This window comes from Amyelois transitella, chromosome 12 (assembly GCF_032362555.1).
Source record: "Amyelois transitella isolate CPQ chromosome 12, ilAmyTran1.1, whole genome shotgun sequence".
NCBI classification, from domain to species: Eukaryota; Metazoa; Arthropoda; class Insecta; order Lepidoptera; family Pyralidae; genus Amyelois; species Amyelois transitella.
The window spans coordinates 2,491,774-2,780,131 of record NC_083515.1 but is presented as its reverse complement, the minus strand read 5'-3'; the positions used below and the strand labels follow the sequence as shown (position 1 = coordinate 2,780,131).

The 288,358-nt window shown below is 35.5% G+C and overlaps 12 protein-coding genes and 2 non-coding genes across 17 annotated transcripts; 8 read left to right on the top strand and 6 right to left on the bottom strand.

Moving 5' to 3' along the window:
- The first annotated feature begins 28,029 nt into the window (after window positions 1–28,029).
- Window positions 28,030–28,191, top strand: LOC132902361 (U1 spliceosomal RNA). Its single transcript, XR_009657100.1, has one exon. It is a non-coding gene; the product is annotated as a U1 spliceosomal RNA (small nuclear RNA).
- Window positions 28,192–76,964: 48,773 nt separating this feature from the next.
- On the top strand, window positions 76,965–77,126 carry LOC132902364 (U1 spliceosomal RNA). The gene has a single exon (XR_009657103.1). It is a non-coding gene; the product is annotated as a U1 spliceosomal RNA (small nuclear RNA).
- A 15,186-nt stretch (window positions 77,127–92,312) lies between these two features.
- LOC106142635 (ankyrin repeat and fibronectin type-III domain-containing protein 1) lies at window positions 92,313–123,884 on the top strand. The gene is made up of 15 exons (XM_013344473.2): window positions 92,313–93,266; window positions 104,716–104,877; window positions 105,064–105,142; window positions 106,905–107,008; window positions 114,092–114,212; window positions 114,560–114,664; window positions 115,166–115,317; window positions 116,256–116,450; window positions 117,001–117,196; window positions 117,639–117,771; window positions 118,352–118,487; window positions 118,854–119,059; window positions 119,793–119,938; window positions 120,393–121,971; window positions 122,220–123,884. Exons 1-15 carry the CDS (start codon window positions 92,612–92,614, stop codon window positions 122,553–122,555), a joined length of 4,305 nt encoding a protein of 1,434 aa, XP_013199927.2. The 5' UTR covers window positions 92,313–92,611; the 3' UTR covers window positions 122,556–123,884.
- A 463-nt stretch (window positions 123,885–124,347) lies between these two features.
- Window positions 124,348–138,891, top strand: LOC106142631 (hydroxysteroid dehydrogenase-like protein 2). Of its 2 annotated transcripts, none has more exons than XM_060946833.1 (13): window positions 124,348–124,401; window positions 125,599–125,735; window positions 125,823–125,986; window positions 127,316–127,407; window positions 128,115–128,236; window positions 128,687–128,773; window positions 130,918–131,036; window positions 131,899–131,995; window positions 132,584–132,678; window positions 134,045–134,112; window positions 136,879–136,984; window positions 137,275–137,403; window positions 137,586–138,891. In XM_060946833.1, exons 2-13 carry the CDS (start codon window positions 125,713–125,715, stop codon window positions 137,696–137,698), a joined length of 1,215 nt encoding a protein of 404 aa, XP_060802816.1. In that variant the 5' UTR covers window positions 124,348–124,401; window positions 125,599–125,712; the 3' UTR covers window positions 137,699–138,891. The 2 variants fall into 2 exon arrangements, with proteins under 2 accessions (XP_060802816.1, XP_060802815.1); XM_060946832.1 differs by lacking the exon at window positions 134,045–134,112 and adding an exon at window positions 133,217–133,347 and having other exon boundaries at window positions 124,349–124,401.
- A 1,372-nt stretch (window positions 138,892–140,263) lies between these two features.
- Window positions 140,264–176,538, top strand: LOC106142507 (adenylosuccinate lyase). The gene is made up of 3 exons (XM_013344291.2): window positions 140,264–140,522; window positions 174,844–175,139; window positions 175,399–176,538. Exons 1-3 carry the CDS (start codon window positions 140,355–140,357, stop codon window positions 176,411–176,413), a joined length of 1,479 nt encoding a protein of 492 aa, XP_013199745.2. The 5' UTR covers window positions 140,264–140,354; the 3' UTR covers window positions 176,414–176,538.
- Window positions 141,938–154,185, bottom strand: LOC106142508 (uncharacterized). 2 transcript variants are annotated; one of them, XM_060947094.1, is made up of 5 exons: window positions 154,011–154,185; window positions 148,959–149,129; window positions 146,411–146,516; window positions 144,989–145,120; window positions 141,938–143,797 (listed from the first exon to the last, which is right to left on the bottom strand). In XM_060947094.1, the coding sequence occupies exons 2-5, from the start codon at window positions 149,088–149,090 to the stop codon at window positions 143,652–143,654; spliced, it is 516 nt and encodes a 171-aa protein (XP_060803077.1). In that variant the 5' UTR covers window positions 149,091–149,129; window positions 154,011–154,185; the 3' UTR covers window positions 141,938–143,651. The 2 variants fall into 2 exon arrangements, with proteins under 2 accessions (XP_060803077.1, XP_060803078.1); XM_060947095.1 differs by lacking the exon at window positions 154,011–154,185 and adding an exon at window positions 149,657–149,731.
- On the bottom strand, window positions 165,173–173,496 carry LOC106142510 (protein snakeskin). Its single transcript, XM_013344295.2, has 4 exons — window positions 173,339–173,496; window positions 166,992–167,188; window positions 166,005–166,134; window positions 165,173–165,428 (listed from the first exon to the last, which is right to left on the bottom strand). Exons 1-4 carry the CDS (start codon window positions 173,387–173,389, stop codon window positions 165,333–165,335), a joined length of 474 nt encoding a protein of 157 aa, XP_013199749.1. The 5' UTR covers window positions 173,390–173,496; the 3' UTR covers window positions 165,173–165,332.
- Window positions 176,539–176,569: 31 nt separating the features above from the next.
- LOC106140978 (uncharacterized) lies at window positions 176,570–209,178 on the bottom strand. The gene is made up of 9 exons (XM_060947097.1): window positions 208,855–209,178; window positions 188,675–188,983; window positions 187,302–187,537; window positions 185,956–186,153; window positions 185,019–185,142; window positions 184,486–184,596; window positions 183,629–183,782; window positions 182,637–182,849; window positions 176,570–182,187 (listed from the first exon to the last, which is right to left on the bottom strand). The coding sequence occupies exons 1-9, from the start codon at window positions 209,098–209,100 to the stop codon at window positions 176,846–176,848; spliced, it is 6,933 nt and encodes a 2,310-aa protein (XP_060803080.1). The 5' UTR covers window positions 209,101–209,178; the 3' UTR covers window positions 176,570–176,845.
- Window positions 209,179–210,758: 1,580 nt separating this feature from the next.
- Window positions 210,759–212,832, top strand: LOC132902317 (uncharacterized). The gene is made up of 2 exons (XM_060946882.1): window positions 210,759–211,194; window positions 211,860–212,832. Exons 1-2 carry the CDS (start codon window positions 211,011–211,013, stop codon window positions 212,690–212,692), a joined length of 1,017 nt encoding a protein of 338 aa, XP_060802865.1. The 5' UTR covers window positions 210,759–211,010; the 3' UTR covers window positions 212,693–212,832.
- Window positions 212,833–216,816: 3,984 nt separating this feature from the next.
- Window positions 216,817–221,784, top strand: LOC106142701 (fatty acid-binding protein, muscle-like). Its single transcript, XM_013344570.2, has 4 exons — window positions 216,817–216,976; window positions 217,741–217,910; window positions 220,084–220,197; window positions 221,519–221,784. Exons 1-4 carry the CDS (start codon window positions 216,853–216,855, stop codon window positions 221,576–221,578), a joined length of 468 nt encoding a protein of 155 aa, XP_013200024.2. The 5' UTR covers window positions 216,817–216,852; the 3' UTR covers window positions 221,579–221,784.
- Window positions 221,785–235,690: 13,906 nt separating this feature from the next.
- Window positions 235,691–249,471, bottom strand: LOC106142658 (exocyst complex component 6). The gene is made up of 17 exons (XM_013344505.2): window positions 249,274–249,471; window positions 248,562–248,708; window positions 248,031–248,136; window positions 247,336–247,474; window positions 246,581–246,761; window positions 246,282–246,357; window positions 246,052–246,190; window positions 245,392–245,545; window positions 244,696–244,832; window positions 244,120–244,255; window positions 243,767–243,852; window positions 243,411–243,621; window positions 241,720–241,812; window positions 240,618–240,732; window positions 239,472–239,568; window positions 237,277–237,477; window positions 235,691–236,817 (listed from the first exon to the last, which is right to left on the bottom strand). Exons 1-17 carry the CDS (start codon window positions 249,292–249,294, stop codon window positions 236,577–236,579), a joined length of 2,280 nt encoding a protein of 759 aa, XP_013199959.2. The 5' UTR covers window positions 249,295–249,471; the 3' UTR covers window positions 235,691–236,576.
- Window positions 249,472–250,155: 684 nt separating this feature from the next.
- LOC106142617 (aconitate hydratase, mitochondrial) lies at window positions 250,156–267,842 on the top strand. Its single transcript, XM_060946847.1, has 16 exons — window positions 250,156–250,386; window positions 250,696–250,776; window positions 250,916–251,053; window positions 252,212–252,403; window positions 252,841–253,027; window positions 253,734–253,820; window positions 258,393–258,571; window positions 259,287–259,409; window positions 260,022–260,219; window positions 260,954–261,073; window positions 262,184–262,364; window positions 263,576–263,725; window positions 264,334–264,535; window positions 265,898–266,116; window positions 266,955–267,084; window positions 267,286–267,842. Exons 1-16 carry the CDS (start codon window positions 250,354–250,356, stop codon window positions 267,424–267,426), a joined length of 2,361 nt encoding a protein of 786 aa, XP_060802830.1. The 5' UTR covers window positions 250,156–250,353; the 3' UTR covers window positions 267,427–267,842.
- A 511-nt stretch (window positions 267,843–268,353) lies between these two features.
- LOC106142605 (large ribosomal subunit protein eL22) lies at window positions 268,354–269,736 on the bottom strand. The gene is made up of 3 exons (XM_013344428.2): window positions 269,665–269,736; window positions 269,286–269,574; window positions 268,354–268,547 (listed from the first exon to the last, which is right to left on the bottom strand). The coding sequence occupies exons 2-3, from the start codon at window positions 269,563–269,565 to the stop codon at window positions 268,384–268,386; spliced, it is 444 nt and encodes a 147-aa protein (XP_013199882.1). The 5' UTR covers window positions 269,566–269,574; window positions 269,665–269,736; the 3' UTR covers window positions 268,354–268,383.
- A 4,599-nt stretch (window positions 269,737–274,335) lies between these two features.
- Window positions 274,336–277,891, bottom strand: LOC106142603 (E3 ubiquitin-protein ligase RING1). 2 transcript variants are annotated; one of them, XM_013344427.2, is made up of 5 exons: window positions 277,765–277,891; window positions 276,775–277,522; window positions 276,097–276,269; window positions 275,110–275,282; window positions 274,336–274,710 (listed from the first exon to the last, which is right to left on the bottom strand). In XM_013344427.2, the coding sequence occupies exons 2-5, from the start codon at window positions 277,518–277,520 to the stop codon at window positions 274,666–274,668; spliced, it is 1,137 nt and encodes a 378-aa protein (XP_013199881.1). In that variant the 5' UTR covers window positions 277,521–277,522; window positions 277,765–277,891; the 3' UTR covers window positions 274,336–274,665. The 2 variants fall into 2 exon arrangements, with proteins under 2 accessions (XP_013199881.1, XP_013199880.1); XM_013344426.2 differs by having other exon boundaries at window positions 274,337–274,710; window positions 275,098–275,282.
- Window positions 277,892–288,358: the final 10,467 nt, after the last annotated feature.

Genomic DNA, 288,358 nt, shown 5'->3' with positions numbered 1-288,358 from the left:
CTTTCACTCCCATACATTAATGTCGGGACCAACACGCCCCTGTGCACAGCCAGTCGAGCCTTTTTGGATAGTTTCTGACTGCTCATAAAGGCATGCAAAGCTCCATTCACCATGTTCCCCGCGTTCACTCTCCTTTCAATATCACTATCATACTTGCCATCTGATGTAAACTTTGATCCTAGATATACAAACTCTTTCACTTGCTCCACTTTTTCTCCTCCAATCAAAATATTACATGCTGTCATTTCTTTCTCCATTTCAAAAACCAGTGTTTTAGTTTTACTTACGTTCACTTTCATTCCTTTCTCTTTTAAAGCTTCATGCATACAGTTTACCATCTCCTGTAACTCCTCCGCTGATGACGCCAGTATAACCTGATCGTCGGCATAGAGCAGACATTTGACGAGTAACTCATTCATCCTTAATCCACTTTTAGACTCTTTCAAATCTGTCAAACAGCTATCCATAAATAGGTTGAACAGCCACGGTGACGCAACACATCCTTGCCTAACGCCTTTCTCAATCTTAAACCACTCAGTGTGCGCTCCGTTTATCCTGACACAAGCACTCGAATCCTCATATAAGGATTTCAGTGCTCGTATTAAGAGACTGCTCACGCCATGCATAGAAAGTGCTGACCACAATTCATTCCTCTCAACTCTGTCATAGGCCTTTTCCAGATCTACGAATGTGCAATAGACTTTTTGACTCTTGGCCAAAAACTTTTCGGCTATGCACCGCAAGGAAAAGACCTGATCAGTACATCCCATTCCCTTTCGAAATCCCGCTTGAGCATCCCATATTTTGTCATCAGTTTCATTCCTGACTCTATTAATCAATACCTTAGCATACAATTTGCCGACGACGCTAAGCAGGCTTATACCACGATAATTTTTGCAGTCCAGCTGTGACCCTTTTCCTTTGTAAAGTGGCACGATAACAGCCTTACACCAATCTTTTGGTACTCGGCCGCTTCTCCAACACAAATTGAAAAGGCAGTACAACTGACTAGCCACTACGCCTTTTCCTGCTTTAAGCATCTCGACCGACACTCTATCACACCCAGCAGCCTTTCCCGCTTTCATACTCCCAAGTGCCTCCACAATTTCGAACATTTCAATTTCGCCTTCCATCTCATTCTCTTTTTCTTCGCTATAGCAGAAATCTTTCTTATTTCCTTCCTTTTTTTCAAATAAACTTTCAAAATAGTCCTTCCATATCTTTAGTACACATTCTTCTCCTTTCACAACGCTACCATCCTGGCATCTGATCCTAGTCAGCTCTCTGGTTATAGTATTTCCTCGGGCTGACCTTACGGATTTCCAGAATACTTTCAGATTTGACTGAAAGTCTTCTGATAGCCTTTTATCAAAATCCTCTTTATACTCTTCTTTCTTTCTAATCACAGCTTTCTTAACCAAATCTTTCATTTTCTTATATTCCTTACGTGCTTCATTCACATCTTCATCTATAACCTCTTGCATTCTTAAGTTAGCTTTTGCTGCTAACAAATCCAGCCATGCTTTCTTCTTTAATCGCACAAGTTCTTGCACATCTTTACTCATCCACGCATTTTTGTGATTTTTTCCTTTCCTTCTTCTACTTACACCACACACTTCAACAGCTACTTTCACAATTCTTTCTTTAAATTCCTTCCATCCATCTTCAATATCGCTCATTTCCTCTAAATCTTCAAATTCATCCTTCAGTCTATTAATATACTTCTTACCTACATCCATATCTTGCAAATTTTCTACTTTTACTCTTTCCAAAGCGCTGGTTTGCTCCCTTACCCTGTGCCGCCAGCGATTGAAGATACCCCTTATCCGGGATATCACCAGTAAATGGTCCGAGTCAATGCCAGCACCGCGATATGCACGGGTATCCAGCACTTTGTTCTTCAATCTTTCATCTACAATCACAAAGTCTATCATACTTTTTAAAATACCTTCCACTCTTGTGTAGGTATGGATCTCTTTATGTTGAAACATTGAGTTCGACACAAAAAGATCCCACTCTAGACAAATTTCTAATACACTTCTTCCATTATCATTCACCTTTTCGTCACCAAACGCACCAAGCACCTTTTCATATCCATCACGCTTTACACCCACCCATCCATTAAAATCACCTAACATAATAATCTTCTCATTTGGCTTGGTAACTTTCAATACTTCTCTTACACTATTCCAGAACTCCTCGTTTTCGCTTTTTGCTGATGTTGTACCCCTCGAACCCACATCCCAAGGTGCATAAACACCTAGAACGAAGATCCGAGTGATTCCAACTTTCAGCCTAATCCATAGAAGACGAGGGCTGACACACTCATACTCATTCACGCACTCAGCCATTCGTGCAGAAAGAATTAGACCGACCCCTTGACAGCCTCGGCCGGTACTGGAAATTCCAGACCAATACGCCGTGTAAGGGCCGTGCTGCGTCGCGTCGCATCCTTTCCGCTTCGTTTCATTCACGCACAACACATCCAAACGTCTTTCATCCATCATCTGGCATACTTCCTCAATCTTATCCTTCATTCCTCCTCTTACATTCATCGTCGCAAAGCGGCTTTCAGCAGACCGCATACCGCTCCCGCCGGGAACGAGACGTGATGGGGTGCGGACACCATCGCCGCCATTTATATGCTTTTCACGATTCATAATGCGATTCCCACGAGACGCTAGGGAAAAATTTTGTCCGCCCCAGCAGAGCCCCGCATGCCAGGGTAAGGCTAGCCATTACCTGGGGGTCGCCCAACCCCATGGCGGAAGTGGCACGCTCGAGACTAGGCTCGCCCCTAGCCATGCATCCATCGGCGCGGCAGACCTTAGATTTTGTAATCCTTACCAAATACACTTACGTACCTAGAACTCTAAAGAAAAGTTTAAACAATAATCAATCCAATTAGTCTCAATGCTGACTATAACAGACGGTGAAATCTACGAATAAAGAAATTCAGAATTCTAGGCATAGCACAAAATAGGTCTAACGAAGCCTTACAAGTGGCGTCACCTGGCGGCGATCCAAGACAATTGCCGGTCTCATGATTTGTTTTGGCCTACATATTTTCTGCAGCGTTTTCAGATGTTATGCGGCTTTTGCAATGGATATTAATAATATTATAATAATAAATATAAATAAAATAAATAAATATATACAGGACAAATTACAGATATTGAGTTAGCCTCGAAGTAAGTTCGAGACTTAATAATAAAAAAATCTTTATTTTTCCTCTCTCACATAGAATTAGAATTACACAGTTAAAAAAATAATAAGTAAGATGAACCATGCAGTTACAAAATAAATATACTTATCGCTTACATTATATTAATGTTTATTTCTCTTGCGGGGTAGACAGAGGCAGCCTTAAAAATATTGAAAGGATATTCAAGAATAATGGAATTAAAATTTAAATAGTGACAGGTGCTAGCCCGTTACCTACAGGAACAGTCCCAAGTTTATTAGCCATTCCTTTAATCGCCTTTTACGATATCCATGTGATACGGCGTGCGGCGACTTTAAATATTATAGATATAACAATATGGACAGAAATAACACTAAGTTAAAACCGACAAGACAACAACAAATGTTATATTTTATTTTGATTTATACGTGCGAAAAATATCTAATGATAAAACAACAAAAAATTAATTTTATGTAAACATTTGAACTTTTCGATCCAATTATACTCCAGAAAGGGGGGTTGAACTCAAAATTTCGGAACGTTAAATATTTAATATAAATTAGAATCCGCCGTCACCGCAAGGTATCACTATCCCTTCGAACTAAGCAAGAAAGTCCAAGTTTCAGGTTATTTATGTAGTCGGGGGTAAATTCAAATTGACGCAAAGTCCTGCCCTCTTTGCATAACATTAGAATTTTAATGGCGCGCCCGCTGACGTTGAAATCTTCAGCTTAGGTCAGGTTATGTACTGAATTTATCGACTGTATGATTTTTTTTTGATAAGTTAATTAAAGTATCACAATGTTTTGTAGAATTTGACTAAATATAAGTATATAGCCTAAGGAACTGTTAGACAACTAGTAAAGTGAATAATATATTATTGTGTGCCGTGTGGTTCCCGGCACCAATAGAAAAAAGAATAGGACCACTCCATCTCTCTCTCCCATGGAAGTGGTAAAAGGCGACTAAGGGGTAGGCTTATAAACTTGGGATTCTTCTTTTAGACTATGGGCTAACAACCTGTCACTATTTTAATCTCAATTCTATCAGTCTTTTCAAGAATGTTGGCTCTATATACCCCGCAAGGGATAAAGACGTTATTATATGTATGTATGTAGTGTATTAAGTATTTAAATTCAGCGTAAATCAATTGATCATAACAATGTATTCTCTCGTCCACATTTCTTATTTTAAGTTTGGATAATTGTGATGTTGGCGTTATTGAAGAAAATGTTTCAATTCAGTTTCTTTCCACTTTTTCTGCACTAATGCTTTGGAAGCGGCAGTAAGCTTTAATTTTAGTAATTTATTTGACGTGAATCAACGCTGTGAAACCAAAAGATATGCATGATATTTATAAAGTGGTGTTGAAATGTCTCATTATAATGAAAAAAACATTTTGGTGTTCTTCTTCTTATAAGTTTCGTAATTTTTTTCATAGAAAACAACTTAGGCTAGGATGAATTATTATACATATAGGGTTATAATTAGGTTCTTCAATTAAAAATTTGGGAATTATTTTTCAATATAGCAGCGATCTTGAAGCTGTGAGATACTGTTGGAAAAATTTCATGGAAATCGAATTATCGCTTTCAAATTATTACGAAACAAAGTCTTACGAAAAATTTTCAATGCAGTGACTCTTCTTTAGGTATATAATGCGTTAAAACAAACAGCTTTTCACCATATACACTTAAGAACATGGAAGAGAACTTGATTATTTAACAAACTTTATATTTACGCAATACACAGCTTGTTAAATTACAAGGCGTATTATGTAGTAGCGAAGTTATACATACATACATACATATGATCACGTCTATATCCCTAGCGGGGTAGACAGAGCCACCAGTCTTGAAAAGACTGATAGGCCACGCTCAGCTGTTTGGTGCCGTGTGGTTCCCGGCACCATTACAAAAAAGAATAGGACCACTCCATCTCTTTCCCACGGATGTCGTAAAAGGCGACTAAGGGATAGGCTTATAAACTTGGGATTCCTCTTTTAGGCGATGGGCTAGCAACCTGTCACTATTTGAATCTCAATTCCATCACTAAGCCAAACAGCTGAGCGTGGCGAAGTTATAAAGTAGATATTTCTTAATCAGGTGAAAATGTGATCAAAAGATGGACCTTGTTCATGTTATTTCGTTATTACCAAAGTAAAGTCGTTGCACCGACAAAACACCCCATTTCTGGCAATGTTCCAACCTTACTTAATCCTAAATAACCCTCGTAAGATATTATTAGGCACATAAATGATATTAAACCGTCATATTAAATAGCCTTTGCCCTCAGCACGTGACAATAGACTAACTTAATATTTTTATTCGTCGGGGTAATACTAATCATCCAAATGTTGTAGTCTAGTATGAATATGCATGCATGAGGTTTTACTCGTAGTTCTTGCACGCTGGTCTGGTAGCGCAAAAAAAACAGAGTGTGTCTTCTCTTCCCTGGCAGATTGTAAAAGCCAATCAAGGGGACTACTAGTAAACAAAGGTAACGGTAGTAAACTTGGGAAACGTTGGGATTCTTCTTGTAGACCATCGTCTAGCATCCTGTCAGTAATTTAATCTCAATTTATCATTGTACCTTACAGCTGAACGTGGCCGTTTATTGTTTCCGAGACTGTTGACTCTGTCAGGGTCTTGGGTCCATTCGGAGAACACGTGGCCGCTCGTGTCGTAATATATATCACTTTAAGAAAACTACTTATATAATCACTAATATATTTGATAAATATTAAAGAGAGTACTAGAAGAGGTTTGTAATATTGAACAGATAAGTATATACTAAAGATAAAAGTCTGCAATTAATACTTTATTAAGGAATTTCCAAATAAAAGACGAGACTGAATAAATGTCGCCGTAAGTCCAACACCCTATTCAAATGTTGACAATATTCGTGATGTTGAATTTTTATCCGAAAATATGAAACCGCTTGAAAAAATAACCAAAGTGTCGTAATTAGTACTGGAATATTAATCTAGGTAAATAAAGAAGCGGAGGGCTGAAACATGTAAATATAAATTTTGCAAAGAAGCTTCAGCACGCTTCTTGATTACAAAAAGCGTAAAAAATAAAATACCTTTTGCATGATCAAACACAGGGAAGTCTATTTTGCTATATTTAAAAAGATTTCGGTCACTGTGTAAGAAGTGTAAGAAGTCACTGTGTTTTTGTAACAATATAATAATATAATTGTTTTTGGGATTTTTGTTATGGTTCATTTCGCTACAACATTGTGGAGTATTAGATAAAGGCTAAAGACTTAAGCCCGAGACTTCGGTTCTGTAGGAATTCCTGTGTTCTGGTCGGAACAGAATTTCCTGTTAATGAATTGTTAAATAAGTCAATAGAAATTCGAAAATCTGATTTAGTTACATAATATTTTTGAACGATATTATATTTACAAACAAAGGTTTTATTGATGTTCTTTTGTAAATAAGATATAGGAAAAATAATTCTGTATGTAACATATCCGAAACACACTAAGTTCTTAAGCTCAGCATGAAATATAATTTCGACGAATATGAAACCGTGTGTTTACAGAAATTCAGGGTCCAATCTTAACGAAACATTCAAAGGCGAAAGTAATAAAACAAAGAAAAAAAAACGGAACGTTTTAAATTTGTTAAAAGCGAAGTGGCCGTGAAAAGAAAACGATGGATTTGGGAGCGTTTAACTTAACTTTCTTTTTGTCCATCGACTTGAAAATTCTAAGTAATTCCTAACTTACATATATCCATCCCGGTCTCGGTCTAATCGTCGTGATAAAAACTTTATCAATTTCACTAGCTTTATGAATAATATATCTATATTAATATTATAAATCTGAAGAGTTTGTTTGTTTGAACGCGCTAATCTCAGGAACTACTGGTTCGAATTGAAAAATTCTTTTTGCGTTGAATAGACTATTTATCGAGGAAGGCTATAGGCTATATAACATCACGCTGCAGTTATGAGGAGCAAATAAATAATGGAATATGTGAAAAAAAAACGGGGAAAATTATTCATGGGCTTCAATCATGTCGAAAATAACTATTCCACGCGGACGGAGTCGCGGGCACAGCTTGTATATTATAAATATAAGCAATATTTGATAAGTCGTGTCGTCATCAATAATTGATACCTTCCATACAATCTTCATCCTCCTGGTGTTAGTACCTCTCTGGAGAGGAGCCTGGAATGTGGTTTTGTGGTTTTTTTCCAGGTTTTTGCACGCAGCCACTCGGTATGACCTCCGGAATCTTTGTGGGGAAACCTAGTCCATATTGGTATATTATTGCACATCAGGTTGCTTGAAAGTGCAGGTTTCCTCACGATGCTTTCCCCCACTATAAGAATATCGGTTAGCTCCAAAACTAATATATATAAATCAGAAAACAAGCGCACGCATTTGAATCGCTGACCACCGATGCGATATTATAAATGGCTAATAAGTTTAATTGTTTACTTAAATTATACTCAACAATAAGCAGTTGAAATTAAATGCGTCATTTACTGTTTTAACACTAGGTATCGGCCCTTAGTCTAGACTTAAAACTTGCAATTAACATTTCTGTAATTAGATATTTGAACTTTCAACTTTTAGTTTGTGAATAAGATATTTTAGTTTAGGTTGAAACAAAAAAACATCTAATTAAATTAAATTAATATAATAATTATAAATATATATAGATCGTTTGACTTATTAGTTGCAATTCAAAGCCCAACTTTGGCCAGAAGTTTGGACACGCTATCAGATTTTGAAGATCCCAAGTCTATAAGCATAGCCCTTAGTCGCTTTTTACGACATCCATGGGAACGAGATGAAGTAGGACAGTGAAATTTCTCCTCTGTAAAAAATTAGGCTGCATTATCCGACCTAGTTCATTAACCTATACAGTCGCACTATCTCCCTGAACAAATTGGTCGTTTATAAATGCTGTGGTCAAACACAAGAAATTAAATTCAGCTTGCGTTCATCAGTGGACATTTACATAATTGAGTTACGGAGCGAACTTAATGTTCTGGGCGTCTTGATGTTGTGGAGATGAATTTTGATATTACTAAATAGACTCGAAAGGAAAGGGATATGTACCGTTTATGTTCAGATAACATGCTTTACTTAACCTTTACCGTATTGCCGTATTGGATTGACCATGATTACTGACCTAGTTGCGTGAATGTGCAGGTTTCTTCACGATATTTTTCCTCACCGTCCGAGCATTGGTTAGTTCTAAAACTAAAGAACTTACTAAACTTCGAAATAGTCCCTGGTATATTGTGGAGTTGGGACTTGTAACTATGCCTTTTTTATACCTACCTTGTTGTTAGTGCCGTATGGTTCCCAGCACCAATACAAAAAAGAATAGGACCACTCCATCTCTTTCCCATGGATGTCGTAAAAGGTGATAAAGGTATAGGCTTACAAACTTTTCATTCTTTTTTAATGTCTGAGTCTGTGAGCGTTACGCCGTGGCCCATGGCCTCAGGTACAATGCAACTAAGAGCGAATTTTTAATGTTTAAGGCTACCGCTAGGACATATTCATCTGTCCCGCCTGTCTCGCTTGCTGGTACGCCGCTTAAACGGGTCTCGCAGTTCAAGTACCTGGGGCACTGGGTGACGGAGACCCTTAGTGATGACCTGGACATTGATAGGGAGCGTAGGGCATTGTCTGTCAGATGTAATATGTTGGCCCGTAGATTTGCTAAGTGCCCCTGTAGTGTAAAAATAACGTTGTTTAAGGCATACTGCCAGGTATTTTACACATGCAGTCTATGGGTCAACTTTACGCAGAAGGCATACAGTGCCCTACGTGTTACATATAATAATGGCTTGAGGGCGCTCTTGGGGTTGCCAAGATACTGCTCCGCATCAGGTATGTTCGTACAGGCTCAAATTGACACTTTTCAAGCTTTAGCCCGAAAGAGGGTAGCCTCCTTGATGCGCAGGTTGAACGGCACCCCCAATCGTCTACTCAGAGTCATCGCTGGCAGGGTAGATGGGCCCTTTTTATGTCACTGGACTCGACAGCATTCGAGCTTTAATAAAAATGTGTCAAATTATTACTAACATTAGTACATAAGATTTACTAACAACTCTGGACTGTGTCTGAAATAAACATATTTTATTTTATTTTATTTATTTAATGCCAATTTCTGGCCTCATTTCAATGTATGAAATTATCTCTTTTATTTCTTTATGTTTCACATAATATCTGAAGTCATAATTACTGTTGTTTTCTATTTTTGTGCTCCCCCGGCACCTTACCGATTCGACTTTGGGGGACTGAGCGATTTGTCACTAAAAATCAAATTTTAATGCCGATTTATTGCCCATTTCAATATATTTACCTAATTTATCTCATACATTTCATTATGTTTCGCATAATATTTGAAGTCATTATAACTGTTGTTATCTTTTTTAGTGCTCAATTTTCAGTAACATTCTATATATTATAATGTGTGTACGATATAAGTAATCTTAACTTGGTGCGAAAAGTAATGAATTTCAAGAATTGTTGTGATTAATTTAAACCCTCATTTTCCACTTTGGCGAACATTTTTGCCGAGTTAACACTTGATGAGATTCTAAGAATTTTTTGCCCATTAAGGCACAAGGTACTTTACGAATTTGTGAAAAGTATGGCGAAGGAAAAGTCAGAAAATTTAAGGTTTTCGATGAGAAATAATTTTTTCCAGAAAACATTTAAGGGTTTTTTTCTTTCGGTCTCAAAATTACGGGTCAAATAGGCCATCATAATTTTCGTGTACCTTTTCAAGTATTGCAGTATAATAAAGTGAAAGATGGTATATTATTTATAATGCCATTATAACTAAGTTCAGCTAAAATGTACGCGAGGAGATTAGAATTTGAATTCATAAAAAAATGTATAACATAAACAAAAATAATTTGTGGAAACTGAAAGCGACTCCCGTCTGACCTCCGCGACATTTGCAAGGGATCCTTACCAATTTGGATCATGCTAAAAGCTTTACTACATAAATGCACCTATTCCCTTAGTCGCCTTTTACTACATCAATGGGAAAGAGGTATAATTAGTCCTATGCTTAAGAGCCGTGAACAACTCGTACCTCGATGTTAAGGCTAATTCCATTTATTTTCAGTCCCCAGAATGTAGGGATTAAAATAGATATGCTCACATAGGAACATTTTGTAGGAGCCCTCTCTAAGCTTGTCTTTGTTAGTACCTACAGAATAATTAATAGAATTTCATTCTAACTAGGTAAAGACAAAGTTTTCGGCAATGTATTTATAGACGCGTCACGCGGTAATAGTCTATGGTATTATAGTGAATCCATCCTTCAGGAAATTCCTCAATTTGGGCTTTTCTTGAATGAATGCCTGATTCAGGAGGATTCTGTTAATTTATATTTATACATACAAAAAAATCACGCTTCTTTCTCGTAGGAGTAGGTAGAAACAACCTATTTCCATGCCGTGATTCCCGTATAAATCTCATCTCAATCGCATCTTCATAAAAGCTCGGAGGTTTAGGATACTCTAGACCTGTCCTTTTACCAGGACTTCCCTGATTTGATAGATAGATATGGTTAATATCAATCTTATAAATGTAGTCTTACAGCTACACGTAGCCTTTTAGTCTTTTCAAGACTGTTGGCTTTTTCTACTCCACAAGGGATATAGCCGTGACTATTAGTATGTTTGTATGTATAAATTAAATAATATTAAAGCGTATTTCAGATTAAGCGCCTTTGGGAACCATTGAAAACTACAGGAACAATTAGTTGACTCTCTTTTAGTACGAGGCCATTGTCTCAAATTCAGTTACCTCCTTTAAGTACAGGCAAACTTCAGTTACACTATTTTTTGACCCTTGAGTAACCATAAGATTTTTTCGGATCTGACTGCGTACATAGAAGGGCCCAACCCTTTCATTCATTAGAATGAGGCATTCTTCAGTAAGAATAAACCTGCACGTGATCTGATCGTTCAAGCGGCAAAATTTAATGAACCCTCGCCGACACTCCAAAGCAATGGAATTCAGTATAACTCATGAGCACTGAGAACCGCGTTTTGGTTTACCCTCTGATTAAAAAGGAGGTATTAGAAGTTTGATTATTCTGTAATTCAGTATTATTCAAAAGCATTACGTACTCGGGGTTTGCTTTAAAGTGTTATCTCTCTTCTTCGGCCTCTGTGGCTCAGCGGTAGTACGCTTGTCTGTGACACCGGAGGTCCCGGGTTCGAATCCCGGCCAGGGCGTGATGAGAAAAGAACTTTTTATAATTGTCCTGGGTCTTGGATGTTTATCTATATAAGTATTATATTATAAAATATAGTATCGTTGAGTTAGTATCTCGTAACACAAGTTTCGAACTTATTTCGAGGCTAACTCAATCAGTGTAATTTGTCCCATATATATTTATTTATTTATTTATTCTCTCGTGATAAATATAATGTGCCGTGTGGTTCCCGGCACCAGTACAAAAAGAAAAGGACCACTCCATCTCTTTCCCGTGGATGTCGTAAAAGGCGACTAAGGGATAGGCTTACAGACTTGGCATTCTTTTTTTTGGACGATGGGCTAGCAACTTGTCACTATTTGGCTCTCAATTCTATCATTAAGCCAAATAGCTGAACGTTGCATATCAGTCTTTTCAGGACTGTTGGCTCTGTCTACCCCACAAGGGCTATAGACGTGACCATATGTATGTATAAATGTAAAGTTTAAAACGATTTCCTTGTTGCATGGTTATGTCAAATCACACGTCAGTATTCCCGAAGTATTTTACATCCTCACCTCTCAGGTGAGGAGCCTGGTGTGACTCTTTTTGACCATGATTCTGTATTGGGTGAGTCAGGTCTTTATTGTCACGTTGTCACTTTGACAAAGCAACGTTCCACATCTGGATTCTGTGATCAGAAAATTAAACGAGGATAAACGTCAAGATGACAATATCACTACATAGTATAAAACAAAGTCGCCCATTTTGTCTGTAGTCCCTTCGTATGCATAAAACTTTAAAACTACGCAACGGATTTTGATGCGGTTTTCACTAATAGAAAGAGTATTTTCTCCGACAGGTTTTTATATATAATTGAAATACATTGAAACTATATTAGCTGAGTTATAGCGATTTATGTCCAAGAAGTCAGAAAAAAAATCTAATTGAAGATTGCATTTGTGCGTGCGCCGCTTATACCGTTGGATACAAGTAAGAACAATGTATAGCAAAAACATTGGTCTTTATTAGTTCTACAAAAAAGTCCGCGATGACATATATCCAGCTTTTTTATTTAAGTCACAAAAACTACTTTTCTGTATTAAAAAAACATTTAATTCGTTGGGTGATGTTTAACTGGTGATATAACCAATAATACATATATCCTTATCAAAATAAGTAAGTTCATCATCACGAGCATTTAATTTAGATTATTTTTGCAGTTTACAGTGTGTTATTTAGACATATAGTTTAGGAGAATCACTGAAAACATTCTTAATAGAGTGCACAATACTCACAGGATGTGGTACCGGAGAAGATGTATTGATTCCCCGAATCCCCCTGATACCATCGGATTTACCCTTCCAATTTAAACGTTTACAGTTTCCGGTAAAGACATCTTTTGCAATGACCATTAATAAAGCACAGGGTCAAACCTTCAACGTTGCAGGCTTAGATTTGAGCGTTGACTGTTTTTCACATGGCCAACTGTACATTCAGTCAGAAAAGTATCGGGAATGGATTATTTATTTATGGTTCCAAATTCAAATTTTTGTTTTTTTTTGTTGTTGTTAGATTGGCACAACTGTTTTCCATTTTGGCGCGGAGTTTGAGTTGCATCTGTTGTTTACATTAAATACAGTGCTATTTTTAGTTATATCATATCTAGTGTGTATTGCTAATTTCATAATGGATAAAAACATCGAACAAAGAGTTTGTCTTAAATTTTGCATTGCCAATGGAATATCGTGTTCGGAGTCACTGAAAATGTTACAGAAGGCTTACGGTGAATCGACTTTATCAAAAACTCGTGCTTATGAGTGGTACAAAGCGTTCAAAAGCGGTCGAGATGTGATGAAAGATTTGCCTCACTCTGGTAGGCCATCAACGTCTGCAACTGAAGTTAACATCGCAAAAGTGAAGGAAATAGTGACTGAAAATCCTCATTCAACTTTGAGAGAGATAGCCACCGAACTTTCTGTATCTCACGAGTCGATCCGTACCATTTTAACTAATAATTTGGGTATGAAACATGTTGCCGCTCGGCTAGTCCCAAAAGACCTGAATTTTTTTCAAAAACTCAATCGCATGAGAGTCGCTGAGGACATGCTAGAACGAGTCAATTCCGACCCAACATTCATGAAACGCATTGTTACTGGTGACGAGACGTGGGTTTACGAGTTTGACATGCAAACTAGTCAACAAGCTTCGGAGTGGCGCCTTCCAACTGAACCGAAACCGAAAAAACCACGCCAAAGTCGTTCAAAAGTCAAAGTCATGTTGACTGTTTTCTTTGACTATCGCGGTGTTGTGCACTCGGAATTCTTGCCGGAAGGTCAAACGGTAAATAAGGAATATTATTTGAGTGTTATGCGGCGTTTAAGAGAGCAAATCCGACGAAAAAGGCCAGATTTGTGGAAAGAAAATTCTTGGATTTTGCACCATGATAATGCACCTTCGCACAAGGCCATCATTGTGAACGAATTTTTAACCAAACACTCAACAAATACCATCGAGCAACCACCATATTCACCAGATATGGCTCCAGCCGACTTTTTTCTTTTTCCTAAACTCAAATTACCACTTCGTGGCACCCGTTTTCAATCGGTAGAAGACATAAAAGAGAATTCGCCTCGAGAACTGACCTCAATTCCGGAAACAGCGTTTAAAAAATGTTTTGATGATTGGATTATTCGTTGGCGTAAGTGTATCGTTTCTAAAGGAGCATATTTTGAAGGTGATAAAATAAATTTGGATGAATAACAAACAGTTTGTGTATTATTGATCTTTTCCTGCTACTTTCTTGACAGAGTAGTATGTCGCTCTTTCAAGAGTAACCTCTCGAGAAAACATGTTTGTATTGTCTAATGACAAAAAAGCTGTGAACGTTGTATATAAAGACATTCTGTAATATAATAATTGTTGTAAAGATAAAATAAAAATGTAAAAAGTAAATAAGTTTAAAATGTAGGTACACAACGTTAATCTTCTAAAAATTAATTGTTTTATGTAAATAAAGAGTAAAAAAAAAAGTCCATAAGGAATATAAAAGATACAAAAAGTACTAAATCAAAAATTAAAATAGATAGTGTACCTACATAAATAAAGTACAATCTAATACATAAAAAAGGTAAAGAAAAAAAAATAAAAAATAAAAGGAAAATAAAAAAAAATAACATGTATGTACAGGTAGTTTTTAATTGTAGATAGTCTTTAATTTTAAATATATGGGAAACCTTTCTCATCGTTAAAATGAAAATGTATGTATACCTTACTGTGTAATGTATGTATATTTCAAAAAATGTAGACAAAGTTAATCTTCTAAAAATAAATGTAAATAAAAAATAAGTAAAAGTAATAAAATGTAGAATGTAAATAATTTAAAAAGTAAACAAGAAAATAATAGTTAGATGTATATAACAAAAGTAGGTAAGTACATAAAAAAAAAACAAAAAATATAAAAAAACAGTACATAAAAAATAAATAATATTAAAAAGTAGGTACTACGACTTTGATCTATACATATAAGACAAAAAAAAATCTGTACATTACTTAAATATTTTTTCCAAAAACTGATAGGGGGGGCGATCAAAGAAGAGTCACAGAAACCAAAAAACATTTTAATATTTTAAACGCGGTTAAGGGAAAGAGAAGTTATTGTGAATTGAAAATTAGTATCCAATATGTGTTGGTGCGTTGACTGTATTTGTCGAAGTAGCGGGATACACGCAAATGAAGTTGCGCGGGTCAGCTAGTTAATAATAAATTTCAAGTTAACAAAACGTTGTACGAAAGTATACTATACAATAATTATAAACAGAAAAGTTTTCAAATGTACGGAAGAGTAAATTGAAGCATCAAAAACAAAATGATTCGTTGATAGAACTCGTTATTTTGAATGGCTTTTGTCAACATAACAGTACGCTAACTACAATGAAAGGGAGAGTCAATTGAATGGATGCAAATTATCGTTTTCATTCACGATTTTATTGTGCACAGTCGCTGAATAGAATTCACGCAATTTTGAATAGTATACGAACATAATGTGCGTATATTTATACAGGTTAGGTGTTGAACCATTCGATTCTGCTTTATTGATAAGCATATACACATAAAAAATATCGTCATCGGTGGAAGAACGAACATTTCAAGAGAAAGAAAAGTTTTTATCTCGTGTAGAAAAAGGAACATGTATGTAATTAGTTACTTGATTTTCATGATAATGTATGCTCAATAGGGATATTGAGCTAGTTCTTAGCCAACATGGTTTTTCGACAATTACATTTGCGCTTCGTATGGATATTTCTTGTCGTTTGCTCAAACGACGGCCACGTTCAGTTAGTGGGTTACTTAGTGAATTAACAAAAGAAGCCAAGTGGAAAAATGTAGTCTCTGCCTACCCCTCCGTGAAAAAGGCGTAATTTTATGTATGCACGAGTATATTTTGAGATTCACACAGTGAAATACTAGACCATCACCTAAAATAGGGATCCCAAGTTTATGAGTGGAAAAAAGTAATTTATAAGTTTTATGAAATCGTTATCAGTATACCTGTCAAAATGAAAATAGCGATTATTTATTGCACGGACTTAATTTCGTTTCCATTAGAGTAGCTAAATTATTACAAATGATAACGCGTTTCGTTCAACGTAATAGCTGATTTGTGGAGTCAGTCAATATCATCATTTTTCATATGGTTGCCTTGTTTTTTTGTTATTAAGTTATTGAAATTAACAACTAACACTCTATTACAACAAGATATTAATAAAAGTATGCTTGCCAAGTTATTTATTACTTAAACATTTAATATTTAAGCAGATGTAACAAATTCCACAGCAGTTAAATCTAATAGGTACTTTTACATATAACTAATCTTTGAGACTTGTATCAAAATATACAACGTGATTACTTAGATGAACTTAAAAGAACTTGAAGTGTCCAGACATATGCTTTGTCAACGTCCCACTTCGGTATTATATATATATAAAAACGACAAGATGAGAATATCCCACTAACATCATAAATGCGAAAGTTTGTAAGTATGTCAGGATCTCAGTATGGATGTTTGTTACTCTATCACGCAAAAACGTACGTAGTTAGATGAAGACCCAGAATACCATATAGGCTTCTCTTTACCCCGGAGTTCCCGCGAGAATTATAATTTATATTTTATTAAAAATTATATCCAGGCGGACGAAGTCGCGGGCGGCCTCTAGTTATATTAATAATAAATATCAAGTTAACAAAATGTTGTACCTATGTGATACAATTTTAAACAGAAAACTTTTCAAATGTACAGTACAATAAATAAATACATCAAAAACAAAATGATTCGTTGATAGAACTCGTTATTTTGAATGGCTTTTGTCAGCATAACAGTACGGTGACCACACAGATTTCTCTGTCAGACCCAAGGGTTGACTGGTAGATAATGCTAGCATTAAGTCCGCCAATTGTGCTGTACATTTGTATTTTGTGCAATGAAGTTTAAATAAATAAATACGGTGACTACAATGAGAGGGAGAGTCAATTGAATGCATGGATATTATCGTTTTCATTGACGATTTTATTGTATACTTTCGTTGAATAGAATTCACGCAATTTTGAATAGTATACGAACATAATGTACGTACATTTATACAGGTTAGGTGTTAATCTGTTTGATGCTGCTTTATAGTAGATAAGCAGGTGCCGTGTAGAAAAAGGACTGCTCTATCTCTTTCCCATGGATGTTGTAAAAGGCGACTAAGGTATAGGCTTATGGACTTGCGATCCTTTTTTTAAGCGATGTGCTAGCAACCTGTCACTATTTGAAACTCAACTCTATCACTAAGCATTACAATTAACAACTATTTTCAATACTGTCGGCTCTGTCTACCTAGCAAGAGTTATAGACGTGATTATAAATGATTATATGATGAATGATAATGCCGTGTGGTTCCCGGCACCAATACAAAAAAGAATAGGACCACTCCATCTCTTTCCCATGGATGTCGTAAAAGGCGACTAAGGGATAGGCTTACAAACTTGGGATTCTTTTTTAGGCGATGGGCCAGCAACCTGTCACTAGTTGAATCTCAATTCTATCATTAAGCCAAATAGCTGAACGTGGCCATTCAGTCTTTCAAGACTAGACAGAGCCAACTGTCTACCCCGCTAAGGATATAGACGTGACCATATGTATGTATATGATGAATGTATGCTTTCTAAGTTCAGCATTAGATTAACGATTTTAACAAAGGTTAGCTTCTTCTATTACATATATGTATGTAATATCTAACTATGTAGTAAGTACATTATAATTGGACTTGGTACCTAGAAACTAAGATAGCATAGAAGGAAATTACATTTGCAAAAGACCCGAGAGGCGGCTACCTTCACCTACGTGATACAAGCAAAGCCTCACATAAAATTTCCATAAGCACAATTCACTATTCGAGACCCAATATTAAGATAAGGTGCGTTCCATCCATATCCAAAATTGCTTTATGCATAAGTGGAATCTCGGTAGGTATACTTTTAAGGTATGTTTCTCGTAGATATATAAGGGATAGGCGTCTGGATTATACGCCCATAAAGTATAGAAAATAGGTCGTTAGAATGCGGCGCCTGTCTTCATCGATCCCACGTTTTGAAGTGGCAACTGACTTTAATATCGAGGCAACTAAAAAAGGTGATCATTCATTCATATAATCACGTCTATGTCCCTTGCGGGGTAGACAGAGCTAGCAGTCTTGAAAGACTGACGGGCGACGTTCAGCTGTTAGGCTAAATGATAGAGTTGAGATCAAAACAGGTTGCTAGCCCATCGCCTAAAAAAGAATCGCATGTTTATAAGCCTATATCTTAGTCGCTTTTTACGACATCCATGGGAAAGAGATGGAGTGATCCTATTCTTTTTTGTCCCTCATGGGCTAGCAACCTACCACTATTTAAACGTGGCCTTTTCGAGACTGTTGGCTCTGTCTATCCCGCAAGGGATATAGACGTACTACAAAAAATAAGATAATAATTTAAATCTTCTGAAGTTAAGAAACAAATGACAAGTTTGAAGAGGAATGCATAGAATTTCTATTATTCTAGCACACAAAGTTGGTATTCCATCAAAGTGAGTAGTTAGCAGAAGTTAACAGTAGGACAGGTTATATCAAGAACTTGATGCATGAAGCATGCACTTCTAAAACTTAGATGCTGGTAAGTTATGTTATCTTAGTTCAAAGCTCTGTGTAAAGTTAATATCGTTGTACATTTAATAGTATCTACATATTATTCTGATTTTTAATATAATTATACCTAATTTTAAGTGATTCTTGGACTGAGATTGACTTGAGATTCTCCTTTGAGGCGATACGATGTCAACCTATCACTTTTTGAATCTCAATTTTTAAAGACATACAGCTAAAGGTTTTTTAATCTTTACAAAACTGTTGGCTCTGTATACCTATGTAAGGGATAAAGACGTGATCAAATGAATATATGTAGTTTTAAGAGATTGAGATAACTACCAAGCCTTATTTTTCTTATTGTTTTCATGTCTGTACTTATAATTTATAGAGAAACTGTACTTATAATTTATAAAGATTTTATGGATTTTTGTATTTCTAAGGTATCGCAGTCATCTCGTAAAAATTGGACATACTTACGACATTTCCGGTCCCATCTGTATGTACGTCTGTCACAGCCATTACAAATGGAGAATATGCGTACTATCGGCTGAAATTAGAAAATCTTCAATTCAACACTGTGCGGTATGATTTTGAAAAATAAAAATACGAAAAGAATATGTTAATTAGGGTAATATTTTTTTTTCATGGGTGGTCTTGCCTGCCGGTATTTTTTTTATGAAATTAAATTAGACTATGATTTAAAGGAAACACTTTAATCAGAAACTCCTATACGAAATTTGATGAAATTGGTTACGGGGTAAGATAAGTAAAATCACGTTCCGTTTATCTAAAACGGTCTAAGCAAATACATCATGTACAAATTTGATGAAACAATAACGTGTGATAAACGAGCCCGTGTTTTATTAAAACTGGTGTCAAGTAAAGCTTTAATATCACACCGCGGCGATGATGGCGTATGTATAAAAGGTTGTGCAAAAATATTCTGAAGGTTAAAAAGTTCAGTGGACTGGGATAATGAGTCTGATATCTTATTTTTTTAGGTTATAGTCTGCCTCTGTGGCGCAGTTAGTGTGCTTCCCTCTGAGTCACAGAGTCTCAGGTTCAAATCCCGAGCCGGTCAAAATTTTACGGTGTTTTTGTTTTTATCTGTATATTTTATAATACCACACACGCTATGATTAATTTTGATGAAATTCTGTATACTCATAGTTACACATACATACATACCATCACGCCTGTCTCCCATTGGGGTAGGCAGAGACTATGGAATTCCACTTGCTACGATCCTTACAGATCTCTCCCGCTTCCTATATTCTTATACTCGTAGTTAATTGTACAAACACAGTTCCGTTCCTTATATTTTAATTGCGAAATGAGTATTCATACATATTGTATGGCAACGCTACTATATCTACTATATACTATACTAGAAATTTTATTTTAATGCGGGCGGAGCTGCGGACAAAATCTAGATTGACATATGTACATTGAAAATTACGTTCGCTACATCGGATTTAAATTCTACGGTAAGTGCCCACTTATTTCCCAGAGGAGTACGCCCGGACTGCAATTAATTTATTATTGAACGGAATTTTAATGTAAATATTTAAATTGATGACTTTAACACTAGCAAAATCCAGCTCAATGTGGAAAAACACACTCATTGTTCTTCTATTTATTGTAGCAATCCCCTCTGTCCGCAACTGAAACCTTCCTATGTATACGTGTATAATTTCCTTCAATCAATACTTAATTACATTTGGCCCTCCCGAATAGTTTTCCACCATATAAATAGGAGCGTTGATTTGGTTTTCGTAATCCTTGACCGCAAATCAAAAAGGGTACAGAGGAAATCGCAACGAAACGTTTAAACCTCTAAATATACCTAATATATAAACTAAATATAGATTAATTTTGTAAGAGATGTGGCATAGATTTGAAATTAACATTACGTAAATTTTTTACCTCTCTGTAATCTGGTTTTGTTGCAATTTTGAGAAGGATACATTATGTGTAAGATTTTTACTAAAGGAACCTTTTGCGAAAGGAACAATTTAAAAAAAATACATCATCCTTAAAGGAAATTTTGCTGAAGGGACATTCTGATTAAGGGTGTTTGGTATTTTGCGAAAGGGCATTTTGCGACGAAGCCCTTAGCATATTTCAGTTTCATCGTTTATCGTTTCTAGTTACAGAAATACTGAGGAAATTACTTATGTTGATTTATTTAGGAAGAAATAAAAGAAGTCTGTGTTCGTCGTCTCTACGTTTATTCAAGTTCTTTTATATCGGAATCGGAAATGCATTGAAACTGATATTCATAGAAAAAGACCATGTATGATATAGTTCACAGCGAAATAAATGCGGGCGAATGAACATCAAAGAACTTATGAGAACTTATGATGGTTGAATAATAATGATAAAGGAACTTTATACATAGAACTCTCAAACTCTCAAAGAACTCGTGCACGGAGTTTCGCTACCATGGGAATTTTAGTAGCATATTTTATCAACGTATATTAATAACGTTATTATTAATTATATATGTTAACGAAAATGTATAAAATCTAGGAATTGCATACAACTCCTAGGAAATGTATACAATTCCGGAGCTATTTAGGAAATGTATAAAATATTGTTTTAAAAATTATTTAATACATACATATCCTGGGAGATGTATACATTTCCTAGGAATTGTATATATATCCTATATCGTATTAGAAAATGTATAAAAAGAAGGCTTTCTGTAATAAAACACCTTGTTAAAATGAGAATTATATTTTTAGGTAAGGTAAGTTTTTTTTAAAGAAATTATAATTGCTTAGAGTTAAACTCTGACGATATAATAGACTTTACAACGATGCCCTTTTTTATGTTGCCCTATTTCTAGCTGTTTTTTTTTTTTGCCGTGGAAACTTCTTCTATTAACTCTTTGTAACGTTCATCTTCGATATAAGCGGTTTTTTTTAGCGTTTGTTAACATTCTAAATGATGTCCCTCTCCCCGCTAATCCCGCGTACCATCACGGGTTTTACATTTCCGATTGCTATTTAGGAAATGTATAGATTTCCTAGGAAATGTGTCTAATATAATTTATTGCACACATTTTCGGGCTATTTTAGGAATTACATACATTTCCTAGGAATTGTATACAATGACGGATTACATACATTTCCGTTAACATATATATAAAATAAATAATTATAGACTCTTTTTGTGGATAGTATGGATGCCAGTAAATTGTACATACATAAATAGCGTCTATATCCCTTGTGGGGTAGACAGAGCCAACAGTCTTGAAAAGACTGATAGACCACGCTCAGCTATTTGGCTTAATGATAGAATTGAGATTCAAATAGTAGCAGGTTGCTAGCCTTTCGCCTAAAAAAGAATCCACAGTTTGTAAGCCTATCCCTTAGTCGCCTTTTACGACATCCGTGGGAAAGAGATGGAGTGGCCCTATTCTTTTTTGTACTGGTGCCGGGAACCACACGGCACATAAATTGTGCCATAATAGTAAATTGTGTCTCTACCAATCGATGTTTTGTACTACGGATTTGTCCGATTCTCCGTTTAACTCATTTGGACCTTGTAATTGTTGCGGTTTGACCAACCGACGATTTGGCCGGATATTGTAACGTCGGGGCGTAAAATTTTTGAACAAATTGTGGGTACTGTATATGTCATTAAAAGAGCAGAAAATTGAACAACGATATTGTAGGAAAAAAGGAACCGGTATATCAATGAAATTAGAGGAAATAATATGTTTTGGTAATGTAACATCTTTTTCAAGCATTAGCTTTTCATGTAAATAATCTTTTTTTTGATAATATACACACTAATAATAATGAGAAAGGATTTGTTATTTTGTATGTTTGTAACGAATAAACTCAAAAACTTTAGACTGATTTTCCTCACAACTAAAAATTCAAACTATCACGCCTGTTTTCCTTAGTAGACAAAAATTATGGATTTCCACTTGCTACGATCTTTAATATTTAAACTATTCCAATTTGCAATAACTGTCATTCATGTGGACATATGTGTGTCGTTGCAAATAAATTTAAGTCTACACTGTGACATACGACACCAAGAAAACTAGTTTTCAATGTCCTACAAATGTTCAATAGAAGGCGATGTGTTGAAAATTTCCAATTGATATGAAACACGATAATATGACTATCCCTGCGAAATTAAAATATTTAGGTATTATTATTTTGTTATAACTTATATGAGTTTCTTCATCGATCATTGGATATATTCCAAAAAATCAGTTTTGCTTTATATATCATTGTAACGATTATTCACATCAAGCGCACATGAAATTTTGAATGAACATAGTAAAGAAAGGATATTAAGCGAAAGATTGTATCGCAGCGATCATGGTAGGTTAAACTCTACATGCTTAAATAAAAAATATGTAGTAAAAAATTATGTCTACCCATCTGGAGAAATTCTCTATTCTCATCAAATTAAAAGTTCCAATAGTACAAGACATACTTTTCAGCTTTAACGCATTATTGTAAATATAAAACCGATGGGATAGTCATGTTATCGTAGTTTAGCTCTTTTGAACACTTTAAGCTATCTGTCAGCGCGACAAACTTGAGCCAGTCGCAAACAAGCGTATTGTTAGAAAATTCTTGTGACTTCTCTCGATAAATTCTAGTAACTACGTTTATTTTCTTTATTTGGTTTCGTTCCAGATGTTGTTTGTTCAATATACTTCACCATTTGTTCTTGAAAGTATTAGAACATTGATAGACTTATCTATTGATAAATGTCTTAACCTGTTGCGATAACTAATTCATGGAATATTGTAAACATTTCATGTTTTGAATGCAATCCGTTAGCGAAGAAATATCCTAGGATTAAAGATATACTAACACTAATACCACTGTATTGAAAATATCCTGTATTAATAAAAAATAAATCTGACCAAGTTTAGTGCACTTCTCATTATCTCTATTGTTATATACATACATATGTATATCTCAGCTGCACCTTTTATTTATATTGTGGCATTACGGTCTGGCAAATATCTTGTATGTTTTTTATACATACATACATAAATCACGTCTCTTTCTTGGACGGGCAGGCAGAGACTACATCGCTTCATCCACTTGCATAACTCTTTTCATGCAAGCGGTTCGGTTCCGCGTACTCTTGACCTACCTTTTGCCAGGACATCCTTAATTTGATCAAAGTACACTCGTCCTAGGCCTTCCCCCTCCTACCTTAGAATTGTAAACAGTCTCTATAGTTTAGTACTTATATTGGCTCTTATGTCTCACATCTTGTTGCTATAAATGGAGATTTGGACATTCTATTTTACTACTGTTTTAGTCGTTAATCTTCATATTAAATAAAAAAATGAGTGGCAGTTTTTCTTCTCGCGTCGATTGTGAAATTCTTCTTTTTGGCGATCGGGTCCTCCTATTACTATTTCTGAATTTTCATTCTATAGGGATGGAAAACCTGCCCTCATCATCATTCATCATTTTAATTGAACATCCCTCTTTCCCAGAGAAGTAGGCAGAGACCATTTCTTCCATTTGCCACGATCTCTACACAGGTGTTTTTTTTTGTTTCATCAAAATTCTTATATATTTTAATGAAAGTTCTGCTATTTAGAGGCTCTTGACCTGTGCTTTCACTTGAACTTTCACGACTTGTCCATGTAATAAATATAGGTCTACTTAAAATATACCCCTTAAATTAGGAAAGACTTGCGAACGAAAAGATGACGTATTCCATTCTTATCATACTTAATACGCTTACGTACACCATTCGGTGGAATGAGTTCACTAACCTGAGGAAATCGCTAAATCGCCAAAACACAATAACAGCGCAAATACCCAATATTGGGTTAGCAATAAAAAATTCTTTCTTCGCCTACCGCGCCTCAGCGGTAAATATTTGGTGTTTGGAAAACAATGTTCCAACTTGTTATATGATTACATTGGGAGAGTCTAATGGCTACTAGTGATCTTAAATCCTTATTTTATTCTCATAAACTTTTAATTGAATAAACAATATGTGCATAATTGTAGTTTCACTTAAAATTGGTAAGTTTACTCGAAACGAGACCCATTTTTGGTTCAATAAATTTTAATGGCATAGGTAAATAAATTTTATGAAACTCAATATGGACCTAGATACTGATAAAACGACTTACATTAGTATAGTATACTTAATGTCGACCATCAATTTAGTAAAACAAAAATTAATCCCAGTTCCAAGAACAACCTAACTTTATAAAGAGAGGTCTATTATGGTCACAGTGGCTTTAGCAATTAGATACAGTAGACATTTACGACCAAATTAACCCTTTGTGCTTAAAAATCTACTCGTCAAGCACAGATAAAGTAGTCTAATTAATTTCATGCCACAAATTAAATTACAAGTATCTAATACAGCTATTAATTCTGTACCTGAGTGTAAAATATGAGCGCTGAATTCAACACGAGAACAGAGTTATTTCGTTGTAATTCTTCACCAGAATTCTGAGACAAAATTTACTTACATAGCTGGGTACAGTCAACAACGTTTAATTAAGTTTAACAGACTGTTGGTGTATAACATCTTTATATATTTTTCTACAAAAACAAACAAATTTTCTAAATATATAAATAGCTACTTATAAAAATACATGCACATACATATAGTCACGTCTATATATATCCCTTGCCTGGTAGACAAAGGCAACAGTCTTGAAAAGACTGAGTGACGTTCAGCTGTATGGCTTAATGATGGAATTTGAGATACAAATAAGACAAGAATCGTCTACAAAAATAATCCCAAGTGTATCTTCTTCGTACTTCGTACTTCCACCGTGAAAACTTATGAATGTTGTTGACTGTACCTACTACATTAATAAAGATGACAAGTTTGTCTTCAGAAAATATGCTTCTTATTCAGAACCGACCACAGTTAGAATAACAATTTACTTTTTTTATTCCAGACAAAAAATATATTTGCCTAATGCGAACAGAAACATGAAAGACTGCTATTTTTCAGAGCCTGTTACAATTTTTTAAGGTTACAAACGTGACTTTCATGGTATAAAGAATACGTGCAGAAAGGCAAAGGTAAACATAATACTACTAAAGTAGATGTTTTATCGTCAGCCTCCCAGTCAGGGGGTGAATGTACAATTTTATCGATCAAGAGTAATTCTATTAACCATTTGGAGAAACACGCCTAGTATAATACATGTCAAAATTTAACTTCTTTTATATAAATTATATAGGTATTAAAGCCGCACGTAAAAACCTTTATTTTATCTCGGACGTTTCAGTCGCTCTAATACAGTGCTGCCAACTTGGCAACTTCGTAGCTAGAATTGGCAACATTTTCCAGGAAAATTATTCCAAATCAATCGCAGGTACCATAGATGAAGCCTCCCAACCTTCGACATCTTCCAAATTTAATAATAACTTTGTTTTTTATACCTTATATAGATTAACTGTGTAATTTTAATAAAGAATAGGTGATTTTATGAAAATAATGTGTTTTATTTCGTGAATTATCATCTTAAAGTTTATTGACAAATTTAGCTAGATGCTAGCAACTTTTTAGGTTGACAAAGATACCTTATCTAGCAACTTTCTGTTATATGTCTAGCTACAAGCCTAAGGTGGGGGTTGGCAACACTATTGTAATATGATTCGAATCGTCCGAGATAAAATAAAGGTTCATACCTGTATTTATTTACAAAATAGTATAATGCAACGTGAAAGTTTTAAAATCAGTTGCAGTGAATGTCGTAACCAGTCAGTAAAGAAAGTTTTTCAATACATTTATTTCCTTGTCCTCAGATTTAACCCAAAGCCAAATGCTATGCCGTGGAGTGTCAGCCCACAAAGTGTGCGGGTTACGTGCGCACGCGCCTCGGATCTCGTTCACAAGCAAGGATGAGCCAGAACTGCAGGAGTTAAGGAGGAAGTCTGCCAGCAGTCGCCTGGGCAGCTCACCGAGGTCAAGCATAGCGAGTGAAGATAGGGGCGATGGAATCGCATTGAGGTAAAGTTGTTTGGCATCATCATAATCGCCTGGTTTCAGCAAAGTGACAATAGGATCTCACTTAGTTACAAATAAGTATTTTTCGCCGTGCCATTTGGTTCCACTTATAGAAAAAGAATAGGACCACTCCATCTCTTTCCCATGGATGTCGTAAAAGGCGACGAAGATTTCAGTTTTAGGCGATGGGCTAGCTACCTGTCACTATTTTAATCTCAATTCTATCATTGAGCCAAGCGGCTGAGCCTTTCAGTCTTTTGGTGACTGTTGGGTCTGTCAACCCCGCAAGGGTATGTTTATGTGTGTGATGTGATTATATGTTTATATATATGGCTTATCGACATCTTCCAAACGCCGTAGCATTGCACGCGCGACGCCGCTGTGAGAGACCTAACGCTAATAGCAGCGCACTCCTCCTGTGATTCCGCGGCGAAAACCAGAAGGTTACTCGTAGTAGAGCCATGAACTGTGATGGGATAGTTTTCCCTTTACAAGTTTAAGTCAATGACATGCGAAAATTTCTTGCATTACAAACTCAATACGTCTAAATCGCATCAGAGCCAACCATTTGTGAAGGAATGCTAAATGCCTTCAGTTCTCGTGGCCGGCTGAGGAATCACAAATTCCTTGAAAATGCGGGTTGTTTGCATCCGCAGTTCTGGCAGCTATTCTTCTGCTTTCATCCAAAGATAGAGGTATATTTATTATGGCAAAGAGGAAAGATGTGTATTTTTATTTTTCACAAATAAAAGATAAACAACTCAACCGGCAATATATTACAAAACTCAACCAGTAAATCATTAAAATTTAATGGGCATAAGTTTTTTTCTAAATATTAGTAATAGAATTTATAGATCGGTTGCTAGCCCATTGCTTAAATAATTGCCGTGTGGTTCCTTGCACCAATATAAAAAAGAATGGGACCACAACATCTAATTTCCCATGGATGTCGTAAAAGGCGACTAAGGGATAGGCTTACAAACTTGGGATTCTTTTTTAGGCGATGGGCTAGCAACCTACTATTCGTCACTATTTGAATCTCAATTCTATCAAAGCTAAACAGCTGAACGTGGCTTATCAGTCTCTTCCAGACTGTTGGCTCTATCTAGCCCGCAAGGGATATAGACGTGACTTTATGAATGAATGAATGCTTAAATAATTTCTAATTCCTTTTCATTGTTAGGGAGTATTAAATTCTACTTTCGTGTGGGCGTTACACGAGTCTAATTAATAATTATGTAAGTCTATTTTATCGAAGTAACCTGCGGTCTTACATAAAATTATTAGTCTGAATTTTAAATCAAAAGATTATTTTTCTATAATATGCATTAAAGATCTTATCATTTCTGTTGGATACAATATTAATTCAATAAAGAGTTGCTTAGTAAAAACACTTGCTCGTCACCGCTAGATGGCGTTATACGTAAACAAACTGAGCATAAAACGCGCTATGGTTGCGATTTCGCATGGAATGACCCTCTCGAGTCCGCGCTTGATAAAGCATACTTACCTGGCATAGGGGATACCGTGATCAAGAAGGCGGTTCCCCCAGGGCGAGGCCTGTCCATTGCACTGCGGATGGGTTGACCCCTGCGATTATCCCTAATGTGGATAACTCGGATGCGTAATTTTTGGTAGTGGGGACTGCGTACGCGCTGTCCCCCCATAATACTTAAAACTAATGTTTCTATTCTCGTTTCGGTCTTTAATTATCATTTTCCAAAACGATTGAAAACTGTTACGGTTACATTTATGTGTAGCTAGTCAACTAAGATAAAAAATAAAAGTAAGCAAAAAATATTTTAATATTTATATTATACTGAAAAACAAAAACCTTACTCATTGGTGGTTCCTAGTAATTTTTAGTTTTAGTGCAGTCTCTTTTTGGTACTTGTCATATTTTGTAGAAACTGAATTTGAGTTATATCTCCGGATTATAGGATAGGATTCGTGTATTTACGGCAGAGGTTCCTGTACATGTCGTAAAATGCGAAAAAAGATTAACAATATTCTATAACACAAAAACAATTTCAGCGACAAATATGGTAGATGTCAGGCAAAGCTGCGTCAAGCAGACGCCTGCAAAGGTTGAATGTTTTAATGTATAAAGGTGTGCTAATATTAAATGGTTCGACACATAATTTAGTAGTTAACACCATATCAGTAATTGCTACCAAATTCATTTCCGAACTACTTAGAGCGACACCACACAGCAAATTGGAACTCCTGGCTTGCCATAGTAAACTATAATTGATCACAGTATGTCTAACTGCCAGTGTAACTAAGAAATATTTTTTTAGTGAGTTATCCATTTACAATTTATTATTTTCATTTGTATTGGAATTCAGATTCCATAACATTTTTAGTAGGTACTGACATGATAAAATTCTTCAAAAAAGTAAAATTAGTATTTAGCTCACTGTGATGTAGAATAAACAAATCAACAATATAATGTTACCAAAAACATAAGTATATTAAATACAAAAAGAAATATTGAAAGTTCTGAACGTAACTGATATGACTTTCCTTTCGTGTTTATACTATGGTTAGTAATACCGTGTTCGTTTAGTAATTACGGGAGTCCAATGCCCAGTTTTATCGAAAGAACATATGGCGAGAAATGTAGTTAAACACGTATGCATGTAAAGTCCATTTTACTATGTAGGTACTTAATTGAAAATAAATGAAAAATTAATTAATAAAATATAATTAATTATTTAATAGCATATGTATAATTAATAGCAAATGTAATAAATTATGATCTGTTATTTCATTTAGTTTTGTTTCAACAAAATTGTTTTTTTTTAAATTATTATTTCAGTCAAAAACTGAACTTAATTTATTTTATTAGTACCTAACTAGCACATATTTTATGTATTTTGAATAAAAGTTATAAATCCAAATTAACTCTTGATTAAAGTTCCTAGGATTAAATCCAAAAGATTTTCGAGTCAAAGTACAAGGTAGTAGTAGTAAAAAGTAAAGTATGTCGTAGTAGAAATACAATGAAAGGCAAATGTAATAATCGAGAAATGTGACCATTACCTATGCTGACCTTCCGATTCCAATTATTCTCATTACTTTGACACCTGTACGGCGTTGACCCGGGTCGACCGGTTAACCGCAAACATATGATTTATAAGTATCCTTTTAAAATGATTATTCAATATTTATTATTATTTAATTTTTATTTTTATAAGTATACTATAAGGTCATTGTAGCGAAGGAGCGGGTCTCGCCAGATACAAGTTTTTGTAAACTTAATTGGTGAGCCCCCGCAACCTCTGTTTTTGTAACATTTTTCTAAAGAATAAAGAATTTTGAATTTGAATTTGAATATGATTGACCCGCCCGGGTGAATGCAACCGGCCACAAACCAGCATGGCACGCGCGATGCCGTTTATACATACATACATAAAAGTGCCGTGTGGTTCCCGGCACCAATACGAAAAAGAATAGGACCAATCTATCTCTTTCCCATGGATGTCGTAAAAGGCGATAGGCTTCTAAAATTGCGATCCTTTTTTTAGGCGATGGGCTAGCAACCTGTCACTATTTGTATCTCAATTCCATCATTAAGCCGAGCAGCTGAACGCGGCCATTCAGTCTTTTCGGGACTATTGGCTCTGTCTACCCCGTAAGGGATATAGACGTGACTATATGTATGTATGTATGTATGTACATACATAAAATCACGCCTCTTTCCGGAAGGGGTAGGCAGAGACTACCTCTTTCCACTTGCCACGATCTCTGCATACTTCCTTCGCTTCATCCACATTCATAACTCTCTTCATACAAGCTCGGCGGTTTCGGGATGCCGTTTATATCGCGCGAAATATTATCGCCGTCCCATTTCACGTCATAATAAAAGCAAAACAGCGATAGGTTTTCGCGTGATCCTGGCAGATTAAGAGCAAGCCTATCCCGTAGTCGCCTTTTACATCATCCATGGGAGAGAGATGGAGTGGTCCTATTCTTTTCTCTATTAGTGTCGGGAACCACACGGCACGTGATGATGATCTAATTTTATTATTTAGGTCATACAGCTGAACGAGGCCTTTCAGTCTTTTCGAGACTTTTGGTTCTGTCTACCCCGCAAGGGATAAAGATGTGGTTATAATGTATGTATGTAGGTATATGTAACTTTTTAATTTAAATTACTTTAGACGAGTAACCACTTAAGACCTAAACTGGACCTAATAAAGTTAACACGTGGAGTTAATTTGACGAAACTGTGGTGAAGTTTTACGGCCATTTCAAAGTCTGTTCTCATAAAATATATACGACCACTACGTGACTGAGCAGTTGTAGTAAATCCTACATGTAGGTGACTAATGTTAAACACAATCAGTCTTTTCAAGACTTGCCTCTGTCTACCCCGCAAGGGATAAAGACGTGATTAGGTATATGTATGTTCTAAATATTTCATTTTAAATGTCCATCAATCTTTCCTTCCAGTACTTATATTTTTTTTAATTCGCTTCATTTCATGATAATTAGCTTATAAGTTAAATATACCAAATAATATATACCTAGTGTATAGTTTCTCTTAATAAATAGGTAAAGTGACTTTGAATTTGAAGAATTAAATTGAATTAATTTGGAGATAAATAAACTCATTCTTTTCATTCATTCAAAAGGTAAACATAGATAACATTACAATTTTTAAGTATCTAATTATTTTTAAGACTCCTGTCCTCTTTGTTGGTAAAAAATGAAATGTGACAGCTATAGATCTAGTACTTTGTACAAATTGCCAATTCACCATTTGCGGCTTACAAGCTATTTCATTTCGTCGATTTATTACAATTTCAATTACAAAGATACCCTTATTCCGAATGATAAATCTAATCTATCCGTCTCCTTCAATTAAGGTGACTATAGCTCTTATTCCTTTTACTTTATGGGTGAAAATCGAACAACTGTTTAACCAGACTTTGGGAGCAAACTAATTCTATTTTATGATGTTAGTTCAAACAGATGGATGGGTTTCACTCGTTTTTACAGAAGCTGGCTGCTTAAGATAAAGTCGTTTAAGGCCAATATCATTTTTGCTCCGTGAAAAGATGATTTTATGAGCGTCCAAATTGAAAAAAAAAAAGCGGTTGTATTTTAACTTATAGCAGTCCACTATGAGGTTACTCTGAGATTAATTTGGTTGTAAATAGTATTTTAATTGATAATTTCTGTAAGAGAAATCTCGGAGAGCACACGTATTGTATTAAAACCAGCATTTTTTTTAATTAAAAAAATATAAAAAGAAACACAGAGGATTGCGCTTGGTAAAATTTATTGAATTGTACAACCATTAAAGAAATTTACATACAGATTACGTGTTTTTCTCTTACGGGGTAGACAGCTAAACTAATAGTGGCTTAGTGATGGAATTATTAATGTAGTGTCAGCTTACAAGCCTTTCGCCTAAAAGAAAAATCTCAAAATACGTTTCTAAATCCTAACATTACAAATTTGTCGAAAAGAAAATATCGATTAATGGAACCTACATCTCATATCGATATTCGCTTTCAATATCCGGCGGTGACAGATTCGAAATAAACCGAGTTTGGTCGATTCGAGAATCGAGATGTTGGGAATCGATTGCATGCGATTGAGAAACTAATTTCGTCGAGTACGTGATATTGAATCGAATTCGTGAACGCGTTTGAAATGTTTATGGAAAGTAGATTCGGCTATCACTGTTGATATTTTGTATACATACATATACATATATAGTCACGTCTTTATCCCTTGCGGGGTAGACAAAGCCAACAGTCTTGCAAAGACTGATAGGCCACGTTCATTTTTATAGCTTGATGATAGAATTGAAATTTTGAATCTCAATTCAAAAAATAGTGACCGTTTGCTAGCCTTTTGCCTAAAAGAAAAATCCCAGGTTAATAAGCCTATCCCTTATTTGATAGTTTGACATAAGCAAATGAGGTATGTCCTATATGATTAAGGAAAAGGCTAATAGACTTGGGATTCTACTTGTAGGCGATGGGCTCGTGGAATCCCAATTCCATCATCGGGCCATTCGGCTGAACGTGGCGTTTCAATCTTTATTAGACTGTCGGCTCTGTCAACCCTGTAAGGGATATAGACGTGATTTTATGTATGTATACGTGACTATGATTATGGAATAAGTTCTTTTTTGGCATTGGGCTATCCGTAAGGATTTCCTGAAAAATAAATTTTGGTTATTCATGAGCATAGCGGTAGGCGTATAAACTATTCTTCATGCTATGCATCTAAATATAACCACACGGTAATTGCAATAGAAACATTGATAGGTAGTTCAATATTTACGTCATTGTTAGAATGAACGAAACAATGAATTTTGGATTGAATTGGAACGTTCGATGTCGATACGGCGGCGTGTCCTGTTAACTGTACGTCCAAGTCACGAGAATAGAGAGTCTAGATTTTAATAACACTAATTGAGAAAAGGAAAAATTAAGAAATTTAGTGCCGTGTGGTTCCCGGCACCAATACAAAAAAGAATAGGACCACTCCATCTCTTTCCCATGGATGTCGTAAAAGGCGACTGAGGGATAGGCTTATAAACTTGAAATTCTTCTTTTAGGCGATGGGCTAGCAACCTGTCACTATTTGAATCTCAATTCTATTATTAAGCCAAATAGCTGAACGTGGCCATTTAGTCTTCAAGACCGTTGGCTCTGTCCACCCCGCATGGGATATAGACGTGACCATATGTATGTATGTACGTATGTAAAAATTTAGAAATGGTTTCAAGAACACAATACAAGCTGGGTTAGGTTCCGATTTTACAGAGGTCAGAGATCACAGAGGTCAGACGGCAGACACTTATATTAATAAATAGAGGCGGCACCTGGGCTAATCTTAAGAAGAAACATACATATAGTCATGTCTATATCCCTTGCGGGGTAAACAAAGCCCGCAGTCTTGAAAAAACTGAAAGGCCACGTTCGGCTGTTTGGCTTAATGATAGAATTGAGATTTAAAAAGAGACAGGTTGCTAGCCCATTGCCTAAATAAAGAATCCCTTAGTTTATACGGAGTTTAAATTAATAAAAAAAAAATATTACGGATAGTCTCTGCCTAACTCTCTCGAGGAAGATTCTTGATCTAATGTTTCATGTATGCGTAGGTTTATCTACATTCGTGTAAGTTTGGTGACCAAAATATCAATTAAACCCCTTTCAGTTTTATATAATCGAAAAGTGCCGTGTGGTTCCCGGCACCAATACAAAAAAGAATAGGACCACTCCATCTCTTTCCCATGGATGTCGTAAAAGGCGACTAAGGGATAGGCTTACAAACTTGAGATTCTTTTTTTAGGCGATAGGCTAGCAACTTGTCACTATTCGAATCTCAATTCTATCTTAAAGCCAAATAGCTGAACGTGGCCTATCAGTCCGCTCAGGACTGTTGGCTCTGTCTACCCCGCAAGGGATATAGACGTGATTATATGTATGTATGTATGTATGTATAATCGAAAAATTAATACATTACAACTTGTACCACACCTAAAGCAAGTCCCTGAATTATTTATTAGAGGTGAACGCACTTTCTGACAAAATTTCAGGGAATACGAGTGACTGAGTGTTTTTGACGTAATGCGAAAAAGATGGTCGCACGGTATGACGTACGGGTGTTTTACCACTTTATATGCAAATTGAACGAGTATTTTCATTTTATGTATGTAGTTACTTACATTTCTTTTGCGTTCGTATTTGAGTTACCTGTTGAATAGTCCATATCTTGAGTGAATTCGGTACTCAGTTGTTATTGTAATATTATACTTATGTTAATGTACGAGTGCCTATGTAAAAGTTTTATTAAAGGCGATATTATATAACGTACTTACATACATATGGTCACGTCTATATCCCTTGCGGGGTAGATAGAGCCACCAGTCTTGAAAAGACTGAATGGCCACGTTCAGTTATTTGGCTTGATGATAGAATTGAGATTCAAATAGTGACAGGTTGCTAGCCCATCCCATCCCTTAGCCGCCTTTTACGACATCCATGGGAAAGAGATGGAGTGGTTCTATTCTTTTTTGTATTGGTGCTGGTAACCACACGGCACTAAAACAAAACTAATAACGTACTTCTTATTCCTTTAGGGATTTCAGGGGTTCAGTAGGCAATGGCTCGAAGGTCATATTTGATTGTAAAGATATCAATGCTTAAAGAATTACAAGGGCTATAGTCCCGGTTGCACCCTCACCACTCTGGACGGGAGCCCAGGGTATGACTTTTACTATGGATCCTGGTTTGCGTGAGTCAGGTTTTTGCATGAAGCGACTCCCATCTGACCTCCGCAACCTTTGCAGGGGAACCTTACCCGTATTGGATCGATCATGGTTATTGGTTACACATCCAGTTGCCTGTGCAGGTCTTCTCACGATGATTTCCCTCACTGTAAGAGCATCTGTTAGTATTCTAATGTACGTAACTTAGAAAATAGTCATTGGTACATGAAATTGAGTGACCGGATATGGAACAGCGTGATAAGGGAATGTTGTGATGTGAAAGAAGATGTAGTTACAGGAATAGAAAAGGGTATGTTGAGATGGTTCCGTCGTGTGGAGAGGATGAATGAAAGCAGGTTGACTAAGCAGATATACAAGGAGAGTGTGGAGAGAAAGGTCGGAGTAGGAAGACCTAGACGAACGTATCTTGATCAAATTAAGGATGTCCTGGTAAAGGGTCAGGTCAAAGTACCCGGAACCGCCGAGCTTGCATGAAGGAGCAAATCTGAAGTATGTAGAGATCGTGGCAAGTGGAAAGAAGTAGTCTCTGCCTACCCCTCCGGGAATAGGCGTGATTTTATGTAATGTATGTATGTACATGGCCGAGGTGGGATTAGAACCTGTATGTGCATTTCTAAGCATCATGCATTTTAACCGGGCACCTTACCGATTCGATCACCGACGCTCTCTCGGAGAGCCTAATAAACTTGTACATACATACATATGGTCACGTATATATCCCTTGCGGGGTAGACAGAGCCACCAGTCTTGAAAAGACTGAATGGTCACGTTCAGCTATTTGGCTTAATAATAGAATTGAGATTCAAATAGTGACAGGTTGCTAACCTTTCGCCTAAAAAAGAATAATTATAATAGAATAGTAAACTTGTCCTTGACATTTAAATCTCTGACAGCTGAAGCTGATCGCGGCCTTTCAGTATTTTCAAGACTGTTGACTCTGTCTACTCCATATACGATGAAGACGTATACAGAAATGATCATATGTACTTATTATGAGAAAGGTTGAGTACCTTTCACTATTTTTTATACGACACACGATGTTCCAAAACGCGCCCAAAACTCAATATTTTAATTACAACGTGTGAATGTTTATAAACACAAGTCAATCCGTGAGCGAAATCAAATTAACTTGAAAGTCTCTCCGAAACCAGACGGCGAAATAAATAGGGGATATATTTTTGGTATGTGGCGCGCAACGAAATACCCTTTTCACAGTCAGAAATTTCTGGAATTTCAGTGTTTCATTGCGGGAGTGTGGACGGAACATTTTGTAAGTGCCTCGGCGGCGTGAATGGTATCACAGATCATTAATTTGTACTTCAGGCTACATATACATTAGGTATATATTTTTTATAAACAGTATTATCCGTGCCGTGTGGTTCCCGGCACCAATACAAAAATGAATAGGACCACACCATTTCTTTCCCATGGATGTCGTAAAAGGCGACTAAGGGATGGGCTTACATACTTGTGATTCTTGTCAATCAAGGCTGATTAATTTGGAATTCTTTTTCTAGGCGATATCCTGTCACTATTTCAATCTCATTCCATTATTAAACCATATGGCTGAACTTGTCCTTCCAGTCTATTCGAGATTGCTGGCTCTGTCTACCTCGTAAGAGATAAAGATGTGGTTATATGTACGTAAATCTGGGTCTAGAGATTTGAAACTCGTCATGTGGGTTCCAAAAGCGCGTGCGGTTTAAAGAAAAACGACCCGAAACTCGCGGAAAAGAAATTGACTTGATTTCTTTCGCATGCGGATCAACGGGCGTATGTAAGTAAGAATATATAAAATTGTGGTGCTTTAGTGTAGTTCCCGGCACAAATACAAAAAAGAATAGGACCACTCCATCTCTTTCCCATGGATGTCGTAAAAAGCGACTAAGGGATAGGCTTACAGTTTTGATATTCTTTTTTTAGGCGATGGGCTAGCAACCTGTTACTATTCGAATCTCAATTCTATCTTAAAGCCAAATAGCTGAACGTGGCCTATCAGTCTTCTCAAGACTGTTAGCTCTGTCTACCCCGCAAGGGATATAGACGTGATTATATGTATATATGTACGTAAATAGCTTTTGAATTTCAAATTTTACTATGGTTCGCTTTGTTTAGAATCTAACGGTAGCGTTCTCCACTCCATTACTGGAACAATCGATTACTATTAATATTTTAGAAGGAAATTGAGGCCACCTGTTATTGATATTTAATATACGAATGCACGAATGCATAGGCAATTCAAGTAATAGCTTCGGTATGTTTTGTTTTGTTTGAATTTACAATCAAATTTTTAAATGAAAGGTTTTTTTATTCAACACTGGAGGCCACCCGCGACTTCGTCCGCGTGGAATCAATCCCGCGGGAACTCCGGGATGAAAAGTAGCCTCTATGTTATTCTGGGTCTTCAGCTTCCTACATACCAAATTTAATCGTAATCGGTTCAATAGTTTTTGCGGGAAAGAGTAACAAACATCCATACTGACATACTCACGAATTCGCTTTTATAATATTAGTAGGATTGGATAAGGCATTTGTTTCATCTTACCTAATAATAAGTAACGATAAAGACGAAGATATAAGAATGAAGATTATCAATGCTTATCCAAGATTTTTATTTAGTCATTTTTTCCATAAGCTAATATAATTTGTTTTGATATTCATTCATTCATATAATCACGTCTATATCTCTTGCGGGGTAGACAGGGCAAGCAAGCCAGCCATCCCAGTCTTAAAAACCACAAAAAGATATACACTAGTCCTATAACACTCCTAAAAACTACTATAATTAAATGACATTCTTAAGTTTATTCAAAATATCAAAGGATCATTGTATAAGTTAAAATTTTAACCCTTTCTAAAACCTGTTATGAAAGATACCTACAGCAAAATACTCTGCTATCCCTAGGGATAATATATCAAGATGGGAGCGAGTAGAAAGATGTTGCGAAATCACAACAAACTGCTCCATGGGCGGTGTTTACTTTCTACAAAGACTTAGTATAGTGTGAATAATTATATTAAAGCCCCTAGAGACGAAAAAATAAGAAGAGTAAACTTTAATAACTAAAAAAAAAAATAACGTACATCACGTCTATATCCCTCGCAGGGTAGACAGAGCGAAAGGGTAGGCCTTGTTTAGCTTTTAGGCTTAATGATAGAATTGGGATTCAAATAGTGACAGGTTGCTAGCCCATCGCCTACAAGAAGAATCCCAAATTTATAAACTGATCCCTTAGTCGCCTTTTACGACATCCATGGAAAATAAATGGAGTGGTCCTATTCTTTTTTATATTGATGTCAGGAACCACACGGCACAACAAATACAACTTAGTTTTTCTTTGATTTCCAACAAATACACGTTGGCTTTCTATGAAATTTCGACATTGTTAATAAATCGTACATTTCTATAAAATTTGATTTTAATGGCTTTGATTTCAATCTGCCTATAAGTAAGATGAGGCCTAAGGTACGCACGCAAGCAAGTGCCTATTCACTCTCGCCTTGAAATTTGTACATATATAAGTGGGTGTACATTATTCGAGGGTTTTACAATAGAAGAGAGAAACAAAAATGTTAATTTAAATTTTCAACAGTATTTTACTGAAAAAAAAACCAAAGTTTTTATTAATGAGTTTACGTATAAGTGTTCTGTCTACATTATAATCACGTAAAGTCAGAGCCAACAGTGTTGAAAAAAATGGAAGGCCACGTTCGATTCATTCAATTCATTATTTTTATACCGAATTGGCATAATTGTAAATCAGAAAATAACAAAATCAAAAGAAGTTTTTGCAAAAAATTTTGTATGCATTAAGCTTAACGATTCTATTACAAATATTCTAATCTCTTGAAATAAACTCATTTACATTCAAATGGACTTCAAACATCACAAATTTTCTTTTGAAACATTCTAAATATATACTAGAATGTAATTTAACAGAAGGGAAGCAAGTTGAGAGAATTGAAGCTAAAAGTTACAGAATAACAAACTTTGTTCAGCTTTCACGTCTGGATTTAGTCTGGGATCAATGTACCGAATAACTTTAATTAAAAGTGATTATATTGTTGTTTTTAATTAAAATATTTATAAGCTCTTATTGAAATGTCTTTGACTTTAAACATTTAAATGAGCTGAACAAAAAAGGGTACGTTATCTTTCTAACATTTTTGGGTGCTAACTATGCTTCAGGGCCCGTTTATAATATAACACGTATCAGTAAAATACAAGCTATTTTCCTAATGTTGTCTGTCTCAGGAATTGGTAAACAAGCGATCCTTGATTTAATAAATAGGTTTTTTCACGAAGCGCCTTTTGTCTGATCTCCGCAAACTTTGCAAGAAAGCCTAACCCATATTAGATCGTATATATAGGTAGATAGTTACACCTCTACTTGCCTGAATGTACAGGTTTCCTCATAATATTTTCCTTATTGTAACAGCATGGGTTCGCAATTAATCTATACTAATATTATAAAGCTGAAGAGTTTGTTTGTTTGAACGCGCTAATCTCAAGAACTACTAGTGCGAATTGAAAAATTATGTGTTGAATAGACCATTTATCGAGGAAGGCTTAAGGCTATATAACATCACGTTGCAACTTTTAGGAGCGAAGAAATAATGGAAAATGAGAAAAATAAAACGGGGAAAATTATTCATCCTTGAGGGCTTCAATGGTGCCCAAGATAACTATTCCACGCGGACGAAGTCGCGGGCACAACTAGTACTAAACAAAACGATTGTACATGACAGTCAGTCTATTAGTAGGCCATGATAGGATTTAACCCAAAGCCACCTTGGGCCTGACCCTTTTTTTATTCGGGCAACTTTAACCATTCTTAATAAATCCATGACCTTATTCAGACGTAATCAGCGATATAATTACAGGCTTTATCCCAGCAACAAGCGGATATTAATTACAATGTGCTTGATCGTAATTAAGCCCTGTTTATTACCCCTGCGTTTTATTGCCAGGTTATTGTCTTGTGTTTTATGTTTTAATTTAACCTCTTTTTTGGGAATCTCGTTTGTAAAAATTACCTAATTTTCTAGATACGAATCTCCGTTTATATAATGAACTATTTTTTGTCTGCAGCATCGTCCGCGTGATTTCAAATTCAGCTAGTGTTAAAAATATTGTTTATATTGTTTATGTTGTGTAACTTAGTTATATTTTTGAAATAAAATGTTCATTATTATTTTTATTGTTTAAACAAAACATTCTATAATATCTCGCACTTTTCTCCCATGTCTTGCTAGATTAATTATTAATTATATATTTTCAAAATTTAGCTTATTAAGTACTTAGTATATATAGATAAAGACCGAGGTCAATAAGAAAAACCTGCTTTTCATTACCTGACAAATAAAGTATTTTAATAACCTAATTATTAACCTAAGTCTAAAAATATCCTTTATTTATTTTTCTAACCTCTTTCAAGTAGGTACAAACCCTTCTAAACATTTCCTTCCGCAATTAATTTGCTAAGGATTCAATTACTTGGGAAATTAATACGCATTTTTATTTTTAATCTTACGAGATTAAAATCAATTTTATTGCTCGAAAAAAATATCTCCGTTAGATGTAAACAGTAGGAATTTTGAACTCATAAGTTTTCTACGTAGCGTTAGTGGTCGGAAAATGCATGATACGCAAAAAGCTACAGGTTCAAATCCCACCTCGGCCATGTTAGTTAGAATACTAACAGATGCTCTTACTTTTCACTTTTTTATCAAAATTCGTACAGTAAGTACATTCTGGAGATAAGGTTGCACAAACACAAGCTTTCTTTAATATATTTTATGGGTTATATAAAAGTTTCTTATCCTATTACATACCCCATATACTATATTATATATAAAATTCTCGTGTCACAATGTTCGTTCTCCCACTCCTCCGAAACGGCTTGACCGATTCTAGTAGAGATCGGTTCAGAGATTCGAGTGTGAAGAGGTACTTACCAAAAAATTTTCATATCTGTAATATATCTATGAATTTAATTTGAATTGAATGAATGAATAAAAGTTTATTAGCATCACATACACTAAACTACTACTTAGTAATAGTAAAAACAAAGTAGTTCTTAGTTAAAGTAAAAACAAAGAGTTGCCTTAATTGTAATACTAATCCGACGTCCACTCAGCTTGTGTCGAGGCATTGAGTGAATTAAAGACTTAATCAAGCATAACACATACATACATACATAAAATGACGCCTCTTTCCCGGAGGGGTAGGCAGAGACTACCACTTTCCACTTGCCACGATCTCTGCACACTTCCTGCGCTTCATCCACATTCATAACTTAATCAAGTTAACCTTTCAACCAAACCAAATGATTTAACATTTCAAATTCATCAATTAATGTGGTTTTGTTTCAGAGTTCCAACCCCACGGGGGTCAGTATCCAGCACTGGTAGCTCGACAGGGTCTCGGCTGGCGAGGCTGCTGACCCAGGGAGTGAGGGGAACCCCTGAGGATGTCTCCATGGACGCGCCCAGGAGGCTTAGTTGGGAGCGGTATGTTTTGTCTTATCTTTGTATATAAATTGAATTTGTAGCCATAAAATGATAGATAGATAGACTATGATAGATAGGTAGTCTCTGCCTACCTCTCCGGGAAAGAGGCGTGATTTTATGTATGTATGTATGTAGATAGATAGACTCTTTATTGCACCATAAGAAAAACAGAAAAAACATAGGTAATGAGGTACGAAAGCGGACTAATCGCTAAAGCAATTTCTTCTTGTCAACCTTAGGGTTAAATGTTATAGAATATAATCTTTTTTTGCTTATGATTAGGGTTTAGAAAAGGTGTAGTATAAAACATATTTCCTCCTGATCAGCCATTTATTATTATATGTTATGGGGATAAACATTTATTTATCTTATAATATGGTAAACACAAGACTTGTGCAAAAAAAATATAACAAATAAACATTCCTAATTATACAAATCATACGCGACCTATGTAGGGAAAGATTCACTTAACCTTCGACAATATTTAGGATAAAAATTACTTATTATTCCAGGTTAATTTGTACCCGTGTACAATTTCATCAAAACCCGGTGGTTTTTGCGTGAAAGACTAACAAACACACATATACTTACAAACTTTCGCATTTATAATATTAAGCGTTAGTATGTACCCGGAACTTTATAACAGCACAACTCCATATCTATCCCATGGATAGCGTTAAAGGTGAGTAAAGAATAATCCTGGGATTGTTGGCTCTGTCTTCCCTGCAAGGGAACCCTGTATGTTTTATCAATTTAGTGCCAAACCAATTTGAATTACAGTTTAGTTGACGCGAAGCGCGATAATCCCGGATGAAAACATTCACCTAAACTCGCTCAGGTCCTGTGGGATTCAGGAGAGTAAGTTTCTGTGTCAGGTGGAGGCTACCGGGGACACTAAATAAGGGATATTGCGCATTCCCGCAATTTAGGGAAGATTTTGAGACAAAACTCATCAGCAAACAAAAATATTGACAAATAAATTTAAAAGAATGAAGGCCGTTCCAGTTATTTCTACTTGCAACACTTGATTCAATACGGTCATCTTGCCATAGAAATATTATCAATATCTTTTTAAAATTTCTAATAAATATTACGTTTCATAATGCAATTTCCATAATTTTGCAGGTCTGTGGTACTCGTAATCAATAAACATGAAGTAAACAAAAAAAAATTGATTAAAATCTACAACTATATAGGAAGAAATATAATTTATATGAAACATACTTTTTTTTTTAGAAATATATTTATAGAAGTATGTTATACTTTTCAATATTATTTTCTGATGCTTACCTATATAAAAAGAAATAAATGAAATAAATATTGAAAGTTAATAAAAAATAAAAACAACATGAAAAAAGATTTAAGAGTACGCGGCCCTTCGCCCTTCGGAGGAGATGTATTTCGTTTCTTTTTAAGGTTCCGTACCCAAATGGTTAAAACGGAACCCCTTTACTAAGATCTCGCTGTACATCTGTATGCCTATCGCCAGGTCGTATCTCATGAATCATGTAAGTGATAACGTGATGTTTTTTCTTTAAATTGATAATAGCAAAAGGTACATGATTTAAATATTACATACATACATATGATCACGTCTTTATCCCTTACGGGGTAGACAGAGCCAACAGTCTTGAAAAGACAGCATTCAGCTGTTTGGCTTAATGATAGAATTAAGATTCAAATAGTGACGGGTTGCTAGCCCATCGCCTAAAAGAAGAATTCCAAGTTTATAAGCCTATCCCTTAGTCGCCTTTTAAGACATCCATGGGAACGAGATGGAGTGGTCCTATTCTTTTTTTATTGGTGCCGGGAACCACACGGATTGAAATATTCACAAAATATATAGGTAGCTGTGACTATGGACGATACGAATTTCTTGGCGCGCGAGTCCGACTCACGCTTGGCCAGTTCTCTTAAACTTACCAGACTATAATTGCATTTGCTTTGCGCTGAAATAAACGGACGTTGTATCATTAAAACATGAAATTTAACTCATTTTGTATTCATATCATTGTATTTGAATCTCTGAAGACCTAGAATACATAATATAATTAAAAGAGAGTTAATTAAAAAGCTCATTTACTCAGTACACAAAATGATAAATTGTTTTCATTTTGCCAAGTATTGCTTTGTGCAAAGTTAAAGGGTTTACATACAAGTTTGTTAACCCTGAAAAACCTGAAAAGGGGTTATTTCAAGGCATCAAAATGTCTTAATGGCTTAAAAATCCCTTACGGGGAAAACTAGTCTCGAAATGACTGAAAGGCCACGTTTAGTCGTTTGGGTTCATGATGGAATTGAGATTCATATATAGTGACAGGTTGCTGGCCCAAAACCTAAAAGAAGAATCACAAGTTTATGAGCCTATCCCTTAATCTCCTTATCCATGGGAAATATATGGAGTGGTTCTTTTTGAAAATGCCGAAAAAACGACACATTAAGATATATTTCAGTTGAAAGTTTGTCATAATAATACTAATACCTTAGTGCGAGTTTGTAAATCTACTTATATATATGTATGTGACTCATTCACAAAATAATATTTTCCTTAACGGATTTGGACAAAACTTCATTTATTCAATGAAGTTTTGTCTAGATCCGTTACACGCGAGTGTACCAAGGTCGGATACTAGATATGCTATAAGCTAGAGGCAATGTACATATAAAAAAATAAACAAGGACTGGCAATTTTGAACTACAGTCACAGAAGATTAATAGCAATAATTACAGCGTCTGACATGGGTAACGCGTGTGCTTAAAAATAAAAAGCGTATAGAATTTGCACTACCTGACAGAATTTGCACACAAAGCGGACCCCAGGCCCCGAGACTTGATGGCGGAGGGTGCAACTGGGAACACGCCAAGATTAGAGAAAGAGAGAGAGAGAGAGAAGTTACTGTATATCAAAATACACACATTATGTTTAGTTTATACTAAAACACTGACTCATTTTTATTGCAGAGCGTAAGTGATTGTATGGTTATGTGGCCTAAATAAAAAACAGCTCTTTTACATAGATGTCGCACAAGGCGATTAAAGGCTTGGGAGCATATTCATCTGGTGCAGGCTTCGATACATACATACATATAATCACGTCTATATCCCTTGCGGGGTAGACAGAGCCAATAGTCTCGTAAAGACTGATAGGACACGTTCAGCTATGTGGCTTTAAGATAGAATTGAGATTCAAATAGTGACAGGTTGCTAGCCCATCGCCTAAAAAAGAATCCCAAGTTTGTAAGCCTGTCTCTAATATCAAGGAAATGTAAAAGTGTGTTTTTGTCAATCTTCAAGTCAAAATCACTAAACGGATCTCCATGAAATTTTCAAAACATATTTCTTTTTAGCACAAAGCAAACTTTTCGGCCAGAGCCGCGGATAAGAGCTACTTACGGATGTGTAAAATGTTCAGCCATAAGTTAAATTTCTGTACTCTAAATATTTTGCAGTGTGGGTGTCGTGTGATGGTTGGACGTGACATTCGCATTGTTATTTACTTTTTTTCGGGTATCGAATTAAAAGATTCTGTTTCTATTTCGGCTGGCTTATGTGCGTGACATTTGTAATTAAAATGTAACTTTCAATGTTAATAATGTAATGACAAAAATATTATAAATAACATTGACCTTAATACGCGAAACAGTGTTATTATTCGCACGCCTTTTTAAAATATACCTGCCCGTTAAAAGTATGTGTTCCAAACAGATATATACCTACCTAGAAATACATAGATATATGAAACACAACAAACACAAACAAAGAAATAAAACACTGACTCATTCACTTACTCACTGATCACGAAATCTTAAATACTACTGTCATACATATCATCACGTCTTTATCCCTTGCGGGGTAGACAGAGCCAACAGTCTTGAAAAGACTAAAAGGCCACGTTCAGCTGTTTGGCTTAATGTTAGAATTGAGATTCAAATAGTGACAAGTTGCTTGCCCATCGCCTAAAAGAAGAATCCCAAGTGTGGAAGCCGATCCCTTAGTCGCCTTTTACGACTTCCATGGGAAGGAGATGGAGTAGTCCTATTCTTTTTTCTGTTAGTGCCGGGAACCACACCGCACTGCCTGGGCCACTAAATATGAAATTGGACAGAAAGGTAGATTATCTCTATGAGACGTTCGCTAAGAATGGATTTTCAGAAATTCTTCAGTTAGGAGAAAGTATTACGCGGGCGGAGCCTCGGGCGCTCTTTAGTACATATAAAGATATTGCTGCTTAACCCAATGGTGAACTGTTAAATGAACGAAGAAGAATAAATATTGAAGAAGCAAAAGAAGTGTGCAGGGACCGTGGCAAGTGGAAAGACGTAGTCTCTGCCTACCCTTCCGGGAAAGAGGCGTAATTTTATGTATATACGAGCAATCAACTTGGATGAAGAAGTTAGTACAAAATGAACAGATTTAAAATAACAAATCGTAGCATTATGCGTAGCTCATGGCGTAGCGTCGTAGCAGGTCTACGCCAACCACCGTAGCGACGAAAATAAATGAGAATCATTTTTAGACGTCGTCGCCCCCACTAAATATTGTCCTTTTGTTGTGGATGAAACATTGACTTGATGTACAAATGCGCTGGACATGCAATTTTAATTTGATTGCAAAATTTAAAATAAGCACCGTTAGGTTTATACAATAATTGTTTATTGACGTCCGGCGAAAAATGCTACAGTGTAGTTTGTTCCGCCGCTTCTTCTACACATGCACTTTGGAAGTGAAGTAATATATACTAATTAGATTTAAGTGATGAGACGTCAATAAGTTATACGTTGTATCCAATTTTGAAAATAAATCTATTCTACTCTGTTTTATTATGTATATTTTTAAGCTAATGTCATCTGATAATACGGTTAAAAAAACAGTATTAAACACAATAACTGTATATTTAAAGCAAACAGGAAAAAGAATTTGATGAATCGGTGGGCAGCCATATTACATACATACTTCTAAGTACACCTCCTTCTCGGAAGCATTGTAAGAGAACACTTGGTTCTATATAACAACTAAACTCTCTGCGAAGTTATCCTTAAAGTCTATTTTACGCCTTCGCAATCCTGAAAGTAAAGAAGCTCATTATAATAAAAGTGCACCTTAAAAAGCATAAGTTAAAGCTGTTATTAAACGGCTAACCCTACATTGTAGCCGGTTGCATACAAGATCACTCGACAATCATAAGTAGACCCCTTTATTAGTTCCTCTCCGCACAATCTCCATAAAAATGAAGATGAAGGAGGTCTCTATAAAATGGCCGAGATTACCTTGGCTATTCAGAGCTAAGCGGTGCTTAAACTGACCTTTTGTATGAGTTGTCGTTCGTCTTTGAAGACTTGTTACGTGAATGACCGTTTAAAACTATTTTTAACAGCTTTTATTGTACTGGCGACAAAATAATACATATTCATACTAAAATGCAAAAGAAAAATATTTGTTTATTTTTCTCTTAACGCGTTAGGTTCATTGAATCCATTTTTCTTGAAATATTGCATTTATGTGTAATTAAGAGTCTGGAGAATGACAAAGGGGACTTTTAATTTATGTAAAAACTACAGTTCCCGTGGAATTTGAGAAAAACCTTTATTCTTTTGTTGGTGGTACTAAATTCGTTGTTTTTTGTAGATATTTGTTGCTTTTTAAAACTTGGTAAATATAAAAGGCAATGTCATAAAAGTTGCCACTATTTGAATCTCATTTTCATCTTTAAGCCATACAGCAGATCGTGGCTTTCAGTTTTTGCGATTATATATATATTTATAATGGTCGTAAAGGAGCACCCTTGGCTCCACTCTCGAAAGGTGAGGATTTAACCGGAACTATATAGCCAGGACGAAAAGAAAAATATATGCGTTCATATATTCACTTATATATCCCCCGCGGGGTAGACAGAGCCAACAGCCTTGAAAAGACTGAAAAGAAATACTTTAAATAAACTTGGAATTGTTCTAAATTAATTTTAAATAAACTTTAAATATATACTTGGAATAATTCTAAATGAATAATTCCAAAGTATTCTTTTTTTTTAGCAATGGGCTAGCAAGGCAATAATTACATATCTCTGAATCTTAATTCGACTGTAGGTCTGATCTTATTTTTATCGGCTGTGACTGACTCATAACAAGACTCAAATCTCAATATACTCGTATCTGTGGAAACATTTGTAGTATATCTTTAGAAAAATAAGTAAATAAAAGTACTAAAATGCAGCTTTAACTCAACCGTGGTACACTTTTTTCATCTAAAAGATTTCATATAAAAGCGAAAACGTGCGTAAAGTTCAGGTTTATATTAAAAAGGTCGAAATTGCTCGGAGAAATACTAACGAATGTTTTCCCAGACTACAAAGCGCCATCTCATTATGAGTCAGTATTTACGGAGATCCGGCCGACTCATCCGGCAGCCGGCACCCGGGCATCCGGTCCGTATCCGGTGTCACGCCGGATAATTGAACGATGGCTATGGCGGTATGGGAATCGACGTCCTTATAAGTAATGTTGTTGACATTTAATAATTAAGAAATATAGAGAGATCCAAGTGTGCATTTTGGCTCCTCCCGCTGAAAACCGTGGGAATTTTGGGATATCCTCTCTTAGTGAATCCGTAGAATATGTAAAAAACCTAAATACCAAATTTCAAATGAAAAGATCAAGCGGTTCGCATTCCGCATTAATATGTCAGTCAAACCTTTAAAACTATTTACTTATGGATATCAGCAACGCAGGTGTATTTTTCAGTATACATAAAATAACAAGTAATCCTAGCTGCATTTCTAAAGAATTGAGCATTCGATTCAACACTAAGAAACAACAAAGATCCCAAAAATCATAACCAAATTTGACAAGTGAAAGAAATACGGAACCCGAATCGCAATCGGAGTTGGGTGAAAAGATAATATTTCTCAAGAAACCAGCGTTCTTTTTAAAACCAAAATTTAAAAAAATCAAGGTAGGTATACATATACAGCCAAAAATAGAATCGTAACTAAAATTTGATAAGTTATAGAAATACGGAACGCGAATCACAATCGGACTTGGGTGAAAAGATGACACTTCAAAAGAAACCAGCGTTCGTTCTAAAACCAAAATTTAAAAAAAAAACATATTTTCGGTACAACAATATATCCAGCCAATACACAGCCAAAAATAGAATCATAACTAAAATTTGACAAGTAATAGAAATACGGAACGCGAATCGCACGCGGATTTGGGTTCGTCTGGTTTGATTGAGAGCGACACCGGGCGAGCACCGTCGGTTCAAATCACGCGCTCCAGTGGACGCCTGCATTGAAAATCATACACCGCATGTTCGACATTAGGGCTGGCAGGTGCATAAAGTTTTTTAGATTCTGGTTTTTTTTTTTAATTTGCGTATCTTTTTTGACAGTATTCACTGTTGCATCCGCTTAACGACTTGTTTCTTCCCACGTTTTTCGGTCTATAGTGTCCTTAGTTTTAAGACTATTGGCACATATTATATCACTTTTCGCTGACGTCGTGAGCCAGCATTTCTTAATAAAGATTGCTTAATAATATATAACATTCTCAGGGATACATACAAACATATGGTCACGTCTATATCCCTTGCGGGGTAGACAGAGCCAATAGTCTTGAAAAGACTGAATGACCACGTTCAGCTATTTGGCTTAATGATAGAATTGAGATTCAAATAGTGACAGGTTGCTAGCCCATCACCTTAAAAGAATCCCAAGTTTGTAAGCCTATCCCTTAGTCGCCTTTTACGACATCCATGGGAAAGAGATGGAGTGGTCCTATTCTTTTTTGTATTGGTGCCGGGAACCACACGGATTATTCTCAGGGATATCTGAATAAATCGAGTATTGATTTATAAATAACACTATTCAAAGCTACGAATATTTGGTGACATTTTAACACAGGTTAAGGTTCGATTATAGTTTATAAATACCACAAAATTATAACACAGCTCAAGGTTTCATTCGTCACTTTTATTATAAATTTTTTTACCTTATAATTTAACAAAACAGTTCAACCCTATCGGAACAGTATGATCACAGAAAGAAAACTCAAAACAGATATGTAGCGTGTGTTTTGATTCAATTTTGTATTTCGTCAACTTCCCGGTTCGTTGGGCTCCGAAATGACGATTTTTACTGTACACTGAGATGGTTATCAATATTTATATAGGTACACACAAATACATACTTATAATGACGTCTCGCAAATACTGATATTGCTATATATATATTGACAGGTTGCTAGCCCACCGCCTGAAGACGATTCCCAAATATACAATGCCTATGGATCGATGGAGTGATGCTACGGAATTAATTTTTGCAAATAAAGCAAAGTTCATTAGTTTGATTGGTATAGCGAGCTTATTTTCACTGTCTTGTACGATTAATTACAATGTCTCTTATTTGTCTAATACCATAAAAAAAGGACAGATGATTCTTTATTATTCAAAGCTTCCTTTATTATTCAAAGTTGCACTATCCAATAGACTAAATTTATAAATAAGACAGGTATTAAATACGCTAATAACGTATTTTATACCTGTATTAGTGCCGTGTGGTTCTCGGCACCAATACAAAAAATAATAGGACCACTCCATCTCTTTCCCATGGATGTCGTAAAAGGCGACTAAGGGATAGGCTTACAAACTTGGGATTCTTTTTAAAGCGATGGGCTAGCAACCTGTCACTATTTGGCTTTAAGAGCCAACAGTCAACAGAGAGCCAACAGTCTTGAAAAGACTGATAAGTCTTTTCAAGACTTTTGGCTCTGTCTACCCCTCAAGGGATATAGACGTGATTATATGTATGTATGTATGTAATAATGTATATTTACGTTATCTCGGACGTTTTGTGTACGTAACGTGCTTATTACCTGTATTTGTTACAAATAGTATAATGCAACAATCGAACTCTGAGGAACTAAATAACGGATGTTTTAAAAAAAGAGGGATGTAAGTAGTACCCGGAACGTTCAGTGAAATTCTGTAGTCTCTGCCTACACCTGTGGGAAATACATGAACCTTGAATCAGAACTAAATGAACATAGAATCCAACTTAGTTTACTTAAGGGCTTCTTCGGTTGACATTGTCTGATTAAACACACATTCGAGAGAAGCCTCAAATGTTTGTCGTTTCGTAACACCTCGTATGCTAGGTCCTTGACTACTAGAGTGACACCGATAGTAGCTCACTAAGAATAGGTTCTCAGATGAAATTGTTATCCTTGTATACTAGCTAGCTAGCTTAGTTTTGACGGCCTCTGTGGCACAGCGGTAGTACGCTTGTCTGCGACGCCGGGGGCCCCGGGTTCGAATCCCGGCCAGGGCATGATGAGAAAAGAACTTTTTCTGATTGGCCTCGGTCTTGGATATTTATCTATATAAGTATTTATTATCATTATAGTATCGTTGAGTTAGTATCTCGTAACACAAGTCTCGAACTTACTTCGAGGCTAACTCAATCTGTGTTATTTGTTCCGTATATATTTAGTTCTCAATTCTATCATTAAGCCGAACAGCTGAACGTGGCCTGGCAGTCTTTTCGGAACTGTTGGCTCTGTCTACCCCGTAGGGGATGGGGACGTGATCATATGTATGTATGTATATATGGCGCCCCCCATAGCGACGTAGTTGTCATAAATGCATAATGCATATTCCCTGTGCGCCCACGCATTGTCGGACCACCGTGGTATGTTGACGCGGCAACGGCCAACCGATTATTTTTAGCATTAGGTAAGCTAGTATTAAGTCAGTCTGTAATTTGCTCTCTTTTTAAATACATACATACATAAAAATCACGCCTCTTTCCCGGAGGGGTAGGCAGAGACTACCTCTTTCCACTTGCCACGATATCTGCATACTTCCTTCGCTTGATCTCTCTCTCTCTCTTCATGCAAGCTCGGCGGTTTCGGGTACTTTTGACCTGACCCTTTACCAGACCGTTAAATACATGTCTCTACTAAAATTCAGTTGTTTTATAAAAAGCTCCCAGCTCACGTTCCGTAACTTAAGTAGCTTTTCTTGCAGCACCACACGTGCAAGTTTTTTCCATTTCACGTTGAAATTTCCAGAAAAAAGTTTAGCCCTGAAAGCGTCAGACAGACTTTCGGATATAAAAAAATTAAATTAATAGGCTTACAAACTTGGGATTATTTTTTAGGCGATGGGCTAGCAACCTGTTACTATTTGAATCTCAATTCTCTATCATTAGCCAAATTGCTGAATGTGGCCATTCAGTCTTTCAAGACTGTTGGCTCTGTCTGCCCCGCAAGGGATATAGACGTGACCATATGTATGTATGTATGTTAAGCAACGGCGGACTTATCGCTAAGCAATCTCTTCCAGCCAACCTTTGGGTAGTGAAAGGTAAAATCCTGGAACCTATAATCGGGACCTTATCGATTCGACCGACGATGCTCCAAAACGCTCCGTTTTACGCTCATTGTGCTCAACTAATGCCACTTCAGCGAGCTAATCAGCTGAACTATAAAAACTATTCTTTACTACAATTTTTACAACTCTTTCCTTATTTTTACAGCCACAAATAGCAGTACTTATTGCTACGTAAACTACTTTCGAAGTTGTCTGGCAAATTGAAGTTGAAATGGCCTCTCTTACTGGCAATTCCTTCTTTCAATGCTGGTGGAAGCAGGAAATTGGTTTTGCGGAGACAACTTGTTTCTTTAAAAAGTTAGAAAACATATGAAACTTTCAGCTTTCAGCAGCAAATTTATAGTGAATATGACTTTCCAGCTGCATTCATCATATTTTATTAAATTAAAATCTGGTAAAATGCGAGTCTCACTCTGAGTCTTTTAAGGCTTTTACCTTATTTGTATTTTTAACTTATATTTATGAGTGGAAAAGTATTTTTATTTAAAAGTACCTATAATAAAATATCATTACGGACTTAACTGCCACCAAAGAAAGTACTTTCGCCTGAGCAGGTATGATGACTATGCTCCATAGAAACGATGAGACGGATAAATGACACCACATTTCTCTAAATTATGAAAGAAATGTTAGGCATATTTCCATTCTTATAAGGAAACTTACTCCGCCCGACAATTTGTTGTAGAAATAAAACAGTTAACCTTTTTCATTATATCGAGCTAATAACTCAGTTTATAGTCGCCCAAATGCCAGCCACCTATCAGCTGTAATATACCTTTATCTTGGTCCAAAAAGGTTTATCTGGGGTCAGAAACTCGACAAATCTCCACAAAAATTAGACACAAGGGAAAGGGAAAGGCTATTATTAAGGCACATCCCTAATTTCTCTGTTGGTTCGTGTAAATGTTAAGTCATAAAGTTTATTAGTGCTTCCTTTGTTCTAATACAATATGTGGGTAATATTCTTTGACCAGTAGAAATGTGTGTACACATTTAGTGCCTTTAAATCTTGAATTTAATCTTCGATTAAGCTACGGTGGAAATGGTTACAATGGATTCTTAAATTTTAATAAAAAATGCTGTTAAATGTAGCTCTATCCGCATTTATATCAAATTCCGAGAATGAGAATTTCAAGAAAAAAGGATTCCTGGACGTCTATTCTATCTCTGTGCTATATTCCATCATAATCGGTTCAATGTTTGTGCAACCTAAAAACACAAATCTTTTAACTTTTTAATTTTAGTATGGACATAGGTCAGCACTACAATGTAATATGTTGCGTTTTATTTTTAACCTCAAAATGTACGTAACGCTCTCAGTACCTTTACCGGCAAGAACTTTCACAAAAAAAGTTCAACTGCATCATAAACTGAATTCCTAGATTTCTTAATTTATTGTTTATATCCATTGTGTATACCTAAGAAGGAAAATGTGAAGAAAAAAAAAACTGATAATCAGCAGCAAATCTCCAATGATTGTGATCCCGTAATCTGGTTAAAATGGCGGCCGCTCGAACTGATGTGGTCCGGATATTACCGGCTTATCTCGACTGAGGCTAGGCTCTTCCTCTTTGGAGTCGCAAATGACTAATTTTTCTTGAGGCTAGATGTCTTCTCTCTTTAATTAAAGACTTAATTACAGACATTAATTTTGTGAGCATGAAGATTAATTGACTATTTGAATTAGATATTAGCAACTATATAGATAGCAATAAATATGTTCTTCATTCATTCATTCATATAATCACGTCTTTATCCCTTGCGGGGTAGACAGAGCAAGCAGTCTTGAAAAACTGATAGGCCACGTTCAGCTATTAAGATTTAAATAGCGACAGGTTGCTTGCTCATCGCCTAAAAGAACACAAAGTTTATAAGCCTATTAGTGCCGGGAACCACAAGGCACAATATTATCATGTTACTCCCTCACGGAATGTTCTTGTGGTTACCTTTCGGCAGAGATTGCAAAAGTTGATACATAATATACATACTACGTACATAAAATCACGCCTCTTTCCCGGAGAGATACGCAGAATGGGAATGCGATTAGGCTGCCTTTTGTACATTACGAGTATTTTGTGTGGTGTATATGATAAGTTAGTATGTTATGACAGACATACATACATATAGGTACGTCTATATCCCCATCGGGGTGAACTGGTCTCGAAAAGACTGAAAGACCACGTTCAGCTATACGCTTATAGATATACGAGTATATCGCTTATAGATGGAAGTGAGATTCAAAAATGACAGGTTGCTAGCCCATCGCCTAAAAGAAGAATCCCAAGTTTATTAGCTTATCTCTTAGTCGCCTTTTACAGCATCAATGGGAAAGAGATGGAGTAGTCCTATTCTAAAGCGCCGGGAACCACACGACACAGATAGAAGGTGCTGATGAAGTACGTAAAAGAGAATCATTGATATTCGTGAAGCTACTGAGGAATTTGAACCTGGGAATATGAGTTATACTCGCTCACTGGCGCTCTTTAAACCTTTTCCCTTTTAAATGTACATATTAAAAGTTTGATTCCTTCGCTTGATTGTTAACTTGAGAAGTTTTTCACTTCGATTAAAATGCTAATGCGTTGGTCGACACCACGACGCCGGTGTTAATTAAAAATAAAACAGAAGAGATCAAGTTTGCAAATAACGCAACAAAAGAAGAAATGAACAAAAAAAACACAGTTTTATTATGCCAAAGAATACTTAAAAACTACCAGAAATTATGACCTATAAAATTTTTGTCACTATTTGAATCTCACTTTTTGAATCTCAATTCTATCTTAAAGCCAAATAGCTGAACGTGGCCAGTATCAGTCTTCAAGACTGTTGGACCTGTCTACCCCGCAAGGGATATAGACGTGATTATATGTATGTATGTATATACTGACGCCAGATGGAAGAAGAAGATTACCATTTCACCTGATACTTATTCTTCTGTACACACTTACGACGTGTGCTGCGCCGTCCGGCGCCGAGCGATGCGTAATATTATATAAACTGTATTTAGTGGGTAATTTACCTATACTACTAAATACATAATCTTTCAGCCAATTGCACTCGTAATTTGCTTAAAGATTGAAGAGGATTTGGCCTATTACTAAGGAGAAGTATTTCTGATTTGATTTCAAAAACAATCCTTGAACTCTATTTTTTGATTTAATTATACTTATTTTCTATTTTTTTTTTACTTGCGATATCGAAAATGACTTTACTTAATGTTATCGTTCTTTCACATTGAATATTACAAAATAATTTTCTTATTTCTAAACTTAGTTGACCAAGTTTTAGTATGAGTTAATACAAAAGGTATAACCACAGACACCAGAACATTCTATGTTTACAAAATGTAGGTATGTGATTTCTAAAATTTTTTGTCTTTATGGATTCGTTCTTAACTTCGTTAATAAAAATGCTTGAATACAAAATTAAATTATACATGAATGTTTGATTACCATATTTCTTTACTTCTAATTTCCGACCTCGTCCAAAATCAACAATACAATAATTTTGGTCTCGTGAATACACGAACAAATATTTGAATTAACTTCTCATTCAATTACTTAAACCGAATTATAAAACTGTCGTCTGCTATCGTTAATCATAATGAATGAACTTATTTGTTATTTTTAAATTTTTAATCATTTCTTCATGACACGAAAGTTAATGTTTTTAGCATTAAGTCCGCCTATTGTACTTTACAAATTGTAATTGTTACAATAAAGAATAAATCAATAATAAATAAATAAAGTTGTAGGTACAACATTAAAGCTGTTGTATTATTATAAAGGGACATATTAAACTAGCTTGTGTCTCAGTAATCATTCACACATTTTCATCCAAAGATTCCACTGGCAGAAAAGAAGACCAAGACATTTATATCCTGAATTTTAAAGTTTAAAATGCTTATCACTATCTAAAGTAGACTTAGTTCCCCTGCGAAAGTTTCGGAGGTCAGATAGGAATCGCATCGTGTAAAAACCTGACTCACTTACTGAGAACCTACTCAAATGGTGCGCTCTAGAGAAATGAGGCAGAAGTATATATTTATCACATCTTTATCCATTACGGGGTAAATAGAGCCGTCGGTCTTTAAAAATTCTGCTAGGCTAAGTTCAGGTGGATGTTTTAATTAAGAAGTTACTTATATTTTTGTCCTTAGTCGCGAGTCAGCGGGCCCGTTGCCCCGGTCGGCCAGCATCGACTCCATGGTGGAGGCAGCCATCTGCGCACGGCACTCGGAGCCCTGCCAGCCCACGTTGCAGCTGCCCAGGGCTGACAGAGCCTTCAGCCTCGCCTCCCCAGTCGTGGGGAGAAGGGCCAAGACGCAGAGGGGTCTGGCCGGTAAGTGAATATAGTACTTAAGGTTCTAGGTAACTTTTTCAAAATTTTGATGTTTTTTGGTAAGTTATTATTATTATATTGATTCAAGGTACATTTTTCGTTATTAATCATTTATATGAAAAAATATTTTGTCTTCGAATATTTTCAATGTTGCGAACTGTTAGTACATTTAAAACGATAAAAAATTGCAACTAATTTCAAAATTCGAGTAAGCATCCCAAAATCTCAATACATTAACTTTTTGTACTTCATCTTATGTACAACAAAAAAAAAATTATATGAAAATAATATAAATTAAGAGTTTTTTAACCTTCCAATATTATTTGCAATGCCTCATAAATCTATCACTCTGACGGACCCGACATTTATTCGAGAGATAGGTACGAGTATTTCACAAAAAATAGAACGTACGCAAAAGTGTATCGTACAAAATCGATGTACATTGATTGATGGGTATTGAGGAGTATTAGCTCAGGCGGAGGCGGCTCGTCGACAGATTGCAAAAACGAATAAAACTTAACCACGATGGAACGCGTACGATTCCCGCCGACTGGATTTTCCGTACAAACCTTCAATTTAACGGAGCACTTTTTTGTGTTTGTTTTTTTTTTTTAAATCTTGTCCGTTGATTGCGTCGTTTGTTGCAATTTAAAAATAAATATTTATAAAGTACGAAAATTAAGTGAAGCTAGTGATTTTGATATTGTTTTCTGTCTAATGTAGACTCTATTTTAAAAAAATAGGTACCTGCAATGTAATAACAAGATATTATTTTTTTCATATAGTAATATTCAAAATGCCATTTACACACGATTAGTTAGCATTAAAAACATCGGTTATATCATATGCAAAGATTAATATATTTTTTTATTTATCTGTATATTTTTTATTATAGTTACATATTTACATGCCAGAATTGTTTTTTACTCTATTTGATACTTCAAAACAACAAATGACTTAGTTTGATGACAGGCATTTAAAACTACTCTAACGGTAGGGTAAAAACATAAATAGTGAAGAGCAAATATGCCGGGATAAAATGAAGTAACAACGTGTTGGTAAATCAAAATATACTATAATGTAAAAATGTTAAACATGAAAATAAAATGACTATTTCTAATCCATGACAGATATTGCCAAAATGAGCAAAAGAGGATCACCGTTTTTCTTCAATTAAATATTTACTTTATTCTTAGCGGCCAGTGTGCTGTACAATTTTAAACAAATAGGAAGGTAAATTAAAACTTACATCAAAAACTGCGGTCAAAGTTATAAGAACAGAACTATAGAACTGTTTCGTGCTTGTCGGTGCCATAGCCAACTTAGACCGTGAAAGTTAGGACGGCTGCTGACTAGATTTCTAGTTTGATTAAATGAAATTAGCATTGACCGAAGTTGGGTACAAATAAACTTAATGCAAAATTGCTATTAAAATACTTGAAGGAGGCAAATTAAGGAGTTAATTTTTATATTATGTCTTTATATTGAAACTTTTGGTTTAGTAATAAACAAGCTTTTGCCTGAGGCTCATGTGAATTTGGGGAAAAGGCTCATAGTTTTTATATCGAATAATAAACTATAACAGAAAAAATTGTCAAAATGCATCCAATGGTTTACCAGCGAAAGGGTACAAGGCAGACAGAGTTTCACATTTATCATATCATTAGCTGCGCCCCAAGGCTTTGTTCCCGCGAGAATATCGGGATAAAAAATAAAAAAGTTTCAATCAAAATCTGTCCAGTAGATTTTGCAAAAATCCGCACATTGTTACGAAATATCGCATTTGTTATAATATGAAATGTGATTTTCGTCGAATCATATTCAATCATTGTGAATTCAAAAATTTAAGATTATTTCTTATTCTTAATTTTATACTTGTACCTTAGACACTGTCAGTTATAATTGGCTGACAATAAAAAACTACTCTACTCACTTCTTAGTCAAGTAACGAACTGAAAACGAGAGCTACCACAGACAAGGAGTAAAAAAAAACAAACTCTTGTCTTTGACATGATAATAAGGCGCTGAGTGGGCGGAGTGGCCGCCGACTTTGCGGTACAAAGTTGCGTTTTATAAGCAGCTGTGTATTTTTTTTATTCTACTACTCGACGATTCAAACAATTTGAATTTATTTGAAAAGGAGAAAGAAAATATTTTCGTTAAGGCGTTAAGTCCCGGTTGCATCCTCACCAATTTTGAGAAAAGCCCTGGATATGCCTTTGAACATAGATCCTGGAGTAGGTGAGTCAGGTTTTTACACGAAGCGACTTCCATCTGACGTTCGTAACCTTTGTGTGGGACCTTACCTGTATTAGATAATGGTTACACATCCAGTTGCCTGAATGTGCAGGTTCCCCTCACGATGTTGTCCCTCGGCGAAAGAGCATCGGTTAGTATTCAAATTAATGTAAGTATATAACTTTGAAATTAATCATTTGTTCATGGCCGAGGTGGGATTTGAACCTGTGCCTTTTATGCATTTTAACTGGGCACTTTATCTATTCGATCACTGACGCTCCAAATTTACCCAAAATGTATTCCAATGCAATTAATTCTTCAACTCATGTAAAGAAACTCACTTTGCTTGCACAAGAAGGTATTATAATACCAATTTTGATACTTAATAAACATAAATAATAAGTATCTACATGAGGTAAAAAATACCTACTTTTTCGAAAATTTAAGAAGATAGACTAAATGAATTAGAAGTTACTGTAAGTAAGTGTAAGTTAATGCCTACCAGTAAAAACAGTCACAAATGTAATTTTAAATCCAATTATGGTTTCTTTTTTAATCTGTTTTTAAATTTTGAGTTTTTGAACTTAAATATAATCAGGATTGGCCATTAAGATATAAAGTCATTTTCAATGTCAAAATTGAATTGTAGCCAGAAATTAAAGTTCAGAAATAACATCATCAGTCTTCATATTTGGTTTAAATATGGAATTATTCAGGCTTCATCTGGTATTCTAGCTGCTAATGGAAGATCCAGGTCTGGGTATAAGATTCACCACTATTTTGCTACGAGGCAAGTTTGCTGAATTAAATGACACAGCTTTATTTTAGTTTGGTTTTGTACGTAGTTAAAATTTAAATAAAGTGAATTTTACAAGAATCTTATCATTAACTAGCAATAATATATGTCTATTAGTACCTAAGTTTTCAGGTTTTAACTTATGACAGAAATAGTTATGAATGTGGATGACGCGAAAGAAGTATGTAGGGATCTTGGAAAGTGATAAGATATAGTTTATGCCTACCCTTCTTGGTAAGAGGTTTGATTTTATATATGTACGTAGAAATAGTTGTGATTAAAAGAACTTACCTATTTTCTTTCTGTAATGATCAAAGCCTCTTAAATGAGTTATTGCTTTTTCTATATTATAAGGCGCTTATAAAACCACGATACATCTTTATGCCTTACGGCGTGGATAGAGCCAACAGGCTCGAAATGTCTGAAAGGCGTTCAACCGTAAGGCTTATTTTTGGAAATGAGATTCAAATAGTAATAGTCCCAGCGCAAGAAGAATTCCAAGCTTATTAATCATTCCCCTAGTCTCCTTTTACGACATCCATGGGAAAGATGAACCACACTATAAAATATAGTTTTAATAAATGAATAAGGACGTGCAATAACGTTTTAAAGATATAAATATAACTACTGTACTAACAACTTCTTCGAAAGAGTTATTTAATAACGAAGTATCTAGCTTATTAATAGACCAAAACACATTAATATCAATTCCATTTACTTAAGATTTAATCACTGCTGCTACTGAGAATCTTACCGAAACTTCGAAACTGATTAAAGTTTGAACAATAATACAACAATTGCATGCAACAAACAAAATGGCGGAACCTACTGACAATACCACAGAGTTATGCGTGACAGTTTAGAAATGCTCTTTGAATACCCGAAGTTTGATAGAATAATGATAAGGATAGGATGAATGAAAGCAGGTTGACTAAGCAGATATACAAGAGAGTGTGGAGGGAAAGGTCGGAGTGGGAAGACCTAGACGAACGTATATTGATCAAATTAAGGACGTCCTGGTAAAGGGTCAGGTCAGAAGTACCCGAAACCGCCGAGCTTGCATGAAGAGAGTGGATGAAGCGAAGGAAGTATGCAGAGATCGTGGCAAGTGGAAAGAGGTAGTCTCTGCCTACCCCTGAGGGAAAGAGGCGTGATTTTATGTATGTATGTATGTATGATAAGGATAAATAAGTGGGAAGGTACAAGGTAGTCGTTGTCTACCTCTCGGGGAAAGTTGTGTGATGTATGTTCGTAAATGCTCCTTATATAAGAGAATGAAAGGAATAATAGTTTGGCATAGAGATAGGAAGAAAATCCTGAAGGGACAAACTATAGGTACTTATACTAGCTGGGTCCGCGGACTTCGTTCCTGTAGGAATTTTGGAATAAAAACTACTTTATATAACTTGGGATACCTATTGTAGGCGATCATCTGAAATTAAAATCCATCATTAAGCCATGCAGTTCAACGTGGCCTTTCATTCTTTTTGAAGACTGTTAGCTCTGTCTTCCCCGCAAGGGATATAGATAGTGACTGTCTATATGTATATAGTTGATAAAAAGATTTAACCCCATTATACTATAGCTCGTTAATGCTGGCAAAGACTAACCGCAAACCAATTATCGTGTTTGTTGGTGACAAGAAAATTGGTTATTGATCTGTTAATGCTACCAATAGAAGGTTCCAAAACAACTTTCCGGGCTTTTCTCAAAGGCATTTATTTAATAATTATAACTGTTGACCGAAGCTTCGTCCACCTATTAAAATTTTCTACAAATAAGTCTGTAAATTATTAATTACGTTATTAAAATATCTAAGCTATACGAGTATTACTGTAAAGGTTCATGAAAATCTGTTTGTACTTTGTACTGTACTGTACTTTGTAAGACAAAGTTTTCCAGAAATTAGTTAACTTTAATTACTAAGCAATGACTTACGCCCGCGTTACCTGGCCACTAACAGCAAAACTGGCACACTGACTAAAGGTTACTCAACGAGCAATAAGTATGCTCGAAATATCTCTTCGAGTGCCGTGTGGTTCTCGGGTGCCGTGTGGATCCCGGCACCAGTACAAAAAATAATAGGACCACTCCATCTCTTTTCCATGGATGTCGTAAAAGGCGACTAAGGGATAGGCTTACAAACTTGGGATTCTTTTTTTAGGCGATGTGCTAGCAACCTGTCACTATTTAAATTCTTACACTAAGCCATGCAGCTGAACGTGGCCTTTCACTCTTTTCGAGACTGTTGGGTCTGTTTACCCCGTTTGGGATAAAGACGTGATTTTATATGTATGTTTGCTAACAACTCGGCAAATTCATATTCCTTCATATTAATCTCATATTAATCTCATAACCCGCCCAAAGTTTTGCATGATAAGAAGCCCAATTTAGCTTGTACGGAACTTGATTGAATCCACAGCTTAATTTGTTCATTAGCAGAATGTTACTCAAGATTAAATGAAGTCATAAGTCTTTGCTCACACCATTCGATTTTGTGATAGTTTCAAGTGATACTGTAAAGAGAAAGGATTTATACATACTTACATTTAATCACGTCTATATCCCTTGCTGGGTAGACAGAGCCCACAGTCTTAAATACCACGTTCAGCTATTTGGCTTAATGTTGATTTGATATTCAAATAATGACAATAATGGTAGGTTGCTAGTCCATTGCCTAAAAGAAGAATCCCAAGTTTATAAACCTATCTCTTAGTCGCCTTTTGAGACATCCATAAGTACGAGATGGAGTGAACCTATTATTTATTAATTTTTTTTTTCAAATAAACCCAAAAATTACTATTTGATTTAAATGAAGTTTGTAACAGAACAGACAGACAGAACATACTTTCAAAAGTTTAATCGGCTAAAGATCATAATAGCGAAGCTCCAGTCAACGATTCTGCGATATAATAATAATTCCTAAATATTTAATTCTTACTTATTTAGTTTTATAAAATAATCCGTGTTGAAATTTGTAATTTGATTTGAACATAATATCTACCTTAATCTTAGTAACACCACTAAGATTTTACTAAGATTAAGGATTCTCGAAATTCCTACGTGAACGAAAAAACAGATGGGTGCTGTATCTAAAGATAATGTGCGCGTACAAAGTGCGCGAAGAGACTAAAAATACTACGTAAATAAAAAAAAAAGCTACTGAAGATTTTCGGCCAGATCCGATTGCTCTTAAAAAATCACAAAAAATATACGTAACGTTTTAGAAAAAACCCTAGTCGTTGAAAGGCGTATTGATGTTGCCTTTGATATGGAAATTGCTTGAGTTGGGACGGAAATAAGTATTCAATCACGGTCAAGTGCTTGAAAAGCGTTTCTGTTTTTGCTCTATTGCTTACAAAAGAAAGCGTTAAGTTCTCATTTGTTTAAGTTACTCTAAGAGTAGTCCTTCACAACACAATAAAAATTAGTAACAAACTGATTGACTGACTGACTTGCATATCAACGCAAGGCCAAAATCTCTGGACTAGCTTTTTTTGACATGTATGTTCCTTGTGTGATCTAGAAGTCTACTAAGAGAAGTTATACCGAAATTTCCACGGATACAATTTTTTTTCTACTACAAGGAGGCTTTGTACTCAAAAAAAAAAACATTTTTTTTTATTTTAATCATTATTTTTTTTCTTTTAAATTGATACCGGATTATTTATTTGTTTGCTATTTTTTAAAGTTTGACTGGTAGAGAATGCTATTAGCATTAAGTTCATCTATTGTAACTTTGAGACTCATTTAAGTCTTAAATAAATACGTAGGTTACGTAAGCTGGTAAATTAAGCCCTTCATTTTATTGTTTACCCTTCAATCATGTAGAGTACATATTAATTTCGGGCAAACATTGTTTCCTTACCAAATTATTGGCGAATGTCTGTTGTATTCATAGAATTCAGAATAATGTTAGACTATAGAAGTGATAAGTATTAAAATGAAATGTGTTATAATAATGGTTGTTATACCATCATAGCATTTCTTTTCAGCTTTTTTAGCTTGTTTCTCAATTCTGAGATTTAATTGACAGCTTTCAATAGCTGCGACTGCAACTCGAAAAGAAAGAAGAAAAAGAAAAGATGCGAAAGGTAGACTTCTTTATTTGCAATATTACATTAGGGCACTTCTCTTGTCTCGCATTATTAAGACTTCTATGGTTATATTTCGTAGTTCTAGAGATCATCGGCAAATGAAATATCAACATCAGCATTTGAAAATTATTCTCAATAATACCTTTTGATATAAACACTTGACTTACTTGACTTAAGGTCCTATGTCCCCTAGCTGGGGCAGAGGGCATCCACAGTGCGTCGCCCTCCCGCTCGGTCTTGAGCTTCGCGTTTTATTTCGCTCCAAGTCTTCCCTATATTCTTCACCTCTGCGATGATTGTCCGCCGCCAGGTCTGTTTAGAGCGGCCTCGTTTACGCTTTCCTTGGGGATTCCAGTCTAGGGCATGCCTCGGTATGTGTTCGGGGTCCCTTTGGAGCGTGTGGCCGATCCAGTTCCATTTGCGGCGTTTGATCTGCTGGTCGATCGGAGTCTCACCGCAGCGTTCCCACAGGTCTACGTTGGAGATTTTCTCAGGCCAGTAAACACCGAGAATACGGCGAAGACAGCGGTTAATGACGACTTGGAGACGGTGCGAGATGTCTTTAGTGACCTTCCACGTCTCACACCCATACAACAAAACGGTTTTCACATTGGACCGGAATATTTTGAGCTTAACTCTCCTAGTCAGTTTCCGTGATTGCCATACAGGACGGAGCTGTGCGAAGGTTGCTCTTGCCTTGGCGATTCTCGAAGTGATGTCCTCCTCGGTCCCTCCAGTTTCCGACACTACACTACCGAGGTAGGTGAACTTGTGGACTCTCTCCACCCCTTCTGCGCCGATAAGCAATGGCAGGGAGCCAGTTGTCCCGCACCTCATTTCCTGGGTCTTCCTGATATTCACTTTTAGTCCAACCTTCAAAGCCTCTCGTCGTAGGTCGTCCAGCTTGGCCTGCATGTCGGCGCGTGTGTGACTCAACAGGCATAGATCATCGGCATAGTCCAAGTCTTCTAAGACATTGGAGAGGCCCCACTCTATGCCGCGGCGCTTGTTGTTGGTCGTGTCATGCATAATGCCATCGAGAACGACAAGGAAGAGGAGAGGCGAAAGAAGACATCCCTGCCGCACACCAGCATGAACCGGTATGTCCTCCGAGACGAGGCCGTTGTGGGTCACTCTACAAGAATAATTTCCGTAGAGGGCCTTAATCAAGTTCGTGATTTTCTCGGGGACTCCAATTTCACGTAGCCTGTTCCAGATACAGCTCCATCTCAGCGTGTCGAAGACTTTTTCGAAATCCACGAAGGTCAAATAAATTTCCCTCTGCCATTCTGATGTCTGTTCGAGGATAATGCGCAAGGTGTTGATCTGGTCCGTACACGATCGATTGGGCCTCGACAGTCTATCCAGGATGATTTTGCAAAGCACCTTAGGTGGGATCGAGAGCAAAGTTAAAAACACTACGTATATGAATAATGTCTGCTGGTACCTCGGGCAAATCTCTTTTATTTTCCGCTCTAGTAGAAATTTCTGGACATTCTTTTTATAATTGTTATTGCATACATACAAACATTTAATCACGTTTAAATCCCTCGCGGGGTAGACAGAGTCTTGAAACGACTGATAGGCCACGTCCAGCTGTTTCGCTTAATGATAGAATTGAGAATCATATAGTGACAGGTTGCTAGCCCGTCGCCAAAAAAATAATCCCAAGTTAATAAGCCTATCCCTTAGTCGCCTTTTACGACATCTACGGGAAAGAGATGGAGTGGTCCTGTTCTTTTTTCTTGCGATTTAAGTGACAGGTTACAAGCCCATTGACCCACTCTTTTTTTCATGGCTGTGAACATTTTTATAAGGTTTTGAATCCCCAAACACCAACCCACTGAAAAAGCGGCATAACCACTAAACCATATTCCCAGCGACCGCCGCTGAAGTCAATAAACTGTAATAAATTCGCTTATTTAATGCGCCGGCGACGTTAAGTTTTCCGCAATCAAATCACTTTCATTGCAATCCCATTAGTGCACACGTGATAGACGATACTCATACATTGCTCGCATGTAAACAAAAAAGAATCCCACGCAATACGAATGGTAATTAAAACCATTCATAACATAAGCAAATTTTTACGCCCACTTCAAAAAAAATCTCATAACCCAGAAGCCTGTTGCAAGCTTTTAGGCTATACTGCTTCCCTATCTCTTTCTGACTAATAGATTTTATATGACCATCTCTGTCTAATGATTATAGTGGTGCCAACTAGCGGGCACACGACGAAATGTCTGACAGTTGCGTGTGCGCATATCTTTGTGTTGTGTGTCCGGCGCTACGGTATTTCGTTAAAAGCGAATAGTTATTGTTTTATTGAACTAAAAGTAATTGGTGTGTGGCAAAATATGACTTTTAGTGTGTGAATGTGCGTGCAAAAAAATGTATGTGTGTCAGTAAATGAATGTTCGTGGCATTGTTGACATATCAGGATTGCTGTCTTGGAGTCCCAAAAACAATATCAAGATTAAGCTAAAACGTACGTAGCCCTACTTATATTTTTCAACTTACTTAAAATTCTACTTACAAAGTAATCCTTTTTGTTATTATTATTTCAGTTTCATTTTGATGTATTATTATTACATTTCTTATTCAACAAAGTTATTAAAGTACTATTTAATTTATTATTTTTTTAAATAATATCACTACATTTTATAAAACAAAATCCCCTTATTTTCTCTCTCTGTATGTATAAGCTAATCTCGTAAAGTTTTAGACGTCTAGTGTTCCTGTTTGAAATGTTGGAAAGGGGGTTTTCTGAGGAAGGTTTACATCTAATAATGCTAACCGTGCGAAGCCGGGGTCGCTAGTCTATAATAAAATAACTCAATTTCTGTTGTAAGCTGTAATGAACAATTAATTTCAAAGACCAAGATTTAAGGCAAGCATTAAAAATGTTAAGGACGTTGAAGAGATTTGGCAAACTTTTCACGATCTACTCCATAATTATTACTATTAAAAAAGATTATTTAATAATATGCAAAAATACAATATTGAATCGAAGGAAATGTCAGGTATGATTAGTCTAGAAGCGTAATGGATTAGTTAAGATAAGACATATAATGACAGGAAGAAAAGAGACTCTACCGTTAAGAAAGAAGCTCCTATTTCAAACATGATGTGGATCTTTTCCAACTTGGACAAGGAGATGGAATCTTCTTGGACAGTTCAAGAAGATTTCCATCAACACAGTCTTGAGTTTACATTATAATTACTCATAGCTATTAATGCTCTTACTTAAATGTATATACTTTATCATGGCTACAGACTGATCTCCATATAAGAACTCAATGTAACACCATGAACAAAACCTAGGTTAGGTTCCCCTGGACATTGGCTGAGGCCAGGGTAAAAAGCTATGTGTAACCCTAAATAACCTACTTTGGCCTTTTAGTCTTTTCAAGATTATTATCTTATATGTATGAACTCACTTTTTGGCTACAGATAGATCCCTGGATCCTTCAGAGTAGTCGCAACTTGAACTTACGCCAGAAGTACGTGTGTAAAAGAGATAGAATTACTTTTAAAATAATGTATAACGAAAAAAGAAGATTTTTATGTTACGCAGCAAATGAGCCAATTCGCAAATATATGTTATCTCGTTCGCAGGATTAAGATCTCGAGTTTGGCCTTCTTAATAAAGTAAACGCAATGTAATGAGTCAATTTGGAGAAAGACTTAACTCATGTCACACAATGTTTGTTCTGTATTATAAACACAATTGGGAGATGTTTTAGTATAATTAATTCTAGCTTTAGCAGAGAGACAAGAAGAGCGTCGGTGTTTGAAGGGTTAATGCACAAAACTTACCGCCTTTATGTGCAGTTATACACTTGCAAAACAAGTAAATCCTTCTAATATTATAAATGCGAAAGTTTGTGAGTACGCCAGGATGCCAGTATGGATGTTTATTACTCTTTCACGCAAAAACTACACAACCGATTACGATTAAATTTGGTATGTAGGTAGCTGAAGACCCAAAATAGGCTTTTTATCCCTGGATTCCTGCCGGATTGATAGGGTTTCCATGCGGGCAAAGTCGCGGGCGGCCTCTTGATGGCTATAAAAATTATGTAGGTGCCTTGTGATTAGAATAAGACATCTCTTTCCCATTGATGTCGCAAAAGGCGACTAAGTGATTGGTAATAAATTTGGGGTTCTTCTTTTAGGCGATGGGCTAGCAGCCGTCACTATTAATATAATAAATCTAAATTCCATCGTTATAAGCTCAACAGCTGAACGTTCACATTCAGCCTTTTCAAGATTGTTAGCTCTGTCTACTTCGTAAGGAATAGAAGCGGGAGTTGTATGTATTTCATTCTCAACTTAAGAAAGTTATATATTTGCACAACCTTTCTTTATTATTTTCGTGGCTAAACAAGTTCTCACATAAATTGGAGATTGCAATAACACTGAGAAAGATAAATAAACATTATAAACTATCAGAAAGTTACGCACATCTGTGCGAATGTTTGGCAAATAAATGTCTTTATCTATATTACAACTTGACTTATCACACTGTCAAATAACCCAAAGCCTTAAGATTCAAGACAAACATCGTAGAAAACAACATTTTATTTTAAATTCTTATCTGAATAGTCATCATCACGAGTTGTGTGGTTCCCAGCACTTAAGAATAGGACCACTCTATATCTCTTCTATGGATGTCGTAAAAGGCGACCAAGGAACTCATTTGTCTAGTGCAGGCTTCCACCCTGGCCTAGTAACAATGGAAATCAAAGCGTGTGCTACCCCATCGCCTAAAAGAAGAATGACAATTTTAGTCAGCATTTTCCTTGTTTGACTTTTACAAACAGTCAGTATTGACCAGAACCAAGCCTATTATTGTCGTCCGCTTTTTGTGACGTCCACAGATAGATTTGTTGTGGTTCTATATGCAACCGTAAAAGGCATGTCTTAATACAATTCTTTCTCATCTCTATGTAGCCCAAATTGCACCTTCAACTTTGTTCAGTTCGCAGCGTCTTCAGTTGTCATCATTATAAGCACGTATATCACCTTTTGCTACTTCAAGCAAGGAACTATTCGACCTGCCCCTTCTACCTGGACCAGACGGTGGTCTTAATACACATCTAAAGAAAATCTATACTAATATTATAAAGTTGAAGGGTTTGTTTGTTTGAACGCGTTAATCTCAGGAACTACTGGTTCGAATTGAAAAATTATTTTTGTGTTAAATAGACCATTTATCGAGGAAGGCTTTAGGCTACATAACATCACATGAAAATGTGAAAAAATAAACGGGGTAAATTATTCATCCTTGAGGGCTTCAATGGTGCCCAAAATAACTATTCCACGCGGACGAAGTGGCGGGCACAGCTAGTGTAAAGATAAAACTACCAATCAAACTACTTATCAATTCAACACAAATCGATTCAAGAGAACCAATTAATCCTATCAACAAAAACGAGAACGTCATACAATTAAAAAGCAATCTTTATTCCATAAGAGAGGTATAATGCCAGACAGCACCCGACCAGCATAATAATGTCGTATGACAAGCTCCTATGCCATTTCCGAAAGACTGCATTAATAAATTAATAATTGATTAAGCATTTACGTCCGTGTTTTTCGCACCGTATCATTCTTCTTTTTCCGCTTTACGTGGTTTTAATACCGACACTAACGTTTACGACAGTGAAAACGTAAGGAAGTGAATGCTTTATTGTCCAAAAAAGAAGCACATTACAAATTTTAACATAAAACAGTTGTACCTAAAGTACAAAGGTGCGCTAATCCCTAAGTGGCACCTCTTTTTCTTAAAGAATCGCATACAAAATTGCATATTTCAAGCTTATCCTTTACAAAATAGATTTTCTCTGAGGATGTATACCTATTTAATCTTAGACGGTTTGGTCATGTCGAGAGGATGAATGAAAGTAGGTTGACTAAGCAATCAACAAATATACAAAGGGAGTGTTAATGAGACTGGTGAAGTGCGAAGACCTAGACGAATATATATATATAAATCAAATCGGAGATGTTTTAGTAAGTACAGGTTACAACTTGCATGAAAAAAGTTATGAATGTGGACGGAGGGATCATGGAAAGATGTAGTCTCTGCCTTCGAGAACGAGGCCTATACAATCTTCTCTCTCTCTCTCTATCTTTTAAGTTAATCTTATCACACATGTTTTATTTAATGTTTCTTTGTCAGCTTTACATCATGGATTTAATCCTGATGCTAAAGTTTGCAACAGTTAAAACGTTGTTGCATATTCTCATTTATATATGTAAGTATATAAATATATACAAGTTGGATATTTTATAAGACCATATAGGTATGTATTTTATCTCCTCTCTTTTTAGATCTCCGTTTGTCAACTTTTGGGAATCAACCTTTTTGTCACCTTCTTCTGTAAAACTAAAACGTCGAGTCTTATCCCACTTCTGAAGTATAAGAAGAATCTTAGTTTTTAATTTCTGCTAATGCACCTTGTGCTTGTTAGTAGCTTAGTTTAATGTTTAGTTTCAGCAAAAGAATACCTTATCTAACGGTTAGGCCTGTAAATTGTGCTTATGTATTTCTTGGAGATCAGATTATATCTATATTTAACGAAAAGTAATATTCTTTTTTCCATCAAAAAAAAACACATGATTGAGTGTAGTTGTGTTTGTATGTATTCGTCTTTAAACAGACAAGTCCCCGTTCGTAACCGTGGAACCGCCACAGGAAGTACAGAATTCTGCGCACAGGCAGCTCTTACATAACCGGTCGCCTGCCTGACGTCAAGTCTCCTTATAATGCTGTTGGTTGTTTTGGAATTGTTCCCTTACCGGTCTCTTAGGAGATTTGGCGATTGGTGGTATTTGGCGCAGTATAGGGTCCCGGGTTCGTTCTCCAGTCAGTTTACGGTTGTAAACGGAACTTTTTCTGATTGGCTTGGGTTTTGGATGTATGTCTACTATATTAGTATTTAAATATATAGTATCGTTCAGCTAGTATCACTCATAAAACAAGACTTTACTTTAGGGTAGCTCAATCTATTTAATTTGTTTCTTATAAAGTACTTATTACCATTTATTTCGATTAAGGGTATAAAGTTACTTTTCTTATAAAGTTATATTTAACAGTTCAAATAATTAAGCATAACATTTTGTGACATACTAAAGTACTGAAGCCTCAGACAGGAGCTACTTTAACCGATTCCCTGTTCGTAAAATATAATAATACCTAGTTTTAATAATTGATTTGTCCATATGTATTTCATCGGACAGAGAACCTGTTAAAATACAAAACCAAACAATTTTAAAATTTTTCATTCAATCTATTCCCAGCAATAAATAAAAATCCTGAAGACCAAAACATAACAATGTTTTTACTTTTCCGTACATTTTGCAATAAATAATGTTACTCGTAGTAGCTGCCACATGGCAGGCGCGACGCCATTCTTATCGCGCGAAAAACTATCGCTGATCCGTTTGACGTCATATTTAAAAGCAACAGCGATAGTGTTTCGCGCGATAAAAACAGCGTCGCGCGCGGTTTGCCGCAGGCATGCTGGCATTTTCAAAGGACGCTTTGGACCTTTCATTGCACAAGAAGCTGGGTGTTGAAATTAACTCAAAGCATACAACTACGTTGTACAACTACAAAGCAAATAACAAAGGAAACTAAATAGTCTGTGCATTAGAATCGTTGCGTTGCTCCATACAATTTCAAGGCATAATGGTTCATTGTTAGAACTGTTTCCAGGAAATTCAAATAAATAATTTATTTCAAACACTGTTCTATTAAAGTTCAAGTAGGGTTGATACCTTGCTAATATTATATGTGCGAAACTCTGTCTGTCTGTCTGTTCCGCTTTCACAGCTAAACCGGACCGATTCGTATGAAATACTAATATATGGGGTGAAAGTTTGTATGAAAATAAATAATGCTCAAATACAAACTTAAATACAAAACTTGTATTCATTATCATAAGACACTTCAGTATCACTTATTAATTATCACATCTTTTGGTTTCAACATTGGTTGACGACAAATAAATTACTTAAAAAATTAGTTTAATTTTAAACGTCAGTGCAGAAGATGCGGAACAACCTTTGTATGGGAACCTTTGCCACATTGGATCATGTAGTTCTTAGGGACTAGAAAGAAATTTCCACCCGTACTTGCAACCTGTGCGAAGCCGGGGCGAGTCGATAGTTTCAAATAATTTAAGGAACAGGGGAATCTTCGTTATTTATTTTCAAAACCGTACATTTTCGACGGAGGAGTGGGCGGTGAAGCCACTAGCTTGCAAGTACATAATCATACATATTATCATGTATCTATCTCATACGGGTTAGACGGAGCCAACAGTCTTGAAAGACTGAAAGGCTCAAATGGATGGCTTAATGATGGAATTAATATTCAAATGACAGGGCATATAAGTGCTACAGACAAAAAATACGTCCATTACAATTTCAAAATTTTTAAGCCCACTGAAGTAATTCCGGATTTCCAGTCCCTAAGAATAGCACAGTTTTTGTACAGAATGTCACTACATGATCCAATTTGACATAGGTTTCCTTACAAAGATTGCAAAATACTAACCCATTCCAGAATCGTGGTCATGGCTTCTCTCCAGAGAGATGACACACGGGACGTAACATGTACATACATGTTCTGTCCTGCAAATTAAAATTGCAAAACTTGTATTTTTTTTATTAATGTATGTACGTGTCTTAAAAATCAGTAAATAAAAAAAAAACAAAAATCTACCAAAATTCAGGCGACCCAATTGATTTTTAATTTATTCATGTTGCACGTTTGAAGTTACGATGTGAATACTAAAGAGTTAGGAAATTCTTTATGCCTTGTAGAGAATACAACAGTGGTGTGTAACAACAGTTCTCAGAATTTGTACTAGTCGGTACCCCGGTGTTATGTATAGATTAGGAAACAAACAATAACTGTTACATGGTTGGAATAATTAGTTGAGAAATATTTTTTTCGATCTTTAGTCATCGGCGAAAAAATGCGGGGATATTGAACTCACGTGGAAGACGATGAATAATAATGGATTTAGTTTTTGGCAAGTTTAGGAGACACCAGATGTCCTTACGACAGAAAATTACAAACCATGTCCGTAAGTGAAACTACCAAAAGAGTTGTATATTGACGATATGTTTTTGCTCGGACTTTGTATGTTTACACGAATTTTTTATGAAATATTGATGATGATGATCAAGCCATCGTTTCCATCATTTCTCCAACCTCCACCAGCACCTCTAAATCTTACATTTGTTGTAAACAATTTTTATTATATAATGAAACTGATTTTTTTCTGATTTTAGTAAGCTGTTTGTCTGTTCAATATATTCTTAAAAAAATTGTTTTACGGATAATTATGAATTTCTTAAATAAATACACCACAAACCTCTCCAACGAATCAAGGAAAAACACGATTTTTTTTATTATTAACATTTCTCATTTTTTCTTAAAACAAAGAAAAAAACATGTTAACAGCTCAAGTATTGTTTGAATCTTTTCGAGAATTTGGCTCTGTCTAAGTAAGGGAAAAGACGTGATAGATGTGCGTATATTCGCACATAAATCTGAATTGATTAAATATTTAAAATTAAATTTAACTTCTTTAAATCAAGCCAACTTCATTCACAAATTTTATAGTCTGTCCACGCATCACATGTCTTATTGTACGCTCACAAAGTACCTACGCTTAAGCAAGACTGTGTCGAATAGTAAAAAAAAGGAAGTAAGCTCTCTTATTTGAAAACATAGACAAATGTCATTTTTTTACCTTCCCTCTTGCGGCCAATTAAAAAAGTGAAAAGAAGAGATTTATTAATCTTGTCAACATGGGTGAATCGAACAGTAGCATTACGATCTATACAGAGCTTCAACAGTGATTGCATGCGCCTGATAGATTGACGTTTGAATTTTCGTGCACAGATGAGACATTGCTTTTTTGTTCTCGACTATGTACTGTACTACTGTTTTATATTTGTAATGTACTCCTTTAGTGAACAATAAAGCATTTACTTTCTTACTTACTCGACTAGCTTTAACACGCAGCTTTGTCCGTGCGAATTTAGCGCCACTAACAAAAGAATAAAGATTTTAGGCATATCCCTCGGGATCTTTAGTTTTAACTGGGATGAGAAGTACCCTATGGCTTTCTCAAGACTCTTAATTATATATACGCTTTTCGATAAGATTGGTTGAAAGGTAACACGAGAAGAGACAATAAATAAACAAATCAACTTACTTTCGCATTAATAAGTTGGCATTTAGAAATTTACTGTAAAGAAAATAAAAAGACTAGATAAAAATGATCTAAGTACAATTTAGGCGTGCCCCGGGCTCCGAAGCATATACTAGATGGCAGAGAGAGAGAGAGATAACAGTATGGTTAAAAAATTGAAATAATATCTCTTAAGCAAACTATAAACCCGACCATATGTGTGAATCGACGAGGGAATACCTCGGTGTAATAACGCCGTTACGTGACCTGCAAATGGCCGGCCAGCGAAAGCAGAAATTCGCCATACATGACCTATTGTCCCCGGTTTGGTAAACAGTACTAATTTGGACCGATATCTACGTGTTGATATGGGCTGGAGCGAAATTTGCAGTGCATGCAAAGTCTCACCTGAAACTGAATTATGGAAACACAAATGTGTATATTTGCCGGTGCCGTGTGATTCCCGGCACCAATACGAAAAATAATAGCACCACTCTATCTCTTTCCCATGGATGTCGTAAAAGGCGACTAAGGGATAGGCTTATAAACTTGGGATTGTTTTTTAAGCGATGGGCAAAACCTGTCAATATTTGAATCTAAATTCTATTATCGTTAAAAGCGACTAAGGGAATAGGCCCATTCACCAGGTGCAGCTTTTACCATGATTTATTTTGCATAAGATTGAGATGGAGTCACTTTCCAGGGCTATGTCCGTTCTACTGCCATTTGTCCTTTGCATTTTATCCAAGTGCGAGTTGGACTCGCGTAGGAAGTGTTCCGTACAATCATCACATTTGATACCTGCTTACTTTAATATATACTTTTATTCATGTTTTACCTGTTTATTACAGTCGACCAAAAATTACGTTGGTTGTACGAGAGCCCCCGCTTTAATTATAACTATTTATTCTTATTAAATTATTTGTTTTGAAAGGTAATATACCGGTTAATATTCTGTGAAAATTTTAATCGTAGGTACCTGCTACCGTTATTAATATTAAGAACGAAAATCCACATATATGAGGTTCCTTAAGATTTAAATTTTTATTTTCTAGTTATCATGGTTTATGAGATACAACCTGGTGCCAGACAGACGGACAGACAACGGAGGCTTAGCAATAGAGTTCCGTTTTTACCTTTTAAGTACAGAACCCTAAAACGGTAAATAACATTTATTGCTTGACTCGGAGTCCCTGGCCCTACTAGGCATTTGTCAACATGTGTTGTAGGCATATGGCCAAGGCACTCAGCCGTTTCGAAGGGTTATACGAGCACCTTATGGACAATACAATTTGTCAAGGTCTTGGGAAAGTGTCGAATATTATTTTCTCACGTAAATACTCGTAGACGTGAGTCAGGTGAATAGGGTTTTACTGTGTGAAAAATTATAGCTTTTACATACATATAATGAATAAAAATTTTGAATTTTTACTGTGTGAAAAATTATAGCTTTTACATACATATAATGAATAAAAATTTTGAATTTGAATATATATATATGGTCAAGTCTACATCCCCTGCGGGGTAGGCAAAGCCAACAGTCTTGAAAAGACCGTAATCGTCGAATATGCATAAAAAGAGTAATGAGTGTAGAAAAAGCGGGAGATGTCTGTAAGGACCTACCCCAATGGGAGACAGGCGTGATGGTATGTATGTATGTATACGGGACAAATTACACAGATTGAGTTAGCTTTGAAGTTCGAGACTTGTGTTACGAGATACTAACTCAACGATACTATATTTTATATTAAATACTTATATAGATAAACATCCGAGACCCAGGCCAATCAGAAAAAGTTCTTTTCTCATCATGCCCTGGCCGGCATTCGAACCTGGGACCTCCGATGTCACAGACAAGCGTACAACCGCTGCGCCACAGAGGCCGTCGTCTATGTTAGTATGTAGAAAGAGATGAAATGACTTTTGTGACATTCTATAATGCCTATAACCATACAGCATTAAAGCTAAATCGCGCGTAACTGACACAAATTACTATGAAATGCGACAACTTGAACGATGCACAATTGCATATGCAATGCACACATGGACGGACATATTTAATTACTGTGAAGTGCAGTGTTATGGCATAGCACGGCCAGTTGAGTTTCATGGTCGTGTGTCGAGCTAACGCGTTGGGATTAGGAACTAAATACAGCTTAGTTATTGATGCTTGAATTGAATTTATGGCCTTTGGTGCCGCAGCGGCTGAGAGGTTGTCTGTCTTCGGGTTCGAATCCCGACCAGGGCATGATGGGAAAACTTTCTCTGATTGACCTGGGGCTTGTATGTTTGTCTATATCAGTATTTATTATTTATAATAAAATATAGTATGGGTTAGTATCTCGCAACTCAAGTCTCGGAACTTAATTCGAGGCTAACTAAATATGTGTAATCAGGCCCGTATTTATTTATTTATTATTAACTATATACGTACTAAATTTCTTGCAATAGATTTGATTGAATTTACGAATGGGGTATATGAATACCTACTTATCGTAATTTAACAAAAGCTTGTAAGAAGCAATTATTTCGATTCCTATGTGAGTCGGCAAAATTTTGAAAGGCTTGAGAGGTAATATTTTGTCACGTCTCTATCCGATAGCTTATATATAATCTATCTAATCTATAATATATAGCTTAAAAAATACAAGGCTATGGTAATTTGTAAGGGTTTCTTACCCATCGTCTTAAAAAAGAATCCCAACTTGAACTTGACCACCTATTTTGCTCGGCTAAACCGAATTTTTCAGACCGTTATCCTTACTCCAAGAAATCTAAAGCTTAAAGACAATCAGTTAAATATCAGATTGCAAGTAAAATACATCTTAACACCCAAAAAATAAACAATAATGCGGACCGAAAGCAAAGTTTTTCATTCAACTGAAAATTTATTTTAAGGGTTGAATATATTGACATTGTTATACACGGGGTCACATTAACCAAATTTGCAAAATGTAACGTGTAAATACGAAAACAAATTCCCAACTTAGATTTACATAATGAAATAACGCACAGAAGGTCTGTGTGTTGGCGGATTTTGCATAATTTTGTTCTTCAGAATCTCAATTTATTATTTTAGGTAATACTAGCTATTGCCCGCGACTTCGTCCGCGTAAATTTCGAGTTGAATCTTGATCATACAGTCAGATACAGACAGACAGACAAAAAATGTAAAAAAAAATCTCTATTCGTTTCAGACAAAATATTAAATGTACAGACAAAATATTTTTACTGTTTTATTATATGTATAGGTATAAACAAGGTTTCATATTTTAACTCTCTTTCATTGAGTGTTTCTTTTTTTTGCATCCTCTGCTCAGGTTCCGCTTAAGACTGAGAAAGTAAAAAGGACATGTGAATAATAAAACAAACATTTAGGACCCATTTTCCTTTAGATACTTTGATTTATTGCATAAATCTTTTAGTGTATTCACATCCAGGACATCCAAATTTACAAACAGAAACAGACAGTACAGTTAACAGTTAGTTCTAAAAATTTCCGCTAGATGTCGCTACATGTAAAATAGAAATCGCTATCGATATTTTTTCGCATGGAATGACACTCTCGAGCCGAGCTCCTCGAAGCATACTTACCTGGCATAGGGGATACCGTGATCAAGAAGGCGGTTCCCCCAGGGCGAGGCCTGTCCATTGCACTGCGGATGGGTTGACCCCTGCGATTATCCCTAATGTGGATAACTCGGATGCGTAATTTTTGATAGTGGGGACTGCGTACGCGCTGTCCCCCCATAAACTCAGAACTGAAATATTTTCTTCAAATTTAAAACCTAGTTTTCCGTTAAGTCAAAATTAATTTGTCATTCAAAACTTAAAGGAGTTTGTCTATGACCATTATTTTTATAATTTATACACATTGACGTACTATAAACAACTTGATCGATGTTTATACAGCTCAAAAAGAATTTATATACTTAAATAACAAAGCTGTACTTAAGTAGATTCCAATCCCACAAATGTGTTTGTATTTCAGCTGCGTCCGCTCCCGAAGGAAAGACGCTCGTTCGGTATCATTTAAGAGCCAAAGAGCTCTTGTCTTTAGTTTCTCAGTTTATTTTTCACAATTTAAAGACTTCTGATGTTATTCCTGCTTCAAAATTATTTTATGTAGGTACCTTCAAATGTTTACGAGTATTAACGTCACATAGGTTAAGTTTTAGGGTAAAACTAATTGTTTTTGATGGACTCTAATAATTATGGAAAGCGCATAATAATTATTTTTAAATACATTCATAAAGCTTTTAGCCATTTACATACATAATATAAAACCACGCCACTCTCCCGGTGGGATAGGCAGAGACTACATCTTTCCACTTAACACGATCTCTGCATACTGCCTTCCCTTCATCCACATTCATAACTCTCTTCATGCAAGCTCGGCGGTTTCGGGTACTTGATCTGACCCTTTGCCAGGACGTTCTTAATTTGCTTTGCTTTTCAGCCATTTGCATCTGGTAATTAATTATCATTAAAGTACCAAGTCAAATAATTTAAGTAGCCAATGGATTTTTAAAAGCTGTAATGTAATAAAGTTATTTTTATAAATAATAACATCAGTCCAAACTTGTTAATAGAGACGAAATTGCAAAAACGAGCCGGGTATTGCGGACAAAGAGCTGTTGAACGATTCTGAAGCCCTTCGGGAAATGCAGAGTTAGCTTAAATCAAAGCTGAAAACTCGTCAGCGAGATGTAGCGGGAAGCTGGTTGCCTACAGATTATGTAACTTGCTTTCCTTTCAGAATACTTTGAAATGAATAATTTAAAGTTAGGTACAATAAATTTTGATTAAACTGATAACAGTATGATATTTTGCGAGTCATCAATTGCTCGTTCAGCTGTAAGTCTGATGATGGAATTAAGATGCAAATAGTGACAAGTTGCTAGACCATCGCCTAATCGCTGAACGTGGCCTTTCAGTCTTTTCAAGACTGTTAGCTCTTTCTCCGCGGTAAGCGATATAGAAGTAATTATAATATATATATGAACGAGTACGTACCAATTGCACTGTTACCCGCTTTATATTTTTCTCATAATTATTTGCAAAAGTATCAGATCTTCAGTCTTTTCGTGACTTCTGGCTCTGTCTATCACAATGGGGTTAACAGGCTTGCATGCAGAGAGTTATGAATGTGTATGATGCGAAAGAAGTATGCAGGGACCGTGGCAAGTGATTTTATGTATGTATTAACATCTGAACATAAGGTAAAAGGTACTGAATATGTCTATATTTCCTTAAAAATTAATCGAAAAACACAGATGTGGAAAGGGCTCATAAAAATGTGCAATTACCATTGTGTACACCTCTCATATTGTCCGATTTTATTCCGATTTCTATGCTCTGAAACCAAAATTGCTTTCTAACTGAAAAGATTTAACATTTAATATAGGTACAAAAGCAAGAATAGAATTGTAATTTATTCGGGATATTGTATTGTGATTTAACAATGCCTGCAGCGTTTTCGACAAAATGAATTTTCGAGTATGAAAATTCATTTTGTCGAACCGAACTGCTGGTCCATGGTTTAATCAAAGGGTAACATTTTTACCCGCTGGCCCCAATTTTGGTGAATAAACCTAGGTCTCTCTAGTCAATGTGTATTTAAGATTAAAATTATCAATTCCTTATCATCATTTTATATACTAATTTCACACACATGGGTAACCTGAGTAACCTTAATTAACTTGACTTGATTATTTTATTATATTATTGACTAGCGACCCGCCCCGGCTGCGCACGGGTGCAAAATTATAAATGTTATTATACATAAAAACCTTCCTCTTGAATCACTCTACCTGTGACAAAAAACCGCATCAAAATCCGTTGCGTAATTTTAAAGATTTAAGCATACAGACAAACAGACTAAAATAGCGACTTTGTTTTATACTATGTAGGCGGCTAGCAACCTTTCATTATTTAAATCTCAAATCCATCATTCCAAACAGCTGGACGTGACTTTTCACTCTTTTAGAGACTCTGTCTACACTGCAAGGGAAGAAGAGAAGAATAAGAAAAGAAGGAAACAATGTGATTATATTTATGTGAGTCACTATTAGAATCTCAATTCTATCAAAAAGCCAAACAGCTGAACGAGGCCTATCAGTCTTGTCAAGACTGTTGGCTCTGTCTTCCCCGGAAAGGATATACACCTGATTATATTATGTATGTATTAATTCTAACTGTAGCCAACAAATTTTATAAGAACTTATAACAATATAGCATACAGAATTTTCATTACATACACTTGGAGCGACGGCGAAGCAACTAATTGCATTTGGCTTCGGTTCATTTGAAGCAATTTGAAGTGGCAACCCCGCACGGTGTCACACGGTGTCGCTTCGTTACCCGGAATCTCATTAGTACGGTGTGAATAATGTCTTATTCACAAAATATGTGTGTCGAATTGCTGCCCATCTTGTACTATTTTGAACCGGCTTCAAAAAAGAAGGTTCTTTATTCAACGGACGGAAAAAGGCTAGACGTAAGAAACTTATCACCTATGCGTGCATACATATACCCACATATTTATTCCTTACGAGGTTGATAGAGTCAACGATCATCAAAAAAATGAAAGGATTGAGATACAAATAGTGACGGGTTGCTAGCCCATCGCTTATAGGAAGAATCTCAAGTACCAAGAATTTACTTAACACTCCATAAATAATGGTAATATTACATACCTAATAACATATTGTTAAAAAAAAACTACAGACGTCATGGTGTGAAATTACATGGTTAAAAAGATACCGAAGAGATTTTTTAGGGTACCGTATTTGATAGTAACAAGGAAACCTGTTATTTAGATTAAAAAATAATTGTTTGTTTGTAAACTCTTTATTGCACATAAAAATAAATATAACAAAAATAGAACAGTCAGTGGATAAAGAAGAATATGTACAATGGCGGACTTATCCCAATCGGGATTTCTTCCAGTCAGCCAAAATAAAAAGGGAAATCCATAATCAAAAAGGCAGCGCATTTTAAAAGCATTATTTTTAAATTAAATAATTTATTATTATTTAATAATTTAATATTTAGAATATTTTAAATGAATTTGAATGAAATTTTCTTCAATTTGTTTTATTTAGATTTATTTTAGCAATTACTTTATTTTCTGCTTAGTTAAGCCATTATTAAGAATAATTATTTATTAAGAAGACAAGAAGAACTTAAATTTCTTCCGGTAAACCCGCGACATCCAACTGAATTGTATTTTTGTACGGAATCTGCCTATAGAAATAAATAATTCTCGCACTTCCATCATTAATTACAGGTGTTATCAAATTGCCGACACGTCTGTAACAGATAAAATCAGACTTTTACAAGCAAATCTTACGTAGAGATAACAGTTTATGCCCGAATTTTGTTCAGGTGATAAACATTTGAAATCTTTTGTTCTTTATATATGCATATGTACATATATAAAGAACATACATATAAAGCCTACGACGAACATACATACATATAACAAGTTTTATAAAGACACATACATATAGTCACGTCTATATCTGTTGCGGGATAGATAGAGCCCTGGGTCTTAATGAAACTGAAAGGCCACGTTCAGATGCATGACTTAATCATGGAATTGAGATTCAAATAGTGACAGGTCGCTAGCCCACACTTACAAGAAGAAACCTAAGTATCCTTTTTAAGCCTTTCCCTTAGTCGTTTTTTACGAAATCCATGGGAAAGTTATGGAGTGGTCCTATTATAAAGTGCTAGGAACCACACGGCACAAGACAACATTAAGTTTTCTATAACAAATAATCGGACATTTTTCAGATATGTATCATGTACCTTTTGTTACCTGGTACCTGTTATTACCTCAAACTCTCCTCTTACTTCAAAATTACCCCCGTCTCATAAAAAAAACTTTAAAAGACTTTGATTCAGTAGGTACTGAATCAGAGTTTTTTTAAGTTTTTTTGGTAACTAGGTAGTTAGTTACCTTCCAAATTACGAATAACAATGCTGTAGCATTGGACCGACAAACGGGCATGACCAAACTCTAATAAATAGGGTAAAAACAATTGACGCTTAGGTATAACAGCCAAAGAAGAAGTTATAATAAAAAGCAAAAGAAGGTATAAAAGTTGACTTATACGAAAACAGTCATTTCCGATCATTATTTTTTATTAGTACTCCCTATTTGACCTATTTTTTGGTCGGACCCCCATTCTCGTAATCCTATTGGAAGGTTCCCTGTAACTCTATATTCAAACGGAAATGATCCAGATTTTATTATAATCAAGATTTCCTCTCACGGAAGGCACTCAATGAATGCAAAGGGTCTGGGCACAGCGAGTATTTTAATAAAACCCTTTTTGCGCTTCCTCTACGCTTTTGTCAAAGGAAATAGTATGAATGCTGTTTATCTTTTTTTTTTATGCACCACATTCTTGAAGTGAAGACTTTATTGTGTCTATGGTTCGATCTTTTATTTAATTGTTTCAGTGAGCCTCCGTTTATTTCTGTCATAGACACATAAAATGCTTTAATGCCTTATAGAATGTTTAGGCATTTATTACAAGACTCAAAGACACATTTAATTTAGTACACTCTGTACATCAATTGTTTTTAAATTGCCGCTTCGTATATTTATTTATTTTTATTTCGAATACATCAATTAAGCCAAAAAGCTGAACGTGGCCTATCAGTCTTTTCAAGACTGTTGGTTCTGTCTACCCGGCAAGGGATATAGACGTAACTATATTTATGAACGTATGTAACCCCAAGTTTATCTCAAGTGAAACAATGTTGTGAAACCAAAAAATATGACCATTATTAATTGATATGAAGTATCCCAAAATAATGAATAAAAAATATTGAATTTATTTATAAGTATTAATTGACTTTCCGCAGGGGAAGCAAAGTACCTAACTAACTCGCACTATATTTTTATTTCAACATTTATACATAAGAAGGTAAGTACACATTAAATCAGGCCTCTTTCCCGGAGGGATAGGCAGAGACTACATCTTTCCACTTGTCTCGGTTCCTGCATAAATACTTTTTCCGCATCATCCACATTTCGTTTTTTTAAGCAATTGAACATAAATTGTTCATCTTCCTATAAAACCTGTATGTACATGGTGATAACATTTGTTCAGCCTCCAATATCACTATTGTCTGCGTAAGTAATTTCCGCGCAGTTTTCCGCCGTGCTCTGGGCATTTTTTGCATATTGTTTGGAATCACATAATCGTATTAATCAACTATTGTTTCGTAAGTAATGCGTTCCCAGCGCTTTCACTATTTGTACTACTGAACCGCAACCGACCGGAAAAAGTTTGTTGATAAAGTTTTTTAATATGAATAGTTCTATAATTACGCATTGAATCGTATATCATTTATCTTTGTATTGGAGATAATTTTATATGGACGTTTTTGTAAGATCTGCCGCTTTCAAGTATATTACGAATTTAGCGTCCTTAGTCAATGTTATGAAATCTTCTTTTGCCCGTGGTATCTAGAGAGTAGAAAAAAAAGTGTGACTAAAAACAATTCATTAATATAAATCAGGTTTCTAGATTTGCGAAATTTTATTCATGGGTCAAACGGAAACATTATTTGATAGATAGCTGTATGTTTAGAAATCTTCTAAAAATTCATATCTTCACTCATTAATCATTCTAATTGGTCAAATGTAGATTACATAAAAGCCATAAATTACGGTGTATCATTACATCATAATCGTAACAGAAATCCTATAACTTGCGCAAGCGCACCAGATGCGCGAAAACAAGTTTGTGACTCCTCTGTAAGGTTCATTCATGAAAGGCCGTTGACGTTATGACGTCTATGGAACGCCCTGAAGTTGCCGCTTGTTACCGCCATGTTGGCAGCACTGGTCTATAAATTTTAAATAAGTTGGCAGCATACAAACGTAGCCAACTTCACACCAAAACGATTGTTTACGCTCCCTTCTATCGTTACGTTAGTTATGTTTTGAACCGTCGTTGAATAAACGATTGAATTGCTAACGATTTATTAATTTCCATCAATGGAATGGACTAGTGCATTAACATCGATCGAATTATTATTAATTATTCTGTTTAATATCACACGTGGTTTAAGAACTTAAACATGGAATCAGTGAAAGTGTGGTTATTTTGGAAGTAATGAGTATATCGTGTTCAGAATAAGGTGATTTATAATTTTGTGATGAGTGTTATATAGAATTTATATTAAATGTGGCTTGTGATGCATTCCGTGAGTTGTTTGACCCTCAGTAACTCGTTGCAATGAAACCCAACTAGCCGTAGTCTGGCCTTTGATTTAAGACCTCGTCTGTTTATGGCAATTCGTTCCGATCGGTCTAATTTGTCGGTTATAAATCAAATCAGTGTTATTCATTATATTCATACGAAATTAAGGGAATATTTTTCATAATAAAATTCGTTAACATTTTGAATAAGTTTCAGAATATAATTTGAGATAATTTGGGAGTCCTTTTATCTTATAAAGTATTTGAATCTGCATTAAGTTACATTAAACTTAAAAAAGACTACATTATCTTACTGGCACTAATCATGAAAAATTATCTTATTATCATTACTTAGGTAGGTATAACTTAAAACTACTTATAGCAATGTCAACTTTAGATTGGAATCTTCCTAAAACTTAAATTTATACTTGAACTACATCGACGCAGTTGTTACGGAATTTTATTAAACAAGGTACCTAACTAAATTATATGAAATTAGATGAACATAGGGATACTAAACACAATAACGGTGAAGGCCTAGGAACCACTGAGGCGTGAGGGCTGATAGCTTTGAATACCTAGACCTAGAGCAAAAAGGATGACAAGAAGACCTTGGACCTAAATTTGGATAAATTAAAAACTAAACTAGACTAGACCTTCAAAATTCTTTTGAATGTTTTTAAAGTAACTGAGATCAAAAATTGTGACCAATCAAAGAATAGCAGCGAAAAGTTAAAGTAATAAAATAAAATTATGTTGGGAATAGGTAAACTATGAAATTAAATATATATCTTATATGAAGACATACACATAGCCAATTCCAGGACAGTGAAACCTGGGATCTACATAGCACAATTAAGTAAATAACTAAAAAGGTATGATCACGAAAGATATGATCCGGGTAATTCATCTAATTAATAACTAACGATAAACCAACAATAAAAACCAACTACTAAATAATGAGAAGGTCCACTATGTATAACTATAGGATTTGATTACACGTAGATTAAGAACAAACCTTAATATGTCCAAATCTTCCTTACCCATAATAATTCTTTGTTCTACAAAGCAAAGTTCTTAAAAATCCATTATATTTAAAACTTGTCATTCATTTTCAAGCCCCATTGTTCTAGTTTCTAGAAGTAGGACAGCCGATCGGTCATCGGTAGATATTACCATGTTAATGGCACTTCGAGTTTCGTTTCAGTACATATTGGACTAACAAATTCCTCATTTGAATACCAAAGAGCGAATTGTGGCAAGAAATTAGCCTCTGTCGACGTTGAGGGCAAATTTGTCTTTAAAGCAATTTTCGATTTGCGGTTTCAACCAAATTGATTGAAAAGATTTCTTTTGGCAGGCACTTTTAAAGATTGATTTGGAGTTGACTTAAAATCTCTGATTTTCAATTGTATTATCTAATCGGATAATAAGAGCATTCACAATGCTCTTAAACACATTAGTCGTAGAACAAATTATCAATGTACAAAATTGAGAAATAATGCAATAAAATACAAAATACGATAGCAATTTTACGTTATATGTGCTGCAGTCAAAAATAATACAGTTAAATTGTCGGCCGCAATGACTGAAGACAATAATTTTTGTGTACAATTGCTTTATGTTAAATACATCGCAATCAAAACTGCTTTACATAGGTTAATGACAGGGTTCATAGTAAAGACATAATCTGGGACTCCCAGACAGATTAAAAGCAGTTAGGATCCAAAAACAATCGTGTCATTGTTTAAAGTTCTAAACAGCAGCACCGGAATAGAAATTGTAGGTCTAAAATACAAGTATATGAGGATGATATCATAGGAGGGACACCAAAAACGGCCGACGACGAGGCGAATTATAAGGGTGAGTCGTAGCGGAACAAAAAACAGTACAAAAGGGTCCCACTTAACGTCACAACCCACAACCAAGCACCTGCTACCTGCCGCAATGTGAATGCGGCTCGTGTTTCGGGAATACTGAATTGTGAATGAGGCTGAGTAAATGGGTATGTTTTATCTATGAAATTACGGAATTCCCGGGAGATAGCTAGGTAGATAAATATATCGCAGACGTTTTGTGTTCTGACCACTTTTTTGCTTTAGTGTTCTTTTGTTTCAAGTTATCCGGTTTCTGGACCCTTTTTAAGTATTTAAACGCTATTTCGTTACCAAATTGTGACGAACATTCTGTTTTAGCATTTCGGTGAAACAAATACTACTTATACTTATATCTCTTAAAAATATATACCTAAATGAAATAATAAACGTGGAATGTTTTGTATATCGTCAGGAGGGAAGTTAATTTTTTTGGCATCACATAATATCGAACAATTCTTCAGTTACATCAATAACTTATCGCACAATTATTTCAACTAAACATTACATATTTATTGGGAATGAAAACTATTTGGACTATTAATAGGATCAATAGCATGATTTTTTAAGAGATCAATGAATAATCTTCAGTTTAAAAAGGAAACTGCCACAATTACATTTATCTCATTAACGACTATTCTGATATTCCCAAGACAGCTAAACAGGGGTAAATCCAAAACCTACTACTATACAACGATCTTGCACAAAACTTCATGAAAACTAGATGGACTGGAAAAGCGTGAAATCCATCACGTAGTTTAGTGTTAGTTAAATCCTTTTGAGAACCTCGTATGCGAAGCTATCACGTCGGAGACAGGATTTCAACTGCCAGCGAATGCGAACGTAAAGGAAATTGGACACGTTATCATGAAAATTCGGTAGATCAGTGTATAGAAATAGTACCTACGTCTCTAATCCACTTTATTAAGATAAATCTAAATAATGTTACTCTTTTAAAGAATGGCTAGCAGCTTGTCACTATCTTAATCTCAATTCTATCAAGCCATTGAGCTGAATGTGGCCTTCCTTCTTTTCGAGACTGTTGGCTCCATCTATAATAAGGTAAGGATAAGGGATAAACTATTACTACATCAAATTATATGCAGAATTATTCTTGTTGCATGGCTAGGGGCGAGCCTAGTCTCGAGCGTGCCACTTCCGCCATGGGGTTGGGCGACCCCCAGGTAATGGCTAGCCTTACCCTGGCATGCGGGGCTCTGCTGGGGCGGACAAAATTTTTCCCTAGCGTCTCGTGGGAATCGCATGGATGCAAATTTTTTGAAAGAGCACCTAGATGGCGGCGATGGTGTCCGCACCCCATCACGTCTCGTTCCCGGCGGGAGCGGTATGCGGTCTGCTGAAAGCCGCTTTGCGACGATGAATGTAAGAGGAGGAATGAAGGATAAGATTGAGGAAGTATGCCAGATGATGGATGAAAGACGTTTGGATGTGTTGTGCGTGAATGAAACGAAGCGGAAAGGATGCGACGCGACGCAGCACGGCCCTTACACGGCGTATTGGTCTGGAATTTCCAGTACCAGCCGAGGCTGTCAAGGGGTCGGTCTAATTCTTTCTGCACGAATGGCTGAGTGCGTGAATGAGTATGAGTGTGTCAGCCCTCGTCTTCTATGGATTAGGCTGAAAGTTGGAATCACTCGGATCTTCGTTCTAGGTGTTTATGCACCTTGGGATGTGGGTTCGAGGGGTACAACATCAGCAAAAAGCGAAAACGAGGAGTTCTGGAATAGTGTAAGAGAAGTATTGAAAGTTACCAAGCCAAATGAGAAGATTATTATGTTAGGTGATTTTAATGGATGGGTGGGTGTAAAGCGTGATGGATATGAAAAGGTGCTTGGTGCGTTTGGTGACGAAAAGGTGAATGATAATGGAAGAAGTGTATTAGAAATTTGTCTAGAGTGGGATCTTTTTGTGTCGAACTCAATGTTTCAACATAAAGAGATCCACACCTACACAAGAGTGGAAGGTATTTTAAAAAGTATGATAGACTTTGTGATTGTAGATGAAAGATTGAAGAACAAAGTGCTGGATACCCGTGCATATCGCGGTGCTGGCATTGACTCGGACCATTTACTGGTGATATCCCGGATAAGGGGTATCTTCAATCGCTGGCGGAACAGGGTAAGGGAGCAAACCAGCGCTTTGGAAAGAGTAAAAGTAGAAAATTTGCAAGATATGGATGTAGGTAAGAAGTATATTAATAGACTGAAGGATGAATTTGAAGATTTAGAGGAAATGAGCGATATTGAAGATGGATGGAAGGAATTTAAAGAAAGAATTGTGAAAGTAGCTGTTGAAGTGTGTGGTGTAAGTAGAAGAAGGAAAGGAAAAAATCACAAAAATGCGTGGATGAGTAAAGATGTGCAAGAACTTGTGCGATTAAAGAAGAAAGCATGGCTGGATTTGTTAGCAGCAAAAGCTAACTTAAGAATGCAAGAGGTTATAGATGAAGATGTGAATGAAGCACGTAAGGAATATAAGAAAATGAAAGATTTGGTTAAGAAAGCTGTGATTAGAAAGAAAGAAGAGTATAAAAAGGATTTTGATAAAAGGCTATCAGAAGACTTTCAGTCAAATCTGAAAGTATTCTGGAAATCCGTAAGGTCAGCCCGAGGAAATACTATAACCAGAGAGCTGACTAGGATCAGATGCCAGGATGGTAGCGTTGTGAAAGGAGAAGAATGTGTACTAAAGATATGGAAGGACTATTTTGAAAGTTTATTTGAAAAAAAGGAAGGAAATAAGAAAGATTTCTGCTATAGCGAAGAAAAAGAGAATGAGATGGAAGGCGAAATTGAAATGTTCGAAATTGTGGAAGCACTTAAGAGTATGAAAGCGGGAAAGGCTGCTGGGTGTGATAGAGTGTCGGTCGAGATGCTTAAAGCAGGAAAAGGCGTAGTAGCTAGTCAGTTGTACTGCCTTTTCAATTTGTGTTGGAGAAGCGGCCGAGTACCAAAAGATTGGTGTAAGGCTGTTATCGTGCCACTTTACAAAGGAAAAGGGTCACAGCTGGACTGCAAAAATTATCGTGGTATAAGCCTGCTTAGCGTCGTCGGCAAATTGTATGCTAAGGTATTGATTAATAGAGTCAGGAATGAAACTGATGACAAAATATGGGATGCTCAAGCGGGATTTCGAAAGGGAATGGGATGTACTGATCAGGTCTTTTCCTTGCGGTGCATAGCCGAAAAGTTTTTGGCCAAGAGTCAAAAAGTCTATTGCACATTCGTAGATCTGGAAAAGGCCTATGACAGAGTTGAGAGGAATGAATTGTGGTCAGCACTTTCTATGCATGGGGTGAGCAGTCTCTTAATACGAGCACTGAAATCCTTATATGAGGATTCGAGTGCTTGTGTCAGGATAAACGGAGCGCACACTGAGTGGTTTAAGATTGAGAAAGGCGTTAGGCAAGGATGTGTTGCGTCACCGTGGCTGTTCAACCTATTTATGGATAGCTGTTTGACAGATTTGAAAGAGTCTAAAAGTGGATTAAGGATGAATGAGTTACTCGTCAAATGTCTGCTCTATGCCGACGATCAGGTTATACTGGCGTCATCAGCGGAGGAGTTACAGGAGATGGTAAACTGTATGCATGAAGCTTTAAAAGAGAAAGGAATGAAAGTGAACGTAAGTAAAACTAAAACACTGGTTTTTGAAATGGAGAAAGAAATGACAGCATGTAATATTTTGATTGGAGGAGAAAAAGTGGAGCAAGTGAAAGAGTTTGTATATCTAGGATCAAAGTTTACATCAGATGGCAAGTATGATAGTGATATTGAAAGGAGAGTGAACGCGGGGAACATGGTGAATGGAGCTTTGCATGCCTTTATGAGCAGTCAGAAACTATCCAAAAAGGCTCGACTGGCTGTGCACAGGGGCGTGTTGGTCCCGACATTAATGTATGGGAGTGAAAGTTGGGTATGGCAAAAGAAGCATGAAAGCAGAATAAATGCAGTGGAAATGAGAGCGTTAAGGAGTATGATGGGTGTGAAATTGAGTGACAGGATAAGGAACAGCGTGATAAGGGAATGTTGTGATGTGAAAGAAGATGTAGTTACAGGAATAGAAAAGGGTATGTTAAGATGGTTCGGTCATGTGGAGAGGATGAATGAAAGCAGGTTGACTAAGCAGATATACAAGGAGAGTGTGGAGGGAAAGGTCGGAGTGGGAAGACCTAGACGAACGTATCTTGATCAAATTAAGGACGTCCTGGTAAAGGGTCAGGTCAAAAGTACCCGAAACCGCCGAGCTTGTATGAAGAGAGTTATGAATGTGGACGAAGCGAAAGAAGTATGCAGAGATCGTGGCAAGTGGAAAGAGGTAGTCTCTGCCTACCCCTCCGGGAAAGAGGCGTGATTTTATGTATGTATGTATTATTCTTGTTGAGGGTGAAAATTGGAGATACGAAGCCTGCTTAAATAAAAACCATTGGGTATTTTGTTGCGAATCCCTGAAATGTTATGAATGGTATAAAATCGCATCCGATATTACTCTCCGTCCAGAAAATTGGATAAAAGTTTTTGTTTTGTTTGATAAACGATGAACAGACCGCGTTCCGCGTCGATGTAACGTGATTTTATAACGATATTTTTTATATACAATATTTTTATGTTTAAATGATAATAATAAAATAATAGTAAGTGAAAGATTGCCAAATGTGAATGAAGCGAAATATGTATGCAAGGATCACGGCAAGTTGAAATCTCTGGCAACCTCTGGGAAAGAGGCGTGCTAAACTTATGTATGTACAGACGGAATAACTATCTATATATATACATAAATGTTTTACTTATACTTAGTAAAATACATAAAGCGAAACTACGATGGAATTTCCGCTATACAGGCGACTCTTAAAAGATAAAGCGTAAAAAGAGATTACAAACACACTTTCATATTTGTAATAAGTTGGGATAAGATTGGGAATACCTATTCGTCACGATTATGTCATACAGATAATTTTATATTAGTAAATTTATTTATATTCTAAGGAATTGAAAAAATATTGCAGTACTCGTATACTCTCAAGTTGATAGTCACAACCCTTTCATCTTTGACTTTGAAGGTATTTTGGATATTTTTCGTAAGGATGGATGGAAGGACGTTTTAACTTATCATCAAAACATCATACAATAAGGTTCAATAGATTAGCAAAATTTCCATTGTCACGGTGATAAAATCGGTACAAATAACATTTGTTCCAAACTGTAAGAAAAATATACGTAAGTATTGTTTTAAACATTTGAAAAAAAAATCCCAGAACAATGCAATATGACTGATATAAGTATGCGCAAATATTCCATGAGAGTTATTTGTTAAAAGATTTTTTTCGGTTTAATTTCTGCTTAGTTTCAGTCAAAGAATTGTTTACATCATTCATCGCACTTTGGACTTTTAGTTATTTCTTAAATAAATATAATTGAGAAGACGAATTAATACACATTTAACACAGCAGTCTTCTTCCACCTGGCTGTAGTCCATCCATAGTAGTAGTTGCATCGTCACGGTTAGATTCAACAATTTAGGTATATTCTTGAGAAACATATAAAACTGCAACAAAGTATATATACATAAGTCATTACCAAGTATATGCATAAGTCATTACCTTTTTTTTAAATCATAACTACTACATTGAAATATGGCAAACTTACGATACAATCGTTATCATCGAATGCAATAAAAAAAAAATAGTGAAAAAAAGTAAACACTCCAAATACAAACGTAATGATTATTGTGACATAGGTGGCCAATCTCGGCCCGAAAATTGCGATCACGAAACCACGTGAATAATGTATACAGAATTCCCTGAATGATCAATCATTTCTCGTATCGTAAATCACGTAAAGTTCACCCATCTCGAGGCTCGAGATGAGTCTGCGATAACTGATAACGGGGACGGCCCTATCTGAGGGTCGACAGGCGCAAATTCTTAGAGGGCGCCAGTAAATAACTTTGTATTAAGTTTTTCTTAAAATAAGATTCTGGTCATTATAAATTGGTATATTTTTTGTTATAATAGCTTTTGGGTGTGAAATGAAATAAATACACGTCTTAATGGAAGAAGAAGGAGAAAATGAATAACGTTAAATTGCACCAAAAGTACCTTTTTATAGTATGTATATTATTTCTTTTCTTTTTAATTTTTACATTATTTTTATTTAGGAGTTGTCTTTGACGTAAAAATTCATAACACAATTTACTTTAAATGAAGAAATAACAAAACATTAGTTTAAACATTTACGAACATGCAAAAGGGTGCTTATCTACAGCTTTCTCAATCTTGTAACTCGCCTTGGGCCGGCACTAAGAACACAGTTATTCTGATAGCAGTAATAATATCATTTCGTAGACCTAGTTTATTCGCCTTTCATTTTATCGAAATAGATTTACTGGCTATAAATAAGGGTTTTAATTGCTTATAACAATAGCTTGTAAAAACATTTGGTTTAGGTAGTTATTTAGACAATGAAGTACACTTAATTTTAAACGTATCGTTGGAGCAACGGATGGGAGCATTACAGTAGTCGATTTTACAACATAAAGATGTTTTAAAATTACTTTTGATACACTAATTTATTGTATGTAATATGAGAATGATACACAAGATGCATCTAATAATAATATAGTAGGTACATCCGAGGACAGAGATTAGTCAACGCCTTAAACCGTAAATTTCATTAATAACTTTTAAAAACATCTCTCTTACTAATTGCTAAAAAATAACGGCAATGAACGGGAAAATACAAATTTGTACTCGAAATATCAGGAACCACTGAATGTAGACAAACATGTCCTTTAAACTGTAATCTCCTACGTCACGACAAACAAATCTCAGTCGTTGTGACACGCTCGCCAAACAGACATATCTGATAACGTATCAAATCAACGATTGTGCAAATGAGAACGCTATCGTACGGTCGTGCCGCAAACAGAGGCCAGACTGCGAGCCTGAGGTCTGAACACTCTAAACCAAAGCCCTACCTTCCAGCATTCGACACTCCGGCGCCGCAACGGGCGAACGTCGGACTCGCGTCACTATCGTTCGAGTGAATAGAGTGCGTGCAGTCTTCAACGTGCAATGCCCAGCGCTCCCCGCGCCCCGCTACCCCTCGCAGGGCTATGGAGACCCTTCTCGACAAATTCAAGAGGGAGCAAGGAGGTCTGCGACGCTCCCGATCCGTCCGCGCGTCCCTTCGTATGATAGGCAACCGCTGGCGATCCAAAGACGAGCCAGATGATCTCGAGAAGCTTAAGCGGAACTCCGTCGTATTCAGTACGCAGATTTGGAGCACCGAAAAGGATTACGACGTCGCTTATACTGGAATAGACGGGACCTACAAATCGAAGACACCGGCGATGGCGCGGAAGAAATTGGAACCAGTGAAGCAGAGGAGGAAGAGTGGTGATATAGATTTGAATTTGAAGCCGCAGCGGCCGAAAAAAGTGGAGAAGACTAAGTTCAGTGATTTGTTTATGAATAAGAAGCACAAAAGTATGTCGGCGAAGGAGCTGATCGTGCCGGAGAAGATTCCGCCTAAAGCGGCTGCGTTACTGCACATACATTCTCCTGATGGGAAGAAGAAATTAAAGGGGATGGCCAAGTCGGAGTCCGCGAAGTCTATGGCGGATTTGATGATACAGCAAAGGACTAGGAGAGGGTCTGAAAGCGACATGACCTTTCCCAGTCAACCGAGGGGATGTGTCAACCCCGCATTCGTGTACAGCACGCCACCGAAGGAAAGAAAGCTGCCTCTGTCTCCTTCTGCATATCTCAGTACGTATAATATACAATTATTTCAAAACTAGCTTTTTCCATCGCTACTTTGGTTGTAGGCGTGGAATTTTGAAGGAAGAATAAATCCTTTTTGGGAAATTATAAGTGAACTTTTTGTAGGCGAATTGTTTGCTGGTCATTTAGTATTAGTCTAATAATAAAGTTTCTTTATCCTTCAAGCCTGGAAGAGATTGCAAGTTTGCAGTGCCATAACCCCTATTATATTTTCCTTATGTAATTATTTGTTGTCCTTTATCTTGCATGGTGCAACAAAACGGTAATTAAACTATTAAGTTTTAATATTATAACATAATACTCGTATACCTACATATAATATTCTCAAAACTTGTGATTCTATTTAAGGCGATGGGCTAGCAACCTGTCGCTACTTGAAGCTGAACGTTCATTATGAAGTCTTGTCGAGAATGTTGGCTTTGCCACAATGTATTTATGTATTCTCCTTAAAATAGACCTAGACAAGTTACATTTTTTTAACAGGCACAGATTATGTAATCAAGTTAATTAATTTTAACATATCAAGTCGTGTTACAATGTATCGAACTGCATACTCGCGGTGTTAAGTGGAGTGTTACAAATCCGTCATTAAGTATGGATTTTAGTACAGTTTATGAGTTTAACTGAATCAACAATGCACAAAAACTGTCCGGGTGGGTGTGTTAATATGATGAAAAATTTTTTTGGCAGGATTCGGTTGCCAAATGCATCTAGTTAAGTCAGTATGCACCTGCATACGGCCTTATATTAGTACAGTTTATGAGTTTGACTGAATCAATAATGCGAAAGAACTGTCTGGGTGGGAACAGGATTTCGTTGCTAAATGCATATAGTTATTTCAAATAAGCACCTACATTTTTTAATTTTTTGATAACCAAACTATGTTAAAATGTTTAAAAACTCTAGAACGCTTAATTATAGAAGATTAACCTATATGGCCGCCTAGACATATAAGGATTTGTTTGGTTCGAATCTCACAATCGAACCATCTCCCGTGCTGAGCGCAGATGAGAGATTTCCCACACGTTCAAAAATATATTTTATATAAGTTAAATATTTTTTTCTTTTCATAATTCACTCAAAATAAATTTACATGTTATACACCTTGATAAGTTGTATTAACACTAAGTACAATAAATATTGACAACTAAACTGTATCTTGCGAATTCGTACGCTTGGGAGACTCATATAGTAGCCCAGTAAAATAGCTATATCTACAACATTCTTTTAGCAAAAGCCATCTATTTGTTTCGGAGATTCGCGTATACAAACAAACAAACTGTGTGATATGTATTATATATGGTTGCTCCTGTCGTTTGCTCATAAGTATTCTATTCTTGAACAGCTAAATAACAAGTAGAACGAGACAATTGCATTAGGATTCCTCGTAGACTTTGCCTAAGCCGTCACAACCGGCTTTTCTTGCTTTTCTTCCATAATTATTTAATCCAAATTACATAAAACCGCGCACGACATATCGTAATGTAATTAAAACATTCCACGATCATATACTCGTACATACCCGATGACAAAAACAGCGTTTTGTAAGCGTGAGCAAGGGATATAGACGTGACCATATGTATGTATGTATGTATGTAAGCGTCTGTGGTCGTGCGATTAAGCTGCTAAAATGCGCAAGTATTGCGTGTGAGGACACAGGTTCAAATCCTACCTCGGCCAAGTACCAATGACTCCTTTTCTTAGTTATGAATATTATTTTGAGTGCTTACCAATGCTCTTACGATAAAGGAAAACATCGTGAGGAAACCTGCATATGCGACAATTGACCATGTAACACTAATCCAATACGGGTAAGGTTCCCCTACTGAGGTTGTCAAATGGAAGTCACTTCGTATAAAAACTTGACTAACTGATCCTGGATCATGGTTAAAAAAGCGCTCTCCGAGTTTACACTTCAGAGAGGTGAGGCTGTAACCAGGAGGAAGGAAGCCAGGAGGAAGAAGAGGAAGAATTAGAACATACCATGCACAACCTACAAGAAAAAAGTACCTGAACGACTAGTCCATAAACTAAAAGATGAAATGACAAGTGACATTACAAGAATTTAAATTATACCTATATGCAAACGCTAGTTACAAGTAAATGACTTGTAACTAGCGTTTGCATTGAATTGCGCTCGCACGGGAAATTCAAAAAATTCAATTATTTTCTTGAAAGTCCCACTTTTGAACTGTCGAATGAAAATGTAAGCAAAATCCACGTAGTCTGTCTGTAACGCTCTGAAGGCTTAACCACACGGCCAATTTTAATGTAATCTTTACAGCTTAATGTTCAAACAAAACTACTTTTTTCAATTCCTTCGGGTAGTAAAAAGCGCGAATTTTGTACGCGACTTGATATGCGGGCTAAAGGTAGTTACATACATATATAAGGTGAGTCAGCATTGTGCTTTCAATATTATTAGATAAAAACATGATTGACATCATCTGATAGAGAATGAAGCAATTGACTTGACGTTCGGTCACGTTTTTGAGGATAATTTGAGTTTACACCTACTTTATCCTGATTCTCTTTACGTTATTAGATAAGTACGTGTGTTAGTCACCTCCGCGTGTATTCTTTATAGATTAAAAAGCTGCTGAGTTGGTCTTTCATTGTACACCGACATGACTAGCTTTATTTATTTATTTAAAACTTTATTACACAAAAATAATGTACTGAAGACGGACTTAATGCCGTTTGGCATCTACCAGTCAACCAGCTGAAACCAAACCGAAAAACTTTAGTTTTGTAATTGAACCTTTCAGACAATCCTAACCAGCTAACATAGCACGCGCGACGTTTTTATCGCGCGATAAACTATCGCTGTCCCGTTTTAATTCACAATAAAAAACGAAATAGCGCCCGCATAATAATGCCCCGCAGCACGACTAGAGATGGGCAAATGCCCGGGTATTTAAGGCAAATTGGGAAAATGCCCAATAAATGCCTAGATAAATACCCAAAGGGAAACATATACTGTATCTTTTGGGAATTTTTCCAATTTGCCTTAAATGCCCGGACATTGGTTAGGAATTTGACTTTTTTTAAAAGAGGTAGATTTATTATTTGTAAGTATAGTTTAGAAATTGTTATACAATCACATTTTGCCAACATAATATTATTAATTAATTACTTATTAAATGTCACGTCAATTTATAATTCGTCGACACTCGATCAAACTATAATCTTATCGCAAAAGTAATTCCTGATATATGTCGACGGTAATGGCAGTAATAGAGTGTCGCTAAATCCCTATAAGTATTGGTCTGATCTGCTCAATAGGAAGATAAAGGAGTAACCTATTTCTTGATGATACTCGTACCGTGTGGCTCCCGGCAGTGCCGTTTGGTTTCCTTGATAAAAAAGAATAGGACCACTCCATCTCTTCCCCATTCAGATGTGGTAAAAGGCGACTAAGGCATAGGCTTGTAAACTTGGGATGCTCTTTTTTGCAACCAGTCACTATTTGAATCTCAATTCTGTCATTAAGCCCAACAGCTGAACGTGGCCTATCAGTCTTTAAAGACTGCTGGCTCTGTGTACCCCGCTAAGCATATATAGACGTGATTATATGTATGAGTAAACAAATACTCTAATCACATTCAATCGCAATACTTAGAAATATTAATGTCAAACATATTTAAAAAAAAACTCTTACAGAAAAGTCCAATGTTTCATAATAACGAATTACATTTCAAAGAGAAGCTTAATATTTTTTCTAACTATACTAGTTCCTATAAAACGTTCTTAGCGAAAACAAAAAGATAAAAATTAATCTATAAAAATCGCGCACGGATCGTGGCAAGTGTATTATATAAGATGTAGTCAATGCCAACCCCTCTTCGGTATAGAGGCGCAACATATGTATGTTCTTAAACGTACGTAAATTAAATTAGCACCGTTCCAACTTTAATACGTCCTCTCGTATCATAGAAAGTTTATTCATAAAGTTTCATTTTGATGGACCGAAAAACGTATCAAAGCCGATTTAGCTATAACGAACTTAAATTGTAACTTAAATACCTCCTTTATGACGGGGCTTTAAATCTCGCGTATATCAATAGGTATCTCAAGTCTTATTTAAATTTACGCAAATTAACCCTTTCGTTTCATTGGTTGTAACAAAACAAGCAAGCGTGATTCGGCGTCGACAATAGCAAATCTAAGCTATTGTGTTGGGCGGTTCCCACGACGGAGAAATGCTGAGTTTTCCATGGCAAAACAAGCGTAGATTTTACCCGATAAATGTACAATTACGTGAACGAAGTTTTATTTTCCAATTCTGGTGGAAAGATTATCAACTTTGAGTATCTTTTCACGGCGTGTAAAGTATGGTGTCACTTATGTCACGGCCTCTGTGGCGCAGCGATAAATACGCTTGTCTGTGACACCGGAGGTCCCGGGTTCGAATCCCGGTCAGGGCATGATGAGGCAAGAACTTTCTCTGATTGACCTAGGTTTAGATGTTTATTTATATAAGTATTTATTATAAAATATAGTATCGTTGGGTTAGTATATCGTAACACAAGTTTCGAACTTACTTCGAGGCTAACTCAATCTGTGTAATTTGTCCATATTTATTTATTATTATATTAAAAAAAAAAAAAAAAAATATTATGTCAAGCTATAAGCTGGCAACACTTAATTTCTCTGCTTTGCCCAAAAGTTGACTATCAGACAATGCATTTAGCATTAAGTCCGCCCCACCCCGCAATAAATAAATAAAACACATACAAGTAGAGTTAATGTTAGGACTTTAGCTTTTTACTTGCCACGATCTCATAACTTCATCTACGTTTATCACTCCCTTCATGCAAACTCCATTAAGTAATTGTTCATAATACTGTCTATGGTTAGAGTCAAATGATAAGGTGTAAGTTTTCTTCAGGTTAGTCGTGTAAATAAAAAAATATATTTACTCAAAATAAAAATATTCTTGTGATGTTGAAAAAGAATCAATGTTCGGCCTTATAATCGCGGGACTTTTTGGCAATACAATATTAAGCCTTGCCGAATTCATAGAATAATGTTGGTCAACTTGTAAGTATAATCAAGAAACTGTATTGTTAACGTTTATGTTCTACTTGCGTAGAAGTAATTATGAAAGTAGACTCAATGCTTTGAGTTATTTCCAAAAGTTCTGTTTTCTTAAACAAAAGAGGCTCCATTTACAGCTGGAAACAATTCAACACAGTTCTTATTCTTACAATTTGTCGTAACATACCATGTTCATTAGGAAGTTTAAATGAGAGATCTAATTTAGATATTTTTGGAATGGAGTCGGTGGTCGAACGGTTAAGACGCCCGAATAAAAAAGCGTGGTGCAAAAGTTCACATATCACATTCAGGTCATTTATCAATAATTCTTTTCTCAGTTGTGTACATTATTTTTATTACTAACTTATAGAAAAAAAAAATAGAATACCAATTCATATCTTTCCCATGGATGTAAAATGTGTAGTAAAAGGGGACTGAGGGATAGGGTAGGGATTCTTCTTTAATTAAATAATAAAATTTAAAAAATCTTAGGTTTAATTAATAATCTTAATTTCATTTAGATTTTTATAATAATTCATTCGAATGATTGATGAATATCAATTCATAATAATTAACTTATTTACCTCGCTATTTAGGTACGTCTGACTTTTTATTACTGAGATAAATTATTTAAATTAATTCATCTGCAGTATGATTATGCAAAAACCTGGCCAATAATGACAGATGGGTCTGTATTAAAATCAGAATAACTTTTCACAATCGGTTTAGATTCATTCTTTTGAAATCAGAATTAACTTTCCACAGTCGATATTCTTTCAAAAAATATTATAAAAATATAAGAAACAAGAAAACACTAAAGTTCAAAGTTTCAATTTATTATGATTCCGAATACCATTTGCATAAAGTTATGTCAACATTTTTGACAGTTTAATTTATCCGAATCACAAGTGCAAGAACAATTAATTAGTATGTAACATCGTCTTTATTTACATAGGTACATACTAATTGTGCACACGTATAAATTGTATTTTATGTTATGAGTACATACATACATAGTCACGTCTATATTCCTTGCGGGGTAGACAAAAGCAACAGTTTTGAAAAGATTGAAGGGCCACGTTAAGCTTTATGGCTTTATGATGGAATTGGGATTCAAATATAGACAGGTTGCTAGCCCTTCGTCTACAAAATTTTATAAGCCTATCTCTTAATAAGCAGTTAGTAGCCTACCTTTTACGATATCCATGAGAAAGATATGGGATAAGAAAGTTATAACGTAGAGTTTGCAGTTCAAAAGAAACAGTACACATAGATTACGAGAAAATATATATTTAGTAAAAATTTACACCATGACACATAAACCACAAAAACACAAGTCTGTTAATAAAACGAATATATCACCTATTCCTTTCTTAAATAACTCTGCCTATCCCTTCGGGAAAGAGACGTGATTTCGTATAAAGTGATATTTATGTAAATTACTGAAATAAAAATTATTCTAACCTTTTAACAAGACAAGGTATTTCATATATGAACAATTGCTTCTTATCCCGCCAAAAATAATTACATCTAAACGAATCATTATTAAGATTACATTTTGTGTTATTATAATGGTTTAAGATGTTACATAATAAGGAAAAACAATGGCAAATGTGTGGGAATTCTTACTCTGTATTTATTTTGTTATGAAATCGTTTTATCTTGAAAGCAGACATTGACCTTTCGGTACCCCCCGTTTGCAAAATATTTAACGTTTAGAAACATCACTTTTAGTCTTATTTCTCCTGGCTTTAGTCCCGCTGACATGCCTTTGACCAAACTTTGAGAATCATCACTTTTAGTGTGGGTACAAATTCGTGTGGTTCCCGGCACCAATATATAAAAATAGGTTGCTAGCCCATCTCCTTAAAGAGCAATCCCAAGTTTATAAACATATTCCTTAGTCACCTTTTACGACATCCATGGGAAAGAGATGGGAGTGGTCCTGTTCTTTTTTCTATTGGTGCCGGGAACCACAGGGCAACACATTTTGATTTATTAAAAAAAAAAACAATTAAAGACGATACAGTTTCTCCTTTTGTACTGACCATATTTTATACCGCATGCGATCTAATGAAGATCTTTTTCCACTTTCGTTCGAAAATGCCTTTGAAGCTTACTTTTTGTTATGAAACAAATTGTGACTTCTTTTGTTGCGTGCACACTTTCCTCACAATTTGTACAAATTGTTTTCAACGCAACTTTCAAAGTCAGCCTTTTGTAGGTACGAGTATATAATTTTTTGTGGTAAATTACTCGTATTGTATGGTTATTGACATATCGTTAAAAAGAATGATTGAACAAGGCAAGTATTATTATAAATGCGGAAGTATGTAAGGATGTACGTTTGTAACTCTTTCACGCACAATCTGCTGAACGGATTTTGATGAATTTTGATATTCGGATAAAATATATAACCTGTAATATCATACTCGTAATAAGTACTTTTAATGTCGAAATTCCTACGGGATGCAGCTAGACATTGATTATTAATGTAATATTTTCTTTTTTCGGTTGGAGAAATGCCGTGTATTTGCTCTCTCTCTCTCTTTTCTTTTGTGAGACCTCCAGACCTCGGATTATATTTATATAAAATTTCATCATAATTTGTCCACCATATGACAGCATGACATTTTTTTTATTAAAATATTTTTATTTATATACCAATAATAACATATGGAATAGTACAAATTAACAAAAGACATCAACGCGTTTCAGGCGCTCTGATGTAATTTTTATTTCTGAATAATTTCACTTATTAATACACTACCATAATAAAATTTCAACACAAACCCCTTTTTCAATGTCCACGTAGCCTGCCAGTCTTTTCGAAATTTCTGGAACTATCTACTCCGTAAGGAATAAAGACAACCCCTTCATCAATTTAGCGTGCACTCAACCTAGTTATGTGGTGGTTCAAGAAGTCTTCGCTAAGATTAAAGATTAAAAAAGATGACGACGTAAGATTGAGATAGTGCACACAATGCTGAGAGCGGACCCCCAAACGTGCGACAACCTCAGTTGCAATTATGATACTGCAATGGGCTGACATGCTGGACTTCTTATCCTGCGGTCAGTTCCAAATTCAAATTTTAATTTATTTTGCAATTTTTTTTTTAATTTGTACCAGTAGCAGTGACGTGACGTGTTATGTAGGTAATAGTGCCTGAGAAAGGCTGCGGATATTCCAAATTCAATATTTGTTAAAAAATATTTGCATTCTCCAGACAGTAAAAGTGATAGTTACGTGTTAGATCAGTTCCAAATTCAATTGTTTTCCTTAGTTTTTTCTCAAAGATATTATTACCTATTTGAAAAATTCCAGCAAGTAAGTGTCATACGGTGTGGTATTGTATGTTGCCAGTTTGAAATATTGTTCTATTGAATTGCTTGACAAATAACTTCCGATCGTGCTATACGTCGGTATGACCGATTTTGCCGATCCTGTCACGTTCCTCGCACGGCCTCGTGGTTCACGTATTACTATTTCCGCATCAGTCGTGTAGAAACTACATCACTGTTGCTTTCATATAATTTTTATGACGTGTAATGGAACGGTTCGCCACGCGATGCGTCAACGCACGGTAGTATAAAAGTCACGAGTGATTTGAACATTGAACTTGTGATGCTTATTGCTATTTCGTGATCCATGTTTTTTTTATATACATACATCCATAAACTCACTCCACTTTTCCGGAGGAGTAGACACGATCCCTGCGTATTTATTCATATTTATTACTCTGTTCATCTATGCTCGCTGGTATTAAAATTTTCATATATTATTTATAAGTAACGGGTAGCATATATCGATATAAACCTTCCTCAGAAAATACTCTTTTCAACATTTCAAACAGGAACAAAATCCGTCCACAACTTTTCGAGATTAGCACTAACATACAGATAGAGAAAACATGGGAACTTTATATTATATGTAGATATAGAAGAAATTATGAAGAAAACCAAAAAATATATATTTTATTAAACAATCAAATGTCTCTTATTTCATGGCATAGAATAGAATAGAATAGAATAGAATAGATTTATTTTCAAAATTGGATACAAGGTATCACTTATTGACGTCACATAACTTAAATCTAATTATAACTACTACCGCTTCCAAAGCGCATGTGTAGAAGAAGCGGCGGAACAAACTACACTGCAGCATTTTCATAGGACGTCAATTTACAAATATAGATCTCTTAAATCTAAATCGTGGACGAATGCACATTGTCTACATTAAAAAACATATTCACGACTACATACCTAGTATAGTTTTAAATATTTATTCTTAGCATTATCATGGTTGCACCTTGTAAAGAATTTTATAATTTACTTATTCCTTAACTAACTCCGTAATGATGTAACATCCATCGACCATTTTGTAATAAGCGGAGATCTCCAAAAAAGGCTTTAAAACCGACAAATTTTCTCAGTATTAACAATTCAAATCCTGTAATTTCCCATGTGTAAATTACACAATGTTAAATTGAATAATCATGGTCTTGACGTCATTTTGTAATTCGACACATAAGTATCAAAAGATCATCCTAATTGATGATATTCTTTACTGATCACGTTTTTTTGTCATAGTTTTTTAGCATACAAAAAAAATAAAGATTCGTGATATCTGTAAACAAAATGCTGTTTTATCGGGATATCATGGCTGGCTGACCCATTTCTGTTTATTCATTTTTAAATTTGTCGTAGAAAATAATCTATTTATTATTTTACTAGTTTTTACCCGCATCTTCGCCGGCGCAAATTTAGCGCCAAAACGAGGTTTTACGCAAATTCCACGGGAACTACCTATAAGTAACTAGATAGATTTTGCTGGTATGAGAAGTACCCCATATCCTAGATCCCTACCCTAGTTCCCAGATCCTAGACTCTAAATTATATAATATTATATTTTATACGCGAATTTTCAAGAAGATTGGTTCATTTGATAGCGCGTGATGAGAAAGCAAACAAAGAAATAATTTTCGGATTTAAATATTTATTGGTATTATTTCATTCTTAGTACGTATTAAATATATTCTCAGAATTTTAATAAACATATAGACAGTTCTAATATTTCAACCCACGTGCTGAGTTCGCTCCCAAAGGCCGTTAAGTTTTGTGCCCAGATACAATGTACAGTTTGCAAAATATACAAGAAATTGCATTTTACTTTTAATAACAATTTAATGTGCATTATAAGTCAAAATCTTTGACTTTCACAAAATTTTATCAGTAAATGACCATATCCATCATCATTTTATGTCACAAATATGAGAAGAATCTGTCCCCGCATGGAACGCGCGATGCCGTTTTTATCGCGCAAAAATCTATATTGCTGTTTCGCTTTTTTATAGTGAAACGGGACAGCGATAGTCTTAAGCGCGATAAAAAGCTGGTTGCAATTCAAATTCTAAAAATCCCGCGGATTTTTCTCCTGGATTTCAACATAAAGCTACAAATTTTTTATTAGTAATTATATATGTATATTTTTAGAGTGATTTATCGTACAACGAACTATTAATTTTATTAATAATATTATAAGCCAAACATCGGGTACCTAATATAATGAAGCCTATAATATAAGGTTTATCGTATAATTTCATGCGAAGAAACTTGACTCCACTATAGATAGTTTTGGTTCATATAAAAAGGAGGTCATGATAATCGGCAAGAACTGTACTAATTAATTCTATTATTGAAAGTGCATAATACGTTCGATTTTCAAATAATCATGGTCGACTGTATCAAAGATGTTGTTAACCTTGTTCGTCATAGTCAGCCGCCTAATCGTAATGTATCGCATGAACCCAAATAAGGTTATTCAGCATACTGCATTGCCTTCGGCCTCGAAGACGCCTTTGCTCATGTTCGATATTCAAATATTCTCAATACCATAGACACTATATTAACATGCCAGTATTGTCTAAGAAGGTTGGCAGAAAGTCAAAAGTGAAACATGAGAATTAAAATCAATGAGCCTTCAAATCAAGGTCGTTTTATAGAATTTTAAATACCTATCTCATATCCTTAATTTTTTCCAGCCAGTGTATAAATATATATATATATATATTCTTATTTAGTTTGCTTTTCTTATTTTATTTAATCCTTATTTTCCCCTTAAGGTGTTTAATTACCTATACAAAAATATCAAGAGTAAAAACTTTTTATGGAAGGTTGTCAGTAATTTATAGAGTTCAAAAACAGAAAATCAAAGAATTAACAATGACCCTTCCAAACAAGGTTTCCCATTAATTTTTAAATAGGTATACCTTTTTATTTTTTAAGGTAAATCTTTAAATGTTTCATTATCCGTTCTTTTTTTTATTTTGTATTTTTACCAGCAATATATTGTTTATTTTTTCTTTATTTTCATTTTCACCCCTTTTTCGTTTAGAGCTCCAGTACGGTGCGCTGCTAGAAGGGTGCGGGGGGGAGCTGCCATCACTCAGCGCGTGCGCACCGCTCCCCCCGCACCTCGACAAGGCAACTAGGCGACAACAAAAAGATGCGCGCGCGCAACAAGACAAAATTGCACAAGTTAACATACATTTGCAGGGTATTGTTTTTATTTTATTTTTCGTTACTATTTTTTTCATTTTATTTTATTTTTCGAATTATATTTTAAATCGCCTGTTACAAAATTTACCTATACGAAAAGTCTCATATCTTTTGAGGTTTTCTTGCTGTCGAATAGCCTAATATTAACAAATGGCTAATTACGTTTCGTTTTTTGTTGTTACAGCGTTATTTGCGGCGGTTGAACACGGATACCTGGATAAGGCTAGGAATATTCTGGAATCAACCGACGTGGACGTAAACAGGTAAAACATTTTCAAATAATTAATTTACCTATATCCATTCCAGGGTCGACAGAGCCAAAAGTTTTGAAAAGACTGAAACGTTCAGCTGTATGGTTTAATAATGAAATTGAGATTCGAATGCAGACAAATTTTTGGTAGCGAAACTTCAACCTGAATCCAAAGTTTATTAGCGTTTCCCTTAATCGCCTTCACATCAACCGTGGGAAGATATGGAGTGGTCTTATTCTAAAATGTACTCTAAAATATTTATTAATATACTTGTGACCCGCCCCGGCTTCGCACGGTTAGTATTTATAGATATAAACCTTCCTTAGAAAACCCTCTTACCAACATTTTAAACAGGAACGAAATCCGCCCACAACTTTTCGAGATTAGCGCATACATACAGACAGAGAAAAGACTTTATAATGACTTTGTAGTGACAAGTTATATCCAGAAAATTTTTCTTTATTTTTAAAAGGAGTTTGTTTCATACTATACTTTTGTAGTAAGTAGCTATCATAGTTTTCGTAGCTCGTCTACGAACCTACGACTTTGTCTACGACGTAGCTGTAGATTATATGCATATTTATATTATAAAGATTTATTTTTCTATTTTTATTTGTGACCTAATTCAAAAATAAATATTCCCATGAAGCGAAGCTGCGGTTAACAGCTAGTTACCTTACAATTTGATCGTTTGTGAAATTTAAACTTTTAATGACGATACATAGATCTCAACTAAAATATTTTAAATGCGAAAGTGAGTTTATTTGTTTCTTTGTTTATTACCTTTTTACGGGTTATCTACTAAATTAATCCTTTTATAATTAGGAGTTTGGAGAAGGACACAGGGTACCTTTCATTCTGTAAAAAACTATAGTTCGTCGCTATTATATAGATGGCATTAAATTCGTCACTTTTTGTTGATGGCGCTAAATTCACGCGAGCGAAACTGCGTTAGAAATTATTATTTTATATACAGCTAGAAAATCTTTCATATAGTGGAAACAAATATAATTACTAACCTACCTAATATTAAGGGTAATAACTGAGAATCTGTAAAAAAAGGTTCATGAATAAAAAATATATTTTTTATACTTGTGTAAGCGTAAATAAATTTAAAAGTGAAACTTCGTGATAAATCGCATGATTGCCACAGAAAATTACACGAGAATTCCTTAAGAATAGCTCCTTTTAAATTAAGGGCTCCTTTCAACTTTTGTCGAAGGCTGACAGCACCCTTTAGGGAAGCCATTTTTCTTTATTAGAACGCCTCGAGTGTTATCTATTTCAAAATTTATTACATTCAATAGTCGATTTTACTTTTATCGTATATTTTATTGATTTATTTGTTTATTTAAGAATTTATTGAGCCTTAAAGCAAGCTAAAAGCCCTACTAGTTAACCTTTGGAGAGTGAAAAACAAATAATAAATAAATTCACCGCAATAATAGTTACAGTTTTTATGTTAGATTATTTCTACATTTCTCTATTTATTTACAGTGCCTTGGGATTCCACTAATTAAAAAAAAAGAATAGGACCACTCCATCTCCTTTCCGTATCGTCGGCGACTAAGGCTTACAAATTTGGGATTCTTCTTTTAGGCGATGTGCTAGCAACCTGTCACTATTTGAATCCATCATTAAGTCTTCAATTGAACGTGGCCTATCAGTCTTTTCGATACTTTGGCTCTGTGTCCCCGAACAAAACGTGATTATATACTTGTATGTTGTTGTAAATATTCATCAGCATCTACTAACATATTCTGAAACCTTCCAGCCTCAATGCAGATGGACTGTCACCGCTGGACGTGGCCGTTCTGGGCAGCAACCGGCAGCTGGTCAAGATGCTCATGGAGTTTGGAGCCAAGGAAGGCACTCAATGTGAGTTATAATTTCATAATGATACATGCAATCATTATGCTGCTAATTTACATAACTTTTTGAAAAAAGTATTCTCTCGTCCACATTCTATTCTAAGTTTAATTGATATTGTGAAGTTGACGTTGTTGAAGAAAATGCTGCGGTGCAGTTTGTTACCGCTTCTTCTGCACTGACGCCTTGGAAGCGGCAGTAAACTTAGTTTTTAAGTAATTTATTTGACGTCAACCAATGTTGTTAAACCATACGTTTTGACAATTATTAAGCGATATGAAGTATCCTATAATAATGAATAAAAATTTTGAATTTGAATTTTGAATTTGAGTAATTGATACATGGCCGAGGTGGGATTTGAACCTGTGCCTTTCTGCGAATCACGCATTTTAACCGGGCACCTTACCGTTTCGACCACCGACGGACTTTTAGCCTTACAGTACCATACTTTAATAATGTCGCTTAATTTACTAAACTCAGTTCAGTTCAGAAGCGTAAAACTGACATAATGCCGCTTATCATAATCAAATACATATTCAAATGATGACCCACATACTTACTCGAACTAACCTACTCGTAAATTAATCAGAATAATTGTATTTAGTCACCACAATTAAGTATCACTCAAATTATTAGGAGGAAAACCACTTTGATCGGCAGAAAGGAATTTCGAAAGGAATTGTAGGTTCCAGAAAAAGGGGGAATACCCAAAAATAAGGTCAATTGACTTCGTAAAATACAATATTTATAGAAAAATTTGTTGCACTTGCAATTGAGAAGCGGTTGTAAGCTTATTAATAAAATCGAGATACTTTGTACTAATTTTGGTAATAACTTACTGGATGCAAGTTTATTTAATAGTTCTTCGCGATCACTTCATTCCAATTATTTTATCATAAGTTCACTTCATCATTATAACTACTTATTATAAAGTATTTTCTCTGTCTGTTTGTATTCGTTAATCTTGGAAAGCAGGTGACAGATTTTAATCCTGTTTGAAATGTGGAAAGAGGTTGTTCTGAGGAAAGTTCATATCTATAAATGCCACCCGTGCAAAGCCGGGACAGGTCGCTAATAATAAATGAATCAAAATCTCCCCAAACGTACACCATGTAGTAATACAACTAACCATGCAAAGGCGTAGGTTAAAATAAATTTGAATTCTAAATACTACATACAGTCAATTGTCACAGGTTCTAACATGTGTGGTGTAACGTAAAGTTACATGACTTTCGAGTTCACGACTGCCTTAGCAAACATACCCAATAAAGGTGAGAGTATGCTCTCCTACTTTTTGACAACAACAAATATCTGACTTAGCTCGTCACGACTTGTGGATTTGTTGTCACCTCTCGTTGTACGTAATTGTATCCACTCCGGGGTATGCAAATGTCTGTATGCCCATGGGGTCAATTTCAATGTTATAATAAGTTATTTCCTGTAATTTCACACATGTGCCTTAAAAAATAAATAACTGAATAGTTTTATATTTTCATTACATAACGGAATGCTTACATCATTTTATTTGTTCGCCGCGAAATTAGACTTCGCAAACATATAATTTTTTTTTTACAAAATTGGTACAAAAGGATGAATTTAATGTTCTGCGAGAAATATACAGCCAAAGTTTCAAAATAAACTCAGAAACTCCTTTGTCTATAAAGCATAAATTGGAATTTAAAATAAGAAAATTTTAATTCCAGCCCTTTTAATTCCAGCGCAAATATTATAATTATTTTACTATTTTACAATTTTCCTATAAACATAACAATGTTTATCTGTTTACTTGTATACCTATGATTCATGCTATCATCCATGCTTGTATTAACGAGCTTCGTTAAGGTCAAAGCTCACTTACACGATAAAATACCTCAAAATCCGTCTTTTACATAATTTCAAAAATGCCTAGTTAAATATCTCGTTTCAAACTGAGTAACAACAAATTTCTAGAAAAAAACATATTATTCGTAAGTATTTGTAAATATGATGTTAGAAACAATGAAACGAAAGGGTACCTACATTCCCATAAATTTAAACCTTTTATATCATTAAATTTTCCTTAATCCTACTAATATTATAAATGTTGTTTGTTACTCTTTTACGCAAAAACTACTGAACCGATTACGATGAAATTTGGTATGTGAACGACATACCAAATTTCATCGTAATTTCATTCTTCATATGTATGAAGACCCAGAATAACATATAGGCTTTTTATCCCGGAATTCCCGTGGGATTGATAGGGTTTCCATGCGGACGAAGTCGCGGGCGGCCTATAGTTCCCTATATAGTAATCTACCTTTTCTTTGATAAGCTTACTTTTGTAAAAATTGCAATTCATTATCTAAGATTAACCTACTATATTGACCCATGCTTACACGTTAATTAATATTTTACGTAATATTAATATTATATTTGAAATAACTCTATTTACACACAGCATAGTTAGTGTGGCGTGACCTTTATTTTCAGCGGTCGCCATTACAGTTAATGGCTTCCCCAGGCCCTGACGGGATGATAACGTTATCCATCTGCTTATCTATTCTAACTACAACAGAGTAATTAATACTAATTATTCTGCGGTATGTGGTGACTATTACGCATTTTGTCATTGTTGTTTTCCTTTGAATGTGGACTCTTAGAAGATAAAGTTTTAATATTCACCACGTAGGTTACTTTTGCTGGTGCCGTGTGACCACCAATAGAAAAATAATAGGACCGCTCCATCTTTTTCCCATGGATGTCGTAAAGGCAACTAAGGGATAGGCTTATACACTTGGGATTCCTCTTTTAGGCGATGGGCTAGCAGGTTGCTATTTGAATCACCATTTAAATCTCAATTCTATCATTAAGCCAAGCAGCTTGCCTTTTAGTCGTTTGATGACTGTTGGCTTTGTCTACCCCGCAGGGGATGTAGACGTGATTATTATGTTATGTTATTTAGGGAATTTCTTTTAATGGTTTTGTACTAAGTTGTGGTTCTTTGATTTGGCAATAAAGTTAATTCTGTTCCATTATAGTTTTTATGTATAATGTTTGTTTATATTTGCAAACGGAAATCAATGCAACGCTGAAAGTTTAAAAGTATTAATGGCACACCACTTAGCAAATAGCAAATCAGAACCATCAGAACTGTGATTCCGACTGTACAGTGCAAATTCCGTAGTAAATCAGTAAGGATTTTTCATCGAAGTTCACTTTATTTGATTAAACTTTATATCGTCAGCAATTAGATTTAAACCAAGGATTTAAAAAATACAATTTCCTTTTAAATCTTGGTACGATTTTTGCCATAATAATATAGTTTCTAGATAAAAAGCAAGTCTAGATAAACAACCAATATAAGTCTACGATTACATAGCAAAAAGGCTACATAGTTTGAGAGACCTCGTACAATCAACAGCATAACAACCTACTTAATGTCACTGCAAATTCGCCTCAATTACCACGTCATAGAGTTCCATGCTTGATCTGCGGATATTACTTACCCCTAGCTATTCTCTAAAAGGCGGTATCAGTAAAACCTTTGTCTCGCATTCACAGAATTCTATTGAATGCAAATCACGCAGGCCCGGGATCAGAACTGGCGAGTGTCACACGCAGAGGATTTGTGTAAGAGAGGGTTCATGCGAGTTCTTGATAGTGTTGTCACTGAATAAGCTAGTATCGATAGAGTGATAGTATCGACAATTTTTGTAATAAGAAGTATTTTAAGGTACACGACATTGTTGATCTATTTTTGAAATTGGAGAAAGATGATACTATAATTTGATATAATTGGAGAAATATCATTAGTTTGGATATCGATAGCGATAGGTAGTGTCGATTTTTTTTAAAGTACCTACTTTTTCGTTCTCTGGTCTGGTCAATAAGAACCTAAATGATATACTGTAAATAAATAGATAATCTTTAGGTTCTTATTTTAATAAAGGTAAACAATCTTCAAATAACTCTACACACATACATTTATAAAACAAATTAAAAGTATTTCACTAAATATGACGTCTATTATTTCATTTCGCTTTTTCTTGTCATGTCATGGCTATGAATTAATAAAAATGTATTTTAACTTCAATACGAATATTGTTTACCGTTATCTACATATGTACCTAAATAAATTAACTATTTTACATAGTTATGTCATTACCTAAAAGAATAAACTATACGCTGCATAAAAATCTATCGACTCTTGGTAACACTAGTTCTTGTGTGCGTTACGTGTCTTGAAGGTTAAGTAATATGAACAACTTTTTCAACTAAAACCGCGCTGCAAATATAAAGACATTTTGTTCCTTTTATTCATTTAACTACCGCACACGTTTTCGAATTTGTTTGCCTGTACATGACAAGTTTACAAGCATCTCCTCTTATTGACTTTTACAATCTGAGAGGGGTGATACGTAGCTGTTTTTCACCACACACTAGGCCCTTCAGTCTTTTTGGAGACTTTTGGCTCTGTCTACCCCGTAAGGGATAAAGACGTGATTAGGTATTTGTATATAAACAAATTGTATTGACAAATACTATATAGGTACCTTTAAAAATAACCAAAACAAAACTCAAAACAGCTACTATCTTGATTAGCATTTATTTGACGAGAGTAACGTTATCAGATTAAGTGATAACAGTTTATTGGCACTGATATAATGACCTCTCGATTGCTATCTGACAGCTATATCATCAATTGTTGTATTAATCTCGTTGGCGCAAATAGTTCAAGTTTTATTTCATACAGAGTACCTACGCCCGTTTACAGGATTAATTTCCGTTCCTGCGGGAAAATCGGAAAATCCTCTTTTAGTGTATTTAGGTACCCAAGGCCTGAAAATAAACCTATTAACTAAGATACTTCATAAATACAAGACCACTCGTTTTCATTTGAAAGAAATAAAAAAATAATATTTGCTACATTAAAACAAAACAAGAACAGAAACATTAAACCTTTAACAACTTTTGTACCAAAATGGCCTCCATTCAGCATTTATCGTGTTTTATACCACAACGCTTCCGTGGGCACCAAGATGAAAAAAAAATAATAATGTAAAAAATATCACATAAAAAACTAATAAATTGAAGCTGCTTTTGACTTTTGATTGTCCAAAATATAACATACTAGAGGCCGCCCACGACTTCGTCCGCATGGAAACCCTATCAATCCCGCGGGAACTCCGGGATAAAAAGTAGCCTATATATTATTATGGGTCTTCAGCTACCTACATACCAAATTTCATCGTAATCGGTTCAGTAGTTTTTGTGTGAAAGAGTAACAAATATCCATACTGACATACTCACAAACTTTCGCATTTATAATATTAGTAGGATTAGTATAATTTTATAAAGTTGTTGTTCTGACAACTAGTTGCAGCATATCTAAAACTTTTTCTAAAGGCAGCAGTTCTATGTTGCGGATACATAACATGATCCGGTACTCGGGCTCTTGCAGTAAACATCAATTTGTCATACAAATATTTAGTAGGCTTTGATTCTTAATTTATTTTTCATTTATTCGCTGTAAACGAAACGAAAAACTAATGATGGGTATTAATACGGATCAATTTGATTTTGTGTGCCTGCTGTTCAAAAGTGAGGTTTAAATGCACACTTAAGAGTTTCATCCTGAAGGCTAAATTAATTAATTCCTAGTCTAGTCCACTAAAGCTCGTGACTTTGCCCAAAATGTACGATACTCTAAAACATACGTATAACAAGTAACACCAACAGAAAGTAATATCCCCAGGCACTAACTTTTCTAACTATCGATTTATCGAGCTGTTTCGTGTATGTAGGGTTACCAGATGAAAAAACGGATTTATTATCGTCTTTATGTGTAGTTCAGGGATGGAGAAAGAAGCCTTACAGATTTTTATGTATACTATATAAATCAAAATTATAAAAACTATCGTATGAACTATGTGTCCATACACAGCCTTTAAAACCCGTAAATAATGTGAAATTTCATGATCGGTTCAATACACATGTTAACGAAAATTAACCTTTACAGACATGCAAACAATTACTCCAGGAATCTATTTTCTTTGAGACAAAGTTTCTCCGATTGGCCTGGCATCTTTTATCTATATTTAGTATCCTTGATTAAGTATCTCGTAATAGATGTTTCGAACTTACTTTGAGTAACTCATTTATTTTTTTCTACTATTAGTAGTACAGATCTAAGTTGTAAAAACCGTTGTTGCAACACGTTGTGAGATTTGTGTTATAATAATGTGCAAGATAAAAAAAACACAACACAACCCGTTCTACATTTACCTTGAAAAAGAAATACATTTTTTATACGCGGGATTTATACGCGGGCGGGTCTTTTAGAACCGAGTGCATTGTCCTAATTACATGCAGACAGACTAGACTCTTCTTCAGAGATATGAAAGCGTCAGGAGGATGATACTTTTTTGGCAGTCTGAATATCAGTAGTAATTTCAAATCGCTCTCTCATCCGTATTCCCGGTAGCACTCTCCACTTTGATGCTTCGGATCCCAGGGTCCGTCCGAATTCCCGCCCGAAGCAGTAATTCCAGAATGATACCGACAAATACGTACAGTCGCCTGTTAAACTTGACTCTTTCAAAGTTTTAATTCGTATAAACAGGCAGTTTTCTCTCCAGATGTTTGTACCATCTGCCAACCCTATGTAGGTACTTTTATTGGAATACGGGATACGGTGTTGCACTCGTTTTTAATGGCTCGGAAAATTGTATGACGTTTATGGGTCATCCATTTTGGTTTCAAATGCGAGGACATTATACCGTATAAGTTCCATATATGTATTTATAAAGAATAATCGAACATTATTATCCTCGTAGTGTTTTTGCAAGTTAACTTTGCTTCAGTTATTTATTATTATACAAGTTTTAGTTCCAAAACAAGTGTTATAAACCGAAAGCATTTATAACGAATACCTAAAACATCAATAATGTTAAAAGCTTTCATGAAAATTTACTACCTAACCAAAATGATGTTTTTGCCAAATAAATTATGTCTTTATTCACATAGTTACTTCATTATTCTTTACGGGGTAGACAGAGTCAACAAACAGGCTATGACGTAATAAATCATTTTGTTTTTTTTTACTTTCAGTCAAAACCCCCGACGCTTTGGGTGCCCACCTGCGAAGGTTGACCAGGGAGGCGGAATCTCGTCTGCATGAGGTGGTTGGATGTGCCCAAGAGAAGACTTGCAGAGACGACGCGTGTACAAGGTAGAATACAAATAAAAACTTAAAAATAAATAAAAAACCTACATAATTTTGTATAATACTAGCGACCCGCCCCGGCTTCGCACGGGTGCAAAATTATAAATGTTATTATACATAAAAACCTTCCTCTTACATGTTACAAAAAACCGCATCAAAATCCGTTGCGTAATTTTAAATATTTAAGCATACAGACAAACAGACTAAAATAGCGACTTTGTTTTATACTATGTAGTGATCATTTCCAGGTCTTTAGCCAGTGGTTCAGTTTTTGCAGAACCACTGAAATGAACGTATTTGTCAATTACTAGATTAAATATCGAGAGATAAACTAAACCAATCATAATTTGCAGGTCTTCGGCCAGTGGTCAAGCTGGAACGACGGGATGCGCAGGCGGCGCGGGGTCAGAGAGGGACAAACAGGCGCAGCACTGGGAGAGGAGGGTGCGGACGTTAAAGTGAGTTTTGTACATTTAGTTTTACAAACTAAAGAGATGAAGTGGAAAGAGGTAGTCTCTGCCTACCCCTCCGGGAAAGAGGCGCGATTTTATGTATGTATGTAACTAAAGAGATTTTACATTGAGTCATGAAAGGGTGCGCTGTTAGAGAAAGAAAACGCGAGAGTAGCGCACTCCTCACGTGATCCAGCGAGGATAATCGGAAGGTTGATATAGATATGTATGACGGTGGTATAGACGTACGTTTAGTTTTGTCGTCAACGATGTTGTGATGTGAAAAAAGATGTAGTGACAGCTAACAGGAATAGAAAAGGTACCTAATACTGAGATGGTTTGATCATTTGGAGAGGAATGATCAGAATGATAGCAGATTGAGCAAATATACACAAAGAGAATATGTAAAAATGGAGGACTGATGAAAGATAGGATCAAGAAAAGCCTTTACCGACGAACTTGCCAGTAAAAATAAAAAGATTTAACCGATTCTTTTACTGTTTTCAGACGTCTAGTCCTAGGCTGGCAGCAGTCCCGCGCCCCTCCCGCCCCTCCACCCCCTGACCTGGAAGTATGCGGATCCCATGCTGTCACCGTGAGGCTGAAAGACGCCAGGGGGAACTTACTAAAAGACCCACCGATAGTCACCAAATATAGAGGTTAGAGGATTTCTCTAAAACTAGTCATTGATTTTGTAATCATTTGTGCTGTTAAGAATGCAAAAAGTGAGACTGACGTATGCTTCTTTTGTTTCGGTAAATACCTACTCATTTAAAAAAAAAAACAATGTGAAAAGATTATTCTTTATATAGAAGACGAACAGGGTGATATGTGAATACCATAGCCTTAAATATTGTTTTAGTTGCACCAAAATTCAGCTAGCCTTTAACAAAAAGTACTTTAAACGGTCGAAGAATACACAGATATATAAAACAAATCCATTTTACATATCCCTGTTTTATTAAAAAAAAAATTATCCTTATATTTCAACCAGAAAACTTTAATGACACTAAAAAAGATAGGTACCTACCTACCTCTTTTTATATGACGAACGCCCCAAATTCATAACTTTTTTTTCATACAAAGTGGCAAGTTAGGATGGATGATCGAAGAATACAAGTTTATGACAGCCGGCTGTTGACGTGACCCCTAACCCCTGAGGGATGTCTCGCAAGTTGGGAACTTATAAAAGTTTAACTAAAGCCAAAGTTTCATCAGCAAAAGCTTCCGTTTGTTGTTTTTGTGCCTATATTTTTTACAACTTAACATACATACACACACATATAGTCACGTCTATATCCCTTGCGGGGTAGACAGAGTCATTAGTAAAAACAATTAATAATTATGATGCATTGTATTTTAGGGCCTGTGGTCTTTTAAGTCCATAAAAGTAAATAATTACGGCTTTCTGATAATCGTTAAAAAAACTTTATATATCATTGCATAAAATATTATGTCACTGGCACACCACATTTGTATGTAAGACATTCTACAAACTTCATCTCCAAGGATCCTTTTATTTGTAAAAAGCGTGCAAGATATAAAAAATTACATTTTTATCTTAAAAAAAAAATCAACCATTACTATTATTTTTCAGTGGAATGGTCATCGCGGGCAGACTTCTCCAACGTGTGTGGCACTCGGGACGTACCATCTACTGGATCTAACAACACCCGGGTGCTCGCCACGGGGCTGACTCGAGGGCGGCGGTACTTCTTCAGGGCGGCAGCGGGAAATTTAAAGGGCTGGGGACCTTATAGCGTCACGGTGCCAAGGAGCGTCGTACCTAGTAGTGAGTAATGAAATGCTACTATTCTATTGATTGCTGGGTATTCCTTTATTATTTGCTGGTTGACTGGAAGAGATCCCTTCACGGGATAAGTCCGCCATTGCAAGCGATGTATTTCTTTTGTAACTTTGTATGGTAACAGTGTAAATTGATGTGCAATAAAGATACTCATTACAAACAAAATGTATAACAAATTGAGATTTCTATGGTCTTCTTTGTTCCCCAAGTTGGATAAAATCAAGCCAAGTTGCCTCGAGTCCGTTGGGGCTTCTTCGAAATAGTTCTCTGGAGTCAAAAGAACTTAAAATTGTACCAAGCATTAGTGAGTATTTATCATAAAAATGTCCGAAACGTTGTCATCTTCACCGCATGAGACTTTCTGCTCAAATTAGGCGTCCAAAGATTACTTAACTGGTTTGAATCTGCTTACATCTGTATGAATTCGTCGAGTACCTACCTTATCTACCCTCCAGGACGATGATTAACTATGCATCCATTTTCTACATAAAGTGCTTTCGGTAGTTCCAACAGAACTAATAAAATAAAATTCCAGGTTGGCGAGACGTATCAGCCCGCGTGGTGCGCGGCACGGGTGGCGGCGCGGCGGCCGCTCTGGAAGCCCTGTCAGCAGCCGCGGCCGGAGCCCGAGCGCGCCCCACCACCGCGCCGCCGCGCCCGTCTAGAAAAAAAACCACTACTATACGACAGCTGTTCACAGCGGCTAGCAAGTTCCAGAAGAATCTAAGAAGGTAGGTTCTAAATTTAAATTGTTTACAAGAGCCGTTTTGCACAGTCGCACTGAAACAAAACTGGGCGACCATCGACTAGCTAGTTCCAGGATAATTTTAGAAGGTAAGCTCTAAAGATCGAAGGCTCTTATAAGTTGAAAACCAGAAGGTCAAATCAAACTTCAAGTCTATCCATAGACGTCGTCAGAACTTAGAAAACATGTTTGCTAAAAAGATGACAATAATGTTAATGGCGCTAGTCTTTGAGTATGGGAAGTGAAAGTCAATAATGACCCTGTGTCTTTCTCAAATCATCTAAGCTAGATGGGTACTCGGAGCAGACCCTAAGCTCTTAAGTAACAGAAACAGAAAAAAAGAAAGTCATCTCTTCATTCGTCTGCTAGAGTACTTTTAAGTTTTAGAAAATTCTATTAAATTTCAACCATTCGTTTATCATCCACAGGGGCGTGTACCTAGCATGTATCCTATACCATGAAGACAAGGTCTTGGTGACGAGCGAGGAGTTCCTGCCTGTCATCGAAGTGGACGAGACCTACCCCACCTGTATATACACTGACTTCCATTGGCTAATGAAGGTGACTTTTTTTATCTTTATTATCCATGATCAAATAGACATTCTACATATGCTATTTTATTTAAGTTAAAAACGTCTGACGATTTTATCTCAGACACCGACAGCAAAGCTGCGATACAAGTTACCATAATTGTTCCACTATAATTTGTAATGTTCACTGTTACGGAGGTTATAGATGGGAGTCGCTTCGCGTTAACTCTGACTTATCCAATCCACGACAAACATATGGTCACAACTATATTCGTTACGGGGTAGGCAGAGCCATCAGTCTTGAAAAGACTGAAAGGCTACGTTAACTGTATGGCTACATGATTGATTGAAAATCAAATAACTACGCTAGCCCATCCTACAAAAAGAAAGTGAAGGTTCTCGGCACTTTAGAATAGGACTACTCCACATATTTAACAAAGATGTCGTAATAGGCGACTAAGGGAATGGTCAATAAACTATTTAAATGTCAAATCAATCATGCTCCGTATAGCTGAACGTATGTAGCTATGTATGTATGTCCCAACAAACTATACGAATTGTATCTATAAAATATATATTACTGTTTTAAACTATATGTAATATTTCTTCAGGTATCTTGCGCTTGGGACGACGTGAAGGCTCTTCGGTCGGATATGGAGAAACACACCTCTTCCTCAATACACTTTCGACTGAAACTGCTGACTGCGGCTGCGCAAATGCAATCCGCGTTGTGCATACAGGATCTTGGTAAGTCTGTTTACGATATAATCATTTTCTTCTCATTTGGTTTAAATGATTTTGTCCCTAGACGTTCGATCAGTGCGCCTATGTGCGTAATAGTTTCGCGATTCCCGTTAGAATTTCGGAAACTTTCAAAGAATTAACCAAATTTCAGATTTATACGATCACTTGTCTCTACTAGGCGTTGACTAAACGTTTATACGGGTTACATCTAAGTACACTTCTCAATCAGGTTTTACACGAAAAAACCTATCAAAAACGTTTAATAGACAACAAAAAAAATCTTTAGATGGTGTCATTTTTAATTGCCTATGCACCACATGATTTGTAAAATTCTAGTCTTGTCTTCAAATTGGGTTTATAATTTTTCAGGTCAATTATACCACAAGCCACTACGCGACTCCCACGGCACAGTGGTGCTATCTTGCGTAAACGGAGTGAAGTCAGCCAAGGCCGTGTCGGCTTTGAACTCCCGCTGGGCGCCCGTGTCAAGGTTAAGGAGAAGGGTACTTAGTGACGATAATACCATTGGGGAACTGCTTATGGCGTCCGTACATGAGCAGATTGCTTATCATCAGGTGAGCTGACTGCTATAAGCGATTACATACATACATAAAATCACGCCTCTTTCCCGGAGGGGTAAGCAGACACGATTTACAAGCGATTTCATATAATTAATCCCTAAATTTCAATTTCACGCTGAACGGAGTCTTCATTTTACAGACTCTGGCTACCCCGTTACGAAGTGATAATGATGGTACCATACAGCCACTTAACCATTTTGTATTTTGTGCACTTAAACGTAAATATTTTGGCAAATGATTCCCAGCAGGTTTAAGTCAAAATCGAGTCAAAACCGTCTTTGTGGCGATAATGATGATGACCTAGAGACAGAGTCCCTTTAAAAGAACATTTTAGGAGGTACCTAGGTAAATATCTACCTACCTTGAACTTCCCATTCAGAAAAAATTGCTCTCCGTTCAATATTTGCAAGAAAATAATATTTACGCGAGCAATATTATTTCTGTGCCGTGTGGTTCCCGGCACCAGTACAAAAAAGAATAGGACCACTCTTTCCTATGGATGTCATTAAAGGCGACTAAAGGATAGGCTTACAAACTTGGGATTCTTTTTTTAGGCGATGGGCTAGCAACCTATCACTATTTGAATCTCAATTCTATCATTAAGCCAAATAGCTGAGCGTGGCCTATCAGTCTTTTCAAGTCTGTTGGCTCTGTCTACCCCGCAAGGGATATAGACGTGACCATTTTTTGTGATGGTATATAAATTAAATAACTTTATCTTGCACAGGTTTCCCGAGTGCAACTGCCACGAGGCTTATATCTTGGTTACTTGAAGTTGCAATCCTCGGTGGAAGTGGTCCGGATAGTGGCCCCGGCGCGGACTCCAAACGTGCCTCCACACACCAGGGTCAGGGAAAATCCACACGTTTCCGCGTGAGTATTAACTGCCTTTGGTATTTTTTTTTTTTGTTATAAAGGTAGATTGTTTAAATGTTTGTTAGCTATATAGAGTTTGAAACTCAAGTCGAAAAAGTCTATGAAAAGTTCGTTGTGCCGTGTGGTTTTCCGGCACCAATACAAAAAAGAATAGGACCACTCCATCTCTTCCCCATGGATGTCGTAAAAGGCGACTAAGGGATAGGCTCACAAGCTTGGGATTTTTTTAGGCGATGGGCTAGCAACCTGTCACTTTTTGAATCTCAATTCTATCATTAAGCCAAATAGCTGAACGTGGCCATTCAGTTTTTTCAAGACAGTTGGCTCTGTCTGCCCCGCAAGGGATATAGACGTGACCATATGTAATGTAATGTAACATAATTTTTAGGTCCTCGGCGAAAAAACGAATTTTGTGTTTTTATGATTCTTACAAAATATCTTTTTCTTTCAGTGAAGAATGGGATTACTTAAAAAATCAGTCCGGTAGAGTATGCAACGAGGAAGCGCAACCTGTCAATAGTCTGGTTTCAATAAGGGGCCACCAAGAAAAGCCATCAGAATCTCAAGAAATGTTCCTAGACCATATCGCGTCCGCAGCGAGGCGGCTCTTCAAAGAAATGGAGATACCTATCGAAAGCGTCATCGCCCACCGAATCTATGACCTCGAGGTCATCGAACTTAACAGTGACGTCAGCTTCATCATGATATGCCCACCAGCAGAACAAGCTTGCTCAGTACCAGGCCAAAAAGAAATACTCCTACAAAAAGGAGACTTGCTCAGCTTACCTATACAAGCGTTCGAAATGATTCACCTTCAAACTTATCACACTAATATTCTTAACAAATACTCCAAACTTAGTTGCGTATTAGAATTAGATGTAGCTTTAGCCGCTCATTCTCACCGAGAAGCGTTTTCGTGTACAGAAATGCAGACAGCCAAAGAACGTTTGACAAAATTAGAAGATCTGCAAAATAATTTAAATACGATATGGAAAGCGGAAAGATGGTTGATGGACTTAATTGGTTTTGCGAGAGATAAAGATAAAGCTATATCTTGCTCTGGAATACTGCTCAAACACATATTCGATAAAACGCCAAGTCAAGTAAGTGGGGACTGTGTTGATAGTGAGACTGACTATAAAGAATCTAGTTTGAAAGTGGAGTTCCTACAGATACCTTCAAGAGATGGAAAAATTACTAAAAGCTCACCGGGACGTGGGTCATGGCCGGGCCCGGCTGGCAACGGGAATCATACTAGCTTGCACCCAGAATTTAGTAAATCCGAACAGCAACTAAGCTTAGCACCACGCCAAACATCTGTGTCTACACTAAATTTGAGCAGTTCCCAATATTTGAACGCTGAACTTCAATACTCTAGCAGAAAAGGAAGTGCTGACTCTCAGTATACTCAGTCAAGCGCTGTGAGCAACAATTTCTTAAGTAGCAACTCGCAATTCGACATAAAATCCACAAGTTCTCATACGAGTACGGCCAGCAGTAGACTACCTCCATCGCGAAGTGAAGATACCTTGGTTCTTCAGAATGAAAATGTAGAACCTAAACCACGACCTCACAGTATTAATACTAGCGTGTCTAATTCATCAAGCCCTTTATTAACAGTCAAGGGGTTTTACCCTGGAAGTATGATTAGCATGAGAACGAATAAAGGGAACGTGTCTGAATCCGCCCAGAGTCTTTCGAGTGACTCAGAAAGCCAGAGCTGTCCAATAACAACAGTTCCTTTAAAAATCCGTCCGCAAGGGAAACATTACAGGACTGCTTGCAACGTGATATCATCTAAAAGCATGACTAATGTTAAGGCATCAGACGTAGATTTCACTGATACAGGTCAAGAAATGTTTCCTAAAACAAGTGTGAAACGACAGCCGCTTTTGGAGACACAAGAGGACGCAGAATGTAATAGTAAGGTTCAGAAGACTAATGAAAGGAGTGATAGCGAGGAGCATGGTAATGCAACTGACGAACAGCGATCTCTTGATCAGCCTGGTCCTTCTTCTGGTATACTTCAGGTATGAATAAATTTGTTTAAAAAAATAAATGTCCTTTTAATCTTTGTGAAAGTAAAATTTGTTGCTTATACAAAATTTTTGGATTTAAATAATTCCTGGTGTATGAACTAGTTTTAGTAAGTCAGGTTGTCTCACAATAAAAGATTTATGTTTAAAGTTCAGGTTCATCTGATCGTTCATAAAACGAAATATTTGTTCTGTTCTTAATTAATATCTATTTTTACTAAGTATTGTATTTCTATCTTCAGGTATATGCTGCTTATGAAACCGGATTGGCAGTCGGTACATCCCTTAAAATACACGTGACACCGCGCACCTCGGCCCGCGAAGTTATCAATTTGGTTGTCAAACAACTCAATATGGCGGCCATATTGAAAGGCAGGCAAGGACCAGTTTACGGTCCTGAAAGGTTCAAGGATTTCTGCCTTGTCGCTATAATTGGAGCCCGAGAAAGATGTTTACGAGATGATTTTAGGCCTCTGCAGTTGCAAAACCCTTGGAGGAAAGGACGGCTATACGTCAGGCTCAAACACGAGGTGCTAGCAGCTTTGGAGCAGTCGGCAAAGCAACCAGCGTTCATTTAAAGACTTGAAAAAGTTGTGAAAATTATCGAATGTACAGATTCTAGCAAATATATAACAGTTTGAGTTAGAGAGAGAACTAGATACTACTATAATTAACACTTATTATTTTGGTGCCAATACTTACTTTGTTGTTGCTTTACTAGTTAAGTCGCAAGTTGTGAGTATTATAGCGTTAAATCAGATTTGGGTGCTTTCCACTTCGAATATAGCTAAATAAATAACGATCAGAGGAACTAAAATATCTTTCAATAATTATTAAAATTTCTAGTTTGGCACAACATTATAATGACTATCGTTGAAATAGCTTTGTCTGTCTAGTTGAATTTTAACTCTTGTTGTTCTCTGTAGTTTCTAACACTTCTAGATTATAAGTGCTGTTGTGGAAAATTTATTAATCAAACAAGATATGTATAATGATTTATTATATTTATTTCACGAAGTCTGACTGACTAGACTTTAAGTGCCTGTTTTATTTGAAAAACTGATAAGTAACGTCATATCTTCAAGGGAAACAGGGTTTACTGAAATGAATATCTTAAAATTAATGGAATACATAATTGTTTTATTATTTTTAAAAATTGTGAGGCATTGATGCTATTTTTAACTTATTCAGAAAACTATTTCAGAAAATATCATCTATAGTAATTGTATAATTATTATTCTTATATGTTTGGGAAAGTGTGAATAGTTTGTTATAGAATTACCTAACGTATTAACATGTAAATATTATAAAGGTAAGGTTGTATAAAAAACGTTGGTGACATTATAAATTGAACTTTATTTCCTACCTTCTTTTGGCAGGTATTTTACCTACATACTCGGTATTTATTGCAAAATTTAATGAATTGAAATAAATTTTTATAATATTTAACTCTCATAAAATTATAGTAATTTTTGAAGTTCCCTCCATATTGCTATTTTTTATAATTTAATCAACCGATCTCTATTGAAGTATTCTTCTATAAATATTAATTTATGAATAAAGCTAAGTATATTTTTTTAAGCTAATTGTGAACAACGTTTCGAATATTAAAAAATAATATTTGTAATACTCAGAGTAAATAATGTTTGTGATTAAAAAAAAATATTCACGAGTGTACATTTAGGTAATGGTGTACATAGTGACGAATGTAAATTAGAAATTGAATACATATATTATAATTAAACAAAAATTATTAGTAAACTATTCGAGCCATAAAAATACGCAATTGTAATGAAGCCTAACTAAATGTCTTATGATAATAATATACTTTATTTTAGAATATTATCAAATATTCACCCTATCCGGTGTTGTAAATTAGATTTTAGCTAGAGTGAGAGTATGGAGTGATGCACAAAATAAATGTATTTCAAATTTGTTCGTATTTTTTTACCAATAATAACATGTCTGGTAGCAAAAAACAACGTGTGTGCCAGTTTCTTTTCCCTTCTCTTCCCGTGTAGATTGTAAAAGTAAATCAAGTTGAACTTGGGATTCTCTTTGTAGGCGTTGGGCTAGAAACGTGTTGGTAACTATTTGAATCTGGATAAGCCATGCAGCTGAACGTCGTTAGGGAAAAGACGGGGAATGAGAGGTTCAGCATTGTCCGACATAAAAGCCATATTCGTGAATATAGAAAATAGAGTAGTTAACACAAATAAGACTAAGCGAGATCTTCCAACAAATGAAATTCCATTTAAATTCTTTGTACTGCTTATACTGTAATGAAAGAGAACCAAAAGAAAAAGTCAACTGTCAATGTCGTCACAGTCACAAGTCACAGTTGACAAATGAAATGACAACAACATAATTTGACATTGACGTCAATAAATGGCCTCAATTACCAATCCAAACTCGATCAGTCGTAGGGATGTGACATTGCTGATAAAAAATCGATTTTTATCTAATCGATTTATTTTTTAAGTATGAAAAATCGATTAATGAATAATCGATTTTTCTTAAGAAAATAATCGATTTTATTATATTGATAGATTTTTTCCTAATTATTCAATTATTGTCAAAATAAACGCCATACACATTATATCAATAGATTTATTCATAAAAAATAAACAACAGAAACAGTAAGTTAGATATTCTTATATAATCAACACAAATTAAAGTTTTTATCAATCAAGTTTAATAAAAGGAACTTTCAGCAACGAATAATGAATAACATATCAACCGAATGTCGGTAAAATACTGTTCATCGACTAACTCCATCTAGAGAATGATTGATTAAATACATACATACATACATATGGTCACGTCCATATCCCATGCGGGGTAGACAGAGCCAACAGTCTTGAAGACTAAATGGCCACGTTCAGCTATTTGGCTTAATGATAGGATTGAGATTCAAATAGTGACAGGTCGCTAGCCCATCGCCTAAAAGAAGAATCCCAAGTTTATAAGTCTATCCCTTAGTCGCCTTTTACGACATCCATGGGAAAGAGATGGAGTGGTCCTATTCTTTTTTGTATTGGTGCCGGAAACCATTCGGCACTATTTGATACATACATATGATCACGTCTTTATCTCTTACGGGGTAGACAGAGCCAACAGTCCCAAAGACTGATAGGCCACGTTCAGCTGTTTGGCTTAATGATAATATTGAGATTCAAATAGTGACGGGTTCCTAGCCCATCGCCTAAAAGAAGAATCCCAAGTTTATAAGCCTATCTCTTAGTCGCCTTTTACGACATCCATGGGAACGAGATGGAGTGGTCCTATTCTTTTTTTTATTGGTGCCGGAAACCACACTATTTGATTGATTAAATGAATCATCTAAACTGTTTTAAAAGCACAGAAAGAATGCACAGATGACATTAATGTAATATTATGGAGCTATGATAATATTATTTGGCAGTTCGCGTTCCGAACTCCAAGCCAGAAGACAAAAACGTAATGTCGGAGTGCATTTATTGCATGATTATAAAAATCGATTTTTAATCGATTATTAATTTTAAAAAAATCGCGTATAAAAATCGATTTTTATTTTAAAAAAATCGATTTTAATCGATTTTTTCCAAAATCGATTTTTTTTTCACATTCCTAATCAGTCGTTTTACATTGGTTTTTACAATCAAACATTACCTGTAAATATATAAATTAGCGTTTTATAAAAATTTATTTATTAAGCGTCTAGTTCACTTGTGCACATATTCCTCCGGCAACAGAATGAGTTTAGTGGCAAATACTGGGTGAGATTTTGCGTAAAATAAGTTCACTACTTTCTGTTCTACTTTGCGTTAAAAATGCTAATTCAATTTGAATATCTGTGTTTTAAGGAAATTGGCGGGTCGCACGCTATTTATCACGGGTGCATCCAGAGGTATTGGAAAGGCTATTGCATTGAAAGCGGCTAAAGATGGAGCGAATGTTGTTATTGCGGCTAAGACTGCTGAACCCCATCCAAAACTTCCAGGAACAATTTACTCAGCTGCTGAAGAAAGTGAGTCTTTTTCAAGTACTTAGAACATCTGTTCCATTACTCGAAGTTAAAAGGATTCAATTTTCAGTCAGAATAAGGTATTATAAGGGCTATGAAATTATATCTGGAACTTTGGACTTTGAACTTGAACCTTGTACAATTGTTATCTTTGATATTAGAACATATTTTATAATTTTTCAATATTTTTAAGCAAGCAGTTTATTAATAAATTTGTTTTTAAATTAAGATTGTTTGTGATTTTAAATATTCAAATTTATTCAAGTTTTAGTTACTTATATATGACATGGACATTGAAAAAATAACATTATCATTATATAGTCATTAGAAAATAACAAAACATGTACTAGGTATCAACATACAATGTCAGATCAATTTGAAGGTGCTTTATAACCCTATAACTAAGGTCATTGTTTCATTTAGATAATGACTCCATAATGTATATTGCTGCATGCATGCCCTCTTAGTATTCACCTTCATATCAAATAAATTGCACCAATTTTCAACTGAATTATAAAATAGAAGAAGTTTTCAACTCATCTGTTTGTTTAGTTTTTATGTTGGTTACACAATTACTTAATCACCTAACTTTGAAACCTTAAGACTCACTCTTAAGTGATGGAATACTAAAGACTAGAACATGTATCTAAAAACCATTTATGTCACATCTGGCCTATTAGAAGAAATTTCTTTAGAAATAAATAATGCAAATGCAGAAAGGCTTACATAGTAAAAAAAATGAGATTTAAATAAAAACCCGTTCCCGCGGGAATTTCGGATAATCCTTTCATAGTTCATCTCTAGACCACATAAAGAAGCTACACACCAAATTTCAAGTCTAGATCCAGCAGTTTGGGCAGATTGTTGATATGTCAGTCAATCATTACCTTTCTTCTTATATTCTGTGAATGTTTTATTACTGTGTCTTAACTGATTTTATACTTTCGCATTCTATTATATTCAATAATTTTTTAATACTATAGGTGATTAATGTTCATTACCTGTACCTAACCTGTAACTGTGTCTTGATTAGATAAACGTACATACATACATACATATAGTCACGTCTATATCCCTTACGGGGTAGACAGAGCCAATAGTCCCGAAAAGACTGAATGGCCACGTTCAGCTGCTAGGCTTAATGATGGAATTGAGATCTAAATAGTGACAGGTTGCTAGCCCATCGCCTAGTAAAAGGATCGCAATTTTATAAGCCTATCCCTTGGTCGCCTTTTACGACATCCATGGGAAAGAGATGGAGTGGTCCTATTCTTTTTTGTATTGGTGCCGGGAACCACACGGCACTAGATAAACTTTTATTCTTTATTTTAGTTGAGGCTTTGGGAGGGAAAGCTCTGCCATGCATTGTGGATGTACGAGAGGAGAAACAAGTCCAAAAGGCTATTGATGAAGCCATCAAAAAGGTAACAAATTTAGAACTATTGGTGCCAAGAACAACATGGCACGTTTACTATTATACATATTATTTCCCCTGATAATGTAGTATAAGTACTGATTAAAAACTTGAATCAATCCATAAAATTGGACTTTAAACTTGTTGCAAAGTCCATCTCTGTATGGTTGCGATATGCGAGTAAATTTCGGGCTCCGTAAAGTAGAATAACAAACAGGAGTAGATAAAAATTGGACTGCGAACTTTATGGCCAGATAAAATCAAAATCGAAGTAATATCATGTTCGATTTAGATACATGATTTGAGATATGTTCCAGTAACATACATATAGTCACTTTTAGTCACGTCTAAATCCCTTGCGGGGTAGACAGGGCCAACAGTCTTGAAAAGACTAAAAATACACGTTCAGCTGTATGGCTTTATGATGAAATTAAGAATTAAGTAGTGCCAGGTTGCTAACCCATCGCCTATAAGAGGAATCCTAAGTTTTAAGCCTATCCCTTCGTCGCCTTTAACGACATCCACAGGAAATATATGGCCTGGTTCTATTCTAAATTGCCGGTAACCACATGGCAATTTATAGTTATTATACTAAAACTTTAAGGTTAAGGAAGTATGCAGAGATTGTGGCAAGTGGAAAGAGGTAGTCTCTGCCTACCACTCCGGGAAAGAGGCGTGATTTTATGTATGTATGTATGTACTAAAACTTAATTCCAGTTCAACGGTATCGACATCCTGGTGAACAACGCATCGGCCATTTCCCTCACCGGTACAGCCAACACGGACATGAAAAGATATGACTTGATGCATAACATCAACACGAGAGGCACTTTCTTGGCGTGAGTGTAAAAATCATTATAGTTTGCTAAGACAAGACAAGGAGAGATATAGGAAAAAAAAGTAGGACCTTAAGGTCTATTAATAGCAAAAAGAAATTGACAGGGAAATGGGAGGAATAAAAAAACGCTTAACATAAACAATTTAAGATAACATAAATAATTTAAGAGGGAAAATAATATAGGAGACAGCATAATAATGTTCTTTTTTAATTTTATATATATAATTATGTACATCAAGGAAAATAAGAATAAAACTTAAAATAAAGAATAATTCAGTACAAGTCTTATGGGGTATACTTAGAGAGTATTTCCCAAAATTCCCGCGTTTATCCAACGCGTTCGTCCATCCGCGTTAATCAATGGGATTTTTCAATTTACGCAGACGGAGCGGAGAGCTAGTTCTAGTTTATATGCAGTGAGGTTTTAATATTTTTATTGTACTTCTTTCAGGTCCAAACTTTGTCTTCCAGTACTCAAGAACAGCAACCATGCTCACATTCTCAACCTGTCTCCACCACTCAACATGAACCCTTATTGGTAACGTATAAAGTCTATTTTCGTAAAAAAATATTACATAATAAGCGTGCTGCTTTCTCGGTGTTTTATAATAAATAAAAGTATGAATAAATTAATTAATGACTTTCGGTGATTCCGCTAATGTCATATGGTTTAAAGGGACACAAAGGTTGGCTGGAAGAGATCCCACTTAGGGATAAGCCCGCTTTTATACTGTACTGTTTTTATTTGTAATGTACTCCTTTAGTGAACAATAAAGCATTTACTTACTTACAAAGTCACGAAATTGTTGGTTGGATGATTATACCATCTGAATGGAAAAGGACAAAAGGTCAAAAAACACAGACAAAAACAACAGATATTGTTTGTTAAAGAGAAGTTAACAATAATAAAGTGTAATGAGTGTGAGTGAAAGAGCGTCAGGGGTCGAATCGGTAAGGTGTCCGCTTTAAAAAGCGTGGTGCGCAGAAAGACATAGGTTCAAATCCAACCTCGGCCATCTACCAATGACTTTAAAAAGTTATGCCTACATTAATTTGAATACTAACCGATACTCTTACGGTAAGGGATAACCATCGTGAGGAAACCTGCACATTCAGGAAACTGGATGTGTAAACATGATCGATCAAATACGGGTTAGATTTACCTGCAAAGGTTGCGGAGGTCAGATGGTAGTCGCTTCGTGTAAAAACCTACATACATACATATGGTCACGTCTATATCCCTTGCGGGGTAGACATAGCCAACAGTCTTGAAAAGACCGAATGGCCACGTTCAGCTATTTGGCTTAATGATAGATTTGGCTTCTTTTTAGGCGATGGGCTAGCAACCTCTTACGACATCCACGGGAAAGAGATGGAGTGGTCCTATTCTTTTTTGTATTGGTGCCGGAAACCACACGGCACTGTAAAAGTCTAACTCTCCCAATCCAGGGTCCATGGTCAAAGGCATCCCCGGGCTCCTCTCCAGAGTGGTGAGGATGCGACCGGGACAAAAGCCAGGAGAAATAAGTGTTTCCAGTATAACATTCACCTCAAATACAATGACGTTAATACGAGGGTGTGTTAAATAAAGGTCAACAATCTTGTTACACATGTTCATTATATTTACTTACATGTAAAACAATAATATAGTTTTATGCAAAGTAGCTTAATATTTAAATTTAGCTGTTCAAACACAGATGTTCCTTTTCAATAACCTACCTCGTATATGAGTTTTTTCTACTAAGTCGCAAGGTCAAAATCGCGTTCAATAATATACATACAAATAATATTATACTTGTGTTTCTTTGTCTATCTCTCAAGTATATATAGGGCGAAATCTAGTAAAAAAATATGGCGTTTTAATAATATGTTTGTACTCGATAGAATATAATAGGTATAAGGTAAGCCAATAATGGGGATTTATTACTTAGAGGTTAATCTTTTAAAACAAAACTGATATCTTTATTGCTTTACTGATACACAGTACCTACTGCATTTAGTTAACGTAAAAATTGTTGATGTTATAATCGATCTATATTGTATTATTTATTATATTAGCTCTGTCTACCCCGCAAGGGATATAGACGTGACTATATGAATGAATTATTTTTTATTATTAACCATGCATCATTAATTATAATATCCATATAAAATAAATTCTAAATTAATAATAATAAAAATTAACTCAATTCTATCATTAAGCCAAACGGCTGAATGTGGCCTATCAGAATTTTCAAGACTGTTGACTCTGTCTACCTCGCAAGGGATATACACGTGATTATATGTATATATGTATGTAATAGATTCAACCCATTGCCTATTTAAAAATAGAATCTACTCCATTCAATTCACAATTTTTCCCACAGAAATATATCTTAAATGCCGTGTGGTTCCCGGCACCAATACAAAAAAGAATAGGACCACTCCATCTCTTTCCCATAGATGTCGTAAAAGGCGACTAAGAGATAGGCTTATTAAATTGCGATCCATTTTTTAGGCGATGGGCTAGCAACCTGTCACTATTTGGATCTCAATTCCTTCATTAAGCCGAGCAGCTGAACGTGGCCATTCAGTCTTTTCGAGACTATTGGCTCTGTCTACCCCGTAAGGGATATGGACGTGACTATATGTATGTATGTATGAAATTTATCTTAACATATTGCATTTCTATTTGGTTTACAGGTTTTCTATACACGTGGCGTACACCATGGCCAAATACGGAATGTCGATGTGTGTGTTGGGCATGAGCGAAGAATTCAAGCCGTACAATATTGGAGTCAATGCGTTGTGGCCTAGGACCGGTATGTGAGAAAATCATATTTCATCATTCACAGTTTTCATACAAACGAAATTTCGCTATCACAACATTGAAATTTCCTAAAAGAAAAGCCATATCCGTAGGGAAAAGATATATAAAGCGAAAAATCATTAATATGAGAACTTGAAACTTACACTGGACTTTTGACTACTTCTTTTTTAATACTACTTTAATACTTTGTTGGCCAAGGACCGGTATATTTTTCTCATAGTGGAATGTAATGTCCAGAAGTATAGGATTACGTTATCTCATTCCTATAAATGTCGTAAAAGGCGAATAAGTGTGAGGCTTCTATTTAAATAGCAAAAGTAAAAGTATATTTATATTCCCACATTTATTGTGTGTTGAAAAATCAGGTAGAATTTTAACCCCCTATTTTTTCTTATTATTTGGAACGAGAATTAGATACTGAATGCCCACTTTTAATACGCAACGCGATATATCAAACACCCTGTATTTTTAAAATGACGTAAAATCGTGAGCTTTCTTGACTCCTTGCAAAATTTACATTATATAGACTAAAACTAGTTAAAAGACTCGTTAGCGTACCACGTTGTTCTATCTATTCTAATATTATACAGCTGAAGAGTTTGTTTGTTTGCGCTAATCTCAGGAACTGCTGGTTCGAATTGAAAAATTATTTTTGCGTTGAATAGACCATTTTTCGAGGAAGGCTTCAGGCTATATAACATCACGCTGCACTGCAACTATTAGGAGCGAAATAAATCAGGGAAAATAATTCATCCTTGAGGGCTTCAATGATGCCCAAAATAACTATTCCACGCGGACGAAGTCGCGGGCACAGCTAGTTTATTTATTTATATAATTCTCATAAAATGTTTCAGCCATCGCGACGGCGGCCATAGAGATGTTGACAGGCGACACGTCTACAAGTCGCAAGGTCGACATCGTTTCTGACGCCGCTTACGCAATGTTGTGCAAGTAAGAGTACTCTCTCTCTAGAATAGAATAGAATAGATTTATTTTCAAAATTGGATACAAGGTATCACTTATTGACGTCACATAACTTAAATCTAATTATAACTACTACCGCTTCCAAAGCGCATGTGTAGAAGAAGCGGCGGAACAAACTACACTGCAGCATTTTCATAGGACGTCAATTTACAAATATAGATCTCTTAAATCTAAATCGTGGACGAATGCACATTGTCTACACCAAAAAACATGTATGAATGCAGAACCGATCTGTGTCCCTCTCTCTTTCTGTCTCCCTTTTTCCTATTTTTGTTTTGTTTTTCTCTGATCGCGATCTGGATGAATAATGAAATAAGTCCGCCTATTTACGTACATTTACTTAATTTGTTGAAGTGATTATTCTTGTATCTTTCATAACCGAAGGTACTTTAAAGAAAAACTCATACAAGTATTTTAAAGAAAAAGCAAAAAAAAATTATTTTACGCGAACGTTGCCGCTTGTAAATAATTTTTGTATGAAACTAATCAATATTATTTATTAATGTCTACGCTGATGGCCACCTATGAAACTTACGCTCCAACTTTTATTTTCAGAGACCCAAAAACATACACTGGCAACTTTGCAATAGACGAAGATGTTGTGCGAGAAGCTGGGGTTAAGGACCTTACATCTTACGCCTGTGATCCCAGTAAGTACTCATTGATTTATGTTAACTTTTAAAAAATCTCAGGTTTTACATTATTGAAAGTAACATCCCTCTAGTCTAATAGCAGATAAAAATGTCAAATTCCCAAAATAATTTCTTAATCTTTCCTGGCAGTATGATCTTAGCCTCTAGCCTTGTATGTGGCAAAAAAACACTTGCCAACAAGAAACGAATATTAAACCTCATACAACAAATAAATGATAAATCTCTTAAAACCAAGATGACGGAACTATCTCGATAAATATTTTTCTTAATATTTTCTTACTACCCCGCACCAAATTCTATCTTCATGGAATGTTCCTGTGGTTGTCTGGAAGATATTGAATTATGCGATAAGACCTTTAGTAAAACCCCTAAGCATAAGTTATTTTGTTATTATCTATTCACGCCTATGACTTGAAATTGGTCTTAACCGAAACGGCTGGTGAAACTAGTGACAGGCCTTTGGCCAGCAATGATTACGAAAATCTTATAGGCTTAACGAAAAAAAATTCTATAGTATAAAACCTAATGTATCCAGAGAACATCAATAACCTATTAATCGACGGATTCCTCGACGACCCCGCGTCCAAAGAGATCCACCGCAAGTCTGTATCGACGACATCCGTACGGCGGTACCACACGTCCGCCGTCTACCATAAAGAGGAGAAGGTTCGTGCCGTCACGTTGGCAGCTATGTCGAACGTGATTTGAATTTGAATTCGCCAGTCGTTGATTTGCTAGTGTCATTTTTTTTTTTCTTTGTAGTGTTTTCTTTTCGGCCTGTTGTTTAGTTAATATATTTTTGTAGTCAGTTGGTAATAGATGTATTTAGATAAAACGGTACTTACATATTCTCGTAAATCCACTCGTATTTATTTTATATTATTGACAGCATTTGTCATAAAAAAGTAGATTTGCTTAATTAATGTTTGACTAGAAGGAAATATATAAAACATTGAGTTAGTCTGTTGTAACTTTGAAGGCTGAATAAAATTGATTAAACAAATAACAGCAGGGAAAACTTATGAAAGTGTACAAATACACTGACAAATCAAACGACAATCTTTCTCAGCTTTCAGCCTTTCACCCCTAATACGGAATAAGTGGTCATAGTTTAAGGACAAATGATATTGACAAATGATATTACTTATTGATAAAGTTTCACTTCAGTCGCACTAAGGTTTAATTCAATGACCAATTGAAAATGATTTCCATTAAGAAATAAATAACTGAGTCCTACTATATGGTACATTTTATGGCAACTATACTAATCACCCAAGTATTGAAATAAACCTTGGTTGATTATTTGCTATAATAATTATACATAAAGGGAAAATTATTGAAATGGAAAACATTTTGTCCACAGGTAATATAGCTAATCTATTACCCGACTTCTTTTTGGAGGTGCCGGGTGAACAAAAAGAAGCCAAAAAGGTGTGATAACACAAATTCTATGACCACTGATTCTTGATTCCATATTTGTTTATAATTTTCACGCTTACATTTTAATTAATTAATCGTTTGACATGCGATTTTGGGTACTCTTTAGATATAGGTTTGTAACTGATTTCAAACCTTCGCGTTGCATGATACTATATAAATAATACGGGTATTAAGGCGCTACATTCAGATGACATGTACCTCGATGCGGGCGAGAGGCTCACCCCGCGCGGGGCTCACCCCCGACCAGCTTGCCCCGCTAGATCGCCGCACCGTAGCCGCTGGCGCGTGACCTCACGTAACCCGAATAAAGTTTGCGAATGCAATGGAGTCCGCATCAGAATATTTATTGTTTTTGATACAATAAAATTATTTTACAAAAAACATACATATATTAAATTACATTATAAGCAATGATATAGTTGCGGATGTATGCAAACATTTTGTATGAAATGAATAAGTTTGTAATGGTTTTAAAAAAACTACTCGTAATTACTTATTCGTTTTCGTAATCTATATCATAATAATATATTTTATGGCTTCGGAACCCTAAAAATATATGGTTTTCTATCTTGGGTTGTCGTTGATGTCGGCGTCGGAATAATGCCATGACTATCTAAGTCCATAATATCAACTGTCGACTCCACACCATCCGCACTTCTCTGTCCGGACATTGTCAACGACGATATCGGAGACAATTTATTTTTCCTAAAAATTAATAACAATCAAATAATGAGATAATGATTGTGATCGTGCCAAATGAAGAAAGCGAAGAAAAGTAAACCCTGCGACGTCTTGCAGCTGAGGAGGTACCCTGAATAATACAGTTACCTAGGAGTAAGTACCTATAGAAAAAGACAGAACAATCATCCAGTAAAAAGTACTGTTTCCGTAGGCAAAGACCAGGGCAACAACTAGTGACAGTATAACCGACGGCGGCGGAGCTGTTGTTTGTTGTTGTTTTATCTATCTATCTACCTACTGCCGCCCCGCCACAAGCCGGTATCAAATGAAATATTTTTCACCTTCAGTGTTTGCGGAGAAAATCTCAGTAGGCATCTATATGTCTATCTATTAGTAAGTGTAATTAGTACCCACCATCTTAATTGTCCCATATGGGAAGCTCTTTCAAGGTTTTTTTTTAACATGCTAACATTTAACATGCTATCATGACGTAAAATTATACACCTATTTACACTAAACGAAACAAATAAACTGTATTAAAAACTAACCTAAACTATCTATAATATATTTCAGAAAGTACCAAAAAAAAAAAAGTATCAAAATCCACGATCCTAAATACCTACGTAATATCACCCCGGCCGGCGGAAAAGCGACGCGTAAGATTCAGAGATCAACGACACAATTCATAAAGCTGAGCTGACAATTATGTACAGAAATAAATTCAAACAAAATGAATGTGGGAAATTAAATGCTTCGCAGAATATTTTTCAACGACGCTCGGAGCGACTGGCACAGGTCCTGCGTCCGAGAATGTGATCCGCGGAGTGAAGGCACGCTTACAAAGGACAGCGCTTTATCCCACCCGGTCGTGTAGGAATGAGACAGAGATAAAGTGTCAACACTCTACTGTACAGTACTATTGTCGCAACAATTTTAATTCCTGTTTTCATCTATTTAGTTTAATGACGTCTAAACAAAACATCCAATCGAAATTTCATCTTCCAGAAGTTATTTTTTTTTAATGATCTTCAATTTGGTACAAAATTCAAATTTTAAATCCTTATAGTTTGAGATAAATAATCGAAATCTAGACTTGTGTTCCTGAATTTTTTTGATCGAGGATTTTTGTACCAATCGTGTTTTCATCTTCCACAAATATAATTGAATATATTTACTTTCATATCCTAAAATATTGAAACGATGCAAGTTATATTTTATGAGAAAAAACCAAGTGAAAATGACCCAAAATCTATGATGTATCGCCTTAAACGCGCACGTAACGTACCTTTATTTTATCTCGGACGTTTCGAATCATGTTACAATGATTCATGAAATTTTAGGATAATGTATGTTTGTAAATAAGAACCGCTAGTTTATAAATTTTCTAGGAAGTTTATATACTTGCAGTTTTTGTTACTTTCCGGTGACATACCTATATAAAATCAGTCTTTTCAAAATTGTTGGTCCTGTCTACCCCTTACTGCCTTTCTTCTGTTGCGGTCGGATAAAAATTGCAAATTGTTTATTTATTTAACTTAGTCCTACACTTAGTCAAAGATGGGGTTTGTTTATGAGTTGGGTTTTAGTTCTGAAATACACGTGCCGTATTCTTCCCGTACTTTTAATATGGACCACTCGATCTCTGTCCCAGAAAAAAGTTAGCACGATGTTGAATGCATTATGCCATAAGTTGCAAATGCTGCATTATATCGACTCAAAATAAGTACCTATATTTTTAGAGTAACTGTCACACATTATTTAGATATTAGATATAATTTTATGTTGTGAATAAAACCAGGATATAGTTATTTTATTTGTATTGTATGCATAACAGTAACTTAATTGCATGCCTTTTGCCTCTAGAGTAAAGTAGATTTAAATTTCAGTTTGGTATATGTAAAAATTACAGTTTTCATACAAACGAAATTTCGCTATCACAACATTGAAATTTCCTAAAAGGAAAGCCATATCCGTAGGGAAAAGATATATTAAAGCGAAAAAGCATTTATATGAAAACTTGAAACTTACACTTGAATTTTGTTCACTCCTTTTAACATTAACTACGTATGATTACAGCCTTCAGACGCTGGTCAGATTCCTAATCTGTTCGCTGCTATCAGTAAGAGTCTCTCAGCAGACTTGGTGAAGAACACTCAAGCCATATACCAGTTCAATGTTAAAGGTAAGGTCTCAGAAGTGACGTATTGACGACTTTGATATTAATTTATTATATAGATATAGATATAGATTAATTTTATCAGCAACTTCACCCGCGTGCATTTAACACCATCTAAAAATAGCGACCAATTTAACGCCATCTACAAAAAATCGATGAAATTATCACCTAGTAAATAAAGCAACAAATTAAACGCCATCTACGAAAAGCGACGAATTTAGACCGCAATACTTAAGCCTCTAAAATATACCACTGTTCATATCTTGCTTTTTAATAATTGAAATACATTTTTTAAGGCAAAGAAGAGGGCGTGTGGCATATTGACTTGAAGAATGGCGACGGCTCGTGCGGCCAGGGCGAGCCCAAGTCGCCCCCGGACGCGACTCTCACCATGGACAGCAATCACTTCGCCGATTTGTTCGCTGGTAAGACATCTTGTCGTTGAATAAGAAGAAATTATTGTCGATGGTCCAATCGTTAGGTGCTCGAGTTAAAAAAGCGTGTCGCACTTGTTAGTGTACACAGGATAGGATATACATTTTCGCTTCATCCACATTCTTCGTGCAAGCACGTCGCTTTCGGATCTTAAAATTAAAATATTTTACAGGCAAGTTGAAACCGACGACAGCCTTTATGATGGGCAAGCTCAAGATAGCCGGCGACATTCAGAAAGCGATGAAACTCGAGAAGATGATGAAAGCCCTGAAGAATAAGGCGTAATTGCAACACATCAAACCAATGTATTCAGTGCAATAATGCTACCAACGTATTATGTGTTATCCACCTTAAACGACATCCAATGTCGATAGTAATTTACCTTAAGATGGATCCAGACATTTTCTTTTACTCGTACCGTACCTCCGTGCCGTCACAAAGCTGGACCCAGATTTAAAAAACTTAAAATGTCACAACCAAGTCAAGTCAATCAGGTAATCCTACCGTCACGTATAAATTTTTTAGTTAAATGTATGTTTAAACAACTCCGAGTGTTGATTTTCGGCCTTATGCAATTTAGTCTTGATTGTGTATAAGGCATTTTAAAATATTGAAATTTTATGGTGTTTTTTTTTACATAATTATGTACTACTTATTCGTACCTTGTGCGAATACAAATTATTTGTGCAGTAATTGATTTACTAACTGAAACTTTTGTATTCTCTTGTCTTCTAGGGGTTGACAAATCGTGAGTTTTGAAAAAAGTGTTGTGTGTGTGATTTATCATAAATACTTGTTGACAGATTAACATAATGCTCAATAAAATTAAATAATGTGAAAGTACAATCAACAGTTGTTTACATTCATTTTATTGACATAATCCCATTACGAATCAACGCGTTTAACATTTTAAAAAAATATGTTTTCTCGCTAACTTGCATAAGTCAATATTGTCTGGACCAATTAAAAGGTATGAATGGTAGGAATAATGTTGTAATCAGTTGAAAGTATTTAAATCGAAATGGTTGTATATTTTTTGAAATATTTATCGTGTTATGACTGATGTTAATTGTATTTTGTTTGAGATTAAATTAAAATCAATTGTTTTCTTATTTTTTTTCAAAATTAGCTAATTCATTGCCTTTTTTGTGAACCTTACACTGTTTTTTTTTAATTTAAATTGAATGCTTTTTTTTAAACTAAAATGAAATGTACTGTCAATAGTTAACAAACTCCTAGTATTATAAAATGTCTTCAAAGAATTTTTAAAAGATTTGTTGGAAACAAAGCTGTAAAACCGAATTTTTAACCATTTTATGTGAAGCAACTTAATCAATACAACAGAAATATGTCTTTGATTTTTGTAAACTGTGCCTTATTGTACAACATCTCTATGCTGCTAATTTTTTAATTATTTTATTTTTAGTCTAGTAGTTCTAAATGGTGTATTGTTTGTAAATAAATATTTTGTATTTTTACGCTTCAGTTTTATTAAATTACAGATTTAATCCCTTAAGTCAAGCCTATATTTTCAGATGATATCAAAAGTTAATATCACGCCATCTTTCTACATATGCTAGATTTTTCTTAATCTCAACTAATTTTTCTTTGTTTGTTGTATCTTCACATGTTATCTTCTAAAACAATCTCTTTGAAATTTTGCGTAGATATATTATTATGAGTCTGGAGAAGGACATAGAAGGGTAGGGTGGGGTTTGCAAAAAACTTTATAAAATGCTATTGTTTTGTAGGTGACGCCAAAATTTCCGCAGGCGATTCTACGGATAAAAAAGCTAGTATGGAATAAAAAAAAACATAACTACATGTTGAATTTATGCAATTTTGTTATGCGCCCATGACTCGTGGAAATACCTGGTCTATCCATCCAAGTGGTCGCATAGTGGAACAAAGGGACGATTTTGTTCCATTAGTCCCATAGGACTAGTGACACTACTTGAGTGCCTTGTCCGCTTGAGGTTACATGATCTCATATGGATAAAGATGTTTCAGCATACGTAGCAGAACGAAAGCGTTCTGCTACGTATGCTGAAACACAAACATTACTTACACATACTTTCGTCCTTACCATAAATACTTTTTCTACAGAATCTTCAACTCTTCCACAGAGAAGTACCAGCTGTCCTGTACTGCATGCCATTTGTCATTTCCATTAGACATGTTTATTCCTAGTTACCAGTATAAATAGTTAATATGAGATAAAGAAAACCGATTGTTTTTTGTTGCATCATAACGTTATCATAGTTGTTTGTCTCGAGGAGGTCTTGGGTATTTCATCAGTTTGATAATCATAAATGAATTGAATCCTAACTTATTACGCTAAACTAGCCAGAGACGTACAAAATCTGCTTTACAGGCTTTTTTTCACTTGCAAAGTAATTCTTTAAGTAGTAATACTAAGTTTGAACAGAATAAACCCGAATCTTGTATCTCAATAATTCTTAAGCTTAAACGAGTAGGTATACTTATGTAAGTAGGTATAGCATTATATACTTTGGCGTATTTACTTACTAGAGGCCGCCCGCGACTTCGCCCGCGTGGAATCATTCCCGCGGGGACTAAAGTAGATAGGTACATACTAACTAACGTACCTACCGAGGAATATATTCCCACCGGAAGCAAAGCTAGTATTGTATTGTACTAAAAACATCGTAGATACGTACCTAAGTTATTTTAGCATGATTATTTTCTATTTATAAATCTCTTCTTACTGTTCTTTCAATTGCCTGCCCTACTTTCTATATTTCTTTAAATAATAATATGAATTACATCAGTCCGATAACCTTGTTATCATTGCTTAGTTCAATATTCGCGCGCTTACGCGACCTCGGATATTTTAGGTTATGTTTCGTAGTATTCTGTCAGCTGTTTACACCGCTTCACGCAGTTCAAGAAATAGATCAAATAAACTTTGAAATCCAATATGTTTTCAATCGACGCGCCTGTTGAACTCCAGAGTACTGAATTTTGCAATTACCGGTCTCCGCTGAGCACAAGATATGCATCGAAGGAAATGCAGTACAATTTTAGTGACCAAAAGAAGTTTTCAACATGGAGGAAACTGTGGATTTACTTGGCTAAAGCTGAAAAGGTAAGTTCAGATTTTATAAAATCTCGTGCGAGCAAGCAAATTTTTTCATTACTTTTAAGAAATAATAAACTAAAAGTCCTTTTTTGTTGACAACCGAGACAGAGATATTGCAAAGACTAGTGTTGCTGTGCTGTGCTGATTGAAAGTGAAATATTGATTGTCTACGTTGTTATTACGATATATCGACAGAATCGATACTATCGATAGTACAGTTACCATAAATACTACTGACAACTAACAATACTATCGATAGGTTTGGTCTATCGATAGTGAACGCAATACTATCGAGGGCGAGCTCACTATTGCTAGGCTAAACTAACGATAGAACCGAAAGTACCTACATATTAAAGTTTACGATAATTATATACTAAACTGATCTGTCGATGATTTCCGAGGAAAACTATCGATAGTCTGGCAACGCTAGTAAAGATCACAGGAAAAGATCTTTCTTTACATATATGTTTGTTGCCATTAAGTTCCCAAAAAAAAACCTACCCACTTTTAGGTTCTACCTAAGTATTTCTATTACCTACTTAACTTATTCTAAAAAAAGATTCTTTCCCATAGTCTGTTTATTTCTTAAGCATTGGTAGCTGTCTGACTGAATACGTAAACGCTTCCCATATTGAGAATGAGATTGCGGGTAGATGCTAAAATAGCACTCAAACTTAATTTCTAATCATCATCTTCCGTGTGTTTATTATGATTGGGTTCTCCCTGGCGAGGAGACCAAGGAAGAAGAAGTTTTACTTAATCAAATGCGCCGATCACGTCATTAAGCGACTTTATATGAGATTGTATTTAGTGTCATTATGTTACCACTAGGTGGCGCTAATTAAATTAATGAAAATCTCTCAAGAAATAAACTTTCGTAAGCGTCATTCGAGTATATTGTAGACACAAAAAAAAAAGAAAATGTTTTATTTTATATAGAAGCGTATCTTAGAATAGGTAGCGAATTCTCTACAAGTATGAGAATACCGACATTAAAAATAAAGAACTCAATTCTTTAGTAGTTACGTGAACCTACTCAATAACTGTAAAACTCGGTGAAATTCCGTTTCTTCACGATGGTCCTTTAAGATATCTACAGTAGTAGCTACCTATCTGCTTCTACGATTTTCTGTAATGAAGACATAATATCACAAACCATAAACTAGAAGAGATCTCTTCATTGGATAAGTCAACCATTGCAAGTGATTTATTTCTTTTATAACTACCTATGTAGGTACTTTTTGTTATAACTCTGTAAATTTCTGTGCAATAAAGATGTGCAACAAACAAACAAATATGTTTTGTGGTGATTATTATCATCTTCATGAATCTAAATGAAACCAGTCTCTGAAAATATTTTATTTATTAAAATCATTACATATCATAATTTAAATAATTTAATTAACAAGTCAAAACTATGTAAGTTATTATATTTTATTTTTCTGATTTATAACGCGTGACGCGAGTACCTTTTTATATATTAAGTATAATATAAAAAATAAATCAAATACACTTTATATAATATTAAATCATGAATATATAAGGTAACATTAGCGCCGGATTATAATATAACTGTTACAAATGAATATATAAATATTCCTCTAAATTCTACGCAATACATTAAATATTTCATAATTATTTTACATTCTCTATCATTCTATTTCTTCTCATTCACAACACATTAACGTTACTTAATCATATTTTAACTAATTTTCAGTTAAATAAACTGACGATGAAAAATATTCTTGTTTTTGCTTTCTCTGAAAAGCAGATCCAAAACACCAATTTTTTAAAATAATTTGTAAAAAATTGTCTCCTTTTTTTATTGGCGTGAGTTGTTGGTTGATTTGATATATTACAAATTATTGAATTATAATTTAAAAATAAATGTTAGAGAAAAAATGCTAGAAAATTATACAGAAAAAGACATAAAATAGAAAAGAAATATAAACAAGCAGTAAAAGGAAAAGCTTAACTACATCTGGACGGATACTGATTACTGCTTTGGTTTCTCCCTTTTATAATCTTAAACAAACACAATCGATTACAATTAAATCCATAATCTAATTATATAAACTAAAAAAAGACAGTATCTACTTCATTCGCTTCAGTTTCAGACCAATGTTTTTTTTATTCGAAACTGAAATAACACTCCATGTATATTTATGTAGTTAAAATGACAATATATTTAACTTATCTTATTTCTTTGTTTTGGAGCTGATAATATATATTCTTTATCAATGTGTGCGAATGTTACAAAAAAAAAGAGAAAGTCACTTGAAACTACAAGGACTTTTATAACAAAACAATGTCTATTTAACGTTAGAATATTCAAAACGGTGTACCTAGTCGTCACATTTAATCGAATTTTAAAAGAAAATGTGAAAGTTATATAAATCGGAATTTAAATAAAGTGCGGTGGTATTGTTTCGTATGATTATATTTTTAACTTATTTTAAAATGAAGAAAATATAATCTAGTGACACACAGTCTCTTATTAACTAAAATTTGGTTCAAGCGGAATGTTTTAGTACTTAGGTACTTAAATAAAATACAAAATTGCATTACGACTAATTTAGCACTTACCTTAGAAGCTTTATAAAATAACAAGTGAACATTAAAAACTGAACACCTACGACATAAATATGTTTGCTTATTTCGAATAACTTTTATAAATTAACATGTTTAAGTAAATATTTTATGTCATTTTAAGCTTATTTGAATATTAAAATAAGCAGTTGGGTAATATTGTATTGTGAATAGGTTATATTTCTTACTATTAATTAATTCAAAACTTGCACTTTCGGCCAAAATAATAATGAGCTGCTCCTTGGGCAAAAATCATGATAGAGAAATTAAAAAAGTATATAATAATCGAATAAATATTTTTATAGCTACTACAGAGGGCAACAAGTTAACTTTTTTTTTACAAAATTACATTTAAATCAAGGAGCTGCTCATTCGGGCAAACAGAATAATATGTAAGTAAGTAGTTATTTACACTTAAATAATGAAGTCTCTATATGAAATACATTTCTATTACATACACATTTTTCATAAAAAGTAAGATTGTTTAATTCTATTCTAAATTTAAACATTTAAGAAATAATACCGTAACAATATATTTTTTTAAATTTAATAGTCGGCCTCCTTCCTGAATGTGAGGAAAGCGTGAACAAGGAATACTGCCGCCTCGATGACTGCAAATACCCCAGAAGTTATCAGAAGATCGTAGGCTTGCTTGTTCGGGCGTAGGTTGGCGTAATAAGATCTGTGCCAGTCTGGAAATAAAAAAAAAAGTTGTCAGTTTTCGCTCTTGTGATAAGATTCGTTCTCTCTTCTCATATAACCTTTGATTGCCCCTCTAAAATACTAGAAACTTACCATGTACTTTATATCTGAACTTTTAAAAATAGTAAAGTCTACATCAAAATTCTTGCGGTATCTAATTTCCAAATTTATAAACCAACGTTTATACACCAATAGCCGTCAAGCGGGACTTCAATTAGAATTGGAACTCATTTATTATAATTACAGTTTCTGATTATAAATTCCGTACAGGATCAAGTTTAGAAAGGAACGGAAGCCATAACACCAATCCCCAAAGACTAGAAGCCTATTTTAAATGAGTGAGGCAAAGGCAAAGGCGCTTTGCATGCTCTATAGTGCCATGTGCATAATAATGAACGCTTACAATCTACAGTATGACATTAAAATTCCAACACCCATTTTGCAATGTTGATATACTTATGTAGTAGGTACTCTTTAAAAATGCTTAATCAAAATCTATTTCCTAAGAAAAATATAACTTATTTCAAACACAGAATAATTTGACGTTAGTACCGACAGTGCCGAAAATCAATAATATTTGGCGTCATGTTCCTTAGTTTGTGATAAAAAAGGTGAAAAGCACTTTAATATTAGTATGCAGAATATAACAAACCAAAGTTGTAGTACTGATTGTGCTCCTGATCCGCGGCTGTCGTGTCCAATAAGCATGCAAAGAGTGCAAAATACATTAGAAATCTCAAGAGACAAGAAAAAAGTACAATTAGTTACATGCTTCTATAAATTAATAGTTAACGGCATATCTTAAATTGCAGCATAGTTTTCTGAGGAAAATTTGATATGTATCAAGTAAAATAGAACGTTGAATATGCTTAGGCTTTCTTTTGAAAGAAATAATTTATTTAAGTATCTCAAAATCTACCATCATTGAGCTATACGTGCCCTTAGTCTCTGAGGCAGTTGGTTGTGATTACCCGGTAAGAGATACAGCTGTGATAAATGTATTTATGTAAGAAATATCATCTTTTTATGTGTCCAAGTGTTAGACAAATTTTAACCTTTTTTAGATTCTATTAAAAATAAAAATAAAAATTGACACATCAGAAAAATACAAAAGACAGAAAGAGATTTGTGAAAAAATGTTAAAAAAAAGAAAACCATAGACAGTAAAAAAATAAACCTACCGTAGAAAATGACTGCGGCAGCCGCCGTGAACAGTATGACGCCGATGACGGAGAATCCGATGGAGGTCTTCCAGCCAACGGTCTCGCCGAGCAGCCGCGCGATGATCAGGACTCCGGTGATTATGATGAAACCTGATCAACAAAAATAATTACCTAATGCACGGAATCATTGTTTAACTAATGTTTAACTGTAATTAAATTTAAAAAACAAATATTAGCTATATTCCTAATACAAATAGGCACATGTTAAAAAATTAAATATATCTCATCTCTGTAAAGGTCATCTTGATCATTGTAGAAAAGTATGACTATACTAATGATATAAAAGTAAAATAAAAAAAATTTAACCTTGCGACGCGTCTAAGTTGTATTCTAGATATATATAAACTTATCAAACAAAAAAAAGTTTAAACAAATGATTTCAGTAAACCATATCTACTACCTATTATGTTACTCTTCAAAATTAATGTAATTTATAGAAACTTCCTAAAAATTACGCGGATCTTAATATCAATATATTTATTTACATAATATTAACAATCCAATAGTATTTCATTAAAAAAGTGGGTAAAGCAAAAATAATTAATCGAAGTATGATGTATAGCTAATTTGCCACAGCATAAGACTTGATTAGCTCATGACTGTTGCCATAGACAAGGAAACATTTTATGATGAGCATTGTCAGTGAGTTTACATTTCACTTTCGCGCAGTTCATTGGAACCAATTTTCCAGTTATTGCAAGTGAAACCAATTTCAATTTGCACATCGCGTAATTTGTGGACAAATTATGCGCAGCATTACAGCACGTTAATACAATTTATTGGACAGTTTACTTGAATATTAAGAGTCACATAGAAACACATTAATTATATATTGTGATAGGTAATTAATGTTTATCCTCCTCCTCCTACCTCCCTGCAAAAGTCATTATTTTATGTAAGTAGGATTGTATGTATGAATAATCTAAATTGATACCGAAGCGCACAAAAAAAACATAAGTAAATCTACAAATAATTTCGACAATATTAGATTATGTAATGTTTTCCACGTCCACGATCAACAGTTTTTCCTAAGTTTTAAATGAAATAGACCGAAAAGAACAAAAAAAAACGGAATAGGCCATGACCTAATTGTAACAATAGAATTGTTCTAATCTTTCAATTAAAAGACTAGAGTAGGTTGTGATACTTGAAAAGAAAATTATTAAATTAGCTCCATCGTTGATTTCATCAAAATATTTACTTTTGTTTGTTTGTCAATTCTTTATAGTACAAAACAAATTTTTAGTAGTACATAATTTAACCTTTTAAACCTTTAAAAAATTACAATTACTTTGGTTGGAATGGACAAAAACATCGGCGTCCTGGCGAGAAGGAATTATTTAAGTTTTAATTAAAAAAGAAAATTGTTTTCGAACTTACTGGAGTACGCTGAGAAGATAAGGGCCATGTGTTGATGGTTGGACTGCAAGACCTGGGGGTAAGCCATCGCGCCTACCATCAGGCCAATGCCAATTATTGCGATGATCTGCAAGGATAAAAAAATATTTAAGGAATACAATAAAAAAAATTCTAGGATATTTAGAGGGTAACTTCTATTCCAAAGAAGTTCCCTATGTCGTCATTTTACTTTAAAAAGACAATTTTAAAGAAAATACTTAGTTTAAAATTAAGATGCTGGCACAAAACATGACCGAAACAAATAAAACCTCAAGGCGTTCCAAGTTTAAAAGCAGATAGAAAGTCTTCACCGCTATTTTTATTCCTAGACACCGCAAGATTTTCCTCAGGCCTTTTCATAAATCACTTTTACACTTAGGTTTTCACTTTCCTATTACACCGTTTAATTTGATTAAAGTACCCAAGCCATGTAACTTACAGATAACTGCAATAAACTTTTATAAGTATGTGGTTTTTATAAAAGTCATTTATATCGATAAGAGACCGCTAATAATAAACACTTACTTGCATTTATAATAGTAATCTTTGAATTTATGCTTTAACTAAATGTATGAAAATTTTGTTAAATGATAGTTTAAGGTCGTTATTTTTTTTATCTTTACCATAACTAGACATGATAAGGAAAACATTTTGACGACTTCATAAGCAAGTAAAACTCCACCATCGTATATCGATAAATTGAGATCTGAGAAAGTTACAAAATGTTAAGTTAAATAATAATTTAATACATTACTACGTTGCATTTGACAATTTATGTTTATCAAGCACCGAATAAAAATTTATGCCAGCTACTTCTCTGTCCGCGCATAATCTATCAAGGAACCTTATAAAATTGGTATGAGGCTTGCATTTCGAATCCATAAAGCCATACAAATCATCTTCTAGTCTTGTGAACATTGGTTTTTATTTACACCTCAAAGGTAATGTAAAAAGTATAATTTTATTACTTTATGGTTCATAAAAATAAAATGAAATATTTTATTTTAAAAATTCACTTTTTCACGTCATTTTACATATCAATAAATATTTTTTTTATTAAATTAATATTTGTCAAAATGTTATAAGCTACAAAATATCTAAGCACTTAAAAGTAAAATTTTGTACAATTTCATATTGGTCGATCATTCTTGACGAAATTGAGGATAATCAACTCCCAAACATTCCAATCCCTGTGTATGTTCTTATTTAACACTAATTAGTCTCGTATTCAGACAACACATCACTGTATTCACTCAATACAGCTAACAATTCCTTGTAACAGCCATTTGGATTACGTATCGAGGTTACACACATACGAAGGACGGCGAGAATCACCAGTAATTACTCCAGTAATGCTCAGATACGTTACAAGTACTTAATTGCATTTATGAATCACACATGTTAATTCAAATCCTGATAAATGCCTTGTCACGTTATTTACGATGTTATCTCGGAAATTAGTCATAATTATATCGGAGACTGGTAAATTTAAATAGACGAACTATTCATCAAACCAATTTTAAGAGGTAGATCGAGGAATTTAATTCTGAAACTGTTATTTTTCATCATTCATTTAGCTCCAAGACTTCTTGAGAGTTATGTCGACAGAATAATAAAACAACATTCTATTGAATGGTTCGAAGATGAACTTCTTAAAATATTTCTGATATTTCTATGCATTTCTGTCAGCAGGTCTGTCTTTAGACAGAATACCTGCTTATTAATTGTCTCAACCTTCAAAACAGCCTGTTCGCATGCAACCATTCACATGCAAATCGATATTCCTTTGTCATACAATTAAATGCTTTTATTTTCTTTTAAAAAGGGGAAATTCTTTTATAAAGAAATGATTCTGAACTCTTATTAATGAGAAACACATAAGGAAAATACTCATGAAAGTGGTGCAATTTGGCAACTTACTCGCAAAGCTATAATCCGGACTGACCCAGACGGTTGTCTGGAGCCAGTCAGACTGACAAGAGACTTTGTGTGGAGATAAACATTAATTTGCGTTTATCGATTGTAGAAACATGAATAATCTCAATAATGCAATCTTGCATTTGGTAAGAAGACAGCTCAACAATCGTTAACACTTCCAGCGGCTTGGCTGTCACGTTTTGAGGTGTAGTTCTGAGTGAACTATTGCAATCGATACGTCTACCACGTCTTCGAGAAAGTTGTATGCTGGAGTCACTCACCAGCTCAACAATGCTGAGCCCCACACACCTGCACTGCTTCAAAGCTGCTGCGGCTCTGCTGTCACGTTTAGAATCGTGTTCCTCTCATCTCCCTTATTGTGAAATCTATCGGCTCTAGAACATTACGAACACTTACCAGCTCAACAATCATAAGCCCCACGCACCATTATTGCTGCAGTGACTCCGCTGTCACTCTTCACGAACGTTCTAGTTATGGCCAAGTCCCAAATAAAGAGTACACTAAACCAATGAAGCGAAAGAAGTATGTGGGGATCGTAGCAAAATTCAAGATGTACCTAGTGTTCGGGAAAAAGGCTCAAGTCTCAACTCACCAGCTCAACAATTCTAAGCCCCGCACACCAATACTGCTTCAATGCTGCAGCGGCTCTGCTGTCCCGTTCTGAGGTGTTGCTCTCATCTCCCTTCTTGGCCTGAGCCTCTGCTTCTCTGTCGCCGGCCGACATCGTCCAAACAACGCGCGCTCCGCCGCCGTACTCCGAAACCTTGGTACAAAAATTCAAATTTTATAAGAAAAAATACAAAATCTAGTACATTTTAAATAAGAAATAAAACATCTTGATTTCTGTGGAAAAAAATCATGAGCAAAAAGAATTAATCACTGCTAATGTAACGTCGCTAAGCTAAAGCGCAGAATTCTGGAGATTAAAATTTTTATAAACTGAATGCACAAACGAATTCGTTTTTTTTATTTAATTTAACAACTCCGCCCTTAAATCTCGATTTTTTTACAAGTTTCTTTATCATTTCTGATTTCTGTTAGATTTTGGGACGAAAGATAACTTAAAGTGCATTGCAAAGTTCTTCTACATCTAACAGCTTAGTCACGTTGACAAAATGTTATATTATCTCGCAAGTATTTATTTCGACGATGTTTATAACGTGTTGTCCTTCGAAGAGACGCCAAAACAAACATTAGTCATCAAGCCTGTGTTTGGTCACATTACGAGCATAAAATATTTGCAGCTACCATTTAAAGACTACCTACGCAGTAGGTATGTGTAGTACTCACAATTGTTTTACGCAGTGGGTTCTAGTTTTCATATGGAAGTATGCTACGACTATTTAAAAAAAATGATCTGATATTGCTGAATGAACTAGCAAAGTTTCAATTATAAGATCAAAGTTGTTTATTGTATTTACAAAAAAAGTAATTTTCAAGTTGCTTCGCGCTAATGTTTATTTTTTATCTTAAGACCTCTTCTTTCTCCTTCCACTTATTAAAAATATTAAAAAAAAAGGAGTTCCTTGTTGAAATTGTAACGATGACTATTACAAAAGTATTAATAAATTACGAATAAAACGTTATATCCTATCATATCCTTAAAGTAAAAATTAATTAATGCTTTCTTATTACCGTACTCTGTCTTTTTAAACTGTTTAAGCAAACTTGAATTAACTATTTCGGCATTTTTTTTATCTTCAACATAGAATGTAACCAATCTAATATAATCGTTGCACAAAAGCCAGGTGGCAGATAATGAATTTAGGACCCCATATAAATTTTGTTTGGCCAGATGTTCCTACTTCGCGCTTCGGTGACCTAACCGAATTTCTGGTAACCTTATTTGCCTATTATTAAAGTTTTTTTTGTAATGGCTGTCTACGAAGAAATAGCTAGAGCACGTACAGCCATTACTTACGAACAATAAGCACCATAGAAAATTATTTTCTTTTATTTTTATCATGAAATAAATATAATTTACTAATTTTATATTTAATTCTTGACAAGTTATGAATTAAGCTGGACGGAGGTCAGATTAAAGGCGTTTCCTTTATAATCTTAGAAAATTACCTACCTATTTATCTAATTAAATTAAGCTTGATGAAGTAGAAGTACTGTTATTAAAACACAGTCTATAAGGTATTTTCAATCAAGGAATAAGGTACTTCTCCCTCTTTTCGTGGTTTAACTAGGAAGTTAAAGTTTGAATTGTCCATTTAACCATATCGCCGCTTGTCTATGGTGCACAACAACCTTACATTAGTCATAGTAAACAAATTACAGGTAGCACGGGTGTCCGGTGCAAACTGGTTTAATGTACTGTCTGATCTCACTAAGCACTTTGAAAATTATCACGTACCTGACTATGGTGTTTACATTCCCTGTCAATGTATTGAATATTAATGATATTGCTAAAGGTGGGAATGTTGTCATAATTGAAGAAAATAATGATGCGCATAACATTAAAATTGAATAAAAACGTGATTTGGAACTAAGTACTGTTGCAGTGCAGTTGAACTTTGTTATTACAGTGCTGAAAAAATCCAAATTAAAAAAAAATAGTTAAATATAAGTTTAAAATTAGAATTTTCGAAATACTCAGATCCGTTTTCAAATTTGTTTAAATGTCAGTTCTGTACTGTAACGCTTCGTATGTATGTAGGTACTTTGTGCAAAGGTGTTGAATGAAATAAATCAATTATAAAATCGCTCTAACTGACTTTTGAAATCATTATCATCATACTAGAACATACACGAGTAAATATTAGAAACGTTCATTACATGTTGTATCCATAAATCATAAGAACTGAATGCCAATCGCTGGGACGGAACGCGCGTCCGCACGCACCGCTTTCCAATGTTTTGTGGATTTTTCCAGACGTCAGTGAAACTCTTCATACTTTTTTTTTCATCAAACTTGTTTTTAGAAAACTACAGGATAGCTCTGATGGTTGATATGCGGCGGCATTACAATCGTATCTTTTTAATGGCTGTTTATGTATTAAAAGCAATATACATTTTTGTTTATTATCCTCAAAGAGTATTAAATATAAAATTACGTGATTTATTAAAAAAAAATTAACATTATGTAATGATTTTCTTTTCACAACAGAGAATGTATTATTAATTTTGTAGTATTGTACGCGTTGTGACTATAGTGAATTATGAATTAATTAAAATGCTTCATTCTGGTATTCCTTTCTCCTCATTACATTAAAATCTGCTTTAGTATGCTTTAATAAAGATTCATCCAAGTAGGTACATACATACATTCATATGATCACGTCTATATCCCTTGCGGGGTAGACAGAGCCAACAGTCTTGAAAAGACTGAATGGCCACGTTCAGCTATTTGGCTTAATGATAGAACCGAGATTCAAATAGTGACAGGTTGCTAGCCCATCGCCTAAAAGAGGAATCCTAAGTTTATAAGCCTATCCCTTAGTCGCCTTTTACGACATCCATGGGAAAGAGATGGAGTGGTCCTATTCTTTTTTGTAATAGTGCCGGGAACCACACGGCTAAAGTAGGTTCTTTGAAATTACATAATTGGTGAATATAAAAAAAATAATTTATAAGTTACACAACGAATATTTTAGTAAAATTTTATAATTCCCATAGAAATTAATAAAGACAAAAAAAAATAATAAGTTTTATTATTTTTGCTCAACATTTGTTAAACTTATTACCTACTTACATTTATTTATTATTAAAGGGCTCTCGTTTTAGTATTATGTTATTCATAAATTATTTAAATACATTCCTAATAACTGTTTCATTACCCTACATTGTTTTACATTTCTTCATATAAAAATCGTATCAACAAAGCGACAAATATTTGCTAAATTACAACGCATTGAGATTGGTTTATTTAAATCAAATTCCTACATTCCACGCTTCTTTATTTTCCCAGTGCCAACCATCCGCCGAGTCAAAACAATGGCACTTCAAACACCTACATCGCATTGTCAGTAATTGTATTCATACCGTTATTTCTTGCGATTTGACATGATATCTTAATTGTGCGATAATTGAATAGTTTAGCTTTTTATAAACTACTGGCTTTTAGTCGCAGCTCCGTTATATAATAGCTGTTAGAGCTTTGGAAAATCATATCTTATTGCATTTCAACTCTATATTCCTCAAGGAACAGAATGTGTACGTTGTCCGTCATTCATAAGCAAGGTTTTTTAAACTGATAATGATTTATACTACATATATATAACTTAATTGTAAAGGATTTTTTTTTATCCTGACATAATCTATTCGAATTATGCCGTCGTAATATAAATTATCGTGTATATATATTTCGTGATAAAATATCGTTCTGTAATGATGTTTTCCCTATGGTGAAAAATTTAAATTAAATTATTATTTATTGTCCTAATAACAGAACACCGTCATACACACACAACGAGAAACACGCTCAAATAAAGATCGAATAGAATAATAAGTGGGTTTAAATTAAATTTATACAAGCAATAGCGTATTGATTGATAGATATACTCAATAAGAAACAGCTCATGATAAAAAGAAATCATTTATTTTTGGGTATAAATCATTTCTTGGCCAAAAATAATGAACGTTCATTATTATTGTATAAAATAATGTGAAATATACTTAATATAATATTATTATTTTTATTATTCCTAACATTGAATTCTTATTTTAACTTTTATATTTTATCACGTTCTCCTTAAGAGTTATTGAATGTTAATATTTATATTATATCTTTAAAAAAATTTAAAACAAAAATAAATAAATAATCTACTCCGTAAGGGAAATAGATGTGACTGTATGTAGGTATGTAATAAATAAATAATAATTGGTTTAGGTATTCTACATTTAAAAATTAATAGGTACTGTTACCTTTGGTTGTAACCATCAATCACAGAGTTGGTCAAAAATTTAAATTTCAATTAAAAATACCAGATTTCTTACGTAAAATTTAAATTCTTATAATTACAAAAATAACCAGTAAATACAAGGTACCTAGTCAGGATAATGATTTGATTCACCGCTTTATTATCGTTCGTGTCATTCCGCTCTGATGAAGCTGCAAAGGCCATCGGAGTACTAGCACCAATACAAGTTTAAACAGACTTATATAATATATAGCAATAAATATATAATAATAATAAATACTAAAATAGTAAATATAATAGTTAAATAGAAAAATAAAGTAACAATAAAAGGCAATTTTCCCCAAAATTTACTATACAACAGAACTTTAATACTCATTAGTCATTTTAAAATACCTAGAATAGTATGAATTATTTGTATTGACTAGAAATTTAACTAAATCTTTAGGCAATAATTTATGTAATTAAAGCATATAGATGAAATAAATGTATAAATCCAGCATTTACCTAAAACATTTTTTTTTTGTTTTTATCTTTTAATGACTGAAATACCTATTGTTTTTATAAACAGTAAATGTAAAGCTCTGGAGTACAAATAGGCCTTTTAAATTAACTTCTAAGGGAATTCATACTTAATTAACAATTTTTATTATAAATCAGTTTTTTTTTTTATTTTGTTATTGGCAATATGACTTGAATTTGTATGTACCCAGTAAACTTCCGTCTAAATATTTTCTTGCGGAAAATTTATATAGCATAAATATCAAATTAATTCTTACCCAATAAAATTAAATATAACTCCTTTGGGAGGGCACTAAAAACCACTTTTTTTATTTAAATATCGAACACTTCCACTTTGAATTTCGCGTTCGAATACGCGTCTATACGATTAGTTGCCAACGAAACGTGCGCTTCCTACGTACGGCCAAGAGCGACTAACACTGTGGCTCATACTATTGCTCCTCTATGCTTCATTAGAAAGAACCTAATGATCTCTGCCATTCAGTATAGCCACCTTTACGTCATTGTCATAGGGCATGGTAAAGAACCCATGGGAGACCCACCTATTTCGGTCGGTTAATCGTTAAACCGGTGCCGTAGTAATGCGTAGCCCATGAGTAAACAGCTTTCATTCATTGTTAAACTGGTGATACATCACCACAATGCTTCTTGTCCGTTATCTGGCCAGGGTGTGGCGTGGATATATCTTGTCAATCTATGCACAATGACTAAAAGTAATAAATCAACGTTAAGGTAGATCATCGCTGCCCAAAATGAAGCTATAGGTCTGACAGCTTTTTTATTGTTATATGAAAAATTATTTGTATATAGCAGTATCTATATCAATTTGTTTGAACAAAATATTCGATATAGCCATGAAGGTGGTATAGTGAGTCATTTAAAATAAGACCCGCTGTAGATACTTATTTGTTCAGTGTTTTTTTGATATAATTTGTTTTAAAATCTACGTTTTGTTAATTATCACATTTTTTTTTTAAATATAGCCACTTAATTTTATAATGCATCAACAAAAAAATATATTTTTAAATATATTTAACTTTATGTGTTTTGAGTTCACTAATATAGGAAACTTCTAAACCGATTTTAGTAATACATTTTGAACGTTGTATACAACTACCGCTGTTAAATACAATTCATTTTAACTACTATAATTACGTCTGATATAGTATCATGTACCTTCCATAAACACAAAATAGCGGCAAACGGCTATTAGAAATAGTAGAAAAAAAATCGCAACCCAAAATCATTACCCTACTTCTAACTCAGTCGAGTCAATTGATATAAAAGAAAACACTCGTGATACCAAAAATAGCACTGCCTATGCGCAGTAAAGTATGATAGGAAACAGGCAGACCTTTTAAATATAAAATAATTTAAGTCATTGTTTCGCAATAATGATTGAGTTGGGTTTTGCTGATAGCTTACGAAGATAGAAAGCAGACGGGACTTGAATAAAACTCTTTATTTTATTCACAGCTGAAAGGGGCCTTTCAGTCTTTTTAGGACTGATGGCTCTGTCTGTCCCCGCAGGGGTTATAGACGTGATTAAATGTTATATTTTATTCATAGTTACTGTATACAACCGTTGAACATACCTTACCTTATCAAATTAAGGACGTCCTGCCGAAAGGTCAGGTTGAGAGTAAAATTTCAAGAAGATTGATCAGATTCTTAAGAGATTTCAGTAGATAACGCCTGAAGCGAAAACAAACAAATAAACTTACTTTCGTATTTGTTATTAGTATTATTCGGATTTATTTATATAAACTGAATAAAAAGATAATAATGAAATATTTTGTTCCAATAAAAGAAAAAGTATACGTCCAAACATGACAGCAATTAAAAAAAACACAGACGATAAAGGCTAAGTATGTAAACAGATAAAGTTGTTCTTCACGCACGAACGTTGACTAACCCCCCCATTTGTATCGATATTTAGCGCAAAGTCATTACGGTGTAATTATTTTCTTATTAGCCAATTGTTATGTTGCTTCTATCTCGTGAGCCACTTGGCAGAAATGATTTCTTGACATGTAATTCAAAGAGTTGACTTGATAAACACCATAGCTTTCGTTAACAATATATAAAGTTGGGATTATTTAATGCGATGTGATAGCAACCTATACCTAATAAACCCAACCTTATAATCTATTTAAGTATCAATTCCATCATTAAGTGGATGTGGCCTTTAGTCTTTTCGAGATTGTTGGCTCTGTCTAGCCCGTTAAGGATTAAAACGTACTTATACTACTCTGTCAAGAAAGTAGCAGGAAAAGATCAATAATACACAAACTGTTTGTTATTCATCCAAATTTATTTTATCACCTTCAAAATATGCTCCTTTAGAAACGATACACTTACGCCAACGAATAATCCAATCATCAAAACATTTTTTAAACGCTGTTTCCGGAATTGAGGTCAGTTCTCGCCGCGAATTCTCTTTTATGTCTTCTACCGATTGAAAACGGGTGCCACGAAGTGGTAATTTGAGTTTAGGAAAAAGAAAAAAGTCGGCTGGAGCCATATCTGGTGAATATGGTGGTTGCTCGATGGTATTTGTTGAGTGTTTGGTTAAAAATTCGTTCACAATGATGGCCTTGTGCGAAGGTGCATTATCATGGTGCAAAATCCAAGAATTTTCTTTCCACAAATCTGGCCTTTTTCGTCGGATTTGCTCTCTTAAACGCCGCATAACACTCAAATAATATTCCTTATTTACCGTTTGACCTTCCGGCAAGAATTCCGAGTGCACAACACCGCGATAGTCAAAGAAAACAGTCAACATGACTTTGACTTTTGAACGACTTTGGCGTGGTTTTTTCGGTTTCGGTTCAGTTGGAAGGCGCCACTCCGAAGCTTGTTGACTAGTTTGCATGTCAAACTCGTAAACCCACGTCTCGTCACCAGTAACAATGCGTTTCATGAATGTTGGGTCGGAATTGACTCGTTCTAGCATGTCCTCAGCGACTCTCATGCGATTGAGTTTTTGAAAAAAATTCAGGTCTTTTGGGACTAGCCGAGCGGCAACATGTTTCATACCCAAATTATTAGTTAAAATGGTACGGATCGACTCGTGAGATACAGAAAGTTCGGTGGCTATCTCTCTCAAAGTTGAATGAGGATTTTCAGTCACTATTTCCTTCACTTTTGCGATGTTAACTTCAGTTGCAGACGTTGATGGCCTACCAGAGCGAGGCAAATCTTCCATCACATCTCGACCGCTTTTGAACGCTTTGTACCACTCATAAGCACGAGTTTTTGATAAAGTCGATTCACCGTAAGCCTTCTGTAACATTTTCAGTGACTCCGAACACGATATTCCATTGGCAATGCAAAATTTAAGACAAACTCTTTGTTCGATGTTTTTATCCATTATGAAATTAGCAATACACACTAGATATGATATAACTAAAAATAGCACTGTATTTAATGTAAACAACAGATGCAACTCAAACTCTGCGCCAAAATGGAAAACAGTTGTGCCAATCTAACAACAACAAAAAAAACAAAAATTTGAATTTGGAACCATAAATAAATAATCCATTCCCGATACTTTCTTGACAGAGTAGTATGTATGTATATATGGTCTAGCTCAAAAACTATTGATACTAATTTGGCATGTATACACATACAAATAAAATCAACGAAAAGATTTATCACTTTACCGAGTACCGTAAGAAGAGGCGTGTTGCGATGTTGTGTTTGAAATTTTTACATTTGTGATGATAGATTTCCTCTGTATGAAATGCCATTTCATAGCACCATGCGGCATCAATAAACCGTGTTAAATTTAAAGTATGTTTTAGAAAGTCTACTTATTAATATGGTTCATTTTCTGCTAGCAGATGTCATCTCTTTGCTTATAAAACTCAATGTCTCGGTTAAAGCGATAATCTATTGTGAACTGTTCCGCAGCTATGAATAATTTGGCCAAAATACATATACTGTTATGTAGTTTGTGATGGAAAAGTAATTGGGGAACTCTCATCATCATTGTCATCATCATTGTTAATTCTCGTAATGTCTTCGTATCCCGCTGTTTGGTTTAGCAGTCGTGAAAGTTTGTCGTAAGAACTAGTAATAATTATTTAGTATTACAGAGTATTTTATTTTCGAGAAGGTATTTTTTTTAAATTTCTTAATAAATTAAAATCTACAGACTCAATTATATAAAGTCATATTTTTTTAATTTACTATTTTATTTAAAACTTGCAACATGGCAAATTAAAAAAACACACATCCATTTAATATTTCATATTAAAATCAATAAAATTAAATATACTTAATAGAATTGATTATTTACTGTAAATTAAGGGCGAATACGGACATCAGTCTTATTATTTTAACCTTTAAATTTTTAAGCGTGATCATTGAGCGGATATTCTAAGTTTATATTCTGTAGTTCACAATTTTTTATGATATGACCGTGAGAAATTTCCGGAAAAAATATGTCGAAATTTATAATTACTTGTTTGATTGCTCAATTGCACATTACTTTCTCTTCTTACACGCTGAGAAAGCTCTCGTATTAATCGAATCATCATGAAAGACTTTGCTGACAAGCAATTTACCTATACATTTTTGATTGACGGAATTTCACATAACTGACAGATAGTTATTCGTACTTGTAAAACGGTGCGATTTCGAAGTTCAGTCAGCTCACCTTTTGACAAAAGAAATGAAAAAAACCGAATTTTAAGCTTAGGAGTTTTAATTATAATTAAGTAGGTAGGTATATTTTAGGCTGGAATGATAGGTACATTATAATAGACATTGTAATGATGTGTATTTCCGGTCTCATCTTATTTGCTTCTAGACTAGATAGCATTCTATCTAATATTATAAATGCGAAAAGTAAGTTTGTATATATTACAAAAAATATTAATAAAAAACAAGGTTACGTTGTGGTTTACGGTACGTAGTACGTGTTTACGCTTCTGTATCCGTAGATCCAATGGACTCAAAGACAAATAACCAAATGAATAATTTGAAAATAATATCTGTCCACTTTAGGTTAAGATCTCAAGCCACCAAAGCTCAAACTTTGACGAAGTTAAAGTATATATAGTAATCGGTTTAGCAAGTTTCTAAACCGATTGGCGAAGTTTGACATTATTTTGGGCAATCTGTTGTATGGCACGCGCACCCCATAAACATGGCGATAAAAATGGGAACTTTACTGTTTCGCTTTTTATTATGACGGGAAGCGATAGATTTTCGCGCGATACAAACGGCGTCGCGCTTGTCATGCTGAACCTGTAAAAGGCAGGATTTAGGCCAAAAGTAAACTAAAGATTTGAATTGACATTAAAGGTTTCTAGTAATAACTACTTTCGCCCGCGGCTTCGCCGGCGTAAAAATTACCCTTATTCGTACCCCACACTATGTCGGTGCAAATTTGCATTGTGATCGGTTCAGTAGATTTGACGTGAAAGATTAACAAACAGGTTTTTGTTTATCCATTGTCACCTTTATAATATTAATATTAATTCTGTGCTTAAATAACCGAAAGGAATAAATGCATGTTAACAAAGGAAATTAAAAATTTATGCAGAGCTACCTACATATTTATTATGTGTATGTAAAATGGAATAAATAAGTACTTAAGTTAACTAAGCTGACTTAACTAAATCTGACAATTCGTTAAATCAATTGGTTTCTTCCCTTGCCGAAGGACATTGTGCATGCACCATATCATTGGATACAAATCAACAGACAATGAGATTCACTTTTTATATAGATAATGTTTATATTAGAACCGCTCATGCGCAAAGGTTACCAATTTTTTTAACTAACAGTAAACTCAAGGTTTACCAATAGTTAAGAACTGACTTTAAGATGACGTTTTGAATATTTTACACATACACATATATAAAGTTATGGCTGTATCCATTGCGGAGTAGACAGAACCATCAGACTTGAAAAGACTAACAGGCCACGTTCAGCTGTTAGGCTTAATGAAAGACTTGAGATTCAAATAGCGACAAGTTGCTAGCCCATCGCCTAAAAAAAGGAATCCCAAGTTTATGAGCCTATCCCTTAGTCGCCTTTTACGACATCCATGGGAAAGACATGGAGTAGTCCTATTCTTTTTTGTATTGTCATTGTATTGGTGCCGGGAACCACACGGCATTTGAATATTTTACGAGGCAAGGAAACCTGTTATTCGCATTAGTTACTAAAGCGAAAAAATTAAATTTATTGTGAGGGTTCATCATGTCTTTGACTTTCTGTTTTCCATTGCTATGGTATGGACATATTGTGTCACAAAACTTGACCCATGAAAATGAATAAAAATACTTCAATAAAATTAGCGATTCCAATTCGAGGAAAGAATTTAGGTTCTGAAATTTTATGATTAATTGAAACTAACACCTTTTTACGGCTTTGATTATATGTTTCATTATTTTTTTAAATACACGTGAATTATTTTGGTATTATATATGTATAATGTATTAATATAGTAAATACCTCAGAAAATTATTGACGAAGATTAAAACTACTATGATAAATAAAATATTAAAATCGTTTCAGTAGTTTCAAAGTTTATCAATAACATACAAACCTACATCGTGACATCAGCCTTACATAGGTAGACAGTATATAAATGAAATAGAACAAGTGTATCTTAGACTTTAGTTTGAGGCTCCGTTCCTCATCAAAATTTGATTGAGTAAGTATGTAGTTCTTGTGTATATGCGTTACAACATAAAAAATGTTTCTCGTTAAAAAAATAAGGATTATAATATATGATAAGGACAACTTTAGTTTGATGAATTTTCACGTCACCATTTTGTCGCGTGCGCGGGCGCAAGCAAGTGCACACGCGATATGCAGCTATGCGCGCGCGCCGACTTCTAGACCGGAAAACGCTAGAAAGTGGCTTTTCAATTTTCGAATAGCTACATAGCAAACTATATTGCCGATTTGCAGTGTATTTGTGTTAATACAATACGTTTTTATCACTAACGGAGAAGATAGAGCCAATAGGCATAACACTGAAATGTCATGTTTAGCTTGCACATTAGAGATAATGACAGAACATCTAGTATCACTTATGAAAAGTATTCCAAGTTTAAAAACCTTTCCTTTGATGAAGTTTATGTTTAGTTTATATACCTACATACATATAATCACGCCCTTATCGCTTTCTGGGTAGGCAAAGCCAACAGTCATGCAAACACAGACAGACCACATTCAACTGTAGTTTTATAATGTGAGTAATTATTGTACCTATGTCTTGTCTCCTGCCGGCACTTGGAGTAGGAGCTCTTAAAGCAACCCAAGGTTCCCCTGTTAATACATAATACCGAGTCACAAGATACTTTACTAAGGTACATGACTTTCCTACTGTTGGATTAAGATTATACACGGTAAACATGCCATGCCATGAAAACCATGATCCATCCAATACGGGTTAGCTGCAAAGGTTGCGGAGCTCAAATACGAGTCGCTTCTTATAAAACCCTGACTCACCCTATCAAGGATCCATGGTCAAAGGCAGACCCCGGGCTCCTCTCTAGAGTGGCGAGCATGCAACCGGGAATAAAGCGAGACGGAAGAAGACATGTCAGAAGTGTACGGGCGTATTATGTCCAATTCGCAAAATGTCCAATTGTCCAGTTCGAAATTGGTCCAGTTTGCATTTGGTCCAGTTCGCAATAAGTCCAATTCGCGATTGGTCCAGGCAATGGACCAATTTGGAACTGGACCAATTGCAGCTGGACAATCGGACATTTTGCGAATTGGATATAATGCGCGCAACTGGTCAGAAGGATGATGAAGCGTCTACGTAATCATCAGCCGCATACGCATGATTTTTTCATTACCCGACTGCGTCAAAACAAGGAAGTGTGTAAGTCCCTTTCGCTTGGCTTGTAATAGTCCAGGAACAATGGCCCATATTGACGTATAATATTAGTCGTGGACAAAGGCTTCATTGTTCGAACGTGCATAAAAATATGAGAGAAGTGTATAAAGCAGTTTCTGTATGCGACGCCCGTCGACCTCGTTGTCACGAATTTACATCGAAAATAACGTGTCGGAGTAATTACTTTTTGTTTTTATTGACTCAGTGAGTAGGTAAGCAAGTTTTTCGGATATGAACAACATTGTGTGTTCAAAAGTACCTACTGGAAAAATCACAAAAGAATCTAGAATAGTTATCGTTGAAGAAAGTGGTTGGATTGGCCTTGAAAAATTCCTTCCAATGTTGATTTTTTGCCGTGTCCGTGCCCGGCAATTTAGAATAGAACCACTACATTTTTTCCCATGGAAGTCGTGTCGTATAAGGCGACTAAATGAAAAGGTATGTTTATCTAGTGAAGCCTTAATCGTGACCAAATTCGGTCGTCTCTGCAGAGCTTGCTGAGGTCAAATGGGAGTCGCCTCATGTAAAAATCTGACTTACCCAATCCAGAATTATGGTCAAAAGGCGCGCCTTAGGCTCTACTCTAGAGAGGTCAAGACAGGCGACCATGAAACATTTCTAAATATTATACTTAAAAAATATTTAGAAAGATTTTATTTTATAAGATCTTTCTAAATATATACTTTTTATACAACGTTAAGACGTCTCCAAAAAATTATCTTATATAGGTATATATCGATAATAATGCATCGCAAATGCACTAACGTTTAAAGATCTTTCTATTAATCATGTTATAATTCAGGTCTTGGGCTTGTCCCGTATAGTTTTCCCTTAACCTCCCTCTTCCCTCCATCGACCGCGTTTCCCGCCAACATGGCGCCGCTTTTGGCGCCATTTTTCCTGACAAAGGGAGGTTTATACGCTTATACCCGTTCGACCTATTTCTTTGACACACTATCCTCTTTTCTTTATGGTACTGCGCCACGCAACGTTATTGATAACATAGACAAAGGATATAAGGTATAAATAATTTCACAAATACTTATAACTTGAGTGATGATTAGTTTTTGAGTATCCTATCTAATTTTTTATATATATATCGTAACTCTAATCTCTATGAAGTCCGGGAAAATATATATATCCAGGATAAAATATTCCAGGTTCAACCCGTGGTCTAATGTTAATCAAAATCCGTTCAGTAGATTTTGCGTCAAAGAATAAAACACACATTCATATATCCACATGTCCTTCCAAACTTTCACGTTTGTGATACAAGTGGGGTTTTTCATTTAAAAATGCTTTGTGTTCTTATAAAACCTATTTAAAAAAATAGATGCAATTGTGAAATGCGTTTACTTAAAATAACTGCTAATAATAGAAGATACGGGGACACGAGGGCACCTACTTTCTGGGTTAATGCCACGCCACTGTCCCTTGTCCCTTCACCGTACTGTTAATTGTTGGTTGCACGAAAACAAACTGTACTTTAGGCCGTCAATTTTGGCTGCGATATGAGTTGCATACATAGCAGTAAATATGATACTTTTCTTATGTCATATTAAATTGAACAGCACTACATTTCATACATTTATTTGTGTTTATTTTAATTAGACGAAGTTTTTAATTATATTTTTTTTTAAATTTATTGTCGTCCGTCGGCTTTAGATTAAGATTATCTTTATATGTGGACGTTGCTGAAGAGAAAGTACCATGTTTGTTCCATTGCTTTTTTTACACGTAAACTTTGAAAGTATTAAAATCTTTTAATAATAACTTATTGTATTTTAAGTACCTTCATATACATACATAAATACACATACAGTCACGTCTTTGTCCCTTACGTGGTAGATAGTGCCAACAGCATTGAAAAGACTGTACGGCCCTGATCAGCTGGATCGCTTACTGATTAAATTGAGATTCTAATTGTGACAGAAGTTAGACTACTTCTCCCTCATACATGAAATGGCCAAAGACCTTGTTTAAGTGAAAACATTAAGCATTTTTTTTTCAAATTGAGGCTGCTGGCATATGTAGGTATATTCTATTTTTTTAAAAGGTAACCCATATAGTAGTACACCATAATAGCATTCCGTACTATCAGTTCGCTTAAAAAAAACGGTTGGCAGGTCATAAACAGCACCGCTCACACATCGAGCATTGACTCGACTAATTCGTGACAATCCTTACATACTACTTCATTCAAACGTTAATGAATTATCGTATAACATGATATACATTGCTTCTTTAAGTAAGGAATAATAAAGCGAGTTGTAGAGTAAAATGTATTGGATGATGAAATGGTAGGTTAATAACAGTATGTGTCCCCTTCGCGTGAAGTGATAGAAATGCAAATAGCTTTCTGTACTGGAATTACTGTGTCAATATTATAACTTTAACCATGTATGGGATTTGGTATTTTTTTTAAACCTTCAGTACTTATCGTCGCTTTCGGCATGCATATTAGGCTAGTTATTAACTTTTCACATATTTCTGTAATACTTACGTTTTCTGTAAGAGGAGCAATCTTGAAAGCCTCAAAATCCAGCTCGCACAAAAACTCCTTACAACCAGGCGCGATGGTCACCAGATTTGGCTCCTCGAACGCCAACCAATCCAGCTTTAATGGCTCCAGATCTTAATCGATCGATACAATTATCCAATCTAAATCGAAGCGATTAATCGAGTCGAGAAATCAAATTTATTGAACTACGGCAACTGTTCTTGTTTGAAATAACAAACGAATAACTGGCCACTTATAAATTAATTCTTATTTTAAAACAAGAACAGAAATCTGTAGGTATCGTATATTTATTTAACGACTTATTAATTTGAAATTTTCGTGTTAAATTTTTTGTGTTGCCAACATGATATTGTAATTACCAACAGTTGTCGTATATCACTAAGACACCTCTATTTCGAGTGATATATAACTAATGACTAAACTTGCTACCAGCAGATCCCACTTAACTCTTGACCCTTTAATTTGACTTAAATTAACCCCTGATTCATATTCATCCATTAATTATTTCCCCGTCTGGGACAGGATAATCTTTAGATTAAATAGGCGGAGGATAATTTTGTAAATAACTTCAAATTTATCTGAGTTGATAAGTGCAAAGAAATAGTTAACGTCTTTGCTGAGCATTAGACAAACATATTAAAAAAAATAAAGTGTTCAAAAGATACTTTTTTTTACTTTACCAATAAAAAACAACACACATAATTACATCTATATCCCTTGCGGGGTAGACAGAGCTAACAGTTTTGAAAAGACTGATAGGCTACACTCAGCTGTTTGGCTTAATGACAGAATTGAGATTTAAATAGTGCGGGTTGCTAGCCCATCGCCTAAAATTGGAATCCCTAGTTTATTAGCTTGTCTCTTAGTCGCATTTTACGACTTCCAATCGGACGAGATGGAGTAGTTCTATTCTTTTTTTTATTGGTGCCGGGAACCACACGGCACTCACAGCAACCACACGGCACGGCAAAACAAAGAGTAATAATTGGCTACCTATGTAAAGATTTTGCGGTAGTAAAACACACAAGCGATTTAAAAATAATTTATTTTCAAAAGCTTACATTACAAAAGACAGACTTAACTAATGTATAGAGCGGGGAAGAGGTGGGAATACAATGGAATCATCGATTTTCGTTGCGGTCTATAAAACAAACTTAATTTTACTTAGTATAACTTTATATAGTTAGTTTACATCTCTTTGGTGAAGTGGATCACGGAGAGTGCCGTGTCTAGTAGATACACAGCGCCTTGTATGACACACAGAGCTCCCACAGCCAACCCGACCTGAAAATTAAAAATATCAGTACTCATAATTTATATACAAGGTAACTTATTTTTGATGATTAGTTTGACTTTGGCCTCTATCATTAAACCAAACAGCTGAACGCCCTAACAGTCTTTTTAAGACTGTTGGCTCTGTCTACCCCTCTGGGGATAAAGACGTGATTATATGTATGTACGGTTTGAACTATTTCAACCATGTGCATACATCTTCAATCGTAAAAGATTATGTTGCTCATTTTCAGGTTTTTTGTTAATTTTTTTAGGTCCGTGATTCACTATCCGACATTTTCTTTTTCAATTTGTACCTACTTGTAGTTTTTATTTTTCTATATCTCAATTCCAGGCTTGTAACAAAGTCTTAGTATGTTCTAGCTGTTTGTTTTCAGGCACTGATTATAAAATGACAACTGTTGGAAAGGTTATAAACTACTCGTACTAATGACTCTCTTAGCCAGCAACCTGTCACAAGATATCTCTCAATTTCAATTCTATCATTAAGTCATCCAGTTTAATGTGACCTTCGAAACATGTTAGTTCTGTCTACCCAATTCAGCTTTTTATCCATGGTCTTCTTACCTGCTTCTCGGAGTAGACAAACTGGTACTGCTGCTCGCCCTGGTATCCTCCCCAATAATGTAAGGCTACAGCACCCACTGCTATCCACAAGAACACCCCCACAAAGTTCATGACGATGTCAGCCAAAGCTCTGAAATGTATGAACATTTGCTGTAATAAATATGGTTTAAACTTGTCAAACATGTTCACTTAGTAAGGTCAAAATGGCATCCTACAGCTGGTAACAAGTCTTTACATCGAAGCAAAACAAACCAAGGCCTTTTAAGATCATATCCCTTAATGTCAAGGGCAACCATCTTTATTAACCGATTCCCTCTTCAATTAAATATAACAATAGTTTTAACTATTTTTATTTTTGCCGTGTGGTTCCCTGCACCATTACAAAAAAGAATAGGACCACTCCATCTCTTTCCCATGGATGTCGTAAAAGGCGACTAAGAGATAGGCTTATAAACTTGAGATTCCTCTTTAAGGCGATGGGATAGCAACCTGTCACTATTTGAATCACAATTCTATCATTAAGCTAAATAGCTGAACGTGGCCATTCAGTCTTTTCAAGACTGTTGGCTCTGTCTACCCCGCAAGGGATATAGACGTTACCATATGTATGTATGTAATAGTTTTAACAATTAATTTGATCATTTGTGATTTTTCGGACAGGGACCTGTTAAGGCCCTACAATGTTTTATAAGACATTTGTATAACACTGCCGTCCTTAAACTATACTTAGGGTAACCTACTTAAAAGTCAGCCGTTTTTGTTGCTTGAAGACGGCAGAACAGGTGAGATGCTATTACAAAGTCGCGTGGTCTTTTCATTCCTGTTACAATTTGTCTCGAAATAACCACGAAGACTGGTCGGAAATTTCTGAGCTGTTAAAGAATCTTCACACCATCTGCCGTATGTCTGACACATGCATTTTCCTTCCAGTTCGTGGGAAATAGTGACTGCGTTTGTTTCACTAGTCGAGTGGCTATTCTTGCTTACCTCTTATGTTCTGTAGTACCAAAGAGATAGGTGACGACTTGAACCAGTGTGTAGATCAGGTACCCCACTATAACTCCCGAGGCCACTATCTCAGCGTCTGGGTTCTTCTCCTCGTTGAGGTTCCAAGTACCTCCCACCCCCAGGAACTCCCCATTGTATCCAGTTCTGTACAGCACGAGAATTATGATGTTCAGCACCTGGAAATAGAAATGTCGGGTATGTTAGGAGACTTATCATGTGCTTTTATTTAGTTGTGCCAAAAACAATAGCTTTTGTTAATGATTGTAATATGGTGAACTAGTTCCACAGCTAGGTATATTATTATTCAGATTCTTCCCTTGACTTAGAGGTCTACTTTTAAAAGTTTACCAAATTCGTCCCCTGCAGACTGAGGCAACATGCTCCTGAGACAAACTTTAGGTGGATGATGATGAGTCTTCAAACTCATATCGAATTGCTCGGAAAGGCACGATTTGTAGCTTTCTCACTCCTGAATCGAGCTCATAGGTAAATCCTGGGTCATGCTCAGGGAACATACAACCGGGATAAATGCAAAGTCTTTATATTTATATCACACTTTTCTGAGAATTATTTAATGCTAGTACTCTATATATACTCATCCTTAGAGAAATTGAATAGTATACGTGCTTTTACATTTACCTTCTGCCATATTAGAGCAGCCCTTTTCAACCAAACCGCTACTTAAGGAAGTAAAACTGGAGCGAAAAACAACAGGAAACCAGTAGTTAGACATAATGAAGCCTACAATGAGAGCTCTCATATCAGCATATCCGTGATCAAATTATAAGATCACCTGCATTGAAATCAGCAGTTAGCGTCACCATTCTGATATAGTGTTTAATGACATGAAACTGTAAAGCGACTAAAATCTTTTTCAGGAAAACAAAATCATAACTCAGAAAATGTCTCGTCAGGAGTTTAACTTAACGATAAAAGTGAAGTATTAAAGCAAATCTGTTATAACAATTATTGTGAAAATTTATATCAATATAATTTGTAGAAAGTTCATCTTTGTTTATAATTCTATTACGTTAGTCAATGGTCGCTAGTTGGATGGCCATGGTATACATATTTATAATCCATTACATAACCGTGATTTGCAATCCATTTCTTTTGTTAATGAATTTATTGACAAGAAACAGCAATATAAAATAATACATTTCATCTAGAATTATTTTACTTTTAACCATAAGTTATTTTACAAACTAACGTATTGTAGTAGGTACCTACCTATCAAATGTCTTTTATTTGTCAAATTGACATAAAATAAATAAATAAATAAATATAAATAAATAAATATATACGGGACAAATTACACTGATTGAGTTAGCCTCGAAGTAAGTTCGAAACTTGTGTTACGAGATACTAACTCAACGATACTATATTTTATAATAAATACTTATATAGATAAACATCCAAGACCCAGGACAATCAGAAAAAGTTCTTTTCTCATCATGCCTTGACCGGGATTCGAACCCGGGACCTCCGGTGTCACAGACAAGCGTACTACCGCTGAGCCACAGAGGCCGTCATAAAATCTTGTGAATTTAATGGCACATATTTTTTGTGAGATCAGAAAAAGATATGACCAAGACTTATAATGACAAAATGACCAACGTTACATTTTTTACCTCTATGACAATGATTGCCCCTCACGAGGTCATTCACATGGTCAATTTAGATTCATCTTTCAGTTATACAGTTAATATTTGTTACAAATTTTACTTATTTGAACATATTCTTTAAGACTATTAAAAATTTAGAAAAGAACTTTGTTTGTTTGTAAATACTTTATAGTACAATGAGCCACATAGAAAAGTACTACCGCATGCAACTGAATTGTAAACATATGAAGGGAAGGTATACTTTTCTATATTGTCCATTGTTCTTATTAAAACCGCAGCTTCAAGAACTTTAATTTCATTCTTGAAACTTCGAATTTCCATACTTGATGTCTGATTTGTGTAATTTTAATACGATGAATGTGTTGTACTAGCTTTTACCCGCTGACTCACCCGTGCAAAAGCGCCACCTACAAATATTTATTTCGGAGTTCAAAACAAAACCGTACATGGATCGTATACGCATTTCTACTAACTGATAAGGAACAGATATGTGTTATCGATTTCATTATACGATATGATTCAGACACAGCAATGTCAGAAGCTATGAAATGGTCTTTATTTTCGGTAAATTGTGTAATTCTTATTTAAGTCATGCTTAAACTTCTTTCTTATATTAACTCTTGACTTTACTTGTTGTACCTACATACTTTAATAAGAAACATATTTTAATATGAAATTTTTTAATACAAACCACGCCAACAGTTTGTTATATTTCAGCAAATTTCGTTTTTGTTTTTATGAAGGTACATTGTTTATTTCCATGTTTTAATGAAGTAAATAAAAATATGGACAAATTACACAGATTGAGTTAGCTTAGAAGTAAGTTAGATACTCAACGATGATATTATATATATTATATTAAACACATTTTAATCTTTTTATATTAATGTATTTGTTACTTATTTTATTATGGACTGTAATATAAGGTAAAAAGCGAAAATGATAAATAAATACCTAATTATAAACATCTGCTCACACCTCTTTATAATTTCAATATCGAATCAAATTTCTAATATGACAAATCCTATAAGCTAACCATTTTGAATACTCTAAGATCTAAACCTTATCATATAATAAATAAGAATTTGTTATCATTATAGTTTTTTTTTATACAAAGCACAAGCTCCACAGGATAACGTCAATTATTTGATATAATCGTTACTCATTAAACGGGTCAGAAGTTAATACGAAGGAGCACTGGCATGTGAGTCGTATAGTGTAACACAACCAATTCATTCCGAATTGTATGCAATCAACACATAAAAAATAACGTTAAAAAGTTAACGTTTTGTTGAAAGATGTTCTCTATAAATGAAAAACTGTACAAATAGTAAAAAAAAAACTGTCATAATTAATCTATGCGTTAGTGGGCGATAAACCGATAAACAATTTGAACGATTTAACTACCATTCTGATCAATGTGTTGTAATGTGATTTACATAACGTGTATTATTTAATTTATTTCTGAAAATTGCTAGGTAATGATTGTGTTGATTTATCAATTTAGCGTTTCTAATCTCCAACATTATTAACTTTTTGTACTAAGTAAACTAACTTAATAATTTATAAACTTATTCGTATCAGCTCTGCTTCAATCTACTCTGTGCCGGCAGCTGACAATTACATCGTTGTAATTGTCGCTGCGCCGGCGCAGGAAGCTTTGATTCAAACAGTTTACGTTACGGCATCCGTATCGGATTACAGTTGCAACGTTATTATGCAAATCGACTGTTACAAATAGACCAAACATTTCATTCTTGCAATTTAAGAAAGTTTACTTTAGATGAAAATACGTTCAATGTAATAAAAGGCTTTACCATAGAACACAGTTTTAAATCGGAGCCAAAATGATATTGAAAGTTGTCATGTACCTACCACGCGACCCAGTAACGCACGTTAAAAGATAAAAGATTAAAAAAAATAATTTTCACACAACATCTGATAACGAAAATTGTTTAAAAGCAGACTTATGCCTAAAGCAAGATTTTTAATTTAACATTATGGTTTCAGGATATCAAAAACAAAGAAAATATGTTATATCTTAAAGAAAGCTCAAAAAAATTATAAATCTCGTTAATCTCCCCGAAGAAGATAACATCTGTTACCGAAATTAGATCTAACAATAATCGCTAGATCACTGTATCAATTAAATTCAATCATCGATTGTTGCAATGTAATCCCAATGCATTAGAGTCAATCTATTCGATAAACAATGTTATATTTATAAAGACAACGAATCAAATTGGTCACGTAGTACATAATAGATTGTTCAAGGTAAACAGGACTTATTGTTTAGTGCCCAAAGGAACTATTATCCTTGGCCGCATCTTGAGAATTGTCATCAGCATGTCATGAATCTGTAATGACCAGTTATTTAGATAGATTTGTTTGCGATGAATCAATACGTGTAATAAAATTTAAACAAACCGATGTTCTTACTTGAAAGATATTGCCAAAAATCGATGTGGTCAACTCTGTCTGTCGTCTAACTACAAGAACTCTGTGTGTCTGTCTGTATGTTGATCGAAGTCGCAGGTAACAGCTAGTCTTTAATAAGTACCTACTAATAAAGTGAAGGTAGTTTGAATTTCTTTAATAACAGTTTGCCCCTTAAATTTTTAGATCTCTGACTATTCTACGCTTAAATATATTTTTTTCATATTGACGCATTTAAACGTTCATTTTGTTTATTGGTATTATCAGTTTACTTGGATGTTAATAAAGTCATTTTCTCTGTTTGCCCTAATTTTTTCAATCTAGGTAGGTAACGAATTTGGTCATTGGGTCTTCTGAAGTTTTTCCCATCCAAAAATATAAATCTGAACAAATCTATATATTATTATTATTGCAAAAACTAATTAGGAACAAAATGAAATCATTCAAATAAATAACTACGAAAAATGTAGTATGAATTCCCATCTACCGTTAAAATTTTGAGATTACCTTCTGTTGCAATGTTTAGAAGTAAACACTACTTATCTGTTATCAATTAGTTACTCATGCGCATACTATGTCTTCGCCACTACGGGGACAAATATGACTAAGTATATGAGTAATTTTAAGTCATGCTATATGTTCTACCTACTACTGTATCTAGAAAATATCATTTCCTGTGTATAGTCGGAAGTTCTTTATCTTTTCAAAGAAGATGCTCCACAGGATTTGCCACCCTTGGTTAATCTCCTCCGCCTCCAGAGTTTTCTATCATGGTGACGATAATAAATTTTGGCATAATTTGAATAACCGACCCTAATTCAATTGTTTGAAAGAATTAATAAAATAATATAACAGATAAACACTCAAGTAAATTAATTCATTTCTAATTCAAATCTCAGCCGAACAGCTGAACGTGGCCTTTGAGTCTTTTCAAGACTGTTGGCTCTGTCTACCCCGCAAGGGATATGGACGTGATTATATGTATATGTATGTATGGGCTTATTAACTTTGACCGGAAACTGTTTTACATTTAATTCTAAATAAAAAAAATACGGCTATATCCATACGTAAGTATACACCACCAATCATAAAATTTTTGTGATGATGCGATTGATGAAGTATTTGAAAACAAAACTTTTATTAATGCCGAAAAACATAGGTTAGATCATAACAATTCAAACTTAGGTCATTGTCGATAATCAAAAAAATTCGTGTGAGCATAAAATGGAATTGACATTCTTACAGTAATGTCTGAAGTTATTATGGTTCGATATGAAATTATAAAAGCTACTAAACCTACAAGGTGTGGCATTATCAACGCTGTGATATGGAATGAGGCCGCCAGGGCCGTGATAATCTGAGAGAAATAAGTCGCTATAATTACTTCTACCATAGGATATAAATTCAAATCATTTAGTCCCAGTTGTAACCCTTTATCGACACTGTTAACCTTAAAACCTTATTAATTTTGTGTTTTAATAATATTCTGATCATAAATTTATCTAGATGATGTCATCGTTAAATGATATCTCTTTGTTTTAAAGATATTCAATATATGTTTCAACTATTGGCACGTTTCAATTTGTATTTCATTAATTTGGATTTAGATAGGAAGTGGAAAGATGTAGTCTTTGCCTACCCCTATGGGAAAGAGGCGTAATTTGTAATTGTATGCATGTATCATCAAGTAATAGGTAATTGAAATTATTAATTATTTCAATTAGTCATTGGTTATATTATTCATACAATAATAAAAGATAATTATGGTGTTATTCATAAAGTTTATGAATGAAAAACTGCATTCCATGGTTTTACCTCGTCTAGAACCAACGAATTTTCTGAGAAACCTTGTAATGATTCAAAATTGATGATGAAACAGAGGAAGAGTAATTAATTTTCCCTCAACAAAACTGAATTAAATGATTTAACATCTACTTTAAAAAAAGTTCTTTAAGTAGATGAAAACTCGACAGTAACTGACGGTATTTATATTTTACCTAATAATTGTCTAAGTTCACTACATGCCCGTACAAATTAGCAAAACGTTACTAAGCAATGACAGTATTTGATTAAAGTACTCGTATGTAATACAATTGTATATATTACAAACTTCAATCAAATTATTTCTGTACTTAGTTTTGGCTATCTATTGGCGAATTTTATTAAACATCATTATAAACGAATGAAAACCCGCATTCATCTTATCACAAAGCACAGTCAGCAATGTGCAAAATCGATTGGTTCCATAATTCTGATCATACTTACAATTTTAAGCGCTTTCACGACAATCGTAGCTATCGTCTGTATCGATACCATTTTCACTCGTTGCTTTTGCACTTATTACACTATTATTCACTAGATGCCTTTGTTTTGTGTCCGTTTTTACTCAACTTCTGGCTGTCACTGGTCGAACAACGTTATCATTTTTATCAGTTGGAGGCGGTTTATCTTATCTCGTTCATAGAATTTGTAGGACAGGTTGCAATGTACCTGTTCTTTGAAAAATACTAATGACACATTTTCATAGGGCCTTTATTCGTGTAGTTTGTTTGCACTTGTTATCTGCTTAAATTTTAATGGTATATTGTAAAATTCTTGATATAGTAAGAATGATTCTGAAATGTTGGGATCACCCTTGGGACTTAGAACGTTGATATGTTTTTTTTTATTCATAATCACATTGATTTGTAAATAGGTATATAATAAGTAGCTAAAGTTGTATACAAATTTCATTTTGGCATAGCTTAATACTAACCTACAATTATACTTCCGCAAATTAAAGTTTGTGTCGGTGTAGGTCGTTTTTAAATATTTAACAAATAGGTACTCACCACGTTCACGTTTGATATATTATAAAATTAAAATTTAACTATATCTATGACTTTTATAACTCTCAAATAGTTTGCCACTTATTTTTTTTTTAATAAGTACCTACCTACCAACTATGTTTCAGGTACCTTTATCAATTTCCCTATAAACTTATGTGCAGTAGCAGTTGCCGAAGCTTCAAACATCCCGTATTTGTTACAATATCCAACGTAACGCATTATTATTTGATGACATTTCGGGGCATATAAAGGTCTTCCAACTAGGCCAGTAGCACACACTTGCCCCAAATGCCAAGCCTTGCCAAACTCTATCCTTTCTTTGACAAAACAAAACTAAATCAAACAAATTGATCTAGTCCCAAATAAGTTCAGGACTTGTATTCATACGAATTGCATTTATGATAATATTATAACTACTAAATGTCAGCGATAAAATGTTTGCTCATGGCTCAGAGTTAAGTAACAAAATAATAAAAAGAAGAGTACTCAAGTCTCAAATCAAATAAGCGTGGCAGGAAACCAAACCATGTCGCATTTGCCGAATTTGTCACACTGCTAGTATAATCGGGTTACTTACAAAATTTGTTTAGGTGTTTGGTAAGCGCCCTTTTGTCTCAATTTTCACTTGTTCTGGTGCGGACGTTAGGTAACTATCTATTAGAAATAAAAATCCATTTAATGGTTTGAAATGACAATTATTTTAATTTGCAACTTTACCTCATTCTTTATGTAAACTTGGTACAAACATAGAACTAACAAGTCATATCTACATTTTTTAAAGTCATGAATTTCATTCTAAAATATCTAAATTCTAGCATTAGTCCCAATTGCACCCTTACCTCTCAGGAGGGAAAGCCCTGGCGGTGTTCGTCGTGTGATCTCCTCAGCTATGTATTTACACGCCCTTTGTGCTCAACTGAACTGTTTAATTTATCGTTTCAGGAGCTCGGGCTAGACATCACTGATAAGCAGATCGCTGAGATGGAAGCAGCGATTCACGACATCGACTTCGAGTCAGCAGCCGAGCACGAGAAGAAAGTGCGTCATGACGTGATGGCTCACGTGCACACCTTGGCTGAGAAGTGCCCTAACGCAGCTCCTATCATCCATCTTGGAGCAACGTCGTGCTATGTAGGAGACAACACAGATCTGATTGTGTTGAAGCACGGTCTGGATCTGTTGTTGCCAAGATTGGCGGCTATCATCAGTCAGCTGGCCAATTTTGCTGATGCGCATAAGTAAGTTTTTCATTCAACTTATCGGTAATAGAATCTTACTATGTATCAGCAGCTGAACAGGAATAATACTCGTAGGTATGAAGAAAATCGAGATGAGAATTGATTATTTTATTTGACTCGTTGACTTGAATTACCTATGTATAGATTTAACCAACTAAATAAACCGTACAGCAGTTAAATAAAAGAGAAAAATCTGGACGATATTATTATGTTCTGTTGAATATTACACTTTCTTAACATTTCTTATTTTTGTTTTCAGGTCCCTTCCCATGTTGGGATTTACGCACCTGCAACCTGCACAACTCACCACAGTTGGTAAACGAGCTTCACTGTGGCTTAGCGATCTTTTGATGGATGAGCGCGCTTTGTCAAGAGCCAGAGATGATTTGCGTTTCCGCGGGGTCAAAGGCACCACTGGTACCCAGGCTTCATTCATGCAACTCTTTAAAGGAGACGGAGAAAAGGTTCGAGCTCTAGACAAAAGAGTCGCTGAACTGGCTGGATTTGATAAACGATACATAGTCACTGGACAAACCTATTCCAGGAAAGTAGATTTAGAAGTGATATCCGCCTTGTCGAGTCTTGGAGCTACGGTCCATAAAATGTGTTCGGATATACGATTGCTGGCCTCTCGTAAAGAACTAGAAGAACCTTTTGAAGCCTCTCAGATTGGATCAAGTGCCATGCCTTATAAGAGAAACCCGATGAGATCAGAGCGTTGCTGTGCTCTAGCTCGTCATTTGATTACATTGCATTCAAACGCTGCAAACACTCATGCAGTTCAGTGGTTAGAGAGAACTCTCGATGATTCAGCAAATCGTCGTATAACACTAGCTGAAGCCTTTCTCACTGCTGATGCTACTTTGCTTACATTACTTAATATTTGCCAAGGATTAGTCGTGTATCCCAAAGTTATAGCACGATACATTTCCCAAGAGCTACCTTTTATGGCAACTGAGAATATCATAATGGCAATGGTACAGGCTGGAGGTGACCGTCAAGTATGCCATGAAAAAATTAGAGTACTCTCGCATGAAGCAGGCGCACAAGTCAAACAACATGGCAAGGATAATGATTTGATCGACCGTGTGAAGAAAGATCCCTACTTTGCTCCGATAATCCCGCAATTGGATAAAATTCTTGACGCTTCTACATTTATTGGAAGAGCTCCTGATCAAGTCACGGAATTTATTGAAGAAGAAATCAAGCCCATATTAACCAAATACAAAAGCACATTAGAGGAGGGTCAGAAACCTGTAACTTTGAATATTTAAAGCTTTCTTTTTGTTTTTATCATTATTAAAACTTCCACATTAATAAGAGTAATTCCAAAGTTGTCAACGTTGATAAAATAACTTTTATGATATCGGGAGGTAATAAAATGCTTTTTCATTAAAATGATATATTTACAAGTAAAGCGTATTATTTCTACATTAATTTAGACTGTTACTATTTTACAAAAAGGTAACATTCTAGATAAACTAGATAATGGTAACTAAAGTATAATGAATGATGAATTTATGCTTAGCATGCTAAAAGCAGAATAGTACATAATAAATAACTACAAAATAACAACAAATTGGTGAAATAAATAAGCTTACAAAATTACGTATATTATTTCGTGAAATAGAGAGTCGTAAAACAATTCGTGATCATTTATCACAATTTTGATGGCACGAACGAGATTCGATATTATATCTATTTCTTCAAAGAGTATTCGTTAAGAGTGTATCGCCTTGACAAGCCGGGCCCTGGCTGGGCCAGTTGCAGGCTCCTAAAGAAGGATCGAAACTTAATTGAACGGGGCAATTGAAAACGTGAAGGGTAAACCTTTGTTTAGTACAGTCCCACCTACAAGCATAGAACTTGTTACATTGTTTTGGATGACGGAACAAACCAGCCCTCTGACAATCGACTGAACCTTGCAATGTTTCGTCTCTGCTTCTCCATCCACCTGGGCCGTACCGATCGAAGGCTTGAGAATTGACAATACTATCAGCAGACTCTGCTTTGACAGCTGCTGAGGGAGTGATTTCTTGATTCAGTAAGACTGTTTTGTAAGTAGGAGCGACAGTCACAGCCTTAACTCTTGGTCGTATCTTTAATATCTTTTCTGTTGTCGAAATTACAGTTGGTGTACTTGATACGAAATTTTCGGAATACACTGTATTGCCCTTATTGGATACTACTGGTTCATAGTTGCTTGATTCTTGGTAATCTTGATAGTAAGAGTCATCAGGAACAATGATTGGATTATATGTAGAAGTCACAACTGGAGAAGATTTCACAACATTTTCAGATGATTTTCTTCCCCATTGAGCATTGCTAATATCTCCCCGATCAGAATCATCATAGTCATTACTATAATCATCGAAGTCTTCTTGGTTTTTAACATAGGGTCTCTTCCCTTTAAGAACAAGGACGGGGGATTGACAACTACAAACCGCTCCCAGCTTTCTGACCAAGAGTGGATTAAAGTCATTGATCTTCGTAACAACGGCTACTTTCGGCTTTGTTCTTCTAACAGGTACCGGTGTAACTTCAACAATTTCTTGTTCAGAAGGTAAATAAGTTGAGGAAACCGTTTTTGGGGATAACGAATATGAATCAGAAGTAGATACAATAGGCTGCACTGTAGTGTATAATGATGAAGATACTAATCCAGCATCAGAACCTACTGTACCAAAACCTAACTGCGATTTAGCAGTTTCCACTACTATATTTTGTTTTCTATGTATTTTAGAGTCTTCTGTCGGTGGCAAGTATTCCGGAGCCTGGTACTGGGTGGTTGATTCTACATATCGATATGGAGTACTAGTGCTTGACACAACTGTAGGTTTTGATGTAGTATAAGAAACCTGTGATACTAACCCAGCATCAGGACCTACTGTACCAAATCCGAGCAGATTTGATTTTGCAGTTTGTACGACAAGATTTTGTTTTCTTTGCACAGGAGCAGATGTTGAAACTGTATATTCTTGGTAAGGATTATAACCAATATCAGCATCAGCAGATTGTTCATTATATCCAAAAGTTTCAAAATTCACAACTTTAGCCTTATTTTCCTCTGATGGTGGTAAATATTCAGGAGCATTATATTCAGTTGTCGATTTCACATACACGGAAGGATTTTGCGTAGTTGATTTATAAACTGTTCTACGAGTAGATGGAGGTAAATAGGCGTTTTCCACGTTGGGTGCTAAATATTTAGGGTTGCTGTACTCAATATTTACTTCAGAAGCTGGAGGCAGATATTCCTTTGGTGTAGGAGGTAAATATTCCTTTGTAATAGGAGGCAAATATTCGTTTGATGTAGAAACAGTGGAATAGCTGGGCGAGAATGTCGATGAAACTATTGGTGTGACCGTGGATACGACTGGAGGCAAATATTCTTCCGCTTTGTACCCATCTTGTATTTTAGGAGACTCATAAGCAACCTTCTTGTATTTAGTTGTAATCGTTGTACCAGGGAAAGTTGATAGGTGAATAGATTCTTTTCTAGGTTGAGAAATATGAGAAGTATCAAAAGAAACCTGTTGAACAGGCTGGGATTGCTTAATATCATATTCTTGTGTATATTCTGGTTTATAATAAATCTGTTCTTGAGCTTTATGGATGACAGAATTATGATGCTGTACAATTGGTGTAGATACTGTTGAGTAGGACTGATAATCTGATTTCTGTGGAGTATATTGTTGAGTCTTGTAAGTTTCGATGTTTTTGGGACTTTCATATTCATTATAATGGTCTTCGTATGCCAACGTTGATGGCGTTGTTGAAACAAAAACTATATCTTTCCCTGACACATGTTGATTTACATTAGATTGATGGAAAACCTGATTCGATACGATACTACCATCAGAATGCGACTTTTGGCCAATAAATTCAATTTCTCTTTGAATCTCAGGTTGGTTATAGGAATACCCTCCTTGGTCTATTTGTGAAAAGGACTGTTGAGCTTCAATCTTAACAGGGTGACTAACATGAGTGACTTCATGTTTGTGAGCAACGATCGGTTGATAAGTTTGTGTGTAAACAGTAGCAGTTGGTTGTACATATGGAACTGGGGTAACATTTTCTGTATATTTCAAAATAGGATTTTCATAAACGGTCACAGAAGGTTGCTGGTAGTCTACTTCTACTTTAGGAGTAGATGAAACTGGAATATAATTTTGAGCAACTTTATGAACAGTTTGATGACTATAAATTTGTGGCTTATATGTTGAAACAACTACTGGTGCTGGTGACGTAACTTCTGATGTAGAATATTGATATTGTGGTGATTCCTCAAATTTAATATCAGGTTGTTTGTATTCATAACCTGAGTCGGAAGATTCATGAGAATGAGAATAAGTATTAATTTTACTGGCCTCTACTTTATGTAAAGTCTGGTGACTAAACACGTGAGGTTCATATGTTGATACAACAGGCTGCAGTGAAATAGCTGGCTGAGGAGTTGAGTATGTAATCTCTGATTTCGGTTGTTCATATAACACACTAGATTGATAACCAGTGCTTCCATGATCTATCGATGCACCGTAATCATTCTTTTCTTCAGATTTGTGAATGGTTTGATGACTGTATGCATTTGTTTTATATGAAGGTTCTACATAAGTAGTCGGAGTAACATTTTCAGTATAAGTCAAAATGGGGTTCTTATATATAGAAACGGCAGGTTGATATGCAATTTCAACTTTGGGTACAGAAGTTGATGACACCGGATTATAATTTTGTGTTTCAATTTTATGAATCGTCTGATGACTGTATGAGTGTGGTTTATACGTACTCGTAGATACTACTGGAGCGGGGGTTGAATACTCAAAAACAGTCTTTGCTCCATCTTCAAATTTGATTGCTGGCTTGCTATATTCGTATCCGGATTCAGAGTTTCCTTGAGTGTAAGTCTTTACTTGACTGGCGTCAACCTTGTGCACCGTCTGGTGGCTGTACAAATGAGGTTGATAAGTAGATACAACGGCTGGTTGGGGTGTTGTGTATTGTATTACAGTCTTTGGTTGTTCATATTCATAACCAGTTTCCTGAATCCCTACGGACGGTATGTTAACCTGACTTGATTCAACCTTGTGGATTGTTTGATGACTATAAGCATGCGGTGAAGCTTCAGTAACTGATGGTCCAGTTGTGTAAGCAACAATCTTCTTAAATGGTGGTTCTGTTACTGGAACTGCAGTTGAGTAATCAAATCCAACAGATTCAACATTGTGTAATGTTTGTTGACCATAGCTGAATCCTTGTGGTTTAAATGTTGAAACAGGTACTACAGGAGCAGCAGTAGTGTAAGTTAGACCGTCTTCAAATTTAACATCAGGTTTGGAATAGTCGTAACCTGATTGTGATTTCTTAGCAGATGACTGACTTGATGCATACTGATTTGAATTATGACTCTGGCTTTCGTATTGATAGTTAAAAGCTTGATTATAGTCAGAAACTTCGACTTTAGGAGTGTTGACATGTTGTGTAACAGCTACAACAGTGGGTTGAACGTAAGTCACTGCAGGATGAGTTATACCAAATACTTGTGTAATTGTGGATTTTGGTGCTTCTGGAACGAATGTTGTTTTGTATGTTGTTATCGGTATAGCTGTAGTGACAGCGAACGGTGTTGCGGTAGTTGGCACTCCAGAAGAGGTGGGCGTTGTAACGTAACCATAACCGTCTATATTTTGACTGTCTGTTCCAACATGTGAAACGGAAACTGCTGGTTGATCTACATATGAAACATGACCCGGATGCAATGTTTGACGACTAACTTCACTAGTTAATTTAGAAGCTGCATTATATCCTCCTTGATAATTAAATTGATCGTTGTAATCCGCATCAATCAATGTAGTTTTTCCAACTAATCCCACATTAACTGCTCCAGCTGTCAAAGTATGAGAAGCTCCAGTGTATGTTTTAGAATCACTTACGTAATTTCCTGTATTAGCACTACTATAAGCTCCGTGCTTTATTTCGATTGAATGGGATAACTTTTCATTATTTTCAAATGAATTAGCTCCACTACCAATATGACCTTCCGCTCGATATACACCGGCTTCATATTGTTTTGAGTTTCCGTTTGAGTATCTGTCAGAGTAATCATTATTATAAGAACCAGAGTTGTCAGTGGCATATGAACTAGAATACTGCCCTGTATAACCATTATTGGAATATCCAGATTCTACATATGCTCCTGAATTATCATCTTTATATCCACTGTTAGAAGAAATAGATTGTACATATGATCCGGAATTGTCATCTTTATATGCCCCACTCAATGAATCTGATTTAACATATGAGCCCAAATGGTCACTTCTAAAGTTGGATTGTATATAAGATCCAGACTTATCTCCTCTATAACCACTATTAGACGAGTCTTGTTCTACATAAGATCCTGAGTAATCAGCTACATATTGTCCGGCATTTCCTTCTGCATATTTTTCTTGATAACCGGTTTGAGAATAAGAGCCTGCGTATTTTCCAGCATCAGAGTAATCGCCAGTATGTTTGTAAGCTTGATCATCATGGACATAGGGCTGGGCTGGTGCATCAACGTGTTTATAAGGTTCTGCATAATCTCCTGAGGGATCATGAACATAGGCGCCAGATTCGTTGTCATCGTAATTAAAATTATTTTTGTAATTTCCTGCATACACATTAAAACCGTTGCTTGCTCCGGCGTTTTGATTAAAATTAGCGTATGCAAGATTTTGATGTTTAGGTTTAGAAGGTAATCTGTAGTCGCCTAAAATTATAGAACCACTAGTATATTTCTTTGGTTGAACTAATCCTACGTTCGCGTTTATAGTGGCTAAGTCGCCAGCTTGATACGCTAATCCATTGACGTCTTGAGCTTGAGAAAGTCCCGAATCATACTGGCCATTAGCCAACTCCTGAGAAGCTATGAAATTTCCGTCTAAGGCGTCCTCTTTAGTCAGAAATCCGTTTTGAATTCCAACCAAGTTGTTAAGTGAAGCCCCAGAGACAAGGCTTTGATGAGCAGCAACGTTAATGGCGTCTGCAGTCTGGCCTTGGAATCCTACTGCACCTGTAATTACATGAATAATGATTGAGAATACTTCTACAATGAGATCGCAAACGTGGTAGATTATGAAATGCATACATACATATGGTCACGTCTATATCCCTTGCGGGGTAGACAGAGCCAACAGTCTTGAAAAGACTGAATGGTCACGTTCAGCTATTTGGCTTAATGATAGAATTGAGATTCAAATAGTAACAGGTTGCTAGCCCATCGCCGAAAAAAGGATCCCAAGTTTGTAGGTAAGCCTACTCCTTAGTCGCTTTTTACGACATCCATGGGAAAGAGAAGAATGGAGTGGTCTTATTCTTTTTTTATTGATGCCGAGAACTACACGGCACTTTTGAAATGATTGGGGGTTTTATGACTATAATCGTTACAATCTTCAAACAGTACGCCATTATTTAAAAAAACAAAGACAATTAAGGGTATATTTAAATAGATGGAAGGCTAACCAGTCAATGTAGCAGCGGAGAACCCATGTGCTTCAGCTTCATAACGGGCGATATTCCCGCAAGCAGGCACCAGCCACGGCCAGTCGCACTTGAGCTTCTCGGCGTCGAACCCGAGACCGAACGGACAGCGGAACTCGTACGCAGTCAACGGCGCCTTCCCGTGGTCCAGACACGCGAAGAACCAACGGCAGTTCTCAGGGTCAGCGTAGTAACCTGATAATGTATGATAATTAACTTTACAAATACGTCGAAGATTTCTACATATGCATATACATATTTAAAATTACGTCTTTAGACGGAGCCATCAAACAGTCTTGAAAGAACAAGTCACTTTCAGAGAAGCAGCTGACACACACTATGCTTTACTTCGCTACCAAGCCAACATGAAAGGTTCAAATCCTTCAATTTCAAAGCAAGTCCCTCGACTTGTAATTTCTTCAAGAAGTCAATGTTATCTAATTTCGTCTTATCATAACATCGCCATAGTTTTTCCTTATTCTACACAGAATGAATCCCTTTGTATTTGCCTAATATTTAACCTATTAAAAAAAACCCTGATTTCACCCTTGGGGAGGACCAACGGACAAATACCAGGATACAATCAAAGTGTATACTGTTCAAGACAGATGAACCAGACTGCCCTATTGACAATTCGACTGCACAGTCGAATTCGAATAAAGCTTGACCAGAAATATATTAGCACATTTGTCAATATATTTCTGGTCAAGGCGCTAGTTCTGCATTTCTTATGGCAACATTAAAAACCTAGTTATGTCATAATGATACAAAAATTGTACACCTCTGTGTGAAATATAAACCGCCTGTTTGAAAAGATGAGTAGGTAACAGACGTATCCATAAACAGGACTGAATGCTTAAAAGCATTGGGTTATGCTCAATTTTTCATTTAGTTTTAGCCTCCATAAAGCGAAGTCTGCCCTTCATATCTGGCCTAGCTATACCTCTGTTGGCAACAATTGCATTATGACAAACCTTCGTGTTCAGGACAGATGAACCTGGTCTGCGGCACGGGCGCGATCTCAGAGGAGCCGGGGCAGGCCTGCGAGTGGGGGAGGCTGCCCGGCCACACGCACACCTCGTACCGGGAATCGAACGCCAGACCCGCGGGGCAGTCGAATTCAAATACCTTGAAAAATATTAAATATTCATCTATATTAATATTATAAAGCTGAAGAGTTTGTTTGTTTGAACGCGCTAATCTCAGGAATTACTCGTTCGAATTGAAAAATTCTTTTTGCGTTGAATACACCATTAATCGAGGAAGGCTTTGTGCTATATAACATCACGCCGCAACTATAAGGAGCAAAGAAATAATTTAGAAAATTTATCATGATTATCATCGTCATGTTCATAACATTTTCTCCATTTATTCTTTGTCCTCTGAGTGATCACCATACTTCTAAAAATCCAATGAGTAAAGCACATTCAAGTAAACCTATTACAAATTCAAAGCTTAACTTTAAATGTAGGGAGGTGATGCGATATTCGATGAGAGAGAATGGAAATTGATATTTATTATTTGTTAAGAATAGAATAGAATCTTTATTTGCTTTTGATAAGGGTTTATAAAACATATTTCCTCCTGTTCAGCCATTAATTAAAGCATGCAAATATTATAAATAACACATTATGTCACATAAGTCAAATAAATATACTCTTAAAATTTACTCTTAACAATTAAAGATTAGGTAAAATTGTTAAATGACACCATATTGTACATAGTTAAAGAACTCCTTTCTCTTTGCACTTGTAATTCTTAAAATCTTTTTAATATAACATTGAATTCCCACTGAAACAAAATTTTCATAGCATAAAAATTCTCAACTTACAGTATATTCTGGCGAAAGCTGATCAAACTTGACACATCGGTAGAACCTGGCGCAGGAGCGAGGGTGCACGAAGTAGCCCTGACGTGAACAGGAGAATTCTGTTCTGGTGTCCTGGAACAAATTGATTTTGTTTAAAACACACACACACACATAATAACGTCGTGATCCAGGGCTGAGGTAATTGTCATATCTATATGAATCAGGAGCCTGAGTATAAAGAATCTGGAAAAAAATTAAACTAGGAGCAAAGATGCAAAAAATTGTTTTTGCCCTTATAAATTTTACATACATACATACATATTGTCACGCCTATATCCCTTACGGTGTAGACATAGCCAATAGTCCCGAAAAGACTGAATGGCCACGTTCAGCTGCTAATTAATTAAAATTCATAAAATTTAACTATCCTATACCTATTAAAATAAACAAGTTTCAGAATACTTTTTTGTAGAAGAAAATATGAATATGCATGCATGTGTTTGTAAAATATGTTTTAATCAATCTTATTATTTTATCTCTTCAATAAAACCTACCTCTCTTATAGAGTGTATGACACCGTCAGAGTCCACCACCTGGGTGATCCTGTACGGAGACACCTGCAGAGCGTCCAGCACTCGGGCGTGGCTCGGGGCTGACAGGATCTCGTGTTCCAGAGACCTGAAATGAAGAAAACATTATAAATAAAAAATAAAATAAAAATAAAATCCATTCATTTCAGGCTACTGATAGGCTCATAATGCAAGAGAAAAGACAAAATCATCCATATTCACATTAAAATCAATCAAGTAATTATTTGTACTCCATTTTAAATCAAATTAATTCACTAGCATCAAAATTTCATTTAGTCAAAATAATTCATTATAAGTACTCGTAATACGTCAAACATCAATTATTATCAAATTTCATTAATTAGATTTACAAATGTCAAATAGGTACACAGTTATTAAGTTTTCTTTTGTCTTTTTCATTTGAAGTTATTAATCTATAGTATACGGAAGTTATTAATTTACAGTATACACGTACATGACGGCCTCTGTGGCGCAGCGGTAGTACCTACGCTTGTCTGTGACACCGGAAGTCCCGGGTTCGAATCCCGGTAAGGCAAGATGAGAAAATAACTTTTTCTGATGTGCTTGGGTCTTGGATCATTATCTATATAAGTATTTATTATAAAGTATAGTATCGTTGAGTTAGTAACACAAGTCTCGAACTTACTTTGAGGCTAACTCAATTAAAAAAATAAAAAAAAAACAAAAAAAAATACACCTACAAACACTGCCCACATTACCATGATCACCTGGTATGCAAGAATACTCGAAGGTACAATTATATTTCCTTGAAATTTTCACGTGCAGTAACGAAACATCTCTTCACCGTTTTTTTTTAATTCATTTCATAGTGGACTTACACCTACAGGCACCTATCATATTCAACCTTACGCACAGATAAAATAAGGTTAAGTGCACATACCTGAGTACAGCCGCTCTCGGAGCTCGACTCTGCTGGTTGAGCACCTTCATGAGGGACGCCTTCAGGGTTGGTCCACAAGGCGTCTCCACGTCCCGGTCTGCCTGGTGAAGCGCCAGTCCAGCCAGTCCTCGGACCCTCGCGTATTTGCCCTTCACGTCTACGGAAGAAGCGTCCTCGAAAGATACCCAAGTTGTGTTCCTTGACAATAGAGAATAAATGTTAGGATATTTCGATTTGATACGAACAACATTTAAATTATTTTTAATACGGTACCTACAGTCTCAAATCAATGAAAGCTGTTCCTAAAATATATTTTTTAAACCTGCAAACTGTGTGACAAATTAGATTTTGAGGGATTGGACGCCGTTTCCCGAACTTATGAATAACCATGTTTTTTTTTTACAATAGGTAGGTACTGGGTATATACTTATGCAGTTTAGTTCGTAGATGAAGACAGGGATAAGATTGCAGATGAGAGAGAAAGGTAACATCATAAAGATTATGTAAATAAAGTCGTCTTTTCTGTAATAGGCATGTATTTTATTTACTTGAAACTGTTCGTTATTGAGACTATTTTAGTAAATAAGATTGTAAAATCTGATTCTTGTACTAGTACTCATAAGGAATGGCCGGAAAGCCCTACATATACTATAATATTCTGCTATCTAACTAGTTTTTAGAAACCTATTCGTAACTATAGGTCTCAGTTTCAAAAGTGGCATGAATAAAGTTAGGAAACGAGCCTCTATACAATACCAACCTATTAAATACATCAATCAAGCATCAAATAGTTTTGAACTGCAATGATGTAAGGAATAATCTAGAAAATTTAGCACACAGCAAACAATAGTGTCGGAAGAGAACATGTCGAACAATTAGTTCGAATACATTAGTGTTAAGAAACGGAATCCGCACCATCATATTGTCCTATTGATAAATTCCACCCATGTATGAACGTATTGCATACTAAATGACTTTGGTGCATTAGTTATTACTACTACTAGCTGTGCCCCGGGGAGTCGCTCCCGTGGGAATTTCGATATAAAAAGTACTTATTATGTTATTCCAGGTTACATTCTACCCGTATACCAAATTTTATCAAAATCCGTCCGGTAGATTTTGCGTGAATGAGTAATCTTTGTTGTTTATAATGTGAGTAGGATTTTAGGATTAATTTTATAATGAACTTTTCACCTTTAAAAATAATAAACATACATGTAATCACGTCTATATCCCTTGCGGAGTACACAATGCCAACAGTCTTGAAAAGGCTGAAAGGCGTTTAGCTGTATGGGTAAGATATATATAAACTTAAAGCAAATTGCTTTTAACATGATTTAACTCACTTAAAAGCATAAGGCGCTGACAGATCTTGATCTCTCTCCAAGGTCCACCTTCCCTTCTGCAGCATTCGGCATAACTCAGCCTGGTCTACCACCTTGGGCTGGTCTTCCACCGTGGGGCTCCCAGGAGTACTGAGGGTTTCATTGAGAAGGGAGAACTTGAGGGCGGTGGCGGGGAGGCTGATGACCACCTTCGAAGCTGGTACTCCGAGACCGACAACCAGGTCGACGACGGAATCCTAAAAAAATTTAACAAAAGTTGATGGTGATTTTTCTCTAGTAGGTATGTAAAAAAACATGATAAGAAAATATTGTACCTAGTGAACATGGAGAAAATTTCCAATATTTTCCAGTTTTGAATATCTTATACTCGTATGTGGTTTATTTTTTAATTATTGTACTAAATTATTTTGATATTACGTCACAAACATAAAAAGATACTAAAGTGTATGTAATGCTTATTCCACTTTTGCAACAAAACCGCTGCACCGATTTTGTAAATTTTTTGTTTGTTTTGATTTTCCATTTATAAATACAAGGTCAAACATAATATTTTTTTACTAAAATCCTACATATGTACAAATTATCCGAGGTTAAACTAATTAGTTTTTTAACTGAAAATTTCGTATGTAGTCCGGGGCAGAAGCTAGTCATTTTAACGGTCGCTTTTTTAATTTCAACATTACTTAAACTATAATTAAGTGTAATTCGATGCTGCACGGCAAAATTTTGTTAAGGCGTTATTTATTAGTGCTTTATATGGTCGAAGATACTACATACATCAAGCACAAAAAAGACATCAAGATGCGCGGACACATTTGACCCAGTTAGACTAAACGTAAAAGTTTGTCTAAAATGAACTCTATTTTATGTGATTAAACACTATATAAACCTAACTTTTTTATGTTCAACATGTTCGCCTTCGTCTCGTTATCATCTGCACAGTCTACACTGCATATTTTAGAAACTTAAGACATGTGAACATTGCCCATATACATTGAAATGCATTAGGTAGGTAGGTAGGTAATGAATATATCAAATTTAAATCGACCAATATTTTATAAAAGCAAGTCTTGTCTTTAAACTCCGTTGGTCACAGCCTGTTTATTTTTTTGTAGAAACTGTTACCCCCTGCCAATTGTTGTATGTTTGAAGGCATACCAAATTTCATCAAAATCGGTGAAGTACCGATTTTTATAGAAACTGTCCCATAATTTTAGGCCGTTGTTTTTTTTTTTAAAGTTTGTTCGAATCTTCAACTACATATATGCATGCCTATCAAATTTCATCAAAATCTGTCCAGTGGTTTATCCGTGAAAGTGTAACAGGCACAATTTATAATATTAGTTTGGATTCGTAAGTAGGTAGGTACTTACCGTATTCATCATATCCCACACGCCACTCAGCCTACTCGGGTGATACGCCATCTTCTTCACGAAGCCCAAAGCGTGGGTTTGGACCATCAGGAGGTCCACCTTCTTCACCAGAGCCCTCAGGTCATAATACTTCGCCAGCAGCTCAGGGTGCGCAGGTAGTGCCAAGAACAGAGGGCCGCCTCCTGAAGAGCTGATGATGGAACGGGCTGCGTCGACTGCCTCTTGGACCTTCGTCCTGTTGAGGGTTTTGTGGGCATCGTATATTTCCAGACCCTGAAGGTGCTTCGATTTTAGAAGTTTGCGGAGGTCCTGCAAAAGAGAAACGTATTGAATAAGAATTTGTTGTTTCAACATTTATAAAGTTTTCCCATTTATTTAGTAGATATTAGTAGAAATATGACGATGATATTTAAAAGAAATCAAATCAGAAGATTTCAAGTAATCGGTGAAAAATAAAAAACATCGTGAACTTCTCTTTGGAAAGTTAAAAAAAAAACATTTGTAGGCAACCTTCTTGCTAGACGCCATAGCAACGGTTGCCATGGTTTTGTTAGTCAGATTGTCAAAAATAATTTTTATTGTGAGTTGTTTGGAATTGATACGTTGAATAACATAGACATTTTTAACTGATTTCTCTCCTCTTTTCTCCTTCTATCTTCTGTAGGAATTAATAACTTTTAATATCTATACTTCCTACACATTTATAAATATTTATCATAACCTAAAACAATGTAGGTACCTAAGTTACTGACAATTCTAACTAATGCAATGTCTTTATGTCATGTCATGAATTACATAATGACATTGCATTAGTCATCTTGATTTTCATATTTTTAAACCTAATACCTATAATATATATTGCCTTGTTAAAACTACCATATCTGGAAGTCGACATTGGCAAATAAAAACAAGCTATACATTGCCTCTGCATTACACCCACTTTCCCCAAAACTGCGTGTGTTACGCAAAACAACCTTCAATGTAGAGCTAAATATGTAGATCATCGGTTTTATAGGAACTGGTTCCGCACCACGTAGGTAGGTACAGTCACCGCCATAAATAAATATACAAGGATTAGTACATATGTAGATTAAGTAAGTAAATGCTTTATTGTGCACTAAAGGAGTAGGTACATTACAAATATAAAACAGTAGTGCAGAACAAAGGCGGGCTTATCCCTAAGTGGGATCTCTCCCAGCCAACCTGACAATAAGAGGATCGCATACAAAAAGTAAGTACCTAAGTTAGTAAGTGTTATGATATTAGTTCCACCACTTTTGCTTTACCTGCGCCTGCGCTTTGGAAGCGGTAGTAACTTTAATTATCTTTCAACCGTGGCTCTGCTCGCGTGAAAAGTACCCCATATCCTTCTTCATATTCCACAATACATATTTTTTTTTTTGTAGAGACTGGTTCAGTGGTTTGGACGTGATTGCCCCCAATAATCCACAATACCTAACCATTCTAGCCACGAAAAAATAAATCCTCAAAAACCAAATACTTGCAAATTCACTTTAACAGTTATTAAATAGTTGAGATGCACATTATAATTCTATTCAAAATTTAAGTACATAGGATATTTGTACTAATCTAATGCGTACATATTTATGCTCGTGAGTGTACCTTTACCGGGTGACATTGAGAAGCAAGCAGCCGCGACGTTATCCTTCGAGAGAGAAAAATGGCGTAACTTTGAAGTGACATAAAGACGGCGAAGTTACGTTTGTAATACTATAAATAATATCTATGGCGAAATAAATTAAGACTCGTAACGAGACGTGAGTACAGTTTTAGGCGAATAAATAAGGTCAGGTTTTTCTGCTCTCGTCTGTAGTAGGCCATATTGAAAAGGACACAAGTATCGTACCTTTGCATACGTATCGTCGGATTCGTCGGTCTATCTTTTCTCTATGGCCCACTATAAATGTGCTTTTGACTTATAAAAGCAACATATGGTTTCCTTTTGGCTAGTAGTGGACATTTTCGTTCGAGTGATTAAGTTTACAGACTCCTCTAGGTATTATTGAAACTTTATTTTTTTACTTACCGTAACAACTGTTTTATGACTCATTCATTGCATAATAAATCATTTTAAACAAATAAATTTATACGGGACAAATTAAACAGATTGAGTTAGTCCAGAAGTAAATGCGAGACTTGTGTTACGAGATACTAACTCAGCGATACTATATTTTAAAATAAATACTTATATAGATAAACATCCAAGACCCAGGCCAATCAGAAAAAGTTCTTTTCTCATCAATGCCCTGGCCGGGATTCGAACCCGGGACCCCCTGGTGTCACAGACAAGCGCACTACCGTTGCGCCACAGTAGCCGTTATTCATTTATTTATTCACACGTTTGTTTTTCATAATTACCTACCTGGTGCGCCACTAAGGCCGTTAAATATAAAAATAATAGATTCCATAGTGCGGAAGTACATGCCATTGATCTTATTACACCACAGATAGTGTCCTTTACGCATATGAAATTAAAAAAAAAAAACAATTCATTTTTGGTAACTACCCAATATGGTTGACAGGCAGTTACGCATGATTTTAAGGTAGTCATGTCAACCCACAAGCCTTATATCAATCGGCATACTAAATTACCGCCATGTAGGGCTAAGAGTAACTTGATCCTTTACTATATAATGTAAATATATTTATAAATCGTGACTGTCTGCTCGCTACAAAATTTTAATCACGAACTAAGTGATTTCGGCTACATGAGTCAGGTTACTAATTATTTATTTAAAACTTCATTAAATAAAACAAAAATATACAAAAGGCGGACTTAATGCCGCTTGGCATCCTCTACCAGTAAACCAGCTGACCAAACAGAAAAAAACTTTAAGTTGGTGGTGCGATAAAGTGCGCATGCATACTGATTGTCGTCGAAATCGTTAAATTCTGAAATAGCTTTGGCATCTATCATCAAATTCCCTATAAATTAATGACCTGAAATGTTTTAATACTTTCAATATATACATTTTATTGCAAGACATTCTCAGCTACGGACAAATATAAAAATCCCACTAATATATCATAACCGCGGTAATTTCAAGATAGCCCTTAGACCACATAAGGATCCATTCACACATGCAGAATTTCAATTATATGAACCTAGTGGTTTGGGCGGTATGTTGATAGTCGGTCAATTATTCACAAGTTAACGCAACCTACCTACTAAATCTATACTAATATTATAAAGCTGAAGAGTTTGTTTGTTTGTTTGAACGCGCAAATTGAAAAATTATTTTTGTGTTAAATAGACCATTTCGTCGAGGAAGGCTATATCACATCACGCTGCAACTATTAGGAGCGAAGAAATAAAAGAAAATGTGAAAAAAAAACAGGGTAAATTATTCATCCTTGAGGGCTTCAATGATGCCCACAATAACTATTACACGCGGACGAAGTCGCGGGCATAGCTAGGCATAAATAAAATAGGACAATATGTCACGCGCGTCGCTGTGGCTCAGACCTATAAATTGCATCAAATTCTGATAATTGTGTAATTTTATTAAAACAGGTTCAATAATTTCGGGCGTTTATCAATGGCATACTTATTTACATCGTGACGTGACACGATTTATTTAATATGCAAATAGATATCAATTATATTGGCCCAAATAACTTAAAGTTTTACAAAAAAAATAATTGAAGCAAATTTTTTGTTTTACTTTATTGCTTAAGAATTGACGGCCTCTGTGTCCATATAATAAATGTCTATCCGTATTTTTGTGGATTTTTAAAATTTTGCATTATCTGCCAATCTACGTTTAGTTCAAATTGACAATGGACTTCCATTGTCAATTTGAACTAAACAACCTTTTTTCCAGCAAATTCCAACAATTCTCTACCAAATAGGTAAACCTAAACTCAAGGCATGACAGTAATGCATTCGTAATGAAAATGAATGTGGAATGATTAACCATTAAAAAACTCCTACATATTAATTGGATTTCTAAATATGGCTTAGTCACCTTAGTTTCTAAACGTAGTTATAATTTATTACAAATTTAAAAGACACGAAAAAAATGGAGACTATGGCGTAGAAACACTAGTTCACGAGTCTCTTTTATTTTGTTAATTCCAAACATAACGTAGTTTCGTTTTCATTTCTATATTAAACGTTTGCTGAAATTAAATAAAAATAAAAACATCATACCTTGCTTCTCTTATTAACAAGGAGTTCGAATAATTTAAAGTAACAGCCGAGTCCTATGGCCGAGTCTTTACGTAAATCACAATTAAAGAATTAATGTATGGGTAGTCAATATTTGTAAGTTCTTGTAATAATCCTTTTTGGATATATTAAGAGAACCAGCTAACTTCCAGTGCTATGAACGTCCGTGTACAGGCAAAATTAGTCTGCAAATACAGCTTTTTTTAATGGAAGATTATATATGTTGTAGCTATTTATTAATTAACAGCTTACGAATTATTTCTGATCTCGTCTGAGCGTAGGATAATACCTTTTCTTATCTCCACTGGTTTGCATTAAGGTGAAGATTGCCCACTACAATTATAAAATGTTTCGCGCTATATTATTAAGTTATTGATCCGATATTTGGTATGTTCATTTGAAACTATAGGTTAGGAATTCATATTTTCAAACATCAACAGCTTTTAATTATTTTTTCGAACCGATTTAAATGATTCATAATTTTCTTTGATTACAGCGCGGTTTAACAAAGCTAATGATAAACTCTTGAATTAAAAAAGGGCAGGTTTGTTAATATTGTGATCAATTTATAACTGGAGTTTGATCACGTGAAACGAAAAGTCCCATTCATTTAAGAAAAAATCTCTCTTAGTGCACCCTAGACCAAATTAGAAACCTATATCCCCAATTTCAAATGTCTAGATCAATCGTTTTGAAATGTCATTCAAATAGTCAGCCAATGTCTTTTTTTTTTTGGATTATACAACGAGGCTGTATGTACACACCTTAAGTTACAACATAAGTAAAAAAGTTATCTTTTATCTCAATTGTAATTTGCGAATGATCGTGATACGCGCATTATTCGATCTTGTTAACAGTTAAGTAAATCTTGGATTAATCATATTATGGCGGTTATTACTTCGAAATATAACATTGTCACCGGTTCCTGTGTCAACTTAGATTCCCAATTATGATTTTAAGAGATCTATTATGATATTATTTATATAATTTCTAGCGTAAGGGGGTATTATGCCAGTTTGTATTTCAAAAAGAAATTCAGGCAGTCAGTTGTATTTAATCGTGGGAAATTTCATTATTTATTTACGTAACTTTATTGTACAAAATACAAATGTATAGCACAATTGGCGGATTATATGCTAGAAGCATTATCTACCAATCAACCATTGGATCCGACAGAGAACTTTTTGTGGGGTAACTGAATAAATATATTTATACCTACATAATTAATTTCAATCGGGTCAAAATTTAAACAATAATGTTTTTAGCTTGTAATTTAGAATAGTTTTTTTTTATTATTATAAAATAATTAATATTAGTTTAAATTATTTAATTAGGTATATTTATTATTAGTACTTTTCTGATTAATTATAAACAATTGTATGTAATATTTATTTAGAATAGTGATTTTTTTTAATTATTAAATTGTATACGATATAATTATACTAAGTTTTGTTTAAGCTCGGCCGAAAGTTTTAGTTTCTTGTTAATACAGTGCCTATAAATTGACTGTTTACATTATAAACTATTAATAAAAAAGGATAATAAAAAAAAAATTTCAATCGTGGTAATATTTAATGGTCCTAAAACTTTTTTATAAACTTACCTACATAACTACATACATAAATCACGCCTTTTTCCCGGAGACGTAGACATCTTTCCACTTGCCAAGATTACTTTTTGGTTTTTTAGTGGTAAACTTCTAGCGGCAAAGAAAACTCTAAGTCGCTACTAGAAACAAAGAGTTATTAAATGCTTATTAGGAACTATATAATAGGCCTACCCAACTGCCCATGCCCGCGCCATGGGTCATAATTTTTAATCAATATCCGACCACTATATTAAATCCACCAAAAATTACTTATCTGCTGATTAAAAATCGCCTCGTTCCTTTAAATGAATTTTGTCCTGTGATGCCGTCATATTGCGACTACATTATACTATTTTTTTAAATGTGGTAATTTTTTTTTATAATTTTGTAGGTAGCAGTAGGTGTTTATAAAAAAAACATAAAGACGCCAACCGTTTATAAACATAAGTATTTAGTAACTGGCAGCATAGACTAGAAGCCATAAATTTTAAATCTTGACTGGTTTTAAAAAGCTAAATGCTATTTTAAGTGGTCGGCAAGCGTGTCAAACGCATACGTCACTCTACATGCTCGTACTAACTGGCCTACAAATCTTATTTAATGGTTACTTAAATCGTTCAATCAATTACTTTGATATACCTACTTGAATTCTTTTATTTATAAACACACATATTTTGAAGACTTAGGTATTTAAAGAGACCTATAATTAAATAAATATGGAACAAGGAAAACTAGTGTTACATAAATATTTTTATGACATGTAAGTTGTACCTACTGACTTAACTATATTTTACTTATATTCAACAAAATAGGTTCAGTGGGAAGAGTGAAGAGGTAATAAACCTAGAAACAAACTTACTTTCGTATTTATTACATTAGTAGGGATGCGATGCACTTCGGAACCATAATGAAATCGATGAGGTAGAGAAAAAGAGAAGATAGCTAAGACGAGAACAAATAATTAAATGATAAGACGACACCCCTTCTTCTTCTTTAGCATATATTTGCCCACTGCTGGGCATATGCCCCTCAAATCTTTCCATCTAGCTTTATTAAAGGATTTTCTGGCCCAGGTTAACATGCCACGCATGGTATAATATTTATAACGTGGAGAAAAATAGGCTATTAAAACCTCCAATACAATAGACATTTCCTAAGCGATGCATTGATTGAATTGTTGAATTAGATTTTTTTAATATGTGTGCGGATAAAACGAAGGAAGTATGCAAAGATCGTGGCAAGTGTAAAGATGTAGTCTCTGCCTACCCCTCCGGGAAAAAGGCGTGGTTTCTGTTTATGTATGTATTTATGTATGTTTCTTTTCAAGTTGACCATAGGAACGGCAATTCATAGTCCATTCCCATGATTTAAGTCTGTTGCCAGTTATTTATTGGGACATAGAGACGGAAGCTAGTAGCTAGCTTAAGGTTTTGCAATAGAGACACATGGCCGAGTTTATATTAACAGGAAAGCTCTGTGTATTTCGCAATATCCATTTCCATATCCTCGTAACTATAATGATTTATCTATCCCGTTTTGTATTTGATTTAAAGCAACAGAATAATATTTATTACCATTATTAAGAATTCCAACACTATCTGAATCCCATTGGCCATCCAACTGAACGTGGTTTTTTGGAGATTGCTCGCTTTATCCAAGGAAAAAGATGTGCATGTGTAAGGGTTCCTTTTTCAGTTTTTTTTTTTTTTTTGTTAAAGAAATCGCTTGAATTTGTAAATGATACCTACGTAAAATTTTCATGAAATAGGGTTATTATTTTAAGTGGTCTATTTAGTTTCTGGTATATAACATTGGTGGTTTTTTAAGTTTTTTACTGTAGAAATCATTTCAATACCCTACTTTGACATATCATTAAAATCGCCACGGCTATAGTCAGGGGAACCTGACCAGCTTAGATCCCATTTTACATTAAAGCTTAACAGCAATAGCTTTTCGCGCGATAATATGGCGTCGCACGTTTTGCCTCAAATTTAGAGGTTTTGTAGTAAGATTCAAACCTTACACACACACACTTATCCACTAACATTTTAGATATTACAATTAGATCAAATATTATTTAAATTTTATACAAACGAGATCATTATGATCTCTAGTAAGAATACACATTATCAATTATTTGTTGACAATCGTGGGAATTGTTTGAGAATACATTCATCATCACCCGACAAGTTATTTCAATCGTTATAATAAACTGGTTTCCTTAAGTGCGTATTAACATAACAATAGATATGCAAATTGTGTGTCCTTCCGAAGTTACGCCCATTTTGTGTTACATTGCCGTTTCTAAAAGCTATCCATCTCTGGTCAAGCGGCCTAAAGAGGTCATGTAAATCGTTTATTTAGGTAGTTCCGTGCTATTGTTTTTTGTTCAAGGATGTGACATTACAATTAGTACTTTATTTGGAAGATTTATGTGGGGAAAAGTGAATTAACATTGTGTAAAGATTGATGGTTGACATAGTTGATTCTAATTCAAGTTTGAATTATTGTGAAATAAACGTTGTTAAAGAAAATGCTGCAATGCATTTTGTTACTGCTTCTTTTGAAACTTCACTGAAGATTTGAAAGAAGCATTAAACTTAGCTTTAAGTTATTTTTGACGCAAACCAATGTTGTGAAACCAAAATATGTGACAATTATTATGTGATGTTTGAAATGTCCGATAATAATGAATAAAAATTTTGATTTAATTACGAGTATTGGTTTGAGTTGAGCAAAAGTGAATGAATGGCCCTTAAATTTATAGATTTGATGTAGTAACGTCAATAAAAAAATATCTAAGTAGTCTAAAATTACCTACTGTTTGTAATTTTTTTCATACCTACCTACCTACCTACCTTTCTACCATATCATACCAAGAACACATAGCCACTATAAGTTTATTCCGCAGAGTTTACAGATATAATGGGTCAGGTTAACAATATCATTTGAATTCAATGAATCAAGAATTTATATTTCTAACTAGGTATTCTTGGGGAATTCTAATGAGAGCGAAGTCTAACAATAGCCGTAGAAAAAGATACCAAATCTAAGAGACCAGCTCAAATGTTTACCAACATTCAAATGTAAAGGTCGATTTTAAATAATTAAATATGTGATTAGATTGATCTACCTACCTTTATTTTTTTTCGCTGTTTTGGAATTTGAACCCTTCAATTGTTTTTACCTTATTGTATCTCTGAACATTGGAACATTGCCACGTCACAATGTAAATTCTAAAACTCATGTAGTTCTATAATCTTATCTAGTCTTGATAATTACCTATTATTGTTTACTTATCGCTTTTAAACCAACCGCAATATTTTTATTATTGCACGTATCTGAAATTTTAATTTCACAACTTGAGCTTGCGTGAATTAAATAGGTAGGAATGAAATAAATATGAATGAAGCTAAAGGTATTTGTATGATTGACCTTTGTATTATATTAATCTTTGGGTAACTGTCTGTAAGCAAAAGTGTAAATAATCATTGTTTTTTTTTAAACGGATAAAGTCGGGTTTTGGACCTCAAACAACAAGAATGGCGTGAATATACATATATTACTTATGTATTAAAACTGGAAATTCAAAACGAATTGCCTATTATGAATAATCAAAATCACCAATGTGCTAATTATTTTAAACACTACCATAACATTAGTAGAACTAAAACTCAAGATGCAGATCAGACAATTTGGGTCAGACGTCAGCAAATCCTTTATGATTGATCGAGCTGGTCGTGCTGAATAGGTACCTACAGCATTTTAATTGGACTACAACTATGATATATTGGTACATTAAAATTAATATTCATAAACAATTTGTAACAAAAACATTGTCCGATCCAAAAAGGGCATAATAGTAGGAACTTTGAAATTAAAGTTCTTCTTCGAAACAGCGATAGTTTTTCGCGCGATAAAAAATGGGCTTATACAATTGTGTCTTCGCCTCGCGAGTGTAAAAAAAAGGTTTTTCACAAAACGATTCCCGTCGTACCAAAGCAATGTGACCTTACAGAGAAATACATACATATAATCACTACCACTTGCCTGAATAGGTTTCCTCCTGTTAAGGATTACATTACATTAAAAAAAGCGGGTAGTGTAACCATACCTTGTCATAAAAACGTTATGGTGTAATATTGTGTATGATAATAGTATATTTTCTATGCGTATACGCAACATATCATCAATCTTCAAAACTGGATGACATTGGCCATTAAATGTCAAGACAAATTAGTGCAACCAAGATTGAGACGCATTCAATAAGACTCAATGACCACGTTTAGTTTGATAAAATTAGGATTCTGATAGCGATAGGTTGCTAGCCAATCGCTTTTATGAAGAAAATCAAGTTATGTATTTTTTTGATGAAATCTGTTGCGCGTTGGGAATCTAGTTTTTGCCTGGCTGTAAACAGAAGGATCACATTTTTGTAGGGGTAGACAGAGACTACATCTTTCCACTTGTCACGATCTCTGCATACTTCTTTCGCTTCATCCACATTCATAACTCTCTTCATGCATCCTTTCCTTTCTAGAGAGAAGCCCAGATCCGCCTCGTGTTTTACAAACAATTTAAGTAAAATAAATTACGCAGCACTACTCTGTGACACACACGAAGTAGGCTGTTTATAAGGCGTGGTAATGTATTATTATGATTTATATTGACGATATTATGTGTGAACGGACCTATATCCATTACCCATGTCGTGAAATCGTGCGTGGACATTGTTCACGATAATGGTTACAAACTTACATTACTTACAAATACATACTAGTATGCTACTAATATTATAAATGCGAAAGTTTGTGAGTATGTTAGTATGGACGTTTGTTACTTTTTCACACAAAAACTACTGAACCGATTACGATGAAATTTGGTATGAAGGTAGCTGAAGACCCAGAATAACATATAGGTGGGAATGATTCCACGCGGACGCAGTCGCGGGCGGCCTCTAGTATTGTTATAAATCAAAAGACTCTCGTACTCGTACATAATAAAGCAAATAATCCCTTACGTGGTAGACGCAGTGAGAGTTACAGCCCATTGTCACTGTAAAAAATAACGAAAACGAATGTTGCCTAAAGTATTTCCCTCACCAGCCCATAAAATTCCACTGCTCCTTTAAATTTCCCCATAAAATTCCCTGCACTGCTAACAGCTCCCCAGGAATGGGTGGATTTTACTCATTGTCAACAAGCTAGGCAGGCAAGTTGGTGACCGCAATGTCTATTGATTGTGGACTTATCACCGTGGGAGGCGCTGCTGCCCACCTCCCGCTTAATCCCTTAATCGCCTCTTACGATACCCACGGGAAGATATGGGGTGGTGATATTCTACTTTACCAGGACTACAAGTCTTTCATTTTTTGTCATAAGCGCCAAATAAAATATTTTACTTTTATTTGGCGCTTATGACAAAAAATGATGGGATTTTCTTTCAATATGAATGGAAAATACTATCTATAGTGTCTATATAGAGAGTATTTTATATAAGCAAGGGCATAACTCAACCAAAAATAATTTATAAGTCAGAATAAGAAGCAACTTAAGATTGCGTTACAACCATAATCTATTTGCTTCCCTTTAATTTATTTGTATGCAATAAAAATATTACAACAAACATACAAATATCTTTGTATGTTTCTATGTGGATTTGAAAAGATTAATTTGGATACTAGTTACATACGGATAGTGTGCAATATGCAATACACTCTAAGTGCCATATTAAATGACCCATACATTTTATCATTAATTCAATTGACTGCTGTTTCTCAAGCCGTACCTTCAAATTGTGTACAATTTTGCGAAACACGATGATTGTTTCTTTCTATTTAAGAGCTACCATAAATTATTTATATCATCAAGATATCACGTTAAATGCTGATGATTGTGTTATATTTAATCTTCTGTATATAGAATGGAAAGTGACTGACATAATACTTTGATATGATTTGGCTAAAAACATCAGATAGTAATGATGATGTGGCAATAGAGAAAGTGTTTTGGAAATTCCAACGGAAAAAACAATGAAACTGATAAAATTGCGTGTCCCTCTCCAGTAGCTCTCTCAAACTCAAAATATTTATTGCCAAGAATATTTACTCAAAATATTCTCGGCCTTTAGGCCCCGGACCCGGGGTCCAATTAGACTTCTTCTTGCTTCTTAATCTCGATTACAACGACTTTTCTTTTACTCCTTCCTAATTTCGATTACAGTTTTACTTCTTCTTCTTTCGGTGTTTTTGAAACTGTTCTATCTGTCTACCCCGTAATAGATAAAGACGTGATGTATGTACCAATGGATTTATATAGTATCGTTGAGTTATTATCTCGTAATACAAGATTCGAACTTATTTCGAGGCTTACTCAATCTGTGTGTATATGTGTGTATGTATTTTTATATATATTTTTATATTAAGGATGAACCTAATTTTAGAAATCAATGATTCGCAAAAGGCTTTTCAAAATCGACGTCTCTCATATTCTTAGGTAGTAAAATACAGTCTTCCCAAACAAATATACTATTATGATAAATGGTGATTATAAATTCAACAAATTATAAACCTAGCTCAGTTTAGCATAGAAATGGCTGTTCTAGCACTACATATGTCAGTATTTTGCAATTAACCTGCTTGCATAATAAGGTCCGGAATAATTTATGATGATAAGTTATAAACCTGTGTTTATGGGCTACAGACATAGTACATGTTTAATTGTACAAAAACGTAAAACGCATTGCTATGATGTGCCGTTCAGAGCACTTTACAATAGGACCAATCTAACTTCCATGGATGTCGCAAAAGGCGAGTAAGGAAATAAGAACTTTTATCTAGTACCATGATACAATATAGGCTAGGAACACTGCAAACGTTACGGAGGTCAGACGTGAATCGATGCGTATAAAAATTTCATGGGATGAATGTGTTTGTATTTTTTGTACTAGTAGATATTAAATTCATTGTGTCCTTTTTTTTGGTACTAGTATTAAATTCATTGTGTCCTTATCAATTGGCGTGGTGAAAGCCAATTTGCAAGTGGACTAAGCCCCAATTCAATGTCGTGTGTTAATCTTACAATGATATCGTGACCGGTTTAATACGCTGGCCTTAAACACTGCCCATGCAATTTTAAGATGGCAAATCTAACACGAGTCACTGTGGATTATGAACTTACATAAAACTCTTGGGTTACTGACAGCGACTTACAGAAAATCTAACTACTCGTCCTAGTAAGCTATGGCAGGTAAGTTCCTTGAGAAGTATTATGTGCTAAGAGTCTTTTCTAATATTCCCGCGGAAATGAGAAAAAAAAAGGTTAGTAGTAGAAGACCGTAGAAGTTAAACAGAAAACTACTTAACAGTAATATTAAAACTGCTATATGTGTTTGAGTATAACTATTGCTGTTACAACATTATTATTCTTATCCTACTTCCTACCAGTAGTACCTATGCGAAAGTTTGTATGGATGTTTGTCACTATTTCACGCAAAATATTTTGACAGGTTTTGATGAAATTTGGTACACAAGTATAACTTGATATAATATAATAGGTACTTTTTATCTCAAAATTCCCACGGGAGTGAACCCTAGGGGTGCCGCTAGTACATTATAAACTATAAAAATAGTCCTACTGTGAAATAACGTAGCCATTTTAAAATCCATTGTACCTAATTGCTCGCTATTTGTTAGCAATCCCAAGCAGACAATTAAATTATTGTCATTTGGCTTTGAAACGACCATTTAAGGTTTTAAAATAATTCAGCAATGTTAGTATTTCTAACCTAGAAATTATTTTTCTTAGGCCAACCATTTTACTTGGAATTACGGCACGGATTGGTCGTAGGCAAAATCCCAGCTACTCCCCAAAATAAGCGTAAGGAGGATGATGACGATTACATCACACCTTTTGCAGATGCAGACGGAGTCTAAGATATTTAGAAACACAGTTAAGTGAAAGAAGAATGGATGAAATGGAAACAAAAACTATGAGAACAAAGTGCCTAGGCGAGCCAAACGAAGTGCAAAGGCACTGACTACCTCTAAGTTCTGTCATTTTGATATTAATAACTAAAATAAATACTTAATGCAAAATTTTAAACAATGGTCTAAACCTTGTTAGGTAAGTTCATTAATATGTTCATCAATGTTTCACAAAGAAATATAGCAATCACACCCGACCGCATTCCTTGCACATGTCACAGTGACAGCTGTCAAAAAGACAATGCCGCCAAAACTATGACCTTGACCTGACATGTCAAACGCAAGGTCAACATCGGTTGTGTTGGGCCGATGATTCATACCTGCTTTGATTATGTATCTGTGATTTATGGACCAGTTGACTGGACTATTTGTATGAATAATGAACTTCTGACACAAATTAATTTTTAACCGATCATTGTCTTAGGTTTTCTGGATGAAATCCTTGTAAATTCAAACTTAAGTAGAGTAGGTATATACATACATAATAATCACGTCTATATCCCTCGCGGGCTCACAAAGCCAACAGTCATAAAATGAGTGACATACCACGTTCAACTGTTATAGATAGATTAATGATAGAATTAAGATTCAAATTATGACAGGTTGCTAACCCATCACCTACAAGAAGATTTTTTTAAACACGCCTCTACAACAGCTATGGGAAAGATACAGAGTATTTCCCGTAATTCCCGTGTCAAGGGAAATAAACGGGATTTTTAAAGCAAAAGCTATGAGGTTAGTCTAGTGGCTCTTTTAAAATAAAGAAAAAATCTATGGAACATAAAACAATAGTTACCTTATTTTAATTTATCTTGTATTATATGTACAATGATAACAAACAATGACAGAATCTCATATTGTAACGATGACAAACAGATTTACATAACAACACATGCATTTCTCAATGAAATTATTACTATCTTTTTTGAAAAAAATCCTCGTCATCATGACATTTTCATTTTCAAAAAAACTTTTTATCTTTTATTTGTTTATGCTTATTAGGGTGTCTACATATAAATTTTAATAAAATAAATATATACAGGACAGATTACACAGATTGAGTTAGCCTCGAAGCAAGTTCGAGACTTGTGTTACGAGATACTAACTCAACGATACAATATTTTATAATAAATACTTATATGGGTAAACATCCAGGCCAATCAGAAGAAGTTCGTTTCTCATCATGACCTGGCCGGGATTTGAACCCGGGACCTCCGGTTGAAGCAGACAAGCTCACTACCGCTGAGGCACAGAGTTTGTATCATTTAATTCTTTATATGTATGTTATGTGCCGCAGTCCGTGTCAAACTATAATTTAAACTCTTTATATGAATCGATGTATGTACATAATATGTTGTTGAAATGAGTCAATAAAACACTTTATTTTCGCATGTTCTAAGTTGAACCCTCAACCAAGCTTCAAAGGCAGGAGCTTTTAACATTTCTCTTCAGTATAAAATTGTTAAGACGGGTCAATTTTGTATAAATAATAAGTTTTCATGGTGATGATTGAACTGTGGTTTGAATTTGTAGTCTTCTATTCAGAAGCATTTAAGTAATGTAAGAACAAATGTTATTCACGCACAAGTAGTATTCATTCCAATGTATTTTTATATTCATGGAAACTTAGAGTAGGTTCTATTAATTTAAGGTTGTGTTAAATGCTGATGGTATTGAGCAGATGTATTGGACTGATAGATATATCATTTAATGAGTTAACTAGTAATGTAAGCGCAATAACTAACTTTAAGGCTAAAACTGTTTTTTTTTCGGCGGTGTCTAAGACATAACTGGGTAAATCCCTTCCGATGTAAACATTGGATGGTGCAAATAAATCATTTTATTGATTAAAAAAAAAATATTGCGGCCTTATGGAATTGTTATGGTCTGATTCTAGGCACTATAATAAAGATAACAGCATATCAACCTACCCAAGTTCGCTGCAAATTCGTCTCTATTACCGCTTCATAGGGTTCCATGCAAGTTACCCTGACATGCGATTAACTGTACCTACCTATACCAGTTTCCCGCCGAAAAAACCACTTTTTCTGATATTTGCCATTTCGGTTCCCCATTGCCGTTTCATTTCGTCATTCGTATATTTGAGCCGACTGAGGTGGATTAATGTTTTTCGGGTTAACTTAATCGGTCCACATATAAGTCTCGCGTTACTTAATAAGTGATGTACAATCTACAACTGGGCGTAGAAAGCTGAACTTATTCATTTATATAATAATTCGTTTGGAAAAGAGTGAACAGAATTTTCCGATAGTTCGAAATAGAATAAATTTATGTCACTTTAGTCTGCAGGCAAAAATAAGTGTCTAATACTTATTTGATACATGTATTCTCGTGTCGTTTGATTCCGACAGTAGAAAAGTTCTCCATCTCTTTCTCGAAGATTTCGTAAGAGGCGTCTAAGTTAGAAATCATTTTCTCCTAGTAAAATAATCATTTTCTTCCAATGATTCTATCTATGTTACATTCCCCTGTTTAAGGTTCGACATAATATATCTATAAGCTTATCAGCTTAACATGTTATTATCATGTTTTATTTAATACCGGAACACAATTGACACGATGGAATAACACATTAACATATTATATAGGTATTTCCGATGCAATATTACAATATATTTGCATGAAGCCGGTGACCAATTACTCAAAAACTCGGTCGATCAGTGAATTAAGAAGTTTGCATCATTTCCGACATTGTCAGTTATATGACATGGCCATTTCGCACACGAGTTCGCGAAGCTTTTAAAATCGATTTAAAAAATAACCTTTTTACAATCTGCATGGAAAGAGAATATGTTTTTTCTTTGTAGGCAAAAGATAATGGAAATTGTAAACCTCTTTTTGAAATCACTTATACAGTGCAATGCGGCTACTGGGATTTTTCTTATCTATACTTATATTATAAAGCTGATGAGTTTGTTTGTTTGAACGAGCTAATCTCAGGAACTACTGATTTGAATTGAAAAATTCTTTTTGCGTTGAATAGACCATTCATCGAGGAAGGCTGCAACTATAAGGAGCAAAGAAATAATGGAAAATGTGAAAAAACGGGGACAATTATTCGTCCTTGAGGGCTTCAATGATGATCAAAATAACTATTCCACGCGGACGAAGTTGCGGGCACAGCTAGTATACAAATAAAATAGATATATCTTCATCGTATGCTCCAGTGGGTTCTCACGTCTGTCCGTCTGTCCGTGTCTGACCTCGCATAGTTTTACATATACGGCGAAGTGAACAGCTGATGTCCACAAACTTGTTCCAACTTGATGCACTAATCCTACACTTTATATATCTATAAAATTACGTATAACTTTATAAAAATCTCGTGCCCCCGATACCTTATCAACTTTGAAGCCGCTGGATACGTGTCATTAAGTTAGCCAAAGCTATTAAGTAAGTACTTTATAAGTTTAGTACTAAGGGTCTTGCACTATGCTTTGACCGAAACAATTGAATATATTCTTCAAATAATTTAATTTAATCAATCGATTTTCAATTGACCCAGCAATCCGTAAAAGACGGTAATACGAATACATACATGTAAGTATATAAATAAATATATACGGAACAAATTATACAGATTGAGTTAACCTCGAAGATTTATATCATATATTTTTTGTGTAGTCAATAATAATGTCGGGCGGTGTAGTCAATAATAATAATCTTTCACACATGGATGTTAAGATAATTTCTTTTATTGACTCCATGTAATTAAAGTTCATTATTCTCAAAAACGAGTATTGAAGTAGCACTTTGCATCACATTTAAAATTTAAAAATAATGTGAGTACAGAAAGATACCACATTATTTCTATCTTCTAAATACTTCATTTTGTTTTTAGAATTGTGATTTAAGAATTCGAATTATTTTCAATTATTCTATTGTAAAATTGTAATGCAATTAGAGATTTGGTTATGTATTTGCAAGACAAGCTTTCCTACAGAGAGCATGAATTATATAAAAGCAATAATGGGCAGGTAAGGTATCAAAGACTTTGGCCCAACAAATCGTTTAAAAATAATTAAAAAACTTATCTTTTTTACTGTGACTTGACTACCGTATGATTACCCCAGGGTATGTCCTGTCAACAGGTAAACCTGACTCACATTAAGTACACATTTATAAGAAACCTGTTTACACAGTTTTCATCACGATGTTTTCCCCTACGGTAAGAGTAAAGACATTAGCTGCTTTGTAATTCGAATACTCAGGCTGCCGATTATTTTTTATTAAAAAATATATCATAAGGCCTATTCCACGTCCAACATTATTTTAAACCAGTTGTTCTCATCTCACCGCTCCACATACGGGTACGAAAAGTCGATTACATAAAAGAGTAATAATTATTTTTGTGTCAGCAGGTGCAAAATTGTGCAAGGTAAGGGCTGGCAACACTGGGCCAAGAGAAATTGGGACATTCCAAGATTTTAAAGCGGAATATGTGGCAATCCATGCAACCTATCAAGTGGGTATTGTTAAAAAATACATGTAGTAATGTTGCAGTCAAAATTTACATTTTCTTTGCGAATTTAAATAACAATTTTGTAGCCTTTTAGTATTAGCAATCAGTGTGTCAGTGTTTCCATATGTATATGTAATTGGCTGTCTAAAAGTTGCCTAATCTAGTACTTACATAAATAAATTATATTATATTACTAGCGACCCGCAAACTTTGCGATTTTTTTACAACTGAATGTGCAGGTTTCTTCGCGATGTTTTCCCATCACCGTAAGTTAGTATTCAAACTAATGTAAAAAACTTTGAAAATAGTCATTGGTTGGGATTAGAATAGCCGAGTTGGAATTTGAACGCCTTTGGTATATACATACATACATATAATCACGTCTATATCCCTTGCAGGGTAGACAGAGCCAACAGGCTTAAAAAGATTGATAGATTTTTCTGCCTTCTTTTTTTCTAATAAACTAAACCAAATAACAAACAACATAGCACAACGTATGTCTGCCTGTCATACGTGGGAATTATGAAACACGCCCAGTAGACGTATTCTTAATGATTATTGTGTGTATGACACACGAACGCAAAAAAACAAGCCGTATCAGGAACTTGCACTTGACTTACTTTGACATAACACTGATATACATAAGTATTATTGCTTGATTTTATACCTGCGTCATTGGCATTAATTGTACCAAATTTTCTTTGTAATTTATGTGGTCAATTAAGCGTTATTGTAGGTAAAAGGTCAGGTCAAGAGAACCCTAAGCCGATGAGCTTGCATGAACAAATTGATAAATGTAAATGAAGCAAAATATGTATGCAGGGATCGTGTAATGGCAATTGATAAAATCGTTGCGATCCGGGAAAAATGCGCTATGAAAAAAAAAAAAGCTTCATAACACAGTGACTCTCATTATAAGCGTTAACGCTTGTAGAAAGTAAAAAAATTAAAGCCCATATTTTTTTAAGCTTATATTATGAACATTTTTAACGGCTTTTCAATACAAACATCACAAAGTGGAAGCAATTTTAATTATCTACATATATTTATGCCTACTGGATTAACCCAAATTCTAAAATTTCGTTCAACATATCAACGTTGGTAACGTTACAATTTCCAAGACCTAGTTTTAACTAAACTAAAAACAAACACCACGCTTACATAACAATTCTTAATCATAGGTGAAGCCTAACAATCGCTGTGAACTGACGAAGATACTAATTAGTCTGGCAACACATGTTTCATGAATAGCTGAGGTAATGTAGGAAAGTCCAGTCTAGTTGTCTATTGCTAATTTGTTTGTTCATATGCTGATGAGTATGAGTAAACCATAGACCATTTCTTTTGTTGTATTGTGTACGAGTACGAGTAGAACGCGTAACCGAGTGAGAACCGTGAGAAATATGAGTACCTACTTTTTTATTCACTAGGTACTATACATACTAATATTATGAAGTGAATACAAACATAGAATCGCGTCTCTATCCCTTACGGGGTAGACTGTTAAATATTTTTAGATTTTTTTATTTTTGTTTGAACGAATATACTACAAAACCAATTTCTGTGAAATTTTGCACAGATATAAATATCATTTTTAGGCATAGGACTTGAGATAGGACTTTTCTGATTTATATAGGTTGAATTTGAATTTGTGTCGATAAGGTGGCAGTAGAGTTCCAATGGAATAGTTTGTTTCATTCAGTAGCCAATGTATATTAATAAATATTAAAGAAATTGAAAGATTTTTTTCTAGAAATACTGGTTTGGGATCATTTTACTTCGGTGAAGGTATTTTCTGCTAATTAGTATAAACTTGTAGTATAAACAATAGAGCAGTCTTAATATAGAGCCACCTCAATGTTAAAAGTTATAAGTAGAGCTAAGGTTAAAAAAAGGAAAATAGTAATACGTCTAATTAGGCTTTAGATCTTACCTTATCGACTTCAGTAACCCTCAAGACAATCTTGATCCTTGGGTTGTTCTTCCTATATTCCTTCAGCAGAGTATCGAGCTTGTCTCCTCTTTCATTTCCCGTGTAAACGAGATGCGAACACTCTGTATAACCGTCTATAGCGCGGGATCCCCCTACGTAGCACACCAAACGCGCGGCGCCTGCGCCCGCGCCGTCAACGTTCCAAAAAGCGCCGGCCACAGCCAGGCATAACAACCAACCCCACATTTTTATTTTTATAAAAATAAATCAAGCTGTCATTCCGAACGCGTTCGATTTTCGAAGTTTGAATTTGGTTTTGGAAGCGCGTTGGTCGGTTCGTTGGCGCAGTACGAGTGTCAGTGGAGTCGGTGCCGGCTGCAGGCATAGGCGCCCCCGCCCTGAGTTGGTGGCAAGGTCGCGCGCTCACCGCCTGCACCATGCTTGAGAGAGCTTACATATCGGTATTGATAAGTCATGTCCAACATTTTTGGACTTGAAATTGGTATTGGTAGGTACTCAAGGTGTCAAATTGGCATTTTCATGTTAATAGTGTCTGCTCTAGATACAGATTTGAACAATTTTGTTGCATAATTTGTGCAATTTTTATGAGTTTTAATATGAGTGTGCAGTGTTGCCGCCTTACATGGACAAGTAACTTTCATTTTTTTTTGTACACTGTATTACTAGATTAATCGTGATGTCATTAGCAAATACTAGAATGCCTGATTAGCAAATCCGTTTTGAAGAGCATTCCGTTTTGTTCTTAAAAAGGGACGCTAGCCTTATAGGGGTTAAGTCCTTAGGTACTTTGAAGCTTGTAGTTTTTTGATAAATACTACATAATGGATTGAAATGTAAAATGACGCGAAATATTGCCTGCGAAGGCCTTTTTTTGAATAAAATATTGATTTAGATTTTTGCAATTAAAAAATAAAACCGCGGACACTTAGGTATTTTATTTTCATATTGATGGCTTTGCATTGTGTTTTAAATTTGAAAATTTTCGCAAGTTTCTTTTCCAACGCCGAATCAAATCGAACCCTCCCCAGTAGGGAGCCCGGGGTCTGCCTCCAACTGGGACAAGTACAAGGATAATGATGACCCAGGGTAATAAAAATATTTTCTTCACAAACTTGTATAATTATATAACAAAGTAATTATACAGCGCCATACATGTGAAGTGCCCCTGACATTACTCCCTAAAGAGATAATTGTGGTAGTAGCGTAACTACTCTTATGTAATTCGATCAAAAATTTTATGTGAAAAATTTAAACGTTTGCCGAGTGGTTCCCGGCACCTTAGTAAAGAACCACTAGGCTAATAATTTGGGACTCTTCATATAGCTGCGATGAGCTAGCAACATGTCACTATTTGAATCTCAATTCTATCATTAAGCCATACAGCCGAACTTTTCAGTCTTTTCAAGACCGTTAGCTCTCTCTACCCCGCAAGGGATATAGAAGTGACCATGTGTATGTATGTCTGTGCATGTAACCTAAAAGTGGTCATATTATTTTTAATTTAGTGTGAGTTATTTTTTTGTTTTTTAAAATTAAGCAAAAAAACTATCATATTCTTTTTACCTAAAAGTGGTCATATTATTTTTAATTTAGTATGAGTTATTTTTTTGTTTTTAAAATTAAGCAAAAAACTATGTTGAGAAGTAAAAAGATGTTCCTAGTCTCTGCCTATTAAAATAGGTATTTCGGAACTTTATTATTTATTTCTTTATATATCAAGGGAAAAAAATACTACTAAAACTAAACTTTGTGTAATATGAAACATACATTCATACATAAAATCACGCCTTTTCCCCGGAGGTGTAGGCAGAGACTATCTATCTATCTATCACTTGCCACGATCTCTGCATACTTCCTCTATTATACTCGTGTTTCGTCCTCAAGATTAGTAACGTTGTATTGTTGTTATATATGTACTATGTAGTAACGCCTAGTGACACCACTTCAGTTTAGGAAAAAATAATTTAGTTGCAACACTTATAAAGTGGCAACTCTGTAAAATATTTATTTTTATCTTACCCCCAACTTACTTCGCGCCGCCCGCTTTGAGCGCGCTTCAGTCGCACTTTAGTGTCCAACCACTTCACACGTCAAAGTTCTTTCGTAAATCGTGTTTGAATTTTGTCCGTTTCAAAATGCCGAAACGAAAAATCGATAATCTTGAAGTTATTGTCAACAAGTTACGTAAGTTGGAAAAAGAAGTGAAACGATCGCGTAGATATCGAAGGTCGTCGTCTTCGTCATCGGAACCAAGCAGTCGATCCAGCTCATCGTCACCTTCTTCTAGGGCACCGTCACCGGCTATGGATAACCAAGAATGTAAGTACCGTCACTTTATACGTTAAATTTGTTATAGAATTTATTTATATTGCTTTGACCAATAAATGCACCAGAATAGTCTGTGGGACTATTTCGCCGCATTAGACTCTAAAATGCACCAGAGTAGTCTGCGGGACTATCTCGCCGCATTGAACTTTAAAATGCACCAGAGTAGTCTGCGGGACTATCTCGCCGCATTGAACTTTAAAATGCACCAGAGTAGTCTGCGGGACTACCTCGCCGCATTGAACTCTAAAATGCACCAGAGTAGTCTGAGGGACTATCTCGCCGCATTGAACTCTAAAATGCACCAGAGTAGTCTGAGGGACTATCTCGCCGCATTGAACTCTAAAATGCACCAGAGTAGTCTGAGGGACTATCTCGCCGCATTGAACTCTAAAATGCACCAGAGTAGTCTGAGGGACTATCTCGCCGCATTGAACTCTAAAATGCACCAGAGTAGTCTGAGGGACTATCTCGCCGCATTGAACTCTAAAATGCACCAGAGTAGTCTGAGGGACTATCTCGCCGCAATTAGACTTTTACGATACGCCAGTAGTTAACGGGATTTCTCAGCAATTACCCTTTTTATTTTATTTTTTCCAACTACCCTCAATATTTTATCCTTTTTCCTGGTCGTTACTTAGATTATACTACTGTTCCAGGCCAGGAACCAGTTATAAACCCTGAAGTAGATACGATTAATCTGGAACCTGAATCCACCCCTCCCAATGAAACTACGGCGGGTTTGTCTGATATTTTGGGTGAAGACCCAACGGCCACTGCCGAATATGGACCGGATATTAATACAGATCTGGCAGCTAGATTAGCCCACATAGCAACATCAGGGCTGAATAAAGATACCCGCATTGATTTATTGAAAAAGTTTTTAGTACCAGCAAATTGTGAAAATATTTCTGCACCAAAGCTGAACGTAGAAATAAAGGCTGCTATTCCCGAAACAGCAACCAAAAGAGACAAGTGTATCGAATCTCGCCAAAAGATAATTGCTGCTGGTATTACAGCGCTAGGTGGCGTTATATCAAGACAACTCGAGTCGAAAAATAAGGATAACGATTTGATCAAAGATCTGATGGATGTCGCTAGACTTCTCTGTGATATACAACACGCTGAATCAGAAACCAGACGAAACTTTGCCCTGTACTCAGTGAAAAAGGAGCTAAAAGACCAGTTATCTCTAACGGAAATAGACAAATGTCTTTTTGGAAGTGATTTTGCAGAAACGCTAAAAACTGCAAAAGCAGTTTCAAAGTCCAGCACGGATTTAAAAAGAGACTTCCCAAAAAAATCGCCACCTGCAGCCAATCCTTATAAGAAGGATTTAAACTGGAAGCCGCGGACCGGGGCTCGCAGACAGCAGCCGGTCACTCAAACGCGCCCCCAGTCGTCTGCAGCGCCGAGCGCGACGCCGCGCGGGAGCTCATCGCGGAACTACAGGCAACGTCGACGTCATCACAAGCAGAATCGCCGGGACTAGATTCGGTACGTTACGCCGGTAGACTTTCGCATTTTTATACACTATGGTCTATGATCACTAGTGATCGTACTATATTGTCGTGGATAAAAGGATATCAAATAAAATTTGATCAACCTGTTTATCAATCCAGTCCACCGACACCGAATAACTTCAGCAAATCAGAAATGCCTCTTGTAAATGATGCTATCAAGAAGCTTTTATCTATTGGCGCCATTTCTGAATGTCAACCTTGTCATGGACAATATATTCCCCGTGTTTTCTTAGTGCCTAAGGCCAATGGCAAAATGAGATTCATATTAAACCCAAAAAGCCTCAATAAATTCATCAAAACCCAACACTTTAAACTAGAAGATGTCCGTACTGTTTTAAAACTCGTATCCAGAGATTCATACATTGCTACCCTGGACTTAAAAGACGCATATTTTTTAGTCAATATGCATCCAGATTCAAGCAAATACCTTCGCTTTTTTTTTTAAATGATACATTATATCAATATAACGTTCTGCCATTTGGTTTATACAGCTCCCTTTATTTTTACTAAACTTATGAAACCAGTCAGCTATATTTACCCTCGGATAAAAGGAAGCGAATTAAGACTGAGTTACTAAATATAATAAAATTAAATAAATTAAAAATCAGAAAGTTTGCACAACTTCTAGGTTTACTAATCTCTGCCTGCCCTGCCGTTGAATACGGATGGGCACATACAAAGTTTTTTGAACGGTGTAAATTTCTAAACTTACAAAATAATGAAGACTACGATAAGTACATGCTATTGCCCTCCTCATTACTACCAGATTTACACTGGTAGTTACATGCCATTGATTATGCTGTACACAGGATTAAGTCGGATCATTACTAGTTAGAAATTTTTTCTGACGCCTCAACAACGGGGTGGGGGGCTGCCTGTAACGGGCAAACCGCTAGTGGTCGTTGGGCAGAGAGCGAAAAGCATTTTCATATAAATTAGGTACCTAGAGATATTGGCGGTATTCTTTGCTCTTAAAATATTTGAACTGTCAGATATTGCTTCGCGTCGACAACACTACTGCCGTTAGCTATATTAATCGCATGGGGGGCGTCAAATATCCACATTTAAATAAAGTTACCAAGCAAATATGGGATTGGTGCGAAAAACGAAAAATAATAATTGTAGCTTCTTATATTAAGTCCTCTGATAATACAATCGCAGATGTAGAATCGCGGAGAACCCATTCAGATGTCGAATGGGAATTATCTGTATCCGGATTTCAAAATGTGACAAATAAATTTAATGTACCGGAAATTGACTTATTTGCTAGCCGGCACAACAAAAAATGTAACACATTCGTATCCTGGCACAGAGATCCTGAAGCACACGCTTTCGATGCTTTTACTCTAAACTGGGCTAATTATTATTTTTATGCTTTTCCACCGGTAGCAGTAATATTAAAAGCTCTGCGTAAAATAATATCCGATAATGCAGAAGGTATCATGGTTGTACCTGATTGGCCCACACAACCATGGTATCCATTATTTATACGCTTGCTCATTTCGGACACAATTAAATTCTAATGATGTCTTTATACCTACTCACAGTGTGAGACACATACAGAGCAACATTACCCTGGTTGCCGGAGTGTTGTCCGGACGGCGCTTCTCCAACGCTGCATTCCGTCTTCCGCCCTAGACATCGTACTTGCATCTCTATCAGTAAACACACTGAAGCAGTACGACGTCTGCCTAAAACGTTGGCATATTTTTTGTAAACAAAATAATTGTGATATGTACCAGCCATCTATTCCTATGATTATAGAATTTTTGACTAACGTCTTTAATGAAGGGGGGCAATACGGAACGATCAATAGCTATAGGTCAGCACTTTCGCTCATAGCAGGGGACATCTCTGACGATGATCGTATCTTAAGATTCTGTAAAGGAGTTTATAGACTTAGACCTCCAGCTCCACGTTATAATATAACTTGGGATGCCAGTGTAGTCTTAAATTATTTAGAATCCTTACCTCCTAATGAAACATTAACCTTAGAGCAACTCTCTAAAAAATGCACAACGCTACTTGCTCTTATTACAGCACACAGGGTGCAAACAATATCAAAAATAAAAGTTGATCAATTAATTAAATTAAATGATAAAATTATTATTAAAATTAATGATTTGATTAAAACGTCTAAGGCAGGTAATAAACACCCAATATTGTATTTGCCATTCTTTAATGAACGGCCTGGAATATGTCCAGCTAAGGCCCTTATTGTTTATCTGGAAAAAACAAAAAACCTTAGGAATTCAAATAATCTATTTATCGGTATACGCAAGCCACATAAAGCTGTTTCTTCTCAGACAATCAGTCGCTGGGTTAAATCCACCTTGAAAGATAGTGGAATAGATGTAACCATATTTTCCTCTCACAGCACCAGGCACGCTGCAACTTCATTGGCTCACAAACTAGGAGTCAACCTAGATCTAATACGGCAAACAGCCGGCTGGAGCGGTCATTCTACTACCTTTGCAAGGTTTTACAATAGACCAATTGTTAATAACGATGATAGTGATGCACTGGCCAGATCCCTATGCTCACTCTAAGAATCTATCTATTGATTTATCAATGTGTCATAATAATTATAATTTAAGTGATTATGTCTAAGAAAAATCTTCTGCTAAAAATGGTTCTAAAAATAAAAAATGTATTTTATTGAAGATATTTCCTCCACCGTCTCTCAACATCTACATAGTACATATATAACAACAATACAACGTTACTAATCTTGAGGACGAAACACGAGTATAATTAATGATTAAACGAACTTACCTGTACGTGAAGTTCAATCATAATTATACGAGGTGTTTCGTCCGAAGAGATTAGTAACACCCTCCCACCCTGGTTATAGAATTAACCCATAGGTTCCGGAAATATCATAATTCTCTAAACGACCTGAAGCGCGCTCAAAGCGGGCGGCGCGAAGTAAGTTGGGGGTAAGATAAAAATAAATATTTTACAGAGTTGCCACTTTATAAGTGTTGCAACTAAATTATTTTTTCCTAAACTGAAGTGGTGTCACTAGGCGTTACTACATAGTACATATATAACAACAATACAACGTTACTAATCTCTTCGGACGAAACACCTCGTATAATTATGATTGAACTTCACGTACAGGTAAGTTCGTTTAATCATTAATTTCTCTTCACACTCTTCTTCTTGTAATTCTTCTAATATGAAACATAAACATATGATTCACTTCAAAAAACGAGCCTATAATTTATTCTATGCTTTCAACAGTGAATATGACTCAAATTGTAAAATCTACTAGATAAAAACCTTGCTATATGTAAGTATGACTAATTCATCGTATCAGTAAAAAATAACCGAAGAATTAATCCAGCTGATTTCACACATAATAATATTAAGAGGGAATACCTGACTTTTGCTTAACAACATTATTCCAGTTTTCAGCAGAACAAGCAATTTATACATACATACATACATATGGTCACGTCTATATCCCTTGCGGGGTAGACATACCAACAGTCTTGAAAAGACTGAGTGGCCACGTTCAGCTTTTTGGCTTAATGATAGAATTGAGATTCAAATAGTAACAGGTTGCTAGCCCAATGCCTAAAAAAGAATCCCAAGTTAAGCCTATCCCTTAGTCGCCTTTTACGACATCCATTGGAAAGAGATGGAGTGGTCCTATTCTTTTTTGTATTGGTGCCGGGAACCACACGGCACATATAGGTACGTAGGTGTAATTTATTTTTCATTTTATTGATATTTTTATTTTGAATTAAAACATCATAAAAGAAATTATAAATTTCACGTTAAACGCCATACAGTGATATTTCATTCTTTTTATGACTGTTGGCTCTGTCTACCCCGCAAGCGATATAGACGTGACTATATATATGTATGTAAATCCTAAGATAAAACACCTGTTGCTTTTCAAACTAGCATCTCAAATATACGTTCCTCATAAGAGTACAATTTGATAATAAATACAAAATATACAAACCTATCACAAATAAAAACAGATATATCTTAGTATAGCTCTTTATTATCACTATTATCTATAAAAACTAGGCTCTCAATTCGCTGACTCATGCTTTATTGATAAAACGGTGCATTTTCGTACGAAATCTTATCAATTGACAAGCAAACACAGGTGATGTTGGTATCAGTGCAAACTTATATTAGTATCAAAGAAACACGCGCGGAAAATATGTCGTTTTCAGGAAAAAAATACAGGAGAATTGCGTGTGAAAACGTGGAGGAAATTATGAAAGCTGTCAGTGAGTGATCTATTGAAATATTTTTGTGATCAGGAGATAGTGTTGTGGTGAAGGAATGATGTGTGGAAATGTGGCTGCTGTGGAAATTATTAAATTAATAATGCAACAAAAAAAAAATCTAATTTTAAAAATTTCTAGCCAGTGTTATTTATATTAGCGGCGACGTTAGGACACTAAATAGAGGTTGACGAAAACCAATCAAAATGTTATAAAAGTTAATAAAAAAAATAATTAAGGCAAAACAAACACAATTTTACTTCTACGTTATCCAAGTAGTACTTAGAATTTCGATGGTCAAATACCAAAAAGAATTTTATTTATTTATTTACAAATTCATGTAAATAATAAACATAAAGGAATAATAATCACAAGAAACAATAATACATAAGTTTGATTCCCCTGGTTATGTTTATACCTAGATAAAAGATACTTTTTATTTTGAATTAGAAAAAAATTATAAGCGAAATGAAGTTCAAATTTTCTTTATTTTATTAAGTACATACTGTACTGTATTTTTTCGCGGACGTCACTGATCAAGTCTGTAAAATATTAATCTACCAAAAGTGTGTTGATAAAGTGTCCATAGAGCTTTGTGGTAACTACAATAAGTTAATGACATTATGTGGTAATAAAAAATCACTGAAACTAAATGAAACCAATCCACAGAATCATACTACGTCCATATCATCTCTGTTTTATCGTCTTGAACCCCTTTATTACTTACAAAATATTGGACAAATCTTCATTCTGCAAAAACCTTACAGATGCCAGTGAGAGGATTATTCAATTACTTAAATGTTCTGCACCAACGTTCTGCTTCACGAGACTAGACGACTGCACCTTCGAAATGACACTACACACGGTAGATAATGTCTACACACACACCTTCAGACTTGACGAGGAGACGGAGATGGAAAGAAGAGATGGTAGCAAGGTACATAAGTTTTTATTTTAACAAATTACACAGATTAAGTAAACCTCGAAGTAAATTTGTGTTACGAGATACTAACACTTCTTTTTAGACACTCTTGTTAGAGTGGTCGTGGTTGCGTAGATGCGGTACATGGAGAGGTGTTCGGCGGGTCGTATTCTTTCTCGAGGATTGTTCTCTCAGTGATGTGCTTCCATTTCTGTCGGTTACTGACGTTGCGAGTAGACTGGACCATAGTAGACTCAGTAGCTTTTTTGATCAGGTCAGTCCAGCGAGTTGGTGATCGGCCGCGTGTTCTCTTGCTTTCCACCTGGCCCTGAATAACCAGTCTCTCCATCGAGTTCTCATTTCGGGAAACGTGACCAAAAAACTTTAGTATTCGTAATTGCACAGTTGTTCGTCAACTGTCAACAAAAGTCGGTCTTTAATATGAAGCTCTTAAAGAGCTCTTCATGGAAACATTGGTGCGATCTTTAGGAGGCGTCCCCAGCCACCACATCTCTAATGCGTCGATTTTACGGCGATCCCGCAGTCTCAGAGACCAAGTTTCGGAACCATAGAGGAAAATTGGAAAGACAAGGCATTTCATCAATCTGACCTTCGTCTTCTTGGTAATCCTCCTGTCCCCCCAAATCTTTCCCAGTCGTTCCACTGCTGACCTGGTGATAGCGCACCGTCGTTGTCTGATCTCGTCGCCACATCTTCCAGTACTGGAGATAGTAGAGCCGAGGTAGATATAGCTCTGTACAACTTCGCAGGTACTAAGACAACGGTAGTATATTTTAAAATAGTTTTAATATATAGATCAGATAAACATCCAATACCCAGGCCAATCAGAAAAAGTTTCTTTTTCATCATGCCCTGGCCGGGATTTGAACCCGCGACCACTGTGTCACAGACAAGCGCATAAGTATAGTTCATTTCTTTAAAAACAATCTTGATACGTCTTTTTGTTAATGAATACAATGTTAAATTAATTAATAATCATGAGAAAAAGCAAAATTAAATATTTTTTTTTGTAAATATATTTTTTTTAATAAAAGAACGCGTCAAGATTGTTTACATTTATTTGAATACCTACAGAAAAATGGACTGTACCTCCTAGAGATTACGTATAGCAGGGTTAGCCAACTGACTTTTATGAAAAGCTTATAGAAAGCTTATAGAAACACTGACTAAACTTTTTTATTTTTAAGTTTGTGGTGAAGACCTTTTTATGCTGGAATTTCAGAAGATTAGAATTCCAGTGATTTTTTTTGCGGAAAAGACGTCACTAATTTTATTCAAAATTCGAAGGCATCGAAAATAACGTAACCAGCATTCGTTGGGAAGTTGATTTCCTGTTGAATTAATATATTTTCATTTTGATTTTTTTATATTTCCCAACATTTTCTTCACAGTTCGGACAGAGTTTTACATACATTATGTAGGTACAGAGGTAAACAAATAGTACCTGAGATATCAAAGATAAACGAGTGTCTTGAATCATGTCATATAGATTAGGTAGATATATTGATTACTGACGTCAATAATTATCCGAAATTATCGAACATTTTTAAATCTATTGACTATTAGATAACAACTTAAAATTCTTAGCTTAGTGTGAACATGCGTGTAATAGTTCCATTTATCTATCGGAACTTATCGGATATCTTCTAAACCTTACTCCTGTTCTCACCCCTCTAGAGAGGAGTCTGAGGTCAGCCTATGACCACGATTTCAGAGTGGTAAACGTCAAACTACCATTTGACCTAGCAGGGGAACCTAACCTATATTGCGTCATGGTTACACATCGAGTTGTCTGAATGTGCAGGTTACCTCACGATTTTTTTGCCCTAACCGCCTGGGCAACTAATATAACTTTAATATTAAAAATGTGGTTGCGTGTGGTTCGCGGTACCAATACAAAAAAGAATAGGACCACTCCTTCTCTTTCCCATGGATGTCGTAAAAGGCGACTAAGGGATAGGCTTACAAACTTGGGATTCTTTTTTAGGCGATGGGCCAGCAACCTGTCACTAGTTGAATCTCAATTCTTTCATTAAGCCAAATAGCTGAACGTGGCCATTTAGTCTTTCAAGACTGTTGGCTCTGTTTACCCCGCAAGGGATATAGACGTGACCATATGTATGTATGTATATTAAAAAACATAATACATGTACTTTTATTGTTTCAGATAAAAATCACATACACATTGGAAGGAGATAACGTCTTAAAACAAGTGATCAAACAGCCGGATGGGAAAATTGCATATTTTAGGCGAGAATTTGGAGAAACAGAGACCAAAATGGTATGAATTATATATATTTTTTTTCATTATGGCATATATTATAAAGGTCTTGCATGAAAATATTGATGAATTTGGATGTCGTAAAATTAATATGTGGGGATCGTGACAAGTGGAAATATAATATACTTAATATATTCTAATAATGGGGTAAGTAGGAGAGGATCTTTTTTTTAGAGTGAAGCCTTGAGAACAGGCTGAATATCCCAAATAATGTTATCAGGTAATTTTATGAGATATCTACTGCAAGTACCAATCTTCTCCAAATTTCACGTAGATATGTATAATTAAGAGTCTGGACAAGGACCAACCCTATGGTAGGAACCTTTCATCCCGGTAGAAACGAAAGTTCCCGAGGGATTTATAAAAAACCTGTATTCTTTCGTAGGTGTCGCTAAATTCGCGCTGACGAAGCCGCGTGTTATATCAATGACCTTAGTCTAAACCATAAGTTGTTTTCCAAATCTATCTCTAACAAGGTTACACAATGACCAATGGAGGTCTTCAGTCTAGTGGGTGTAAGCAAATGAGGTTGAAGGTCAAAGAAGGCTGCCTTTGTTTCGCCTACTATAATTAAAATATGTAAGTTGTTTATGACTGGTCATTGATTTTAAAGCTTTTCTGCCGTGTGGTTTCCGCTATTTTCGATCTTTTTAAAAACATCAAAAAATGCCTAGTGCAGACAGGATACAGTTAAAATTTTGCCACATATACAGCATGTATACTATTCACTAAGATTCTATCTTCAAAGAGTTAAGACTACATTATGTATATTTTATCTTATTGTCAAGTTTGCTGGAAGAGATCCCACTAAGGGATAAGCCCGCCTTTGTGCTGTACTACTGTTTTAATGTTATTGTAATGTACTCCTTAAGTAAACAATAAAGCATTAACTTACTTACTACAAAGCTGTAGATACATAAAGTGAGTGAAAGAGTCTAAGAGTAGAAGGATTATAAAAATCGGAATAAAATAAGACGGTAAAAATGCCTAATACATCAAACTTGTAAAGACGCAAATATGAGGTGAATGAAGGTGGTATTTCCCATCAGTTGCATTCACCGCACATTAAAATGTTTATATTATGTAGGACGGATAAAGATAGGTTACACAGGATTATTAATATGTTATTAAACAAAGTATTTGGACTACGAGTGTGAACCCGTCCCATCAACGTGACAAAATCCTAGATCCACGAGAAAGCAGCAGACATTCACCAGTACCTATAACTTCTATAGTCTTATATTATTTGAATTCTACAAGAAGTTTGGATTAGTTTTGAACTTTTAGACATGTAAGCCGAATAATGCATTTTCTTTTTCAGATAATCACAATGGAAGGCACAGACATGCAAGCGAAAATATACTACGAAGTTGTTGAATGACAATTTACTCATGCAGTTATGAGCAGATGGGTGTCAAGTTTATAGTGGGATTTAAGTGAATAAGACAGAGTTATTTATTTATTTTTTTAATTTACTAAAACTTTTTACATTCGCTTTACAAATCCCACGTATGCAAAAAAAAAAACAAAACAATGTATACCTACAATGTTTATCACTTTATTTATCGATAAGTATTATTAAATAAATTGTCTTTGTTATCAAAGTATGATAAGTATTATGAAATAGAAGGATATCTTTGGTTATTCAAGAAAAGAAAAAACGAGAACATCCCAACAAATATTTTCCTCATAGATATTTCGATAGATAGTAGGCATTTGTGTATAAAACAATTGTGATTCATATAGTGACAGGTTGCTAGCCCTTCGCCTAAAAAATAATCCCATATAAATAAATAAATAAAAATAAGCTTCACGATGTACGTTACATTTATATGCTAAACTTTTGAACAAATTTTATTCAAAATTCACTTAATTCTAAAATTTGGTCGAACTTTAAAGATAGCTTATAAGTCACCATTCCCTCTTTTGCGTTTCAGTCGGGTCGGGTCGTCGGATCTGCTAATTCAGCTTAGATTTTATGTAATTTATTTAGTCTAATCTCTATTATACATAAAATCATTAAATCCCGCCTCTTTCCCGGTACTTTTGACCTGACCCTTTACCAGGACGTCCTTAATTTGATCAAGATATGTTCGTCTAGGTCTTCCCACCCCGACCTTTCCCTCCACACTCTCCATGTATATCTGCTTAGTCAACCTGTTTTCATTCATCCTCTCCACATGACCGAACCATCTCAACATACCCTTTTCTATTCCTGTAACTACATCTTCTTTCACATCACAACATTCCCTTATCACGCTGTTCCTTATCCGGTCACTCAATTTCACACCCAACATACTCCTTAACGCTCTCATTTCCACTACATTTATTCTGCTTTCGTGCTTCTTTTGCCATACCCAACTTTCAATACCTATACCTGAGTACCATACCATTACCTCGCTCTATTATATATATTATATATTAATAATATTTATTTAAGGTTAATCTCTCTAACGCTCAATATACAGCCATACTTAGCTGGAGCTATTAAAAATTTAACTAAAACATTGAAGCCTTAATCCTTACCAAAACTTCAATAAATTCAACTTAGTGTATGTCACTTTATACACTAGATAAGCATATTAACATAATAATTACTTAACTGTGCATAACTTAACAGAAACTTAGCATACGACCCTCCCTCTATTGTCTGTTCCAATGTCTCAATTGCATGTCCATTTCTTTATAAATGCATGTCATAAACCTTGTGATAAAATAAATGAGAAGTTTAAAAAAAAATTGTTTGGTTATAATTTAACTCCACCGACAAGAGTTAGCTCTTCAATGTAAGATGGAGAAGATGAAGAAGAAGATAATTTGAATCCTGCCTTTGCTAAATAAATGATTTTATTGTTTGAATTTATTTACTATCGTCTTTTGGTCACAAGATACATCGAAGCTATTGCTCGATAAAGTAAGGCGATCAAGCGATTGGAAAAGTAGAAAGTATCGATACTATACAAATACTCAAGTTTAATGCTTGATAACCATTTCGAATTTTAGTAGTAAGTCAAAAAGTACATTTCGTTACAAAACATCCTAAGATTTTATCGATTTTATCAGTTTGGAAACAAGACTAATATATTGTATCCTTTAATTATATATCAACGCAAATTATCAAGTTAGTATCATAATAAAAATGATTGATAATGCATGCACATACTAATTAAATTGGGTCTGACAAATCGAGCATAATTTAAATTGTTTAAAATTGTGGTGGGTGAGCAGTCTCTTGATACGAGCACTGAAATCCTTATATGAGGATTCGAGTGCTTGTGTCAGGATAAACGGAGCGCACACTGAGTGGTTTAAGATTGAGAAAGGTGTTAGGCAGGGATGTGTTGCGTCACCGTGGCTGTTCAACCTATTTATGGATAGTTGTTTGACAGATTTGAAAGAATCTGAAAGTGGATTAAGGATGAATGAATTACTCGTCAAATGTCTGCTCTATGCCGACGATCAGGTTATACTGGCGTCATCAGCGGAGGAGTTACAGGAGATGGTAAACTGTATGCATGAAGCTTTAAAAGAGAAAGGAATGAAAGTGAACGTAAGTAAAACTAAAACACTGGTTTTTGAAATGGAGAAAGAAATGACAGCATGTAATATTTTGATTGGAGGAGAAAAAGTTGAGCAAGTGAAAGAGTTTGTATATCTAGGATCAAAGTTTACATCAGATGGCAAGTGTGATAGTGATATTGAAAGGAGAGTGAACGCGGGGAACATGGTGAACGGAGCTTTGCATGCCTTTATGAGCAGTCAGAAACTATCCAAAAAGGCTCGACTGGCTGTGCACAGGGGCGTGTTGGTCCCGACATTAATGTATGGGAGTGAAAGTTGGGTATGGCAAAAGAAGCACGAAAGCAGAATAAATGCAGTGGAAATGAGAGCGTTAAGGAGTATGTTGGGTGTGAAATTGAGTGACCGGATAAGGAACAGCGTGATAAGGGAATGTTGTGATGTGAAAGAAGATGTAGTTACAGGAATAGAAAAGGGTATGTTGAGGTGGTTCGGTCATGTGGAGAGGATGAATGAAATCAGGTTGACTAAGCAGATATACAAGGAGAGTGTGGAGGGAAAGGTCGGGGTGGGAAGACCTAGACGAACATATCTTGATCAAATTAAGGACGTCCTGGTGAAGGGTCAGGTCAAAAGTGCCCGAAACCGCCGAGCTTGCATGAAGAGAGTTATGAATGTGGATGAAGCAAAGGAAGTATGCAGGGATCGTGGCAAGTGGAAAGAGGTAGTCTCTGCCTACCCCTCCGGGAAAGAGGCGTGAGTTTATGTATGTATGTATGTATGTAAAATTAAACAAACCTGTTTAAGATTTAACACTAAGTATGTATGTAGTTAACTGTGTTATAACTAACTAACCAAATATGCGTGTATTATGAAAGAAATATGATAATCACATTTCGGAGCGGGAAGTTCTTTTTTTTTAAACTTTAATTATTTCTGTGTTATTCTGATAGTTATTTTTTTTTTAAATATTTAAATCCAACGCATAGTACTTATAAGTAACTAATATAATCGGAATAATTGAAACTTGATTGCCTTCAATTCGACCTAAATAAATCGATCGAATTGAAAATCTTGTAACATAAAACCCGGTTCATATTGAAAATTCAATCAAATTATACATACATACATATAGTCACTACTACGTCTATCTCTTACGGGGTAGACAGAGCCGACAGTCTTGATAAGACTGATAGGCCACGTTCAGCTATATGGCTCAATGACGGAATCGAGATTCTTATAATGCAAATTGCCAACGCCCAAATAATAAAATCAATTGTGAAAACAGGTCCCGTGGTTGCCTGGAAGATATTGCATATGCCACAAGGCCGCCTTTTGAACATTACTTAGCATAAGTTTAGGATAAATTTATTGTTATTATTTTATGTGGAATAAGGGATATTCTATCTGTCTATATACAAGGTGTTTGGGAAAATATTCGTTTAATTACTACGTTTTCGTATAAAAATTACGACTATTCCGTTTCAAATAGCTAAGGCCTCATCTTGCTTACGACCACAGCAGATTCAGGTCCAACGCACTATAATTATTATAAAAAAGTAGCTACTGCAATATATCTATGTTTTCTACAAAAATAATATTTACTGCGTATTTCTTAAGACATATTGTGAACACGTCTTTATTTTTATCACATATTCATATAGTGCCCATATGCAAATCTTTTGCAAAATGTATCGATACCACTTAGCACAGCGTTGACATCAAAATAAAGGACTTTATTTATAGCCCTTGGCCACGCCCTAACATTCACTTATGCGGGACCAAGCCCGTAGCATATGCGTAAGTATGATTATACATACCTACATATAATCACGTCTAAATCCCTTGCGGGGTAGACTGAGCTGACAGTCTTAAAACGACTGATAAAATAGATTCAATTTTCTTTAGATCAAAAGACATAAACGCGTCATGCATAAATTAAAAGTTTAAGAATTGTTCTACGTGCATTACCTACTAATTATAACCTACTTATTTCAGCAACTTCTAATATAGGTAACGTAGGTACGTAAAACATAGGTGTTATATTGCCTTAATGCTGGATGTCTCGAGTTTTACTGATTTAGGTAACGCTAATAATGATTATAAATCAGTTATTTCAAGAAACATCAATACAATGGCCGATATAAATATATACCTTTAAAGTATATACTTATATATATTTCAATAACTAAACCAAAAATCTTACAGTTCCGTATGCGTCAAAATAGTTTTTATCGTCCAATTCAACAATTACAAATGTGTATGTGTTTCAAATCACAAGTAAACAAATTTTAAGTATATATATTGTTAGTGGAAATATTAAATTCTTTCCATAAGTTCGTGCCCTGTGATTTCTCTTGTAGGTGATGGGCTAGCAACCTATCACTATTTGAATATCAAGCCCATCATTAAGCCATAGGTACTGCTGAACGTGGCCCTTCAGTATTTGCAAGACTGTTGGCTCTGTCTACCACGCAAGGGATAGAAGAGACGATATAGGATAATTCTTTCCTCAATGTCATTTATATTGGAATCCTCAATTTTATTAAGGTATTTTTGATTAATTGTTTTGTGTTATAAGTTGACCAATTGAGTTATCTTTTACGCTGTGGACAATGGAAAGTCAAAAACATGCTGAATCGTGTCAGTGAACTCACAATACTTAATTTTAAAAAAATATATTAGTTTTAAAATTATAAATAAAATCTGGCAGCAAAATGGTCATCGCTCAGCATATGTCGTAGACCATGGTATGAACCAAAACGTTGGTCTTTCGCGAATACCACGTGAGCCAGTCTATTCTTGCTCCTTAACCATTGCACCACCGACCCTTATTCTTAACCCACCCAATATTGCAATGGTGTGACTATCACACTATCCCAAGGTTCAACCTTGGCATGCAGTCGGTGAAACTTATATAACATCGGATTGAGATATAGCTCATTGATATTACAAGCTGGTACAACTGACGAAACTTAAACTGAACTTGTCATGTTGGTTAACATTTACTGAAAGTTGAAATATATCTAGAACCTTTTTTAAGTCTGATAATATTATCAGTTATTGCTTGGTAAAAGATGTAATTACGTTTATAAAAATTGTAGTCCCGGAATCTCACGAAGATCCGTCTTTTTCCGAGATCAATGTTGAGAATACTCTTATTATGTCCTTTGCTTTACTCCGTGTATATACGTGTAAATAACGTAAAATTAAAAAAGAAAAAAATACTATTTGGCGGGAACCAATATGTCTCGTAATCCTACGTCATGATGTTTGTGCTAAAATATTTTTTCCTTAACCTGTGTTTGATCGACTATTAACGATTTATTTGTATGGGTTATTAATTATTAAGAGAAAGATTTAAGTTAAAAAGATTAGAGTTAGTTCTTTTATTTAAAAAAGATAGGTGAATAACTAGCCAGACAGAGACCCAACGCGCTTGGTCAAGACTTACTCGGTGCAAACCTTTTTTTTTGCAAAATGTGGATAGACTACTTTCAAAACACGCTTGACCTAAATTTGTATAGCCACAAATTAATCAAAGGTCAAATTCACTTGATTTACTTCCCCAACTATAAACACAGACGGTATTTTGTTATTTTCATATGTGACCTTTGTCAACAGTGGAGGTTACATAAGTGAGTCATTAAAGCCAGTAACTTGAACTACTTTTACGAAACTTGATCTTACAATGACACAAGATCACTGATCTTGATTTTTTTGAGGCTAAAAATAACAATGATTTTAGGTATGGGATTGAACATGGGGATGTTATTTAAAATAATAAGGCTTGTACCCACGAAACTCTCTACTTAATCCTCAGAAAATGAGGCATAAACATTACTATCCGTATCCCTACTAATATTATAAATGCGACAGGTTGTCTGTTACGTTTTGACGTCAAAACCACTAAACCGATCTGGTACAAAGACAGAGTTTACCCTGAAGTAGTTGGAGAAACATATATGTAGGTTACTTTTTATTGCAAAAACGGTGACGCGCGCAAACGCTACTTTTTATATACGAGTATGTTTGTATGTAACTTGACCAAAACCGGATGACTCTGCACCTGCCGCTTGCATCACTCGCTCCACTTGTTGATATCAGATATCACATATAATTTTCATGGCGTTACACAATGTGAGATATTTCCTATATACACAGGAACACAGATCATGTTATATTGGATGATATATCCTACATCTTACGCGTTTTGATTTATTAAAATAAACTAGAATTTGCCTACAACTGTAGATACATACATATAGTCACGTCCATATCCCTTGCGGGGTAAGCAGTTCCAGCAGTCTAAAGACTGAAAGGCCACGTTCAGCCTTACGGCTTCATGATGAAATTGATATTCATATAATGAAAGGTTGCTGCTAGCCCATCGCCTTTATATAGTAATAAAATATATATTTATGTAAGTTTAACATAAATATTCTGATTATTTATTATTTATTATACATTATTCTCTCTCACTTGATAGATGCATCAGAATCGCAGATACAAAAATATTATAAGTCTGTGATCAGAATAACTTTGATTCGTGTTTAAAAAGAACCAAGGTTAACATCTCTTCGTAATTATTATTTCATATTAACATAATTAGTGTAATATGCGTATAGTGCGATCTCATTGTTAATTTAATGTAATTAAATCTACATAAAATCACGCCTAATATGGTTTGAAGTAAGAGTATAAAATAGGATTACGAGTCATATCGAAGCCAACCAGCCCAGATTAAGACATGAGTATGACCAACTATACAAAGACAAATAAGCCACAATCAACTTTATAATACAGATTATGGTGATGTAACAACTAACATCTGATTGATTACGCTTTATTTTAAAAGCTTTATAGAAAAATACTAATAATATAGAAATACTCTCAGTCTTTTCAAGACTGTTGGCCACGTATATCCCATACGGATATATCGTGTCTATGTATGTACTTAGATAATAAAAGAAGTTTCCCCTAATCTTGTGTCATGCTTAGGTATGACGCTTTCATTTATATTTATATATATATATATATATATATATGTGTGTATACTTAGTATTACAATTCACTTAAATGAGACAATTTTTTTTACAAATTCGGTAATTTATTACACATATGTACAAGAAGCTGTTGTCCACTTTTAACAATATCATACTGACAGACATTCGCTTTTTCTATTAGTAAGGGGACTGTCGCGAGCAAGTTTAAGTGCTTATTTTTTCTGTACGCTACATATTTTGTGATTACAGGCTTCATAGAAATCAGTTAATCCAGCAGCGACAACTTTCATTCACAATGACAGATCGCCATTATTGTCCCTTTGCAAAGACGTTGTATCTCACAATTTCTTGCTTATGATTTATGTAATAGTCGCATTATTAAAATTTATTGAGCATTATTTAAGCATAATGAGTCACTTGATGACTGCAGTGCAGTTCAATGCTGTTAGTGTGACATAGCTTTATTTAGCGTGTAATTTGTAATAAGTAGTTTGTAGAGCGTTGGTGGTCGATATAAAATGATATAAAGCCTACTTTACGCACGCAAAACTTTTGTAGGTAATTACAATTTCTGTAGCGTAGGTACTTAAATTTACAAAATTCCTGGGACAGAATTCTATTATGTTATATTTATACATATCCCAACCTATATAAAATAAGTTTGTTTTGTTTCTCTTCACGCGTTATCTTTTGAAATTTTCCGTATTATTAGTATTCCGTATTAATTAGGAGTCTGGAGAGAGTACTTTTCATACCGATAAAAACTAAAGTTCTCGTACGATTTACGAAAAACGTGAATTCTTTTGTAGGTGACGCTAAATTCGAATGTGTAATATACGCTAAAATGCTGCGGTAATAATATTTATGCATAACCCGGGTTCTTTCTTCTGGAGAACAACCTTTGGTGCGCATTTTTGACAACGATTTAATATTGAGTAAGTTAAGTTTCTACATGCCTCCTTCCCGGAGACTCGAAGACGGCAGAGACTACATCTCACCATTTTCCACGATCACTCGTAGGTACTTCTTTGTCTTCATCCACATTAATCAGTCTTTTCATGAAAGCTTTTTCTGACCATGTCCTTGAAAAATTAATTACGTGCACAAATTTTTAAGAAAAAAAATGACATAATCACAACGAAAGTTGTTACAACACGAATTATAGTTATGTGAAACAACCTTTACTCATAAATTACGTAGGTACTTCGCAAGTACTAATTACGAACATTACTCATCTGAAACCGTTACAGTTCGAGGAAATACGGCATTTCAGGGAATTTTGTATAAGTACACGTAACAGAAGATCACCTGGTAAATTTTCATGCACATACATACAATCACGTCTTTACCTTCTACGAGGTAGACAGAGCCAAATGTAATGATGATGAAAAAGAATAGGACCACTCCAACTCTTTCCCATGGATGTCGTAAAAGGCGACTAAGGGATAGGCTTATAAACTTGATCTTCTTCTTTTAGGCGACGACGGGCTAGCAACCTGTCACTTTATATGAATCTCAATTCTATCAGTAAGCCAAACAGCTGAACGTGGCCTATCCGTATTTTCAAGACTGTTGGCTGTGTCTACCCCGCAAGGGATATAGACGTGATTATATGTATGTATGTAATGATGGAATTGAAATTCGAATAGTGACAGGTTGCTAACACATTGCCTTAAATAAGAATCCCAAGTTTATAAACCTCTTCCTTGATCGAATTTTACAATTTGCACAGACAAAGAAGCAGCTGGTTATATTTTTACTTCGCTACCAGACCTACCCCGTAGCATGGCGCGTACACCATCGCTGTTTCGCTTTTTACTATGACTTGAAACGGGACAGCGATAGTTTTTCGCGCGATAAAAATGGCGTCGTGCGTGCCACGGTACTCGACAGCATGGTAATTTTCTGGGGTCCGAAGCTTCTAGAACGGACACGGACTACCCAGCTTACCTAATATCGTTCATGGCAGAAAATTAAAAAGGAGTGACTGACTGTTCTTTACGTGATAACATTTCTACCTTATTTTAAGCATGAAATTTTCAATGAGTAATGTACTTAACCTTACCTAAATAGCGCAACACTCTCAGAATGTTGTCTAAAATGACGTAAGTGTCCACGAACAGTCATGCCGCATTGACCTAATTTTATGTATCCTGAATCATGAGGGAAGTTTTACCATTAAGCCAGATGAAAGTTGCCTTTCAGTCTTTTCAAGACTGTTGGCTATGTCTCACCCGCAACGGATATAGACGTGATTATAAGTATGTATGTATGATGATTGGTGCAGTGTGGTTCCCGGCACCAATACAAAAAAGAATAGGACCCCTCTATCTCTTTCCCATAGATGTCGTAAAAGGCGACTAAGGGATAGGCTTACTAACTTAGGATTCTTTTTTAGGCGATGGGCTAGCAACCTGTCACTATTTGAATCTCAATTATATCATTAAGCCAAACAGCTGAACGTGGCCATTCAGTCTTTCCAAGACTGTTGGCTCGCTCTACCCCGCAAGGGATATAGACGTGACCATATGTATGATTATTAAGCTAGGTTCACAAACTTTCGAAAGTATAAAAATATAACAAATGCAAGTAGTTGACCTCCCACCGCATGTGTGGGTGACTTTGGCGATTTGCGCTGATAAATTTAAACTTAAGTGGAGCCTTCGTGTTATTTCAATTAAATACATAATTTACTGCACTGGTTCGCCTACGACTTTTAATTATTTGATTTGTCGGTAAATGACTTCTGTTTATTTATTTAAAAATCCATGTGCAAATAAGGCATTATAGATAGGTACTTGTTTACTTAAGAATATAAAATCATAAAACAGTAGTACAGCTACCGTACACAAATGAATGTGCTCTTATTCCCTTAGTCGCCTTTTGCGTCATTCATGGGACGAGACGAAGTAGTCCATTCTCAAGTGCTGGGAACCAAACTGCATTATTTAGTATGGATAGTTATATGATATAATTATGTTTGGTTTCCTTCCACCCAAAGGTTTACTGGAAGAGATTGCTAAAGCAATAAGTCCGCCTTTGTACCATCTCTACTCTATCTGCTTTGTGCTATTTTATATGTTTTACTCATATGGTGCAATAAAGAGTTTTATCTCTCTATATGTGTCCTGTGTAATTACAACTTAACGCCTTGCTACTAGTATTTAATCACATCTCAAATAACACAATCGACATTATGTGTAACAACGTGGTAATTTAATCAGACACTAGTGCCCTGAGCCGGCTTTTTTCATCTATACTAGAATTATAAAGCTGAAGAGTTTGTTTGTTTGAACACGCTAATCTCAGGAACTACTTACTGGTTCGAATTGAAAAAATGTTTTTGTGTTGAATAGACCATTTATCGGGGAAGGCTCTAGGCTGTATAATATCACGCTGCAACTATAAGGAGCAACTAAATGATGGAAATTGTGAAAATTTTTCATTCTTGAGGGCTTCAATGATGCCCAAAATAACTATTCCACGCGGACGAAGTCGCACATAAATTATAAGTAAGTAAATTATGTCCGCATCTGAAAGAAATTCTTAAAACATAAGCAGTGCCTATGTAAACTAAAAAGATGCCTTAAGCTTTTATGTTCTATGTTATAGTACTTCAATTAAAAAAACATTTATGGTTTTCAGAAAAAAATCGTTTTTGAAGGTCTAAGTATGTCATTTTATACATCTGAATTCAGAAATGCGACATATAATATTCCCACGGCTCGGAGCAATACGGATGTGGGCGTAAGACCTTGGAAATATGTATTGGGAATTATCTTCATATGTACATGTCGGCAAAAACTGTAAGAACTAATTGCTCTTTCAATTTCAATGTCCACTCTGAAGTATTGAACGAAACATCGCATTATTAAAACAGAAACGTTATAAACTAAAAATATTTACGCGATTTAGGCAATAAGGTATTAGGTGCCAATCACGGAACTATGTAGTTCCTCTCACATCCTAGATGACGCCTAGGGTTTAGAATTTACGTTTCGCAATTATTGAAGGTCAAAACAAAAGAATAAGATCAAAATGCTATTCCGCAACTCGTGCAATATCTTCTTAAATACTAAAGCTCATGTACACTTGTTTAACACTTGTTTTCTGTATCGTTTTCTTCATAAATGAATTCTTGATTCGACAGTCTAAATTCTCATACGAAAAAACGCTCTAGTTAAGATTTTGTTTTTTCTTCACATTAAACATACATTCATAAGTTACATACGTTTTTTCTTCACATTAAACATACTAACATAAGTAATATACCTACTTCGTACCTGGCGGAAAACAGCGGTAAAATAACAAAGTTCGCTAAAAAAAGTTTAATATTAGTTTAATTCTCTGACCAAAAATAATAAATTTTAAAATGCTTAATTTCATGATATACATAGGTATAGAAAGTTAAACATTTAATAAAAATGCATAATTTGATCATCAACCTCGACCAAAATCGAATCATACTACAATAACAAAAGTGTAACAAGCCCTTTACTTCGTGGAACATCTAAACAGGATACGATATAAGGTGGCTCAATTTACGTCGTTGGTTCCGCCTCAATAACAATAAAATCGTACCAATCGTTAGTACCTATCTTTAGATCTTTGTTGCTAAAAGCTGTCGTCACATGGGTTTTATATGTATATTTTCGTAGGTTTGTATATCTTCTAAAAAATACTATAAAGTTTGTCAAGTAGACCTAAAATTACCTACCTACTTTTTAACCATTTTGTACCTAGCTTTCTTTATAACCAGCTAAAGTTACTACAAAAACTTACTACTAATTCTTGGCGTGTCGATAATCCCTCCAACTCTATCTGCCTCGTAAGAGATAAAGACGTGATATATGTTTGACGCGCAATAAAATGCATGTAGGTATATAAGTACCATATCCAAAGATGTATTCTTCTTTCTTTTGGCTGTAATCCCGGTTACATCCTCACCTTTCTGGAGAGGAGCTCTTGACCATGGATCCTGGATTGGGGGAGTCCCGGACTGGAAAGAGAGGGAGAGAGAGGAGAGGAGAGGGAAGTTTTACACGAATCTACTCCCATCTGACCTTCGCAGTTACTTTGCAGTTGAATTTGCAGGTTTCCTCACAATGTTTTCCTTCGACGTAGGTAAGCATCATTAGTACTCAAACTAGAGATGGATTGTGAGCATCTAAATTTTTCATCATCGAAATCTTTATTTGCTACTCTCAAATAAAATAACCCAGATCAGTATGTCTGCATTCACACGTCGAATTTGACAAATGGAGGCGTCTAACGGCTAAATTTTATCAGATAATACAGCCTTGAGTCGTCGTGACCCGCCCACAGGAGCGCAGTGACAAAATAACAAGAGCACGGAAGATTATCTCTTGTCAATAACAATGGTTCAATTTAAAGGTAGCGTATATGTAGATATGTTACCGTTACAATGCAGAACAAGTAAATGTGCTCATTAATTCGGTAATCTGCAGATTTTCTGATGCGATTCGTTGAATAGTTTAATAAATAGTTTGTGCCGTTATCACACACGCTATCAACCAATCACAGCTAGAATACGACGCGCTCAGCCAATAGCAGCGAAGTCTGTGGCGAAACGTCATACGCCACTAGCCATTCACAACGCTTATGCCAAATGCACTATAACTTATTTTTCTGCACAGTAACGAATGGTACCTACATCGTTAAATTGCAGAAGACAGTTAACCCAACCTGCTTTAAAAATATACAACAACTAGCTCCTACCCGCAGGTTTTCCCGCGCGTCTTTAGTGCCACCTACAAAAACTATAGGTGTTTCGCAAATCCCACGGGTACTATTGTGTTTACGGAGATTAAAAGTACCCTAAATATGTCTTTCTCCCGACTCTTAATTACATATATATACGCAACATTTCAAAAATATTGATTCTGTAGATAACGCGAGAAGAAGAAACAAACGAACAAATACTTTAGCATTAATATTGTTTTCCAGAATTTACCATGGGTTTTATAGTAAACATTGTTAAAAGGTCATATCAGTTTTATTTTTAATTTATATCTCGATAGAGTGATACTAAGATACATATATCATGCAGGTGGTATGCATTGTCATATTTCTTATTGTCTTTTTAATTCAATTACTGAATGGGGTGTGCGAGTTATGAAATTCATTTCTATTTTAGTCGATTATGTAAGATTAGTGGTAGGCACTAAAACTATATTGGTATTGCAAATAGACTTCTACTTGAGATAGTGCTTTTGTCAAGTCTTTTGTTAGTCCAACTAAGGTTCAACTGACAAAAAATTAAATATGTCATTATTGTAAATTTTTAGGTGCGATAAAGTTTTATATATTACGCCTAGGACGATAGGGTAGAAAACTTGATAAACGTTAAAGTATTATGATGAAATTCAAGGATAGTGACAGGTCTGAATCTGGTCTTTGAGACTTTCCGAGACTATTGGCTCTGACTACCCTGTGAAGAATAAAGACGTGACATGTATGTAATATGCTTGTCTCAGCCGAAGGTCGACCGCGCAACCTTCAGCGCGCACGCATTTCGCGATAACACAGATTAAATCTGACGCGTTGATCTAGATCTTGCGCAAGCGCGCTTTTTGCGCGCCGAATTGATTGGTAGCTTTGGCAATGGCTCCCGGCGCCGAATATGACATACCTCGTTCAATATCAATATGTTCAAAATACAAAGCAAATGAATAGCTGAAGGAACTCATTCATTTCTTTACAATTATATTAAATAACAGTATAATAGTACTTAAAACTAAAGTAATATATATAATTTAGCATCTCACGCAGTTTTTGGGCAGTTGTAAGGCTGTAAAATTATTACTCTAAAGCCTTGCCTTAAGGCGAGTAATAATTTATGTTCCGGAAAACATTGGTACCCAACTGAAAAATCTGCTATTAACTAAAATAGAATAAACACAGAAACCAATGTAGTTAAATAAAAATAAAATGATGTAAATAAATAACTTTATTGCAAATAATACGACATTCTACAAATGCGCTCTATCACTAATATAAATAACTGTTAACATAATTTCATAATGAATAATGAATTTCATATATTTGATGACATTTTCTACAACAATACTTTTGTCTGACACTAAAAGAATTATTATAATTGCAATTTAGCATTCATAATAAATTTGAATGAAATGATTGGAGAGTGTAGAGAGGGTAAAGAAGTAATAACATTTAAATTAAACTTTATATTTTCCATTTTCCAAAAGCTGAGCTGAGACACATTTTAGCACCGTTCTCGACATAATCACATTACTCGTTCCATATTTACAAATAAAAACGCATTTTTAATTATTTACGATTTAACCGAACTGAGAAATTTATAGCTACAAAGAGATGGCCGGTACAATATGTGCGTTTATCGAAAGATACCAATTAATTAAATTGAGACCGTTAACAATACTTTTCATTCGTGTAAAATGTAAAAATTTTATATACCTACATACATATGGTCACGTCTATATCCCTTGTTGGGTAGACAGCGCCAACAGTCCTGAAAAGACTGATAGGCCACGCTCAGCTATTAGGCTTAATGATAGAATTGAGACTCAAATAGTGACAGGTTGCCTAAAAAAGAATCCCGAGTTTGTAAGCCTATCCCTTAGTCGCCTTTACGACATCCATGGGAATGCGATGGAATGGTCCTTTTCTGTTTTGTACTGGTGCCGGGAACGACACGGCACTTTTTTAATATACTTCTGCTGAAATATTATATTTCATATTAATAGAGGTTTATTCATCCCAGACTGTACGATAAAGAATTAATTGCAATATAAAATAAATAAATACTAAGGTATTTAATCTTATTATTAATAGGCATAACATAAATACAGACTACCCATCTTGATTCTGCAATTGTTTCAGCTGTTTCAAGACGGTATCGAGCAACTTCCTCCTGTCTCTTTCGTTCTTCTTCAAAACGGAGAAGACGGAAGACTTCTGTTCGGCCTCTTTCAATTTCTCCAGTAGCGTGGCGGCGTCCCGTGGCGTGACTAAGGCGTATTTCCCGCCTTCGATTCCTACGTCGTGGAGGTAAGAGGACCAATCCCAACTGGTTATCAGGTCTAGCAGTTGTCTGTGAAAGAAATTGAAAAAGTTGAAAATTAAGTAAATTATTGGTAAGAGTTTGCCGTGTGGTTCCCGGCAATACAAAAAATACAATACAAAAAAGAATAGGACCACTCCATCTCTTTCCCATGGATGTCGTAAAAGGCGACTAAGGTATAGGCTTACAAACTTGGGATTCTTTTTTAGGCGATGGGCTAGCAACCTATCACTATTTGAATCTCAATTCTATTATTAAGCCAAATAGCTGAACGTGGCCATTCAGTCTATTCAAGACTGTTGGCTCTGTCTAGCCCACAAGGGATATAGACGTGACCATATGTATGTATTGGTAAGAGAGCCATAGTCTATCCCATAGTAATTATATAACCCTCATCCTCCCACCCACCTCCCCAAAATTACAAAAAAATAAACCGGATGACGCTTTTGTTGGTAATAATACAGTCATCTCCTGGAAAATGATGCTGACCTGAGGCTGGCGAAGTGTTCCAGCAGCTCGCCTTCCCCCATCCCAGGTACTGGCTCGCCGGCCGCGAACTGTTCGCACTGTATCACGTCCAGGTCCAGCTGGTACAGCGCGCCCGACGATATCTGCTTCACCGCTGGATCCAGGAGCAAGTTGCGGAGGCGGGTCGCTATGCGGTTGGTGGCTGCTCGTACTGCCGCCACACTGCATCCAGATGTTAGGAGAAATTGGACACGGAAGTTTTTTCAGGCGCACCCTGGACTCCTCTCGTAGAGAGGATGTGACCGATATTGCTTTGTGTTGTTTTGTATGTTTTACTCTTATGGTGCAATAAAGAGTTTTATCTATCTATCTTGATAGATAGATAGATATCTATTAACGAAGAGAAGGGACACAGAAGGCATGAACTCGAAGGTCAGGTCAACAGGTCAAAAATCAGGATCATAACAGCAAAATTCCCGGTACAGACGCGGCGGGCTGTCAGAGGGCATCGTGGTGAAATGCATGCAAATTCGACGGCCTCTGTGGCGCAGCGGTAATACTGTTGTCTGTGACACCGGAGGACTCGGGTTCGAATCCCGGCCAGGGCATGATGAGAAACGAACTTTCTCTGATTGGTCTGGGTCTTGGATGTTTATCTATCTAAGTATTTATTATAAAATATAGTATCGTTGAGTTAGTATCTCGTAACACAAGTCTCGAACTTACTTCGAGGCTAACTCAATCTGTGTAATTTGTCCCGTATATATTTATTAAAAAAAAATGCATGTGTTCAATGTCTGATTTGAGAGGGGTTCTTCTGGGAGACTCAGAGAGGACGGCTGTCGGCTGAGACATTGTAACGGTCCGGGATATATCTTGCTCTTACTGAGATATTCATTTGTTGGGCTATTTGAAATATCGATCTCGTTGTTTTGAAAAGGGGGACATATTAAATGAATTGTAACGACCTAAATTCTCAAAACTCAAAACAAGTAGTAATATTGTAATCCCAATTCATGTCATAAGGCCTCAATATGTAATGCAGAACACGTACCCCATTTTTATTACGAAATGTACTTAGGTGTACATTTCAGTGTCAAAACTTGTGTTCAAAATATCAGGTTACAAGATTATAAACCAGTTTTGCATATTCTTATACATAATCACTGTATGTTTAAGACACATTGAAATTCAAACAATGCTTCGTCAAATAATAAAAGGTAACACGTCTGCATACCTTGTGGGGTGGATAGAGCCAACAGTGCCGAAATAACTGATAGGCCACGTTCAGCTGTTTGGCTTAATGATAGAATTGAGATTCAAATAGTGACAGGTTGCTGGCCCATCGCCTAAAAGAAACCCTCCAAAACAAGTATATGAACCTCTCCCTTAGTCTCCTTTTCGGGTTAAAGAAATCTTTATTCTCATAACAAAAATATTCACTTACATGAGAACTTAGAATCTAGGCTTAGAATATACAAATGTAAAATGTAAATCAAAAAAGCACAAATATGTGTATGTATGAAAGACAGCAAATTACTGTATTTAAAATTTTGTTGGGTTTGAGAATTTCTGAAAATTGTAAAAAAATATCAACATACATTTTGAAAGTAAAGTTTAATTTGTAAGTGCCGTGTGGTTCCCGGCACCAATAGAAAAAAGAATAGAACCACTCACAACTCGTTCCCATGGATGACGTAAAAGGCAACAAAGGGATAGGCTTATAAACTTAGATTCGGCTTTAAGGCGATGGGCTAGCAACCTGTCACTATTTGAATCTCAATTCTATCATAAAGCCAAACAGCTGAACGTGGCCTATCAGTCTTTTCAAGACTGTTGACTCTGTCTTCGTGATTAAATGTATGTGTTTATGTATGTACAGTTTTAAGCAGATTAACTGAGCAAATATACGAGGAGAGTGTGAATAGAAAGGCAGGAGTCAAGACGAACGTACCTTGATCAAATTAAGGACGTCCTGGTCATCCTGAAACCGCCAAGCTTGCATAAAGTGAGTTATGAATGTGGATGAAACGAAAGAAGTACGCAGAGATCGTTGTAAGTAGAAAGATGTTATATCTGCCTACCCCTCTGAAAAAGAATCGTGGACTTATGAATGTATAATTGCGGAATTTTGTCTAAATGGAATTCGTGGATCCCTGATTTAGTGGAGGATAAGAACAGAATGGTATTCTCAATCTGCTTCCCACTGTACTTACCGTGCCCTTTGCGGTAGTTGCTCCAAAGATGTCAGCACACCCGTCAGGTAGCTCAGCATGTCTGACACGAAGGCTGACGCTTGACCCGTCGGCTCCACTGGAAACAATGGCAGAAATAGTTTCTTTGCACGAGAAGATTTTATTTATGTGCAATCACTACATAGTATAAAACAAAGTCGCTATTTTAGTCTGTTTGTCTGTATGCTTAAATCTTAAAAGTTACGCAACGGATTTTGATGCGGTTTTTTGTAACAGGTAGAGTGATTCAAGAGGAAGGTTTTTATGTATAACAACATTTATAATTTTGCATCCGTGCGAAGCCTGGCGGGTCGCTAGTAAATTATAACAAAAATAAATTATCCTAAACTTATACTAAGGTGATGTACAAAAGGCGGTTTCATCGCATTATGCAATCTCTTACAGGAAAAGACGAGAACATTTCATGAAGAGATAATTTGGATACACAATTAATACACGAAAGTAAAAATATGTGACACACATTCAACCCTATGGTGTTCAAGGACTCAGGGCACGAAGAGCTCCTAATGGAATTACCCTTCAACCATAGACGTAGAAGAAAAGGCAGACGGACACATGGCTTGAAAAAAGTGAAGCATCGTAATGGCGGCGTTGTACGCATGTGCGAGTGATATAAAATGATATACCCTATGACGTAATGGCGTCGACTGTCACACTTTTGGTGAGAGTGTGTGTGTGAGGGGTGTATATATACTGTTGATACTGTTGATTGTTTTGCCGTATAGTAAAACTCAGTCCGCCCTTTTTTTCTACGTCTATGCATTGAACGATATTATTGTACAAAAAATCACTGCTCAACAACAAAGAGTTCATTGGTTGAAAGAAAAAATTTTTTGCCGCTACCTTTTTCTTTCTTACAGCTTGGTTAAATAAAAATAAATCATTTTAACTTTATTTTATAAGTAATGGTTACAAAATATAACAATTTTACTTGGGATTCCTCTTTTAGGCGATGGGCTAGCAACCTGTCACTATTTGAATCTCAATTCTGTCACTAAGCCAAACAGCTGAGCGTGGCCTATCAGTCTTTTCAAGACTGGTGGCTCTGTCTACCCCGCTAGGGATATAGACGTGATCATATGTATGTATGACATAATTTAGTCATACCTAAAAGCCAATCATAGTTCTCCAGATCTAGAAACTCGTCCACTTTCTTCTCCAGATTCCCGCAGATCTGCTGCTCGGCGTCGTCACGTGCCGCCTGGAACATGCTGCCCGCGGTCTGACAGACACACAGCATTGTTACAGTTTACATGACGCTATGACGAAAAATGCCGTCGATTTTCGTTCCCGCGGGATTTTAGGGCAATTCTCTAGTGTACGCCTAGACTGCATTACCCCTCAACAATCCACCTAAGAAAAGCTTAGTTGGACTGTTGAACATAATAAATGCGAATATGAGTGAGTGTAGGTTACATACAAACATTACCTACATACATACTATGTATTTATGTTTATTACTGTTTAACGAAACGAAGTTTGATAAAACTTTATACAGGGTGACTTTTAATTCAACTGCATAAATTTAACTGTGAAGTGTACACATCTAAAGGTCATTTAAAAACGTTAAAAGAAAATTATCGGTTCATATTTCAGAAAGTACGAAAAAAATAAAAGTATCAAAATCAACGATCCTAAATGCGTCATATCACCCCGGCCGGCGGAAAAGCGGCGCGTAAGATTCAGAGGTCAACGACACAATTCATTCAGCTGAGCGATCTCGATAACTCTGTACTTTACTTGATCTTGATACTAGAAAAATAATTTATTTTTTAGACATTTATTTACATGTTTAGTTTTAATTTCTTTTTGTAGTATTGGTATGTATTAAAGCGTGTGACGTAGTTTTTGAGGGTTTTTTAAATGTGAAAATGATGACGTTTAATTTAAATAAAAACAGGCTCAAACGGCTCAGAAGCATGGGTATAGTCTATGTTTAAAAGGATGCAGTTGTTTTAAATGTCACCCGTATAACTATAGGACACACACTTAAAAATTTAGAAGTTTAATAACTAAAACAAGTTTAGAGAATTATCATGTCATGACATTTGAAAGTCTATTTCATTTTTTATCTAACTGCATAGAGCTACTGATCATAGTTTTGATTTTAAAACTAGTAAGTAGAAAGCTGACGTACAGGGGAAGCACTGCTCAAAATTATGGGAGTCAGATCAGAGATTTTTTAAATACCCGATCTTAAAACACATACCTTTGTAGTGACAATTTCGGAGCCAGTGATGTTGCTGATAAACTCGTACAAGTATAATGTGGCGTCCTCCAGGTATTGTGTATCTACGATTATCTGGAAATAATGCAATGGTATTAAATTCATTGGTAATTGGGTTACTCTATATGAAAAGTGATGTATTTGACGTCATTATTGTCCTTAGTTCGCTTTAGCCAAATCTAACCGCTTATAAAGGTTGGCAAAATTAATTCATGACAGCACATCTGCAATAACTTATATTCAATTTAACTAATATTAAATTTAACTAAACTTTAAAAAAACAAACCATTATTAAAAACGTTAAGACGACTTTCTTTAAGACGCTTAGCACTTTTTCAAAGAAAAATCTAGCAAATAAGACATCGGCTGAGCAGCAGTGACGCCGAGTGTAGCTCTGTGACGTCATCGGTACCTGCACGAGCTGCATGAGCGGCAGCGGGCGGCAGAACAGCGCGGACAGGCAGCCGGTGAACGAGCGGCTGAGCAGCAGTGACGCCGAGTGTCGCTCTGTGACGTCATCGGTACCTGCACGAGCTGCACGAGCTGCATGAGCGGCAGCGGGCGGCAGAACAGCGCGGACAGGCAGCCGGTGAACGAGCGGCTGAGCAGCAGTGACGCCGAGTGTCGCTCTGTGACGTCATCGGTACCTGCACGAGCTGCATGAGCGGCAGCGGGCGGCAGAACAGCGCGGACAGGCAGCCGGTGAACGAGCGGCTGAGCAGCAGTGACGCCGAGTGTCGCTCTGTGACGTCATCGGTACCTGCACGAGCTGCATGAGCGGCAGCGGGCGGCAGAACAGCGCGGACAGGCAGCCGGTGAACGAGCGGCTGAGCAGCAGTGACGCCGAGTGTCGCTCTGTGACGTCATCGGTACCTGCACGAGCTGCATGAGCGGCAGCGGGCGGCAGAACAGCGCGGACAGGCAGCCGGTGAACGAGCGGCTGAGCAGCAGTGACGCCGAGTGTCGCTCTGTGACGTCATCGGTACCTGCACGAGCTGCATGAGCGGCAGCGGGCGGCAGAACAGCGCGGACAGGCAGCCGGTGAACGAGCGGCTGAGCAGCAGTGACGCCGAGTGTCGCTCTGTGACGTCATCGGTACCTGCACGAGCTGCATGAGCGGCAGCGGGCGGCAGAACAGCGCGGACAGGCAGCCGGTGAACGAGCGGCTGAGCAGCAGTGACGCCGAGTGTCGCTCTGTGACGTCATCGGTACCTGCACGAGCTGCATGAGCGGCAGCGGGCGGCAGAACAGCGCGGACAGGCAGCCGGTGAACGAGCGGCTGAGCAGCAGTGACGCCGAGTGTCGCTCTGTGACGTCATCGGTACCTGCACGAGCTGCACGAGCTGCATGAGCGGCAGCGGGCGGCAGAACAGCGCGGACAGGCAGCCGGTGAACGAGCGGCTGAGCAGCAGTGACGCCGAGTGTCGCTCTGTGACGTCATCGGTACCTGCACGAGCTGCATGAGCGGCAGCGGGCGGCAGAACAGCGCGGACAGGCAGCCGGTGAACGAGCGGCTGAGCAGCAGTGACGCCGAGTGTCGCTCTGTGACGTCATCGGTACCTGCACGAGCTGCATGAGCGGCAGCGGGCGGCAGAACAGCGCGGACAGGCAGCCGGTGAACGAGCGGCTGAGCAGCAGTGACGCCGAGTGTCGCTCTGTGACGTCATCGGTACCTGCACGAGCTGCATGAGCGGCAGCGGGCGGCAGAACAGCGCGGACAGGCAGCCGGTGAACGAGCGGCTGAGCAGCAGTGACGCCGAGTGTCGCGCCGCGGCAGCACGTCTGCTGCCACCCAATCCTAAACCCACGGAGTATTTGAGCCACGCGTATATGAACTCCTTGACTTGAACGTACACGTCGGGCACTATGGATGAGAATGGGAATCTGGGAACAATGGAGATTTACGTTGATAAAATTGGTCATCAAATTAAAACTCAAAATGATCGATAAAATGTGAATAAAAGTATCAGATCGAAATTATTTAGACCAGTCACATACCTAAAAAAGGTACGTACAAAAAACTACTTACTTTCTTGGAAAAGGTTTCGTCTCGAGTTCTTCGCCGTCATACGGGAAAATATCCATAACGCCATCGTACTGTTCTTGATTTGAAACCTGGAAGAATTTATTCCCTTTAGATATTTAAATTTTGAACGTGAGAGACTATGCGCTTTTGAACGCCATACGTTCCTTGTTTGAATTTTGAAATTATCAAACAAATTATAAAAGTATTTTTAAGAATTCCAAGACAACTAACACAGTCACGTTCCATTTTTGAGAAATTGTTTCTATTTTTGTTCCATTTTATAAATTTAAAAAAATATATATATTTTGTGAATCTATAAAATCGTTTCCTAAGTTCAAAATATGAAAAAAACATACCTCGATAGGCAAAAAGGAGGCGTTGTCCAGAATATCTCTGAAGACGGTCACCCACTGTCCCATCAATACTTCAGTGTAATGTTCCGCCATTTCATGCAATAAAGTAGGTAGAGGGTCCGTTGGCAGGCCGTAACATCTGATAGAAATAAGTTATTCTGATGTTTTCACCGTTGTGCGTTATTGTTATTGTCATACTATGTTATCAGTAACTCCGTTATGTACGATACCTATAGTACTTACAAACAAACTTTTATTCAAGCAGTAAATACGTTACGTATAACTTCTTTTATATCTTGATGTTTTATAATTTATTGCCGTGTGGTTTCCGGCACTTTGAATAGAACCCCTCCATATCTTTTCCAGGGATGGAGAGGCAAAAAGACGTGTATTTAAACCGAAACCAGTACAAGCAAGAGAGACAAAAATGGACATATTGCCATTGTACAGAAAATATTTTTATACTAATAACTTTGGTGTTGCTAGTTGCAATATTTATACTTTGTAACCATTAACACAAAAGAACAATTCTACAAAGAGATTTTTCTTAATTTCTACAGAAATGAAGAGGGTACTTACTTCAGCGTACTGACAAACAGCACAATTTGGTGTTTGATGCTCAACATGAGTGTGGCGTCTGTTATCAACGAGGTGTTTCTTCTTAAAGTTGATATCAACTTGGAAACAGCCATGCTCCAAGTCTCGAGCAGCCAATCCTTGAAAGTGGAGAATCAAATTAAAAAAATAAAATAAAAAGTAAACAAATTTAAAAAATCTTAAAGTAAGTAGTAGTACATACTTGAATAAGGTAAGGTCTTAGTGTTAGTACTACAGCAACTTAACAGTATTACGTAACTTCGATGTATCTGCGCACGAGTCTACTTTTTGTAGGACGCGTAAAAATATATAAGAGAGCTCGTCATTTGAACCCGCGAACTGAACTATCCGCTATTATGAGCGAGACAGAAAGTGACATTTTGTTTTTTGGATTTTAAGTTATCTACTTGTAATATGGTCGTTATTTTAATAAGTTTTCATTTATTTATTGTATGAAAAAAAAATGTACAAAGGGAGGACTTAATGCCGTTTGGCATTCTCTACCAGTCTACCAGCAGACCAAACAGAAAAAATTTAAGTTGGTGGTGCGATAAAGTGCACATGCATACTTTAAACTACATACAAGATACATAAAATACATACATACAAAATACGTTATAAATATAAATCATTCGGTTTGACTCGGCGGTAGGACAAATTAATTAAAACAGTACATACCTTTGAAACCAAACCGGCGCCCGCGCTCAGCAAATGCTCCTCCAATATGAAGAAACCCAACACAGCGTTCAAGTAATTCCGCACGTTTTGTATGGAATCGTGCAGGTTCGACGCCGGCTCCAGCACGAGCCGAGCTTGTTGGATGCGCTGGGTTCTGGAGATGGAAACATCAACAAAGTTTCTTGAATTTTCTAGGAAATTTATAATATTGGGGTTCTTATAATTTTTCTGAGGACATATAAACTACTTACATATACCAGTTACGAGAACGGAATTCACTTGTCGTATTTGTAACCATGTCCTATAACCAGCTAGAATCAACGTAGGTACTAATCAACAACGTACATATAATAGAATAGAATAGATTTATTTTCAAAATTGGATACAAGGTATCACTTATTGACGTCACATAACTTAAATCTAATTATAACTATTACCGCTTCCAAAGCGCATGTGTAGAAGAAGCGGCGGAGCAAACTACACTGCAGCATTTTCATCGGACGTCAATTTACAAATATAGATCTCTTAAATCTAAATCGTGGACGAATGCACATTGTCTACCTTAAAAAACATGAATGAATGTAGATCGCGTCTATTCTATATCCCTTGCGGGGTACACGAAACCAATAGTATTAAAAAGACTGAAGCTTTTTTCTTTACCTGTAATGCTTAATAAATTCCGATTTGACACCCAAAACGCTGTGTATATGAAGACAGCGGTGTAGTGGACTGAAGTCCACTAGCTCATGGGGACACTGTGGCCCTGGGGTCTCCGTAGAAAGCCCTAGGACAGCCTTATCTGAAAGACCAAACATCAAAATATAAAGTTGTTTTATAGGGATTTTTTCAGACAATTTTACAAATTCGGTTAAGCTAGAAACATAACTTACCTTTTTTATTTTTCACGATATTGGCCAAACTCCTGCCGGACATTTCTTGAGTTTGTTTCAAAGCCATAGCACCGACCTTAAAATAAATAAATAACATATTGATATAATTAAAATGTTTTATTTTAGTATTATGTTTTGTATTTTTTTTACCTTTATTTGTTTGAAAGATGAATCACATTTTACTTAATTTTTTTTTATATCACAAATAACAACTTAAATCACTAAAAGTTTGTCTGACCGCAGTGAAGTCTACATTGTCCTGGGTGCATTCTTAATTATTTTTTTTATCTTCTACGTACCTGAGGACTAAGCTTCCTTATATACTCCAAGAAATCCCTCAAGAGGTCGCTGGAAGCGTCCTTTATCGCCTGCCTGAGCCGCGGTATGTCGGCTGATATCTGCGCGCACCACTTGTAAGGGCCCACACGGGGTAGCAACACGTGTTCCAGTTGTTCAAGAGTTTTCAGGGCTGGGTAGTACCTGTGAAAAATATTTATTTAATATGACTTAATATGGAGATCTTAACATAGCGGGCAGTGGGTACATTTTTAACATAATAAGTTCACTGTTAAACATGGAGATTGACAAAATACACACACAATATAAAAGCCTTTCTTTCCACTTTGCTTTATAAACTTTTATTTTATATAATTTAAGTTTAAATAAAATAAAACAATATAAAAGCCTTTCTTTCCACTTTGCTTTATAAACTTTTATTTTATATAATTTAAGTTTAAATAAAATAAAAATCATACAATGTTACCTAAAGTGTACAGTTAAGCACTATTGAAAATGGTCATTTCTGGGAAATTTGGAAACTGGCCATTTATGGCTTTATGGCTGTGAGTAACAAATTCAAATTATAGGATACTTCATATCGCTTAATAATTTTCAAATCTTTTGATTTCACAACATTGGTTGACGTCAAATAAATAACAAAGTAAGTAATATGTATGACTGTGAGTAAGAAAGCAACAAGTAAACAACAAATGTGACTGATAAAACCTCTAAGAAAAAGCTACCTCGTAATGGATATCAAATAAAATACTCATACCTTTTAGCTTCAACCTGCGACTTCAACTTAGAATAAGTAGTAAGCAGTGGTAGACACAACTCCATCTTTTCAATAGTTGCAGCTATGTTCAGCTCCACTCGGCGAGCCCTGATCAACTCATTGGCTATTGAACAAAGATCTAGAACAAATTAAGACATCATCACCATCATTTTAGACATATAAACTCCACTGCTAGAACGATTATGATTCTTGAGAACTGGCTCTTGCGTGGAGTTTCACTCTCGTGGGAATTTTAGGATAAATGTAAGTAGCATGCATTAGTCCTTAAGGTCTTTTCTATCTCTGTGCAGGTTTAAGTTAATTCATAACAAAATTTGTTAACTAATTTATTTATTTTCTCTTTATAATATAAGTACAACCATAAAATTTATATTATGTCTCTAGCAACCTGTCACTATTTACTAAAGCCATACAGCTGAATGGTTGTCAAGACTGTTGGCTTTGCCTACCCCACAAGAATATAGACGTGACTAGTCACTTACATATAGATGTATGTATGTATAGATACCGATAAAAAGTAAGTACTATTAATTGTAAGTTGCTTTTCATTATGAGAAAGGTACAAACTTTAACTAAAACCAAAAAAAGGAATGTAGTAGAATATCATGATTAAAGTCCAGATAGACTTTGAATTTCTTTCAAATTTCCTTTTTTATAAAATTGTTTACTTTTACCTTCAGTACTCTCATTGATGTTGGAGTCAACTATAGATATTTCCGAGTGAAGTTTTTCTGCATGAGAGCGAACTTGCAACAACTCTCTGATTGAGTCAATAAAGCCCTGAAAATAAACACTTAAGTATTAGATTTAAGGGGCAAAGCTTTAAGCAAATGCTTGAGCTGAAAAAAGGTGAGAAAAAAATAAATCCTTTTTCCATCTCATGGAAAAAAGATTTTTTTTTTTCTAAGGTACACAATGTGCTCCACAATTTAGATTTAAGACATCATTATTTGTATATTGATATCTGGTGAAAATTCTGCAGTGTTATTTGTTCTGCTGATTCTACACTACACATGCATGTTAGAAGCTGTAGTAGATATAAATCAAAGTTATGTGACATCAGTAAGTAATAACTTGTATTCAATTTATAAATCTATTCTATTCCAAGGCATTCTCTACCAGAGATGTAACTATGATGCTTATTTTTTTAATTGATCATTAAATATAACCTGAAAAAAAATGTTAATACTGTTTATTAATTTTACCTGATAGTGAAAATTGCACAACTTTTCAATTTCCTTGTCATGCTGCTTTATTCTCTCGTCTAACTGTTGGACAAAGGCCTCGTGACCTTCGCCTTCATAAACTGATCTAAACGCTGGGCCCCAGTAGTCATCTATTCCTTCTATTTCCTAGGAATCAATTACAATGACATAAAAATAATAGAAAGAGATATAATTACATATAATCTTTTTTTTTATATCTATACATCTACATTTTATAAAGTCCCCCTATTTTATGTCTGCATATATGTGCTAGTATCAGAAAGTAGTTGATAGAGTTTGTTCCTGAATTAAATATTGGAAAGAGGGTTTTCTGAGGAAGATTTATGTTAAAATAATGATATGTGCTAACTCATTTAAACATATTTTAGTAATCTTTACAAAGTTTCATCTCAAATTATACTGCCCTAGTGGTTTAGATGTTTGCCTAGCTAAGGGTTTGAATCCCATGGGAAATCCCTGTTGGGCTAAAATCAAAAAGAAGCCACCTATCTACATAAAAAATATAAACTCTAGCCTAAATAAGTCTTCACAAACCATGAATTTCTAAACGATTTTTAGTTAAAAAAAATGCCTCAAATTTACAAAAATCTGTTGTAGCTGGTTCTATTTGGTAAGCGCTAATTTAGATTAATTTAGATGATTCTTGCAAAACATAGCAGGATATTGTGTAGGTGTGTAGGAAACATCTTACTTGTATTGTGGCGTTCGTCATTGTCGCGATATCAATTTGACAAGCAAGTTTAAGGAAAAACGTGAACGTTGAACTGTGTTTTCTGTTATTTGTCTTAAAAAATCTAAAATAAGGTTAAATTAATCCAAAAGCGATTCTAAACAAAATCGAAAATGAAAACATCGCCGTCACTTTGTTGTTGTTATCTAACGTCACGTCAATGTTATGTCAAGCTATTTAATATAATTGAGCAATTGTGACAATGTCACTTTCATGTTATATTCATTTGATAAAGATTTTTTCTTAACATTTGAGCAACGTAAAACTGCGAGAAAAACCATAGAAAATAAAAATACTATTATGAAGTCATATCAGCGTGCCAAAGTAAAGACTCAGTCTTAACGTACTGTAATGTAACCAAAACCTAAACAAAATCCATCCAAAATGTTTTCACTAAAAAATTATGTTCATTTCTGGTGTATTATGCTTCTAAATAACATTAAAAATCACATTTTTAAGTTTCATATATAGTAAAATAGCTCTGCGAGTTTTTTATTAATTTTTTAATGTTGTCGGTATTTTCTTTAATTTATTTATAGTATTTTTTTCTTTTTTATTTAGCCATTATGTATATATTTATGAATAATAAAAAATAATCAGTGATGTCAATAACAAGCCTTCCTTTATGGTTTCCCTCTTTTTAAATATATAGATATAGAGCAGATTCGTCATTCTCAGAAAAAGCAATAGCATACTAATATTTTCGTTTTGAGGTGGTTTTTAAGTTTTGAACGTCAATGGGGTTTAAAATTCAAGAAATAAAACATATAAAACCATGATCTGGCAACATTTTTAAAGTCACGACGTTAAATGTCATAACTATACGTCAAAGTTGTCAAACGAAACGTCAAAATTGCCAAAACTGCTATAACGCAGGGAACAAGTAGACGCGTAAATCATTTTAGTTCTATCAGAAATTCACCGTCGTAGCGGTCAATCGAATTATTGGCCCAAAACCATAACGATCCATGTGGCGATAATAAGTAATTTTTTTCAAACCACTTCTTTATTAATTGCGTTAGTATTATTAGTCCCGCAACCATGGCTCACTGTATGAGAGTTTTGCATGGCCAGGTGAGTTATCCAATACTTTTACCACGTTTACGCTAATTATTTGCCCAAAATATATTGTACATCTAGTAATTCATAGGTAATATTAGTATTAAGTTTGTTTACATTTTTATCATAAGGCGAATGTATATTTACATAACTGATAATATTGAATTGATAGGGTCACGCAAAATCGTTTTACGTGAGGTCGAGGGGTTAGTCGTAGTAATCAAAAGTATCCCTATCTCATCTTGCTTATTACGCGATAAGCGGAGGTGTGTCGAGTCGCGATATTTTCCATTGTTTTTTTTTGACGTAAGACTTCCTTTGCAGGGTGGCAGGACTAGAGTGGCCCTGTTGGAGATTCAGCAAAGATGCTTCAGCGTGTCCCCTCTCGCCGCCGCGGCAGTTCAGGTACAAACAACCCCAAAAAAGTGTATTTTTTCCACCTTTTTCAGTGATAAATCGACATTGTTATGTAATCACTTTACTGTAAAAAAGTTGTATTATTTTAACTTTGTGATCTTATTAAGTGTAATATGGTGCGTTTTAGATGTCGAGATTCGACAAGGCTCCACTACCATACGAAAAATTATCACAGAACTTGGAGATAGTCAAGAAGAGGTTAGGTCGTGAAATGACCTTGTCCGAAAAGGTTCTCTACTCACACTTGGATGACCCTAAAGGACAGGTGAGTGGTTTATACTTTCATATTTATGTCATTATTCATGGATTATAACTTATTGATACCAATAAGTTGCTATTACCAATGCCAAGAAAATTATTTATTTGTTAATTACATAAAGATAATCTAGCTGCATATTATATAATTGATCAATATTCAAGAAATCTGACCTTTATAAAACTATCTTGAAAAATTTTAAAGTAAAGTTTTTGTAATATTTGTCTCTATATGTACTCAATAACAAATTGAGATGTGCTATGGAAACCAATAGCATTATTGTATATTATCACACTAATGTTAAATTATATAATTTGTCAGTCACCAAACTGTTTGTGCGATACCCAGTTACTTAAAATGAGAGGAAAATTGAGGTGAACTTTAGCCAAATCATTATCATATTAGAATGAATACTCAATTAAACTTACAAAAAATATCTCAGGTCATTAAAATTTCTGATAGTGTCTATTGGTTAACTCATGATGTGTTATAAGTTACGCCAATCATTTTATTGGGCAGAAGGTTTAAATATAATATAGGTTATCTTAGTATTGTTTAATTGGAGAACCACAAATGATAATTAGCCCTGTAATTAGAGAAACACTGATGATGTTTAGTATAAGCAAGGACTAATAATGATAGATTAGATCTGTAGAGTTTGTAGGGCAAGATCAAAACATATATTCACTACCGTGTTTGTCTTATATGTGTTTTGTTTCACAATTGTAACATCCATAAACTGCACAAGTGTTTGTGTTTTTTTTCAATTAAATTTCCTTCCAATTTGAAAATCCCTGCAACAATTAGTTGGTGTGACTGAATAAAAGATGGTCATGTGTATAGCACAGCATTACTGATTAAGTTTTCTATAGAGAATCTTAAATGCTTAAACAGGTACCACTTTTGGAATTATTAGCAGAACCAAACCTTAAAATAAATGCTTAATAATAAAAAGTGAGCGAACAACCAAAAATGTTACAAAATTTTTCTTAGGGCATTTTTGAATTTTCATATTAATATAAATTTAACTAAGTAAAAAAAAATAGGGATTTAAATTGTTATAGTAACATTGTTATTTTTTTAATTTTAAATTACCAGTAAACTAAACAATTTGTTTCTGGCACATTAAATTATTTTTTTCTTTAACACACTATTTTTTTAAATAAGGAAATCGAACGCGGCACCAGCTACCTCCGCCTGCGGCCCGACCGCGTGGCTATGCAGGATGCCACCGCTCAGATGGCCATGCTGCAGTTCATCTCGTCGGGGTTGCCCCGCGTCGCTGTACCCTCCACCATACATTGTGACCACTTGATCGAGGCTCAAATCGGAGGCGACAAAGATTTGGCGCGTGCTAAGGTATGGTTACTTTATTTTACTCTTGTCTTTGAGTGTTTTGATTACAATCACATTTGTCATTTTGTCACGGGGAAGTGCTGTACGAAAAAATAATGGTTCAAAGAGACAAAAGACCGTATGTAAAAAAACATACCCTATGTGACGTCAATAAGTGATACCTTGTATCCAATTTTGAAAAAAAATCTAATCTTTTGTATGCTATGGTTAACGGCACATTAGAATAAGACCAACTCTATCTCTTTCCCAAGGATGTCGTATAAGGCGACTAGGGGATACGTTAATTAAAGTGGGATTCTCGTAGGCGATGGGCTAGCAACCTGTCACAAAATTTGAATCTCAATTCCATCATTAAACCATACAGTAAACGTGACCTTTCATTCTTAATTTGATAAATACAATAGAAACACCAATAACAAATTGTAACCATTATTACACAGGACATCAATGCAGAAGTATACAAGTTCTTAGAGACAGCCGGTGCCAAATATGGCGTCGGTTTCTGGAAGCCCGGCTCCGGTATCATCCATCAGATCATTTTGGAAAACTATGCCTTCCCCGGACTGTTGATGATCGGTACTGACTCCCACACACCCAACGGTGGAGGTCTTGGCGGCCTATGCATTGGTAAGTGTTTAGAATTTGCTTATTTGTATATACTTATGATAAAAATTTTCTTCCCATATATCTATTTAATTTATTGCTAAAGTAAATAAGTCTTAAATATCTAAAAATCTGTAACAAAAAATTTTTGCGCTCCCGCCAATTTGACAGAAAAAAATGTGTTTTTTCTGTCAAATCTGTTAATAAAAAACATTTTTTTATTTTCGATCACGTCAAATGTCTAGTGCCTAGACTTGTAACACCGTTCACCAATTATAACTAAATTTTCTCATATAAAAGACCCCCAATGAGAATATTACATTTTTGTCAGCTAATTTATTACTGTGTTTGTCACCACTGAGATGGAGTATCGATGAATATACGTCCTACATACATACATACATACATATTGTCACGTATATATCCCTTGCGGGGTAGACAGAGCCAACAGTCTTGAAAAGACTGAATGGCCACGTTCAGCTATTTGGCTTTATGATAGAATTGAGATTCAAATAGTGACAGGTTGCTAGCCCATCGCCTAAAAAAAAGAATCCCAATTTTGTAAGCCTATCCCTTAGTCGCCTTTTACGACATCCATCGGAAAGAGATGGAGTGGTCCTATTCTTTTTTCATTGGTGCTGGGAACCACACGGCACTGAATGATGATATACGTCCTGTTTGTTACTTTGAAAAGTATTAACTAAGTCTTCTTGTTTTTTTTTTCGTTCAGGTGTGGGCGGTGCTGATGCTGTGGACGTAATGGCTGACATTCCATGGGAGCTGAAATGCCCGAAGGTGATTGGTGTGAAACTAACAGGTGAGTTTATAGACACATATTTAAAGATACATACATATAATGACGAGTATATCTCTTGGGGGAAGACAGAGACAACAGTCTTGAAAAGACTGATAGGCCACGTTCAGATGTTTGGCTTAATTATGGCATTGAGATTCAAATAGTGACAGGTCGCTAGTCCATATATGCCTACCCCTTAGTCGCCTTTTACGATATCCAAGGGAATGAGACGGAGTGGTGCTATTCCAGTGCCTAAATCAATTTGAAAATCTCAATGCGTCATCATTGTGTCATACAGCTGAATGTGGCCTTTCATTCTATTTGAGGCTGTTGGCTCTGTCTACCCCATATTGGCATGCATGCTAACGAAGCTTGAATTATATTTGCATCCACGCCATTTTCCTCTGCAAAAACAGCTATATATAAGAATGTTACAAATATATAATAACCCTGATTCCTGGAGGACTTTAAAAACAAATTTGGTCTTGCAAAATGTCTACCTTTATTTTTTTAAGGTTGCGCTCCCTAATACTAATGATTCTTTACTATACGCATAAAAGTAGATTTAAATTGAAGGCCATTAAAAAAAACAACAAATATTTTGCACCAAAATACACATTCATATCTAAATTTTCTTGAAGAAAGAAAACATGTTGATAACTGCATTTAGATTCTCGCGAACAATCTAAAATGACCTTTGAGTCAATGACATTAGATTCATTTAACATTGCCCGCTATGCTCAATAGACGAACGACTATACTCATAGATTGACGTGATAAAAATAGGCGTGTATGGCGACGAGCCAAGATCACATAGTAACGGATCGGAATGATTTTTATATCGTACTTTCTTTATAACCTTGGACGACTAAGTTATGTAAGACTAGACTATGCCCCCAGCTTCGGCCGCATATGAAAGACTTAGACCTAGCTGTCAGTGTTCCTTTATTTTATTTCTAAACTCTTTATTTCTTATAGTCTATTACATATACCTGTCTCTTTATATTTTATTTTATTTATATTTGTTTATCTATAATTTTATATTAATATTTGTAAAGGGAAAACATTCTTTTTTTTTTTGTATGTTTCTAAAGTTTTCACACAAAAAAATACTGGATCCATTTTGATGATATTAGACACAGAGAAAGACAAAACTTTCAACAGTTACATTTTCTAGGCCCACGCAAAAACTATATTTACATGTATTGGTGGTAAAACTGAAGAAACTGCAGTCCGGACAGAGCAGAAAAAAACATCGAAAAGCGGACCCCGGGCCCTGAAGAATAGCGGCTTAGGGTGCAACTGGGAACACGCAAAGATGAGAGAGAAAGAGTCACGATATTTACTACTAGCAACCCGCCCCGACTTCGCAACCATCTTGAATAACTCTATCTATTAAAAAAATGCATTAATATCTGTTAAGTACTTTTAAAGATCTAAACATACATACAGACAGACGCGTGAAGCGACTTTGCTTTATACTATGTACTTAGCGATGTAAATCTTTACATGTTATATAATCGTATACAAATCACAAAAAATATATACAACACGACACTAAATCTTGAGTTTTTTTAACACCTCTGACGTTTTTGTTTACATTCAAAATTCAAAATTTTTATTCATTATTATAGGATATTATTATATCGCTTAATAATTGTCGTATGGTTTAACAACTTGGTTGACGTCAAATAAATTACTTAAAAACTAAGTTTACTGCCGCTTCCAAGGCGTCAGTGCAGAAGAAGCGGTAACAAACTGCACTGCAGCATTTTCATCAACAACGTCAACTTCACAATATTAAATTATACTTAGAATAGAATGTGGACGGGAGAATACATTGTTCACGGGAGATTTATATATTTATGAGATTTAATATTGAAAAAAGAAAAAAAATATATATATATGTATATATTATGGATTGCCAATTTTAAAAAGATTTATGTACAGAGTGTACTGAAATTTTGATTTAAGTTCAAATTAAACTACAATTAATTACGAGGTTCCTGTGCCAAGCTCGAGCCAGATGTCACATCTTTCTGCAGCCAATTTTTATATACATATAAAATATATAATTATAGATGTACACGTCTACAATGACGTCTGTCTGAAGGGCGTGATCGTACCGGCCCTTACACAAAACGAGGATATGATTAAAGAAGACTTATCATGAATCAAATGACATTTTTATCAGTAGGCTCGTTCAATGTCAAAATCATATAAGCACACGTATCAGGTTACTTACTTAACGTCGTCTGGCCTCAGGGTAATTGGTAATTGCGCTATTCGATACTGGAGATCGTAAGTTCGATGCCTGGCAAGGGTTACTACTTTTAAATCAAAAATCTTCAAACAGGATTTTTTAAATTTTGGATTCTTTAAATATTTAATTGATGTAATTTAATACATTAGATGCTAAACAATACAAAATAATCCTGGAAAATAATGGAAATCGTTTGTCGTGAGACCGTCAACCTTTCAGTTGCGAAGGGCTGGTCTAGCCATTAGTCACTGACCTAAACACCTTAGGTATGTAATGAACTGGGCTCTAAAATAACATAGCTAAGTGTGTATCCGGGAACATAACACACATAAAGATAAGATTTTTTTTATAGTATAAATCCAACACAATCTGGCGCCTCCTCAATTGTCATTATTGTAACAAACATTGTGTTATCTGTGGAATATTATCTATATGAAGAAATCTTAACAGCGTCACTTATGTGCGTAGAAGATAAAATCGTATACAAAATTTACTAGGTAATACATTTTAGATAACCTTGAAATTTATCGGGCTGCCACTTTGGTAATCATTATGATGATTTCTTCTGAATCCACTCGAATGGAGTTTCCGGCGATATGTATTTTCTAATGAATGAATACAAGTGCTGAAAATGTATTTTGGACCCAATTAAAGTGATCACGATGTTGGCTCGGGTGTCGTGGTCACAGAGTTGTAACTTTATAGAGTGCGCATTATTGAACGATGCAAGTAATGTTACTTGAACAACGCATATACCGTAACAAAATATCGTGCCTCTTTGCTTTTGTGTAAAGTTTTAAATAAAGAAATAAAATACTAGCCAGAGGGCATTCCGTATCCCGTTATAATTTTAATGCCTACATTCGAGATTGTAAGTTAGTAACTCGAATTCTTTGTTAAAATTTTCGAATGTTCTTGTTATTATTAAACCAGTTTTTTTGCATACAAACGTATATTGCAGAACTGAAATGCTATACTTACTCTATCTCAATAGACATAACATAATGACGATCTAACACTACTGCGCAGCGTGCATTCATTGCATTGCATACGATACGGTATGAAATCCAATGCGTCTAATATTAGTCTATTTTAGTAAATAGATAGTCTTCAATTGTTCGTCATTTGTTACTTTTTAGCCTTTACATAGGTTTAAAGCAGTCCAAAATAATAGAGCACCTGTTGTCCTGCTCTCCGTATAATGTACCGTAAAATGTCAGAATTATAATTAATCATAGTAAGAAATTTTATAATGTACAAAAAAAAAGAGGAATTTGTATAGTTCTGAGGGCAAGGACTGGGGGAATTAAATTCCTGAGTGTCGTTTCAAATATAGTGACTTCGAAAATGTTGGGCAAAATAGGATCCTTCACATGTCATTCTTTAAAAAATAGCACATAGATAAGAAGTCAAGTGATAAATTTGAGAACTGATGCGAAATAATTCGCAGAATTTTATTTTATCAGTATTAGACAGACATACAATATAAAAGGAGATAAAAAACACACAAATATAAGAATATATTACTATAACTACTACTGTTTATTCTCATGTTTATTTTTAGATACATAAATTTCTAGGGTCAATGAATTGTTTAAAACCAAACAATAGATACCTACTCTTGCATAACTTTGATATTTTTATCAAAATACTTTTCTACACAGTAAAGACATTATCGCCACCTTTTAAATTAAGATTTATTAGCGTACAATGTATTTAGAATCTATACTAATATTATAAAGCTGAAGAGTTTGTTTGTTTGTTTGAACGCGCTAATCTCAGGAACTACTAATTCGAATTGAAAAATCACGTGTTGAATAGAACATTTATCGAGGAAGGCTTTAGGCTATATAACATCACGCTGAAACTATTAGGAGCGAAGAAATAATAGAAAATGTGAAAAAAAAACGGGGGAAATGATTAATTCTTGTTGGCTTCAATGATGCCCAAAATAACTATTCCACGCAGACAAAGTCGCGGGCACAGCTTGTATACAATATACCCAATTGTGATACAGCTGAATGTTCCCATATGTAGCAACGGCTACGTTCAACTGTATAGTATAAAGATGGAAATGAGATTCGTACACAAATTAATTTATATTTACCAACAGTCTATAGGTATGACATGCATATATGTACGTAACATGCATAAATCAATTGTAATTGCTCGACCAAATACAGGTAAACCCACCGTGCTATGAAGAGCAATCCAATAAATAAAAAAATTAATAAGAAAAGGAAGGAAAAATTTTATAAATATTATATAGGTATATATTAAGAAATTCATACAATAATTTTGACAAATTAATTCTGTTCGTGTTCCACCAGGCAAGCTGAAGGGCTGGACTAGTCCCAAGGACGTGATCCTCAAGGTGGCCGGCATCCTGACGGTGAAGGGCGGCACCGGCGCCATAGTGGAGTACCACGGGCCGGGGGTCGACTCCATCTCCTGCACAGGAATGGCGACCATTTGCAACATGGGCGCCGAGATCGGAGCTACTACTAGTGTAAGTGGAATATAACTTGAATAAGAATGAGGCCAAGTCTTCAGACTCATAACATAACGTATAATCATTATACACTGCGAGGTGGAAAGCGCCAACAGTCATCAAAACTGAAAGGTTATGTTCAGCCGCTTGGTTTAACGTTAGAATTGAGGATTCAAATAGTGACAAGTTGCTAGCCCATCGCCTAAAAAAGGAATCCCAAGTATATAAGCCTATACCTTAATCGCCTTTAACGTCATCCATGGGAAACAAATGGAGTGGTCCTATTCTTCAGACTAAAAGAAAAAAAACACCAAGAATGTAAATTGAATCTTCATATGTAAATTGAGGTCCAGTGTAAATGCTCCAGTGTTGTTTGTTCCGCCGCTTCTACACATACGCTTTGGAAGCGATAGTAGTTATAATTAGATTTAAGTGATGTGACGTCAATACCTTGTAGTGATACCTTGTATCCAATTTTGACAATAAATCTATTCTATTCTATAATTTGGAATATACTCGTAAGTTGAACTAAAAACACAACACCTTATAGTAACCATATAAAGATCTTTTGACGTATGTACTACGTAACATCTGAAATAAACTTACTAGTAACTTAAAATTCTGAGTCACAAATTAAGTACTTCAGGTTCTAAATTGATAAGTAAACTTTAAATTACATTCTGAACCTTATTATTATGATTTGTTTGAAATAATTAATTATGTATTTGTTCAGGTGTTCCCATACAACGCTCGCATGGAGGCCTATTTGAAATCCACCGGCCGTCAGAACGTCGCTTCATACGCCAATAACTTCAAACACCTGCTGACTCCTGACGCTAAGGCACCTTATGACGAGGTAATTATATATTTTTTTGTTTTAGTTGCCTTCCTTAGTGAGATCGACTTTAGTCGCGTTTAATACCTGTACATACATACATATAATCACGTCTATATCCCTTGCAGATAGATAGAGCCAACAGTGTTCAAAAGACTGATAGGCCACGTTCAGCTGTTTGGATTAATGATAGAATTGAGATTCAATTAGTGACAGGTTGTTAGCCCCTTCGCCTAAAAGAATCCCAAGTTTACAAGCCCATCCCTTAGTCGCCTTTTACTACATCCGTGGGAACCATACGGCACACCTGTATTATTTATAGACTTGAGTCAAAGTCCATGAGGTTCAATCTATCTTTGTAATTTTTAAAAGAAATCTTTAGAAATGAAATGAAATCTTTTCTTTTTCTAGTTGAATGAAGCTGAAGTTACATTTCGCCGTTCTTATTCCTTGGATTACATTGGCATCAGACATGAAGGGATGTTACATATATCACAGGATGAATTAACTGACTTATGCTATTCTCAAAAAAAAAAAGAAATATTTGCACTTATTGCATATAGTACAATAAATATCTACTGGACATCCTGTTAAAAGGGTACATTGATGATGAAATATAATAATACTTTTCAGCTGATCGAGCTGGATTTGTCCACATTGGAGCCGCACGTGAACGGCCCGTTCACCCCGGATCTAGCCAACCCGATCTCCAAACTCGGCGAGGAGGCCAAGAAGAACGATTGGCCCCTGGACATCCGCGTGGGCCTCATCGGATCCTGCACCAACTCCTCGTACGAAGACATGGGCCGCTGCGCCAGCATCGTTAAGGAAGTAAGTAATTCAAATCCTTCTTTGATGAAGTATTTTATTGTGCGACAAAAGCTTTAGTTGCGTAGATAGTTTTCAAAAGTTTAAATCTATTAGACAGACTTCTAGTATACAGGGTGACATTTAAAACAACTGCATCCTTTTAAACAAAGACTATACCCATGCTTCTGAGCTGTTTGAGCCTATTTTTATTTAAATTAAACGTCATCATTTTCACATTTAAAAAACCCTCAAAAACTACGTCACATGCTTTATTAAAGACCAATACTACAAAAAGAAATTAAACTAAACGTGTAAATTATTTTTCTAGTAACAAGATCAAGTAAAGTACAGAGTTGTCGAGATCGCTCAAATGAATGAATTGTGTCGTTGACCTCTGAATCTTACGCGTCGCTTTTCCGCCGGCTGGGGTGATATGACGTATTTAGGATCGTGGATTTTGATACTTTTATTTTTTTTCGTACTTTCTGAAATATGAACCTATATTTTTCTTTTAACGTTTTTAAATATTCTTTAGATGAGTACACTTAACAGTTAAATTTATGCAATTGAATTAAAAGTCACCCTGTATAGTGACAGGTTGCTAGCCCATCGTCTAAAAAAAGATTCCAGAGTTTATAAGCCTATCCCATAGTCGCATTACGATATCCGTAGGAAAGATATGGAGTGATACTATATTTTTTTTATATTGATAGCGGGAACCATTTAACATACATAATCTGTTTCTATTCAACCAGGCGCTGACCCACGGCGTGAAGTCCAAGGTTCCGTTCAACGTGACCCCGGGCTCGGAGCAGGTGCGCGCCACCATCGAGCGGGACGGCATCGCGCAGACGCTGCGGGACTTCGGCGGCACTGTGAGTTTGACATTCACATTATTACTAGCTGTGCCCGCGACTTCGTCCGCGTGGAATAGTTATTTTGGTCATCATTGAAGTCCTCAAGGATGAATAATTTTCCCCATTCACATTTTCTATAATTTCTTCGCTCCTAAAAGTTGTAGCGTGATGTTATATAGCCTAAAGCCCTCATCGATAAATGGTCTATTTAACACATAAATAATTTTTCAATTCGAACCAGTAGTTCCAGAGTTTAGCGCGTTCAAACAAACAAACTCTTCAGCTTTATTCTCTAGGGGGGGGCTTATCCAAGAACGTTAATAGGACTTATTTCTTTTATTACCTCTCTATTTGTGACGTAATTTAATGTGTAAAAGAGAGAGATATGATAGGTCATATGCCTTATCAAAGTTCACGAATAAATGTGTGTGTGTGACAATTTTAGGCCATCGCATAAGAGAAGAATAAATAAATAAATAAATATATACGGGACAAATTACACAGAATGAGTTAGCCTCGAAGTAAGTTCGAGACTTGTGTTACGAGATACTAACTCAAAGATACTTTATTTTATAATAAATACTTATATAGATAAACATCCAAGACCCAGGCCAATCAAAGAAAGTTCTTTTCTCATCATGCCCTGACCGAGATTCGAACCCGGGGCCTCCGGTGACACAGACAAGCGTACTACCGCTGCGCCACAGAGGCCGTCAATTTACATTTACATTATTAGTTCACCGGCGTTGGCGACAGATGGCGCTGACGGCGAAGAAACAGGCGGGGGGCGTATACAAGAACGTTGATAGGACTTATTTCTTTTATTTTACCTCTCTATTTGTGAGGTAATTTAATAGAGATATGATAGGTCATATGCCTTATCAAAGTTCGCGAATAAATGATAGAATTGAGATTTAAATAGTGACAGGTTTCTAGTCCATCACATAAACGAAGAATCACAAGTTTAGAAGATTATCCCCTAGTCGCCCTTTACGACATCCATGGGAATGAGCTGGGGTGGTCCTATACTTTTTTCTATTCAAGCCGGGTGCCACACGGCACTTAATAATGTCAATTAAAAGAAATTGGGTAGGTATTAATTAATAATTATATTTTTTAATACACCAGGTGCTAGCGAACGCGTGCGGCCCCTGCATCGGCCAGTGGGACCGCAAGGACGTGAAGAAGGGGGAGAAGAACACCATCGTGACGTCATACAACCGCAACTTCACCGGCAGGAACGACGCCAACCCAGCAACGCATTGCTTCGTCACCAGCCCCGAGCTGGTCACGGCCCTTTCTTTAGCTGGTGAGTAATCTAAGTAGTAAGTGAAGTCTAGTAAGTGAAGCATCTGCAGACGGCCTCTGTGGCGCAGCGGCAGTGCGCTTGGCTGTTATTAGAATAAGTGAAAGCAGAGGGTGCAGTGAGTACGTTAGCTTATTTCGTTTAGATAAAATCTTAGATACACATAAGACATGACACAGCAGATGACAGAAGAGAATAAAAGGTAGTTCTTATTTTTAATCTACTTGACACAATATACAATGGCCAGGGTGTTCGTTATTGATATTGAAACCATGAAGGTTTGACAGCTGTGACACCGGAGGTCCCGGGTTCGAATCCCGGCCAGGGCATGATGAGAAACGAACTTTCACCGATTGGTGTAGGTCTTGGATGTTTATCTATATAAGTATTTATTATAAAATATAGTATAGTTGAGTTAGTATCTCGTAACACAAGTCTCGAACTTACTTCGAGGCTAACTCAATCAGCGTAATTTGTCCCGTATATATCTATATATTTATTTTAAAAAATGAAAAAACTCTGCTCTTAAGCAGTCCTCCCCGTCGATATATCGATGATGTAGTAACAATACTTAGTACATATATACGTGCATACATAAAAAACGCCTCTTTCCCGGAGCGGTAGGCAGAGACCACATCTTTCCACTTGCCACGATCTCTGCACACTTCTTTCGCTTCATTCACATTCATGACTCTTTTCATGAAAGCTCGTCGGTTTCGGTTACTCTGGGCTGGGATTTATCAATTTACGAGTATGCGGGTAGAGCCATGGGCTATAAAATTCTCTAGAAGTCTAGTCTTTCTCGGAATTTTTAAACTCGATTGCGAAGTCACACATTGTTTCGTCAAGTTTAGGCGTAATAAACCACCACCAGATAGAAAATGACTGTTACAAGAACAGTTTTATCTGGGTTTGATGGTGCAAATCAAACAAACATTTTGATATAATTTTGCTAGCCTATATCCTAAAAGAAGAATCTCTAGTTTATTAGAATTTTCCAACTCAAGACTGACTTTAACCATGTGCATAAAACATTTATCACATCTTTATACTTTACAGAGTAGAAATAGCCACGAACAGTCTCGAAAATATCATCATGCAACATCACAGAAAAATTTAATATATGTAAATGACACAAGCATTTTTTGCTTACTAGAGAGTCCTAACAATGTATCTTTGTACACTCTGTTGTAAAAGAAATCATAATTCCCCAGGTCGTTTGGACTTCAACCCGCTGACTGATGAGCTGACCGGAAAGGATGGCAAGAAATTCAAACTTTCTGATCCGTTTGGGGATGAACTGCCCTCCAAGGGCTTCGACCCCGGCCAGAACACGTACGAGCATCCCCCGGCAGATGGCAGCAGTGAGTAATCTTCATAACTAAACCTGTATATACACACAACACTTACTCTGAAGGACATACGGTAATTTTCATCCCATTCAGTTAAATTCAAGAAATTACATTCGTGAAGCTGCGAGTTTAAGCTAGTATTCATATATTTCTTCGTTAAAATATAATATCGTTGAGTTAGTATCTCGTAACACAAGTCTCGAACTAACTTCGAGCCTAACTCTATCTGTGTAATTTGTCCCGTATATGAATATCTTATTATTGTATGCAGACAGGAATCATGCAACGCGAAAGATTAAAAGTATTACAAACAAACATACAATCACTCCTTTTTCCCGGAGTGGTAGGCACTGTAGGGAGAGACTACATCTTTCCACTTGCCACGATCTCTGACAAACTTCCTTCACTTCATCCACATTCATAACCTTCTTCATGCAAACTCGGCGGTTTCGGGTACTCTTGACCCGACCCTTTGCCAGAACGTCCTTAACTTGATCAAGATACGTCCGTCTAGGCCTTCCCACTCCGACCTTTCCCTCCACACTCTCCCTGTATTAATTAATATTTATATATCTACGTACAGACTCTCCCTGTATTAATATTTATATATCTATGTACAGAGGTGAAAGTGGACGTGTCACCGACCTCCGACCGTCTCCAGCTCCTGGAGCCGTTTGACAAATGGGACGGCAAAGACCTCACCGACCTCACCATCCTCATCAAGGTGAAGGGCAAGTGCACCACCGACCACATCTCCGCCGCTGGACCCTGGCTCAAGTACCGTGGACACCTGGACAACATCTCCAACAATATGTTCATCACGTGAGTCATACATATATACGTAAAATCACGCCTCTTTCCCGGAGGGGTACGCAGAGACTACCTCTTTCCACTTGCCACGATCTCTGCATACTTTCTACGCTTCATCCACATTCATCACGTGAGTCAATGTTTGTACATACATAAAATTACGCCTCTTTTCCGGAGGGGTAGGCAGAGACTACCTCATTCCACTTGCCACTATCTCTGCGTACTTTCTTCGATTCATCCACATTCATCACGTGAGTCAATGTTTGTACATACATAAAATCACGCCTCTTTGCCGGAGGGGTAGGCAGAGACTACCTCTTTCCACTTGCCACGATCTCTGCGTACCTTCTTCGCTTCATCCACGTTCATCACGTGAGTCAATGTTTGTACATACATAAAATTACGCCTCTTTCCCGGAGGGGTAGGCAGAGACTACCTCTTCCCACTTGCCACGATCTCTGCATACTTTCTTCGCTTCATCCACATTCATCACGTGAGTCAATGTTTGTTAAGACAATCTATACTGACTGATATTATAAAGCTGAAGAGTTTGTTTGTTTGAACGCGCTAATCTCAGGAACTACAGGTTCGAATTGAAAAATTCTTTCTGCGTCGAATAGACCATTTATCGAGGAAGGCTTTAGCCTATATAGCATCACGCTGGAACTATAAGGAGCAAATAAATAATGGAATATGTAAAAAAAAAACCCGGGGAAAATTATTCATCCTTGAGATCGTTAACTATTCCACGCGGAGGAAGTCGCGGGCACAGCTAGTACAGTGATGTAGATTAAGCTAGTTACTGTCAGTTCAAACTGTCAAGTTATTTCTAGTTACTGTGAAATGACTGGGATGGGATTGTCATTTTTTTCAATATTATCATTATATTGTATTTTGATCGAAGACTTCTCAGTAAAGCTTAATGCTTTTCCCTGGTCACCATTTTGATATGTGAAGTACCTACATACACATACATAACACTTAGTACTAAGCTAACTAGTATAAACTAAGGAAGGGAGGGGGCCGTGTGGTTCGTGAAATACGCAACATACATACCTATATCACGTCTTTATGGTCTACACTGTAGACAGAGTCAAGTTTTGAAAAGACTCTGGAATAGGACCACTCCATATCTTTCCCATGGATGTCGTAAAAGGCTACTAAGGAAGGGCTAATAAAGGGAAAGGCTAGCAACCTTTCAGTATTTGAATCCCTATATTATTATTGAGCCATGCAGCCGAACGTGGCCTTTCAGTATTTTCGGCACTGTTGGCTCTGTCTACCCCGCAAGGGACGAAGACGAGATTTTTATTTATTATACTATAATTTTTAATTCACGTACGCGCCTAAAATTGAAATTATTCACCTCCACAGGGCAACGAACGCGGAGAACGGCGAGCTGAACAAAGTGCGCAACCAGCTGACCGGCGAGTTCGGGCCCGTGCCCGCCACCGCGCGCGCCTACAAGGCGGCCGGCACGCGCTGGTGCGTCGTCGGCGACGAGAACTACGGCGAGGGCTCCTCCAGGGAGCACGCCGCCCTGGAGCCGAGGCATCTGGGCGGGCGCGCCATTATTGTCAAGTCCTTCGCTAGGTGAATAAATAATTTGACTAAGCGTAGGAAGGAAAAATCTGATGCCGAGAGCTTCTCAGACGTCTGCGTGGACGCGCCATTATTGTCAAGTCCTTCGCTAGGTGAGCCTAGGCCGGGTATGATCTGATCTAGACGTAGAAGGAAGCCGGGTCGCGCTGGTGCGTCATCGGGGATGAAAACTATGCCGAGAGCTTCTCAGACATCTGCGTGGATGCGCCATTATTGCCAAGTCTTTTGCTAGGTGAGCCTAGGCCGGGTATGATCTGATCTAGACGTAGAAGGAAGCCGGGTCGCGCTGGTGCGTCATCGGGGATGAAAACTATGCCGAGAGCTTCTCAGACATCTGCGTGGATGCGCCATTATTGCCAAGTCTTTTGCTAGGTGAGCCTAGGCCGGGTATGATCTGATCTAGACGTAGAAGAAAGCCGGGTCGCGCTGGTGCGTCATCGGGGATGAAAACTATGCCGAGAGCTGCTCAGACATCTGCGTGGATGCGCCATTATTGCCAAGTCTTTTGCTAGGTGAGCCTAGGCCGGGTATGATCTGATCTAGACGTAGAAGAAAGCCGGGTCGCGCTGGTGCGTCATCGGGGATGAAAACTATGCCGAGAGCTGCTCAGACATCTGCGTGGACGCGCCATTATTGTCAAATCCTTCGCTAGAAAAATATGTCTTTCTTTTAATTTGTATATGGCAATCAATCTCCCATTATGTCACTGGTGCGTCATCGGGTAAGACTAACTCTTCTGGGGAACATGTCGCTTTGGATTCAAGACAGAGGTTGAGTAAATCAACCGTTGCCAACGATGTGTATAATTAAAACTGTTGTAATATTTCAGGATTCATGAGACCAACCTGAAGAAGCAGGGTATGCTGCCGCTGACCTTCGCCAACCCCGCCGACTACGACAAGATCAGACCCGATGACAAGATCAGCCTGCTCGGATTAAAAGACCTCGCCCCCGGAAAGGTAAAGTATATCATTGGTAGATAGAGCCAACAAAAAAAGATTGCTGTACAGATAGTAAGTTCTTCTACTTACAATCTTTCAACGATCCTACCTAACCTGTCATGATCAGGAAAAAACAAGTTAGGTTCCTTATTCTGTTGTTAATCTCAGACCTTGCTTACCAACCTATTTGTTTCCTAATTCGAATATTTTTATTTACAGCAAGTCGACTGCGAAATCAAGCACAAAGATGGCAAGACCGAAATCATTAAGCTGAATCACTCCCTGAACGAGCAACAAATCTTGTGGTTCAGGGCCGGCTCCGCGCTAAACAGAATGAAGGAAATCGCCGCTGGCAAGTGAATAGCTTGCGAACCCCTAGCATAGAACTTGCATTGGTCACCCCAAATTTAGGGTAAATTTTAGCCAAATAGCAACATTGAATAAAGAAATTCGGAAAAGAACGACGTGGTGCTATTATGAAAACTGCGTTCATTAGAATCTTTTAAAATTTTTAAATCATGGCTAAACGTTTGAATTCAGCCAGTGCAAGTAGTTACCAATGTAAATCTCTTATATAGAGCATTTTATATTCTCATTTGGACAATACGGCGGTGAATCTTATAATTAGTGTAGTACAAGTTACTTAGATGAACTTAGAGATTAAGTTTCAATTTATTTCTATCAATCACTTCACGAAATCAAATTGTTTTTTATTATTTATGTAAATAATATTTACCAGTGAAAATAAACTTATACATACATTACCAAAATTAAAATGAATTTTGACTTCTTTACCACATTATAGCATTCCTTGAAGAAACCTACTTTATACAAAATTATGTGTCCTAGAATAGTCTAGGTTCCAAAGCTAAATGGCAAATATACAGAACCCTTATAAATTCGTCAATTGCAAATGTCATCAAAAATGGTCCAACCATTTAGCAATGAAAACTATTATCATACAAACCATCATAGGTCCAGGTCTTCAAAATGAATCCAGCAGTTGACCAGTTTTTTAATAAAATCTCCTGTTTGTAAAATTTCGATTTATTTATGTTGGACAACACATACATTAAACTGGCGCAGGTAAAGCTAGTTTAAATTTTAAATGTACTTTTCAACAAAAAAGACAGTCTACTTTTGTGTGCTTAGCGAAATAGACTGCGCCAAGCTTAGAATAAAACTCTTGCATGTATAAACGTAAAATCATGCCTATCTCAGAGGGGCAGAGAGAATTGAACATAATATGTAAAAAAGTGGTATGGACAAATGGATAAATTCAAAAGCTTGTTAGTGTAAAACTATTTATTAGACGGCTTAATCTTCATTATCCTCATTGTCACTGTCCGCATTGATGTTGAAGTAGCGGAGTTCATAAGCGTCATGTTCTGAGGCTACGACACGGAGCCAGTCACGGAGGTTGTTCTTCTTGAGGTAACGCTTCGTCAAGTACTTCAGGTACCTCTTGGAGAATGGGATGTCTGGAAATTGGATTGAGTTGTTAGATTTTTATACTATATGGGCCTGTAAAGGTGACCAACAATTTGGGTAAAAAATGTGACCTTTATGTGACATGGTGAAAAAAATGGTTTTCTGTTTCAGCTCAAATAGAGCTAACATTACATGGAATTACTTTAAATGCAAGATATTCCAAGTAGGTACATAAAAGCAGGAAATAATACAAACATATGACTAAGTCAAGACAAGTTTCAGGATATTTTAAAATTATATGTACCTTAGAAGAATCTAGACTTCCATTGCAACAAACATTTGAAACTCTGCCAGATGTGTATCAGACTTCACCCGTTACCCTGGGCAGGGTTTCACGCTATACCCCGTGACTGGGTCCCTGTCGAACTTTGCCACCGAACACTCCGGCCTACTGAAGTGCTCGGCGCCCACCCCCGCGACGTGGACGCGCCGATCAGGTTTTACCCTAGTGAGAAACAGGGGAGGTGTCCCTGTTCCCCCTAGGGCCGGGTTAATGGCCTTGTTTGAATCCAAGACCAAAGGCTCGACAGGTCTGACACGTGATCGAAATGGTTCATTTATCAATTTACAAAACTGGATATTCAATACAGTGAAGCCTACTACAACCATTTATCCCAAAAAACCGGCTACTACATAATTTTGAGGTTATGTTTGAAATAGGTCTGTGTGCACTGCCACTTAGAAAAGCTAATTTGTTAAATAAAAAGTATAGTAAATTATAAACATACCTGCATTGATGGAAACTTTGGTCTTATCCCTAGCGATGACAACGTGATTGCCTAGGTTATTAGTTTTGCCCTCGACTTTCACATGTTCCTTCAAGTATTTCTCGAAGTTGCCTACGTCAAGGATGCTGTCTTCGGCGGGATGTGTGCAGTCAATAACGAACTTGAGGCTGATCTTCCTCTTGCTGCCTTTACCGCGAATTTTCCCACCTTTGACACCTTTCTTACCAGTTTTCTGGTGCAATTGGGGTTTCTTAGCTACTGGCTTCTTTGTAACTGCCATTTTGGCGATCTGAAATGGGTAAACGTTAAGTTTTAATTGTAGAACTTGATATGGTAATTGAAACTAATAAGTGCAAAAAATAATTCAAAATCAACTCACGAAACACGTGCAACAGTCACCGTAGAAACTACAAAATGGCCGACTTCAACGTTGCAGTGTTGCGAACTCAATCTGAAAAAAGCGCACTGACTTGAACTTAAAAAGCGCTAGAAAAAGAATTGATAAAAAAGATTTAAAGCAATATTACAGTTATAAATAAATAACTACTAAAAATAAAAATCGCAATAGGACATGAGAGACAAAAGGTGATACCGTATACCTCATAAAAAGAAAAGACCTAGAACAACGTTTCCATCAAACAATAAAAAAAATTATCTGTGAAGACCCAAAGTACCGAGATTGAAACGGGTCAAGTGCGCGTTTTGGTCTTAGCTGAAATCTTAAGAGTTTTGATATGAGGTCGAAAGCGAGATCTAGATCGGGCCTGTATGATAAATTGATAATACAAAAAGCGCCACCCATGACGCATGATAAATGAATTTTGGGTGGTACTATAGCAATAAAGCACTACATCTCTGAATTGTTGCGCTGCTGGCAACTTTGATTTAACGTCATCATTTTCAATGTTTTTTTCGTTGAATATTTTGATCAAGGACCAAAGCAGATTTGAATTATCGTTTATAAATTGGTATTGTTATAACTTTCATAAATATGTTCATACTGTTATAAATTAAGTACCGTTATACTGGGTAACGATATTTAGCGTCATTTACCGTAATATTCATATAACGTTACCAGTAAAATTAACGGTAAGAGGTATCGTTAAGACTGTTTCTCTGTCGTTGTAAAGGGGCTGTAAAGGGGCTGTGTTGTAAAGGGGCGCGCGCGCGGCACGGTAGTCAACAACGCTTTGATATCGGTACCTATATAACGGTAATTGGTAACGTTATTTATAAAGTAAATTGATATAGTTATTCTTAACGTTGATTGGTTACGATATATAAGTTTAAGATTACATTACCGATATCACATCAGTATCAGTCATAACTTTTTTAAATATCGTTATTTACCATTACTTTTAGTGTTAATTTCGTAACGTTAACAAGCCCTGGACCAAAGACCATTTAGCTTCCCTCCATTTTATATAATCAGGATTCAGCACTAAAATAATAGTTAGGTATGATTTAATCCTACTTACTACTTATCTACACAACATGTTTCCTACGCTCATGCAGAATCAAGCATGTATTATTGGTATTTTTTACACAATTACAAAAGCCGCCATTGGATCACCAGTCTTCGTCTACACATTCAGTTGTCTGAATCTGCATGATTTTTATCCTGACAATGTTTTCTTTCAATCAAATTCGGTTCACTCGGTATGTAGTATAATAAATATGAATATTTAAGGGGGCAATTACACAGTTTAAGTTAGCCTCGAAGTAAGTTCGAAACTTGTGTTACGAGATACTAACTCAACGATACTTCTTACATTTTATATTAAAAACATATAGTTAAAGATAAACATTTAAGACCCAGACCAATCAGAAAGTTCGTTTCTCATCATGCCCGCCAGTATTCGAACCCGCGGGACCTCCGTTGTCAAGCGCTCTACCGCTGCGCCACAGAGGCTGTCAATAACAACAACTACCTTCTTACAAAAGAGTTCTGTCTCTAGCAACTTTAAAATAACTAGTACCTAGCTTAGTCTAAGTGTACCTAGCTTTCGCCCGCGGTACTCTATGTCCGCCTCCGTACTCTACTTCCCTACCTACTCATATAAATTTTGCATGAAGATAGGTTCAATGATTTAGCTGTGAAGAGTAACAAACAAACAAACTTACTTTCGCATAAGTTTACTAATATGGATGAATACATACATAAGTAAAATACACGCCTCGCCCCGGAGGGGTAGCCAGATTCTACATCTTTCCACTTTTCACGATCTCAGCATACTTCTTTCGCTTCATCCACATTCATCGTTCACTCATAATTTTGGATGGATGGATAAAATATAAAATTGATTAGTGCTTGTATTTATACCTTATGATAAAGCCACCATTGGCTCATAATTATTATCATCCGCTTAGTTTAGATATTTTCAGGGCCCCAAGTCATCTAGACCTATTTCTACAGTCGTATAAAAAACCCACAGAATATAGAAAAACCCAGCGATGTATTTTATTTTTATATTATCTTCATCATTGGTAAGTACCTACTTCCAATAAAAATGTCTACATAATCCGTAACATGCACACGGAGCGTCTTGCCTATTGTCTTCGATCCACCTCTATTTCCCATGAATGAATGGACGCCGCTAACCGCTTGCAAGCGAGGTCACGGCTTTTTTTACCTTTCGTGATGTAATGTTCTGTTTTGTAAGTACATGTCGAACTCGCTACTTGATTTCGTGCGTAAACACACCTATATTTTAGTGTAAGATTTTAGGCACTTGCATTATATTAAATTTATTGATTAAATATAAATGCATTAGGATTCGAAGTTTTCCCGCGTCCTTACCGGGTTAACGGAGCATGCGCATTTTATCTTGTGATGTAAGTAGATCGTGAGTGACGTGCGTGACATAAAATTCCAATCTGAAGTCAACCTACCTCTACCCGTCTCGTGCTACGCGTCGACCGAAAACACAAACGCAATTTATTTACACCTCAAGATTTCGACTAATGTGTACCTATTTTTGTAGTTAACCTCACTTTTCCCTTTAAAGTGAATCATCGCATTATAATGTTGAGTTCCTCCTAGTCAAAGTGTGGATAGAATTGTGAATAAAATGTGTTTCATTGAAGTTAGAGTGATGTGTCCGTAAATCGATAAGGAAGGAAAGGTCATAACTTGATGTCATGATACTGTCGTAAGATGGATAATTGTTTGCCTGCGTGCAGTTGTGATGATTATCAAGGAGCAACTAAAGCAGACATTGACCGTTTTACAGACAGGATTGAAAATGTCCTAAACGATGAAAATGGCAGAAGGTTACTTAGAAATTTTATGTTTACTTCTAATATGCGAGAAGGACGGAGAATTTTAGATTTTTGGGAACATTGCGAAAGATTGATTAATAGCAAAGAAAACATTGGAGGTGAATTGGATAATTTGATCGATGAAGCAGAGAGAATTGAAGAAATAGACTTCGCGACAATGGAAAGGTTATCGCAAATTCAAGATTCAGGAAATAAAGAAGATCTAGTAGATATAATGAAAGTATTAAAAGCAGAGGCTACTCGAGCACTAAAAAGAGAATACAATGCATTTAGACGACATTTAATAAAATCGAAAATTAATAACTAACAGTGCCTTACTTTCATACATTGCTTGATTTTAAATTTCGCGCCACTTCACATGGTGTTGCAAGTAATTTTTCCTACTACAAGGATAAATATAGTAGAAATTATATAATAAAAGTAAAAAGTACAAACAATAGCAAGCCAAAAAAACACTTGTCTTCTTGTATCTTTTGCAAGTTTGCACTTATTAACATCACATGCAAGATTATGTACGTGCTTAGAAGGTAATTTTGTACATTTCCACAAGTAAATATTTATTTATAAAAAAAATATTTTCTTTCAATATTATGTACAGAATACCTAGTTATTGGGTGGAATTTTTGATAAAGATCAAGATCTACCTTACCTATTTTATTAACAACAAGCTTTAGGGCGAACTTTGAGTGTTATTCCTAAAAATCTTTTCTGTGTACCAAATTTCATCAAAATCGGTCCTGTAGTTCTTGACTTTATTCGTTTCAAACATACAAAAATACTAATCCTTTCTCTTTATTATTTATTATTATACATATAAGTGCTCCGCCCACGTTGAACTTCCCGTTCCCGTGGGAATTTAAAGAAAATAATGTCTACCTATGTTACTCCTAAAAGTCCTGTCTCTGTGTCAAATTTCGCCAAAATCAAGACGCAAAGGCACCGTTTAATTCACTTGCGTAAGGATGAATATTTTGGAATTTCCTTCCTAAAAAAAATACAAATTAAACAATTTACAGTTTGATAAACAATCATAACCACGACTTTGATATGGCTAATTGGCATTACATTAAAAATCAATAAGATACGACTAATGTATTCTCTCTTCCACATTTCAATTCTATGTTTTGATAATTGTGAAGTTGACTTTTTTGAAGAAAGTGCTGCAGTGCAGTTTGTTGTAGCTGCTTCTGCCCTGACGCTTTGGGAGCGGCAGTTAACTAAGACAACCATTGTTGTGAAACCCAAACATAGAACAATTATTAAGTGGTTGAAATTTCCCATAATAATAAATAAAATTTTTTGAATAGCTCGAATCAATAATTTGACCAATCTCAGAATATATCCATGAATGTTTTTAAGTTTCATGTTCTGATCTTTTCTCTTGAACCTCACCAATAGGATTAAAATAAAAACATTATATTGCTAAGTTGAAGTAGAGCACCACTGAACTTAGTTCATATGTTATTAAGTATTAGTGTTGCCGATAGTCCACTACCGATACTTGAGTAATCAATCACTTTATTGTCGAAACACAGATAAAGATCTTAAAAAAATATAGAATGTATCACTGTAATCTACTTTGAGACATACAATATTTAGGATATAGAATATTAAAATTGTAATACATGTACAAGTTAATAATGCAAAAAGTAAAAGCAACAGTATCATTAGGTAGATGATTTTCGAGGTCAACTATCGATAGATTCGGCAACACTATACAAACTCAACTTTAAATGAACATCCAAGACTCAGGCCAATGTATAATGGAAGGGTATTAAAAATCTCTAGTTTTTTTTTACATTTATTGCACATAAACTGTACATTCCCATATAAATTAAATTTCATATTAGGTATATCATTAGCAATTTTGCTACCGATTTTCATTCCTCTTATCCTAACTTACAGAAAACTTGTTCTCCAAAGTTCCTTAATAAAACATTTTCAGTTCAATCGATTGAATATTAATTAATTTTGGTTGAGTCCAATCCTCCAGTTATTAAAATTGCTAGATATATTATTAAAATTATCACTGCATCATATTATCACTTTAAACCCATTTTAGTTATGAAAATAAACATAACTAAAATGCTATTTACTTCTAGGTTTTCTTCCAGGAGTAGTACATCTCCAATGGTTTGTTGACCTAAAAAATAAAAATAAAATATAAGATAAAAGAAAAATTTGATTATATTTTGTTTAAAATATTTAAAAGCATAGAATTCTCTTTCCCCAAGTCTATATTTTATCATTGATATAATTTATTCCTACTTATCATTTTACTTAAAGCAATTAAAATTTTGGTTTAAACCACAGGCTATCTACACATTAGATATTCCATAAACAAAATTACATGTCTTTCATATTATTGCGTGCGTCACAAATAATCTTCCTTATATTTTACACATTGCATATTCCTATATGGATGAGATATGATATTCTCATAGCAAATTTAAAAGAATTTGAATAATGTGTATAAATAATGTGTCGATAGCCTTTGCTCTCAAAATGAATTGTTTCCCAAATAACTCACAACGGTAGGTACCTTCCAGAACTTATCATTGATTTGCCGCAATGTTTGTGAGCCAGCCAACGGTACAAATTGGCCTGGCGATGGAGCCACATAGATGCAGAAGTTGAGAAGACGGTATGCTTCAGGTAATTCCGCGTCCAGGTCAAGTGTGAGACGCATGGCTAAGTATTTACTGAGGTGGTCAACTGAAAAGGGGAAATTTATTTAACTTATATATAAACTTTTTTGTACTATCCAACGGAGAAGGCGATGTAGGAGTGCGTTATAGGGATAATCGTATAAACTTAAGTGTAAATTGGTGGTAACTTAATAACAATCAGAAAACTAGGCAGTACAGTAAGAAGTGGATACTGCAGTCTTTGGAAATGTAAGAATGTACTTTAAAAAATATATTTTTTTTAAATATTCATATTTTCACAATGAAATCAAGCTTATCTGTGCAAGTCACTAGAGCTTAAATAAATTACAACTGAAAGATTACAGAAAAATCATTATACAAACATCGAAACAAACATCTTTGTGTCAAAGACGCAAAAGCCATGTTCAGTTCAATTCAGGTGACGAGTGACAGGTTGCTAGTCCATCCATAAGTAGAATCCCAAATTCATAAGCATTTTCCTTGATGGACTTATACAATCTTCACTTTAACTAAAAGGTTCTCCGCTTAACTCAATGGTAGACTGATGAATAAGATAATGCTATTAGCATTAAGTCAGCCTATTGTATTTTACAAATTGTAATTGTTACAATAAATAATAAATAAAATAAAAATAAATAAATAAAAGCTACATATATAACAAATATGTTTATCTGGTCTCCCTTAAAAATTTTCACATCAAAATGATACTTATTAATTGATTTATTCTTTATTGTAACATTTATAATTTGTGAAGTACACTAGGCAGACATAATGCTAATTGGGTGGTAATAAATAATGTATAATAAACATACTTACTATACTATAAAAATACTATAAACCTATACTAAATATATAAATACCTGAAGCGTTAGCGGTAGTCTTTAAATATCTGACTGAGCTATCCCTAAGGGCTCTCATAAGTGAATTATCTCCAGTCATTTCAGTGGGATGGGGCTTAAAAACCAACTCTATTTCGTTTGGGTTCAGAGGCTCCCCCTCTCCTTCCGTGTCCATGGAATTTTCACCTTCTGTCCTGGAAATTAGTCAATAAAAAGTGAGGTTTTCAGAATTTGTAACTGTTGCCATTTTAAAAGCTAAAATGTTATTAGCAATAGCAATGGTGACCGTAAGAAGATGCACAATTTTTTTATTGAAGTGAATAATGCACATTTAGCTTATTGACTTGATGATAGAAATGAGATTCAAATAGGGTAGGTTGCTAACCTATCACCTAAAAGAAGAATCCCAAGTTTATAAGCCTATACCCTTAGTCGCCTTCTACGAAATCCATGGGAAAGAGAAGTGGGCCTATAAAGTATTTTTTTATATATTTCTTTACAAAAAGATAATGAAGAGAAGAGAAATTAACCATTGTAACAGAAGGTCAAATTAATGTTTATACTGCAGAGCTGCAATTTCAGAAGGATGATAGACTTTTCTTGTCCTTATTCACACTGAAGCCCCAAAAACATGTGAATGGATTGTATTGTAAAATACAGTTGAATATTAGACAAAAGCAATTTTAAGAGAATAAATACCTTCCATCACTGGATTCACTTTCACTATGTTCTGAAGTTATGACTGATTTGGCCCTTTTGGTTGTACTGGTGTTTTTTGACACTGAGCTGACTCCAGACAGAACTGGCGATGGTGTACTCCTCACTGAAGCAGGGTTTGAGGTGGACTGACTTGGAGGAGTCGGATTACCAGTCCCAGGCACTGATGATGTACTGTCTTTAGGAGCTGATGTACTACTGCCATTCTGAGCTTCTGTATTACCATTTGAGTTTGAAGGATTACTATTATCCTCATGATTTTTCCTAGACCTTTGAGGCCTGTTTTGAGATTGTAACTTGATCCCTTCCGTGATTGAGTTAACTAGTGATGCCTGAGAGTGAGACATGCTCAACTTCGTCAATAAACGCTCCTGATGAGCTTCATATTCGTCCCTACTGGGATATATTTTCGAAATTAATAAGTCAAAATTAGGATCTGGCCGTAAAGATCTTTTTGAAACCAACTTTTTACGACATGTTGGACATTCCTTGTTACCAGAACGAAGGGCAGTAACTATGCAGTCTGAGCAGAAACGGTGTAGACATTCCTTTGTTGTCATAGTCTTTTTGAGCATGTCCAAACAAATGGGGCACATCAATTCGCTGTGTAGACTCCGTGGAGACACAGCGATTTCGGTAGCGTCCACTATGACCTCCTGGGGCATCCGATGGAGTTCGTACAGGGAGAGCTCCCATGTTTTATTCTGTGAAGGTTCCGTGGACGACATATCTAAAATAGAATAAACAACACTTTTAAATGAAGTCAAAATTGTTACTTATAAAAGTTTTCAGATTAACAATAAGTGAGTAGGTATGTTATAGAAATTAAAACAAACAGGCTATTCAATTTAGGTCTAATCGGATCAGTCCACTCCAAAACACATAGCATTATGAACCAGAGAACCGTTTATTAACATTGAAATTCAAGAAATACAAAATAGATACTATGGGAAGCAATTTCAATAACTTTACCTTTAAATAAAATGGTTCCAAAACCTGTAAATATCAATACAATTCGAAGAGCAAAATCGAAGCCACCGCTTCCACCATATTGCTTTCAGAAGTATTTTTTTTAAATGTCACTGTCATTTTGTTAGATTGGTCATTGGTTTTTGGGTATTTGGCTACATAGTTTTTTGCCAGACTTAAGTCAGGCTTGAATTACCGTTAAAAAACTGATATCGTTACTACAGTCAAAAAGGGTAACCGATATAAATTCGGTACCGCTTATAAATTCTGCTGGGTTACGATATTTTTGGCGTCATTTACAGTTATACTCATATACCGTTACCAGTAAAATTAACGGTAAGAGGTATCGTTAAAATTGTTTAAGGTTAATTGATAACGATATATAACGTAATTCAATATCGTTACATAACGATATAGGATAACATTACTGATATCAGTCCTATACGGTATTATCAGTCTAAACTTCTTGAAAATATCATCATTTACCGATACTTTTAGTGTTAATTTTGTAACGTTAACAAGCTGCTTTCACGACGCCGTGGTACGAATATAAGAAACAGTAGAAAAGAAAATAAGCAAATTCTAAAATGAACCAAACACTTAAGTTCTTTTTGAAATCATGGGAATTATAGCCAGGCTATTCACTAACTACCACTATCCATCTTCTCTATATTTAAGCCTAACTGAAAAAGAAGGAGAGAGTTGGAAGATAACAAATTTCAACGTAAGCGAATAGGCCCGCGGGTAGTCTTTTAGTTGGTTGCTTACTCTTAGTGATAATCACGGAACTTCTAACACATGTACATAGATATACATGTTAATAGTTTTATGGTGATACCACGTTAGGCTTAGCTGATTGACGAATTTGATAATAGTGACCGGTTGCTACCCAAAAAAGGGAATACAAAATTTATAAGCCCTCCTTTTACAATATGCGTGGGAAGAAAAAAGCTGTGAAATTTAAATGTTATATTTCTTTCTAGGTACCGGACCAACGATGCAAGCATTAAAAATCTTAATCCTTTAAATAAAACAAATTTTGAAAATCATTTATGTACATAGTAAGTAATAGATAATTTAATTTTTAAGTAATTGTTAAGGTTACAAACTTCTTCAGGAGGTAACATTATCCTTGATTCATGATCAAAGAAGTCGATGGCAGTTGTTGCACAGGAACCAAATAGGTATTTCGATTGGCCATATTTTGGTTATTGACAGGCACTAATTCGTAAATGTTATTTTGAGCTGGTTTTCCAACCACCGGAGGGCCAACTACTTGTCCTAAGATAGCGTTAGTTCCCATCAATCCTTGCTGTAAATTCTGGCTTGGCTGCTGGGCTACCAATAAAGGCTGATTATTTGGTTGACTAACTAATTGTTGGTTGGGTTGACCAACTAAATACGCTTGCTGATTAGACAGACCATTTTGAGACACATACAACTGCTGCTGATTCTGTAAAGGCTGAGCCACAAGCATTTGGCTTTGTTGATTCGGTAAAATTTGTGGTTGAACTTGAACCTGGTTCTGTAAAGGTTGTTGAACCCACTGTTGCTGCCCTTGCAGTTGTTGATTCTGGAGTGGCTGTTGAACCCATTGTTGTTGGTTTATGGGTTGTTGTTGGTTAATTACAGGTTGTTGAATCAACTGTTGTTGTGGGTTCAAAAACGGTTGTTGAACCCAGTTTTGCTGTTGGTTAGCCGTTGGTTGAATCCATTGTTGCTGCGGAACTTGTTGTGGTATATATTGTTGTTGCTGGCTCAATGGTTGGATAAACTTTTGATTGTTTTGTGGATTAATAGATTGTTGTACTGGATTAAGGGGCTGTTGGTTGAGATTAATATCGTTAGATTGTAACGGGTTTTGTCCCGATGGCGAGGAGTTGGCCTGCAGTTGCGGGTTGTTCTGGCGAGCTGATGCTTCAAGGGACTTCAGGGCATCGGTTGGTATGAACACGCCTGAAACTGCATTTTGATTCTGGAGCGGAGGCGATGGGTGGCAAATGCCTATAGTTGCCAGCACTGCAATGGCCAAAATCTGAAAAAGTAAAAATTGTACAATTAATGTACGGATTTTGTTCTTATTTTTAAGTTTTAGCAAATGGGTCAATCTTGGGACTAAAAATAAAACGATTAATTTTGTAAGTTATGTTTTTATCCGGATTTTATATATATGTATAAATGATCGATCAGGCCGGGTATTTAAATTACTTTTTTAAATAGAACCTGGTCTTAGAACCTGGCATTGCTACTAATAGTAGAACATATTCTTACCACGACTTTAACAATCATTTTTCAGTTGCTCAACGACTACAATCATAGAGTTTATAATAAAATGTATGACATAAACTGTTGTATTAGTTTTTATATAATTTCTTAATTAACTGTAATGGCTTGCCCGATTGATATTCCCGCTGTACGGTATCCGTTATGTTTGTGGTTATAGATTACCAGAGTGATGACGATTAATGTAATTAGTACTGAGTTGAGAGTATAATGAAAGATAAGATTAACCGAATCATCAATTTAAATGGCTTTCGGTGAGGGAAAATATCTTGAGAAAATCTATTAATTTAAAGCAACTGAATGTGTTAGTATAACCATGATCTTAGAGGTGCATTCACGAATGCTGATACAGTAAAGGTAACTACTTATATCTTCTTGTAGGCCATGGGCTAGGAACCTGTCACTATTTGAATTTCAATTTCATCATTGAGCCAAACATCTGAACTTTGCCCTTCAGCTTTTTAAAGAGTGTTGGCTCTGAATGGCCTCTTTGCTTATCTCTCTCTTCTTTCGATGATGATGAATGGGATTACTCAAATTCTATTTATTTTTTTACTAATTTATATACACAGAAAACATCGAGAATGATAAGAAACAAAATTACATAGTTTCCGCTTACATCAAATCTATAAGTATATATAATTCATTTTGTTCACGTTTACGGTGTTTTCATTAAATTCCAGCAAATGTTTAAAGTAAGTTCTAACTCAAAAATAATTGGCGAATTTCAAACTATATATTGCGAATTATTAAAGTTAAGTTTTCAAGAAAGCGGGGCGGAATTGCTGTTATAATCGTTCAGCTAATTATGAGTTTTTAAGAGGAAGAAAAGCAACATATCTGCTTTGTAAGTGCACCAGTGACCCATAATATTAACGACGTTGTATATTATACTAAGAGATAGCTGCAAATTTTGTAATAGGTAGAAGGCTGGATGTCTTAAAAGGTATCGCATAATTTTACCTTAATTATGACTTTGTATTTGTTTTCAATTTTGCTGGTCGTCTTCGAGATGAAGATGAGTCTTCGAATATTATAAGCTTAAGTAAGAAGTATGTGAATGTGGCAAGTGGAAAGCTATGTAGTCTCTGTCTACCCCTCCGAAAGAGAGACGTGATGTAAACATGTCTCTATGGACTCCAACCAAATGTTGTGTTAACCTAGTGAGCGTAAGGCCAAGACGAACATACGTATCTTGATAATTTTTCGGCGAGAATAGAGTTTGCTTGCATGAATAGATTATGAATGGACATAAAGCGAAAGAAGTAGATAGGTATGCAAAGAAAAGATGTAGTTTCCGCCTACTTCTACGGATGAGGCGTGTTTTATGTACGTGTAACTATACGAGTATAAACCAGCCTCCTAGAGATAGTAACCAAACGTGCATTCATCTCTTCGTCTATAAACTATTGCTAGACGCTTACCCGTAGTTAAGTAGTTCTGCATTTTATAGAAACTTAATATCAAGTAAGTTGGAGATAATTACCGTCTCATATGCCTTGAATATCTTTCGGAATTTCCTCGTTACACGTGTATACCTGAAGTAGAACGCAAATAGACTTGACCCCAATATTATATACAAGCCAACAAGATAGGAGGTCAGGTTTATTTGGATCCACCAAAGCCATAGGGGTAAGGTTTACTTCGCCTTCGCATCCTATTTATTAATGGCTTACTGGTATTAAACGAAAAACCTTTTACCTACTCGATTGAAATGAAATCCCGTTCTATACATATATACGGTATTAATTTAGTGTGGAAAAGCTGTTACTCTTTTGTCGCGATTCTGCAGTTTTCCCAAACGAGAAGTTGTTCAGTGTGATGGTCTGCGCAGAAATGTCTGTAAAAAAACTCTAACCTTGTTTAAATGTATCTAAATATAAATGTTTTGTCTAAAACCAATAACTCGTTTGAAAAATTAATAATAATTTTACGTACTTCTCAAAATAATACAATAGTTAACTATCAGAAAATTTACTGAATAATCTGTGTATTTCAAGTATATTCAAAATTTCTATCGTTTAATCCTGGGAAAATCATCAATTAACCGATTACTTATTTACTCAGATCAGACCTTAGCTGGCTCAGATAAGACCACAGGGAAATGTCGCAGGCAATCACTTAGACAAGTATAGCAGCGAAAGATTAACCATTATAATTGTGACTTTTATACATACATACATATAATCACGACTCTATCCCTAATGAGGTAGCCAGAGTCTTGAAAAGACTGTAAATACACTTTAGTTGTAAGCAGATATACATGGAGAGTGTGGAGGGAAAGGTCGGAGTGGGAAGACCTAGACGAACGTATCTTGATTTTTTGAATTATTTTTTTTGAATGTATGTATGTATGTTGTATGGATTAATGATAGAATTGGGACTCAAATAGAGACAGGTTGCAAGCCTATCGCCTAAAAGAAGAATCTCAAGTTTTTTAGCCTTTCTCTTGTTGGACTTTTTTCAATCAGCTAGGTAACAGAAGCAGCTAGTACACACTATGTTTTTTATTCGTTGCCAGACCAGCATGGAAACTTGCACTAGATTAACGTGCTCCTTTAGCTGCCTTTTACGACATCCATGAAAAAGATGGAGTGGCCTCATTTTAAAGTCCCGGGACCACAAGGCACTGTGACTTTTATTCATTGTTTAAATACTTTTATAGTTTACGAGTACCTACCTATACATTTTTTTTTTTTTTTTTAGTTTTCCCCCAGGTGTTACTACACACCCAGGGGGAGTTTATTGCCAATCTCTCTCTGTGTGGGTTACAGAGACATTTTTATACATTTTTATTTGCATTGTATATGATAAACTTTTACATTACATTACACTGTCATAGTCTGCTTCTTTTACAATATCTGTTAGAGTTTGTTATTATTATTTTCAGTATAATGTTTTTAACACAATTCTATTTTTAACATTATTATTACTATTAAATTAGTAGCTATTATATTATACAACATTTTTATGGCTTTTTATTTTATACCTGTATACTATTATTCTTTACAATATTATTTATTATTTTTGTAACTAATAAGTGCTGGCAACTAAACCAATAAAATCGAAATATTACTTTGCGTCAATAAGCGCGATTCGCTAATTGCCACGATTCTCTTTATTATCTACCGTATGGTGTCGTCAATATCTTATAACCAAAGGTTATCACTATTTGTCTATCTTTAAAATTTTTCATTCTTATAAAGTACCTCACATTAAATTATTCTTATTTTAACGTTATAAAGTTATTATTAAAACATACTTAAATTTTTGTCTTATTTATACTTTTGCTACTTATAACCTAATGTCGTCAAGTCAGTTTTAATATAGTTAATATAGCATAAAATTTATATTACATAGCAACTTGGCGTGCCTTCGTTCCAGCGAATAATTATTATTAGCTGATTCGGAGCCACATGTATAATTTCCGGTGCAAACTGGGTTCAGATTGGTCTCCACGCACGTGCAGCAGCATGCCTAACATCATTGCTTTGCTTAATGGCTTGACATTAACTCGGCAATCGGGGTGCCCTGCACGCCCGGAGAAGCCCCTAGCCCATGTTTACACGTATGTAATCCTGGATCTGGCGAGAGCCTCCCACCTTTGCCTGACCTGACAGGCAGAGCTAAAAGCGTTGTGGTCGTAACTCACCTCACTTCTGTCCGCCCGGCAGTTCAGGCACGATGGGACGGCTCCCGCCATCCAGCCTTGACACACCGACCTTTTGTGCTCTCCTCCACAGTGGCTGCACCTTTCCGCTGTCTGCTTACACTGGCGTCTGCCGTGGCCGTAACCCAGGCACATCGAGCATTGGACCAGTGGAGAATAGTCCTCCACCTGAATCCGCTGCATGTCGATGCGCACTGAGCCGGCCCCGACCAACGTATTCCACATTTTGGGAGGAACACTCATGATCACGTGTTCCAAGAGGGGGTTCCTAGCCTTTTTTCTAAATTTAATTATAATTTGTCCATCCTCCTCCTTTAGATCCTTTATCAACTTACAATTTTGTTGCACTAGTTTTTCAATAATTTCTTCGTTTTTGTTCTTCATTAAAACATTCTTTAAAATAAGGAGGGGGTTTTTATTTTCCATGTTTCTCACCTGTAATTTGGGTATGTTGTTTATTTTTCTTTTTAATTTCTCCCTACCCTCTTCTGAATTACAACTTATAATAACTTTCCTATCTCTTGTTTTTCTAATTCTTTCTATTCATTAAGTATGTAAGTAAGTATTTTATTCCTACCTATACATTAAGTATGATCTTGTTCCTGTTTTTTTTATTTCTCTAAATAACATTGGAAACAAGAAGATCACTGATTTTCTAGAGGAAGCGGTGAAACAAACAACACTGCAGCTTTCTCATTATAGAACTTCAAACACTGACTTGTGGCTTTCATCAAGACTTAAAATAAACATACTTATATGTCCTAAATTTATTCTGATTGGATAGAATTATACTTAGTTGTTAAGTTAGTAAATGTCTTAATAATTATAATTATTAAGACATTTACTAACTTAACAACTAATTTTTCTTATGACTAACTAATAATAATTATTATTCATCTTCTGGCATCAAAAACCCATTAATTCCAAAAACTTTTCTCAAAAATTAGGGCTGAACTTAAACGAATCTGATGAAGCATCTGCGAATGTCATAAGAAAAAATAGGATGTGATGAGGGAAAGAAAAAAGTATATGAAAAAAGCACAGTCTTCAAAAGTCTAATATAATAATAACCGTTACATAAAATCTGACCTGTCAATATTTTGCTAGAGCATTCCAATAAGATTTCTGACATCTCATTAGTATCTGGTAATCTGTGATCTGAAGTGGATAATTAGACTTAGCAGTGGGTCATAGCTTCCTCATTTGCCTGGAGTAATTGCGGCGTAGGACTGCGGTCGCGATGTTAGGGCTGTTGTAGAAAGATATACTTATTGCATAATCCCTTTTCTTTATCCACATTCGAAACTCATGCAAGCTTGTCGGTTTCGTGTACTCTTGACCTAACCTTTTGCCAGAACATCCCCGATTTGATCAAGGTATGTTTGTCTAGGTCTTCCCAAACGTCCCAACATACCTATTCACAGTCTCCCTTTATTTTTTCTTTCAACCTGCTTTCATCCATCCTCTCCAGATAATGAAACCCTTTTTTTCTATAATATTATCTTCTTTCACATTACATTCCCTTGTCTCGCTGTTCATCATACTCTTTAACGCTCTCATTATCACCGCGTTTATTCTGCTTCTTCACTCCCATACATTAGTGTTAAAACTTACACGTCTCAATACACCGCTAGACGTGACTTAGTTGACCTTTTTTTGAAGATGATTTCACCTCGAATAAAGGAATAATTATATTAATGGGTATTTTGCGAAAGAGGTTTACTGGCAACTGTGTTCATTTGATAAATGATTACTAGGTATTTTGAGAAAAGGATGTATGAATTTGTCCTCTTCAAAAGTTTGCGTTTGTTTTGCACATATTGTGTACACAGGTTTATTTCGTCGTTAGAGTACGCACTCGTTACTGGAATTAGTGACATTTGTCTGCACCAACCTTATATCTATGCTCCTATTAAGGTCGTCAGCGTATCTCGGATATTTATAGGTATATGCATTCTTCTCAGTCGGTCAGTCAGCATCGTTTTAATCATGACCATTCAGACCATTCTTAAATGGACGTGTGGGTGATGACGAATGGTGATATATGTATATCTTCTGCTCATTCGAGCCAAACTCCATTTAATTGGTTATCAGTTACATTTTTCATGTGTAAAATACTTTTTTTGAGAATTTTTAGTGTGTAACCTATATATTCCTATTCTATATATTTTTTAAGATAATTTTATAAGTTTACATAAATTCTATCGAAATTATATATCTGCGGTTGCATACACCCGGTTTTTTTTTACTAGCAACCTAACGTGGAGTCACTCGCATGTATTGTCTATGCCTATGAATTACTTATTCTGATTTAGGTAAGTACCAAGGGGGTCCACCTGTTTATCACAATTCTTCAGTGAGTTATGTCAGATAATTATTCGAAGCGACTCTAGTCTGTCCTATACTTAAATTTCATTTAACACAAGATCCTTTGACACTAAAATTGCAAGTCTTATGTCACACGCATAGGTATACATATAAGTTGAAAGTACAGCGGACGTCACGTAGAGAGATCGAAAATCACCATAATCACGATCGTATTAGAAATGGTTATGATTACTTCGTTTACCCTGCCCTTTCCAGTTTATTCCTTTCCTTTTTATACGGCTTTTAACTGGTTGATAACTTTTCAATTTAGTGTTGATATAATGAGACGTCAGCGGTGAGAGCGTCAGTGGTATAACCGTTTGGTGTCCGAATTAAAAAGCATTAAACACAAGGAGACACAGATTCAAATCCTTTGTTACCAATGAATACTTATTTTGTTGATAGATCTTCTGGTGAGGAAGAAAATCTTGAGGAAACCTGCATTTACAGCCAACTGAACAACCATGATTCTATATTGATTAGGTTCCCCTGTAAACGTTGCAGAGGTCACATGGGAGTTAAAACTTGACTCACCCAATCCAGGATCATGTTCAAAGGTAAATTCTGACCTCCTCTCCAAAGAGGTAAGGATGTGACCGAGACTAACAAGAAGAAGAAGATAACGATTATGTTTATCGGTCACAGTAATCGAAATATTATCCCAATATTTGACGGCTTCTGTGACAGCGCTAGTGCGCCTGCTGTAACACCAGAGGTCCCGGGTTAAAATCCCGGCCAGGGCATGATGCCAAATTCACTTTCTCTGATTGGCCTGGGTCTTGGATGTTTTATTATATAATAAATACTTTTATAAATTATAAGTATTTATTATAAAATATAATATCGTTGAGTTAGCATCTCGTAACACAAGTCTCGAACTCACTTCGAGGCTAACTCAATCTGTATAATTTATCCCGTAATAATATCAGATATTTTTGAGTATGTCAAACCGTGATTAATGAATAGTTTTGGTTTTTTAAAAGTAAATAAAGTTTTGTGCAAGAAGTGTAATTTTATAGAATTTATTGTGTTTTGCTAGCACCTATTCAAAAACATCAACTAAATTTAAATATTTTTCAGTCGACATTCATCTACTTTTATAAAACCTATAACGATTTATAACTAAATTTTCATATACAAATCCTAATATCCTATATCATAATATACAAATCCTGGAGTTAAGTATAAGTATTTTAAAAATTAATCATTAATAGATATAATTCTACTGGAACTTTGTGTAGTGTACGTAATGATGACAAACATTTAATGAATCAACGCAAACCGTTCAGCTGATTGAATGCGAATAGCAAGCACTTAGCTGTACTATAATTAAACCGCCATTTGCTGAACCTCATGGCATCAATTGAATGGCTTTTAAACGTGAAATACGACAAAATTAAGGAGAATACAGTAGCATTTTACATCTGACCTCGACCTGCGCAATTCTATAAGCATTTAATGATGACCGATATTGAATGCTTCCGTGTAAGTATTATCTAAAATATACGATACATACAAATACATACGTACAATAACATCTTTATTCCTTACGGGGTAAACAGCGTCAACAGTCTCGAAAAGACTAAAAGACACGGCTTTTTTCAGTGCATGACCATTACTTAATTATTTATAATTAAGTCGATATTCTAAGATAGCTAAAGATTTTAGTCTATTACAGTTTTGTTCCTATGCGCTATGTAGGAACTTTGACAAATTTTCGTCGAAATTCTTATCTTCCTCCCAACCTGCCGGATGTTTTCCGCAACTATTCGACTCAAGTTGAATCATGCACATGGAATGTCTTTTCAACTATTGGGTCTTATGCAAAAAATTCAACGAACAAAAAAACAACACACATGTCAACACCATATAATCTATAACTTCATTACTATATGAACTAACCTAATAGCTGCAGTGGAATTGGAAATATGTTTCGGTCTAGCGGGGCCACATGACACAGACTAAAAAACCTAGCAGCAATGCTAAGTTAAATCAATTTACTACATAAAAATGACGATAAGAACGAGAGGCCTCAAACACTAACGCACGTCTTTCTAATTATTTTAAGTAATTTAATAATGTTTAAACAAACTTATACACTCTCTTTTACATGTGCAGAGTTTCGGAACGAGATGATAATCAGAAGAAATTAACTAGATTGACGCAAATAAATTTGTAATTTTACAACAATAAAGATTTAACAAGCTTGAGAACAACATTTCTCTAATTAGAGGTGCTTGTTATTCTATAATGATTTGTTTTATTTGTATTGTATTC

Excerpts from the sequence above, each read along its gene's own strand:
- LOC106142635 (XM_013344473.2), top strand. The coding sequence starts at position 92,612 with ATGGAGACCCTTCTCGACAAATTCAAGAGGGAGCAAGGAGGTCTGCGA. Across the intron at positions 117,772-118,351 it reads ACTTCCATTGGCTAATGAAG|GTATCTTGCGCTTGGGACGA; the intron begins GTGACTTTTTTT and ends ATATTTCTTCAG. Across the intron at positions 118,488-118,853 it reads GTTGTGCATACAGGATCTTG|GTCAATTATACCACAAGCCA; the intron begins GTAAGTCTGTTT and ends ATAATTTTTCAG.
- LOC106142631 (XM_060946832.1), top strand. The coding sequence starts at position 125,713 with ATGAGTTTAGTGGCAAATACTGG. Across the intron at positions 125,987-127,315 it reads TTACTCAGCTGCTGAAGAAA|TTGAGGCTTTGGGAGGGAAA; the intron begins GTGAGTCTTTTT and ends TCTTTATTTTAG. Across the intron at positions 131,996-132,583 it reads GCTTACGCAATGTTGTGCAA|AGACCCAAAAACATACACTG; the intron begins GTAAGAGTACTC and ends TTTTATTTTCAG.
- LOC106142507 (XM_013344291.2), top strand. The coding sequence starts at position 140,355 with ATGTTTTCAATCGACGCGCCTGTTGAACTCCAGAGTACTGAATTTTGC. Across the intron at positions 140,523-174,843 it reads ACTTGGCTAAAGCTGAAAAG|GAGCTCGGGCTAGACATCAC; the intron begins GTAAGTTCAGAT and ends TTATCGTTTCAG. Across the intron at positions 175,140-175,398 it reads AATTTTGCTGATGCGCATAA|GTCCCTTCCCATGTTGGGAT; the intron begins GTAAGTTTTTCA and ends TTTTGTTTTCAG.
- LOC106142508 (XM_060947094.1), bottom strand. The coding sequence starts at position 149,090 with ATGTCGGCCGGCGACAGAGAAGCAGAGGCTCAGGCCAAGAAGGGAGAT. Across the intron at positions 145,121-146,410 it reads TATCTTCTCAGCGTACTCCA|GTTTCATCATAATCACCGGA; the intron begins GTAAGTTCGAAA and ends TTTGTTGATCAG. Across the intron at positions 143,798-144,988 it reads TGCCGCAGTCATTTTCTACG|ACTGGCACAGATCTTATTAC; the intron begins GTAGGTTTATTT and ends TTTTATTTCCAG.
- LOC106142510 (XM_013344295.2), bottom strand. The coding sequence starts at position 173,389 with ATGGTATCGATACAGACGATAGCTACGATTGTCGTGAAAGCGCTTAAA. Across the intron at positions 167,189-173,338 it reads TCGTGAAAGCGCTTAAAATT|GTGCTGAACATCATAATTCT; the intron begins GTAAGTATGATC and ends TTCTATTTCCAG. Across the intron at positions 165,429-166,004 it reads TTGTCTACTCCGAGAAGCAG|GTCGGGTTGGCTGTGGGAGC; the intron begins GTAAGAAGACCA and ends TTTAATTTTCAG.
- LOC106140978 (XM_060947097.1), bottom strand. The coding sequence starts at position 209,100 with ATGTGGGGTTGGTTGTTATGCCTGGCTGTGGCCGGCGCTTTTTGGAAC. Across the intron at positions 187,538-188,674 it reads TGTGGGATATGATGAATACG|GATTCCGTCGTCGACCTGGT; the intron begins GTAAGTACCTAC and ends AAATTTTTTTAG. Across the intron at positions 183,783-184,485 it reads AGCTTTCGCCAGAATATACT|GTATTTGAATTCGACTGCCC; the intron begins GTAAGTTGAGAA and ends ATATTTTTCAAG.
- LOC132902317 (XM_060946882.1), top strand. The coding sequence starts at position 211,011 with ATGCCGAAACGAAAAATCGATAATCTTGAAGTTATTGTCAACAAGTTA. Across the intron at positions 211,195-211,859 it reads GGCTATGGATAACCAAGAAT|GCCAGGAACCAGTTATAAAC; the intron begins GTAAGTACCGTC and ends CTACTGTTCCAG.
- LOC106142701 (XM_013344570.2), top strand. The coding sequence starts at position 216,853 with ATGTTGGTATCAGTGCAAACTTATATTAGTATCAAAGAAACACGCGCG. Across the intron at positions 216,977-217,740 it reads GGAAATTATGAAAGCTGTCA|ATGCCAGTGAGAGGATTATT; the intron begins GTGAGTGATCTA and ends AAAACCTTACAG. Across the intron at positions 217,911-220,083 it reads AAAGAAGAGATGGTAGCAAG|ATAAAAATCACATACACATT; the intron begins GTACATAAGTTT and ends TTATTGTTTCAG.
- LOC106142658 (XM_013344505.2), bottom strand. The coding sequence starts at position 249,294 with ATGACGAACGCCACAATACAA. Across the intron at positions 246,191-246,281 it reads TATCGTGAAAAATAAAAAAG|ATAAGGCTGTCCTAGGGCTT; the intron begins GTAAGTTATGTT and ends TTGGTCTTTCAG. Across the intron at positions 240,733-241,719 it reads CCGAAATTGTCACTACAAAG|ACCGCGGGCAGCATGTTCCA; the intron begins GTATGTGTTTTA and ends TGTGTCTGTCAG.
- LOC106142617 (XM_060946847.1), top strand. The coding sequence starts at position 250,354 with ATGGCTCACTGTATGAGAGTTTTGCATGGCCAG. Across the intron at positions 264,536-265,897 it reads TCCAACAATATGTTCATCAC|GGCAACGAACGCGGAGAACG; the intron begins GTGAGTCATACA and ends TCACCTCCACAG. Across the intron at positions 266,117-266,954 it reads ATTGTCAAGTCCTTCGCTAG|GATTCATGAGACCAACCTGA; the intron begins GTGAATAAATAA and ends GTAATATTTCAG.
- LOC106142605 (XM_013344428.2), bottom strand. The coding sequence starts at position 269,565 with ATGGCAGTTACAAAGAAGCCAGTAGCTAAGAAACCCCAATTGCACCAG. Across the intron at positions 268,548-269,285 it reads CAAAGTTTCCATCAATGCAG|ACATCCCATTCTCCAAGAGG; the intron begins GTATGTTTATAA and ends TCCAATTTCCAG.
- LOC106142603 (XM_013344426.2), bottom strand. The coding sequence starts at position 277,520 with ATGTCGTCCACGGAACCTTCACAGAATAAAACATGGGAGCTCTCCCTG. Across the intron at positions 276,270-276,774 it reads AGTGAATCCAGTGATGGAAG|GACAGAAGGTGAAAATTCCA; the intron begins GTATTTATTCTC and ends ACTAATTTCCAG. Across the intron at positions 275,283-276,096 it reads GACTACCGCTAACGCTTCAG|TTGACCACCTCAGTAAATAC; the intron begins GTATTTATATAT and ends TCCCCTTTTCAG.